Raw genomic sequence first — 277,829 nt, 5'->3', positions numbered from 1 at the left:
CCCATCCCCTCTCCACACATCATTATCCACGAGGTCAGGCAAAAGGCTATCAAAAATGTTCTGATTCTTTCCTAGGAGGGAACATTAGCAGCTTTTCAGTCTCAGTGACCTCGGGGGGGGGGGGGGGGCTTTGTCTTCCATCAGAGAAGTAATCCCCCTGGCTGCAGCCCTCCTTTAGCCCTGCAGGGGAGGGAGGCTGTGACCAAGACCCTCCCGTTCCATGGAAGGGCTTCAACCAACCCCTCCAGGCTCCAGCCTTTGCAGCCACAACCCTCCTTTCTGACAGCCATCAGTTGTTCAGGTTCCTGCAGCACCCCATACCTCTGGGTCTCTTTATAAAACCTTCCCCAGCATTTAATCCATGGTGGGAAAAGCACATCCCCATCACTACAGGGTAGGAGGAGGGTTCTGGGGACATGGATGCTACAGGGGGGAGCCAAGATGGGGTTGCTCAGGGACCAGGCACCACTCACATCCTGTTCCCACCCAAGCTGGGGCATTTTCTCCTCCACAGCAGGATCAGGAATTTTCCTTCTCCTCGTGCCTTTGGTCTGTGGTGTGTCCTCAGGCTGCACAGATCTCCCATTGCTCCAGGATTTAAGGCAGATTCTTGCTGCCTGACTCAAGGGACATGGAAATAAGCATAGAAATGGGATTTGGAGAGCAAAGCCATTACTAGAGAGAACTGAAAGCAGAATGGGGGACGTGTCTCAAAGCTGAGGACCCTGCCCAGCTGCCTTCCCACACAGGGCATCTCACACCAGTCTAATGTGGGTACAGGAAAGGAAGAGGGTGTCCAGGAGAGCATTTCCTCAGGCCCATGGGACTAAGCATCTCTCCTGCCTCACTGTTCCCTCTCAGCTCACTCCTGGAGGACAGGGACCCCAGCCCTGGCTCCCACAGGAGGAGATCAGGGAAGAACCCGGCACCAACAGCCTCTTTTCTCTCAATGGCATGGATTATTCCTGTCATCAGCACCTCGCTGCCGAAACTAAACATCCATTATTACAGGATTCTAAAACAAAAATAACCCGGGGAGAGAAAAAGGGATCATTCAGGAGCTGTCCTGCTCCTGAAGCATGTGTGTTGGGTCAGTGCCATCTAGAGGCAGCAAACCAGACAGAAGCACCCAAAGCATCCAGAAGCACCCACGTTCTGGGGCACACCCTCTCTGGAGGCATTATGGCCTCAGTATCTCCTCTGGGTTTCTCTCCTTGACATGCTGGGACCTCGGGACACGTAAGACTTCTCCATGGGACATGGGAGAGAGCAGGCATCCTGCATCTGGAGTCCTGCTTCCAGTTCTGGGCTCCCCAGTTCAAGTGAGACAGGGAAGTGCTGGAGAGGCCAGCACAGGGCTACCAAGATGCTGAGGGGAGGGAACATGTGTGTGAGGAGGAAAGGCTGTGGTGTCTGGGGCTGTTCAGCCTGGAGAAGAGAAGCCTGAGGGGGAATTTCATCACGGTTGACAAACTCCTAAAGGGTTGGATGTCAGCAAGGATGGGGTGACACTTCCCTGGAAGGCTCTCTGCCACGTTTTCACCTCTCCTGTGGAGCTTTGTGGTTGGCACTGCCCTGGGAGCAGTGCTGCCTTTGGGGACTTGGTGACATCTGTCTCCATCCAGCGCTGGGTGCTCTGTCTGTGGGATGTGCAAAGCCCTGTGTGCTGGCACAGGCCTGGTCCAGAGCACAACAAGTGCAGGGCTGCAGGGCTTTCACTTTTCTTTGTTGTCTTTTTTTCCTTTGTATCTGTGGGCAGGAATCCTGCAGGTTGGCTGAATGCCTAAGATAGTAACATAACTACACCTTCCCAGGTGCTGTCTGTAAATGCTACGGGTGCTGATACAAATAGATGCAGATCACTGGGAATTTAAAGGACAAACAAATCACTTTTTGTCCAAGAATCAGCCTGGGTGCTGGTGCCATTAAGAGTGTTTTGCATTAGTGCCTTTATTGATCCCTTTTAGCAGGGTCAGGACCTCAGCCTTGTCACTAGAGAAGGCAGGTGATTGTGGGCTACCAAGATGCTGAGGTGAAGGAACATGTGTGTGAGGAGGAAAGGCTGTGGGGTCTGGGGCTGTTCAGCCTGGAGAAGAGAAACCTGAGGGAGGACCTCAGCGAGGCTGATAAATACCTAAGGGGTGTGTGTCAGGAGGATGGGGTGACTCTTTTTTCTGTGGTGGCCAGTGCCAGGACAAGGGGTAACAGACACAGGCTGGAACACAGAAAGTTCCACTGGAACAGGAGGACAAACTCCTTTGGTGCTGAGCTGAGGGAGCCCTGGCCCAGGCTGCCCAGGGAGGGTGTGGAGGCTCCTGCTTGGGAAGTTTCCAAACCCACCTGGACACATTCCTGTGCCCCCTGAGCGAGGGGAACCTGCTTTAGCACTCTCATCATTCTGGGATTCCATGATTCTATAAACCCACATCCCCTGTCCCACATCCCAGGGTGGCATCTTGGGCTGCTACAGCCTTGTGCCACATCCAGCAGGCTCGAGCCAAAGCCAAACAAGCTCGCTGCTCTCAAGCAGCCTGGCTATTAATATGCATGCAGCTGTATTAATAGAGCTGGCTAAACACTGCCTCAGGCCCGAGGAATATTTCAGCATTTCGTTTTCATCCCAAATTAGACTGAAACAGCTAAACAGCAACTTCTTTTTTGTTTTCACTGATGGAAATTTCAGGAGAAATATCAAGTGAGAAAATGAGAGAGAAGCAAATACCACACCTTCCCTGTTGCTGGGGCCCACTGGGGGTGTATCTGCCCCTGCTGCCCTGCCCCATGGGGTCTGTTGGCTCCTGCCCTGTGGTGTCCTTATCTCAGTATGACAAATCTGCCCATAGGAACAAACTGGCTCCCCTAGACTGGCAATTTGCCCTCCCGAGAAAACTATAGCCACCCCTGTGGTTTACAGATACTCTGTGGGTCAAGTCAGGCCAAAGCTCATGGCAAACCCAGGTGCAGCCAGGGAGGGTGACACCAGCTCCAAAACTGGGACTGAACCCTGTGCAGTCACCAGGCTCAGAGGGGCCTTTGGCACAGCCTCATGGTCCCTTCCTCTGTGTCTGCACAAGCAATGAGATCTCCAGAAGCATCTCCATGGCACAAACCTTTCTGTTCACTTTTCAAAAACATACACATTTCTCTTCAACATTTTTAAAAGTGAGGAGCCTGCATAATGAAAGAATAAAATTGCTTTCTGGGCCTGGAAACCCTGTCCTGTTTAGCAATGATTAACTAACTGTATTTGCATATTGTCCATTCCTGGTTAAAGACTCAGGGGGACCATTTCCAAACACTTTCTAATCTTGCACACAGCCTGCACGCAGTGTTATTGTTTCCTGACAACCCCCAATGTGGCTGCATCTGGCAAGCCCCACTTCTGCTTCCTTTTAGTGATATTGTTTGATATTTTTGTTGCTGGCTTGCCCACAGCCAGGGCTGTGCTGTGCTGGGTGCTGCACTAATAAGGATGATGCCTTCCTCACCATGGAATGCTGCAGCAGGCTATTAAGATCCATGCCCACACAGGCACATGAGGGCATCACGGGGTGTGCTGATATTTTATGCCCATTGGGGTATTGGGATCAGTGGCAATTGCTGCTGCTTTTCTCTCCCTGTTTTTTGCACACAAAGGTGTCCTAGGACAGGGTCTCCCTGCACACACTGATGACTCTTCAAACCACCCAGGCATCCCAAGATGGTACCTGTCTACTGGTGCCTATCAATCAATCAGCAATGGTCAGACCATACGACCCTGAATGATGTGGTATTAACCTTGGGCTGTTCCCCAAGGGAAACACGGGATGCCTGCTGTCTTTGGGGCTGTGAATGCAATTGGAAATCAAAAGGTTTGGGGACTCAGTAATTAGCATAGCAGGGTTTTATTAAGCAAATTATTATTGAGCAAGTAAATAAAGCAGCAGGACTCCTAGCAGCAATCAATAGCAGGGTTCGATGCAGGGCAGCCAAAGCCAGCGGGAGAGTGGGGGGCAGGGGGCACCCCATCACACAGCTGCTTGGAGGGGAGACAAGTGGAGATTAAAACACATAAACACCCCAAAAAACAAAAAGGTGAGAAAAGGCTGGGATAGGAGTGTCTCAGGGATCTTTGCTCTCTTTTACATCCCACCCTGACCCCATCACTGCCTTTCCTGCCATCCATCCCCTGTATCGGGGCAGTGACAGAGGGCAGCACGTGCACACCACAAGCCCTTTCTCTGCTCACAAAAGCACCAGTGGCATTGATGAGTTGTGCTCTGCTCCAGTCCTCCTTGGCACGGGGCCATTTGCTCCCTCCTAACAAAGGGAAGAGGCCACACTGCAATTTGCAGAGCCTATAATCTCCCACAAAAGCTCACAGGTTGCACTTTCTGCCCCGCACAGATGCAAGAGTCAACACGGAGCACTGACAAAGCCTCTCTGGGTGAAGGAAGCAACTCCAGGGAACGCTTCCCATCTCCACACTGAGCTTGGCCTGTGTGCCATGTTCAAACTGGTTTTTGAAAAAAAAAACATGTTTTTTTCTGTAGCACCCACTGACAGGAGAAGGAGTAACAGGCACAGGCTGGAACACAGAAAGCTCCACTTAAACACAAGATGAAACTCCTTTGGTGCTGAGGTGAGGGAGCCCTGGCCCAGGCTGCCCAGGGAGGGTGTGGAGGCTCCATCTCAGGAGGTTTCCAAACCCACCTGGACACGTTCCTGTGCCCCCTGAGTGAGGGGAACCTGCTTTAGCAGGGGCTGGGGCTGGAGGAGCTCTGCAGGGCCCTTCCCACCCCCATCATTCTGGGATTCTGTGAAACTGGACTACAGCATCCTTGTGTAGCACAGGGCTTTGCTTCACTGAGTGAACAACTGCCTCATGAGCAAAAAGCATCCCACAGTCACAGCCCACTCCTGCCCAGTGGCCTCACGGCTGACCCAGAGCCCTCTGCTGAGGACAGCAGCACGTTTCCCTTTGGCATTTATTTATGGGACTGAAGGTGATCAAATCCCCAGTATTTGTTACTAAAGCCTGACAGAAGTGCAGGACACCTCTCCACCTCAGCAGGGATCCATCATCACTCCATGTGACACCTGGAATTCATGTGTTTGATTTGTACAGGCTGCATTACTCAGCAGGGGCAACACCAAAGCGTGGCCAGGTCCCAGGACATCAATCTGCACGCTCAGGAAGGCCGTGTGGGCCTGGTCTCTGCCTTCAAGAAGCAGTCCCTGACAGGACTTTGTCATGGACACATTCACCCTTCCAGCCACATGCCCTCCCCCAGCACACTGAGTGGCTGCACTGATTTTCCACCTCCTTTTTCTTCCCTTTTTTTCCCCCCATCTGCCTTTTTTTCCCCCACATCTCCTTCAGCAGCCATGATCTCAAGGGAAAGGGTCACTATTTCTACCAGGGTCGTGCAAACACACAGAACTCCCCCAGCCCTTGACACACACAGGCAGCCCCACACTGCTCAGCGCTGCTGGGATGTGTCAGTGACCAATATGTCCCAAATTTATCTCTGCACCAGCCCAGCTGTAATCAGCTTTGGATTACCAGAGCCTTCTAAAGTCTCAGACTCTGATAACATCCCTTCTGTTACTGACTCTCTAAATCTGCCCAGTCACACAGATGGTTTCCCCCCAGCAACCCAGCACCAATTACCAGGAAGGGAAAAGAACCCCAAAATAGGGGAAAAAAAAAGAGAAAGTTAATAGCTGAAAGCCACCCATTGGCTGGGCTTTTTGCAGAAGCACAAAGACAAGAGGATACAGAGTGAAATCAGACAGCAGGGAATTTAAAACTGACCATTTCCCCATCATGTATCATTAACCTCTGGAAGACGCTGCCACAGGTCATCTCTGAGGGGTCGGTAGTGCAGGGCTGGTGCTGATCATTCCTTCAGGCTGATGGTGAGAAGAGCCACAGTCACCCATAGCATGAGAAAAGAAATGCCGTGTGGGTTACAGAGGTTCATCCTTCAGGACATGGTCTGAGTGTTGTCTGAGCACGTGAAGAATTTCCCAACAGTGACCACTTTTTCCCATCCTTCCCTTGATGCTGCTGGGGCTTGTGGCACCAAGAACATACTCTACAGTAGCTGGTCCTGCCCCAATGTTTCAAGCTGCCTGATGTGTACTTCTCATCTCTGATTTTCCAACAAGTCCCCAGAGGCTCCTCACCTGAGCTCCTTCTACATCAGGATACCCTTTTGCCTCCAGCTTTCTAGAGGAAGTCATTTCCTAAGTAGGACCATGCTTTGGTGAGGAACTGTAGCTACAGCCACACGGCACACACACCCACAGGGCCATGGCACACTGGGGCTGGCTCTTCTCCCCATCACCCACTGGAAAGCAAAGATTCTGAAAATCAGAGATTGCTCCTTTTCAACTGTTCTCCTCATTCCACTGAATTTTGGGTTTAAACAACATTGCAAAAGTGTTCTCATCAATCCAATCGCCTCAAGCAGTAAAACTCAGGTCATATGGGAAAGAGACAGGGCCCAAAAATAACTGTAGCAGCCAGAAAACAGAAATAGGTTAATGAATATTTTTTATAAGTCTGCATCTTTGCTGCCAGTGTGGCACCTCACACATCCCACACCCAGCACGGGGCTGCTCTGTGCTGGAGCAGCCCTGGGCCAAACAGCCCTGGCACAGAGGGGCACAAAAGCAGAGCCTGTCATCTCCCACTCACCTGGGACAAGAGCAGTGGCAATTGCCCACTGTCCCCAGAGACCACGTTTCATAGCACTAACTGGCATTTACAAGCCCCTGTGTGCCTGAATCCCATTGCAATGTGCTGGAGACCACATCCTCGTGGTGCCAGTGCAGCTGCAGGTCTCCTCAGCAGAACACATTTTAGTACCCAGTACTGGGGAAAAGCTTCACCTCCCAGGTCACATCCGTGCCAGTGTGGCTCACAGACAGCACCACAGCCTTCATGGAGGGGGGACATATGGCAGGGCCACTGCTCACAAAGCGTGGCACGTCCTGGGAAGGCTCCTCCGGTAACCCTGCACTGCCCATTTCCCAGCCTCGCTGCACCAAGGGCAGAGGGCAGCAGCAACTGAGGGAACTTCACAGCCCAGCAAACACAAAGGAAATAAAGGAGAGAGAAGGGGGGAGAAAAAAAAGAGCTGACAGAGTGGCAAGAGAAACTTTCTAGGTTCTTGCTTTCATCCCTTTCCTTTTGCTGAACAGTGAATGGGCAAGGACAAAGAGAAAAGCTGGGATCTTCAGGGATGCTGTGTCCTGCTCTCCCTGTGCCACACAGGCACTGGCATTGCCTCTGCACAGCATTTTCCTCTGGGTAAATCAGACGGTGGTTTTAACCTCTTTAACATTTTCAAAAGCCTGATAAGGTAAATCCTGCAGGCCTCGAGCAAGGCTCCCACTGGACCCCACAGGAGTTTTGCCTGAACGCTGCAGGATTATTGGAACTGAAATGTTTCTGTGGATTCAAATCTGAGCCTTTTCATATACAGCCTGTAGCTGCAAGTTTTGTTAGGGAATGGCCCTGATAAAGCCTTCCTGGTTTTACTCCCATTTTAATACAACTGGTATTTCTCTCCCTGTAATCCAGACAGCTCCTTCTCTATTCCATTTCACACCAGCACCCAGGATTTACTTTTTCTCCCTTCACAAAAGGGAAAAATCAGTTTCTCTGCCCTGTGCTTCAAATGTTCCTTTTCTGCCTGAACAAGCCCCATTGCTCTTAAGGTGAAACCCCAAAGCTGAGATGGGAAGAGACCAGCAATCCCAGTCTAGCTCCATCGGACCCACCCGCCCCACTTCCAATGGGCTGGGAGATGCAGCCAGAAAAACAGGAGGGTGTTTTGTATCCATCATCCACGTGTGAAATTGCTGCCCAGCAGAGCCTGGCAATGTCGATGGAGGCACAGGGGCAGCCCTAGCTGGGCTTGTGGAGCTGGAGTGACTCCAGGAGCACCCTGTCACCAAAGGCTCGGGGCCAGGGCAGTGCCCAGACAGCCCTGCCTGGGAGGACTGCACTGGGGACAGGGACCATGGGCAATGGTCACACTCTGTCCTGGCTGCCCTTGGTATTTTAATTCTGTCAGCAGAATGAATCTGTCTGTTCAGCTTAGTGCCCTGAGGTGCTCAACAGCTTCAGCAGCCCCTTCTGCAGGACAAGGGTTGATTGCTGTCCAGCAAGAGATGCCGAAGCAGCGTCTGTAGGAAGGAATTTCTTCTTGATGGCCTCTTTTATGTCATCAGCATTCATGACACTCCTCATTGATACCTTAAGAGACACCATCACTCAGAAAAGAAGGAGAGCTTGGATATTTCTTTACAAAAAATGCTGCCTGCTCCAGGTCTCTGCTTTCTCTGTGCACAACTGCAAGGTGGTACTTTAGAAAGGTTTCAGTGGGTGTACTCTGTCTCCTACAGATCACCACAGTGTAAAATTGAGCCTGAAAGGAGGAAAATAACTGTATTTGCTGGGACAGTGCTGTGATGCACCAGGCTCCGTGACTGAGCTTTGACCTGAAGGTCTGAGCCTGGCCTGAGGGAATCCTGCTGCAGCCATGCCAAGCACTACCCAGCTCCCCTTCCAGGGGCAATGAGGGAACAGCTCCTGTCAACATACGCCCACAGAGTCCCAAAGCAAATGGAAAGGAAGAGGAGTGAGACTGCAAACCCCAGGTAAACATCTAAATCAATAGCACAGCAGCTCAATAGTATTTCCCCACAAATCCAGCAAGCCATGCTTACAAATGCCTCCAGTTTAAAGGCAGATTTCCCATCAGCTCAGCACACCACCACTCCTCGAGGCTCAGGCTTGTACTGAATGGCCTGTGCCTGCCTGCCCTCAGAGAGAAATAGCAGCTGTAGCCACACTGTTGAAATCTCAGTGGTCCCCAAAGCTACCCAAGTATGAAGCTGGAGAGAGACGCAGCCCTGGCCCAGGCTGCCCAGGGAGGGTGTGGAGGCTCCTTCTCGGGAGGTCTCCAAACCAACCTGGACACGTTCCTGTGCCCCCTGAGCGAGGGGAACCTGCTTTAGCAGGGGGTTGGGCTGAAGCAGCTCTGCAGGGCCCTTCCCACCCCACTGGGTCTCCACTAACAGACATTCACTTTTCATTTGCTTTTATTAACCTCCACCTGTCTAGACACAAGGGCTACAATTACAGCTTACACACAGGAAAATATGAAATCACCACATCTCCCTGGTTAAGATATTTGCAATCATGATGTGCAATCTGCCCCGTTATTAAATGCTGGCCCCAAATCCACTGATACAGGGGAGGCAATTTCCTTGGAGGAGGGAGAGCCCAGCTAACCCCCAACTCCTGTATTTAATATATCACCCTGGGCCTGTTCATGGCACCTCTGCACATCACTCTGCCTTTCTATCTCACCAATCTGGGCCATGATCTTATTCCTGATACAGGAAGCCCTCACATCTGATATATTGCATTCAATAAGGAGAAGGAATTTAAAACAGAAGGTCTATCCAGAGGTAAGTTTTGAAATGTTTCTGCATCTCTACCTTTGCTGCTGCCATCTCCAAGTCCTGTGACTTGTTTTGAGTGGAAGAGGTAATTTGGGGCAGTTTTGCAGCTATCTCTGAGGCACAGCAGAAGCCAAAATGCTGAGCTAAAGTGCACCATAATGATGAAGCCTCCTGCATCCTTTTCCAACACCTGCATCTTAATTACTTCAGAGAACAACTTTGACACTAGAAATGCAGCTGAACTATCTGCAGTGTCTTCTGGGCTTTCCTAGCTCATTTCACCACTGGTTCCTTCAAAGCAAACCATAAAGCCAAAACCATTTCCTTTAATGCATTTGATAGGGGTTTGATGTGAGTGGTGGGCTCTTTCATCTGCTGCTGCTTCAAAAAAGAAAAGATGTAGATTAAAAGATGAAAGGCAGAGGAAACCTCGTGTACATAAGCACTGCTCCAAGAGCCTTGCCTGCTCCACACTGGCTCCATCAGCACAGCCCACGCACCTACACGTCAGAGATTCATCCCACTGCTTCACACAGCCTGGGGGGACAGGGACAGGGCTTCTTCATTACAGCTACTTGCAACCACTATGGGGACAAAGACATCTAAAGTGTCCTGCTGGAACCTGTCTCCAAGCAACTCCCTGCTGCAGCTCACTTTTGGGCACTATGGTATCCCCCTAGCCAGCCTGAGCCTTTCCACAGCCCCTCAGCATGTCAGCTTGCCTGGACCAAGCCAGCTGGGCTGGGACTGCCTGTCCCTCACTCCCTCAAACCTCCTCTCACAGCCTCTCAAGGACTCATTTGCAGTTTTTCCCCACCTCTTTCCTCAAGAAGCCTTATCAGCAGGAGAGGGCAGATGATATCTCAACAGAGGGTCTTTCTTCCTGCTTCCACTAAGGAGCTGAGCAAGCAAGGCCAAACAGCACAAGGAGATGAGTCAGGTCAGAGCAGGGCATCATCCTTCCAGAAGGCCAATGGCATCCTGGAGGCATCGAGAAGAGTGTGAGCAGCAGGTTGAGGGAGGTTCTGTTCCCCCTCTACTCTGCCCTGCTGAGGCCTCATCTGGAGTCCTGTGTCCAGTTCTGGGCTCCTCAGCTCAAGAGGGACAGGGAACTGCTGGAGAGAGGCCAGTGCAGAGACACCAAGATGCTGAGGGGATGGAACATGTGTGTGAGGAGGAAAGGCTGCAGCCCTGGGGCTGTTCCGCCTAGAGAAGAGAAGCCTGAGGGGAGATCTCATCAAGGCATATGACTGAGACAGTGTTTTTTCTGTGGTGGCTGGTGACAGGACAAGGGCTAACGGACATAAGCTGGAACACAAAAAGCTCCACACCAGAAAACACTTCTTTACTGTGTGGGTGAGGGAGCCCTGGCCCAGGCTGCCCAGGGAGCGTGTGGAGGCTCCTTCTCAGGAGGTTTCCAAACCCACCTGGACACGTTCCTGTGCCCCCTGAGTGAGGGAAACCTGCCTTAGCAGGGGGTTGGGCTGGAGCAGCTCTGCAGGGCCCTGCCCACCACCACTGTTTGGGGATTCTGGGTTCTCTGACCTAAAGTCTGATCTCACACTGCTCATGTCTGAGAGAACTCAGAGCATCCTCTTGTGCCTTCCACATGCTGAGGAGCAGCTTTCTTCTCGCACACTGTGCAAACCACATGCATCAGGCCCAATTTCAAGTGCACATGCAGCAAATTCATCCTCACTGTGGCTTTCATGCAACACCCTGGACAGTGCACAGGCTACCTGAGCCCAGCAAAGGTCACAGGAGAATGGGCTGGTCATTTTCTCTAGCCTATCTGAGCATTACCCAGAGCTGCCACTCTTCCTGGTAACCCTCATGGGGACTCACTTGTTGCAAAGATAGCATCAGCCAGGGCCAAGTGTGCACAGCTCCTTCCGAGGAGCAGAACAGGGGAGGGAGGGAAGGAAACAAATAGGAGAGGAAAGATGGGGATAAGGAGATATGAGAGTTAACAGCCCTCCAATCTGTCACCATAGGTCTTAGCCTCAGAGCTCATTAAAGCCCTGGGCCTTCAAGTCATGCAAATTAGCAGTGGTAAAAAATAAACCCCAAACAACTTCTACTGGGATGGTTTCTTTAACAGCAAAGAAATGGCACTTCTGTTGAAACATGAAAGAAACCTGTTTTGTCTTGAAAATCTTTTGCTATTGTAAGTTAAACAGAGAGATAAATAAATTTCATTTAGGTTTTATCATTGCAACTCATTCTGACATTTACACTGGATTAAAGTTTTAATACTAATACTGTGCTGCTATATCATATTTAAGACAAAAATTGAATATATAAATTTAATATTTCATATGCTAAAAAATCCAAGTGGTAATATCCCTTTGCTCCATCAAAGATAAAAAGCACCCAGCACTAATTAAAAGTTATCTGATTCTATTGAGGCTCAGGACCAAAAGGAACACCAAATAAATCCCCCAGAAACAAACTGCAATGAAGCCAGTAACATTTGCAAAAGCACCACAATGGCTCTTCACAGCCCTGTACTGATGTGAGGATCTGGGAGAAACTGACTCTTCTTGCTCTTCACCCCTTTGTGCATCACACACAGAGCAGAGCCACACTGTGACAACACCTGGAGATATGGGACGAGGAGGGATAGGCGATGGGATTTTGTAGGAAGAACATTAGCTGTGTAAGCAAGTCACCTCTGGGCAAGGCTTAGCAGCTCTGGGCTATCCACTGCAGGGACCCAGAGAAGGGAGTGCTGCCTTGGGGCAGCAGGTCTGGACCAGACACCACTGCTGTCCCCATTGTCTCCCCAGGGAGATGTACATCTCCCCACTGAGATGTATTTCTTAACTGTGCCCATTAATAAGGTGAGCAGCCATGGAGTCCACACAAGGAATCAAGAGGAACTGGGCAATCTCAGAGTAAAACCATCTGCAGGTGCCTCACTGGCCAGTCTGCCCTTTGCACCATTGTGCTCTGCAAGAAAGGAAGGCTGGTGCTGAGTGCAGGTCTCAAACATCCCAGCCACAGACCCCAAGCCAAGCTGTGCATGGTTCTTTAGGTCTTAGAGAGATGGGTGCCCACATTTCCTGGTAATGTACAGCTTGTTGGACATGCAAACACCTTGGGGCTATCCAGGACTTACCTCTCTATGTACACAACCACCCCATCCACAGCACAGCCCTTTCTCTGGGCCAGGTCCAAAGAGCTCAGGGTTACAGCCCCTTGATATGTCTCTGAATATCAGAGAAAACAGAAGGAAACACAGGATATCCTTTTATTCCCCCAATTACATGGTGAACCTGCTTCTGCTGGAGGGGTTGGATAGATGATCTCTAAGGGTCCCTTCCAACCCTACCATTCTATGATTCCCCCAGTCCCTTGTCATTTCAGAGAGCATCACCTCTAAACCTCTCTAGAAGCCTCAAGCCTCTGTTCTCCACCAGCCTGGAGACCACCCTACCTTCCTTCACACTGAAGAATCAATTTGGGGTAATTTACCACAGGTAGGAAGGACCCTGAGCATCCTGCTCATGGCTGGCCAGAGGCTTTTTTTCACCAGGAAGGAACTGCAGATGCATGGAGCTGCTCCACAGGTTCCCCTTTCCCCACAAGCTCCAATTCTCCAACTGCCTCTGCTTAATTGGAGGCCAGCTTTGAACTGCCTGTGTTTAACAGGGCCTAATCTTCAAACTGCATATATTAAATAGAGTCTGATCTTCATAACAGCTGTGTCTGAGGCCCTGGATTTCAAAGCAGCTCCACTTAACAGGACTTTGTCTGGAAGCTGCAACCATATAATAGGGCCTGGTTTTAAACCAGGAGTGTTTAATAGGATCTGATGTCTAAAGTGTATGTATCTAATTGGACCTAATCTTTATAATCCTTCTTTCCTCCCCCTTTTCTGGTGCAGCTTCCTCTCCTTTGCTGCCTTCCTTCCAGCACTGAGGCCTCCGTCCCTGCCTCTCTCAGTAGCCCCACAAGTTCCTCATCAGTGACCATCCTGAAGCCTTTGAAAAGCCCCCAAGATTTCCCAGACCATCTCCTCATTCCCCCTGCACTCCTTCTGCTCTCACCACGTCATCCTCGGGTCACCCAGACCAGGCCAGCCCCAGGGAGACAGGCACAAGCCTGTCACTAAAGGCTTGTTTTAACAGGAACCCGAATGGTAGCAAAAGAGCCCAAATGTCTGATTTAGTGAATGGAAAACACATGGGATTTTTCCATTCTGCTCTCTAAACAAATCACCAGCCTCAGACTATTTTATTTCAACGCTGCCTTCCCTGGTGCTAGGAGAGAAGAGGCACATTTTGGAAGGAAAGCCCTCTTCCAGGAACAGCCAAGATGCCCAGTTTCAGAGAGCTGAAGCAACAATTTCTTTTGCCTCCTTGTTTGTCAAGTAGGAAAATGTTATTTTAACTGTTTAAAGTCAGCTCTGTTTCACAAAGTTCAGACACAAGGAATCAGCTTCTCTTCTGCACAAAGAAGCCCCAAATACAGACACAAAGAATGTTTCTACAGCAGCTCTGAATAGTCCCATGCCCAAGCACATTCAAGTCATAGATGTGCTCACCTCCAATATAGCAAAGCCCCTCAGCTCACGCTGCCAGGAACACTTCACCAGACAGCATGTGAGGGCACACAAGTCACCCCATACCCAAACACGTAGCTTCTGTCATAGAAAAGAGGTGTCTTGAAATCTTTGTGTGTGTGCTTAGAGTCCAGGCCTTCAAAATAACACAAACCAGGGGCCCATACTGCAATTTCTTCACATTGACAAATATGATGGATTGTGCTCTTGGCACAAACTGCAGGAAGGGCCCGAGGCACCGTGCCTGCAGCTGCTGTGCTCTACCTTAACGTCACCTTCCTGCTGCTGGCACCAATGGCCAAAAGAATTCTGAGCTTATCAAAGCTTCAGTGGTCAATTCTAACGCCTGTGCTGTTCATGCTTTATAATTGTACTGCCTGCAGATCAAGCATGGCTTTTAGCACATCCCACACCTAAGGAAGGACACTATTACCAAGCCATAAAGTTTACTGTTCCCAGATCTCTCAGTCAGCCACACATCAAGCAGGTTCCACTCCCTGCCCAATCTGATCTCTGCCACTAACACAACCATCTCCTAAAATACTGCTTCAGATACTATCACACAGAAGACCTAGAACTCACTCCATGGCTGCCACAGCCCAGCCTGCACCTTGGCTCTTATCTGGCAGGTCGTTAGCAACTTCAGCATTAAAGGAGTCCACATCCAGCACAGTGTCAATCACCTTATCTGTGTGGTTTAACCCCAGCCAGCAACCTGTATTTTTTTTTTCCAGAGGCCACAAGTTGTCCCTATGTCTTGCCTGCAAGTAGAGGCTGCAGCATGGCACAGCAGGCAGGGATGCAGCCATGCATGAGCCCCTGTGTTCCAGTTTGTGCCAGTTACACCTTGTGCTGTTACTGGTCACCACAGAAAAAGCACTGTCCCAGTCCTCTCAACAACTGCTCTTTAGGTATTTATCAGCATTGATGAGGTCTCCCCTCAGGCTGAACAGCCCCAGCTCCCGAAGGCTTTCCCCCTCACACACCACCAGCATCTTGATAGCCCTGCACTGGCCTCTCTCCAGCAGTTCCCTATCTCACTTCTTCAGAAGATTCCCTGTTCAAGACAGACTGGACTACTACCCAGAACTGGACACAGGACTCCAGATGAGGCCTCACCAGGGCAGAGTAGAGGGAGAGCAGAACCTCCCTCAATCTGTTGCCCACACCCTTCTTGATGCCCCCCCAGGATGCCATTGGCTTTCTTGCCTACGAAGGCACATTGCTGCTCATGTTTAAGTTGCTGCCCACGCATCTCTCCTACCTCCTGGTGCAGCCCAGCTCAAGCCCCACCATGGGGTTAGATGCCCATGTGTGCCCCCTGCTCACGCCTCTGCCATCTCTCACTGCCCACCAGGTGCTCCTCCAGAATCCATTCACCATCCTTTATTTGCAGTCAAATGGAGCTCTGGTGCTGCCCTGAGATTTATGCTCCACACAAGCCTTATTGACAGACAGTGGGGTTGGGAGGTTACAGAAGCAATAGTTCCAGAATTTGCATAAAACAAGGGCATCTCATAATTTAGCTGATGCAGATTTGGATAAGATGGAATTGGCCATTTTATAATTAGATGGCTAATCATAAAATAACCTTTGCAAGTCATCAAAAACCGTTATTATACAAATGAATTCCTGCTCAGTACTAAACTTACTTTACTCTTGTCCTTGAGGATCACAGGCAGTAAAAGAAGACCTTTTTTTTTCAGTAGAATACATTCTGCAGCCAGCCCTACGTTTTCACTATGTTTTATGGATCACAAATGCTTAATCAATAATGCAGTGCTTTCGGGAATTATGTTCTTTCTCATGTCTTTCTGGGGCTGGAATTGTTTGGCTGACTGCTCACAAATCTTCTGACGTGGATTCATTGGTTTGGATATATCCTTCTCTGCATCTCAGGGCAGATTCATCAGTTGAGCTAGGAGGAGTGGGAGCTTATTGGGGTAAAAAGAGACGTCTTGGCAAGCAGCTAGAATCATTGCTCTGGGTTTGCTGGTCGACTTGTCAGGTTAATTAATGGCCCTAGGAAGCCATTAAGTATGCAGGGACTGGAAGATCCCTTCTTCAGCAAATAAAATCAAAGCTAAAGTGCCTTTTCCCACGTGCTGGAGCTGCATTTCTTAGAGAGCTGGGCTAGGAAAGGCAACTGCTACAAAGTCCCTCTGATCTTGGGGTCCTGTGCATCCCTTGCTCCCTGCCCAGCTCTCTGGTGATGCTGCTTCCATCACAGCAGACAATCCTGCCTGCCTCAGGAGGGATCCTGTGTCACTGCCTGGATGTGGGGATGATGCTTTCTAGAAATTCAAGTTTGCCTCCTCAGGGTTTTCTCTACACTCTCTATTTTCTGTCCCATTACAGAGGGATAGATGTGTTGCTCCGTGATTAGAGCTGAAGAGTAGTGGTTCAGGCTCCACAGTGCAGAGCCCCACACACCTCATCTTCCCTCGTATCATGGTACTTCTCTGCCTCATAGGGTTGTTGTAAGAACAACTCTGTTAAACAGCTCACAACAAAACCCTGCACCAGCACTGGGAGCTCAGCTCCAGGCCAGCCCTGACCTAAAACTCACACTAAGCTTCAGAAGTACCTTGGGCTTCTGCTTGCCACACTCATCCCTGCACCAATACCTTCTATGACTCAGAATTTGCTGCAGGATCAAAGCTGAGGGGAAGCAGGCAATTTGAATAGGCACAACAGCTTGGAGTGGGGAAAAAACAGCAGACATTTATCCATCTGGAGGCAAAGAAACAGCCATGGTCTGCAGAACAGCCCCTGCCCAGCAAAGATGGTGAAAATCTTCCTCAGGAATAGTCTCCGTAAAACAGAGAGATAGCTAATTCCTGTCCTCTCTGTTTAAATTTCCATGCTGATGATAAGAGGAATTATCCATTGTAGTTCACCCTTAATTTGTGTGGCTGTCTGTTTAAAAGGTGTACTGACTATGTTTGACTTTGCCACCTGAGTAAATGACTCTGCTCAGACCTCATGGACAGGCAAGAAGAGAGAAGAGCAAACTGTGGTCTGGCTCATTATCCAAACCATCTAAGACTACAATTTCCCTCAATGATCTCAAAACATTTTGGTAAATGGTGATTAAACCAGAGGCTCCCACACACATCCTGCATGCAGATGGGGGTGAGCAAGTAGCCAGCCAGAAGGTACTGCAGGAGAGGCGTCACGGAGGAGCACAGGAGGCTGCAGTGCCCCAAACACCTCCCTAAACAGCACATGCAGCACCTTTAGACACAATTTCAGTATAAACTGATCCAACACCTTAGCCTCAGCTCTGCTGCAGGGGCTGAAGCCACTGGGATGAACCCAAGTAGATCGACAGAATCATTTAGGTTGGAAAAGTCCTTGAAGCTCCTGGAGTCTCAGCCTTCCCCTCACTCTGCCAAGCCCATCACTAACCCCTGGCTCTCAGCACCTAAGCTCCAAGGGTTTGGGATCCCTCCAGGGATGGGGACTCTCCCACCTCCCTGGGCAGCCTGGCACAGGGGCTGACAACCCTCTCAGGGAAAAAGTTCTGCCTCAGCTCCAACCTCAACCTCCCCTGGGGCAACTTGAGCCTATTTCCTCTTGTTCTGTTGCTTGTAGCTTGGGAAACTGACGCACACCTCACTGCAGCCTCCTGTCAGGGAGTGTCAGAGAGTGCTCCTGTCTCCCCTCAGCCTCCTCTTCTCCAGACTGAACACCCCCATTCCCTCAGCCCCTTCCCCAGCTCCACTGCCCTGCTCTGGACACACAAAGGAAGGAGCAGAACTTCCTCCACAGCTGCACAAGTGCCACTGGGTTAAGGAGCCAGCAGCAATGGGACAAGCCCATGAGTTTCCATACACACAGCACAGAGTTATCACTTGTCTCTCATAAACCATTCAAACAGTGCATTTCAAGGTCCGTTGCACAGGCACCTTCTCACTGCAGTACACTTAGATTTTAATTAGTAGCTTATGGGCTGATTACCCTACTGGCACCAGCACTCTGTGCAATGTGGTTGGCTCACTCCAGACAGACAAGCAGGCAGCTGCCCGTGCTCACTGCCTGGCAATTGTTGCAGGGTGCTAACTGCATCCCTCACCACTCTAGAGTCTTTTTCCTTGAGGGTGAAGGAAAGCTGCCATATGAGACAGGCAGATGGTGTCCACTGGAGATGCTGGAAGGAGCTTTCTCAGGAGGACTGAGCTAGGAAAGATCCTGGCTGAAGGATTATCCTTATGATGCAGAGGTTAATGGTGTTTAGAGAAAAGAGAGAGCTGGAAAGGATAGGGAAAGGAAGAGGTGAGAACAATGACCAGGAGATGAAGAGGTAGGTAAGGTTTAGTCACCAGACACAGAGGCAGGCAGGGTGTCCCCATCTCTGTTCAAGCAACTTGAAGTGCAGCAACACTCCACCAACAGCCCACCAAGTGAGCAGTGGCTTGCAGCAGCCATGTCAGCCTGGGTGGCAGGATGAGAGCAATTATCTATGTCCAGTGTGGGCTGGCAAAACTTGGCAGTGTTGGCAAATGGGCAGATCAATCAGGTGGGAGGTGCCTCACCCAACCTGCATTAGCACTGGTGTCAGACCAGGCCAAGCTGGTGCAAGCATTGAACCTGGCAGGAAGACACCATGGCAGCTCTGCCCTTACACAAACACAGCCTGCAGAGCCCAATACACACGGCAAGCATCTTGCTGTGGACAAGATAGGACAAGACATACATCCCGGGTCAGCAATTAGACACAGAGTCCTGGCCAGCTCATCCAGATGGTTCATCAAACCACTTTCAGAAAGGACAACACATTTAAAGCCAATCCTGCTCCATCACTTGCCTGAAAGGAGGCCACCTGAGACCAAGGGGCTCTCCAGGTATGACTCTGCAGGCAGAGCTGGCCCTTCTCTCAGCCTGTAGCATGGCAGATATTCCAGTCGTCTCTTCTGTGGTTGAGAAGCAAACTGAGGGCTGCAGTCATTATTTGGAGCTATCTGGTTCATAGAGAATGAAAGACTTTGAGAGCTTTCTCTTCCTTCAGCCCCCAAGTGAAGTGGCTGCAAAATAGCTTTTAGGTACAACCATAACAGCAGCCAGAGCTCAAGATGGGCCAGTACCCACAGGCATATCCCCTTGCAAACTAAGACATCATGGGCTTCCTGAGCTAGAGCTCACATGTGGAATTCCAAGCCCTGAGTCTCAGCAACCCTCTGATGGGCTGCAGGGACATGTGATGTCACCAGCACCTCAGCTGCCAATTCACCTCTGCAACACATCAAGGAGGCAACTCATAAAATAATGTGAAGTTTGAGAGGCTGGGCCGTTTCACCCAAAGGCCATTGTTTACCCAATAAAGCAAAAGCCTTTGCTTTGTCCTAAATAAGAGAGCTTGAATAAGTTGAGCTAGGTTGGGGAGGAAAAGGATTAGGCTTGTAACCTCTTTTTATATTTAAAAAACCCCTTTCAAATGTGGGTCATATTTACTGCAACCTGTCTGCATCCTTGTGCTCACTGCAGCTCAGACACACATGCAATCCTCCCAGATTAGAACCTGGGGCTAATCCTAAAAGCCTCAAAACTAGTGACCTATCATCATTAATTAGCTGGTTCTTATCAGCTAATTAATTGTTAATTTCTGTGCAAGCTGCTGTGGTGGGGCTGGGGCAGGGGAAGCCTGACAAGAAGGCTGCTGAAGGATTTCCCTCCCACACCCCAGCAGCAGCCCCAGAAATCAGCTGCTCCCCTGGAGCACAATCCCAATTTGGCTGCAGCCTCATCCCCAGCACAGGATAGTGTGTGTCACCACAGCAAGTGTGTAATAAACATAATTATAGAAGAAAGTGATGATAATTCAGCAGTGTGTGTGGGCAGGAGAAAGCACTAAGTGATGTAAAAGCCTTTCAGTAACTGCTGCAGTGCTTCCAAAACCTCCCAGTTCCATATTTCATCAGAAGACATCAGTGGAGGATCTAATAGACCTCTTTAACCTCATTACTGCCAGCAAAGCTCAGGCTAAGCAGGCTGTACTCACACCTCCTGATACAGATGGCTGAATGTCACAAGGTTGGTGGCACTCAGCTGCTTACTCCCAGGTTTACTCACAGAAACTGTTGCACTGACCCCTTTCCACTTTGTTTTGCTCTCCCACCACCCAATGGAGAAGCCCCAGTGAAGAGGAGGATGAGCAGAGCCACTGGCACCCAACGGAGAAGCCCCAGTGAAGAGGAGGATGAGCAGAGCCACTGGCACCCAACGGAGAAGCCCCAGTGAAGAGGAGGATGAGCAGAGCCACTGGCACCCAACGGAGAAGCCCCAGTGAAGAGGAGGATGAGCAGAGCCACTGGCACCCAATGGAGAAGCCCCAGTGAAGAGGAGGATGAGCAGAGCCACTGGCAGCAGGCAGATGTCCTGGTAAAGCTGGCCTGGAAAGTGTCCTGCCTGTGAGGACAGCAGGCTGTGTCCCACAGCCCCAGCCTTCCCTGGGAGCACAGCTGGACACTGCACTGTTTGGCCCATGCTCTGAGGCTGCCTACAAGCCCAGGTAGGCTGATGTTGCATTTGCTTCACATTATTTATGGCTTGGGTGAGACAAAGTGTTACTAGACATACACTCTGTGACACCAAGAGCTGATGTACAATGCCTGGGGCATGTTTCCTCACAGAGCTATTACAGATTTAAATGATAGCATTTTCCAAGCACTTGCACCAAGGTGCTTTCCAAAGGCCTGTGTGCTAAGCTTCAGCTGAATAGCTGAATGATCTCTTGCAAAGATGGAGATACAGAAAAGAGGAATTTAGTTGATTCCTTACCAATAACACCCAAATAGCTTTTTTAGAATTCTTTCTTCAGGAGGACTTTACCCTTTGAAACAGCAGCTTTGCCTTCCCTGCCTTTGCTGGCTGATGCAGGGTTAGAGCTCTTTGTCCTTACTAAGTTATTCTGTGCTCTCAGCAGCTTCCCACCTCAACCTAGCTCCTGGTCATCTCCATCTCCCAAAGCCACTCTGATGTCCTGGCATTGCTCTTGGCCCAGGGATGTGGCCCCAGGGGCAGGAGGGGAAAGCAGCCAACTCAGAGCCAAATGGGCACCAGAAAAATCCCCAACAAGAATCTGAAACAGGGCAAGGGAGAGCCATGGGGGAAGTTTTGTGTTTCACTGTGGCCTGTTCCTGATGAGAGAGGAAAATTGGCAGGTCTCCAGTCAGCCACAGAACACCCACGACAGACACAGCATAGCTTTTTATCAAGCAGAAAAAGACTTTGTCTCCCTTTACCTTGTCTTAAAAGATCCCTCTTGAGGTCACTTGCCCAGAAAAAGCAACAGAAGCACTAACACAAACATTTGATGCTGAAGTGTTTAGTCTAGAAAAGAGGAGATTGAGGGGAGATCTTATTAACATTTATAAATATCTAAAGGGTCAGTGTCAGGAGGTTGGGACATACCTCTTTTCTATGATAGCCAGCAACAGGACAGTGGGTGATGGGATGAAGATGGAACACAAACAGTTCCACTTAAACATAAGAAAAAACTATGTCACTGTGAGGTGAGGGAGCCCTGGCACAGGCTGCCCAGAGGGGTTGTGGAGGCTCCTTCCTTGGAGGTCTTCAAGACCCACCAGGACATGTTCCTGTGAGACCTGATCTAGGTGACCCTGCTTCTGCAGGGGGGTTGGACTGGATGATCTCTAAAGGTCCCTTCCAACCCCGACCATTCTGTGATTCTTTAAGTGTACCTTTTTTAACACAATCACCCTGCATGAATCCCCTGCCTGACACAACACCAGGATGAATTTCTCTGGAACAAGCTTCAGAGAGGATCTCTCAGGCCACTGACATTTGCAGCTCAACATCCCATGGCAAATCAGCATAGGGGCAGTCAGTCAGCCAGCTGCCCTGGCACAAGCCATTATCCTCCCTGGGGTCCCAGCCTCTGCTTGGGCAGAGTAAGAGCCAGCACAGCACCAGGCTTTTGGATTTCAGACTCCACCCTCCTGTCACCTGTAGGTGGGGAGGAGGAGGACAGGGAAGAAATAGGATCTCACTGCCTCCTCCTGCACATCACATAAAATAAACCCAAGATGGATCAGTGACCTACTTTGTCTGAGAGGCAGTAAATAATACGTAGCACAACTGATTGCCTTTCAGACCCACCAGCCATGTGTAACAGATAAATCCATCTTTTGCATCTGTAGATCCCAAAAACCCTTTGTAGGGAGAGGTAAAAAGAATGACATGGATGCAGTTCTTTGCATTTCATTGGGAAAGGGACTGGGGTCCTAACAAGGGAAAGGATTGCATTCATATACATATCTAGTGTATCTCACAGGGCAGGGGAATAACCTTGAGGTCATGTAAGTTACAAGATGAGCATCAGATTATATGAAGCTGCCTCAAAGCAGGGATCTTGAGCTGTCCTACCCTAACAAGTATCTAAGCCCCTTTTTTAACTCTCTCATCCAGGCAGGGGGGGACCACTTCCACAGCAGATTTTGGAGCATTTCTTCTCTTCTTGATCCACTTGTTCCACCTGTGTGCTCACCATGCTTTCCCAGCATCTGTCCTCCTCAGGCCTCACTTTGCAGACCAGCCAGGCCTCTCTCAGTCCCCATTGCCAAACTCATCTGGTTGCAAGGGAAGGATGATATTTGCCAATAAAGGCAAGATAGGTCTGAAATGTGGGTCACCCTCTACTTTGATAACAGGAGGGAATTTGGGTGATGCTGTGGCAAGGCCTTCTCTCAGCCCTCCAGTGTGGCAACACTCCCCCTTAGTGGCAGGAGCCAGGAATAAGCCTTGAAAGCAGAAATAATAAGGGATAAAATCTGGGTGTTAATCGAATTGCATTTTCCACAGCGTGGTACCTCTCACACCCTTCTAAAGAAAAGATGCCTGACATGGAGAGAGAGGAAAAAAGAGATTCTCCTCCTTGCAAGGGAAGGATGCTGTATGCACCCCTGAGGGTTGGTTTTGTAGGAGGGATTCATGATGCAGACCAGCAGCCTGTTCACACCTTCCCTCTGCCACGATGGCCCAGGACTGGCAACCGTGGTGCAGGATAGGGCCCCTAGGCAGGGAGGGCTCTGCAGAGCCACAGCTGCAGGGATTATCAGGCAGAAACTAATCTCTAAATAAAACTTAGCAACAGTTCAAGCAGATATCGATTTTGTGTTTGTCTGCTTCTGCAGGGCCTGCAAAACAGCAGATTCAGACATTAAGTGGGGCTGGTTTGGTTTAATTCACACCTCAATTTACACCAACCCTGGCAACAGACAAGTACATCCACAGAACTGAAGCTGAAATGATTATTATTATCATTTTCTCCTTATCTAGTCCTTTTGGGCTGATCTGACACCAATTTTGGCACCTGCTGCACAATTACAGATAACAGACTTTTTACAGGGCTGCAGATTCTAATTTGACAGTGGAATTTAGAACAGTAGTTTTCCTGGACAGAGGCACTTGGCAGCACGGTCCCCAGCAGCTCACCAGCACCGCTGCTGTGACAGCTTGGCAAACAGAGGATGCTAAAAACCTCACTTTTACACACCAGACTGCACTCAAGCTCTGTCTGCCATAGCAAGGGGGAGAGCAGGGGGCAAGGAAGCAGCTCTGCCTCAAGGAGGCAACTTTGAAGCTGCACCTCAAGGGCTGTGTTGAGTTTTAGGCCACTCACTACAAGACATACACTGAGGGGCTGCAGCGTGGCCAGAGCCAGGCAGGGAGCTGGGGAAGGGGCTGGAGCACAAGGGTGCTGGGGAGGGGCTGAGGGAATGGGGGTGTTCAGCCTGGAGGAGGCTGAGGGCAGATAGGAGCCCTCTCTGACACTCCCTGACAGGAGGCTGCAGGGAGCTGGGAGTTGGCCTCTGCTCCCCAGTAGTGAATGATATGAGGAAATGGGCTCAAGCTGCCCCAGGGGAGGTTGAGGTCAGAGCTGAGGCAGAACTGTTTCCCTGAGAGGGGTGTCAGCCCCTGTGCCAGGCTGCCCAGGGAGCTGGGGCAGTGCCCAGCCCTGGAGGGATCCCAAAGCCATGGAGCTGAGGTGCTGAGGGCCAGGGGTCAGTGCTGGGCTGGGCAGGGTGAGGGAGGGCTGGGACTCCAGGAACTTACAGATCTTTTCCAACTGTAACATCTTCCTGTGTGACCTGATCTAGATGGACCTGCTTTAACCTGGGAGTTGGATTGGATGATCTCTAGAGCTCCCTTCCAACCCCTCCTGTTGTATGATGATTCTATGATTTGTTGGCCCACGTGGTGGTGAACATCAGCACAAGGTGCTGGACCCATGCAAAGCAAGACGTTGTGCTCAGTCTGCCCAAACCACAGTCTGGGTCTGGGCTTTCCCTTCCCCAGTGAACATACTTAGGGATGGGGAAAAAAAAGGCAAATTTCACCTTAGAAGGCATCACCATCCAACAGAGATGCCAGGCATCCCTTTCCCTGGGCCAGCTACTCAGGATGTTGTAGGCCAATGAGCTGAGTTGCAGAAGCAGGTGAGGAGTAGGAAATCATAGAATCATAGAACTGTTTCATCTAGAAGAGACCTTTAATATCATCTGTGTACTGTACTGATGGGCACAACAATGCTACAGCCTGAGTTTTATCTGGCTGTCAGGAAGAGAGTTCACCAGGTAGTGGAAATACCCAGTCAGACACGTCTGTTTCCCGTGGCCATACAGCATCATTCACATAGATCTAGTCTCTGGCTTGCCTCAAGGTCAGGCATGATGGGTGAGGGACTGGAGGAAATTGAGGAGACTGGAACTCAACAGAAAATCTAGAGCATCCTAAGAGTGTTCCCCTTGAGTCTTACCTTGTTGACTCTTCGTGTTTCCCCTTGGTTCTATTAACAGCCATGGAGCTGGCATATCAGAGCTGCAGGGATCGAGGCAGTGCCAGGGCTTAGAGCCTTCAGGCAACCATTCTATACTAATCATGCAACATCAGCCTGAGTCAGAGACCAAAGCACTGGGTGGACATTTGTTTTATCAGTGTAAGGACACCCATTCCAGCTAGAGAGCCCTACTGCATCCTCTGACAGTGGTGTTGGCAGTAACAGCAGTCACCAGACTTCTCTTCCATAAACTTTTATGGGTCTGGCACAGCATGGTCTCCCTGAGGTCAATCTTCACAGGTGTGCAGGGCAAAATGCCCATGAGATTTATGTGAGTAAAGTACATAATGCTTAACTCTGACAAGTGAGCCATGAATACTGCTGAAGCCATCAAGGTATAGCTTAAGGATGTTTTCACCAGAACCCCTTAGCTTCTCAAGGTCTGTTGCTACAGGTAACTAACTGAACCCCCTTCCCCTTGGGACTGTTTTGTCTGTCTGCACTGCAGATCACCTTCAGCAGTGAGCAGGACAATGAAGGTGCTCTGCTCAACGAGTATTCCTCAGCCGCCTGAGTCTGGAAAACAGCAGCACTGGAGCTCCCACCTTCTGAAAGATGCCTTTGGTCGTTTCTCCTGCACTTTTGGGCTACCCACCAAAGTGTGAGAAGGTTTTTCAGGGTTCTATGCCTACTTTCCTAAAGGTGCCCTCAGTATTTCAGGGGGAAGGTCCAGTCTGCCCCTCTCTTCAGTTCTGCAGTTGCCTGGGCACGTTTGCCGTGCAGTCTCTGTGATGCCTTGCTTTCTGTGAGCACTTCTGGTTCAGCTCTGTGCATTCCCCTCCCAGAGCTGGCTGCCCGCGTTACACCTGTGGGCTGCCCTGGACATTTATCAGCTCACAGTGTTTGGCTTTATGCTGAAAGACCTCGGTAACGTTCTCAGTCGCACCTGAGCCAAACTGAAAACGTCCAGCAATTGCTCCCAAACAGAAAGAGCTAGGAAGGAAGGGCTTTGCTGGCTGTCAGCTTTCCTGAGGACGCTTTAAACTGCCCGGGAAAGCTGAGGGGGGCGTTGCGGGGGGCGGTGCGGGGGGCGGCGCGGGGCAGGCCCGGCCCGGCCCGGCCCCGGAAGGCGGTTGGGTTCCGGGCCAGCGGGCGCCATGGACTCACTGTGGAGATTGAAGCGGTTCGATGCTTTCCCCAAGACCCTGGAAGACTTTCGGGTCAAGACGTGCGGGGGCGCGCTGGGTGAGCGGGCGGCGTGAGGGCGGCCGGGGGGCCCGGGCCCAGGCGGGCCGGCGGCGGGCGGGCTGAGGCTCCGCGGGCGGCCGGCGGGGCTGACGCGGTGCTCGTCTCTCCGGCAGTGACGGTGGTCAGCGGGCTCATCATGGTGCTGCTTTTCTTCTCGGAGCTGCAGTATTACCTCACGAAGGAGGTGAGTGGCGGCGCCGGCCCCCGCCAGGCCGCTGCGGCCCGCGGAGCCTCGGCAGCCGCTCCGAGCCGCCTCCGCGGGGCTGCGCGGGCGGCGGCTTCCCCCGCCCCGGGCCGTCGCAGCGGTTTTCTGCCCCGCGGATGATCGCCTTGACGACGGGAGCGGGCTGCCCTGCCTCAAAAGCCCCGAGGTTGGCTTGAGGCCTCACGCGAGGAGAGCGGTGTCGTAACTCCCCGGGGCTCGGAACCACAAGACCGCTCTCGGTTTGACAGCTGAGGCTGTCAGGGCAGGTCTGGCTCAGAGCAATGCCCACATTCCTCCCTCCTGACTGCCCTCCTTCAGCCCAACTGTTTCAACTGATGCCATGTAGTCAATACCAGGTCAGTGACCATGGGCTGGGGTTTGCAAGTAGCAGGTAGAAGTACCCACTGGCTGCAGTGGGAAGAGAATTAAACCAATCAAACATCAATCATAATTTGAGGGGGTATTTTTAAGCATCTAAACATTCCCTAGTGGCTGCTATGGTAGATCTAATAGATCCTGCTTTATCCAAATGGTCATGAATAAAAACTTTTGAACTTAATAGTAACAAGAACAATGATAATACAGACAATGCAATTGTAGTTAAGGTGTGTCAGTCACACGGTCAAGCATCGCTGGCCAGGAGAATATCCTCACACTAGTGAGATCCTCAGCTTGCTCTTTCTTAAAAACTGTTTTTATAAAGTTGCTTGACCTCTGTGCAATTTCTTGCAGCTCTCATCCAAAAGCAAACCTCTGGCCAAGGGGTCTTTTTCCATGTTTTGGGTTTGGTCTGCTGTGGCAAGGTGCTTGTGGTTTCACTTTAGCATTGGAGTACACCTTGTAGTCTTCTATCAGTGATTTTTGCCTGGAGCTCAGCAAGGTTTGCCATAGCACACCATCCAGTCTGAGATGTGCTGAGAGCTGCTGGGAGTGGGAAGCAGGGCACGACTGGTCACCACGAGAGTCTCAAAATCTCCTTGCAGTCTTCACTGACTACAAGCTAGCAATGCAAAGAGAAGAAAGCAAGCACAGGAACCCCCATCCCCAGCCCAAATTGTAAGATCCTCAAGTGTTTCTCTTTTAAAAAGCATTACAAACAGCAAGGACTTAGCTACTGTGGGAGGTGTGGGATGCAGCAGCTCAGGTGTCTCGCAGATCCCATGTCTCAAGAAGCAGCTCCTGAGCCAGAGCAGTCAAGGGAAAGAGGCCTTTTGATTTGTTTCCAGGTGAGACAGGACTCTGTTTTTCCTTTGTTCTTAGGTTCATCCGGAACTGTACGTTGACAAATCGAGGGGAGATAAACTGAAGATCAATCTAGATGTCATTTTCCCACATATGCCTTGTGCTTGTGAGTCAGACTTCTGCATATTGGGGATCATTTTCACACTTACTGAGGCTCCAAGAGGCTCAGTGTGCACAGCTGCCAGGGCCACAGCGGAGCTGGTGGTCACCTGTGGTTACACAGTGGTTCAGTGGTTCCAGCCAGGCCTGCTGGCTGGTTAAATCTTTGCTTCCTAGCTTACAGAGGTTTTTCTAGGTTACAAATGAGGCTAAGGTATAAACCCACTTAGGTTTCTGTATGGTGCTGTGCTTTGCCAGAGAGCTCAGTAATGCTGAAAAAGCTGACACAGAGTTCACTCAGGACTCAGGATTGGGCTGTATCCCTGCAAAACTTTAGAGTCTCCTTTGGAAATCACTTGATGAGGCAGAACCTCTCCCAGATTTCTGCACTTAAATTCTGACTATAATGCCAGTGCCACGTGGCAACCTTTCTCCCTTTTTTCTTAAAATGAGGATGAGGGTTAATCATCTGATTACCTTTTAATGACATCCACAAGAAAGTTGCAGGATGAAGCGATGGAAAGCGTTGCAAGTCTTACTACTGCTGTGCACGTTACCAGACTGGCCACTAATCCTCCCTGCCTCTTGTTCTGTTGTGGTAACTCCTTTGGGAAATCCATGGGGTTCTAAATTGACTGAGTCCAACGTCCTTCTGAGCACCTGAGGTCTTTGCCTTCTTCTCCTTTAAGAGGGTGTGGGAAGGCCAGAGAATCTGGAAGCCTCTGGTGTCTTGTCTAGAGAAGCTGTCATTCTTAGAAACAAGCATGGAGCTAAGAAGTGCTTCCTGGTCCTTCACTAGCAGGCTAAGAACACAGACCTCCCTCTGTTTTTGTGGCCAAGTACCACAAGGAAATGTGCTGATGTTGGAGGGGGAAGAGTAAGGGGGTAGGAGGTAGAAGCCAGCTTTTAACCAGTTTTAAGCTGAGCTCCTGAAAGCAGTTATGGGCTCTGAGGGGCTTCAATCTGTTCTTTTTGCCTTAAGCATAACACTTTCTGTGGCAGTTGGAACAATCCTTCTTGTACACCAAACCAAACTCCCTTCTTGGAAAGAGCATTTAGGGGGCTGAAATGTCTGTTTTATTCCCTGTACCTTATTTGTCCCCAGCCATATACAGTCTTCTAGTCTGGCACATCCTTATACCCCTGTCTGAAAGGTTCTGTGTTTTCCCTGGTTGAATGCTCCCTCAGTCTGCCACAGGCTGCAACAAAAGCGTGTTTGTAGACCACTTTCCTTGCTGGTGGGTTTCAGATTTGAGCATCGATGCCATGGACGTTGCAGGAGAGCAGCAGCTGGATGTGGAGCACAATCTGTTTAAGCAGCGTTTGGATAAAGCTGGCAATCGAGTGACTCCAGAGGCTGAGAGACACGGTAAGGGACTGTCCTGCCTTTCTTGTCTGGGTGCTCCCATAGTCCTCAATCACTGTAGGCCTGTTTTGAGATTCATGGGAACAAGTGACAGCTGAAGAGCATTTGATTACCACAAACTTTAGCTTGAAGAGTTTATAGCATGCAGATCTGTTGAGCTGGCAGATCAGGCAAACTCCTGTTACAAAGCTTTCGTGAGGCAAGTCTTTACCTGCCTCTGAAACTGTCACACTCGTGGATGCATTTCAGGAATAAAGCTGCTGAAACAAAATTGCTGCCTTCTTGTGTAGAACAGGAATAAAGGATGGCATTTCTAGACACACCTCATCACTTTGAATCCTCTTCTCTCTAGAGCTGGGGAAAGAAGAAGAGAAAGTGTTTGATCCAAGCTCTTTGGATGCCGACCGCTGCGAGAGCTGTTATGGGGCAGAGTCAGAGGACATTCGGTAACCTTTACACCTTTTCCTGCCTTTTTAGCACTTGAATTAATACAGTTGTGCTGCCTGTGTGTTGGGTTTGTTGTTTTGGGGCTTTTTCAAAGTGTCTGTGGAGGTCTGTGCAATGGAGTCCTCAGAGAATGATGAGAACTGGTGTGGTTTTGCTATGCCTTTGGAAGCTGCACTCCTTATTGTTCAGAAAATATAGAATCAGCTTGTCTAGTTTGTCCACACTCCTGTTTAAGGGTGGTGCCAACTGTACTGCCTTTGCAGTTGCACCAAGATTGTATCTCAGCAAACAGAATCTTTTCTGTTATTGGCTGGTGTAAATTATTTCACCCATACATGAGCTGTCTTGGAGTAAAACCTGGTTATGGCTTTGCCTTCTCACTGCTGCTGCAGGCTTTGCATCCTTTTGGGAGCAAAGGCCAGACATTTATCACTCACACAAACAATGCCTGTCATTTGGTGGTTTTCATTCCTCTTACCAGCAAATCTGTGTTAAGAATGGATCCATCATATTCCCTAGGTCCTGGACTGCCCTTTCCTGTTATTTTCTCTGTTGTAACTTGATGTGTCCCATCTGTCAAGATGTGTCCTTCCCTAGAGATGTTTCCATCTTGAAGGATTCATGGTTCCAGCCTTCAACCTTCTCTTTGGTCCAACCAAGAAGAAATTTTGCCCTCTAGTGTTGACAGTCTTGCCCTAAAAGCAGAGGAAAGGAGGAACAGAAACAGGCAGATGCTCTGTGCACATGGGGAAGTTCCAAACTGCTCAGAGCTGTAGGACACTGCTGGTGTTTTTGTAGTGATTTTCTTTGCCAAGGGCTGACTTGGATGTGTAAATGGGCTGGCATAGCCTGCTTCAGACTCAAGCACTGCATTAAAACAGCTTGCATCCTGATGCCAAAATGGCAAAAAGCATGTCAAGAAGCCCGAGCTCCTTCTAGGAGCATTAAAGCCACCTTTCAAGGTCCAGTCTCTGCTATTTGCTTTATTGCTTTGTTGAAGAAAAATCCACCAAGGATTCCAGTCCTGAGCTGGAGCATCTCTTTATGCTGCTGATGGTAGGATGGTTGCTTGTGCTTTTGCAGGTGTTGTAACACTTGTGACGATGTGAGAGAAGCGTACAGGCGGCGAGGCTGGGCCTTCAAGAACCCAGACAGCATAGAGCAATGCAAGAGGGAAGGGTTCAGCCAGAAAATGCAAGAGCAGAAGAACGAGGGCTGCCAAGTGTATGGTTTCCTAGAGGTCAACAAGGTGAGAGATGGGCTTTGCTTGAACCTGCTGCATAACAGTGATGGCTGTGAAAAGGCAGAGTTGGGGTGTTTTTTACAGCTTTAGCTGTTCACAGGACTGTAATGTGATAACCCCTGGGCTCAGCAAGGTACTTGTGCCTGTAAAAGAGTTCAAGTAGAAGAGTCAAGAAACCAATGGGAAGGGACTAATTCTCTGTTCCAATGTGTGGGCTGGTGAGAATCTGGTAAGAGAAGTTTAGGTTTTCCTGCTGTCTGGCTAGCAAGTGTTTTTGCCAAGGTGTCCGGAGGAGAGGCAGCTTCTTTGAGGTGACATTGTCCCACCCACCCTTCTACTCTTAAAGCAGAGACCACCATTGAGTGCTGTAGATAACAGTAACCAAAAGCTTGCCAGCAGAGGTGCTGAAGAGAATGAAATGCTATCTTCTTTATAAAAACAGTGGAAGCAAGACCAATGTTTATTGCATTAAGTCTCCCTCTCAGTTACCTTCGTTACTCCTTTTCTGTGATACCATTTCATATTTTGTGCAGCAGCAGTCAGTTCCCTCCCAATAGACTTTAATTCCTTTATCCCATGTTTATATCCAGTGAAGTAATCTGCATAGAACAGTTATTATCAACATCTGTATGTAATTCTGGCTTTCCACATGACTGTGAAGAGAAAGGGGAATTCATGTCTCTCTTAAGACAATCTCTGCTGATACAAACACCCATGAAAATTATGTCTATCTTGTTTAAAAGCTTATAAATCTAAGCATCAGTACAACTGCTTGATTTATGTAGATTCAGACCTTTTAATGAAAGATTACTGTCTCCTACAGGTAGCTGGAAATTTCCACTTTGCACCAGGAAAAAGTTTCCAACAGTCTCATGTACATGGTAAAGTATTTTCTTTCCCTGCTCATTGTGACCTTTAGCTTCCAAGTGTATCTGACTCTTTTCTTTGACTATCCTTGTGTTGCTATCCATAATACCAGCACTGCTTCAGGGGGGAGGATGTTGTTGAAGGTTTGTTACAGAGCTTTAGAACCCTCATGCACAAATAGAAAGGTGTTTTCTGGAGGTACTGCCACGTGGTTGTGGAAGAACTTGGATGAGAGAATGTTTTTGGACAGTCTGTCAGTCTCACTTGTTCTACAAAACTTTGCTGCTGTGCTGTAAAACGACCTCAAGAAACTGATCCCCAGGTCCTGGATTGAATATCTAACTCTGGGAGGAGTATTTTGGAGAATACCTTGGGAGAATTTTAAAGCAATTCAGAACTTTTGGGGTAAAATTCAAGTTGGAAAATACTTCCTCAAGTGTATAAGTAAATACAGTGTCCAGAACAACAGTGGTATTTTATAGAGCCGTGGAATAGTTTGGGTTGAAGGGACCTTCAAAGGTCTTCTAGTCCAACCCCCTGCCATCAGCAGGGACATCTTCAACTAGTTCAGGTCACTCAGAGTCCCATCCAACCTGCCCTTGAACATTTACAGGGATGAGGCATTTATCACCTCTCTGGGCAACTTGTGCGAGAGTTTCACCACTCTCAGCATAAAAAAATTGTTCCTTATGTCTAGTCTGACTCTCCCTTCTTTTAGTTTAAAACCATTGCCCTTCTAATGCTGCAAGCCCTGTTAAAAAGTCCATCCCCATCTTTCTTGTGAGCCCCCCTTAAGTACTGAAAGGCTGCAGTAAGGTCTTCCTGAGGCCCTCCAGGCTACACAACCCCAACTCTCTCAGCCTCACCTCACAGGAGAGGTGTGTTCCAGCCCTCTGGTCATCTTTGTGGCCACCTCTGGACTCGCTCCAACAGCTCCATGTCTTTCCTGCACTGAGGACCCTGGAGCTGGACACAGAGCTGCAGGTGAGGCCTCAGAGTGGAGTGAAGGAGCAGAAGTGACCTCAACCTGCTGGCCAAAGTTCTTGTGATGCAGCCTAGGATACAGCTGGCTTTCTGTGCTGAGTGCACATTGCCACCAGAACACATCCAGCTTTTCATCCACCAGTACCCTCAAATCCTCCACAGGGCTGCTCCCAGTCTCTTCATCCCCCAGCTTGTCTTAATACCAAGGATTGCCCCTACCCAGGTGCAGGACCTTGCACTTGGCCCTGTGAGATTCACATGGGCCCACTTCTCCAGTTTGTCCAGGATGGCATCTTGTCTCAGACCTATGAGCTGCACCCCACAGCTTGGTGTTGCCTGCAGGCTTGCTGAGGGTGTGCTTGAGCCCACTGTCCATGCTGTTGATGAAGGTATTAGACAGTACTGAACCCTGAGGGACACCACTTGTCACTGATCTCCATGCAGATGTTGAGCTGCTGACCACTACTCTCTGGATGTGACCATCCAACCAGTTCCTCATCCAGCCAATAGTCCACCCATGAAATCTTTATCCCTCTAATTTAGAGAAGAGTGATGTGGGAGTGTCAAAGGCCTCACACAGACAGACATCTGTAGCTCTTCCCTTGTCCACTGCTGTAGCCACTCCATTGTAGCCACTAGGCTGGTCAGGCAGGACTTTGCCTTGGTGAAGCCACACTGGCTGTCTCAAATCACCTCCCTGTCCTTCCTGTGCTTTCACATAGCTTCTAGGAGGATCTGCTCCATGATCCCTCAGGCTCCTGCTTTGAGGTATGCTGTCCACCCCTGGCTTTCCCCTGCCACTCCATCCTTCCAGCTATTCACCTATTCCAGCTATTGTTGGGATCTTGCAACAGAACGAACAAAACCACTTCATGGTTTGCCACCCTCTCTGTGCTTCAGGGGTGCTGCAAGAAGCACAGGACTGATTAAGAACAACATCTTGTTACTCAGCTTTGAATGTTAGTATGTTGTGAATGTAAACCTGGACTGCTCTTTGTGGGTGCTTTGGATGCTCTAAAAATGACCTTTCTGTTACCTTAAGACTGAAAAAGAATCCAAACCTACCCAGTGTTACCTGGCATGCTGCTTCAGAGCTCACTCAATGTGCCTTGGTGGTTTTCCTTTTAGTGCTTAATTCCTGTGGCTTTGTTTCTCTGTTATGTCTGCAACGTTTGCTTGTCCATATTTCAGCACAGTGGGTAGCTAGGAAGTCGTTTGATACAGCCCAGAAAACACCCTGGCAAAACTGTTTCAAACTCTTCCCCTTTTTGTTGTGAGTTTTAAATGCTGCTCTGTCTGAATCTCTGTGTCTTGTCATTGTAAGGATCTGAATATTTCTCTTTTCTCTCCTACTCTGCTCATTTTTGCAGTGCACGCTGTTGAGAGTAAGTGTTGCTCTATCTTCTTTCTTTTTGTCCCCAAAAAGCTGTTTCACTACAGAACTGTCATTTCTACTATTTGCTGTGCCCATAAATCTCCTTTGGGTGGAGCTGCTGGACCTGGGCTGAGATTTGAGCTTTCCTGAAAGCTAAAAGGAGAGCCATCCCAGGTCATTCTTCTGTGATAAACGAGGTCACCAGATGGAGGAGGTTGAGAATCTTTATCTCCAGCGCTGATATGTTGAACTCCTTTAAGACAGTGTTGTGGCAGATTATTAGCTGCTCTGTGCAGATAATGTCATTGACATGGTGGAGAGACTTTTGCCTTTTGAAGTTAACCTGGGTAATTATCTCATTTAATCTCATCTGTACAACAGGCTGGAGAATTCCTTCTGGGGATTCATGCACCAAGCCTGCTAATCTCAGAATACTCAGTAGGAGGTTTTCCAAGGGTTTGGGAGGCATTGAGTTTCTTTGCAGGGCAGTGATGGTGATTACAGGCTGAGAAGTGACGTTTCCACTCAGTAACATCAGAAAGAAAGCTCAGGCTCTCAGCTTTGCTCACTCCCTTCATTGGCTGCAATGTTTTCTGTGTTGCCCCCTGCCACAATCACCTCTCCACAATGTATCCTTATGTCCTGCATCATCTTCCTGCCACTGTGCTCCTGTGGGCAGCAATATGTTGGAGTAGCTGTGTCTTGGGTTTCTCCCTGTCTTAATGTGTTTGTTGGCAGAGTCCTGAGCAGCAGTAAGTGCTGTTAGCCCTGGGGTTCAGGTAGAGGTCTGAAGTCTGGAATCTAAGGAGGCTTTGTGGTTGTTCAGGTTGGAAATGCAAGATGGGGAGGATTCTTCAGAGGCAGCAATGAAGAAATGTAGGTTATATAAAAGCAGACAGACTTCTTAACAAACTGAAGATGCTCTACAGGTTTCATTATTTTACCCAGCTAGACACTGAGCTGCAGTTACAGAAAGGAAGGAATGTGTTCATATTCCTTCAGAAATAACAGTCTCTGCTCCTCCCTGACAGTCTCAAGGTCTTCTGTTCTGCTTCCTCCTCTGTTTCTCCCTTAAGAAGGCCAAATAGCCTGTTGGTTTATGTTAAGCAAACCATGGCTAGGTTTATCTACCATATGCCCTACTGCAAGCAAGAGAGAAACTCAGGTAATTTTCTGGCCTTTATAGATAGTGATGTAAGCAAGAGGAGCTCCCTTACAAGCTAGAATAAGGTAAATAGAGATGTTGGTTATCCCAGGCTGAATGACACTGTTAAACTCTTTTCCTGTTACAGTTCATGATCTGCAGAGCTTCGGACTGGATAACGTAAGTGTTCCCAAGACTGTGCTGTGTTCCCTTGGGCTGGTTTCCTTCTGGATTTCCCTCCCTTTGCCACATTCAAATCCTCATGTACTGATCCTGACTGGGTTTGGCTTGATGTATCTTGTGCAGAGCCTGAGACCTGCTTTCACATAGGAGTGTTCTGGGACACCTGCACGTTGCTTGGCAGTCCTCTTCCTGTGCTTAGTCTGTGCTTCCCAGTTTCCAAAGGTTACCATTTTCATGACTCCTGCTGTATCTGTTGGAGTTTACCTTGTGCTGGGAAGAAAGCAGATGACACCCAGAGGTGTTGCACCAAGGCAGCTGACAGCATGTTGCTCTCCTGTGGGAGAGCTTGCCCTGTAGATGGGAGGGAGAGGCAGCAGGATCTGGGGATTTCCAGCAGCAAAAGGAGAGATTCCACATCTTGGAACATCTAGGGATAAAAAAAGAAGAACAAGTGCTCTGGAATTTACTGTTCCAGAGCCTCACTCAGAAAAATACACACCTCTTTAACCTAAGGGCCCTCCCTCCCCCTGCCCCTCAGACACTGTACAGTCATTGGAGTGACAAGAGTTTCCCTTTCAGATCAATATGACACATTATATCAAACACCTCTCCTTTGGAAGGGATTATCCAGGCATTGTGAACCCTCTGGATGGGACAGACGTCACTGCCCAGCAAGGTAAGAGCCAGCTGAGAGAAATGTCTTTTAAAGTGTCTGCATCAGTGTTAGAACAGGAGCAAAGCTCCTGGTCATTAACAAGAACCCTGAGAACCTTGTGTAGAATGTGGGCTCCTCCCCTTTGTGCTCCTGCTGGAGCAGCTGCCTCCATTCATCTGGAACAAATCTGCCAACGTGGTTTGATTCTGTGACTTTCCTGAAAGATCTCCCTTTTCAGTGTTTGTGGAAGCACAACAGCAGGTACAGCACATCATTATTAAACACCTACATCAGGTGTAGGTGAGGGGGGAGCTCTGTCTAGGCCCTGCAACCAGTAGGATGTAACCAGGAGACATGGGATAGAGAAAAAGGCCTGATTGATAGTTGGTGAAGAGCTGTGTTATCTGCCTGACCTTGATCTACTCAGCAGTAACAGCTGAACAGCTGCAGTGTAGCTGAGTTGTGCTGATCTTTTCTAGACTGCTCAGGTTTGCTGGCTTGAGAAGGAAAGGCAATTCTCTCCTCATGCTCCTGCTGCTCAAACTATAATCTTGGTTTATTTACACAAACCTGCTTTTGTGTGTTCTCCATGAAAGATCCTGGCTGCAGTGCTCCATCTGTCACTGCAGAGACTAGTTATTTGGTTTAGATCTGCTGAAGTCTGAAGGGTTTGGCTTTGCAGGTTCTTGGGGTGCTGTTCTATAATAAAGCTTGGAGAAAGAAGTCATTTGGTGTGAGGTGGTGGTAGGACTGTTAGTCCTGCCTGAATTGCTGGATGAAGAATCTTCTCTAGAGAATTTCATAGAAAATAGGTTTTCAGAGTGACTTCCTCTCTTCCATTGTCCTTTAGAGAACTGAAGGATCAGACTGGTCTGAGGCAGCAGTCTCCTGTTTTTATCTTCACTGACCCACATCTTCCTTTTCATCTCCTCATATGACAGAAACCATCCTTGTACAGGAGTGTTAGCTGAGGCTGATGCAGTGTACCCACTGAGAGCTCAGTTTGTTTTCTGAGCTGTGCAAATACAAAGATTTTCATGTGCTAGAATAAGAACTTCAAAGGAGTGGTACTGGGAAAACTACAGCAAGATAAGTGGTTTGGGGAAAGTCTTCCCTTTAGTCAGGGCCAAAATGCCAATTGTTTTGGGTTTAGTTGGGACAGGAACAAGCTTCCCTTTGCCAAAAGGAAAACTCATGCCAGACACTGACTTTACTGTCCTTGCAAACCTCCAGTGACTGCTGTGCACAAAAATGTTCCCTCACAAGTTGGAGAAAGCAGTTGGTGTCTACTTTAAGCCACGAGCAGAGCTTCCCAGCTCCTCACCAGTTACTGTGTCTCTGACTTTGTTTGCAGCTTCCATGATGTTTCAGTATTTTGTCAAAGTGGTCCCCACGGTGTATATGAAAGTAGATGGTGAAGTAAGTACTTTTTTCCCCCTATTGCTTTGGCAAGTGAAAGCCTTCAGACTTTCTCCTCATCTTCTGATACGTATCTAACCTCTGGTGGAAGCAACACAATCTGTTTGACTTGCTTCCTCTCACCACCCCAGCAAGAATAACAGTTCCTATGGTGTGATGTTACCTGTAATGTTGCAGCACTGATGAAGTAGATTCATCCTTCTCCATCCCACTTAGATGAAAATGTGTATGCCCAGGAGAAGTCAAAGCAGCAGCAAGATCCTACAAGTGTTCCTTGGAGAATAACACAAGCTCAGCTTGTCTCCAATCTTACAACTCCTTTAGCCACCAAAAGAGCGGGGCTAGATTTCCAGCCCTGCTTTCAGAGCATATCCTGCTTTTCAGACAGGTGGGATAAATTAATTAGGAGATACCAGGGTGAGACTAAGATGCTGAGAACCTTTTCCTGTTCTCTGTTAACAAAACATTTGCTGTGTGTGTTTCCTGCCAGGTGGTAAGGACCAACCAGTTTTCAGTCACACGCCATGAGAAGATAGCCAACGGGCTCCTAGGAGACCAGGGCCTGCCTGGTGTGTTTGTGCTATATGAGCTTTCACCCATGATGGTGAAGCTGACAGAGAAACACAGGTAAGAGACATTTCAGCCTGTTTAATTCACCCTCCATTGATGTTGTGACTTTGCATAGCCTCAAACTCCATCCTGACTCACACACAGTACACAAATGCCTCAAAGCCACACAAGCCCCTTCCCAGGCTCTCCCAGCTGCCCTTCCCCTCCCCTGGGAACATCTGAAAGGGACTGGGGTTTTTTCTGATAGTACCTGAAGCTTTTCCATTCGGTATCAAGATGGAGAAGGAGATCAGGGCAGTGAGCAGAAGTCTGATATAATGGTTCTCTGTTAGAGTCATTTCTTCAAAGTCTTTTTTAACGGGAAGACAAGATTTACACAGCACACCCACCTTACCAGCACCTACAGCAGCACCCACCTTGATCCAGCCTGCTTACTCTGCAAGTGCTATAGCTTTTCTACATGTTGAAGCAAGTGATCCCACCCTGCCTACTGTCCAGGTCTCCATTAATCATAGAATCACAGAATCATTTGGGTTGGAAAAGCCCTTGAAGCTGCTGCAGTCCCAGCCCTGCCCTCACCCTGCCCAGCCCACCACTAACCCCTGGCCCTCAGCACCTCAGCTCCACGGCTTTGGGATCCCTCCAGGGCTGGGCACTGCCCCAGCTCCCTGGGCAGCCTGGCACAGGGGCTGACACCCCTCCCAGGGAAACAGTTCTGCCTCAGCTCCAACCTCAACCTCCCCTGGGGCAACTTGAGGCTGTTTCCTCTTGTCCTGTCACTTGTTACTGGGGAGCAGAGCCCGACCCCCAGCTCCCTGCAGCCTCCTGTCAGGGAGTGTCAGAGAGGGCTCCTGTCTCCCCTCAGGCTCTTCTCCAGGCTCAACACTCCCATTCCCTCAGCCCCTCCCCAGCACCCTTGTGCTCCAGCCCCTAAAGAATGCCAGCTGACCATAAAGAATGCATAACTGACCATAGTTATCACAGTGTTCATCAAAGCACGATCAGCCCTTGCTAGTTAATTGTTGCTTACCTGAGATGTTGGGATCTGAGCTCATGCTGCTTGGTGGAATTGTTTTCCTCGTTCCAGGTCCTTCACACACTTTCTGACTGGGGTTTGTGCCATTGTTGGAGGCATATTTACAGGTATTGCACATTCCAACCTTACTTTTCTTTCTGAAATGTAAACATTTGTCATCTTACTCTTTCTAAAAAAGTCTTCATGGCTGGTAATAAATCCCTGTGACCATGATGGGTAGGGAGGATTTCAGCCTTCAGGAGGGGACATAGCATGTTCTGCAGAGGCATGGGGGTGGCATCTGATTGGCAGTAGCACTGCAGCCTGCCAAGCTGCTGCAGCTCATGTGGACCTATTGCAGTATGTAATTTGATGGAATACTTCTTTGCATTATAATTTAGACCTGTGATAATGTTCCATTTTGATGCTCTCCAGGACATTTTGTTTTCAAAGGATGCAGCTTTTCCCATGCCTTACAAACACATCTGTCCTGTTTCCTTGGCCAGCTTGGATCTGTAAGCATAGTTGCTTTCCTGTGACTCCAAAGCCAGTGCAGTGTGTGAAGCCAGATCACCATGGGCACAGCCACCTCAGAGCTCTCAGACTGTTCCCAAACAGAGGGGCTCCAGTGATTGCTCTGCAGGGACTAACAGTAGCCCTCACAGCTGCACAGGGCTGGGTAAGGAGAGGCTGTTCCTGCAGAGCCACAGAAGTGGCTTGATTCTCAGTGCTGGCTTCTGGAACAGACAGTCAGTACCTGCTCAGCTCCATGCATGTGCCAGAGCCCAGCCTTGCTGTCCAGCTTCTGTGTCACCTCACACCTGTATCACTTACCACCTGTATCTGCAAGGTTTCCCCCTCACCTGAGGTGTCACAACACTCCCTTAACCTGATCCTGTTAACCAGGATTCCTGTCTGTTAAATGGGATGGGATTCATGTCTGTGGTTGACTCAGGGAAAGGCTTTCAGAAATCATTTTCATGACAAATGCCAAGTGCCCTGTGGCAGTGCTGAGCTCTGACAGCCAGTTCATGCTGTTGGTGCCACAGGCCCTGCTCACCCTCTGTAGCCCAGAGGACATCAGCTGTTTAAACAGTTCTTGTGTTACAGCACCAAACTGATCCCATAAGCAGAGAGAATTTCAGGGCAAAACCACCACAAAAACCAATCATCTGAAGTGTTACTCAGAGACCAGAGTGTAAGGCCCATCATTCCACTGTAACAAACAGAAGCCTTACTTCTTTTTCTGGCTGCTACTCTTTATATAGTATTGAAATGTCTTTGTGTAGGGCCAAGTCATCCTTTGCCTAGTCCTTAGCATGAGGTGGTGAATAAAAGAAAAAGGACACAAAGCTTCCTTAAGGCATTTGGCAGTAACATCATTCACTGGCCCTCCCTGGGAGGAGCTCAGGGTTCTTGTCCTGGGAGCCATGGCTGCAGCATTCTCTGTGGGGCACTACACCCCTTCTGAGCTTTGCTGTGGTCCCAGACCAGCACTGAGTTCAAAGGCTCCTTCAGTGGGGGAGAGGTTTGGGAGAAGTAGTGCAGAAAGAACTAAAGACAGGGGTTTGTTGTGCTTTGTGTCCCCGCTGGGTGAACGCTGCAGTGTGAGACCCGGGGCACCCATCATGGGCAGCAGCAGGGAGAGGGGCTGACTTGCAAGGTTACTGTGGAGTGAGCAGGAATTGGGAAACGTGCCCTTGGCAAGCTGGGCCAGGGCAGTGACTCAGCTGCAGCTTCCTCTCCAAACCTCTCACCAGCAAACTCAGCCTGTCCCTTTTTCACTTCCCTACGAGAGGTGTCTGGAGAAGCAGGATGAGCTCTGTCCTGATGAGATACTTCATTCTTGTGAGCAGCAGCAGCTGTTCTGTGCCTGAGGGGGCTGGAATTCCTTTCCACTGGCAGAAGGTGGTGTGTTTTCTTGCCCTGGGGGCTGCTCTCTCTGTGAGGCAGGTCTGACTTGACTGTCTTGTCTTTTAGTTGCAGGATTAATTGACTCCTTGATCTACCACTCGGCACGTGCCATCCAGAAGAAAATTGATCTTGGGAAGACAACATAAGCAAGAACCTCACCCCACAACAAAACAGCTCCAGGGAGAACTAAACAGGTTTTTTTTGAAACACAAGTGATCTTTGAGTGCACAAGAGAAGAGGTTTGGAATTACCAGGTGGCCCTGACTGCTCTTATGTTACTGCCCTGTCCTTCTTTGGCATTAATTTGTGGCTGGAGCTGCCTGAACTTGCTGCTGTCACAGTGAGCCATCGTGTCTGACTCTGTGGGCCCTACTGTAGAACCTTCTTCTGTCAGTCCCTGTTCATCCAGTTCTGTCCCCTTCCTCAAAAGAGGTGCTGGAGCTACAGCCTTCTATCTTCCTCCAGGAGTACTGTGTTCTACGTCACAACAACTGGAAGGGGCTGAAGTTGCCATCAGCTGAGCTTTCCAGCAACAGCAGCTGGCTTCCTGCATGGTTAGCAATGGTTCTGACTGCCAGAGCTCTCACAGTGTCCTGGGCAGCATGGCAAGACCCAGCAGTGGGGCTGTGCCTCCTGCCCCTGGGCACTGGCACTTGCTCCACATTGCTGCTCTTCTACAAAAGATCCAAGAGGATATTTCAGCCCCTCCCCCAAAAAAAAACAGTGTTGGAAGTTTTAATTGGTTTTTTAATTGGATTTGGGTTTTTTCACTTCCCCTCTGTTTATATTTTGAAATAAAGTGTGTGTGTTTTGGTAAGGCACTGGGAAGGATAATTACAGTATTGGAACTGATCCTGCTGCTCAGTTGGAAATTAGAACCGTGGCAAAGGGTGGAGGTAGCGTGGTGAGAGTGGGGGGCTGGAAGAGAGAGGGAGAGTTATACTCTGTAGCAAGAGTTTAACCCACAGTTACACTATGGCCACCTCATCACTTCTCTGGGGGAAGAGCCAGTTACTTGTAAACCTCAGCAAAATGTTGGAGAGTATTGCCCAGAGCACAGCTCAGCACCTTCAGCCACCAGAGGGAGGTTAAAGGGGCCAGCAAATGTGAGGCCTGTCCTCAGTGTGGGAAACTGGGCCTAATGGAGAAGAGAAGCAGAGGGCACAGCCAGAAGCTGAGATTCTGCCTATAGAGGTAGAAAAATCACTTAAGCTGAAAGAAATCCATGCTGGTGAATAGAGTGAGAGAGGCAGTGCCTGACAGCCCTGGGAAAGCTGAGGCTGATGCAGGGGGTTTGTGAGTGGTGGGGGGAAAAGACACCTCCCTGCTCTCCAGGGTCTGCAGTCCTGGCTGGGGCTGGGATTGTTCTGTCTTTTCAGAGCACTAAGGGCTCAGCCAGTGAAGCAAATGTGAGGAAGTCAGGTGTGTTTTCACAGTTTATTCAGTGTAAGAGCCCTTCAGCTGGATTCAATCCTCTCATCTGTGCTTGGGGGGCTTTAAAAATAGCTCCTTAGTTCTAAGAAGACAGGAAGGGACAGTGTCCCTCTGCCCCTGCCCGAGGGACAAGCACAGCCTTCCCTCAGAAGCCGTCAGTGGGTGCAAGTGGCAGCTCCATCCCGCCACAGCCGCCTTTGCTGTGACACAACAGCAGCAGCTCACGGGCTCTGCGCCCACCTCCAGCCCCACCACCTCCCTCCAGCTCCCAGCCAGAGCCTTACCCACGGTGTCCAGCCAAAGGCAGCGGCCCCTGTGCCGTGGCAGTGCCAGCTCCTGGCACCCACAGTGTCCCCTGGGAGCCGCAGGAGCAGCAGGGCTGGGCTCAGGCGCTGCGGCCGTGCCGGAGCCCGCGCCAAGGGCTCGTGGAAGGGCCTCATGTGTAGAAGCAGATCCTGCCCTCAGCTGCCAGTCTCTGGATGATGCTGAACTCCACATCAGCATCGTGGACCCTGGTCCTGCGGAAGGCCCCCGACCAGCGGTTCCTCTCCCAGTAGTGGTGCCAGTTCCCATCACCGTCGGCTCCGAAGCCGAACACCGAGACCTGCGCGGGCAGCCGGGGCCGTCAGCGGGAGCCACGGCCGGGGGGCTGGGGCTGGGCTGGAGCAGAGCTCACCTCCTGGCAGCAGTGCAGGGCAAACAGCAGAGCTGTGAAGCCAGTGGAGGGGTAGCGCCCGTGGCCCCGCGTCCAGTTGTCGTGGATGTACTTGAGGAAAGCTGGGCTGAGGATCAGCACCTGCCCGGGGAGCAAAGCAGTCGGCTGCTCGTCCTGCTCCGAAGGCTCAGGCAGCAGCACGAGGCTCAGCCCCCAGCCCACAGCCAGCACAGGCTGGGAGGGACCTGGGAGTGCTGGTTGATAACAAACTAAACATGAGCTGCAACGTGCCCTCGTGGGCAAGGAGCCAATGGCATCCTGGGGGCAGCAAGAGAGTGTGGGCAGCAGGGCAAGGGAGGTTCTGCTGCCCCTCTGCTCTGCCCTGCTGAGGCCTCATCTGGAGTCCTGTGTCCAGTTCTGGGCTCCCCAGTTGCAGAGAGACAGGGAAGTGCTGCAGAGAGGCCAGTGCAGGGACACCAAGATGCTGAGGGGATGGAACATGTGTGTGAGGAGGAAAGGCTGCAGCCCTGGGGCTGTTCAGCCTGGAGAAGAGAAGGCTGAGAAGGGAACCTCATTAACACAAGCAGATAAAAGGGGAGATGTTGAGAGGAGGAGGCCTGTCTTTTTTCTGAAGCACCCAGACAAGGGGTAATGGGCACAAGCTGGAACACAAAACATTCCTTGGGACAGGAGGAGAAAGTCCTTTGGTGCTGAGGTGAGGGAGCCCTGGCCCAGGCTGCCCAGGGCGGGTGTGGAGGCTCCTTCTCAGGAGGTTTCTAAACCCACCTGGACACGTTCCTGTGGCCCCTGATGGAAGGGAACCTGCTTTAGCAGGGGTTGGGCTGGAGGAGCTCTGCAGGGCCCTTCCCACTCCCACCATCCTGGGGTTCCATGAAAAACCAGCCTGGCCCCTGCCTCAAGGAGCTCTGCCTGCACAGGAGGAGCCCACTGAGCTCTTACCTTGTTTCTGTCAGCTTTGATGAACTGTTTCACTCTTGTGTAGGTGCTGCAAAAGCCAGAAGACAGCAGTGACTGTGGGGCACCAATTACCAGGGTGTCTGCCAGCCCCTGGCCCCAAGGCACCCCCAGCCCCTTGGGCTGGCCCAGCAGGGGCCCCTGGACTGGCCCTGAGAAGGGACACATCAAGCCCATGTCCCCACAGTGAGGTGAGCCCTGGGACTGCAGGATGCTCGAGCCCTCCAGGGATGGATCAGTGCCCACTTCCCCCAGCTGCAGTGCAGAGGGATGCCAGGACCCTCCCGTGGTGCCAGGGCCTCAGTGAGGCACCAGGGCCCCCAGGACCATCCTCCGAAGCCAACGCACCGTGTGAGCTCGCCGGTGGAGAAGGCACTGGCCACCCACTGCAGGTCCAGTGGCTTGAAAGGGACGAGGACAAGGTGGACACCAGGCTCGAGGTTCACCGCGCTCTCGGGGTACATGAAGTGGTGAGTGGTTCTCCTGCCAACATCCTGCTCAAAGCCAGTGATCTTTGCTCTGTTCATCCTAGGGGAGAGCAGGAAGGCACATCCCAAAGTGAAGGTGCACACTGTGCCCGTCCCAGCGGGCAGGGACAGGGTCACCTTGGCAAAGAGGGAACATGAGTGACACAGGGCCAGTGTGTGTGTCACCAGGCTCCAGGGAGCAGGGCTCCAGCACACGCGCTCACACACAGCCCCAGCCCCGCAATCTCAGGGTGGGTTTTTCTCACATCGGTGGGTTTCTGGGGCTGAGGCACAGCAGAGCCTCAGGAGGACAGGGACGGGACCCCCCTCCCTTCAGTCACCCACCTCAGCACCCAGTCGTGGGCGTCGATCCGCAGCCCGTGGCCGGAGCCCTTCAGCTGCCCCGAGTTGCCCACGACCGCGCAGGTCCTGCAGCAGGACGGGGCCCAGCTGCTGCTGCTCGGGGCCTGGATGACCCTGAAGAGCTGCTGGATGATGGGCTGGAGCTGGACGCCATGCTGGGGGCCCTGCAGGGCCTGGGGGGGTGAAGGCAGCGTCAGCCCCCCGCCAGCGCCTTCCAAAGGCAGCCCCACTCGAGCAGAGCCCCGGGAAAGGCACAGAAAACGCGGATGGGACGTGAGCACGAGGTGTGAGGGGTGGGGAGAGGAGGATGGAGGAGCCCCTGCACCCCCTTCTTCTCCCACTACGGCTGCCCAGTGACCTCCACCCTGCCCCACCACAAACAGGTTCGGGGAGCTCTGGGCCGAGCCCCACTCACCAGCCACCACTGAAGCAGGCCGGAGGGCAGCTCGTGGGCCGTGGCCGTCAGCAGAGGCCCCACGGCCGCGTCGTAGCGGGCGCTGAACCAGGCGGAGCCGTTGCGGCGGGCGGCACAGCGGCCGGGCCGGGCTGCGGCGGGCGATGGAGCCCGAGGGAACGGGCCCGGGGCGCTGCCGGGAGCTCGGAAGCGCTGCCACAGGACCAGCAGCACGCACAGGGCCAGCAGCACTTGCTTGTGCCGCTGGCACAGCATCCCTCGTGCCACCTGCGGCGAGACAGCCGGTGGCACCAGGGGACCCCCCTGCCCGGCCCCCTGCCCAGCCCCAACAGCCCTTGGCTGCTCCCCAGCCCCCGCAGGGATCTGCACTCGCCTCCTCCCCACACCGTGCAACGGCTTTATGGCTGTGCCTGGCTCCTGGCAGCTGCTGGGCTGCAGGCAGGGCCCAGGGGCAGCACGTGCTGTGCCAGGAGCTGCTTCTCTGCCTGCAGCGCTTTCAGGGGCTGCAAACTGACCCTCGAACAAGCAGCACTGAGGCACCGCCAGGAGGAAGGAGAGGAAGGCTCTAACTGCTGACTGCGTCCATGAACCTTTCTTAAACACCCATACTTAAGGGATGAGTCTGTTCTCCATCTGAAAGCACTCCAGTGAATCCAAAGCCAAAGGGAAAAGGGTTTTCTTGTCCTCAGGGAACTCACAAAGTGCTCAGTGTCTCAGGACCTGGCTCCTGTGGACCAAGGGCAGAGTGAGGAGCAGGGATGCAGGGACAGCCCCCATCCCAGGGGCAGAAGTCCCCCATGTACTGGGAAACCAAAGCAGAGAAAACCCCTCCTGTCCTCACAGGAACCCCCTCTGTGCTTCCTCCAGTTCCAGGGGCGCTGATGTGGGACTGCGGCTCAGCAACAGCTCCGTTTCTCCACATCCCCATTCCCTGCCTCTCCTGCAACTCAGACGCACCTGCTCCCTGCTTTCCCTTGTAGCACAGACCTACCTGCTCCCTGCTTTCCCTTGTAGCACAGACCTACCTGCTCCCTGCATCTCCTGCAGCACAGGGTACCTGCTCCCTGCCTCTCCTATAGCACAGACCTACCTGCTCCCTGCCTCTCCTATAGCACAGACCTACCTGCTCCCTGCCTCTCCTGCAGCACAGACCTACCTGCTCCCTGCCTCTCCTGTAGCACAGACCTACCTGCTCCCTGCCTCTCCTGTAGCACAGACCTACCTGCTCCCTGCCTCTCCTGTAGCACAGACCTACCTGCTCCCTGCCTTCCCTGCAACACAGACCTACCTGCTCCCTGCCTCTCCTGTAGCACAGACTTACCTGCTCCCTGCCTTCCCTGCAACACAGACCTACCTGCTCCCTGCCTCTCCTGTAGCACAGACTTACCTGCTCCCTGCCTTCCCTGCAACACAGACCTACCTGCTCCCTGCCTCTCCTATAGCACAGACCTACCTGCTCCCTGCCTTCCCTGCAACACAGACCTACCTGCTCCCTGCCTCTCCTGCAGCACAGACCTACCTGCTCCCTGCCTTCCCTGCAACACAGACCTACCTGCTCCCTGCCTCTCCTGTAGCACAGACCTACCTGCTCCCTGCCTTCCCTGCAACACAGACCTACCTGCTCCCTGCCTCTCCTGCAGCACAGACCTACCTGCTCCCTGCTTTCCCTTGTAGCACAGACCTACCTGCTCCCTGCATCTCCTGCAGCACAGGGTACCTGCTCCCTGCCTCTCCTATAGCACAGACCTACCTGCTCCCTGCCTCTCCTATAGCACAGACCTACCTGCTCCCTGCCTCTCCTGCAGCACAGACCTACCTGCTCCCTGCCTCTCCTGTAGCACAGACCTACCTGCTCCCTGCCTCTCCTGCAGCACAGACCTACCTGCTCCCTGCCTTCCCTGCAACACAGACCTACCTGCTCCCTGCCTCTCCTGCAGCACAGACCTACCTGCTCCCTGCCTCTCCTGTAGCACAGACCTACCTGCTCCCTGCCTTCCCTGCAACACAGACCTACCTGCTCCCTGCCTCTCCTGCAGCACAGACCTACCTGCTCCCTGCCTCTCCTATAGCACAGACCTACCTGCTCCCTGCCTCTCCTGCAGCATAGACCTACCTGCTCCCTGCCTCTCCTGCAGCACAGGGTACCTGCTCCCTGCCTCTCCTGCAGCACAGGGTACCTGCTCCCTGCCTCTCCTCCAGCACAGGGTACCTGCTCCCTGCCTCTCCTGCAGCACAGACCTACCTGCTCCCTGCCTCTCCTGCAGCACAGACCTACCTGCTCCCTGCCTCTCCTGCAGCACAGGGTACCTGCTCCCTGCCTCTCCTGCAGCACAGGGTACCTGCTCCCTGCCTCTCCTCCAGCACAGGGTACCTGCTCCCTGCCTCTCCTGCAGCACAGACCTACCTGCTCCCTGCCTCTCCTGCAGCACAGACCTACCTGCTCCCTGCCTCTCCTGCAGCACAGACCTACCTGCTCCCTGCCTCTCCTGCAGCACAGGGTACCTGCTCCCTGCCTCTCCTCCAGCACAGGGTACCTGCTCCCTGCCTCTCCTGCAGCACAGACCTACCTGCTCCCTGCCTCTCCTGCAGCACAGACCTACCTGCTCACCGTGGTGTCCCCCAGCTGCACCCAAAGCTGACCCACAGGACACACACCCGACAGCAACGCCACTGCTCGCAGGGGCCGAGCAACCAGCTCAGGAGAGAGGAGAAAGCGCAGGAGGTGGCAGGTGGTCGCACTCCTCTGCAAACCTGCCCCGTCCAAAAGCCACTCAGTCCTCTACGAATCGTCACCTCTCCTCGAGAGGAAGCACCAACAAAGTGCCCAGCGACAGGCCGGAAGCGCAGCAGCGGGTGCTGATGGCGAGAAGCGGCAGCAGCAGCAGCTCTTGGCCCCCGACGCCCCGTGTCCCAGGCTCCTGCTGCAGCCTCCAGCGTCTGCCGGGAGGGAGGCAAAGAGAATCCCTCCCATGTGCTGCTGGGGCCCGGAGCCAGCGGTCCCCGGGCTGCTGTGGGGGCGTGTGGAGCCTGGGGAGTGAGGAAGCTGCAGCCCGTGGAGGCCGCGCTGGCCGGTAGGCGCGGGGCTGGTGCCAGCAGCTCCATTAAACCCAGAGCCCGGAGCCTGGGCAGCACCGTGAATATTTCATGAAGCTTTTTGCAGTTTCCTGTTGCTGGGGAGGGCAGGGCAGGGCTGGCCAGGCACGGCTGAGCAGCCCAGCTCCCCGCCTGTACCCCTGTGCAGCCCCTGCTCTGGGGACAGGACACCTGCACCCACCCCCACAGAGGGGCTGAAGCGACCCCGGCCCCGTGCCCAGAGGTGCCTTCCCTTGGGTTCCCCAGCCCGGTGCCACAAGCCACGGCCACGCATCAGGCTGCGCCCCGTTCCCACCCAGCCCCGAGGGCCACCGCCAGCACCTCCTCAGCCAGGAAAGACACCCGCACTCCCTGGTCCCCATCCGCCTCACCTCCTCCTGGGGCGGCTGCCAAGGGGAGCCGGCGGCTCCTGGGCTCAGTGGCCTCACCAGAGCCCGCTGAAAGCTGCAAAACCAGCCCCTGGGAAGAGGAAGTGCTGCACCACACCAGGAGGGAACGGAGCCTCACAGCAGCGACGCTGAGCTCGGGGCTGCTGGGCCTCCTCCGGCAGTGCCCCCAGCCCAGCGCGGCGCTCCCGCACAGGCACAGTCCCGCTGCACCCCTGGCTGCCACCCCTGCGCCAAACCAGGAGAGTCGTCGTTAAAAAGTTGCTCTGAAGGGGAAAGAAGCTGCCCAGAGTGACAGAATGCAGTTGTTGGCTGGTCACCAGTCAGCAGGGCTCAGTGCTGGGGCCTCTTCTGGTTAACATCTTTATCAGCCATCTGGGTGAGGGGATCCAGGGCACCCTCAGCAAGTTCCCAGATGACACCAAGCTGGGTGTGTAGAGCTGTCTGAGGGCAGGAAGGGGCTGCAGAGGGCCCTGGCCAGGCTGGAGCAGTGCTGTATCCACCTTTAGGAACTTACAAGTGCTGATGAGGTCTCCCCTCAGCCTTCTCTTCCCCAGGCTGAGCAGCCCCAGGGCCCGCAGGCTTTCCTCCTCACACACACGTTCCATCCCCTGAGCGTTGTGGTAGCCCTGTGCTGGCATCTCTCCCTGTAAACCCTGGTTGAAGGGGTTCTGTCTCTTCACAGCACAGTGTGGGCCTGGGGTGAGGCCCAGCCCTCCCCCACACAGCCCTCTGCCCTCATCCCTCACCCACCCACCACCCCCCTCACAGCCCTTCACCACATCTTCCCTCTGCAGCATCCAAACACGCTCACACCAAGCAATGCCCAATGCCCAGGCAGTTTTATCTGGTTCCACCCAAACTCCAGCCCTGATCTTCCATCATGTTGCTCTCACTGACAGGTATGTCACTGGGTTACCACTGACCCTGTTCCTGAAATGCAGAACACCCTCATCTATGCTCAAAGCAAAATTTCCCTTTATGTTTCAGGGGTTTGTGTAACCACCACACTGAGAACAAGTCTCATTTCATGGACAGCAGCCCAAAACCATGACAGTGATTCCCTGAGGACCCCACACCAACGTGCCAGGGCTGGAGGGAGGGCAAAGGGTCAGTGGGAAGGACTGGACTGCCCACGGCAGGATGGCCCCAGCCCCAAGGAGCAGCCACGGGGGACAAACACCATCAGAGAGAGCAGACAAAGAGCTGTTATTCCCATGGAAATGAAGAGCCAAAATTCAGCTTGAAGCCAACCAGAAACCAACCCAGCAGAGGCAGGAAAAGCTGCTCAGCAGCTCATGAGGAATGACAACCAGAAAGTCCATGTCCAGAGGAGCATCACCGCATCCAGAGCCAACTCCAAGAGCTGTTCCTGTGTTCTTAGCACAGCAGGAAGCTCATGGCTCTGCTGCCCTTCTCCCTGGTGAGCCCCATTCCAAGGTCTTCCAGATCCTACCTCCACCAGGACTCTCCCCCAGCCCTGCCTTCCCCCATGCACCGTGGTTTGGACTTCACACAAGGGCCTGGGAAGTGCCAAGCGATGCCAAGCGCTGCCATGCCGGGGTGTGGGTGGCTCTCCACGTCCCCCTCTCTGCTACAACCATGCACAAGAACAGAAGCTGCTTTCAGCTGTGCAGACTCAGCCCCAGCACATGCCCTTTTCCCACCTTCCCCCACCAGTGCCATAAAGAACCATTTTTCCCCCCAAGCTGTAACTGCCTCATTTGATTGGTCAGTTACTTGGTTTCTCGGCATCATCTGGGTAGTTCACGTGAAATGTGACTCCCCAAAGAGAGGCCACTCTGCAGGGCTCTCACCCTGCACCTGCAGTAGTCCCTTCAACGTTTACCCCTGTCTTTGAGGGGCCCTGTGCTGGAGAGCATTTATCCATTGATGATCTTCTGGCTGATGTAGCCAGGCATGGTGTAGATCAGAAGAGCCAGGAAGATGGTGAGCAGGGCGACAACGAGCAGCACGATGATGTACTTCTTGTACCGCTTCCAGATGAAGAACACAAAAGTCTTCATGGGATTCACAAACCAGTTGAAAGAAGTCTTTGGCCGACTGCAACAGGAGGAAAGAGTTGGTAAGCACAGGCTCAATCCACAGAGCAGCACAGCAACCCCTCTGGGGAGCAACAACCCACCAGCACAGGCTGGGGGTGACCTGCTGGAGAGCAGCTCCAGGAGAGAGACCTGGGAGTGCTGGGTGATAATCAACTAAACATGAGCAGCAGCGTGCCCTTGTGGGTAAGAAGCCAATGGCAGCCTGGGGACAGCAAGAAAAGTGTGGGTAGCAGGTCAAGGGAGGTTCTGCTCCCCCTCTGCTCTGCCCTGCTGAGGCCTCAGCTGGAGTCCTGTGTCCAGTTCTGGGCTCCCCAGCTCCAGAGGGACAGGGAACTGCTGGAGAGAGGCCAGTGCAGGGACACCAAGATGATCAAGGGACTGGACTGGAGCATCTGTCTGAGGAGGAAAGGCTGCAGGTCCTGGGACTCTTCAGCCTAGAGAAGGCTGTGGGCTCATTAACACTTATAAACACCTAAAGAGTGTGTGTTGAGAGGATGGGGCCAGGCTGTTTTCTGTAGCATGCAGTGCCAGGACAAGGAGTAATGGGCACAAACTGGAATACAAAAAGTTCCCCTGGCACAGGAGGAGAAAGGCCTTTGGTGCTGAGGTGAGGGAGCCCTGGCCCAGGCTGCCCAGGGAGGGTGTGGAGGCTCCTTCTTGGGAGGTTTCCAAACCCACCTGGACACGTTCCTGAGGCCCCTGATCAAGGGGAACCTGCTTTAGCAGGGGCTTGGGCTGGAGGAGCTCTGCAGGGCCCTTCCAGCCTCCACCATTCTGGGATTCTGTGATTCTATAAACCAGAGCTGCCCTTTTTGTCCCAGTGATGCCTGGAGCACCTCCCTGAGCCCAGCTCTGGCCCAGCTGCTGCAGCCACGAGTCCTGCTGGACCCACTCGAGCTCTGGCAAGCCCTGACAGCGCCCTCCTGCAAACCCCTCTGACTGCTGTCAGCTCCCTGACAGGCAGCTGCTCCATGTCCCCTTGCAAACAGCTGCTGAAACACACAGCTCTGTCCCTCCCTGGTGAAGGTGACAGATCAGATACTCACTTGGGCTTTTCCAAGGGTTCAGGCTCTTTTCGGCCCAGACCAACGGGACTCTTCTCAGCCTCCTCCACAGTCAGCAGCTGGAACTCTGCCTCCACCTTACCCTGGAGAGGGAACAGGTCTGAGTCACAGCTGCATGTGTGGCTCTGCAGAGCAGCCTGCTGCCCACACACCCTGCCAGCACCTGCCTGTTCGTCACCCACTGCCACTTACAGACCCTCAGAGCAATTGACAGGGATTAGCTATGGAGTCTCTCACCCTGCAGCCAAGGGACACCATGGCCTGGCCAGAAACAACCTATCCTGCAGCCATGGCACAGCATTGCAATGCATTGCCTAGCTATGGGAATCTGTCTGCAGCCCCTGCTCTGGCACTGAGCAAAATTCAGCCCTGGGGACAAGCAGTGGTGCATGAGCAGGGCTGCCCTGGGACAGCTGCCCCTTCCTGCCTGGCACAGGCAGACATCCCAGGACAAGCTGCTGTCCTGTCTGGTTTTTGGGGAACCATGTGCCTCTTGCTTTGCTCCCTGCACTGAGCACTGCTCTGTGGCTGTGGGACCTGGCACTGTTCAGCCTGGAGAAGAAAAGCCTGAAGGGGGAGCTCATCAAGCCTGATAAATACATCAAGGCTGGGTGTCAGGAGGTTGGGGGCACTCTGCTCTGAGGTGGCCACTGACAAGACAAGGGGTAACAGGCACAGGCTGGAACACAGGAGGTTTCACTGGCACAGGAGGAGAAACTCCTTTGGTGCTGAGGTGAGGGAGCCCTGGCCCAGGCTGCCCAGGGAGGGTGTGGAGGCTCCTTCTCAGGAGGTTTCCAAACCCACCTGGACACATTCCTGTGCCCCCTGAGCCAGGGGAACCTGCTTTAGCAGGGGGGTGGGCTGGAGGAGCTCTGCAGGGCCCTTCCCATCCCCACCACTCTATGACTATGGGAAGCTCAGGGGAACACACTCCCTGCATGCCACTGCAGCTGGCAGTGCTGGGTAGGTGAAGTGCTAGATTTGAAGCAGGCAGGATAAGTCTCCAGGAGCCTGTAGAGAGTCCTGGGCAGGGGGGTTAGTGCTGCCTCTGTGGCTTACGGGCACACAGGCCAGGCTGCCACAGGGCTGTGCTCAGCTGGGCACTGCCTCACCGTCAGCAGGTATTTGTGCCCACTGGGGTCTGTGAACTCCACATCCTCTGGTTTCACTGAGCTGCTCCACTTCTTTTTCTTCTTCTTCTTCCTCTTGTCCTCCCTCTCCTCGTCTTCCTGACCTCTGAGTTTGATGAAGGGCCACCAGCCCCTCATGCGCTTGTTGCGGAAGATGGAGAAGCGAGGGCTCGCGTCCTCCTTGGCCATCCTGATGCTGCAGTGCTCTGAGCTCTTGGCAGCCCTCACCATGTCGTGCAGCTTCAGCTCGATGGAGCCTGCAGGCACAGAGAAAGCTCAGGGTGAGATCCTGAGCTCAGCCCCACACACCCTTTGCTGTAGATCCCACTGCAGCAGCTGGGACCTGCTTGTGGTGGTGGGAGACAGAAAGGCAGAGTCCTGCACATCCACAGGTGGAGGACACAAAGTTCAGCATAAGAAAGGACCAAGAGTCAAAGACTAAAAAGCAGGAGCCACAGGTCTTGTCTCTGATGTGGCCAGTCTGGTTTGTGTGTGGTACAGTGGGTTACTCTCACTCCTTTGCCACGTCCCACCCTGCTCTCCCCACATGTCCAAGCTCCTCTTGGCCTCTTGTTCCTGCAAATGTCAATACAAACTATAAAACCTGGGTAACTCTTTAAAGGTTTGAAGTCTGTCTGACATCTGAAACAGACCCAATTCACTTCCCTGCTTGGCCTTGCAGGCCTGTTCCCCATGGAAGGTGCTCCACTTTTTCAGGGAGACCTTGCAACAAATCATGCAGTGGGCTGTACTGGCAAAAGCAGAGCCAGCAACCAAGGGATGTGGATGTTCTCTGTCTTCTGCTCGGCCCTGGTGAGACTGCATCTGGATACAGGGTCCACTTTTGGGCCTTCAACACAAGAAAAGTGTCAACTGACCAGAGAGAGTCCGGTGGCTGAGATGGTCAAGGCTCTCAGAATGGGCTGAGACCCCCAGGTGTGGTCAAGCCCAGAGAAGACAAGGCTGGGGAAAGATCTTACTGCATCTCCCAGAGCCTAAAGGAAGCTACAGAGCAGTGGAGATGGACTCAGCAGGAGGTGATGGAAGCACACAAGGCAACAGACACAAACTGCTGCAAGTAAAAAATAATGGAGATTTATGGGCATGGTGCAGTTAGGAAGAGCCCAGAGGGTGCTGGGATCTCCATCCTTGGAGAGACTCAAAACTCATCCTGAGCAACCAGAGCTCCGTTGCATGCAGCTCTGCTTGGAGCAGGAGGCTGCAGTAAGGGCTGCAGGAGCCCTTTGCTGTCTGAAGCTCCTGAGAGCTGCCAGGAACCATTTCTCAGTGCCCAAGTGCCAAGCTGAACCCATCAGCATTGCCAGTGCCTCCTGCAGGCAAAGCCCTTCACATAAACCAGAGAAGGTTGAGGAATAAAGAGAGTTTTCTCCTGCCCAAGAGACAGCAGAGCAAAGGGGCTGCTTTTCCTAGGGAGGCCCGAGTTGGAAGGAGAGAGGGACAACTGAACCGAGTGCTACAAACTTGTGGACGGCAGCAGAAGCAGGAGAGAAGCAGCAGCATTTGTGGGCTGAATCACCACCAGCCCAAAATCACCTGGCCCTGCTGCTTGCCCAGCTCAGCAGGTCTGGGTATTGGGAAGAGCCAGAGCAGCCAGGGAGCCTCGAGCCCTCAGCAATGACATACCACAAATGACCTGTCAAAGACTGCCAAGCCCTGTGCCCACAACACAAGCTCTCAGGAAAGCTGCCCTTGGACCAAGTGTTTGGGATCTGCAGATCTAAGTGAGAGCAAGTTTCTCAGAAAGGTTGTGAGGAAGCAGAACCTGGAAGTCCTGTGGTGTGACAGGCCCTGAAGGAGGACATCAAAGCCTTGGGACCAGCAAGCTCAAGGTGTCTGTGTGGGAAAGGGGTGTTACCTCCAGGCTCTGCCGATAGCTCACGTGTGGAAAACCAACCCAGCTGACTACTGAGTCTGATCTGATTGATGCCCCTTCTCAGAGAGATGGGGCCTGGGAGAAATGTTGTCACAGCCCAGCAGGGTGAGGGATGGGTCACCCCACTTCCAGCAGGTCACACTGTACCTAGGAAGTCATTGGCTGAGATCCTGTCGTAGTCCCACACCTGGAGGACCAGAACCGCCGGCTCCCGAAACTCCGACTCCTCCACAGAGAAGACAGAATCCTTCCTCCTGTAGGTGATCTCCTTCTCAGTTGGGAGGTAGCTGAAGCGGAAGATGAACCTCCAGTTGAAATTGCCCTCCCCAGTCAAGGAGTTGAAGTGAACATCTGTCTCCTGCTTCTCGTGGTCAAGACCCTTTATCCAGCTGCAGGAGAAACCCTGTTATCTCCCATCGCTGACAGCCCCAAAGCAGAGCAGCACAGAGGGGCTGAGCCCCACGGGGCAGCAGGAAGAGGCAAAGAGTAGACCAACACCTCTGGGGTCAGAGCAGTCCCTGCAGCCTACTGGAGCAAGGCAGCTGTGCTGAGGCAGAGAGGAGCAGCAGCGCAGAGCAGGCAGCAAGGGTGTGGGCAGGGAAGGGAGCAGGGCAGGCTCTGGCCTCCTACCAGCTCCCATCAGACCTTTTCACATAGATGTCACTGGAAGGCTCTCCTGTTATGGGGTTCACATCATCCAGGATCACATCCTCCGTGTTCCAGATAATGACACGCAGCTCATAGCTGTGGGAAGGCCAGGGGTGAGCAGGAGGGCAGAGGGAGGGACAGGACCCTGCACATCAGGTCACCAGCCCCAACCTGAGACAGGCACCAGAGCTGGGGAAGGGGCTGGAGCACAAGGGTGCTGGGGAGGGGCTGAGGGAATGGGGGTGTTGAGCCTGGAGAAGAGGAGGCTGAGGGCAGACAGGAGCCCTCTCTGACACTCACTGACAGGAGGCTGCAGGGAGCTGGGGGTTGGGCTCTACCCTCCCCAGTGATGAATGACAGGAAAGAAGAAATGGGCTCACGTTGCCCCAGGAAAGGTTGAGGTTGGAGCTGAGGTAGAACTGTGTCCCTGAGAGGGGTGTCAGCCCCTGTGCCAGGCTGCCCAGGGAGCTGGGGGAGTGCCCAGCCCTGGAGGGATCCCAAAGCCATGGAGCTGAGGTGCTGAGGGCCAGGGGTCAGTGGTGGGCTGGGCAGGGTGAGGGCAGGGCTGGGACTGCAGCAGCTTCAGGGGCTTTTCCATACCTGACAGGCAGCCGTGGCTTGATGTTGACAGGTGGTGGTGCAGGGACATCATTTGGAAACATGTCAATCCACATGTGCAGAGAGCCCTGAGAAGACAGTTGTGATCAGGAGACAAAAGGACAAGAGAGGACCAGTCAGGAGGCTGAGAACCCTCTGCCCTGAAGGCCCTTCCCAGAGCAATGCCTGGGCTGGGCAGGGGAAGACTTTAGTGAAGCCTTTGACACAGTCTCCCACAGCATTATCCTGGAGAACCTGGCTTGGATGGACCCACTCTGCATTGGGTCAGGTGAGTGGTTGGACTTGATGATCTCAAAGGTGTCTTCCAAATGAAATGATTCTATGATTCCAAGACATCCCACCTGCACAAGCCCAGGGCTCTCAGGGTTGTACAGGGTCCGGATCTCCACATGCTCTGGTACCAGCTTGTACCCGTATCCTGGCATCTCCTCCCAGTGCTGCAGGACGTACAAAGCCTTATGTTCATCATCCACTGACCAGTTTTCATCTGCCTCTCCTCTGTTGTTCCTCCCCGAGGCCTCTGCAGCAGGACACAGACAAGCAGAAGATGAAGGCATCTGGCCAGAAAGAGCCAGGTCAGGATCAGGATGTTACAGGCACAAGTGAAGGAGGATGATGGACCAGGCAAAAAAGCACCTCACCAGGAAAGCAAAATGGGGAGAAGCAGGAGGGCAAAGGTGAAGGAAATGAGTTCAATATGTTGCAGAGAGAAGGAAAAACACCAGGAGGAAGACAAACAAGCTAAGGAAAATGAGAGGAAAAGGGGTAAGAGAAGAATTTACCATGGTCCTGGGAAAAGGCTGCAGGGGACTGAGGAGGGTGTGACCCTCTGGGGCAGTTCAAGTGCCCATGTCACTGTGGCAGTGCCAACAGGCCCATGGATGAAAGGTTTTGCTATAGAAGTGCTCCAGTCATTTGGCACTTGTCACCACTTGTCACTTGGCAGCGACAGGCAGCTGTGCTCTCCCTTAACAGTCTGATCAACTCATGAGCTCACTGGGGACAGTGAAGCCAAATGGCAGTTAGAGACCAAATCCCTGCTGGTGGGGAGAAAAGCAAGGAACCAGCAGGTGAGGACACAAGGACCCACCCAACCCTGGGTTTATGGAGAGATTCTGCCCTTTGGAGATGAGCCCAAGACCAAAAGCATCCCAAGCAGCAGAGATTCACCAGCCACAGCCACGCTGGAACCAGCATCAGCTCTCAGAGCACCAGGAGAGCACCTCAATTCTCCCTTCCCAGCCACCCAGTGACCTGAGAAAAGGGGAAAAAGGCTTTTGGAGGCTCCTTGCCCTCTCCTGGGCAGGATTCCTTTCTCCTTCATGACAAAAGCCATTAAGAGGCCAGTAGAAAGGTGAGGATCAGCTGATGTTGGGCACACACACCATGGGCAGAGGGATCATCCTTCCTACAGGCCATGCAGCACTGCTCTCAGGACACAGCCACCCACATCTGCTCCATCCTTCCCTCCAGGCTGGATGTGACTGCACAGGTGTTGGCCACAGGAGGGAATGAGCAGAGCAGGGACAGGCCTGTGCTCAGGGGGGTTCTTCATCACTGCTGGCAGAGGGCACAAAGGTATTGTGTTCTTGGACAGCCCTGGCTCAGGGTCTGGAACACCAGTGAGGAGGAAAGAAAAGCAGTAAAAGAGAAGCAGAAGCTGTCCATGAGGAAGAAATCAACAGCAGGGAGGAGCAGTGGGGAGTAACCCAAGGCACTCAAAGCCACCAGAAGCACAGAGCATCCCTGAAGGACAAAGGCAGCCAAAACCAGGAAAGGAGACTGAAAAAGCCACCTCTCAAAAAAGCCACCACAAAAAAAGGACACTGGTGTCTTGCTGACAGTTGTCACAAGCAGATGGAGGTACAGCTTTGTGCCAGTGCTGGCCACCAGAAGCAGCTGTGTCTCCTCTGGCCCTCCAGCCCCCGTGCCCACTGCTGCTGTGCAAGCAGGGTTAACCCTGCCTCACCCACTGCCTGGGAAGCCACCGTGCCACCAATGGCCCAGATCACACCTTCCCACAGCACAACACTGTCACCCACTGAAACCAGGGCACTGAGCACTGGGGATGCTCCCCACACTCATCCAGAGTTGGGCACAGAGTGAGGCAGCCAGGCTGGGCACTTGAGGGAAGGGAGGCTGCTGGGTTCCCAAACCTCTCAGCAACACGTGCACTGCTGTTTAAGGGAGCAGTCATTCCTCTCTTAGCCTTCTGTACCTTCAGGAAAAGCCTCTGGAGGGACTTTGAATATTTTGTTGTCCACTTTGACCTCCTCCTGTCTGTATTCTGCTGCTGGGAGCGAGTTCTTCTTGCATAAACTATCCAAGATCTGCGTGGGCTTGAAAGCATCTCGCCACATGTTGTAGCCACTTCTGCAGGGAAAGGAAAACATTGAGAAGATCTGCAACTTAGACACAACAGGACTTTTTTTCCTAGGCTGTGAAACACCTTGCCTTCCCCACAGCACAGGCTATACTACTGGATCCCTGCTCACAGAGAAAACCACAGGTATGCAAAAGCTTAAGGAATAAAAAGCTTAACAAGCTCTTCTCGCTGAGAACAAGCCAGGCTTCCACCCCACAGACAGCAGCCTCTGAGCAACAACAGGAGTGGTGGCCAAAAAGGCCAGTGGCATCCTGGGGTGGCTTGGAAGGGCTGTGGGCAGTAGGTCAGAGAGGTTCTGCTCCCCCTCTACTCTGTCCTCGTGAGACCACATCTGGGATATTGCCTCCAGTTCTGGGCCCCTCAGTTCCAGAAGCACAGGGAGCTGCTGGAGAGAGTTCAGCACAGGGACACAGAGATAATGAAGGGAGTGGAGCATCTCCCTTGTGATGAAAGGATGAGGGAGCTGGAGCTCTTTATCTTGGAGGAGACTGAGGGGTGACCTCATTCATGTCACAAATCCATCAAGGGTGGGTGTGAGGAGGCTGGAGCCAGGCTGTGCTCAGGGATGGCCAGGGACAGGACAAGGGGCAATGGGCACAAGCTGGAACAGAAGAGGTTCCAAAGAGACACAAGGAAGAATTCTTCAGGGTGAGGGAGCCCTGGCAGGAGCTGCCCAGATGGGCTGTGGAGGCTCCTTCTCTGGAGACATTCAACCCCAGCTGGATGAGTTCCTGTGTGCCCTGCTCTAGGTGTTCCTGCTCTGGCAGGGGAGTTGCACTGGATGAGCTTTTGAGGTCCCTTCCAACCCTCAAGATTCTGTGTTTCTGTGAACAGGAGCACTTGCAGCTGCTGCTTGGGTGGGAGAGAGGTTTTAGGAGTGCTGGGGACTTGACTCCATTCCCACAGCTAATTCTTCAACAGTGGGGCAGAACAGATCCTTCCAGAAAAGTGGCCAAAGCCATCAGAGAATCCATACTGACTGAGGCAGAAGTCTTTGCTTCTCACAGAACTAGTTACTGCCAGAGAAAACGACCCTACATTCTGAAAGAGATCCAAACCACATCAGTGCCAAGGGAGCACCTTTCCCACACACCACCAACATGGAAGCATTAAGGAGTTTTTTGCTCCTATCTGCAAAGAGCTTTAGTGTGCAGCAGGAATCACAGAGCTGTCCCAGGAAGCTGGCAAGAGTCTAAAAGGAGATGGAGTCATCCATGCAGCTTGTAGTGAGTCTTTGAGCAGCACCCTGCTCCAAGGATACTGTGGGTGCAGGCTGCATCCTGCCAAGCTGCAGGTGCCCTGTTGCCCACCACAGCAGCAGCTGAGGAGGTGTCATCTCAGGGCTCCAGCCTGTCCCAGTGGTACCTACATGTCATACTGAGAAGCCACTCCACAGTTGGCCCTGTGCTTGCTGTAGAATCGATTCTCCAAGTCAATCTTGGTCTCCCCAATCAGGTCATCGGATCCCACCAGGTCGTGGTCGAATATTGCCACGGTGAGTTCTGACTCCATGGGAAAGGAGACTGTCAGCTCCATGACTCTGGGCAGATGCAGACGGGGAGAGGGCAATTAGCAAAACCAGATGGAACTGAGGCACGTGCTCTGCTTTGATCATCCTACACCTTTAAGAACTGTATTTGGCAACTCAAAAACCTCTGGTAGAGTTTGGTTCTTTGCACATGCAGCGTGTGCAGTTTTCAGTGTGAAGTTCAAACACAGGAGTTACTGTTCCAGGAATGCATGCCCATGGAGAGAGATCCTGGAGGCAGGGGAAAAGCTCTACAAGGCTCTGCTGCTGCTTGGCTTACTACTTTGTTAAAACAAGGCCCTGTGAGTACTCCCCTCCTAACCCACAACACTTGTGGCTCCTGTGTCAGCCAGAGGCAAGAGACATGCTGGGACCTTTGTGTTACAGCACAAGATTCTCCAGCAGAAAGGCACAGAACCCCACACATTCTGGGCCCCAGCCCAGCCCTGGGTTTGCACTACTTATTCCTAGTAAACCTGCTAGATGAAAACTTCCTGCTTACTCTCCAAACACGGGATTGAGCTGCTTTGGGATGTATCGCTCCTTTGTGTCCCTCTGCTCCTGCCCCACAGTCACCACCACGTAGGGGTCTGCTTTGCCATTGGGGTCTGCTGGAGACAGGTTTGTAGCCTGGAACACACAAGAAGTAGTACCATGCATCAGCTGCAGAGAGCAACCTGCACCAGGGGCATAGCACAGGCCTGAGGGCACCAAACCCACAGCTCAGGACCCTCCAGCAGCTGCCCAGGCAGTGAAACAGCACTTGCTCTCCATTCCCCAATGCCTGATGTCTCCAGCTGCCATCCCACCTTTTTGCTCCCTTGTCTCAAGGCTGATGAGAGGAGCTGAGAAATGCCCACCTGGATTTTTAGTTCCAAAGCACAGAAGGCTCCCCATGGAGCAACTGACTTCCCCTGGGCTGGCAGAGCCCTCAAGCCACTCATCATCACTTGTAAGTACATAAAGAGTGGGTGACAGGAGGATGGGGGGACACTTTTTTTCTGTGGTGGCCAGTGCCAGGACAAGGGGTAACAGACACAGGCTGGAACAGAATTTCCACTGGAACAGGAGGAGAAACTCCCTTGGTGCTGAGTTGAGGGAGCCCTGGCCCAGGCTGCCCAGGGAGGGTGTGGAGGCTCCTTCTCGGGAGGTTTCCAAACCCACCTGGACACATTCCTGTGCCCCCTGAGCCAGGGGAACCTGCCTTAGCAGGGGCTGGGGCTGGAGCAGCTCTGCAGGGCCCTTCCAGCCTCCACCATTCTGGGGTTCTGTGATTGAGCTTTTCACAAGTGCCACTGCTCACATGTACTGAGCAGAGAATGGCAAGAGGCCCGTAGGCAGGGACAGACTTCCAAGCACTACTGGCACCACCAGCACCAGGGACTTACCTTAACAATGTAAACTCTGACAAGCACCTTGATGGGTCTGTTTCTTGGAACACCCTGGGAGACCTTGGGCTCTGTGCCAGCTTCCTCAGTAGGGTAGACATAGAAAGAGCCCTGCAGGAAAGACACTGGAAGTAACTGGATTTGTTCCCAGGGAGTATCTCAGGTGGAACCAAGATCAGCTTCACCTGCTGACTGAAAACTCAGAGGCATCACCCCCTGCAGCCCTCAGACACCCTGTGGCCATGGGGATGGTCCTTTCCAAAGGTTCTGCCATGCCCACGTGGCCCAGGATTAGACTGCAGGCTGTCAGAGCACTGCCAGGGCCAGGTCTAAATATCTCCAGGCTCTCTACATCAGCTGCATTTATCAACTAACAAAGGACTATAGTACACAACTGCTTCAATGGGCACCAGCAGTACACTGGCCATGGGCACTATGGCCTCACATCACCTTGCACACATCCCCTGCACTCCCCAAAGGCTTCACTGGTGCTGACACCCTCTGAAGTACAGTTTGTCCTGAGGATCTTCCTCCATGTGCAACACAACTGGCATCCAACTGACACAGTACCTTGTACTTCCCCACAAAGTTCTCGTCCTCATTTCCATCTTCATCCTCATTTGCTTTGCCTCGATGCAGTGGGAAAATGCACAGCCAGTCTTCAAAGTTCCCAAACTCATTTTCCAGCTCAGAGTTGTAGATCTGAAACAAGGAATTTGGGGTCTTTTCCTGCCATCTTAAAGGAGAGGAGTCACAAATGCCATCCTTTCCCTGCTTCATCCATTTCACCTGGTCCCACCTCACCCCTGCATGACTCAGTGCTACAGTTGTTCCTTATCCCCCCAGGTCCCTCCTCAGATGTTCACACACATCCCACTTTGGCTCCAAGCTCTAACCACCTGTTTCAAAGCCCACCAAGAATGGGGGCCCAGTGCTCACTGCAGGTTCTCCTCCTGGCCTGACCTTCTACTTCAGGGGATGAGTAGGACACAGACAAAGGAGCAAGGCTGACAGATGCCACGTGTCACCCCAGTAGTCACCTGAAGGGTAGCAATGTGCTTCCTTTTGGGTCGAGCAGGTTCAGCTTCAATCACTGCCTCATCTTCTGCTTCCATGTCAATGGAGGATGCATTTAAATTCCCTCCATCTAGAAATGACAAGAAGAGATCAGGTTTCTTACCATCTCGACTATCTGTCCACAAAGTGACTGCAGGCACAACTCCAGCTTTCCCCCAGTGCCCTGCACCTGGAGCTGGTGCTGTCTGAACAGAAGCCTTCATGGCATCTCACCTTTCCCAGCAAGGGGCTGGCTGGAGCAGGGGGAAGGGGGACAACAATGGGCACAGGGGTGCCTGCATGGCTATGGCTTAGGAAGGGAGCGGGCAGAGACCAAAGGGAGGAAGGGGGCTGGATCAGCCACGGGTGCTGTCAGGGGAGGCACAAAGGAGAGCCAACCCTCTGCTTTGGGTGGGTGTTTGTTTGGTGGGCTGCTGCTTTGGAGGGAACTGAAGCATCACTGCCAGTCTGAGCACAGGCAGCTGTGCCTGGAGAGAGCAGAGCTAGACCTTCCTCTGGAGCATCAGCAACCCAAGGACAGAGAGGATGCATCCTTGCCCCATTTCCCAAAGCCCCCAGACCCCTGAGCACCAATCACCTGCAGGTACCTTCCAGCCCTCTCCTTGAATACCATTTACATCACTTCTATACCTGCTGTCTCACCTGCCCAGGCCACTGCTAGGCAAGTCACTGCTCACACCTCTGAAAGCCTGTGCCTACAGCTGTAACATTGTTCTCATGTCATCTGTTTACTCTTTCTGCCACCTCACAGTGAATCCTGGAGCCCAGGGCAGCATCCCACGTGCCCAGTGTGACGCCCAGCTCCTGGGCATTTTGCCTCTCTCCATCCCACCTTTGCTTCCTGCTCTCAGCCTGACAGTCCCAGGATCCTTGCAGCTGATTTTTCTGCAGGCTTTTGCTCACTCAGCAAGGCCTTTGCTTCAACACAATTTCCCAAACTTTTCTGAGGAAACAAAGTTTTCATGGAAAAGGAAGCAGCAGTTTTCAACTCGAACTGGCCTTTGTTAGTCCTTGCCAACGTTTCCAGTCTCTCTGCTCCCTTTTGTGTTGTTTTTGCTGAATGTTGCAAAGCTGTTGCCAGCTCAGACCCCATTCCCACAAACCCAGCAGCTCCTGGCTCTCCCCACAGGAGAGCTAGAGGACTCACCTGCATCATTCAGGTCATCATTTTCAGCATCTTCCTCATCACTGCGAGTCTGAAACACACAGAAGCAGTCACATCCCCATATCCTGCACAGCAAAGGTTTCTCCACCCAAGCATAGGGCACTGTCAAAGCTTTCCTGACAGCAGCCAGTAACACCCAGCCTGAGATAGTTTGGCATTAACACTGTTGCAGGAGGCTATTCACTGAGTGGCTTAATGACCTTTTCTTCTCTCCAAATCCTGCTGCTGGCTTTTTTTATTTGGACTTAAGGGATGCAGAGCAATGGAGGAGCTTTGGGGCAGGCCTGCTCTCACAGAACATCCTGGGAAGACAGCCAGGAGAGAGTCATGCCCTGCACATGACATGCCCTGCACAGCAGCTAAAAGCAACGATGCCACATCTTCAGGATTGCCTCAACAAAACCTCAGTCACCTTCTCAAAACCCCTCGGGCACCCCAGGGATGCTTCAACAGCCACTGCCTGAAGTCAACCCACTGCCAGGTGCTTGATACCTGGCTACCATCTGTGTGCTTGACACACAAAACCCCACATCTTCCTGCAGATCCATGCCTATGACACTCAGTGACACTGAAAACGTCTTGCTCAAGCCAGGGTGTCCCCTGTCCCCTCTGCTGACAGCTGCCACAACAGATTACCTGGTTATACAGTTCCTTCAGGGACTCATAGTACTTGGACCACCAATCCAGCTCTTCCAGCTCTGGTTTTTCCTCTTCATATTCATCCTCTTTCTTTACAAGTTTATTGATAGGAATTTTCTTCAAAGGAGCCTTGTAAGAGGAGAGAAAAGAGTTCAGGGAGAGGAAACCACCACCCAGAACACCCACGTACCCCTCTCTGCTGCCCTGTGAGCCTCTGGCAGAGGCTCAGCTTTGGAGCAGAGCACATGGGGTGCAAGGTGATGTGCTGCCCCAGGTTTTGCTTTGCTCCAGGAGCAGCAGTTTCGAGGCAGGAGGCACACACAGCACACTGTGCTCTCCATGCCAGAGCCTCGACAGGCAGCAGCGTCAGGGAGCAGGTAGGAGGGAGAAGCAATGGGGCCAAACTGAAACTGGTGGTTGAAATCAAACTCTTGTTTGTAACCTTCCATTTGCCTTTCCAAACTTCAAACTTTGGTGAGCCAAACACATCACTCACCTTGACAAGGCTCAGGGGATGGGTGCTGGGACGGGGGTCACCAGCTGCCAGGCCAATGTTCACCACAGTGTGCGAGGGAAGGCACTGGGATGACACTTTCCGAGCTGAGAGGCAGAGAGAGAGTCTTCACCTTTCCATTCATTTAGTTCTGCCCACTGCTTCCTACTTTTGGGGCAGTGGTTATTCCACAGGAAAACCCTCCCTGTTACCCCACTACAGTGTGATTACTTTTAAAGCTTTTGATAGCAGACCCTGCAAAAATGTTACTGGAAATGCAGGTGCTGTGCTGAGACTGGCACCATCATCACCAGGCTTGTTGCTGCCTCCCAGGAACTCAGATCCACGAGATAACACTTTCATAGAATCACAGAATGGTAGGGGTTGGATAAGACCTTTAGAGATCATCCAGCCCAACCTTCCTGCAGAAGCAGGTTCACCTAGATCAGGTCACACAGGAACGTGTCCAGATGGGTCTTGACCTCCAAGGAAGGAGCCTCCACACCCTCCCTGGGCAACTTTCCCTTTATTGCAAATGACCACAGGCCAATCAATCCTTTGCTGCTTTTCCTTTGTGCCAGATTTATTTACACACTTGCAGACCAGGAGCTCTGGCTGTGAGATCACAGAGCTATTTAGTGAATCCACTACCCATCAAACAGACTTTGATCCAGCAATGTGGGAGAATAGACTTCTGAGTCCTTGGTGCCAGTGGGCCATCTCCCTAAAGCCTGACAGAAGTCTTGCTGGGACAGCTCTGCAGCCCAGTTACACAGAGGGCTGAAGGAGGGGCTAAACATCTCTGATTCTAGACCCAGACTTTCCACAGGGACAGTTTACTGTCCAGTATCTAGTCCCAGTTAAACGTTCTGCTGGATTAATGTCTCCACGAGCCTTTCTGCCTTCTCTGCTTTCTACAAATAGAAGGCAAACAGTGCCTGGAAGAGACCCTGAGCTCCACAGATGACCAGTGCTGACAGTGGAAGGGAGGCAATCGTTCAGCCAACCTCAGAGAAAACATTCTGTGAGCTGCCCTTTGCCATTCCCAAAGATTCCCAGATCACCTAGAGGCTGCTGCTGCTTCCCAAGTGCCACAGACCAGGACCACAACCTGCCCTACGCTGTGTCTTGCTGGGCATCTCATGGCTCTGAGGAGAAGACTTTGCTGCCTTGCTCAGAGGGAGCAGGAGGGCCAGGGATCTCTGTCACTGCCAGGACTGTCTGCTGCTGGTTCCCAAGCAGCTCACCTTTGGGTACATGTTCTGATTCCTCCTCCAGCTCTCGGGGAGAGAACTTCATGACGTCAGACACCACGTGTGTGCCCACCAGCACCGTGCGCCCGAACGCCCGCTGCTCCACCACGAAGATGCTGAGGGGAGGGTGCAAGTAAACCTGCTCTGGGAGCTCCTGCACACAACCAGGCAGGGGGTTACAGCAGTGAGGGCAATGCCCACAGCAGCCCCACGCACAGGGGAGCCCTCACAGTGTCCTGCACCTCTGCCCAAACACCGAAGCCTTGCAGGGACTGGCGACGGCTCAGATGCTCTTGGTGGGCAGTTCCACCGCGGGTTTGATGTGCAGCTGAACCGTGTGGCCACGGGAGGGCACAGCTCTGGGGGCAGCTCCCTCCCAGGGACCTTGCCATGTGCAGACAGGCAGTGCCTGGGTTCAGGATGGCCACAGTGTGCCCTGGCATGGCAGGTTCCCCCTCCCCACTCACCACATCCATGTATTTGACCAGCTCGGTGAAGTTGGGGTTCTCTTTGTACACCACAATCACCTCGGACTCCACCTTCTTGCCAGCACATTCGATGATCACCTGGGGCTGATCCACTTCAAACAGGTTCACCCGCTTCAGGTCCCGCAGGCCCCAGAACAGGATCTGCAACACAGCACGAGCCATGAGGCTGCTGGAGACATGCCAGCCACAGCCCAGCCCCACAGCCCACAGCTCTGCCCACAGCCACCACCCCTCATCACCCTGCAGGGCACAGACCCCAGCAGAGGCATGAGGCCATTCTCCCAATCCAGCCACCCCGCAGCTCTGACTGTTAAACTGATGAGACAGATTCTCCCTCATATCAAGCATCTCCATTTCACTGAATCACTGAATCATTTGGGTTGGAAAAGCCCTGTAAGCTGCTGCAGTCCCAGCCCTCCCCTCACCAGCCCAGCACTGACCCCTGGCCCTCAGCACCTCAGCTCCACGGCTTTGGGATCCCTCCAGGGCTGGGCACTGCCCCAGCTCCCTGGGCAGCCTGGCACAGGGGCTGACACCCCTCTCAGGGACACAGTTCTGCCTCAGCTCCAAGCTCAACCTCCCCTGGGGCAACTTGAGGCTGTTTCCTCTTGTCCTGTCTCTTGTTACTGGGGAGCAGAGACCAACCCCCAGCTCCCTGCAGCCTCCTGTCAGGGAGTGTCAGAGAGGGCTCCTGTCTCCCCTCAGGCTCCTCGTCTCCAGGCTCAACACCCCCATTCCCTCAGCCCCTCCCCAGCCCCCTTGTGCTCCAGCCCCTTCCCCAGCTCTGTGCCTGGCTCTGGCCATGCTGCAGCCCCTCAGTGTCCCTGTGGCAGTGAGTGAGGGGCCCAGCACTGAGCACAGCCCTGGAGCTGCAGCCTCCCCAGGGCCCAGCACAGGGGACAATCCCTGCCCTGCTCCTGCTGCCACCCCAGTGCTGATACAGGCCAGGATGCCACTGGCCTTTTTCCAGCACCTCCTCAGGCCTCAGAGGCACACTGGAGCTCTGGGCCCCAGGCCCTGCCCTGTGCCCAGGGCAGCAATGGACCCGCACCTCTATGCGAAACTCCTTCAGCACGGGCCGGACGCCTGGCGGGATGATGAACCGTCCAGCACGGGGGTCTCCCAGGAACTCGGGCTCTTTGGGCTCCACATCCTCAGGCACTGAGGGCTGTACAGGTGGAGCCAGGGCACAGCAAAGCATGAAAGTCATTTCTGCTCCATGACCCGCCTCCTCTTCCTCCCCTCTTCCATTGAATGCGGGCCCCATGCAATCGGTTCCTCACCCACACGGCTCTCGCCAGAGCTGGCATCCCTCTGCAGCTTCCTACAAGCTCCTCACCTCCAAATAGCCACTGTAATCCAGCTCAATCAGCTCAAAAGTGGCAATGAGCTCCCCTGCTGCTCTGGTGCCTTTGTAGAAATCGAAGAACTGCAGGGCAGGTTTGGTGTACGGCTCATCCACCAGCTTCACCTGCGGGACGGCAAAGGCCTGCCCGAGGAACTCGGGGGAGCCCTGTGAGACAAGGGAAAATGGGTCAAAGCATCCCTGGCTTATCTCACTACCTCAGGAAAAAGACCATCACTCCTTCCTGGGCCAGCACACCTGTCCCCACCCTCGCCAGCCTCTGCATTGATTTCCAGCAGCAGCTCCTCACTCCCAGTTCATGTCGATGCTGAACTGGGCAAACAGCCTGGGAGCACACACCAGAGGACATCAAAGCTGGAGCAGGTTGCTCAGTCTCCTCCAGTCTGGGTTTGAGTGTCTCCAAGGACAGAGATCCCACAAGGTCTTTGGGTTCCAGGCCCAGCATCTAAACTCCCTCTCAGTGAAAATTGCTTCCTTATATCAAGTTGGACTTTTCTCTTGTTCTAACTTGTGTCCATCGCCCCTGGGTACCTCCAAGGGAAGCCTGACTCCACCTTTTCTACCTTCTCCCATCAGGCAGCAAGAAGATATTGCCTTCGCCTCATCTTCTCCAGGCTGCATACACCCAGCTCTTCACCTGCCCTCATTCTGTCCTGTGCTCCAGCCTCAGTCATCTTGGTGGCCTCTCCTGGACTTTACTCCAGTATAATAGGATCATTTTGTTTGTTAAAGCCCTTGAAGCTCCTGGAGTCCCAGCCCTCCCCTCACCTTGCCAAGCCCTGGAGCTGCAGCCTCCCCAGGGCCCAGCACAGGGAGACAATCCCTGCCCTGCTCCTGCTGCCACACCAGTGCTGATTCAAGCTAGGATGTCCTTGGCCTTCTTGCCCACCTGGGCATGCTGCTGGCTCATGTTCAGCCATTGTCACCACATCCCCAGGGCCTTTCCCTCCAGCAGCTTTCCAGCCACACATCCCCAGGCCTGGAGCGGTGCCTGGGATTGGTGTGGCCCAAGGGCAGGACTCTTGCCTTTGAGTGATCTCACCCCATTGCCCTCAGCCTGGCCAGGGCCCTCTGCAGTCCCTTCCTACCCTCAGACAGACCTACACACCCACCCAGCTTGATATCATCTGGGAAATTGCTGAGGCTGCACTGGATGCTCTCATCCAGAGGATAAAGATGTTAAACAGAAGAGGCCGCAGCACTGAGCCCTGGGGAACACACTGGTGACCAGCCAATGACTGGATTTAACTGCATTCCCCACCACTCTTATGGTGGTGTTGGTATGGCTGTGCTATGTTAGTGTCTGTCCTGTACTGGGAACCAGGAAAGCTGCTGAGCTACACAGGAGAGTCAGGTGCAAGTTACATCACTCCCCTTAGGATAACAGAGAGGCCCCAGGTGAGGAGTATGACTGCAAAGTATCAACCAAGAGAGAAATGGGAGGACTGAGGGGTGGAACGTGACACCTGGGAGACAGAGGGGAAGGAACAGCCCTAAGAGCTACATCACCTCACCTCAGCTGTGAGCCCTCTGCCAGAGGAGCCTGCTCAGGAGAGACCTCAGATGCACTGAGTACCCCCTCATCAGTCCCTGGCTCAGGGCAGCTCTGAGCCATCTGCACACACAGCCAGCAGCTTCCCCCAGCTCAGAGTACAGTCCCAACCCCAGCCACAGCCCTCAGGACTCACTGCCACCAGAATCACACTGAGTCATGGAACCAGAGATGTGGCTCCTAAGTGCCTGTTCCCAGCACCCAGAGAGCCTCCTCTGCCTGTCCTGTCCTGGAAATAACAGCAGGAGGGCAGCACAGCCATACTTACAAATTTGTTGTGGCTGAAAAGGTTGATTATAACAATGGGGGTCTCTGTTTTCAACTCATCTTTTTCCCCATCAATGATGAGCTGGTCAAACAGAAGGAGTTCATTCCACATGGGGCTCAGTGTCTCCTCCAGCATCTGCAGAGACAAGAGGCCTGAGTGTACCACAACCAGTGGGAACAAAGCAGAAGCAGTCTGTGAAGAGCATAAGGAGCTGTGGGCTGATCCTCCCTCCCACACAACCCAGGGCAGCTGGCACCTGGCAAGAGGGGAGATGGTAGAAGCGTGAAATCAGCACTTGGGGCCAAGAAGCACGTGCCAATCAGCCTTTGAGACTGTGCTCAGTGACACACAGGTTTTGTCAAATGTTCCCTGAATACCTCCTGCCTGGAGTTACCCCATTTCCAGGAGGACTGCCACAGCTCTGGCCTTCAACAGGTCAGTGATGATGTCTTTTCGCTCCCCAAACCCCTGCCAAGGCAGAGGTAAGAGTTTCAGTGTCTCACCCTGGTTGTCTGGCAGTGAGTGGAAAACACCACTCTGGCAAATGGATCTGAAAGGCCATTGTCATCTGCAGGGAGGATCCCTCGAGCCTGGTACAGGTGAGCTCGGAGCTGGAAGTAGCTGAAATCTGGTAAGAAAAAGAGAAGTCCTGTGTGAGGCCAAAAAATGCACAGAGTTCCAAGCAGGCAGGAGGGGGCACATCCTGCAAGGAATGGGCACCACTTGCAGGAGCCCTCACTGTGGCTCTCAGAAGGTCAGCACATCTCAAAAGGTCTGGCCAAGCAAGACAAGCTCAGCAGGCTCCTCAGACACCTCTGGGAAGGACATGACACGTGAAATGTGCAGTGACTTGCTGTGGGGAAGCACCACAAGGCCTCAGCAAAGGGCAGACCCCACGCCCACTGCTCCTGCTGTGAGCACATGGACACGTCCTCACTAGAGCAAACTGGACCTGCCTGGCCCAGCCACGCCTTGGACACCATGTGGAGCTGACAGATCAGGTCCTGTTCCTTGGGCACTGGCCCTGCCAGGACCTGTCCCCCCTGCTCTCAAGCTCCGTGCTTCATCTGCACTCACCATCCCTGCTGAGGCGGCTGGGAGGGCTGGAGGCCGAGAGCTGCACTATCTCCTGTCCACTCTCAGAGAGGTACTTGAACTCCTCAGGCAGCTCTGCCAAACAGTTCTTGGCATATTTGGTGACCCCAAGCCACATGTAGATTTCCAGTTTGGCAAAGAGCTCCCCAGTGTGTAAGCCAGGGACCTGGAAGCACAGGAATCGTTGAATCATTTGGGTTGTTAAAGCCCTTGAAGCTGCTGCAGTCCCAGCCCTTCCCTCACCCTGCCCAGCCCAGCACTGACCCACAGCCCTCAGCACCTCAGCCCCACGGCTTTGGGATCCCTCCAGGGCTGGGCACTGCCCCAGCTCCCTGGGCAGCCTGGCACAGGGCTGACACCCCTCTCAGGGAAACAGTTCTGCCTCAACTCCAAACTCAACCTCCCCTGGGGCAACTTGAGGCTGTTTCCTCTTGTCCTGTCATTCAGGTTTGGCAGGTTTCCAATCTCAGCCATGCTGCCTTTAGACTGAGATGATCAGCCAGTGACCACCAAAGAGCACAGAGCCAGGGCACCACGTTGGCAGAGGCAAAAGGGCAGACAGAGGTGGGAGGAGAGTTGTGTTTCCTTGTGAACTTCACAATTAGAGGAAGGGGGGCTGGATGCAAAGAGGGAGAAGCAGCGTGAATCAAGCAAGAGCACACTGCTTTGGTATAAACCCTACCTTCATAAAGACAGTCTGGATCTTCCCACAGTCCTTGCCTTTCTCCTCTTCAACTACTGAGTAGAGGATGTTCTGTGCAGGGATTCTTGCATATGCCACACGCCTGTTGTTGCTCAGCATCCAGATGAGTACATCAGGGAGGGTGCACTGGGGCTGGAGGGAGGAAAGAGCAACAGCACAGAACAGGATCAGCACAAACCTTGCTCCTCCTCCACTGACACAGTGAAAGCTTCACCTCCTCACAGGAGGGACTGATGGCTGCTTGGAGATTTGGGCATCCAGAAGCAAAGGAAGGGCCTAACACTGAGCATGTGCTTCTGAAGGGCTCAGACCTACACTATAGCTCTGCTGGTGTCGGGGTTTAAGCCCAGGCAGCAGCTCAGCCCCACACAGCCACTCACCCAGTGGGATGGGGGAGAGAATCAGAGGATAAAAAGTGAGAAAACTGCTGGGCTGAGATAAGGACAGTTTAATAGGGAAAGCAAAAGCTGCATATACAAGCAAAATAAAGCAAAGAATCTATTGCCCACATCCCATGGGTGGGCCAGGTCATCCATAGCCAGCAGGCTCCATCCTGCATCATAGTGACCTGGGAAGACAAAATGCTCCAAACACCCTGCTCTTCCTCCTCCTTTCCCAACTTTACATGCTGAGCAGGACATCCCATGGTCTGGAATCTCCCTGAGGTCAGCTAGGGTCAGCCTCCAAGCAGGGATTAAAAGTAGCAAGTGTATGTGCAGGGCTGACTCTACAGAGACACCAACGTTCCCACCTGATGGCAGGGAGCAAAATGTGAGGAGGTGCCTTTCAGGATCAGCTGCAGCCAACCTGAGAGGCTGGAGCCCAGGACAGCTTCTGCTGCTGCTGGTGTGAGGAGGAACATTTCATGCTAAAGTCTACCCTCACATAGCCAAAGGTGTAAGAAATGCACTGGAGGACAAACTCCTTTGGTGCTGAGGTGAGGGAGCCCTGGCCCAGGCTGCCCAGGGAGGGTTTGGAGGCTCCTTCTTGGGAGGTCTCCAAACCCACCTGGACACATCTGTGCCCCCTGAGCGAGGGGAATCTGCTTTAGCAGGGGCTGGGGCTGAAGCAGCTCTGCAGGGCCCTTCCCACCCCCAACAGAATCACAGAATCCTAAGGGCTGGAAGGGACCTTGAAAGCTCATCCAGTGCAACCCCCCTGCCAGAGCAGCACCACCTAGAGTAGGGCACACAGGAACTCATCCAGCTGGGTTGGAATGTCTCCAGAGAAGGAGACTCAACAACCCAACACTCAGAGATTCTGTGACACCCTCTCCTGCTCACAAACAGAGCCCCAGGAGCAGCTGTACCTCTTCAGCCATGAAGCGCAGCTTTGCCAGGATCCTCCTCGTGTCCTTCACCTTCTCCCTGACGTTGGCTCGAGTCAGCCGCCGCCTCACACGCAGCCCCTGCTTGGCACACAGGATCTGGACAGAGAGTGTGGCCACCAAATGCCTGCTTGTGACCCAGCCTTGCCACCCAGCAGTGGCCCAGCCTGTGCCCTGACCTCCCCAGCTCACTCCCCAGCTGCTGAGAGCAAACCTCTCTGGACTTGTTATGAGACATTTAGTGAAGGTGCCGTGAACTAGAGACTCCAGGAATTCCTCAGCTCTGCCTATACCAGAATCCCATGAGCTCTTGCATCACCTGGGCCACAGAGATGTATAAGGAATAAATAAGGAGCTGGTGGCCTAAGGCTCCAGATGGTGCCAGGGACAAGCTTCACACTGGGGCCACAGAACTATGGGAATACAAAACTGGAAGACAGGGCTGAGCCTTCATGTCCATCTGTTGATAGTGAAGCCAGCTGAGGATCAGAAGGAATTCAGGTGCAAGCCCAGTATGGGCTGACAAAGCCAGGAAACTCATCTCCTGGGCTGGTTCTCTCTTTCAGAGTCTCAGACTTAGCAGCATTCCTTCACCACAGCTCAGGGAACAATGTGGAGGGAGGCAGAGGGAAGAGAACTGGCTCTGGATATGCCTAAATTTTCCTTCCTGCTGCTGTCAGTGCATTTTGGTCAGCCTTTCCAAGCTTTGTAGTCTGATGGGCACCATGACTACAGCTGTGCTCTGCTGTGCTGTGTTGGAAGTACATCCCTGTGCTGTCAGCCATGACTCATAGCATCATTTCAGCTGCAAAAGCCCTTGAAGCTCCTGGAGTCCAAGCCCCCTCCTCAATGTTGACAAGTCCACCACTAACCCATGGCCCTCAGCACCTTGTCTGCAGGACTATGAGTGCCTGATGATATCCCCTCACTGGGGACAGGCATGATCACTGGTGTAGATCTGCTGCATGGGCACTCAGGGTCTCACTGAGCTCCCCTCAAACCACCTGCAGGAACAGCCTGCACTACATGACCTCCAGCAAGCTACTGGGAAGCAACATGCATGTGCTCAGGCCCCACGAGCCTCACAGGAGAGGAAAGATGGAACCATGGCACAGCATCTGCACAAAACTGGAGGCAGCCATTGCTAGTCCTTGTATTATTCTGAGCAGAAATGGCAGTAAAACCCTGTGAGCAACTGATCCCACACATCTGAGCCCCAAGTGTCTTCCTCAGCACCATTCCCAGGTGGTCCTTCAGAAGCACCCCCCTGGGCCCCCGGCCCCACAGCTTACGATGTTGCGCATCAGGTACTTGGTCCGACACCTGTCGAGGTTGGTTGGATGTGCCATTGTTTTCCTCTCTGCACTGAGGGAATAGTGCCTGCAACAAGAAAAGCAGGACAGGCTCTGCACCTCCTGCACCCAGCAAGCAGAGCACAGCTCACACAGCAGCAGCAGCACAGGTTCCAAATCGCTGGTTCCAACCTGGAAGCATCAGAACCTCCCCTTTCTGCAGTGCCCTCCCTCCTGCAAGCTTTTGGATCTGGGATGTAGACTGGGGATTGCTCAGCACCTGAGGCTCCCTCTCTACTGTTGCCATCACAAGGCTGGGGACTGGAGTGTGTCAGACCCCACCAGGCAGTCACAGGGACTGAAACACCAGTCTCTTGTCTGCATGACTGGAGTGAAAGACCCAGGAGGCTGGGAACGTTGAGGCTGCAGTCTGTGTCCCCAGCACTTCCCAGGACTGGGGTCTTCTCTCCAGTCCCTGAAGAGCTACAAGGTCCTTTCCCCAGGTCATCCTGCTTTCCTTCCACTCATCTGCCTCAAGAGGATGAGACAGCAGGCTGTGCACAGCCCAGGCAGAACACCATATGACAACCTAACCTGCAAACAAGAAGCCTTAGGAACTCAGGGATATACCAACCTGCAGCCAGCTACAAATTCCTCCAGCACCTCCCTGAGACGTTCCTCTGCTTTAGCCTTTGGCCCTCTCAGGAGTTTCTCCACATTATCCAGCCCCTGGTCCTGTGGGGAAAGCACAACATTCAGGGAGCTTGTGTCTGGCCATGAGATCAGAGTGAAACGCTGGAACGACTCTCCAAGGGCTTGTGCCCTCCTGGGGAGCTGCAGACCTTGAGAGTGCTGCAGGGACTCTGGAGCCTGGCATAGCCTTAGCACTGGTTGTTATGACACCTCTTGTATCAGTCCCTGAGCAGCCCCTGAAACATTGGCAAGCTCTCCTTTGGGATTTGTAAGCCCAAAAGGGAAAGATGGGGACATGGGAAGAGACTGCACCATCCTGCTGGCAGCCTAAGGCTGCCTGAGCAGCTTCTCCCTGTACACAGGCAGCTCAGGACTGGCAGTAGAGGAGCTTTTTGTCACAATGTCCCCTCCCTCACACCTCCAGGAGACACAAGTGCTGTGGCACAGCATGAGCAGGGGCTCTACCACTGCCCTACCCCCCACATCTGAAGGGCAGGTGCATCTGAGCCCTACAAGAGACAGACTCACATGGGGAGTGAGGATGTTTAAGACAAATGTCTCACAGAGCAACTGCATGTGCTGCAGGGGAAGCAGTCACAGACAGAACCCCTCAACACATTACCAGACGCTCAGCCAGCTTGACAATCCAGTTGGAAATGAAGAGTCTCCAGGTGTGATCCTCCCAGTAGCTCCACACGTACACACAGGGCTTCTCATGCATCATGGGCAGGCAACTGTATGACCTGAGGGATTGAGCACAGGAGAAAGAATGTGCCATGTCATACCCAGCACAGGGAGCAGCACCTGGGCTCTGCCCTCCTCAAACACAATGGGATGATTAAGACAAGAGGAAATGGGAGCTGGGGGAGTCCCCAGCCCTGGAGGGATCCCAGAGCCCTGGAGGGATCCCAGAGCCCTGGAGCTGAGGTGCTGAGGGCCAGGGGTTAGCGGTAGGCTGGGCAGGGTGAGGAGAGGGCTGGGAATTCAGGAGCTTGAAGGGCTTTTCCAACCAAAATGATTCAATGACTGTATGGTTTGGGCTCTGCACCACAGACATGGGTGCAAGCTGCTGCTGCATCTGCCCTTTGCCATCCCAAACTACCACACAGGTATCCATCAGACAGATGAACAAGGCTGATGGGAGCTGCCCAGATCTCTTGCAGCTGCCCCAGGATTCACAATGCAAATACCAGGACACAGCATGGTCTGGGGCCCATGGTCTGTGCAGCAAATGGATCACCAGGAGAGCCTGTCTATGTGTCTTTCCTGCCCAACACAGGACAGCATTTGCTAGAGTGCTCCAGAGTACTCCCCTCCTTCCTCCTTGCTGGAGTCAAGCCCTGAGGATGCTGCTCATTAACCAGTAAGGGGACTGCTGTCACTGATGGGTCACAGCTTCCCCAGGACCCTGTCCTTGGCCACCTGCACACACAAAGCAGACACTGTAGAGCCTGTAGGGCTAATGGCAATGGCAGCCAGCTAGGCCATGGCAAGCTGCAGGGCTGCAGAGGGGAAGCACCTGCACAGCACTCACACTGCTGAGCAGAACACTAATAAGATCTGGAATAATCATCCTGGGAAGCTAGGGCAGGAGCACAGCAGGTGGGAAAGGACAGAGAAGACTCACCTGTCATACTGCATGGGCTCTGCTCTCTGGCTCTTTGTCACTGACTTGTTCTGTGCTGCTGAAGTTGGGGCCAGGACTTCAACATCCAGCTCACCATCTGAACCAGGGTCCAGCAAAGGCTGTTTTTCTTCTTTCACTTCTCCCTTTTCCACTTTCCTCCCTGCTTTGGTCACAACCTCTTCAGCTTTGCCATAGTTTCCTTGAAGTTAAGCATTAGACAGATAAGTGTGACCATTGTTAACCAAGCTTGGTAGCTTGAAAAATCAGAATGCAACCCTCCTGCCAAGGGAAGCACATGGGCACACACAGCTTTTGGAACTAGCAGTGCAGTAACAGCCACCCATCAAAGCATCACACAGGAGGTTTGAGAGGGAGAGGAGTCCTTGTGTGTGCCTTCAAGTTCCACCAGCTCCCCCGAGCCCCTGCTAACTGCCACCAACAGCCCTGCACTGGGATCTGCATCAGCATTTCCACTCTTCCAGCTTAGCAGGTGGGGGCTTGGATCTGCTCTCCTACCACTGCTTCCCCATCACCCACTGTCACAGATCCTCCACACCACAAGATCAAGCCCAGCATCCCAACTTCCCCTCCTCTGCCTCCCTCCAACCTCTTCTTCTCACTAAAGAAAGCTTCTCAAACAGGCAGCTCATAGAAATACTGCAAATCCCCAGTCTCATAGGAGAACACCCAGACTTTTAAGGGAATTAAAGCACTGTGCATACTCCCTGGGCTCATCCTCCACCCTTCCCAAGTCCCTGCTTTGATGTCAGAGCTGTGCAAAAGCTGGCAGTGGGAGATTTGCACTGTTTCCACAGCTTCTGGACACAGACCCCTGGAGAATACTCACCTATGGAGACCTCAAAGCTGACAGGCTTGTTGTTGAGAGAGGAATCCATCATAGTGGCTTCAAAGAAAGCAGCAAAGAGGAGGAATTCCTCCTTCCTTCCCAATGCATTCTGAACAAGGAGACAGAAATCAGCACATGGGCCTCATGGGCCAAAATACTGCCTCAGCAGAAATTCAGAGGGCACCAGGGCATGGCCAGTGCCTGTCAGCCATCCCAAGGAACATTGGGGGATGTTAGGCTGCCAGATGTGGGGCAACTTCTCTTGGAAATGCTGAGGCCTGGTGCAGAGCCACAGCTTTGGCTGCTGCTTGTGTGGAGCCACTCAGCAGGTTTGAAGGCTAAGGGATGGCTGCTGTACCAACACAGCTGCACCTTGCCTGTCCTTCCCAGCCCAAGCACAGATCCAGAGCCAGCCCACAACTTCGTGGCTTTAGGGAAGAAAAAGTACATGTTCAAGGGCAGCTGTGCCCCAGGAATACCACCCACATGAGTCTACCTGCAGTGTGGGGGCTGCTGGGGAGGCCTCAGCCCTTGCAGAGGCTCAGAGAGCCCCAGGTGGCCCAGCAACGGGCAGGCTGGGAGTGCCCAGCCCTGTCACACCAGCCTGTGATTCCACTGCCTCCTCCCCATGAGGCCTGGGCACAGCAGGACTCACCTCAGGGAGTGGATGAAGCTCTTCCACCTCCACCGTGACCTCCTCAGGCTGCTCAGCCTCCTGAGAGCCCGCAGCCTCCTCCTTTCCCTGCAGCTGGCTCCGCTCTTTGGCTTTCTCCTTGGCTTTCTTACTTTTCTTCTTCAGCTTCAGTTTGCCCAGGGCACCTTTTGTCTTGTCCCCAAGCTTCCTCTCTGGCACGCTGGGGCTGCTGAAGATCTCCACGGTGACGGCCAGGAGGAGGCGCCCGCGGTACCAGACGCCCTGGCCCATGCCCTCGTTGAGGCTCCTGTGAACATCTCGCAGGGCTGAGTTCTGGGGGGAGCCATACAGGTTCACCCAGGCTGGGCCAAACGTGGGGTTAAAGCCTGCAGTGATAAGGATGGAGCCCAGTTACCCCCAAGGTGCTGCTGCAGAGACCTTCCCCCAAGGACATCACCCCCAGGCACTGCGCCCTCACTGCCCCTTCCCACAGCTCCCGTGGCATGGGGAGGGGCAGCAGGAAAGGAAATGTCAACTAAACTAGAACAAGAGCAAAAAGAACGAAATATAATCATATCACTAAGAAAAACAAAGCCCCAGAGCAGACAAGTGCTGCCCAAGGCAGTTGCTCCCCACCTGTGGACCGATGACCCCCCTCCCCAACAACCCCCCAGTTTCTGCACTGGCCACGATGGCCTGTGCTATGGAAGAGCCCTTTGGCTACATGGGATGAGCTCTCCTGGCCAGCTTCCCTCCCAGCTCCTTGTGCACACACCAGCTTCCCCCCCTGCTCCCCCAGCCCACTGCCTGCTGGGACAGGGTGAAGCAGAGAAGCAGGAACAGCCTCGGTGCTGCACAGCCCTGCTCAGCAATGCCCAAAACATCCCTGTATCAGCCTTCTCTTGAGCAGAAACCCAAACCACAGCCCTGGGGCAGCTGCTGGGAAGAAAAGGAACTCCATCCTACTACTGCTCCCACCTCCTGGAAACCACTGTGGCTGAGCAGAGGCTGCAGACACGGGGCTGCCCAGGACACCCATCCCCAGGGTCACCATGCCAAGCTCTGGGGTCACCATGCCAAGCCCTGGGGTCACCATGCCAAGCCCTGGAGTCACCATGCCAGACCCTGGGGTCACCATGCCAAACCCTGGAGTCACTATGTCAAGCCCTGGAGTCACCATGCCAGACCCTGGGGTCATCATGCCAAGCTCTGGGGTCACCATGCCAAGCCCTGGGGTCACTATGCAAGCCCTGGGGTCACCATGCCAAGCCCTGAGGTCACCATGCCAAGCTCTGAGGTCACCATGCCAAGCCCTGGGGTCACTGTGTCAAGCCTCACCATTCCTGCCAGGGTCTGAGATCTGCTGCAGGTCAATGTAGTGTGTAGCAATGGCCACATCACCCACGTTGGCATCATCCAGAATCTGGACTTTGATCTTCCTGGCCAGAGGTGGGAACATTTCAATGAAGCTGATCTGCTCGTTCCACTCAGGCTCAGTGGTGTTGGTCTCCACTGATGTTTCCCCCTGGGAAGAAGAAGGTGTGATAACCATGTAGCCCCAGCTGGCAGCCAGAGCACAGGGTGCCTCAGAGCCTCTCTGCCCTGCCTGCTAGATGGTGCTGGGCAGGCTCTGGAGCTGGTGGGGTCCCTGCTCCTGCCCCTATCCTAGCAACTGCTTTCTGTGCTTCATTAAGGGAGGCTGTCCCAAAGCCCTTACCATACCCTGCACAGCCAAGGGAAACACTGGAAGCAAGCAGACAGCACAACCAGACCCAGAGGTGGCACAGGGTTGCTTGGGAGCAGCCCCAGGCTGCCCAGGGACTGATTCTGATTCTTAATGGACATCATAAGACCAGAAACCACGGCATGGGCCACAGGAAAAGAGTCATTAGCTCAGTAAACTCTCCCAAAGCTGAGCCCAGCTTGCAGAGAGGACTTCTGCTCCAGGATTTATTGCCCCTTTCCCTACGTTTAGGGATATGAAATCCCTGCCTGCACAGCCCATGGCTGTGCTCAGGGCTGGGGCCTGACCCCCATGCAACACTCTGCAGAGACAAAAGTCCCATCAAAGCCTTCTCAGCCAGACACCATCCACGGGCACATGGCCAAAGCAGGCCTTGGGCTCTCCCCAGCTATACCCAGGGGGATTGCTGAGTGCCTTTGAGGCTCCTGGCAGCACCAGGAGCAGCCTGAGCCCACACACACCCCCCAGCAGACTCACCTGCTGCCCACAGAAGGAAACCTGCATGTAGGGATCGATAAAGACTGTTTTGTCCCCGATGATCTTGGAGAAGCCAGCCATGATGCCTGCATTCATGCTGGGCAGGCCCTCGGCACGGTACAGCTTGACACAGACTCTGGCCCAGGGTCTCTCTGCAGGGACTCTCTTAGGCAGCAGCAGGTTCCTAAAAGACAAATTCATCTCCCAGCCCTCTCCTGGAGCCCAAGAAACACGATGCTGTGAAATGCCCTGACTGGTTTGGATCCTGCTCCACCACAGGTCTCTTTCTCTATGTCTTTCCCCATCAGAAGAAGGAAGAATGAGGGGGAAAAAAGAGGGTACTGTGAAGAGAGACGTGACTGAGAGCTCACACTGTACCTACCTCTCAATGTCCTCAACCCGGCTGCTGGAGGAGGTGGGGAGAGAGCCCACCACGTCCCCACGGGCAGTGACAGAGATGTTGCACTTGACAAAGCCCTTCACGCCAGCCCGGGTGTCCGTGGGGTCACTGATAACAGCCCACTTCTGGAAAAACCTGTGATCTACAGGGAAGGGAAGAGAAGGGGAAGGGGAAGGGGAAGGGGAAGGGGTTGCCAGTGGAGAGCCCAGGTTACCATTTCCCATCCCGACTACATCTGCACAGATTGTTCTGCCCCAGCCTCTGCAGGTGCAGAAGGTGTCAGCAGACAGCTGGGAGGATAAGCAAGTGCTGGTCCTCATATGACCTGAGTGCTTTAAAGACAGGGCCATGACCAGAGGAGCACAAAGGAAACCTCAGCTTTGGCCAAAGCTGGGACCAGGAAGCAGGCAGAGAGTGCAGTCAGTCACACCTGGCTGGCTGTACACTGTCAGCACATCCATCTTGAATGTCCCGATGCACGTGCCCAGGAACGGGATCTTCTTGGAGTGAAAAACCTGCAGACAGCACAAATCCCCCTCAGCACTGGCTGAGGCACCAGAGACTGAGCTGCCACTCAGAGGGATCTGCACAGGCTGAAAGTTGGGCACAGAGGAACCTGTGCAGGACAGAGTCCTGAACCAGGACAGGCTGGGAGGGACCTGCTGGAGAGCAGCTCCAGCACAGGGACCTGGGAGTGCTGATTGATAACAAACTAAACATGAGCAGCAATGTGCCCTTGTGGGCAAGAAGCCAATGGCACAGGAAGTTCCACTGGAACAGGAGAAACTCCTTTGGTGCTGAAGTGAGGGAGCCCTGGCCCAGGCTGCTCAGGGAACGTGTGGAGGCTCCTTCTTGGGAGGTCTCCAAACCCACCTGGACACGTTCCTGTGTCCCCTGAGCGAGAGGAACCTGCCTTAGCAAGGGGTTGGGCTGGAGCAGCTCTGCAGGGCCATTCCCACCCCCACCACTCTGGGATTCTGTGAACACCAAGAGCTGTGGGCAGCCAGGTGACACCTTCATACACCTCTGAGGAGGTCAGGGCTGCTAAAAGATGTCCATTCCAATACACAGCAAGACAGGACACCAGAGAATCACCCCGAAACCAGCGGGGCAGCAAGGCAACAGGCAAGAAACTGCCCCAGAGGCCTTACTTCAGTCGCTGGATGCAGAGAAAATCTGGCAGGGAGGAGGTGGAAAGGAAGCACTGCCCAGCACTGCCTCAGAGCAGGGCCAGATCTCTGCCCCACTGCAGCCACAGAAGGGTGGGCAGATGCCTCTGTCTGGAAAACCTGTCTGGTACTGCTACCTGTGCTTTCCCCATCACTCCCAGCACCTACACACAGAAGTGTTGAGCTGTACCAGTTACCAAGGAAGGATGAAGAGGAGGCTCTACTCACCGAGATCTCTATGAGTCTGTGGAATAAAACGTCTCTTGGCTCATGGAATTCAAATAAAAAGTACTGAAAGAGAGGAGCAAGAGAGCTGAGCCCCAGGCTGCCAACACAGCTCCTGAGAGCATCCCCTGGCAGGATGCCCCCACCACCTGGGATACAGGACAGAGCCTCTGTCCCTATCACATACTTCATTGTAGAAGGGGCAGTTTGTTGACTTCTGTGTCGCTGTGTGTCTCTTCTCCTCTCCAACTCTGACTACCACGAAGGGGTTAATGTTCACCCCCACCAGCTTCTGTGCTTCAATGATATTAACCCCAACCTGAGAAAAATGTGGGAGAAAAGCTTGGGATCAGCACCCTTTTTGTTTCCAGCTCCACCTTGAGCTGCTGGAACAGCCCCAGTCAGCGAGTGCCATGCACCCAGCGTGGCAGTACCTGGAAGCTCTGTGGGGTTGGGGTGGCAAAAAGGTCCCGTGCAGAGCAGAGTCTGGAGCGGCTGCACAGAGAAACAACCTGGGTGAGCGGGTCCCTTCATCTCCAGGGTCTTGAGCCAGCCCCCACACCAAAGGCAGCAATAAAAGCTGTAGCAAAAAATGGCTCCTTGCCCAGGGAACAAGCACAATCCCCACAGTCCCTGTCTGGGGCCTTTGGAGACTGAAGGATTGTGACACTGCAGAAGCAGAATGCCAGGAGATGCAGGATTCCCCATGAGCTGGCACCTTATCACAGAATCCCAGAATGGAAGGGGTGGGAAGGGCCCTGCAGAGCTCATCCAGCCCAATCCTCTGCTAAAGCCAGGTTCCCCTCAATCAGGGGGCACAGGAATCTGTCCAGGTGGGGTTGGAAACCTCCCAAGAAGGAGCCTCCACACCCTCCCTGGGCAGCCTGGGCCAGGGCTCCCTCACCTCAGCACCAAAGGACTTTCTCCTCCCGTGCCAGTGGAACTTTTTGTGCTCCAGCTTTCCATCCCAGGGGTAAGCAGGGGCAAGAGAGAAGAGCATGCCATGGATACCTCCTCACAGGGCTGAAGACAATGCCTGAGACCTCCATCTCAGACACATCGTAGAAATCTTCTTCTTCCTCTTCTTCTTCCTCTTCAGTGTCCAGGCCTTTTGCCAGCTTCCTGCCCAGCGTGGCAGCCCTCCTGTCCAGCTCACTCGCTCTCGGCCCCTCAGCTGACCTGCAAACCCCCACCACATCAGCCCAACAAAGGGATTGTGCACTGCCCTCTGCCCAGGAGGCTGAGCTGGTACACTCAGGGAGATACTCACTCCAGCTCCTCAAACCCAGGGTTGCGGATGGTTAACTCAGAGCTGTAAGAAAAAAGAGATGCTGAGCTGACAAAAGCAGCGTGTTGTGGCTGTTCACTGATGCACTTCATAGCACCACAGAATCCCAGAGTGCTGGGGGTTGGCAGGACCCTGCAGAGCTCATCCAGCCCAATCCCCTGCTAAAGCAGTTTCCCCTCAATCAGGGGGCACAGGAATGTGCCCAGGTGGGTTTGGAGGGTTTTCTCAGGGTTATTGCAGTCACAGGCTCTTTGTGAAAACAAAGTGTCTTCTTTCCAAGACCTCTGCTCACTTATTGCTTCTGTAGAGCAGCCATCATAGAATCATTTGGGCTGGAGAAGCTCTTGAAACTCCTGGAGTTGCAGCCCTCCCCTCACCCTGCCAAGCCACAATTAACCCCTGGCCCTCAGCACCTCAGCTCCAAAGCTTTGGGATCCCTCCAGGGCTGGGCACTCCCTCACCTCCCTGGGCAGCCTGGCACAGGGGCTGACACCCCTCTCAGGGAAACAGTTCTACCTCAGCTCCAATCTCAACCTCCCCTGGGGCAACCTGAGCACACTTCTTTTTGTCCTGTTGCTTGTAGCTTGGGAGAGGAGACTGATCCCCATCTCACTGCAGCCTCCTGTCAGGGAGTTGCAGAGTGCTCGTGTCTCAGCCTATCATAAGCCTGGCCAGAGGCAGAGAGTCACTGAGGAGGCTGGATTGTATCCCAAAGGCTGCCACAGGCAAAGGCAGCTGTACAGACTGCCTGGGAATCTGTTCCTCCCAGGATTTCAGTACCTATCTTTCATGTGATAGACAAAGTCCTCTTCAACCCAGGTCCCAGCCGAGCCATCTGGAGGCTGGTAGCGCAAATCCAACTCAATGTAGATCTGCAAACAGAACACAAAACTGCCTGAGTGCTTGGCAGCAGGAAACAACTGCAGAAATGTCCCAGGAAAGAGGAATAAGAGAGAGTAGGAGAAAAATAAGTGAGATGCTGGTCAAAAGAGGGGGAAGGAAATGGCTCACAATCACACAAGGAGCCTATTTATACAAGACCTTGTCTGCCTCCATCAACAAGCTGGAGTTACCCAAACTCTCTCCCCTACAGCTTCCCAGACTCCAGGATTCAGTGACTAAAAGCTGAATCAAGTTTCCAAATCTAAAATAGACCTCAGAGAAGCCCATGAGAGCCACTCCGAGGCATTTCTGACCAGGAAAGTGGAACAGCCCTGCAGCAGAGTCAACCAAAGTGCTGGGGTCTGGCCTCTCTGTGGGAGGCAGGAGGCAGCTGGCAGAGCATCCACAAGTATGACAGTTTGGCTTAAAGCATCACAGAAGCCACAAGCACACCCAGGATCTGCATCACAAGAGACATTGGCCTGGTGTTAGTGCTGAAGGACAGCCAGGAGAGTGTGCGAGTATCAGCACAGCCAGCAGAGGGCTGCCAAACCCTGCTCTGCAGGTGAGCAGCCTGCTCTCCAACCAACAAACTCACAGGGACCTCCCAGCAGAGGCCAAAGTTGCAGCTGTGGAGGAGATGATGTTTCTAGCTGAAGGGGACGTACAGGCTGGTGAGGTCATAGCTCTGCCCCCCCACAAAGTCTTCCTGATGGCCCACAGCTGGGAGGACTTACCCCAGTGACTCTGTGGTTCCTGTCGACAAGGGCCTCACGGAGGATCAGCCTCCCAGCAGTCACCAGGTGCTGAAGGCTGAGGACAAGGGTGCCAAGGAGCCTGGAACAAAGCCAGAGGCAACACCCCACATACTATCAATGTCTCCTGGGGAAGAGAGTGCCAGGGGCTCTGCCCTCCTGCCCAGAGCCCCTCCATGCTGCAGTGAGGGCAGCCCACTGCCACAGTGCTTTGCACAGGGAATCAGACAGCTCAAATACCTAAGACCCACTGACCCTGCAGCAGGGCAGGCTTCAGAGAATCACAGAACAGCTTTGGTTGAAGAAGCTCTTGAAACTCATGGAGTCTCAACCCTCCCCTCACCCTGCCCAGCCCATCACTAACCCCTGGCCCTCAGCACCTCAGCTCCACAGCTTTGGGATCCCTCCAGGGCTGAGGACTTCCCCACCTCCCTGGGCAGCCTGGCACAGGGGCTGACACCCCTCTCAGGGAAAAACCTCTGCCTCAGCTCCAACCTCAACCTCCCCTGGGGCAATTTGAGCTCATTTCCTCTTATCTCATCACTGGGCCTCGCAGGAGCCAGAGCTGGGGTGGCTCTTCCCAGACACAACTGGGAAGCAGAGGCTCCACACAAGAAAATACAGAAACAGGACATTAAGCCATAGCTATAGGGATGTCTGCAGCAAATGAGACCAACATTTATCTGCTCCAAAGGGCTTTCTCCCTAGGGCAGTGCCATCTGCCTCCCTCTGAGCAGCAGCAATGCATCAGGGTCACATTCGGCCACTCCAAACACACTGAGTATTACTGCTGCCCACAGCCCCTGTGAACATCAGCCTCCATCTCCCCGGGGCAGCTCTGAGGACCACCAAGCTGAGCCCTGCCTGCAGCACAGCTGCCTCCTGCCTGCTGGGAAGCACAGCAGAGCCTTTCCCTGCCTGCCTGGGACCAGGACTGAGGAGGAATCTTTCCCAAATCACCTCCACTTCACCTGTGAGCTGCTGATCTCTCCTATTCCCTCTCACTACCCTCTTCTCCAAGACACAGAGTCTGTCTCCTCTTCCCAAAGAAGGAGTCTCTCTGCTCACCCCCCTCCTCTCCAGCTTGGTGCTGTTGCCACAGAAAGGCTGTACACTCACAAGCCCAGAGCCCACAGATCAACACAGTACACTGCAGGTGTGTGGTAGATGCTGTTCAGTGCCAGCCCACTCATTTCCCACTGTGCTTCTTTGCCCAGTGCCAGAGGGTCCTGGTGACTCATTACTATTTGGTTTCTTTATTTGTCCCATAGCAGTTTCTATTGACATTTCAGTCAGAGACAACTCCTCTGATCCAGCTCCCATAAGGAAAGCACACAGTAAAGAGTGACACAAAGTTCAGTCACATTTTCTGCTCTGGCTTTATCTTTAAGCATCTCCCACGTGCTTCATTTGCCTGTTTCCTCCACACCCTCTCTGACTTGGCAAAGGTTGTATCCTGGAATTCCCTGAGGTGTTTGACAACTGCTGGAAGAGCTCCAGAGTTCACAGTGTTGTGTCTGTGATACCCAGAAGCATCTTAAGTCCTGACTGATCTGGCTGAAGGTTAAACCACACTACCAGAGGCTCAGGGCTTTTCCCCAGGGAGAGGTATGTTGAACTTGGGTACAGCACGCTCACAGCCACCACACGGATCTACAGGGTGGAAACAGGTTCCCACTGCTGCAAGTCCTGTCCTTGGAGCTCTATTTTTTGTCCCACCTGGGGGTCCTGATCTGGATCCTTAGGTTACTCCCTGCTACTGCTGGCCCTCAAGCATTGCCCTTATTTAACTTACTATATGCAGCACTGCTGCCTCACCCAAACAACCAGCTCCATCTCCCTCCTGTAACTCACATCCTGCTCATCATCCTTCCATCAAATTGGCAAGAAACAGTTTCTACTTCCTCAGTAGAACACTTAAAGCTCAGTGTGTCTCTTCCCCCACTTCTGCTGGTCACTCAACAACCAGAGCACCCACCTGTTACTGAAGACCTTGCTGCAGTTGTAAACCTTAATGGACAGCATTTCTCCCACAGCCAGCTTCCCGTAGTGAGACCAGCGAAAGAGCTACAAACAAACAGAGGGGAGAGAGACGACAGGTCATTCCCAGACACGCTTTCCCACGTTTCCCACGTGGCTCATTGGTCTCCTCTGCAAGGTGACCAAACCACTGACCATCACAAAAAGCTGCTGGGGTGGGCAGTTATTTTCCTGCTGGCCAGGGCAGACCCTGCAGCTCGCAATGGAGGAAGGGATGGGGAGGGAGTGAGAACCCCTCCAGCAGCACACAGCTGTAGGTCAGCTGCTAAAGCAGCCACAGCATCATGTGGAAAGAGGAGGATGCAGGTGCCTGCTGCGGTGGCTGAGCTGGCTGCAGGGTGAGACGGTGCATGAGGAAGGTACCATGGATGAGATCCCCTGAGGCTGCAATTCACCTCACACCCAAAGTGCCCAACTGCCTTGAGGCTGGCAAGAGGGAAAGGGCCCTCCTGCCCCTGAATCCTTCTCCTTTCTCCATGGAGCACAGAGGCATCCAGGCGGGATGGGAGAGATCCAGGTGCTGAGAATTCCCTGCTGCTCTGGTACAGCCAAGCTCTGACCGGCCGTGAGGAACGTGGGCTGACGCTGCCCTGCGCCCCCGGCCCCCTCCCACACCCCACAGCCGCCACGTCCCGTCCCATCCCACCCCATCCCATCCCATGCCACCCCACCCCATCCCATCCCGTCCCATCCCACCGATGCTGTGGAGGGACCCCCGCGCCCCGCACACCTCACTTTGCCCTCATCCCCTTCTCTGCCCTCACCTCCCCTCTCTGCCCTCACCTCCCCTCTCTGCCCTCACCTCCCCGAAGACGGCCTCCGAGCCGCAGCGGATCTTCCTCGTCTTCTGGGTGAAGCCTTGGGAAGGAGACAGGGGGGCGTGAGGCGCCGCGGGGCCGCCCGAGCCTGTCCCGCGCCGTCCCCGCCGCCCCCCGCCCGGCCGGGGCCCACCTCGGAAGCTGAGCTGCACCTGGCGCTCGCCGCGGCCCGGCAGCCGCCACAGCCGCCGCACGCCGACGCTGAGCGCCATGGGGCCCGAGCCCCGCGCCGGCCCCGCTCGGCCCCGACTCGCCCGGCCGCTCCGCCTCCCGCGGCCCGGCCTGTGCCCGGCGCTCCTGTCCCGGCACCGCACACGGCACAACCGTGCCCCCGGGCGGAGGCCCTGAGGCGGGCAGAAGCCGAGGGAAGGCTGAGGGGGGCCTCAGCAAATCAAGGGCGAGAGTCGAGAGTCATGAGCATGGGGCCGCTCTTTGTTCCACAGAGGGCTGGTGACAGCACCAGGGGTAATGGACATAAGCTGGAACACACAAAGTTCCCCTGGAACACCAGGAAACACTTTACTGAAAGGGTGGGGGAGCCCTGGCCCAGGCTGCCCAGGGAGGGTGTGGAGGCTCCTTCTTGGGAGGTTTCCAAACCCACCTGGACACATTCCTGTGCCCCTGAGCGAGGGGAACCTGCTGTAGAAGAGAGGTTGGACCAGATCATCTTTAGAGGTCCCTTCCCACCCCCATTCAGGGATTCCATGATGTGTCTCTGCCCCTCAGCAGCAAACACCCACCTCACCTGGGCAGGCAGCTGAGGGTGACCAACCCAGCTCCCAAACACCAGCAGTGACTCATGGCTTTGCAATGCCAGGCTGCTCTGAAGCAAGCCCTGCAGCTATTCCCTTTCCCTCTTCTACAAGAGCTTCCTGCAGCCCAGGAAAGCTGCACCGGTGGCAATAGAAACCAGCCTGCTTTGGTGAAGCCAAACAAGCAAGCCCGTCAGGTTAGGGCAGCACAGAAAGCTCGGTGTACTGACCCCACACCGAGTCCCAGCTGCAGGTGGGCAAGGAGTGCAATTTGGGCTGTACAAGGAGACACTCAGACCACCAAAATGTGCTGCTGATGGGTTGACCCAAGATTTGCCCAAAGCTGAGCAAAAGCCATGATTTCCCTGTGGTTTGTGGGGCCTCCTCAGAAACCTGGATCGGTCCCATCACTTGCGTTCACCTGAAGATGGTGACACAGGGTTTTGGTGACAGTCCCTGAGGGAATGAAACATTTTAGACCCCTGGTAGGGCCCTTAGCCAAACAAGCTGTCTCAGCAAAGAAGTGGGAGGGAGCATTATCCTCCCAGGAGGGAGCTCTGTCAGGTAGCAAGGCACAGCCTGGCATGAAGTGTCACCAGGACTTACTGCCAGGTGCCACAGAAGCAAGAGGAATCCTCCCCAAGGAGCTCTTCCTTGCAGGAGCTTTTGATGGGTACAAAGCCCCAAAGCTGAAATACCTTTGGGCACTGCACACACAAGGGTGCTTGTTCAATCTCAGCCAAGGCAAAGAGACTTCTGGGGTGTTCCCCACACCTGAGATAACGGGAGATAAAGTGGGAGAGATCTGGGAGGACGGAACACATGCTGTGGCGCTGGGCCAGAGCAGCACATTCTCCTGAGGAAAAAAACCTGAGCTCAAAGCTGAGTTCTCATCTACCTCAAGCAGCAACCATGCAACAACTTGGCATCCCAGGCAGCACAAGGCAAGAGCCTCACAGCCTCTCACCAAAGCACCCAGATGCCACCTTCACTGCCTCTACAACCAGGAGCCCTTGAGAGAGTCAAGAATGAGAGAAAATGGACTGAACTGTGCTGTCCCCATGAAGCAGCTTCCAAGCTTGATCTTGCCATGGCTTTTTCACCCAGGCCCACACCAGCGCAGCTCTTGTTCTCAAGTGACAACCACGTCCCTTTGCTTGTTCACATTTCAGGCACTTGCCTGTGGTTAAACAGTTCAGTACTTGGAGACACCACAGCTAGCTGCACTCCTCACAGCCAGCACAGAGATGGAGGATTCGCTCCTTTCGAGTGGCCACTGGCAGAGGTTTAAAAAGGAGAGATGGAATGGATTTCCCACTATGCATTCTGCTGTCTGAGAGCTCATCTTCTGCCTCTCAAAGCTGGAGAGCAAAGGAAAGTCTCAACCTGCTTCTGATGTCTTGCCAAGGAAAGCATTCGCTGAAGCTAGACACGACACACTGCCAGTGATGTATTTCTTGGTCCAAACAAGGGACTACTGAGCCTTCAGAACCACAGCTCCAAAGATCCTTTAAAGAACACTTTGTTAAAAAGGGGGGGAGGGGAGGAAATACACACACATGAAGTAGCCTGAGGTTCCTTGTGTGTGTAACACAGGGAAGGAGAGCTCTGTCTCCAGGCTGTGAGCAGCTGAGTAAAGGACACTCTCAACCACAAAACAGCTCCTCATAAAAGACATGGCAGCAATTTCCCTTCCTCTCTTCCACACTTTTAAGACATTTTACTTTAGGCAGCCACCTAAGAAGAAAGGTTTCTTGGTGTAAGTGCAAGAAAATTGAGTGCTGCATGCTAGATAATGGAGTGTTTCAGTAGAGACAGCCGAGCTTTAGACAAAGCTGTCTGCTGCCTGTGGAACCTGGGAGAATATGTCCTTGACAAAACTAGGTTAGAATACAAAAACCTATGACAAATTGCCCTCAGCTCAGCAGCAGTCCTAGACCCACAGCCCTTCAAGCACAAGTTATGTACTAGTTTGGTGGAGGAAAGCTGTTGGTGCTGAGGTGAGGGAGCCCTGGCCCAGGGAGGGTGCAGAGGCTCCTTCTCGGGAGGTCTCCAAACCCACCTGGACGCATTCCTGTGCCCCCTGATGGAGGGGAACCTGCTTTAGCAGGGGCTTGGGCTGGAGGAGCTCTGCAGGGCCCTTCCAGCCTCCACCATGCTGGGATTCTGTGATAACAAATATTCCCTGATTTTGAAGCTCCACCTATGAAGTTTTATTATCCCACCTTACAAATCCGTGAGTAGCCACTTGGATTTGATTCCTCAAAGCTGCCAATGTCTTTTGAGATGAAATTTAGTACAGAGCAGGAAATGTTCCTTAGTGCAACCAGAGGCTGCTGGTGGAGTTAAAAGCGTTTCTGTGTGTTCACTGCACAATGACACACTTATCCATAAATGTCTCTTTGGGAATGGCTTTTAAACCTGTCACCAGACTACACTTGTTCCATACAGTTTGTTACTGTTCTGGAAGTCTGGAAGGGATCTAAATGAACTGTACCTTTTCACATTTCACCTTCCAAGACAAAGGAAGATGTGAATTTCACCTGTGTTTTGCCTTGCTCCCTTACTTCCTTTTTCTACTGGGAATAGAATTTTAGTGGGTTTTTTGAATCAAACAATTATAGTTACTGATTTTCTATTTCATGGAGGAACTGAATGGAATGTCCTATTGGACTGAAACAGCTTCAGCTTTTTCCCATGTAAAGGTACCTGCTATTACAGGCTTAAAAAGACCTTTTTATTCTGGCTTTAATGTGAAAAGTCATCACACTTCCAGTTAAAGTTCTGGAGTCTGCTGCTTTCACAGCAACATTTACAGTGTCTGACTGAAATGACTCTTAAGATGCAACTGCACTGTTAATTTCTTTAGGGCTTGGGAAAAGTTGACTAAAGGGTGGCCCCAAAAACTTCTAGCTGTCTATTTAACTTAGTACTTTGAAGGAAGTCACTCAACTGTGGGGGTATGAAGGGACTGTGAGTGGCTTCAAATTCAAGGGAAGTGTTTGTTACAACACTGTGAGATGACATCAGAACATTTCATATCAGGCTGGGACTAGTTTTGATTTTGAGTTTTGACCCTTCCTTGTGTTTCTCTTCAGCATTTCAGAGTGAGGACAGTGGTGTGTGCGCTGTGGAACTTGCTGGAAGCTGAGAGCCAGTGCCGTTAGCCTCAGTGACTCTAGAGACTGACACCATGGAAGAGGATCCATCTTGTGATGGCCTTAAAAGGACTAAAGGCACTAAGAGAAAAGGTACAGGAGGTGGTGTTGTGGAGAACTCCCAGCACTGAGAGCCCCTGTAAAAGACCTGGGGTTAGGAGCTCCTTTCTGCTGGAAGCACATGCTAATGCTCAGGGGGACCTGAACTTTGAAGGAAGGAGAAAAGTTGCTGAGCCCTTGCCTCCCAAAATGAGAGAGCGTCACACCGTGTCTCTTCAACATCCATCCTCAGTGTGATGTATGATTCTAGGAGGTAGAAATGCCAATGAGAGCTGGTCAGTCTTCAAGCAGCACTTCCTCCAAGCCCAGGATCAGTGTGTCCCAATGCACAAGAAAGGAGGAAAAGGATGTAGGAGGCCTCCGTGGATGAGCAAGGATCTGCTGGGACAACTCAGGCAGAAAGCAGCCATCTATGAGAGGTGGAAACAGGGGCTGGCTTCTTGGGTATAGGAACATTGCCAGGGCATGCAGGGGTGTTAAGGACAGTTACAAGGCATTTTTAAATACATCAGCAGCAGAAGGATGGCCAGGGGGAATGTGGGCCCGCTGCTAGATGCTGAGGGTGCCCTGGTGTCTGAGGATGCAGAGAGGCTGAAGTACTGAATGCCTTCTTTGCTTCAGTCTTTATGGCCAAGGCTGACGCTTGGGAAGCCTAGTCCAGCAAGGATAAAAGGATGGCCAGAACAGCAGAGGACTTGCCCTGGGTGGATGAGGAAGAGGTTAAAGACTTGTTGGCCAAGCTTAAGACTCAATGGGTCCTAATGGGATGCATCCAAGAGTGCTGAGGGAGCTGCTGATGTGATTGCTAAGCCTCTCTCCATCATTTTCAAACAATCATGGGGGACAGGCGAGGTGCCTGAGGACTGGAGCAAGGCCATTGGCACGCCAGTCTTCAAAAAGGGCAAGAAGAATGACCCAGGAAACTACAGGCCGGTCAACCTCACCTCCATCCCTGGAAAAGTGATGGAACAACTCATCCTGAATGTTATCACTGAACATATGAAGGTTAAGATGGTTATCAGGGGGAGTCAACATGGCTTCACCAAGGGGAAATCCTGTTTGACTAACCTGATGCCTGCTATGAGTGCATAACCGGCTGGCTAGATGAAGGGAGAGCAGCAGATGTCATCTGCCTTGACTTCAGCAAGGGGGACAGGGAAGTGTTGGAGAGAGGCCAGTGCAGGGCCACCAAGATGATCAGGGTAATGGAGCATCTTTCATATGAGGAAAGGCTGCGGGACCTGGGGCTATTTAGTCTGGAGGAGACTGAGGGGAGATATTAACATTTACAAATATCTAAAGGGTGAGTGTCTGGAGGTTGGGACATCCGTTTTTTCTATAGTAGCCAGTAACAGGACAAGGGGTGATGGGATGAAGCTGCAACACAAACAGTTCCATAAGAAACACAAGAAACATAACATAAGAAAAAACTATTTCATTGAGAGGTGAGGGAGCAGTGGAACAGGCTGCCCAGAGGGGTTATGGAGTCTCTGTAGTGGTTTTGTCCATCTGGGAACAAAGAGCCACGAGGGTGCTCGCTCACTCCTCCCCCTCCCGGCGGAGCGGGGAGGGGAACCAGAGAAAAAGGGGGAAAAAAACCCGCGTAGGTTGAAATAAGAACGGTTTAATAGAACAACAAGAAGAAGAAACAAGTTCAGAAAAGAAAACCAGTTTTAACAGTAGATGAGGGGATATACCAAAGGAATGGTGCGTGCTGCAGCTGCTCACCACCCGGGACCTGACACGACAGCTCAAGACGCGACCGCTCCCGACCGCCAGCCCAGCCCGCGCTCCCGAAGCCCAGCCCCCAACCAGCTCCCTGCCTATATGTACTGGGCATGATGTCAGTATGGTATCCAATACTTGTTGGCCAGCCCGGGTCAGCTGCCCATGCAGTGCCCCTTCCTACTTCCTCATCAAAGTTAACTCTGTCCTAGCCCAAACCAGGACAGGCTCCTTCCTTGGAGGTCTTCAAGACCTGCCTGGACATGCTCCTATGTGACCTGATCTAGGTGACCCTGCTTCTGCAGGGGGGTTGGACTGGATGTTCTCTAAAGGTCCCTTCCAACCCCAACCATTCTTCGACTCTATGATGCCATGATTCTATAATAGGAGTCCTGCTCCTCCTTATCATGGTGTTCCCAGAGGAATGTCACCCTGTCAGTTTGAAGATCTTAGGGAATCTCTCATGGAACAGAGGGGATTTTCAGATTCCCTGTGTAATGAAATGATTAGGCCTCCAGGACAGTTCGAAGGACCAGAACCCCCTCTGTTTATGGGATACAGAGGACTTGCATCTTTTCCTTTTGGAGATCAGAGACTACCCCCACTGGCTCAGTTTAAAGGACAGAGAGGAGGGCCTCACTATGGAGGGCCGAGAGGTCCAGCCCTGAGTCATTTTGGGGGACCGAGAAGGCCTCACCCAAATCGACTTGAAGGACAGAGAGGGCCAGCTCCAAATCATGTCCAAGAGGACTTTTGCCATAGCCATTTGAAGAACAGAGAGGGAGGCCCCCAGATTTGCCAACCAGAGAGGTCCAGCACCAATTCTGTTTGGAGGACCAAGAGGAGCCATACCTGCACTGCTCCCAGAGGAAAACAAACCTCCTCCTTCTAGATTCCATTTCTAAGATCAGTCTCCACGGGGTATGAAGCCAAGCCCAAGACCACTCCTGGACCTTCCAAGCCATCTTCCAACCCACAGAAAAGAAATGTGGGAGGAAGCTGGACCATCTACATCTCTCTCCAATATTTCTGGACAAGGATCTGAGTCAGAAGGACAGTGGTCAGCATCTGACTTCCAAGAAGGCAAAAATCCTGAGTTTAGAGACCAGGCTTTTGAAGGGACACACAGAGAGAGGTATGAGGGAGGAAATAAAGACAAGGGTTTAGATTAGCCAGAGCCTCAACAAGCAGATAATCGACAAGGGAGACCCTCTGAGGAAAGATGAAGAGATTGAGAACACGGCAGATCTTGGGAAAGAGACCGGGGCAGAAACCGGAACAGAGACAGAGACTGGGAGAGACACAGAGACAGGGAATGGGACAAAAACAGGGACCGAAACCCAAACAAAGAGAGAGACAAGGATTCAGAGCAGGGTAAAGAATGGGAAAGAAAAGAGACTGGGACAGAGCAAGAACCAGAGAGAGAGAATCCTACCCAAGGCAGGATCAGGAGTGATTGCGAAGCAGAGACAGAGACTGTGACCAAGAGAAAGACAGAGACCGTGATGGGAGCTGAGACATGGATCGAGATCGAGATGAAAAGAGATGAAGCCAGAAACACCAAAGGAAATTCAGAAAGCAACAAAAACAGAAGCTTCATCTTCCACTAATCATTCTTAGAACTGGGATTGATACTCTAGTCCCTATAAATAGTTCTAATAAATAATAAATAAAGCTTCAGTGTTTTGGGTTTTCTACTTGCATCTCTATCTTAAAAACTTCCATTTACAGTACAGAGATGGAAAAAGTCTAAGAGCATATTGCTTTTACAGGTTATAATGTTTTCCAGGAACTTGAACTGTAATTTTATAAGAGAATTTAATCCAGACCTTAGGAGCCAGACCTTTACATCTCATTTACATGATATTTTGGTGTCAAAGTTACTCCTACAGCACACACTTTCATCAAAGGAGCCTGATGTTGCCATCTGGTTTATTTGAAAGCACAAGGATCAGGTGTGTTGAGGAACAGGCCACCGGAGAACAGCGTTCATCGACGGAGAGTTTCAAAAAGGGCACGTTCTCCAGCACAGACAGCTATGTGCTGGACTGCTCTGCTCTGCTTTGCTCTGAGACTGAGATTTCTCTCCAAGGTAGGCACAAATCTAAAGCTCTGTGGAAGCTTTTCTCCTGAGATGGGGGAAAAGCCTGCCAAAGGCAAGAGGAGCAGATCCTGCTCCTGGGAATTGGAAAGAAGGGTGACTCCTTCCTTCCTGATGAGGTTTCCTAAGTCACTGCTAACTTTCTCTCTGCTGGGCCTCTCCAGAGCTGTCTCAGCCAGAGCAGAGCCGTGCCGGTCGTTACAGCTCATGCAGACCCGGGATTCCTCAGCTTGAAGCTGATGCTGGCCATCCCCTGTGTGCCATCACTAACCAGGAGACCGCTCTGTTGTCCTATTGCCATGGCAACAAGAGGCGCCAACCGCTGTCCCCAGGAGCAGACCGTCACTTCGAGGCAGAGCGACCTCGGGGACGGTGGGATCAAAGCTCACCTGCCTTGTGCCACGTTCATCTTCTGTGGGTGCTCGAGGCGATCTTCTTCCCGGTGAGTTCAACAAGAGAAGTGGAACTTCATCATGTTCTGGTGACCGCCAGGAACTTCTGTGCTTGAACTGCTGCTGGAGTTTAGGTCCCAAATGAGTTCCAGAGCGTCACTGGCTTGGGGAAAGCGGCACTATTTTACCTGCAATCTAAAGGGGAGGGAAACACAAAGAAATGCATTTCTCCAGCTTTGTGGCCCAATTCTAGAAGAGATCTAGAATTGTCTGTCAGGGGAACTACAATCATTGTCAGTTGGCAGCAAGAGTTCTCAGGTCTAGAAGTGCAATTCACGTGCTGTATTTGAGGAATAAGCTGAAGTTGATCACGGCTTTTGAGCTCTTTTCAAGCGAGACAGCCAGTTTGCTGCTTCAACTGACATGTCCGGGAGTATCTCAAGTGCAATTGAATAACTGCCTTGAGAACAAACCCCGTAGCGAATCCACAGACTCCTCAGAGCGTGGCAGGGGTTGGAAGGGATGTCTACCGACCATCTCCAAGCCCCTGCTAAAGCAGGTCCAGCTAGCTCAGCTTGCAGAGGGAAGCGCACGTGGCAAGACTTCCAAAGCTGCATTGAAGTTGAACCCGCATGAAGCTCTGCAGGAGCAGAATTGTGTCAGATCAGATGCACATTGACGCTGCTTCTGCTGAAAAACAGTGTGGCCCAAACGGGAAAAACGGGAGTACTGAGTCATAACCAAGTGTGTCACGGTTCTGCCGTGTCAGGGTTGGAAGGTACCTGCTATTACAGGCTTAAAAAGACCTTTTTATTCTGGCTTTAATGTGAAAAGTCATCACACTTCCAGTTAAAGTTCCGGAGTCTGCTGCTTTCACAGCAACATTTAGAGTGTCTGACTGAAATGACTCTTAAGATGCAACTGCACTGTTAATTTCTTTAGAGCTTGGGAAAAGCTGACTAAAGGGTGGCCCCAAAAACTTGTAGCTGTCTATTTAACTTAGTACTTTGAAAGAAGTCACTCAACTGTGGTGGTATGAAGGGACTGTGAGTGGCTTCAAATTCAAGGGAAGTGTTTGTTACAATACCGTGAGATGACATCAGAACATTTCATATCAGGCTGGGACTAGTACAGAATAAATGATTTTACCAAGCTGGTTTTGTTTCTTTCAGGGGATGGAGTCAGGAAGCAGTTCTCCTGAAATGAAGAAAAAAGCTGTGAAGCGAGGACACGTGGCAGCTGTAAATATCACAGACTCACAGCCTCACAGCATTGCTTTAGTTGGAAAAGTCCTTGTACGAGCATCGAGTCCAACCACTAACGTAACACTGCCAAGGCCACCACTAACCCATGACCCTCAGCTCCACAGCTTTGCAGTATCTGCAGGGACAGGAGATCAGCAGCTCCCTGGGCAGCCTGGGACAGTGTCTAACAGCCCTGTGGGCGAAGCAATATTTCCTCATCCCCAGACTAATCTTCCCCTGGTGCAGCTTCAGGCCCGTTGCCTCTTGTCCCATCTCTGGTTACTTGGGAGCAGAGACTGACTCCCACCTCACTGCAACCTCATCCTTTCAGGGAGCTGAACATGAGCTGCCTACCTCAGAGCATGGTAGAATGAGATGTTATTCAAGAGCTCTGAGGTGCTGTAAACTTCTTCTTGGGTAAAGAACTGAAGTCACTTACTGGTTTCCAAAGTGGTTTTGTATGGTTGAAGTTAAGGATTAACCGGAATGTGTTTTGTGTTTGTTCACTTGGAGGAGCAGCAAGAGCCACCCCAACCTGGACAAAGCCCAAACGGTGACACTGCTCCGCACAACCTTGACAGTCCACATCAAACCCACCTGTTTGCCCCGTACAGCAGTATGTGCACAGGTATCCCCAGTGTGCCTTTGTGCAAAGGGAAAGAAATGTTATACAAAGTGTTGGGAGGAAGGAAGAAAAGGACCTTGAGAGTTAAACACTCATCAAAAGCCTTTGATGTACATTTCTAGATGTGATTTCAACACCTGGAGATGACAGACCCTGTAAGAAGATGAAGATGACAGCTCCTGTCCAAAAGGCAGAGTCAGAATCAAAAGCAGAAGTGCAGCCCAGGTTTCAGAGCCCTGCGGCAAGTCCAGCAGCAGAGCCTGAAGTTCATGGGTCACCCAATATCCCGTGCGTACACTTAGGACAAAGCCAAGCCACTGAATCTTTCGTGTGGCCGTTTTCACAGTCCCAAGTGTCCCCGTCCTGCTCCCCTTCCCCCAGCCCAAAGTCAGGATCAACTTGAAAGTTCAGGCAGCCTTCCTGCTTTGTGTTTGCTTGGCAGTGTTGCAGAGTCATTCTCGCCTCAAGACAGCGACACTTCTTGCTCGGACTCTTCCCTCAGCGCCGTTTGGAGAGGATTATTTAAGCTGCGGAGTGTGGCCACGTATCTCAGTAAAGCATATCCCGTGTCTGGCTGCTTTGATAATCTTAGTGAGGTCAGCACTGGCATGTCTTTGTCTTTGGATCTGTTCTGCAGTTCGGTGGCTAGAAAGGCCGGGGACGCTGTGTATTGTTATTAGAACAGTGCTCATGGCGATGGCTTCCCTTTAGTAACATGAAAAGGAGCTGGAGGGTGGGAAAAAGCACCTTCTAAAAATTCCTCAGATTGGTGGAGGATGCTCAGGGCTGTAAATGTGTTTTGAGATGTGTTTGGATCTGGAAGAACAGCTTCCTGTCAGCTTCCTTCTTGGGAAAGAAGTTCCAAACAAGGCAGCATTTCAAGTCGATGCCTTGTTCTGTTCTGAACCGAGAAGGGTCACTGATGTGACCTGTCAGTTTTGGTTGTCCATGGATGAAAAATACCATCCTTGTCACTAATTTTCAACTGATACCAGTGGGATGATGACATTTTGGGAAGGTGTGTGCTCAAGGAACAAGAAGGTGTAATTCCTGTGAGTCGTGCTCCTGAGTGCAGCGTTTGCTGAGCACCCTGTATGTCAGAGAGCAGCTTCCCCATCCAAACAAAGCCCCTGCTGGGCATGGAGAACCATTAGACACTGTGCTGCTCTCCTTTCTGGAGAGCGTTTTCTCTTTCAACTCTACTGTCAGGGTTTGGTAACAGAATTAAGTACCTTGAAACTCAGAACCAGCCTGAATTCCCTAGAATAGCTTGTCTGCAGTTAGGAGAGTAGGTATGGAAGTAGTAAAGTAGAATAGTGAATGATGCACTGGGCCGCTGGGATGGGGAACCTGCAGAGCTTGTAAACATGAGTCTCTTGGTGTTTCTCACCCTGCCATGTCATGCTTCTTGTTTAGGAATTACCAGAGACGCTTCGGGTTGGTGGGACGATCCCACCGAAGGCAGTCTGGGATTACATTGCTGACCTCAGAACTGCACCTCATCAGGTATCCACAGAAAATCTCCTTTATTTCTTGCTCTTGAGCTGCAGATCCCCTTGATCTCTCTCTCCTGCAGAGCACTTAAATCTCCTTGCTCCTAATTCATTTGTAACAATTGAACACAAACTAATTATTCAATGTTGAAGACTGAAATTCCATCTAGAAATAAGGAGATCTGATCATTGAATGCAGGAAATAGAATTCAGTACTAAGTCCACTTCAGAAGTGAAAGTTGATGCTCTGTACAAAAAGAGAGACACAAAACTGAGACTTTTCTGTTTCTTTCCAGATCACTTGGAGCATCCAGGTGTTGAGTTTGATGTCAGACGAGCACTGTATTTCTGATAAGGACAGATGGTATCAGCTGGACTATTGCCTGGGAAACATCAAGAGAGTGATAATTGTACCACTGCTTTTTACCCCTGAGGTTGGCCCTTTCCTGCTTGATTTGCTGCTCTGTTGAAGGCTGAATTGTTCCCCTTTGCTTTTCTATTGCAGGAATTGTGTTTGATTCGTTTCCGTCCCGTGTATGAAGAGGAAGATATTTATGCCTATGTCTCTCTCTACGCCTACTTGATCACTCATGGTTGTTTTGGGGTTGTAACTAATACTCCCAAGAGAACTATCAAGAATTTTTACCTGATCCCCCTGAGCTCTGAGGACCCAATTCCATCCCAACTCTTGCCTCTTCATGGGCCAGGTAAGCACAAAAGAGGGGAGGCTAAATGCTGGAGAAGCAGAAAACGTTACAATGCAGGTCATTCTTCATTGGCACAGCAAAGGTTTGCAAAAGATTCACCAGCAGTTATGAAGCAGCAGATGTGAGGAGCTGACCTGTCTCTGTCTTATTCTCTGTGTGATATTATTTGGGAAATAAGGTGTCTATGGGATCAGGTTTGAACCTAAGAGGTGGCAGAATGGGTGATTTAGGGGGATATTGTGTGAACAGAGGTTATTGCAGAATGGAATTGCAAGGGGTCATCTCATGGAATTGAGACAAACAAGTTCTGTAGGGGTCAGTCTGGAATTAGGAAGTTTCTCTTGACAGCAGAATCAGAACTCAGTCTCTCAGCGGTGCGCTGTTTGTGTTCCCTTTCAGGTCTCGCGTCATCTCGGCCCAATGTAATTCTCGGAGTGATTGTTCGTCAGAACAAGAAGCATTAAGTTTATGTTTGTAATCTTCTTAGAGGATGGTTCAAATACTGTTACATTATTATCATTATTATTGTTGTTTTCACTATTACCAGTTTTAGCAATCAGTTTGTTGTTCTCGTTCAAATAAACAACATTGTTTTGCAACAGAGCAAGGGCTGAGTCAGTATCTTTGGTATATCTGGAGCAAGGAAAAGGTGGTGGGCAGAAGAGAGGGTCAGTGCTGTGTCAAGGCCTCTGAGCCCCGGCCAAAGGGGGTTTGGGGAGGATTTTGAAGCTGCTGGGAATGCCAGCATTGGTGGGAGGATCTCAATTCCATCCCTTTTCATCCACCAGGTAAGCCCAAAAGAGGGGAGGCTAACTGCTAGGTAAAATCAGCAGCCAAAAAATCCATGAGAGACAAGTTGCTGCATCTTTAATGTAAAGATTATGAATTTGTTATAGAAAGATACTTTTCAAAATGGTGGGGGGGGGCACCTAAAAATGAGGGAAAGGGGTTAGTGGCGGGGGGGGCACCCAAAAATGAGGGGAAGGGGGTTAAAATGAGGGGAGGAGGGTAAAAGTGGTGGGAAGGGGGTTAAATATTGGGGAGCACCTCAAAAAAGGGGGTTAAAAATGGGGGGAGGAGCGGAAAAGTATGGCCTCTGAGCTGTGGAGGATTTTCAGGCTGCTGGGAGTGCCTTAGAGCACAGAGCTGCTGCCGTTCAACAGGCCTCGTGCTGCTGAAGGGCCGAGCCCTACCGCCATGCTCTTCCAGCAGCCTGCTGAGCAAAGCTCGGGTTGTGTCCGCGTGTGGCGACGCAGCTGTACATGGAAAGCAGCGCTGCGTGCCTGTGTCGGGGCTCGGCACAGCAGGGGCCGCAGTGTGCTGTGCCAGAGCGGGGCAGCTTCGCGTGGGCTCGGAGCCGGCGGCCGTCCGGGGCCTCCTCGGGGCCCGGGCTCCATCCGGCGCGGGGCGGACGCCGAGGCCGGGCCGTTTGAGCCCGGCGCTGGCTGCCGCGGGCCCGGGCCGAGCGGCAGCGGGGGCGGAACGGGCTGAGGCGCGGCGGGGCCGGCGCGGGGCCGTTTGGGCGCGGCGGCCGGAGTGCTGCGGCGGCTGCGGCGGGAGCGGGTCCCCGTCCCCTCCGGCACCGGCCGGGCCCCCGCGGCCTCCGCCCGCGGGGCGCTGCGGGGCAGGGGCAGGAGCTGGTCTTGTGCAGAACTCCCAGCAGTGAGAGCCCCTGTGAAGGGCCTGGGGTTACGAGCTCCTTTCTGCTGGAAGCACGTGCTGATGCTCAGGGGGACCTGAACTTTAAAGGAAGGAGAAGAGTTGCCGAGCCCTTGCCTCCCAAAATGAGAGAGCGTCACACCGTGTCTCTTCAACATCCATCCTCAGGGTGATGGTCATGCTGCCATGAACCCTGAACTTCAAGGGAAAAGCGGCACTTGGGTGCAGTTTTGAGGGGAGAAGTGGGGTTCTGCTGCAGTCCTGAGGGGGAAAGGGGCTTTTGGTGGAGTTCTGAGGGAGAAAATTGGCGTTTTGGTGGAGATTTGAGGGGAGAAGTGGGATTTTGATGGACTTAGGAACGGAAAAGGGGGTTTTGTTGGGTTTTAAGGGCTTCAGAGGGTAAAAGTGGGATTTGGAGGAAAAAAGTGGGGGTTTGGTGGACAGCTGAGGGGAAAAGTGGGGTCTTTGAGGGAAAAAGTGGGATTTTGGTGGTCCTCTGAGGGAAGAAGAACCTCAGCAAAGCCACAGGGCCCAGAGGGAGAGCTTTTTGCCTCAGTAACTGTGCTTTATGACTCTGGTTGCACCGGTTTTATTGATAAATAACCCCACACCCATCAGTTCTTCCCTCCCAGAAGAACCCCCCCGACATTCTTCAGAGTATAACCCCCTCCAGAGCTGCTTCAGGGTGTAACAGCCCCAAATCCCTCACAGATGCCACGCTGTGGCCCAGCCAGCAATGAAGCACCACGACAGGCTCTCGCTCCCATTCACCCCCCACCCTCCTTAGGGGTGAAACGGGAGGGAAAAAAGATCAGCGAGGCCGTTGTGGCTGGAGACGAGGGCAGGGAGGGCTGGCTGCAAACAGACTCCACTGCTCCGCTGAGACAGGAGCAACCCGAGCAACGTTTATTCCACGGACTCCAAGCACACAACAGGAAGCAAAAAGGGAGCAGGATGATGGAGAAAGTAACAGACAACAGCTGAAGATGCCCAGAGCTGGGGACAGTCTCCTGCAGCTTCTTGCAGGAGCTCACTCACAGCCCAAAGCAGCACAGGTCCCTCAACCACTTGCACCTGGGTCTGGACCTGACCGTGGCCTTCCCCAAGATGAGCATGGTTTGGGAGGCCAAGTGGCTCACAGACTCTTCAGAGTCATGTGTCAAAGGCTGCAGGGCTGGAAGAAAAGCACAACTTTGGGGTTTTTCCCCTTCAAAACACCAAAACCATGCCCTGTTTGCTGTCAAAAGAGCAACACAACCCCACATTTTCCCCCAAAACTCCACCAAAGGTCGAGTTTTTCCCCTCAAAACTCCACCAAAAATCAACTTTTCCCCCAGAACTCTGCGAAAAATTGACGTTTTCCCTCAGAACGCCAACAAAAACCCCACTTTTTTCCCCAGAGACTCCACTAAACCCTCACTTTTTCCCCTCAAAATGCCCCCAAAACATCACTTTTCCTCTCAAAAGAACCACAAATCCCACTTTTACCCTCAGAAGTCCACTAAAAATCCTCTTTTCCTCTCAGACCTTCAACAAAACCTTCCCTTCTCCCTCCAAACTGTCCTTTCTCCCTCAGAACTTGACCAAAATGCCCCTTTTCCCCCCCTAGAACGCCCCCACTCACTTTCAGAGATCTCCTGCAGCTCCTGGTCGCTCATGGACCTCGTGTACCGCGTGGCAAGGCCTGCGTGGGGACAAATGTCCCATCAGAACCTTCCCCTCCCTCAGGAGACCCCCCAGGGCCGGCAGGAGACCGCCCTCGGGGGGAAAGAGATGGGCCTGGGGAGTTGGTGGGACGGAAGGAGAGCACCCTGGGGAATGGAGACCACCCTCGGGGGCGGTGGGATGGAAGGAGACACCCTGGGGGGCCGTTGGGACGGAAGGAGCCTCCCGTGCGGGGTGCTCGTGCCGGGGTGGAGGTCTCTCACCGATGAACCTGACGGCCTTCAAGCGCAGCACGGGCTGGTCGTCGTCCAGGTAGCACAAGCTCTGGCGCAGGTATTTCCCTGCCCGGTGCTTGTCCTGCTTCAGCTGCAGGAGAACACAACAGATTTGGGCCCGAGGCCTTCCCAGCACCACGGGGAAGGTGGTTTTGGGCCGAGGGAGGTGTTTTTGGGGCGCAGAAGCCGGTTCCTCACCAGGCACTCGCCGATCTGCTCCATCTGGCAGGTCTCCGTCAGGTGCTGCAGCTGCCTCTGGTCCAGGAACTTGGAGCAGGACAGGAAAGTGACCCGGGAGGCCTGTGGGGCAACAGTGGGGATGGCAGAGGAGGAGAGGGGGACACAGAGAGGGGATGTCACCTTCCTCATCTTCACCCTCATCCTCCTCATCATCCCCATCCTCATCCTCCTCATCATCCTTGTGGGGGGGCCATCATCAGCTCTGAGGGGAAAAGTGGCGTTTTGGGGGATCCCTGAGGCTAAAAAGTGGGGGTTTGGAGGGACTTTGAGGGCAAAGGTGACACTTTGGGCTGTTCTGAGGGGAAAAGTGGTGTTTGTGGGGTGTTTTGATCTGCTGAGGGCCGTGGCTCAGCGTGGCCGTGGCAGGGTGAGCTCTGGGCTGGGCTCCAGCAGCTCCAGGGGCTTTCCCAACTGCAATGGTTGTATGGTTCTGGGGGGGAAAATGTTGAGCTTTGAGGCAAAAAGCGAAGGTCTGTGGGGAAAAGTTGGGTTTTGGGGGAGTTCTGAGGGAACAAGTGAAGCTTTGGGGGAGTTTTGAGGGGAAAAGTGGAGGATTGAGGGGAAAAAGTGGGGTTTTAGGGGAGTTCTGAGGGAACAAGTGATGTTTTGAGGGGAGAGGTTGGGCTTTGGTGCAGCTCTGAGGGAAAAAGATGGGTTTTGGGTGGAATTCTGAGGGGAAAGGTGGGGCTTAGGTGGGAAATTGAGGGAAACAATGGATCTTTTGGTGCAGCTGTGACAGCAAAGTGGGGTTTTGGGTGAGTTTGGAGGGAAAAGTGGGGCTTTGCAAAGCCTGTGCCTGTACCTCAGCCACCAACATGACCTGGTCGCTCATCCTGAAGAACAGGGGGATGAGGTTCCTCCTCACGATCTTGAGGTGCTTCTTGTTCCTCTCCATGGCATCGATCACCTCTCTGAAGAGGATGATGGAGGTTCTCCTCACCTGGGTGGACTCCTGCGAGGGAGGCAGACGAGGCAAAGTTCATCCCCCAGCCCCAAATGCCTCCCCCAGACCCCTCCAGGCCCAAAACCATCCTCCCCACAGATGCCACCGAAGCTCCCAGCAGCTCCTCACATCATCAAAGAACCGTGGCAGCTCTTCACAGAGCTTCATGATCGTGGGCTTGGGGTCTTGTTCCTTCACGGCTCCAAACACCCTCCTCAAGATGGCCAAAGCCTTCACCTTGACATCAGTGCTGGCATCTGCCATGAGCTCCAAGATATCGGGCACCAGCAAGCTGATGGTCCTGGCCTGGGAGGGTAAAGAGGTTGTGGTGAAGCCACAGCAGCCCTTTTTGCCCCCAGAACTCAGAGGCTGTGCTTGGCTGGATCAGCACGTACCGTCTTGGTGTCCTCAGACAAGGTGAGGAGGACTGTGAGCACCAGGGGCAGCATCGGGCTGCGAGGCCACTTGAGGAAGCGACAAAACTTGTAGATGGAGGTGAAGTCGATGCCAGGGTGAACCCCAGCCAGGATCTGCAGGGGCAGGAGAGGTACTGAGGAGGGCTGGGAGGAGTTGGAGGGGAAAAGTGGTGTTTTGGTGGCGTTTTGATGGGGAAAGTGGCATTTTGGTGGCGTTTTGAGGCGAAAGGTGAGGGTTTGGGGCCACTTTGAGGCAAAAGGTGAGGGTTTGGGGGCATTTTGAGGGGAAAGGTGAGGGTTTGGGGCCACTTTGACAGCAGAAGCTTTCTGCTGAGATCAACTAGGCTTGACGAGGGGCTTGGGCTGGATGATCCCTGAAGATTCCCTTCCCACCCCTAGCACTCCACGTGGCACTGAGTCCCCACTCACAGCCAGGGGGTAGATGTAGGTGTCTTCCACGTCGCAGCTGAACACCTTCCGGAACAGCCTGTGCTGGAGCAGCGCCAGCATCTCCTTCAAGGCTAAACACAGTAGTTTGGGCGTGGAGAATATCACCTCCAACATGGCCATGGCAGCCCTGCGGGAAGCAGCAGCAGGGTTGGCTCCAGGTGCCTCTTGGCACCTTCCCCCTCCCTCTTGGGACACTCAGGAGGAAGGTTGAGGTGGTTTTCCTCACGGGGTGGGAAGGAGGAGGCTCGGCTCATGGGGCTGGGAGGCGTGGGGATGGTGTGGAGAACAAAGCCTGGCGGCCGCTCAGGTCAGTACCTGTCCTGACTTGGAGAGAACATCCACAGGCTCTGACACAACTGGCTGGGGTAGTGCTCGACCAGCGTCTTCAGGAGGACCTGCAGCTGCGTTTGGGAGAACTCCGTGTACACCTTGGTCATCATCCCATGGATGCACCTCATGATCCTTGACACCTGGAGGAGGGGAGCGTGGCCATGCCGACCCGTCCTCCTCTAAAGCTCCTGCCCCTCTCCCAGCCCCCTCTGCCGCTTTGGAAAGGCCTCGGGTGGGTTCAGGGAGGAGGAAAGCCAACCTCGGGGCAAACTTACATCCCAAAGCCAGGAGCTCGGGTTTCTCACGGCCGCCTCCAGGACAGCTTTGTGCTTCTGGGGCACTTGGTCTCCTCCCAAGCGCTCAATGATCCAGACGACCATGTCTGTCTTCTCAGTAGGCGAGAGCTGTTCCTCCAGCAGCTCGACTGAGCAGCACAGCTTGAGAGCTGGGCTGGTGTAAAGGACCTGGAGGGAGGTTGACAGCGGTACTGAGCGACAGGAGGAAACGAGCCCAGACTTGCCCCAGGGGAGCTTGAGCCTGGAGACGGGGAAGAGGGTTCTGAAGGAGTCTGGAAGCCAAATGTGGGGTTTTGGGGGAGTTCTGAGGCCAAAAGAAGACTTTTGAGGGCATAAGATGGGTTTGGGGGGAGTTTTGAAGCCAAAAGTTGGCTTTTGGTGAAGTTTTTGAAGGCAAAAGTTGTGGTTTTGGGGCGTTTTGAGGGCAAAAGTTGGGTTTTAGTGGGGTTTTGAGGGCAAAAGTTGAGTTTTGAGGGCAAAAGTGGAGTTTTCAGGCCAAAAGTCGAGTTTTAAGGGCAAAAGTTGAGTTTTGAGGGCAAAAGATGGCTTTTGGTGGTGTTTTGAGGGGAAAAGTTGGGTTTTGGTGGAGCTTTGAGGGCAAAAGTGAAGTTCTAATGGCAAAAGCTGTGGTTTGGTAGAGTTTTGAGGGCAAAAGTGAGGTTTTGAGAGCAAAATTTGGGTTTTGGTGGAGGTTTGAGGGCAAAAGTGGGGTTTTGAGAGCAAAAGTTGGGTTTTGGTGGGGTTTTGAGGGCAAAAGTTGAGCTTTGAGGGCCAAAGTTGGGTTTTGCTGGACTTGTAAGGGCAAAAATGGGGAGCGAAGGCAGACAGTGCAGAGGCTGCAGAGCAGAGGAGGAGGAGAGCAGAGGGTTCCCCGGGGTGAGGGAGCAGGGCTGGGATCATCACCTTAATCACTATGCTGCCGCTGCTATTGCACCCGCATCCGCAGTTGCTGTTGCCGCTGCAGCTGCACTCATTTCTTTCACTGTAGCTGCAGCTGCTGCTGCTGCTGCTGCTGCTGCTGATGCTGATGCTGATGCTGATGCTGCTTGAAAAAGAGATCACAGTATCGTTCTCTGATGATGGGATGTGTGAAGTCTCCTCTGACGGCATGTCACCTACACAGGAGAAACACGGCAGAGCCTGTAGGAACACATCAACTCGGCCCAACCCTTCCCCAGAGGCTGAGAGGAGCTTCAAAGCGAGCAAGGGGAGCCCAGTACTGGGCACGGGACTCCAGATGGAGCTTCACCAGAGATGGCAGAGGAGAGGGGCAGGAGCAGCTCCCATATCCTGCTGCCCACACTCTCCTTGAGGTTTTCTCCTTGGCCACCGCCGGCTCCTGTTCAGCCTCTTGCCACCCAAGAGGAGCGTCGAGCCCGCGCCAGCGAGGTGTCACTGCCGAGGTATCGTCACCCAAGGCTTTGCTGAACCCCCCCTCCCTTGCCCAGCCCCGATGGGGGGTGTGGGGAAAGGGGGGGAAAACTCTCACTCACTGCTCTGCAGCAACTGAGCCTCGCTCACAGCTCGCACGGTTGAGCTCGTCTGGGATCTCTGCGCTTCCTCCCAGGCCCGATCCATGACCGAGGGGTTCAGGGAAGGATAAGGAAGAGCATTCCGACGGAAAAAGGGCCCAGTCAAGGGCCAGCTGGCAGAAGCCAAGGTCACGGCCTCGGGAAGGGTCTCCTCGGCAGCTCCCCGCTCCTCAGCCTCTCCTCTCCGTGTCTCCTCACACACCGCAGGGTCCCCCAGGGCCCTTTGTGACACAGCAGGGGTGGGGTGGGGGAACCGTGGTGACGGGGGGCCCACGGGAGGGGGGGGAGAAGCCGCCACAGGGGCCTTTCTGGAACCTTCCGGCGCCGGCGCCAAGGCAACAGCCAAGCCGGGGGCCTCGGCAGCTCGGCCCCACGGCTTTGGGGGCCCTCCAGGGATGGGGAAGCCACCAGCTCGCTGGGCAGCCTGGCACAGGGGCTGCGGCCCCCTTGGGGAAACAGCTCTGGGCAGCTCCAGCCTCCACCTGAGCTCTTTCCACTGCTGCTCTCCTCTGCTTCCTTTTCCATGCTTTGCCCCTCAGACCTCCACCAAACGTCCACTTTTGCCCTCACAACTCCACCAAATGCCCACTTTTGTCCTCAACACTCCACTTTTGCCCTCAAGACTCCACCAAAATCCCACTTTTGCCCTCAACACTCCACTTTTGCCCTCAAGACTCCACCAAAACCCAACTTTTTTCCCTCAAAACCCAACTTTCAACACTCCACTTTTGCCTGCAAGACTCCACCAAAATCCCACTTTTGCCCTCAGAACTCCACTTTTTCCCTCAAGAGTCCACCAAAACCTCACTTTTACCTCAAAACTCTACCACAACCCAGCTTTTTCCCTCAAGACTCCACCAAACCCCAAATTTTTTCCCTCCAAACCCAACTTTCTCTTTCAAAACTCCACTTTTTCCCTCAACACTCCACTTTTGCCCTCAAGACTCCACAAAACTCAACTTTTTTCCCTCAAAACTCCACTTTTTGAGGTCATCTAAGGGAAAAAGTGGGGTTTTGGTGGAGTTCTGAGGGGAAAAGTGGAGATTTGAGGGAAAAATAGGGGGCTTGTAGACTTCTGAGGGGAAAAAGTGTTGTTTTGGTGGAGTTCTGAGGACAAAATCTCATTTTTGAGGTCAACTAAGGGTAAAAGTGAAGGTATGGTGGAGTTTTGAGGGAGAAAAGTGCAGTTTTGGTGGAGATTTGAGGGAGAAAGTGTGTTTTCAGTGGAGTTTGGAGAGGAAATGTGGGATTTTCATGGACAGCTGAGGGGAAAAGTGGGGTCTTTGAGGGAAAAGGTGGAGTATTGGTGGAGTTCTGAGGGGAAAAGTGGAGATTTGAGGGAAAAAATAGGGGACTTGTAGACTCCTAAGGGGAAAAGTGTGGTTTGGAGGGAAAAAGTAGGGTTTTGGTGGAGTTCTGAGGGGAAAAGTGAGGTTTTGGTGGAGCCTTGAGGGCCAAAATGTAGATTTGAGTGAAAAAGTAGGGTGCTTGTGGACTCCTGAGGGGAAAAAGTGTGGTTTTGAAGGGAAAAAGTGTGGTTTTGGTGGAGTTTTGAGGGCAAAACCGGGGTTTTGGATGGTTTCTGAGGGCTGTTTTGAGGCCTGGGCGGCCATTTTTTGGCGGGAGACGGCACCCATTGCCCCTCCCCCCTCTGATGACGTCACAACGACGCTCTGATGACATCACAGTGCCACACACTGCTCACACAAGGATGGGGAAGGGGCTAAAGCAGCTTTATTTAGGGGGGAGGGGAGTTGGAAACACCCCAAAACCCCACAAACAGCCCGAAAAATGGATCTTCAGTCACGTGACCTCCCGTGACGTCTCCTGAGGGAACAGTAAAAGGGGGGGGAGGGGTCAGCAACACCCCAAAACCTGATGCAGGGTCCACAACCCCCTCCCCAAATCCAGGAGTCCCCCCATTACCCCATTTTGGGCTAATCCCCACTCAGTTTTAGGCCTTTTCCTGCCGTTTTTGCCTCTCCCCCCTCTCATTTTAGGCCTCTTCTCATCATTTTTGGGCCTCCTCCCTCATTTTCTCCCCCTCCCTCCCCTTTTTAACCCCCTTTTTTGAAGTGCCCCCCATATTTAACCCCCTTCCCACCACTTTTACCAAAAATTACCATCCATATCCACGAATCAGGGGAACACATTTCACAAACGGGCCCTGCAGTTATCTGCATTCCTTGTATAACCAAATGTATTAATCTGGTAAAAAACAAGTATTAAACATGGAATTATTAACAATCCTCCAAATATCCCCAATACTACTATCCCAGTCTTAGTAAGCCACTCACCATGGCATGGGTTCTTCTCCACAGCTGCAGTTTCTGCAGTTACAGGGTCTCTCCCTCGGGACACGGCCTCCTCTGGGCATTATTTGAATGAGCTGCTTTGGCTGGGTTCCTCCCCACAGTTACAGGTCCTGTGAATATTGGGTCCCTCACATGGGACACGGCCTCCTCCAGCCATAGTCACTGCCCCTGGCTCAGGGTCTTCTTTAGCAAAATGAGACTCTGCCCTTGAAGCGGGGTCTTTCACAGAATGCAAACAAACCAAAGCTTCACCAGTCCTCTGCGCAGGATGCAGAGGAGTCTCTGCTCCAGCACACCTCCTCCTCTCTTCCCTCACTGACCTTGGAGTCCACATGATTGTTTCTCTCACTCTCCCCACTCCTTGCACTAACACCAGCTGGAGAAGGGGCAGAAGAAGCAAGAAACAGGAAGAAGCCTCCTCTTCCAGCTTCTTCTTAACAACTGAGGCATCTAATTGGCTCAGCCCCAGCAGTGGATCTGGCTCAGAGATGGGGAGAGTTTTGAGCAACTTCTGACAGGAGCCATCTTTACAGCCCCTTCGCCCTTACCAGAAACCTCCTGAGAAGGAGCCTCCATACCCTCCGTGGCCAGCCTGGGCCAGGGCTCCATCACCTGAAGAGCAAAGGACTTTCTTCTCCTATGCCAGGGGCACTGCCTGTGTTCCAGCCTGTGCCCAATACCCTTTGTCCTGTCACTGGCCACCACAGAAATATGACTGGTCACATCCTCTAGCCACCTGCCCTTTAAGTATTTATTGGCAGTGATAATGTCCTCCTTCTCTTCCCCAGGATGAAGAGCTCCAAGTCTTGCAGCCTGTCCTCATAAGGAAGATGCTCCACTCACCTCAGCATCTTGATAGCCCTGCACTGGTGTCCTGGTTTAGGCCCATCAGGGAGCAAAAGACCACGATTAGCCTCAAGTACCAAAGACCTGAGCATTGCCAAAGGGCAGGGAGGGCTGAATTGCCACTTGTGGTCCAGGACAAAACAGAGCAGGCTACTGGGCTTGGGGAAGAAAACAGAAAAGAGTTTAATGCAACACCAACTGAAACATAACCATAAAACCCCAAAACATAACCAACACAAACAACACAGAGTGGTACAACGATGAAGAGTCCGACCAGCCCTTTAACCACCTTCTCACCCACAGGCTCCAGCACAGCCTGTGCCATGGCCCCTCCTCACACAGTCTCTGCCCGGCCGGACGCCCTCACACGGAGCTGCTGGTGGCTCTCAGCCCTGCCATGGCCCTGCAGGGCTTGCAGGGGCACAGCTGCCTTCTCACCACGGCTTGCAGAGGGATCTCTGGCCTGGTGCTCCTCCTTCCTTCCTCCTCCTCTGACTGTGGGGTCCGTGTGGTCGCCTCCATCTTGTCCCACTCTTACACCTCCTGACAGAACTTCAAATTCCTGTCCCTAAATAGTGCTGGCAGAGGTGCCAGATTGGCCCAGCCGGGCCGGAGGTGGGTCTGAACCCAAGAGCCGAGGAACAGTCCAAAAACTCTTCACCAGGTCTTCACTGCAAGCTGCTCCCCGTTACCAAGCAAAAGCTCTTAACCCAGCCCTAACCAAAACCCTAACCCACAAATCCAGCCCACAGCCTCAACACTGGCCAGGCACCCTCAGCACCGCTCCAAACTCACTTCCTTAGCCTTTAGGTTTAGGCTTAGGCCTTCCTTAGCCCTCTTCCTAATCCCCAGCACTGAAAGGTGAGCTCCAATCTCTAAACCGTAATCTGAACAGGTAACACCCAAAGACCTCATCCCTGTGCTCTGAGCCCCTCACCTTCCACCCTTCCTATCCCTAACACACGGTTTGGACCCCTTGGACAGGGCAGGGATCAAGAGGCCCCTGAACAGTCACATGGTGTTGGGAGAGAAATGTGAGGTGACCTGATCAACTCATAGGCCACAAAGAGAAGATAGGTGGGAAGGGTACGGGGAGGTGAGCTGTGCCTCAGGATCTCACGAGCCAGCAAGGAGGCACAAGACTGAAGGTGACTGTAAGGTCACTTCTCTCTCTCGAGTTGAGAGGGCAGCAGCAGGGACAGGACTGGGAAAAGGACTGTGAACGGTAGCTGCCGGGTCAACCCTCGTGGCTGGGTTATGTGCTCACACCTGCCAGCATCCAGTAGGCCAGCAGAAGGCTTGTGGCTGGCAAGTCAATGGTGTGAATCAGTTTCCCTAAGTAACCTGCTGGGCCCATCCAAGAAGAGGGCTTGGATGTGGGTTGTGACATCCCTCTGAGCCGAGTACTTGATGGGACAGCAGCAGGTACGTGCCTTGTTGTGTCTACTGGAGACAGTCTTGGAAAAGAAGGCTGAGGTTACTTTAGCCTGTTCAATTCAAAGGCCACAGGAAGACCAATGGACTGGGCTACCAGAGACAATAAGAAATGGGGGAAACGGGGCCCCACAGAACGTGGCAGCGTGTCACAAAGCCCTTGGGTCTGCGCTATGATGTAGGTGCTGGCGCTGCCATGGCCACCACACAGTGCCCGGAGGAGGCGCCGGGACAGGATGGGACAGAGTGTGGCTGCCAGGAGCCCTCTGCAGACACCTCGTTCCAAACTCACCCGTGTCTGAGGCGCTTTCCCCAGTGTCTCCCATCCCCATGGCAGCAGCCCTCGAGGCCAGGCCTCAGCGGGATGGAGAAGAGACCCCCCAAAGTGCCCAGGATAGCCTGGGAGGAAAAGAAGGAACACCCTGGGGCTGCTGCAGCATGGCAGCCCAATGAGGTAGAGGAGGTGCAGCCCCTGCAGGCGGGTAAGTGGCTGAGCTGGGCCTCAGCGCTGGCGGCTGCAGCCGCCTGGGCCCTGTCCCATCCCCTGTGGGCATTCCCAGGGAAAGAGGGGCTGGGGCTGTTCCCCACAGCCATGCAACATCCCCTGGACACCTCCAGCCCCAGACTGCAGCCAGAGAGACGCGGGTCAGTGGCCCCAGCAGCCCCTGTGCTGGGGCTGACGCTGCCCAGGGAGCGCAGGGCTGGGTCGTGTTCCCCTCAGCTCACTCTTCGCCCCATCCAGACTGGAACCTGCTAGAAGAGGAGCAGCCAAGTAATGTGTCTTCCGAGCATGTGCTGGACAAGAGCCTTTCGGAACTGGCCCTCGGGGACCCCCATGATGCGGTGGTGACCCTCCTGCACCGGGCCCCGTTGTGTGACAGGTAACGGAACCGCCTGCCCTGAGAGCCCCGGGCTCAGCAGCTGTAGAGCCTGGCCCACGGAGCTGGCAGGCAGATGGAGCTTCTCAGGACTCTCTGGCTCCTCCGTTTGCCAGCGCTGGCCTGTCAGCGCCAGAGCCCACTGCCCTGCTCCCTCCCTGCCCCTCGAGGCCCCGTCCGTCACTCGGCTGTCGGCCGCCCGCAGGGACAGGCCGGCCGGGTGCTGCTGGCGAGGGGCAGGGGGCAGAGGCAGAGTCGGGAGCCAGCCCCAGCCCCCATGGCTGCCCAAGCCGTGCCCTTGTGGCTGAGACCCCGCTGACACCCATCTCTGGGCCCGCAGAGAGGCTGCGGCCATCTGGAGGCAGATGGTCTCCACGAGCAGGAGACCAGAGAAGGTGCTGCGGGAGCTGCTCCGTGTGCTGGAGGACTGGCCCCTGCACCGCACGTCCACCTCTGACGGCGACAGCATCCACATCTGTGCCCTGGCCGTGAGTTCCTGGCCCGTGCCTCTGCTCGCCCCCGGGCTTGGGCTCTGCCACGGGGATGTCTCGGCACTGAGCACCGTCTCCGGGGGTTTTCTGTTCTGCAGGCAACCAGAGCCCTGCAGGAGATCAGCCGGATGCCCCAGCTCCCACTGTGCTTCCCACTGTTTTTCCCCCGCTTCTTCCGGGCTTTGCTCTTCCAAGTTTTCTGCAGCATGGAGGAGCTGCCCGAGGAGGTCCATGCCTTGTGGCAGGGATTCCAGCAGGAAGGCTGCTTTCCCACCACTCCCAGCAGGTGCCCCGTGCCAGTCCTGCCATCCCTGCCACAGCCCTGGAGCTGGGGCCAGGGTTCCCAGTGTGACCTGGGCTTTGCTCTGCACACAGGTTTGCGATGCAGACCCTGAAAATCCTGCTCTGCCGCCTGGGCCTTGAGGATGTGGTGCTTGAAGCCCAGCGCAAGTGTGTCTGGGACACACTGCTCTACCCTGAGACCCGGCACTGTGCCATGAGGATACTGGCCAGGTGAGAGCCCCCTTCTCCCTGCTCCCCCCACCATTTTCCCACCTGCAGATGGGGCACCCCCCACAATCCCCTTGCTGATGGGTGAGAGGGGCTTGTCACCCAGGGCTGGCCCAGCAGACTGCAAGAGCCTGGCAGAGGTGGGTGCACAGTGGCAGATGCTCTCCAAAGTGCCAGCATCCCCTCCCATGGGGCCTGGGCCGATGGCACAGGATGGGAGTCTGTGCTGGGGCCGGGCAGGATGCACCGGGGGATGACTGCCCTGTGCACAGGAAAGGGGTGTCTTCAGAAGGGAAGGCTTTGGGGCAGGAAAGGTGTTTTTCCCATCTCCTGCTCCAAAGGAACCTGCTGGGCTTGGGCACTGGCTTTCTCCCGAGAAGACCAGTGCTCAGCAAGTCAATCCTGGGAGAGGTTTGCCTACCGTGCCTGGGACCAACTGTGCCTCCTTGTTCTCCCTCCCACAACCCCCCACCAGAGAGATGCGCAGATTGTCAAAGCACTCACGTACCCAAATGAATTACTGGCTGGTGGAGCTGCTCAGCAGGAAGGAGTTGTGCTGGGAGGTCCCTGCCATGGCGTTCCTGGCTGAGGTGAGCCTGACGGGCTGAGATGGTGGGGAGCCCAGGCAGTGGGGCCGGGGCAGAGGGTGGACTCTGCTGCTTGGCCCCTGGCTGCTGGGCTGATGCTGTCCCTCCCCTGTGCTTCGTGCCACCCATGTGCCAGCGCTCGCTCTCCCCTCCTGGCTGCTGGAAGGCCCAGCCCTGCGAGGCGGCCAGGGGCTGTGGGGCAGAGCGCAGTGGGTGAGCGACTGGCGCCTGTGCCCGTGCTGCGGGGCAGGAGCCGGGGGCTCTGCGCAGCCGCTGCTGCCTCTGGGCCGGGCTGCCTGGTGCTGTGGGCTGGAGCCAGCCCTGCGCGCTGCTGGAGTCCTGCTGGCCCAGCACCCCCAGCACTGCTCGTTGTGTTTCAGCTCATGGTCCCCCCTGACCTGAGGGTATTAGAAAACGGTTTCCTGCAGCTGGCACTGAGGTACCTGCAGAGCGAGAGCAGCGTGATGCGGCGCATGGTGCTCAGAGGCCTCGTCACCCTCAGCAACAGGCCCTCGATGGTGAGCAGGGGGCAGCCGGCCAGAGATGTGCCTGGGGCGGTGGGCTGGGCGACGGGAGATGGGAGACACACAGCTCAGGCTTGGCTGGGCTCTGGGAGCTCTGGCAGCTGCTGCCAGCCCTCCTGCCTCCCCAACGGCCTCCTCAAGTCCCTTGGGGACAGTCTTTGCCTTCTGGGTCCTGAGGCAGCAGCATGGGGTTGAACTGCTGGAGCGGTTTGGGCAGTGCAGCTTTTCATGGCTTCACCACAAGCATTGTGTTCCATTCAGGCTGAAAGGATGGGGATCCTGCAGACAAGGCTCATGAATCTACTGGGGGATGTAGACAGCGACGTGCTCAGGATGACCCTCTTCTTACTCAGAAAGATGCTCCAGGAGGCCAGCAGCCCACTTTGCCACACCATTGCTCTGGAGCTGGCTGAGAGGCTCCAGCCACTCTTTGAGCACGTAAGGCTTTGTGCCTACCCCCAGGCAACTTTGTGCTCTGTGCATTTTCAGCCCTGTGTCCAGTTAGGCCTGTAGCTGTCAGTGCTCAGGTCTCACCCTCTTCCTTTCCACCAGGACAACAGCCACGTGCAGCTGCTCTCCCTTCAACTCTTCCATCACATAATAGAAGTTGTCAAGAAAAAGGGAGGAAAGCAGCTGAAGGCTCAAGTGAAGCAGAGCATGATCCAACTGCTCTGTCTCCTGCACAGTGAGAACCAGGAGGTGGCAGAGGTGAGGATCTCTGACCTGCCAGTGTCCACACAGGAGGTGGCCCGGCTGCCTCCTGCCCCGGTGCCGGGTGGATGGCAGCGCTCCAGCCTCCTCACGGCCTTGGGTCCAGGCAGCAGCTGGGGATTCCCTCTGTCCCACGGCCCCAGCAGCACCAGGGGCCTGAGGTGGGAGTTGCCCAGCTCCTCTGCCTGGGCTCCAGACTCACTGACGGACGCGTTCCTGGGCTGCCACATCTTCCCAGCTGGGGCCAGGAACAGCCCTGAGCTCTGCCCAGGTGAGAAGACGCAGATCCTGTGGCTGGGCAGCCGTACCAGCTCCCTTCTCTGTGTCCCTGCAGGCCTCTCGGGTAACCCTGCTGCGAGCTGCCACCTTCCTGAAGAAGAGGAGGCTCAGCCAGGTGCTGGAGAGGCGGAACACATGGGGAGCGGGCGAGTGCCTGGTAAGGACGGCGCCCGAGCCCCAGCCCCAGCCTGGGCAAGCTGTGCCCCTGCCCGCTGCCGCAGCCCATCGCCTGCAGCCGGCAGCCCGCGCACGTTCCCTTCCCTCGGGCGTGTGGCCCTGTGGCACTTCTCCAGGCTGCTCTCCCTCCCCAAGGCCAGGGGTGCCGATGGAGCCCCGGCCCAGCTCCCAGCCGGGCTCTGGCAGCAGCGTGGCGCCGCAGCTCCTGGGGCAGCTCCCGGCCCTCTGCTCCCACCAAGCCCCGGAGCCGGCCGCTGCTGGCTGGGCCTCGGGGCTGTGCTGGCAGGGAAAGCCAGTCCTGGGCACAGGGCCCACCCAGCCACGGGGAGGCTCAGGACCAACACCTCTGCCTCTTCACCCTCTCCAGCTCTCAGAGTGCAGCAGCAAACAAGCCAGCCAGTACATGCAACAGGCCATGTGCTGCCTCCAGAGCCAACAGCAGCCCACGCAAGAGGCGGCCATCAGGTTCCTGGGTGAGACACAGCTCCCAGGTCCCTCCCTGCCCCATTGCAGCTCGGCCTGTGCCCTGGCCCCGTGGCTGTGGAGCCCCAAGTGCACAGTGCTGGGGAGAGACCCTGGGCTCAGCCCTGCCAAGGGCAAGGGGGGATGTTGCTGGGCCGGAGGGGCTGGTCTGGGGCAGATGTGACCAACTGTGTGTTCCCAGGGCTCATTGGGAGGCACCTGAGGAGTCAGCATGAAGAAGTCCAAGTCATCCATCATGGTGAGTGACAACATCAGGTTGTCAGCGGGAACTGGGAGGGAGGAGGAAAGGCCCTGGGCAGGGAACTGCAGCCCCTGCCCAGTACAGAAAGAGCAGAGAGATGTCAGGGGCACGTGGGGTACTCGTGGGCAGCACCTTCCAGCTGATCCCCTTGGCCCCTGCTCCCTCCAGGCCATGGGAAGAGCTGGGGGGTGGCCCTGGCAAGAGGGGTTCCTGGGATGAACCCAGGCTCTGATCTCAGCTCTGTTCCAGCCCTTCAAAACATGCCAGATGACATCAGCTCCTCAGTCTCAAACCTGGCAGATCAAACCCAGCTCATCCTATCAGCTGTAGAGGGAACAGCTTCTTCTAGACCCAGCCTGCGAGACCAACTTCACAAGGCCTGGAAGAGATGGAGATTCTGGGCCCGGGGCTGACTGTGCAGCTCGACCTCTGTGCAGGGCTGATCCCAGGAGCCCAGCCCACCACTAACCCACAGCCCTCAACCCCTGAGCTCCACGGCTTTGGGATCCCTCCAGGGCTGGGGACTCCACCCCTCCCCAGGCAGCCTGGCACAGGGGCTGACAGCTCTCTCAGGGACAACTCTCTCCGTGTCATTCCATGCTCTCTAACGCGGGAACTCTCTCCGCCTGCTGCTGTGCTCTGTACATCACTCTAATCGAGTGGTCCCTTATTACACAAGTTACCCATATTCATATACGTTTCAGAATCACTTGGCCAACTGACTGATTTTAGCTATAGATTATTTGGTGCTCTAGGCCAGAATGGTACTAATTATCTGGTGGCCTGGACCAGAACGTTACCTGGCACTCAGGACCAATGGTTAATACAACAAACTCTTGTCTTCCTCTGAAGCAAACACTCCCAACATCGCTCTCAGATGTTGTTTCATGGCTTGCAGGTGCATGGATCTAAACAACCCCCCTCGTCATCACTCTTATTTTCATTGTGCCTGATTTCGCATGGATGTTCTTTGCTTCAGGAGTGGCTTCACCAAGGAGGCCTAGTTTTGCTTAGTTATACCAACTTACTGATGAATTTTACTGAAAAATAACATTTTTATATCTTCCATAACAACTTTAAGGTGTCACAGAAGGAGATCACAGAGAGAAAAAATGGAGATTGTGGAGTCCTTCAAAACCAAAGGACTTGGAGCATGGGGGGAGAAGCAACATAGAACAAGCCATCCTGTCTAGCAGGGAAACAGGTCAGGACAGGGAATGCCATGAGAAGTGCCCTGACATCCACTCACTGTGCTGAGATGCAGAAGGCTGAGCACCTTGAGGGAGAGCCAAACCAGGGAGGATCCTCCTGCATCTGTCCAGGGAAACCTGCATGTTTGAGTCAGCCCCTGCGCTGCCTCTACACCAATGCACGCAGCCCGGGGAATAAGCAGAAGGAACTGGAGATGTGGGTGCGGATACGGGGCTACGACCTCCCTGTGGTCACAGAGACGTGGTGGGACAGCTGCCATGGCTGCATCATGGCCAGGGAGGGCTATGGAGTATTTAGGAAGGACAGGCTGACAAGGCATGGAGGTGGAGTTGCTCTCTTTGTGAGGGAGCAATTAGTGTGCATTGAGCTCTGCCTGGGTGGGGATGAGGGGCAGGTAGAGTGCTTGTGGGTGAAAATTAATGGGCAGGGCAAGGCAGGTGATATTGTTGTAGGAGGTGCTACAGGCCACCTGATCCGGAGCAGGAAGTGGATGAGACCTTCTAGGAACAGCTGAGAGCTGCCTCACAGTCACAGTCCCTGGTCCTCATGGGAGACCTCAACCTCCCTGATATCTGCTGGCAAAGCCACACAGCCAAGCACACACAGTCCAGGAGGTTCCTGCAGATTGTTGACAACAACTTCCTGTCACAGGTGATAGAGGAACAAAGGAGGAGGAGTGTGCTGCTGGACCTGGTGCTGACAAATGAGGGAGGTCTGGTTGGGGATGTGAAGGTTGGAGGCAACCTCAGCTGCAGCCACCACAAGATGGTAGAGTTCAAGATCTTGTGTGGAAGAGGCAGGACACAAAGCAGGACCGTGACCCTGTGTTTCAGGCGAGCCAACTTTGGCCTCTTCAAAGAACTGCTTGGACAGATCTCATGGGATACGATTCTAGAAGGTAGAAGTGCCCAAGAGAGCTGGTCAATCTTCAAGCACCACTTCCTCCAAGCCCAGGATCAGGGTGTCCCCATGGAAGCGGGCTGACTGCTTGGGAAGAGTAATAAGTAATAAGGCATTTTTCAGGCACATTGGTAGTAAAAGGAAGCTGAGGGGGAATGTGGGCCCGCTGCTGAACACAGAGGGTGCCCTGGTGACCGAGGACGCAGAGGAGGCCGAAGTACTGAATGCCGCCTTTGCTTCGGTCTTTACGGCCACGGCCGGCCCTGGGGAAGCCCAGTCCAGCAAGGACAGTCGGGTGGCCTGGACAGCAGAGGACTTGCCCTGGGTGAAGAGGAAGAGGTTAAAGGCTTGTTGGCCGAGCTTAACACTCATAAGTCAATGGGTCCCAATGGGATGCATCCGAGAGTGCTGAGGGAGCTGCTGATGCGATTGCTAAGCCTCACTCCATCATGTTTGAACAACCATGGAGGACAGGCGAGGTGCCTGAGGGCTGGAGCAAGGCCAGTGTCACTGCAGGCAGCAACAAGGGCAAGAAGGACGACCCAGGAAACTACAGGCCGGTCAGCCTGACCTGTATCCCTCCATCACTAAGCATATGAAGGGAAGGGTGGTTACCAGGGGGAGTCAACATGGATTCACCAAGGGGAAATCCCGTCTGACCAATCTGATGCCTGCTATGAGGGCTGGATGAGGGGAGAGCAGCGGATGTCATCTGCCTTGACTTCAGCAGGGCTTTGGACACTGTCTCCCACAACATCCTCCTCAGAAAGCTCAGGCAGTGTGGCTTGGAGAGTGGAGGGGAGGTGGATGGAGACAGAGGCTGAATGATAGAGCCCAGAGGGTGGTGACCAATGGCACAGAATGGAGTTGGAGGCCTGTGGCCAGTGGAGTTCCACAGGGATGGGTTCTGGGGCCAGTCTGGTTCAACATCTTCATCAGCCACCTGGGTGAGGGCACAGAGGGACCCTCAGCAAGTTCCATGATGGCACCAAACTGGGAGCACTGGCTGATTCCCCAGAGGCTGTGCTGCCATTCAGTGACATCAGGACAGGCTGGAGAGTTGGGCAGAGAGAAACCTCACGAGGTTCAACAAGGACAAGGGCAGAGTCCTGCAGCTGGGAAGGAACAACCCCCTGCACCAGGACAGGCTGGGGATTGACCTGCTGGAGAGCAGCTCTGCAGACACAGACCTGGGAGTGCTGGTTGACAATAAACTAAACATGATCCAGCAATGTGCCCTCGAGGGCAAGAAGGAAAATGGCATCCTGGAGGCATCCAGAAGAGTGTGGGCAGCAGGTCAAGGGAGGTTCTCCTCTCCCGCTACTCTGCCCTGGTGAGGCCTCATCTGGAGTCCTGTGTCCAGTTCTGGGCTCCCCAGCTGCAGAGGGACAGGGAACTGCTGGAGAGAGGCCAGTGCAGGGACACCAAGATGATCAGGGGACTGGAACGTTTTCCTTGTGAGGAAAGGCTGCGGGACCTGGGGCTGTTCAGTCTGGAGGAGACTGAGGAGGGAGCTCATTAATAGTGACAAATATCTCACTGGTGGGTGTCAGGAGGTTGGGGAAGCACCTTTTTTTTATGGTATCTAGCAACAGGACAAGGTGTGCTCCCTTCCCAGCAGCTTTCTGTGTGAGCTGTCTCCAGAGGCGTGCATTTTGCCTGCTCTGCTCCTGTTGATAACACACTACTCCCACTGCACGTTACAGGAAAGCTGTCTACCTTTGCATCACCACCAGCCAGAAAAACAGTCTACCAGTGTAGGTACAGTGACTGCGAGCTTTCATTTAACTCCAAGGGGGAAAGGTGTGTCTCTGAGCAGCACCCTTTATTTTCAATAGGAGCTGAGAAGGCAAAATGCATACCTCTGGAGATAGCTCACGCAGAAAGCTGCTAGGAAGGTAGCACAGTGCTGGCTCATAGGCTACCCAGGTGTCATGGTTTGACATGACAGCTGTTTCTGGTGAGGGGGAAGGGGCTGTAAAGATGGCTCCTGTGAGAAGTTGCTTTTAACTCTCCCCAGCTCTGAGCCAGATCCACTGCTGGGGCTGAGCCAATGAGGTGCCTCAACGATCACTTGTTAAGAAGAAGCTGGAAGAGGAAGGTTCTTTATGTTTCTTGCTTCTTCTGTCCCTTCTTCTTTTCTGGCTGGTGGTGGTGCAAAGAGTGGGGAGAGTGAGAGAAACAATCATGTGGACTCCAAGGTCAGTGAGGGAAGAGAGGAGGAGGTGTGCTGGAGCAGAGACTCCTCTGCATCCTGCGCAGAGGACTGGTGAAGCTGAGATTTGTTTGCATTTCTTTAATGACCCCCACATCACCGGTAGCGACTTATCTTGATAATGACCCCATACCAGGGGCAGAGACTCATTTTGCTGGAAACCCCAAATCAGGGGCAGGGACTCATTTTGCTAAGAACTCCCAGCCAGGGGCAGTGATTCACTTCATTAAAGGCCCCGAGCCAGGGGCAGTGACTATGGCCAGAGGAGGCCATGTCCCATGTGAGGGACCCAATATTCACAGGAGCTATAACTGTGGGAAGGAACCCAGCCAAAGCAGCTCATTCAAATAATGCCCAGAGGAGGCCGTGTTCCAAGGGAGAGACCCTGTAACTGCAGAAACTGCAGCTGTGGCAAGGAATCCACGCCACAGATACTCACTAAGGACTGTGACCGTGTGAGGGACCCTGTATGGGCAGAAGCTGCAGCTGTTGGGAGCAACCCACAGCAGAGAAGTTCCTTAAGGATGGTGTCCTAGGGCAGGGACCCTGTGTTGGAGCAGGGGAAGAATGCCAGGAGTCCTCCTCTGAGCAGAGAGAAGCAGCAGAGCCCACCTGTGAGAGTCTGACCACATCCCCCGTTCCCTGCTCCCCTGAGCCGCTGAGGGGGGAGGAGGGAGAGACCTGGGGAGCAGTGAGCTGGGCCTGGGAAGAAAGGAGGGCTGGGGGAGGGAGATCTTAAAGTGCTGATTGTCATTTTCTCATCATCCTACTACCTTTTTGCTTTTGTTCTGTTTCTAGTAGGTGGTAGAATAACCTTTCCTACTTTCCCCTCTCAGTCAAGCACTGGAGTCTGTTTTGCCCAGAAGTGTAGCTGGCAGCGAGCCCTCCCTGCCCTTGTCTCAATCCACAACATCCTTGGTGATCTTTCTCCTCCCATTTCGCTGGGGCCTCTGCCATCCTAACAAGGGTGGGGGTGAATGGGGGCACCAAGCGAGAGACTGTCGTGGTGTTTCTTTGCTAGTAGGGCCAAACCATGACATCAGGTACCTATCTTCCAGTGAAGGTGCAGTGTGCCTGTGTGCTTTCCTGTAACACCCAGGGGCAGTGGCGTGTCTCTGAGCAGCAGCCTTTATTTTCAATAAAAGATGAGAAGGCAAAAGGCATGCCACTGGAGATAGCTCCCACAGGAAAGCTGCTAGGAAGGCAGCACAGTGCTGGCTGATAGACTACCTGGGGACCTGCCTACCAGTGTAGGCAAGGTCTGCCTGCAGGCTTTCCTGTAACTCCTAGGAGAAATAGCCTGCAGCAGCCCCTGGGGCAGCCTGGAGCCCTGGCTGTTGGGCAGCTCCTGGGCATGAGGCAGGTCTGAAGTCATCTTGGCAAGTCAGCCTGCATGTCAGGGTCAAGACCAGGCCAGTGATGGCCTTCTAGTTCCATAGTGACCAGAGCGAGCCGAGGCCAGGCCAGGCCGGCAGTCTGCAGGTCAGGCTTAGAGAAGTCTGTGGCTGGGCACGACTACAGATACAGGTAGATCACTGGTGACAAGCTGACCTCCAGCTTAGCTCAGGTGAGGATTTGGGACTCAGGGTTGATCTGGATTGGCTCCTGGGCAGAGCTGGAGTGCAAGCCCCAGGTCAGGCTGGGCTACAAGGTCTTGTTAGCACCTCTGGGGCCCTGAGAACAGCTTGAAGGCAGGTACTAAACAGCATAAGCATGGGCAGTCTCAATGAAGCCAAAGATCTTCACCCCAGTGTCCTGATCTCCAGGAATGGTCAATAAAGGCAGACCTTTCCCCTTTCCTCACAGGCGACTCCTGGGCAAGCAGAGGTGGAGGGGTGTTTTGTGGGGCTTTGCACAGCAGCCTTCTTCACGCAAAAGCTCCCCTGTAACTCGATGAAGAGTTGGCAGCCCCTGCCTGAGCTCCGCCAGGGATCCCCTCGGGGCACCCTTGGTCCCGGGACCTCACGAGTTCCTGCGGCCTCCCCAGCGCAGGGATTCCTCCCTCCCAGCGGACCCCGGCAGCGCGGCGCCCCCGGCCCGTCCTCATCCCGTGCGCGGCCGCGGCTCGTCCCGGCGCGGTGGCAGCACAGGTAGGACGCGGCCGCTCTCCAAACCAGACGGTCCCACATGGTCTAGCGGTTAGGATTCCTGGTTTTCACCCAGGCGGCCCGGGTTCGACTCCCGGTGTGGGAACGTGCTCAGTTTTTTTTCCTCCTCCTGTAGGTTGTTTTCCCTCCCCCACGTCGCCCTTATTTGTTCCTTCTGCGAGATCCTTTCCTCCCTCCGCAGCGGGGGAACGCGAACGCTCTCTGTGTCTCCCCTGGACCGCCCGTTAAGCAAACGCCCGCGCTCCGACAGCACTTGGAACCCCCAGCTGTGGGCTGGCATTGCTCCCGCTGCACTGCAGAGCCAGGCTCGCTACAGATCTGTGTCCCACAACCAGGGAAGGAAACGTGTTATTGAGAGCTTCCCCTTAATAGAACAAGAGGAAATGGCTGCAAGTTGCACCAGGAGAGGTTCAGGCTGGACGTGAGGAGGAATTTCTTTACTGAAAGGGTCGTGAGGCATTGGAAGGGGCTGCCCAGGGAGGTGCTGGAGTCACCGGCCCTGGAGGGGTTTCAGAGACAGGTGGATGTTGCACTAGTGGTCGATAGGGTTGGGACAAAGGCTGGACTTGATCTTAAAGGTCTCCTCCAGCTGAAACAATTCTATCACTCCTGGCAGTTCCAGAGGTAAATCCAGCCCAGTCAGTGTGTAGTGACCATCCAACAGCCTTCCAGAGCTGAGCATGCACAGCCAGGGCAGCACGATGGCACGCTGGGACTAGCACCAGGGCTAGCCACAGAGCTTGTGCAGCTGCTTGCCAGTCAAGGTTCCTCATTAGCCACCTGCACCCTGCCTGTAAGTCCTACACCGTTGGATCCATCCCTCTCCCCACACCACTCAGGCTCCAGCCAAGGGGGAAGGGCGTGCTAGTGGAGTAGATAAAAAAAGACAGATCTATCCCTGGCCTCCTTCCAGCACCTGGCTGCACAGGCAAGAAAGAGGAGAGAAAACCCTTAGGGAAAGGCACCAACATGAGCCTAAGTACATACTCAAGTCACAATGCTGTGCTGAGGAACAGGGAGCTGGTTAGACCTGACCTTAGGGGTGCCTGAGAGCAGCAGCAGCGGGGTGTGTGGCACTGTGGGAACAACCACCACCAGCCTCATGTTGGCTGGCAGAAAATGGTTCATTTGATTTACAACCAACCCACACAGAAACAATTAGGCTGCCTTGTTTGTTTTTCTCCCTTTTAGATTTTTTTAGCAGCTCATTTTTCCTGTGTCCCAAACCTGATTGAGTTGACCAGCTCAGCTTAGGAAGACTTGGAAATTCTGTTCAAGAGCTTCAGAATCTTCTTTAGCTATTCACATTTCAGGAACCTTGTCAAAAAGACTGTCAAGTGCCACAGTAGCCTGGCAGTTCTGCCAAAATGGGGCTTCATTTGGAAATTGCTGGCCCTGAGTTCTTATACTTTAACTACTTGGAGTGATTCTATATGTAACAGCAAAATTATTTCAGGAGGCAAAAAGTTTCTTTAGAACTTCTCTTTACATTACAGACTTGTAGGACAAAAAATAACCTCAGCTCCCCAGTTATGCTTGCTTATCTTGTGCTGACTGCAGCAGGAAACCAACTCAATGTTATCTGCACTTTGGTGAACAACTTTCCAAAACTTACTATTATTAAATACAACCGAGCTATTTTGTGAGCTCCCAGGGGAAACAAAGAATTGGTAATGAGACAAGCAGGTTTTATTTCACAAAATGCTACTCTGAGTTAATTCATTCAGCATCAAGGCCCCAGCAGTCTGCAGGGGCTTAGGCCAAAATCAGGAACAGAATGCCAGGTCACTCACACTTAAACCTTATACTTGGGAGTGCAGATTCCCTCATCAGGGGGCACAGGAACATCTCCAAGTTGGTTTAGGAACCTCCCGAGAAGGAGCCTCCACACTCTCCCTGGGCAACCTGGGCCAGGGCTCCCTCACTCTTTTAATGAAGAAGTGTTTCCTTGTGTTTGAGTGACACTTCCTGTGTTCCAGCTTGTGTGCATCACCCCTCATCCTGGCACTGAAACACTACAGAAAAAGACTGTCCCAGTCCTCTCAGCACCTGCCCTTTAGGGATTCATCAGCCTTGATGAGCTTCCCCCCTCAGCCTTCTCTTCTCCCCACTGAACAACCCCAGGTCCCGCAGCCTTTCCTCATAAGGCAGATGTTCCAGTCCCCTGATCATCTTGGTGTCCCTGCACTGGCCTCTCTCCAGCAGTTCCCTGTCCCTCTGCAGCTGGGGAGCCCAGAACTGGACACAGGACTCCAAATGAGGCCTCAGCAGGGCAGAGCAGAGGGGGAGCAGAACCTCCCTTGACCTGCTGCCCACACTCTCTTGCTGCCCCCAGGCTGCCGCTGGGGCACGCTGCTGCTCGTGTGTCGTTAGTTACCCGGCAGTTCTCCCGGAGCGTCACCCAGCGCCAGGGCAGCGCCAGCCCCGCCGGCCCCGCGGGCGACCTTCGACCTTTCCGCCTCGCCTCAGGCGGGCGCGTGCCTCTCGCGAGAGTGCGGGGGGCGCTCCTCATGCCCCCACCCAGCCAGACCGATTCTCGCGAGCTGTGGGAGTCGCCGCTTCCGGGAACCATGTCTCGCGAGAGTCGCCGGGCTGCGGGTGCGCGGGGCCTGCCTTGTGTGGCCCTACGTCTCGCGAGAGCCCCTGCGCCGGGCGCTGGGCGGCCCCGTGCAGTGCGCGGAGCCTGCGAGCGGCGAGACGCGGCGGGCGCCATTTCGGGGAGCAGCCGTTGGTGCCGCAGCCGGGGCTCGCTCGGCTCCGCGGAGCGTTCGCCGCGGTCGCGCCGCTGCTCGCCGCCCCGGGGCTGGCCGAGCCGAGCCGGGACGTTCAGCCGAGCTTTAGACTTCTGCAGAGGGCTCCCGAGCCCTCGGGCCCATCCCCCACCGTCAGCGCAGCCGAGCGCCGGGACCAGGAGCAGCCGCCGCCGCCGGAGCTCGGGCGCCCGAGCGAGGGACAGCACCCTCCCGCGGCGCAGGTAACTGGTGGGCGGGGTACGTGGATCCGGCCGCTGGGTGAGCCGAGGGCCCGGTCCGCCGAGCGCCGTGGCTCTAGCCTGAGGTGGCCCGGGAGGCCTGCGCGGCCTGCGCCCCTCCCGCCGCCATGGCACCCCGTCTCCGTGTGGCCCTTTTATTCCCCCTCGGCAGCCGCCGCTCGCCTCCCCGTCGGTGTCCGTCCCGCGCTTCTCTTGCGCTGCCTCGAGGCCGCGTCCTGGTTAGCGGAGTTTGTTCGTAGGGCCACGTAGCGGGCGGGCCCCGCTGCCCCTCCGCGCCTCCCCCCACGATGGCGCTGTGTGGGGCGGCCGACCCAGCCCGACCCTGCCGCGGCTACCGCCACCGGAGCTGGCCGGGCCCGGGCGGAGCGGCTCCATGGCTCTTGTCGTTGGGGGGCCGTGTTGTTTCCGTTGGAATGGCGGGTAGCGCTGGTTCTTGAGGCTCGGCGGGGCGTGCGGGGACTGGCGAAGAGGGGCGGCGGCCCCGGCTGAGCGGCACGTTTGGGAGCTCGGTCTCGGGAAGCGCTGGGAGTGCGGTGGGGGACTGGAGGGGGCCGGCCCAATAGCTGTTCGAGGGAACTACGGGCTTCCCCCCCGTGGCGTCCGCTTTCTCCCAAAACTTTACTGATGCTTTTCAAGGAGGCAAAGCAAGAGGCGTGACTATCATCTTTTCGAATTACCAAAGCAAATAATTTCGAAGGGAGAGGCACTTTTAAAACTACTTTTATGTAATGGAACAGAAGCAAAAATAGAGAAGAGCCTTGCTTCGAAGTATTGACTAGATCAGTAGCGGCGTATTTCATGTCTCTTAAGTTTTCTGTAGACCCACAAAGTTTCAAGTAAAGTTCACTTCTCTTCTGGTGGGATTTTTTTTTTTTTTGATTTCTCCTTCTCTGCAGGGAATGTCAGACATGCAGCCTTTGAGTAAGCTGAAGGACTTTTATGAAAACTTGGAGCTTCTTCAGTGTTTAGTAAAACATATTTGAAAATATTTAATGATTTTCTGCTCATTTGAAATTAATAAGGAGTCTTACTTACATTTTGGGGTGTTTTTTAAAGAATAACTTAACATGTATCATATGAATTACCAGGTCTGTGTTGTGTGAGCAGCACATAGTCTGATGAAAATGTGGTATTGTACCAATTAGAGTGTTTTTGTACCAAGTACAAAGGGCATGGACTGTGAGGGGGAAGATCAAAGGTCCCTGTAACTCAGCATCTACTCTTTGGTGGTGGCCAACAGCAACTGCCTAAGGAAGAATATAAATTCAATGCCATTATGCAGTTATACTTCTCTCTGTGTGCTCTTGCTTGTCAGCTAGTTGTAGTTTAGGGTCACAAGGCATCTCTTTGTTTCATGAAGAGCTTTTTCTGTAAACTTTGGTTCTTTTTTTGTCCTGGTTTTTTTTTGAACACTGCATGTGTTTTTGTCTTTGTTAGCATCCACAATGCTTGATAGTGAATTCCATGGCAAAATGGTGTGTGAATAAGGAGCTTTGTTTGGAGTCACTGGATGACAGTTCATTCACTCCTGTGGGTGACTGCAGCGGTAGGCATTCCCTTGTCCATGCAGCTTCTGAACTGGCAGTCCCTAACGGAGCCCCCATCTCCTCTTTGGCCACTCCTCTTCAGGATGAAGGATCCCATCCAAAACATGGCTGGATACATCAGCTAAATTACACATCTGGAGGAGTGACCTCATTCATGTTTACAAATACCTAATGGGCAGGTGTCAGGAGGATGGAGTCAGGCTGTTCTCAATGATGGCCAATGATAAGACAAAGGGCAATGGGTACAAGCTGTAACAGAAGAGGTTCCAAAGAAACACAAGGAAAAACTTGTTCCCTGTTGAGGTGAGGGAGCACTGGAAGGGGCTGCCCAGATGGGCTGTGGAGTCTTCTCTGGAGACATTCGAAACTCACCTGGACGATTTCCTGTGTGATTCACTCTAGGTGGTCCTGATCTGGCAGGGGAGTTGGACTGGTCTCTTCCAACCCTTAAGATTCTGTGATGTAATTCTGTGGTGTAATTGTGTGTGGGAGTTGTCACCATTGGGAATTTTCTTGTGGAATGCTGGGTTTGGTCTGGTGCTTAATCATACCAAGGTACTTGTACATACCAAATACTGGTAGAGCAGTGATGAATTAAGTCATGTACATGTATGTAGATGACTTTAAAAGCTAAATGTAAATACTTGAGTAAAAAGCTGAACATAAATACTCTAGTAAAAGAGTAAAACTGACCCACGTGAGCTCCATCTGATTGTATTTGTCAATGACAGTGCTGTGGCTCGAAATATAATAACTTGAAAATGAGATTGCTGTGCCCTGGTTAAGTAATTGATTATGAACTTCCAGTGCGCTGGTGTTGCTCAAGAATTATGTTTTCTTTTTGTTTGTATTAATGGGAGATAGTCAGAGGTAGATGGGGGAGAGACTTGATGGCTACATGCAGTGCAGCTCTGGTATCATACCCTCATTTAAGAATGAAGAGCTTAATGCATCTGGAAATGTCAAGAGTGATTTAATTATGCCTTGGACAGCGTGGCAGCAATGCCTGTAACCAGGACTTCACCTGCATGCTTACAGATCCATTGTATGGCATACATGTGCAAAGATCTTTGCTCATGGGTTGTCTGACATGAATTTATTGACCTGGCTGTATTTAAGAAGGAAAAAGGAGAGAAATTGTTTTATTAAGAAGTTTGAGGAAGTTGAGTCTCTGTATTTCAATGTAGAGAGTTTTGAGAGGTTCCTAGTAGCATGAAGAAAGGGAATCAAAGGGATTCAGAGTGTAATGAACACAAGATTATGTTGGGGAGTTGAATTGAAAAGTGAGAGGAACAATTTTTGGGGGAAAAAAAATACTTGTGGTTGTTAGTGTTGCATGGCAGGTGGGTCTCGTGTTGCGTGAAACCTGACGTTCCAGACTGGATCTTGCACGTGCTACAGTAGCTCTTAATGCTTGAATCCGATCTGTTTCTTCTGTGACCCCTGTTGCACAGGAAGCCACATTTCTTGAGGCACCGTAGTGTTCACTTTTAAGTCATCAGACTAGTTAATGTGATGGCAGCAAATGCTAGGGTGCTGTGAGCAGATTTACCCAAGTGTCCATTCTGTGTGTGTCCGTTGGGTCCTTTGGTCAAACTCCAGTATTTCTCAGGGCGGCCACTAGACTTGGGTTCTGTTTCATAAATGATCTGTGGTCTTTGTTGTGAAAGAAATAGGTGGAATACCTCTGGGCTTTCCACTGGCTAATTGTGTTCAATGGCAATTTGTTGTGTATCACGTTCTTGATCATCTTGTTGGGCAGAGCTAAATTCCAGTTCTTGTCCAGAATGTCTTCTGAGAGACTGCACTGTGCATTTGAACCAATGCAGTGATGGCCTCTAAAGCAAAAGTCTTTGGAATGTAAAGCATGAGGATGTTTTCCATCTCAGGTGAATTTTGCTTCTTCTTTCAGGTGTCCTGAAAAATGGCAGATGATATTGATATTGAAGCAATGCTTGAGGCTCCGTACAAGAAGGTGAGAAAAAATGTGCCAGTGAGGTCTTGTTTACCTTAATTTAGTATTATTCATGAAACTACTGCTGAACTGTAAACTAACATCCCTGGAGCCCTCATGATTTGTCTTACTGGCGATGCATTACCTGTAACTTACAAGTAAATATATACTGTTAATGTAATTATATTGTGCAGTAGTTTCACTTCAGCGTGATGAATAAATGCCCATCTATCTCTCTTTGTAGACTTGCCTAACGATATCTCACCTCTACTCCCATGAATTCACCTTTGATTCCAGTGTGAACTGTCAATCATAAGGTAGTAATTGAGTGACGTATCGCTGTACCGTGGTCCCCTAGGTTTAAAAAAAACCAAAACAAAAAACCAAAACCACCCAAAACCAACCAATCAAATAATAAAAAAACCCACCCCCCCCAAAAAAAAACTAACTAAAAAAAGCAAGACCCAAAAACCTCTCCTAAAATTGCCAGGTTCAGTTTGGTATAGCAACAAGGTGAATGCAGTGGTTTGGGAAAACAGCAGGGTTCCAAGAATAACCTTTTCACCAGTCCCATGGCAAGTAACTATTTGAACAGTCTGCTCAGTGCAAGAAGAGTGAGATTTGCTCTTAATGCAGAAGACTGGTGGCGGATAATCTTTTAACAGGACAGATGGAAATCTATTGCTGAGTGACCGAATTGACAGAAATTCTTGGATCCCTGAATAGAATGTTCTTAGCAAGTAAAAGACAGTATCACAGTCTGCCGTGTCAGTCTAAAACAAGCTTTGTTATTTTTCTGTCCTAGTTGTTTAATTAGGAAATGTAAATTTGTATACAGAATTTTATCAATTAGCTTAGTGATGTCTTTCACCTAAACCAGCAGCATATGAATACTGTCTTTTTTGTTTTCACCAAAAGGTGATGAAGTGTTAACATTATGCATGCTTTAGCCCTGTTTTTTCAAGAAATGTATATGAAGTCCTTAGGATTTGTACTTTTGATGTAACTGATGTAATTAAACTGTAAAACAAGTCTATAGATTACATAGCAGCTATTGTTAGTTTATTCTGCAGTGTTACCACAACCATATAATGAGTTTTTGATGAGCATTTGTAAGTTTTAAGTTGGTATATTTAGTTTATGTAATATTTATCAGTTAACGTTAAAATCTTGAAGAGGAAATTGTAAATTGTTATGTCAAAATTCTTGTGTCCTGGTTTAACATGGATATTTTCCATGTAAACAGGTATGGAAATAGGGAATGTTTAGGCTGGACTGGTGGATTATTGATGACTTTCTTGGGAGTCTACGTTACTAAAGCAGTGTGAATCCCTGTTTGCTTCAGGGCGAGATGTGTGACAGAGGTGACATCAAGCTCTTACAACCCTGCAACGAAAATGAGCGAAGATCTCGGGAATGGCATCGGTCACAGGAAATCCATAGTGGCTGGCTGCTAGCGTAGCTGCTGGGGCTTAGGCAGAGATATAGCCTTGGTACTGATCAGAGGGGCACACACACAAACTTGAAACTTCCTCTTACGTTTTATAGAAATAACATTTAACCACTTGAGTGCTGAATTCTACAGGATAACTTGCTCTCTAAACCATGTAAGGAAGTATCTACAATTCAATATACACTTTTAAATGATGTAAGTCTTGTATTTTGTAATTGTATGACTTAAATTTAAGCAGCAAAGTGGTTAAACATGCCTACTTAAATTTTCTAAAGCTTTCCACATTAAACTGTAAACAAGTAATTTAGTATTAAAATTTTTGTTTTGTATTTTCTTATTCCTATTCCCATTACCCTTTGACCACTTGAAATGTTTCCGCTTCGTCCTCACGATGTTCTTCTATCAACCCTGCTTAGGATGAGAACAAATTGAGCAGTGCCAATGGCCACGAAGAACGAAGCAAGAAGTAAGTATTCTCATAGTTCCCTGCATTTTGGGGGGAGGCTGCTGATTTTTGTAAGCTTATGAATGGAAAAACGGGGGTGGGAGTGTATGGCATACAAAGCTTTAAGTGTGTGAGTGACCACTTTGAGAAAAGATGAGGTGTGATCAGAAGGTCAAATTTCAAAAGTTTATTAGCAAAGTTGACTATTCCCAAAACTTTGTTTGAGGTAAATTATTGTCTTAAGTAACTGTGAGAATGTCCCACAGTTCTTTGTGTACTTACCTGTTCTTTGTGTACTACATAACATGTATAATTTAAAAACTAGGAGACTGAAGTTTTTATGGTGCCAGATTGAGAGGGGAAAAATCATAAATAACCCAGTAGTAGTCTGCCAAAAATGGAGTAGTGGCTTTCTGGGTTTAAAATGGATATAGTGTCATTGACTAACAGGTCTGAAAAGTTTACATTTTCTAAGTGAATAGTTAAAAGTTACAAAGATTTGCAGTTTGCCCCAGACCCGTAAGCTGCAGACTTCAGTTGCTTCTGATAATTTTTAAAAGATTACTGACATGCTTAACCGCCCGTTTAATGAAAGAAACTTGCATAAGTAGCACCAAATAGAAACCTGATCCTCTCAGTCTGTGACTTTGGTTAGAGAAACTGTGGAATGTGAGGTGACAGCCACATGTTTAATCAAAGTTGTGTTTTACTTTCTCAGGAGAAAAAAGAGCAAGAGCCGAAGTCGAAGCCATGACAGGAAGAGGAGCAGAAGTAAGGAGCGCAAACGGAGCCGAGATCGGGAAAGGAAGAAGAGCAGAAGCCGGGAAAGGAAACGGAGCAGAAGCAAAGAGCGCAGACGTAGCCGCTCCAGAAGCAGAGACCGCAGATTCAGAGGCCGCTACAGGAGTCCCTAGTAGGTTATTTATGTAGAGATGCATGTGTTCTGCTTCAGCGTGTGATATGGAAGCTTAAAGTTTCACTCTGCTTTCTCTAGTCAGAAGGGAAGGTGAATGGTTAGGATTCAAGTGTCAATAAAATGGAGTAAGAAAGAGGAGGATGGTAATGTATCCAGTTCCTCCTGTTAGTTTTGGTTCTTATCTGAACACAGAAAGATGCAAAAGCAGATGAAAGTTTGTACAGCTGTCGGGAAAACAAAATTTAGCACGATTTCTTAAGTATTTGGAGTATATGAACCTCATAGTTTAATGCTCAAAAATTAGTGGTAGTCTATGACTTTGGTTACAGACTCCTAAAACCCTTCACTTGTGTTACTAAAGGTTTTTACTGGTTTGCTGATGTTGAATGTTTGCTGCATAAACACATCCTAAGTGTTTTGTCTATTTGTTGGGTATTTTCCCTTCTTCTTAGACTTCTTTAGAGACTGTGGAAGGATTCTTCAGTTCTTCTCAGACCTTTGCTTGGTAGAACTTCTGCTATAATTAGTTCCTGGCAGTGGTAAATAATTTCTCAAAAACCTTTTTATCATCAATATTTGTTCTCTTTCTGCTGTTTCATATTCCCTGCCCTTCCCTTTGCTCCCTTCAAGGAAGCAGAAGAACTGAGGACTGAGATGAAGCAGACATTTGGAAAGGATGTCTCTCTTTAATCATGGCATGTAACATCATCTGCTGTGGACAAATCTCTCTCAAGATGTCTGAGAAGACAATGTTCAACTGCTGATAAAATCCAGACTTGTGCAGTTTTCTGCAAATCAGTGTTTCTCTAGGTGGCCAGGTCCCAGTTGAAGGAATACATTCCTTTTGGTACTCTTGGAAATGCAAACAAAAAGTGCCAGAGGTCTCGGAGTCTCATTTTGCACCAAGTCACTTGGATGCTGACTTTTTCCTAATGTAAACGTACTGCAACTCCTGACTCTGCTGAGATGCAGTGGCATTCTGTGCTTCCATCAGCCCTTTGTACTGGGAGATCATAGATGAGCCCTTCTTTGAGATTGTCTCAGATATCAGGTGTATCTGAGCTTCTGTAGAGCTGTTGAGGGTTTCAGCTGTGAAGATTTTAACAGTGCACAATTGCCATGTTTTCCACCAGCTCTTTGACCCCTTTAAGATTGCACTAGCTAGTGAGGTTGTGCCATTGTGTAACCACTGTGGCTCCGGACTGCTCCATACGCAGAGGACCTTGACCAAGATCTTCAGCCTTCTGTATGTTCAGCCTACCAGTCTTGGCACCACCTGTGTGGTGTTTTGTGGGAAGGATGTCCTTCATCTCATCATTCTATTGGGAGCTGTCTCATTTCCCCTAGCTGTGTCAGAGGGTGGTGGTATATGTTTTTCCTGTTGTCAGTTTGTGAGAAGGTGCTTCACCAGGAGAGATTTGGGAGTTCGTGTTCTGTTCTTATTTGAAAGTGGTTGAAAGTATCAACATGGCTGCAATAACCCATGCCTGTTTTAATGCATCAAGGCATATTGTGCCAGGAAGGTAAATGATATTGAGGGATATTTTCCATTGTTCTGATAGTCTTCTGTGGTTGTTCTGGGCAATTCTCTGGTGCTGACAGACAGTGAAAAAAAAAGGTGACATAGTATCTGCAGAGACTACGAGGTTGTACTTACTGGTTTGGCAGCATTGTGTTCTCTGCTTCAGCTGTTGAATTGTCGATTTCACTTAACCAAGTAGAATTCTAGTGTTTGAGAAGTTTAGTGGAAGATGTGGTGTAAGGCAACCACATGTGTCCCTGAGGCATCGGTGCTGACTGTTGCATAGCCAGCTGTTGGCAGCTGTTCACCTGTGGGTCATGGATGATGTTGTGGAAGTAACAAACATGCTAATGTGATTCCAAAATGTCAATTATTGCTCAGAAGATGTGAAAGAGAAGGACATCGGAAGATAGGAGGGAGAAGAGCTGTATGTTTGCTGTTCAGGAGTCTGCAGTGCAGAGACTTGCCTTAAAAAGCTTTATAACAGTTGCTGACTTTCAGGGAGATGAAGCCTCCTGCATCACCACATACATACCTTTGGATCTACCAGAAATTGTGCCTCTGTATGAAGATCCATCTCTGTGGCAGTGCCAGCAGCTTGGTGTTGCCTGTATGCTCACTGGCTGGAGAATTTGAATCTCAACTCTCACCTGTGGAGCTGTTGTGACAGCTCTGAGTTGGTGCTGCTGACTGCAACACCTCGTTCTGAGTGTGCTGGGACTGTAGGTGGTTTTAATTTTGGGGTTGTTTTTTTTGTTTCAGATATTTTTTATTCTTCATCCTTGTTATGATTTTTCTCATTTGCTTTATAAAGGCCTCTTTTTGAGCTAATACCTCTCTTGCTGTTGTGGAACCAAGAATTTGGGCAAAGCTGCTGGGAAAAGAGGGTTATCATGTGAGAGCTGAAAGTTCATCGTGATTCTCCTAGACTTTGTTTGCCAAAGCTGGCGTTGTCTGAGACTCTTGTTGGAGCCTTGGATATGACTGAGCAGGTGAAAGCTGATCCAGTACTGGCTATGTTCTGACCTGACTTGTTCTTGGACCACGTGGCATTGCATAGGTTTAGGAAAACATGCATCTTACTGTGCTTTGGCGACGCACAGGACATAGTGTGATTTAGCTTATGAAGAGGGCAACATCTAGATATAAACTGTTTGTGTCTCAGTGCTTCCAAAGATGATAGCAGGAACCAGGCAACAGTTGTAAGAGTCCTTGGACAGTAGGAGGAAAGAAGAAAATTCCACTGGGATCTACAACTTTACAAGCAAGTCTCATGAGAAAACCCCAAAGAAATGGATCCCTGAGAATACTGTTACAAGAGAATCTTCAGAAGGTGGCTTGGGCCATCATCTTGCTTCAGGCAGCTTTCTGTGTTCCAGTGGTCTGTTCCAGATTTAGTTTGCTGAGTTTAGTGTTTCTCCCATGTAGTGATATATAAGGTATGTCAGGAGTGAAAATGGAGAAGACATTTTTGGAGTTGTGATTTGTTTTGGTGATGATTTTTTTCCCCCTCAGATATGTGCATGGATTTAAAAGCTGCTACTGTGTATCTTCTCTGGTTGTTTGTTTTTTCATCAGATTTAGACAAACACTTTAAAAGATTTGTTTCACTGTTGATTTAAACTCTTGATGACTAACCATCATTTAATTGATCTGCATGTTAGGTATCTGGAGTAACTGTTACTGGTTTCTCTTGCTGCATTTGAATTGAGATGGAGGACACCATGTTCTACATGAGGAGGTGTGAAGATGCAAAATAACACTATGTCTGATAATCAGTATCAACAATCTCAGATGCAGCTTTTGGCAGTATATCATAGACATCAGGGAACCTGAGTGGATGCTCTCAACAACCATTTTTCTGAACCTGAGTAGGAAATGGAGCAATTTATCCTAGGGTGGAAAAAAGAGCACCTGGTTTTGATCAATAGGGATCTCATCTCAGTATGTGCCTTTTTATGTCTTACTTTCTCTGAAAAAGCAGTTTCTAAATGATCTTTCTTTTTCTTTCTTCTTTTTTTTCCAGTGTTACACAGGGCCATGTTCCCCTTGCTATAACCTGGCTAGCACGATTTTGGATCTTGGCCCACTACTTCTACCTGTGTCATTACATATTTAGCAATGGACATCCTCCTCCATGTTGGGGGTGCTGAGTATTAACTATAAGTGTCACTGCTCTGCTGAGGAGCAAGAAGACAAATGGGTTGTGTACATGGATGTAGTGAGAGACTGCTTTCTTGTCTTGAGACTGCAGTGTCTTTCAGGGTGTTTTCACATCAGTTTGTAGCCACAGCAGAAAGAGTGTGTGCAGATGGAAACAGAAAGCCGCTAGCATTCAGTCCGTGCAGCAGTGCCTCTGCTGTTCAGTGGATACACAGGAAGAACGTTAACAAGTGGCATTTCTTGCCCTGTATCTACAAGGAGATCAGGTTCAGGGAGAATGTGATTCGTGCTGTTCATGTCACACTGTTACTGTGCCACAATAATGGGCAACAGGGCTGGCCTTAATGTGGAAGCAATGGACAGGTTGCCTCTTGTTCTAGCAGCCTCTGTGAAACCTAGAGTTCTGGAATTAGATTGAGCCAAGAGACTGGGTCTCTTCTGTGGTGACATGTCTATGTAAGGTGAACTGTTGGCTTAGATGGGTCTGTGTTTTTGTGTCCTTTAAGAACTTTACTTCAAGGAAGCTGCATTTACATCTTTGTAGCTCTTCAGTGGCTGGAGCTGAGACAACGTCGGTGAATGTTTCACCTGCAGATGTCTGCAGGGAGCTGCTTTGTTATCCCCTTGCATCTTAAATTTCATGAAACTATTTAAGTTTTAAAATGTTGCAGCAGTAACTGTGGCTCAGAATATTTTGCACATACAAACGTGCCATGTCCAACAGGCTCATGATTCAGTTCGTCCTTGGAGTCCTGCATCTTGTGGGGTTTTGCCATGTAGATGGAGCTGAGCAAGGAGTGTGTTCTGTATCTGATGGTTTGGAGAACACACACAGCTCGTGAGGGCTATGGATGCTGCTAATGGAAAATGTTTACAAGTTCAGGGGCAAGGGTGGGGGAGCATTTGCAATGTCATGTGAGTACAGGCAGGAAGGCTTGAATTTGGGTGCCCTCCTGTATAATATCTGTTTTTGCTTTTCCCCTAGTTCTGGTCCAAAGTTCAACAGTGCCATCAGAGGGAAGATTGGTCTGCCTCACAGCATCAAATTAAGGTTTCTGACTTTTCTCTGCTTTTTATTGACCATTAGTAGATTTTGTTTAAGATCAGACTGGTATATCTCAAGATTTTCTTACTTTGTTTATCTGTCTTTTTAGCAGACGTCGCTCCAGAAGCAAAAGTCCCTTCAGAAAAGACAAGAGCCCTGTTAGGTAGGAATTTTTACATATTTGGGATTTGGTTTTGTGTTGATTGCTGAAGAGCAGCTCTGCAGAGACAGACCTGGGAGTCCTGATTGATAGTAAGCTAAATATGAGCCAGCAATGTGCCTTCGTGGGCAAGAAGGCCAATGGCAGCCCGGGGGCAGCAAGAAGAGTGTGGGCAGCAGGCTGAGGGAGGTTCTGCTCCCCCTCTGCTCTGCCCTGCTGAGGCCTCATCTGGAGTCCTGTGTCCAGTTCTGGGCTCCTCAGCTCCAGAGGGACAGGGAACTGCTGGAGAGAGGCCAGTGCAGGGACACCAAGATGATCAGGGGACTGGAGCATCTGCCTTATGAGGAAAGGCTGCGGGACCTGGGGCTGTTCAGTCTGGAGAAGAGGAGATTGAGGGGAGATCATATTACCATTTATAAATATCTAAAGGGTAGATGTCAGGAAGTTGGGACATCCCTCTTTTCTATGGTAGCCAGCAACAGGACAAGGGGTGATGGGATGAAGCTGGAACACAAAAAGTTCCATTTAAGAAAAAACTATTTCACTGTGAGGGTGATGGAGCCCTGGCACAGGCTGCCCAGAAGGGTTGTGGAGGCTCCTTCCTTGTATGTCTTCAAGACCCACCTGGACATGTTCCTGTGTGACCTGATCTAGGTGACCCTGCTTCTGCAGGGGGGTTGGATGATCTCTAAAGGTCCCTTCCAACCCTGACCATTCTGTGATTCTATGATTTTTGTTGTTGTCCAACTGAAGTTGGACAAGTAATGGTGAAATAATTCACCATTAGGCTTCTGCTCACAAGTAATGCTGGAGTTCCTTCAGAAGGCCCATGGGAGGAGAGCACTTAAGATACATTACTTTCTCACCCTGTCATAAACTCTCTCTCCCCCCAAATAAGTGTAAAATTGTAAATGTCAGTTTGCAAAATATACCTTGCTTTGCTTTTTGTGTTTCTGTATTCTCAATCTTCTTCCCTGTTAGTTGTGATCTAAATTATGTATTGATGATACTTGTAGAGAAGCTGGGTAATTTGAAATCCAAGAGATACTTCTCCATATCTAGGCATCTTGTTTAAGGGATTGGATTTGGATAGCTGCTAATGAGATTTTTCTCTCAATGAATGCAGTTAAATTTAACCTATATTGGTTTGAGTTTTTTAATGATTACCAAACTAATACTGGGATAATTTAGTTTAAATTTTGTGCATTCTCAGTGATTTTTTAAAAAATACTTGGTAAAATTTAAATACATGGTGGAGAACTCAGTCCAGGATCCAGCAGCTGATTCTGCCTTGTGCTAAAGTACAAGTCAGACTTTTAGATTTGAATTTTCAATGCCTTAAATGTTGTGCATCAGTAGTGATCAGTATAAAAATTAATGTAGTGCAAGGATCAGAGTAGTTATTCACTGCTGATACTTTTTTATGGGTTAACAGGCTGAAACTATGAAATGAGGACTGGAAAGTCTGTAAAGATGTCAGAATTGCTTATGCAGTGGCTGTAGTGACTGCTAAGTGACTGGGTAGATGTAAGATTTTTAGTTTGCAAAGGAACAAAAAACCCTTTGTGCTTCATATCTGAGTGTTCAGACATGCAGTCTGTGATAATCCCAGTTTCCTTTGTTTTCCTGTCTTTCCATCTCATCCTTCTGACTGGAAGCTTCCAAGTGGTACTGTTGATGTTCAGGACACTAGCAGAACAGCACCTGTGTTTAATTGGAATTTCTGTGCTTAAAATGTGATTTATTTTTCCCAGTCATTTAATATTTAGAGTTGATACAGGATGTTCAGTCACGTTAGAGGTAAATAGCCACTGTTAATAGTGATTTCCCTTCAGTTCCTGACCCTGCCTTTTTTAATATTGCATCCATCTTTAAAGTACCGATTATTTGGACTTTCATGCATGATCCAGGGATGAGTTACCTTAATTCAGATGATATTTTAACTGAACTTTCCTTTTTTCAGAGAACCTATTGATAATCTTACCCCAGAAGAGAGGGATGCTCGAACAGTATTCTGCATGCAGCTGGCTGCAAGAATTCGACCAAGAGACCTGGAAGAATTTTTCTCTACAGTAGGGAAGGTAATTAATAGGGAGGTTAAAATGATTCTGAGTGCTTCCTCAAGCTGTCCTAGTACAGGATTGATTTTCTGCAGAATTGTAAGCCAGTGGCTTTCTGGAACTTCCTGTACAAGTGAAAAGAGAAATGACTGGTGACCAGCTAATTCTTAAAGGCTCCAAGCATACAAATATAACTTATCAGGAGTTCATTGTCCAACACGTGATGTGAGGCAAAACATGGCAACACAATTCTGAGTCAACTCTGTTTTTCAGAAGCTTCAGTCTTTTGCCTGTAGGTCTGGCAGAGTGTCATTTACAAAATTGTTTAACTTCTAGTTTTGAAAAACTTTGTTCCATCATCTGTAAGGTCCTGGCTTAAAGCATCACAGTGCTGCAAGTGTTCTGTTGCCTCTGTTAGCAGTGTGCTACACTTGACTTTGAATGGCAGCTTTTAAGGCTGACTTGCCTCTGACATGTTTGTTAAGCTTTATGTTACTGTAGAATTGCAGCATAATTACAAAGCCATTGGATTGGGAATTAATTGTTGTGAATACCTTTCTGAGAAATGGACTGCATGGGAGCTGTGTCTCAGAGCATTTCTGTGCCTTTCAGGTTCGTGATGTGCGAATGATCTCGGACAGGAATTCCAGGCGTTCCAAGGGAATTGCTTATGTGGAGTTTGTTGATGTTAGTTCAGTGCCTCTGGCAATAGGACTAACTGGGCAGAGAGTCTTGGGCGTACCCATCATAGTCCAAGCATCACAGGTAAGGGCTTGTGAACTTCATTTGCATTCATGTCAAGTGGTGCCTCTCTTGCTGGAAAACTTACTGTTAAAAGTTTTAGTTACCATTCACCCACTGGAAAAACTTAACAAGGATGATTAATTAAGCAAATTATAAGTGGTCATTTGTTTCCCATAGTTAACAGGCAAATTAAAGCTTGTGCAAAGTGCCATAAATGCATTTTGGAAACACAGATGTTAGGAAACTATTAATAACACGACTGTAGTGTTAGAGAATTGTAGTATGTGTTATGTATACTTTCCAGAAAATGTAAATGTAAAGTGTTCATTTACTAGATAAAAGCCAGAATTCTGCATGAAGTTGTTAAAATGGAAGGCTTTTGGAAGGTGTCTCTATCCTTGCTCATGGTCTTGGATTTTCTAGATTGGAATTTGCAGTCTGGTGGATAGTATGCAAATGATAAACCAGGCTGTATCTGTCTGTGAATCTGTTGTAATCTGGTAGATGTATACTATTTATGTTAGATATTTTTAAATGACATTCATACTAAAGGTGGACTTTTCTTTTTCCCTTCTCTTAGGCAGAGAAAAACAGAGCAGCAGCAATGGCAAATAATCTGCAGAAGGGCAGTGCTGGTCCTATGAGGCTCTATGTGGGATCATTACACTTCAACATAACTGAAGATATGCTTCGGGGAATTTTTGAGCCGTTTGGCAGAGTAAGTTCTGATTTGGCTTGTTGTATTACTGCAGTTTATCTGAAAAACCTAGATTAGATGTAGAGCACTCACAGCTTCTGGAAATAATTCAGCTTCACACCTGCAAAACATTTGTTTCTTATTCTCACTCTTCTATGCCCACAAATCCACAAGGCTTTAGATACAGTTAGTATTGGTGAGCAAATGAGAACCTGGATTTGTGATATAGTCCAGTGATTCTGAGTGGCAGGTCTGACAAAGGAGAGTTCAGTTGACTCATAATAGTGTTAGCCCTACTATGCTTACTAAAGTATCATGAGTATATCATTATTAGATAGGACAAAAGTAATTTACTTAATATGCTACTTAATGGGGAAAAAAACCCCAGAAATGAAGTTTGCTGATGTTTTTCATCCTATCTTTAAATATTAACCATGCCCTGTGTGTACTGTAACAGTGCTTGTTAAATGGTTTCTTCAGATTCAGTATGTACATCCCTTTAATTCTATTGTGCAAAAGCTTGTAAAATTGCAGCAATTTGTTAAATTTTAAATCATGAGGCTGTTCCTGTTTTATCTTGAGGTCTGGCAGTAGGATTACTGTAGTTTGAAGCTTACATGTAGAGCTGAGGTTTTTCTGTTTCCCGATTCCCTATACTCTAGTCTTTCACAGTTGTTCCTCTTATTTCTGTGGTGTTATCTCTTCCAAACACCATTTTATGGCTCATGCATGACTCTAGTAAATGTTTTAAATTCATTAACTGTAAACTTGGGTGAGTTCCCATATGACAATAAGTACTTAAAACGTTCACCTTTTTGTTAAAGTCCCCGGTCAGAGTCGTGCAGACTGTTTGTCTTACCGTGTAAAATGGAGTTTCTCAGCATGTGAAATGCCATGATTGTAAGGATTTGATAATATCTGCTAGTATGGTCCATCAAGACCAAGCCTCTGCCTGTATCTGGACTCAAAGGATAAATTGTACATCACCCTTAGGTTTACCTGCTGTTTTTTTAGTATCAAAGTACATATGTAGCTGCCTGTACACTAACTTTGATTTGAGGAAAGACTAAGGCACTGATAAAAAGAAAGAGTAGTATGGTATTTATATATGTATATTTTGTAGGACTGTATTGAGGTTTTGTTTTGTTTTGAGTTCCAAAATGCCTGTTACTAACTGGCTGTATTGCTATTTTTAGATTGAAAGCATTCAGCTGATGATGGACAGTGAAACTGGGCGCTCAAAGGGCTACGGATTTATTACGGTATGTCTGGAGTTGCCATTTTCTGAGTGTAAGCTTCCTACGTAGTAGTTGTGTCTCAGCAATCTCTTGTTAAGCCTCATTTTAGAAAGGTGGTATTCCAGGACATTCAACACTGTCCTTTGTCTCTGCCAGCTCTTTGTGGTTTTTGTGGCTGAACAAATGCATGTGTTTAGAATGGAATAGTACAGTTGATGTTCAGTGCCTGGTAAAGCCATGCTTCTGCAGGGAAATGTACAGCTAAAAACTGGCATTTCAACACTATTGTGAAGATAATGGAATTTGAGCTTTTTAGGGGAAGTACAGTCTTAGAGACTAAAACTTTTGGTGGAAAACGTTTTTCCTCTTTACCTTCACATAATTTTGTGAACTTGGATTTCTTGACTGACCTGGCAATTTGTCATAGGGAAGACAAAATCTCATCTGGGATCTTTGAAGTCAAATGAAACCAAACTAACTGTATAGCTAATATTGAATGGCTTCAATACTGACAAACTACTTGTGTATTTAGATTGATGTTTGACAGCATAAAGCAGCACTTCTGTTTGGACTAACCAGTAAATGCCTGGCAGTTGTAAGGCTACAAAGAAGTGATTGCCATTCCTGGAACAGGTTAAAAAACAACTGCAGTCATGACTTGAGTCATGAGCAATATTCAGATGCTCTAGCTTCAATGATAGTAGGCATTTAAATATGAGAAAGTGAATACCAAACTTGTGCATGTTCACTTTCAATGGGAGATACAGAACAATTGTAAATGAACTTGCAGCTATTGTGATCATAAATGGAGTGTTTCCCATGTTTATGTAGCTGTGGATATTACCCACAGTAACAGTGTTGTTGGATCCTGTAGGCAATGGGACTGAATTTACGTCTTTCCAACTTACAGTTTTCTGACTCTGAATGTGCCAAAAAGGCCTTGGAACAACTCAATGGATTTGAGCTGGCTGGTAGGCCAATGAAGGTTGGACATGTAACGGAGCGCACTGACGCTTCCAGTGCTAGTTCATTTTTGGACAGTGATGAGTTGGAACGAACTGGAATTGACTTGGGAACAACTGGTCGCCTTCAGTTGATGGCACGACTTGCAGAAGGTATGTATGATGGTTAACAGGAAATGTGTGAAAATGTGAAAGTTCATAGAATTCTTTTGATTGGAAAAGCCCTTGAAGCTGCTGCAGTCCCAGCCCTCCCCTCACCCTGCCCAGCCCACCACTGACCACTGGCCCTCAGCTCCACGGCTTTGGGATCTCTCCAGGGCTGGGCACTCCCCCAGCTCCCTGGGCAGCCTGGCACAGGAGCTGACACCCCTCTCAGGGAAACAGTTCTGTCTCAGCTCCAGCCTCAACCTCCCCTGGGGCAACTTCAGGCCATTTCCTCTTGTCCTGTCAGTTGTTACTTGGGAGCAGAGCCCAACCCTCACTTCACTGCATCCTCCTGTCTGGGAGTTGCAGAGAGTGCTCCTGTCTCCCCTCAGCCTCCTCTTCTCCAGGCTCAACATCCCCATTCCCTCAGCCCCTCCCCAGCACCCTTGTGCTCCAGCCCCTTCCCCAGCTCTGTGCCCAGCTCTGGCCACGCTGCAGCCCCTCAGTGTCCCTGTGGCAGTGAGTGAGGGGCCCAGCACTGAGCACAGCCCTGGAGCTGCAGCCTCCCCAGGGCCCAGCACAGGGACATAAAAAGTTTGCAGAAATTTAATTCATACCCCCCACAGAGTTTGACACTACATGCATGGAATGGTGTGTTTAAGCTTTTGACGACAGAGGTTTCTGATAGTTGTGTTTCTGCATCCTCAAGTGCCTGAAACACGTAGTAAAAGGTGTGTCCCTATTGTGCTGTAGGTACTGGCTTGCAGATCCCCCCAGCTGCACAGCAGGCTCTTCAGATGAGTGGCTCTTTGGCATTTGGAGCTGTGGCAGGTAAGAAATAATGACCTGTTGGTTTTTCAAAGATATTTGATGCTTCATGATTGTGAGACAAGAGGTACTTAACTACATTTTGTGATCTTGTAAAATGAGAACATAGGTATTCCGGCATGTTTGACACTCCATGAAACATTGCAAATCTGTGAGTGATAAAATAGTGACAGTATCTGACAGCTTTGGGTGTGATTCACTTCGCTTGAATATTTGCTTTTTATTTGTAGTTCACTTAGAGATGAAGGCTTGGGGTGAATTATCTCTACTATTCCCTATATTAATGGGGAGTTCTGTGTTCTACTACAGTGTAACTGTTGACTGTTAAAAATGGCAGGCTGAAAATTGGAAGGGGATTGACCTTTCTGAAAAAACAGCTGTACTAGGAGCAAGAAGGTGATCAGGATTTCATGGGAGTCATGACAACTAGGACTACAGTAGTATTAGGTTTATACTGTGGCTGTCCTGGTGAGGAGGGACAGTGTAGGTCAGGTAGTTTGTGAGCTGCTTGTTGACTGTAGTTGGTGTGTTCTACAATTGGGTATGTTGGGAGGGTTACCAAGATTTCACTGTATTGTGAGAGGTTATGAGTCTGAGGATGTGGTCGCTGCTGCTAGGACAGCTTCAAGGACAAACTGTTTAAGAGCAATGAGTGACCCCCCACAGGAGCCCAGTGATTTGCATGGTGTGATTTCTTCTTGTTACTTCTTATTGATGCAAGAACAAGGGACGTGAAACACTCACAGAAGTAGAAAAGACTTTGTCACAAACAAGTAGATGCTGGAACATGTGAGAAGTGTCAGGAAAATCAGCAGAGAATAGGTGACATGGTTTTATTGGTCTTCAAGCAGAGTTTATGGCAGAAGTGATTCAGACTTAATAGACACCTGAGTCATGTTACTGAAGCTTAGGTGCAGTTTTGAGAAGAGCTTGTACATGAAACTGCAGGCAATTGCTAAAACAATATCATGGGGTCTTTCTGTAAGTGCACCCGTGGAAGAAGTGGTAATGAACGAAAAAGGGGGTTGAGGAAGGCTTTTTCCTATTTGAGAATAAAAAGATGAAAAAGACACAATGGCAAGGAAAAAGCATGTTTAGTTCAGAAAGAGTAGGAAAGGTGAATGAAACTGAAATTAGAACACCTTTAATGTGGATGATAAAGCTGTGTGACAGCCTTTCTTGGAAACAGGTGTCATCAATGAGAAATGAGAGAAATACTTTTAAAACCCAGCACTCCTTTCCCCACCTCCATATTTGAAACAAACAAACCAAAGAAGTCCAAACTCCCCAAATAAGGAATGTGGCCAGAAACATCTGCTACAACTGAACTGTTAGGATGTTGTGGAATCAGTGTGAAGCCACGTGGCTGCAGAGGAGTAAATAAGGCTGAATGGGGGTTTTTGGAGAGTGTGCATGTTTAGTAACTATAAATAAGAGTGGTAGGAGTAGCATTGCTTATCCCACTTGTATTGTACAAAAGGAGTAATGCAGCCATGTGCAACTTGAGTAACTTTAGGAAAAGATAAAGCTTTTTACTACCATAGAGTCATGAGCTATCCCAAAAGTGACATTTGGTTATGGATTAAAGATATCTTTACTCTTGTTAGAGACAATTACTACCGGGAATTGTGTCATTATGGGAGACTTTAACTTCCCTGATACAGACTGGAGAAGAATTGCTAGTAGTAATGGTGGGGCCCAGATATTCCTGGATGTGATATCCGACAAATTTCTTCACCAAACACTCACTGACTCATGAAGAGGGGATGCTATTTTAAACTCAATTTGGTAAGTAATGAAGGTCTTACGGATGAGAATAGAAATGACCGTTGACATGAAGGATCGTGAGTTGCTCAGATGTAAATGGAAGGAAAACCAAAACACGTCTGTAACTTACAGCTTATGATTTTGAAAGTGGTGGTTGAAAAGGCAAGGCAATAAAGTCATCTGGACTAAGCAACTTGGGTGCTTGAACAGGCAGGATGTAAAAGTTTCTTCAGTTCCAAATTGCTGATAGCTTATTGGCTCTGTATTCCACAGAAAGAAGAAACAAACTGTTAGAAGTGGGTTCGATGCCAAACAGGGTGATTAACTACCTTGAAAGAGATCAGGGATAAGCACAGAGCCCATGAAGAGTAGGAAAAGGGACTGACAATAAATAAAACAATGTTTCTTAGTTTGGCAAATAGTGAGAATTACCTGCTAACAGTCAGGTTGAGTTAGAGCTTGTAAAAGAGAGTTACCAGCTCTCAAAAGATAAGAGAAATAAAATGGAGCTGAGGTCTCCTGAGATATTTCAAAGGAATCTCATTGCCTCAGTTTGTAGTGGGGACTCTGGTCCTAAGTTTGGACTTTCAGGAAGGTAATATGGGACCATGGATTAAAAAGAAAGAAATGATTCACAAGGTAGAAGCAAAACTAAAAGTAAGAAGCTGAATATACTCAGTTCGGTGGAGTAAGAAAACTCCTGTCAAATTAGCAAGGGAATAGGTATGTGAAATATGAGATCTTGTGTCAGTTGTTACCAAGAAACACTTTAAGTGTGTGATGCAATATGTAGCTGAAACATCTAATTCTAAATTACCTACACTTAAAAGGAAGGAGGAAGAACATAATGTGGCTGGTTCCCTGCAGTCTTGTTACTCTGACTTCACTTCTCCCCTTCAGAAGTTAACAATCTGAGGTAAAGCTGACTGTCATAAACAGAGGAGCAGTAGTAGAACTCTCTTTGAATTTGTGTTGTTTGAAAGTTACTCAACTAGAGAAGTAGGTACCACAGGAAGTACAAAGTGTGTGAAGAAGCACACTCAGAGGGATGTTTTTCCAGTGAAGGCAGGAGGGTCAGAGGCTGTTATTGAAACCAAAGTTCAGGTGTTGGGCTGATCTTGCAATATTTACATGAGTAACAGTGATCCACAAGAGTGGGAGTGAGGTGGGTAAATTCAGAGGTGCTCTCAATAAGGGGTTCTGAACACATTTCACTTGTTCAGGATTGAAACATTCTTGTTGGCTATCCTGGGAGCTTAGCAGTGAATGATGGCTGAGGAGGAGCAAAATAATACCTAATACCCCAGCTCATCAGTGAGGGAATATGAACTGTCAGCACGATGCAGGGTAGCTGGCTTGAGTATCCGAGATGGAATATACACATTCATGGAGATGGCCAGCCATGTTCAGGATGGCTTGAATCAAACTCAAATAGGGAAGCTAAAGAATTAGTTTTATGGCAGACCTGAGAGCTTGGACACTATTCCCATGGAGAATATGCCAGCAGGAAAAATAACTGAAGCTGAAGAACTGTAGCTGTGTAATTTCTATTGTCTAGTAAATTCTGTCTGAAAATCTCAACCATGAGACCATCTAGAACTTGCTTTGTGAGACAGAACATCCCTTCCTTTTATGAAGGATCTGTTTGTGAACAAGATGGTGTGCTGCAGTGGAGAATGGAGGTGTTGCCATCCAGGACATCTATTTAATCTGCTATTCTGTTTTAATTACTTAGAAAACTGGGGAATATGCAGGCTTTTGTTTATTTAAAGCTAGTTATGTTTCAAAACAAACATGCAGCCTCACTTTAAGAGACAAAGTGCTTTGATATTTGTGTGTTTCTGCCTTCTCTGTACCAAGCATGTACTCCTTAGTCCTGCTGAGCTCACTGCTCTTAGAGATTACACATACACAACATGCTGAAATTTGAGAATTTCTGAATTCTGAGTGAATTTAGAAGTGAGAAGAGGCCCATGTTTCAGCCTGAGCCACAGGAGAATTCAGTGAGCTGATGGAGAATTTGGTGGACAGGGGTTACATTTCAGAGGTGGTAAACAATTAACCTATGGAACTTGGTGCCACAGGATACTGTTTGCTGATCTTCCTGTGTTGAGAATAGACTTGCCTCTCAGCCCCAGACAGACTTTGAACTGTTGCCCAATGTAGCTGTGCCACGTTGGGCATGAGGGCCTGAAGCATGTGGCTGCAGAGCCCTGGGCTGAGCAGTGCAGGGTGAGTTTGGCTGTACAGGCCATGTATGTGCCATTGTGTGAGGGTTGCAGAGGGAGGAGCCTCAGTCCTCATCCAACTAGAGGGATCTAGATTTGATTTTTTTAATACATTTGTTTACCAAAGCAAAAGTCAGTAATTGGCTAGGTAATGAGCTGGAGATTTGGCCAAGTCCATGCAGTTGCTGCAGAGAACACAGGCCAAGAACACAGCCTTGCCTGTCGTACTTCTTGCTCTGTGGACCTGGGGATTTCTTTGTGTTTAGATTCAGATGGAAAAACATGCTCAATGCAGCCAATTCCTGTTACAGCTCAGCCTTCAGAGCTCGTGCCTCCCACCTCTGGTGTGTCAGTGTGGCTCCCAATATATGTTCTTCTATGGAAGTCACTTGGGAAGGCGATTGAGGACAGCTTGGCTTTGGGGCTCTTGCTGCCTAATACTTGGAGCACAAAATTCAGTCCTGTTGGTCTGCCAGTGTTGTGAAGGAGGGTTTGTTAGGAAGGGGAAAAGTATGAGACACCCCCCCCCCAAGACCTTCAGGTGTTCCCAGGTAAGCATGGAAGCTTACTTGGGGTCCATCACTTCACTGCAGTTTAAGCAGATGGATTAAGATGACAGCTGACTTCAGCCTTCTTACTCATTGATCCATGAGAATTAAATTGGAACAGAAGTGAAGAGCCTTAGGATGAAGTTTCTTGCATCCTGAAGTCTGTGGGTTTGAAGATGTTGAGTATTGGAGTCATATACTTGGAAATGGCTACAAAGTCTGTGTGTGTTCCCATTACTTCCAATTAGATATTAAGTAATTAGGGCTTTCTTGGCCCTAATGTTTTGAATTTGAAAAAAGTCACTTGTATCATTATGGAAAGGGAAGAGGTGAAATATCAGCTGCTTGTACTTGGAATGAAACCTGGTAGCTGCTTTCAGAATGTCACGCTTGGGTAACTGTGCTTGAATGCTCTTTGTTAGTAAACATGCTGAACTTCTAAAGCCTGTAAGAATTGCTGTAATGATTTTCTCATGGAACCAAATATGTCTTGTAAAGAGCTCCAGCATGCCAAAGGCAAAGTGGAAACGGTGCAGTGAATTAAAGGCCATGGTCATGTCTTTATTTAAGGTGTTGTTTCTCTTTAAAATATGCTCCACTGTGTGGTCATGGGATCTCTGCCAAGTACAGAATATTCCAGCTGAGAAGTGAAATTCCAGCTGAAATGCGTGAAATTACAACTAAAGAGGATCAGTGAGAGTAGGTTGAGGTACTTGAACAAGCTCTTATCACAGAAATGACAAGCTCAGCAGTGTGTCAGGTAACACTAATCATCTTCTTTTCCTTTAGATTTGCAGACGAGACTGTCTCAGCAGAATGAAGGTAAACAAGCATTTGATGGATCTTGTCACCAGTCAGTTTTGTTTCAGGTCTCTAAGTAAAATGCTCTGGTGTAGAATCTCCAGCAGCCTGAGAAATTGTGTTGTGTTAGTGTCTGTAGGAATCACACTGTGTGTTCCTTACGGACTGGGAGGAACAGAAGACGTGTTCAGCATTTGGTGTTTTCTTTGTGGTGCTTCCCCAGTGTTGGCAAGACTCCCCAGCCACATATCAGTCCTGCAAGGCGTGTGGGTTTGTGGCTTTTGGTGTGAGTTTAGTTGTGGTTGGGTGGGAGGTTTTTTTCCTACCTTAAGAGGTAGAGACTAGAGGGGTCATTTAAGAGTTGGGAGGTTGGGGTTACTGTCCCTGGGTCAGCCATGGGATGGCGCAACCATCATATCCATGTGCCTTTAGCCATTGTTTTGGCTGAGTGAACAGGGGCCTGCAGCCCATGGAGAGCGTGGGCTCCAGGGCAGTGCTGACCTGTAATGTAGTGCACGGTGTGATGAGCAGCAGTAATGCCAAGAAATCATTTCATAGTTACTGGGAAGTAGTGTAAGTCTCTTCTACAGCCAAAATGCTGCTCATTTTAGTTGTTAAATGTTTCCTATGTTACACAGCCCTGAGAGACAAAAGTACAGATATATGTTTTTTGAAGGATAATTCAACATGAAAATGCATGTTGAGAGTTCTCAAAGATGTCTGTTGCTCCCTGTGAGGGCAGAGGGGGAGGTGCCACTCCATCCTGAGCTGCTGCTTGGCTTTCTTGAGGAGAACAAAACTGAAGGTGCCACTGGCATAAAACTGGGGCAGAATTTGTAGGTGCATGTGCAGATGTATGTGTCAGCATTTAAATGTTGCAATGGAATATCTGCCAAAATCAAGTGTGCAGGGTTACTGTTTCACTTCTCAGCTGCAGCTGGAGTTGCCCTGTGCTGCTTTCTGTATGGATCAGTTTAAAACTCCTCTATCATGGGTAGTGTCTTGTTGCCTGCTTTTCCTTTCTGACTTTCAGTTTTCTCTTCAGTTACAACTGTTGCTATTATTGCTGAATGTTGAGATTTTAAAGACTAGATAGAAGAAACTTATTTAAATGAGATTTGTTACTGTTTTTTTCCATTACAACAGTTCTGGCTGCGGCAGCTTCTGTACAACCACTTACAACACAGTGCTTCCAGCTTTCCAACATGTTTAATCCTCAGACGTAAGTGATTTGCCATCCTCTGTTCCTGCTGGGCATTTGTTGATTCCATAGGAAAGGGATCTGAGTGTTGCAGAGTTGGTTTTCGTGGGGTTTGGAGTGGATTTTGTCTGAATGATAACAATTCCATTTCTCTCCTGTTCTTCCACCCCCTACAGTGAAGAAGAAGCTGGCTGGGATACAGAAATAAAAGATGATGTGATTGAGGAATGTAACAAACATGGAGGAGTTATCCACATCTATGTAGACAAAAACTCAGCTCAGGTATGTGGGTTCCAAGGACACATGGAGCATCTTTAAGGAGTGTTGTAGCTTTATAGTGTATAGAGGAGCACTTCAGATATTCCCCTCATACATGTGAATCACAATTACTTGAAGTTAGAGTGCAGAAGGTAGGTGATTCCCTCCTGGCTGGGGTCACTGTGTGTAACTTGAGTGCAGTTTGCTGGTGCTGCAGTCTGCTCTTGGAGCTTTACACAGCTGAGGTCACTGTGGAGATACAGGCTGAAGAGTAAAGACATCTTTCATCTGGCACTTGGCTTGGCCCTTAAGCTTCTGCATTTCCCAGAAGGCAAGGACTTCCAGTTTCCTCGGGAAAACTGCCTTTAGCACAAAGGACACCGTGCCCCAGCAGACACAAGATGCAGCTCCGTGTGTCTGCGTCCCCATGCATGGGAGCAGTGAGAGTCACAGAATCATTACAGTTGGAAAAGGCCTTTGAGCTGATTGACAGCAACCCCTCACCTCACACTGCCAGGCCCAGCACTAAACTAAACCATAACCCCAGGCAGCTTGTCTACATGTCTTCTGAATATCTCGAGGGATGTAGACTCAAAAAGTGTTTTCACCTCCCATCTTTGAAGGGCTCTTTCCCAGAAAGTGGGACTTCCCAGGCTATGGGCTGCCAGGAGTCAGCCAGGGAGATGAGGATTGTTGTGAGGTTAGAGGTTGCAGTCCCAAGCTGAGCCTTTGGGCTCATGCACTGCACCATGGGGAGTTGAGGAAGATGAAAGCTTCAGCCTCATCTTGAGGTTTAAGCAGCTGGATGCCCACACACAAGGAAGCTGAGAACAGAGCTCTGCCTGTGAATTGCCTGGGGCCTTAAACACCAGCCCAGATCTCATGTTTGTCCCAGAGAAGGCACGAGTTGGATGGCAGTGGGAAGAGTTAGTGCAGTCTGGCAGAGGCTGCTGGAAGGAAGGCTGGATTCTGCTTCATGCGATGCTCTTTCCTTGTGAGATCTGTTCCAGCTGGAACTAGCTCTGATTCAGGAATTGCTGGTAGGAGTCTGTTTTTAAGCAGGTGTACACATCCCTTTGGGCATCTGTGTCTCAGTTGTTGAATACTGTGTTCCAGTACTCTGGCTTGGGCTGGTTCAGTGCCTAAGTAGCAGCTAAAAAAAGCTCAGGTTGCTCTGGCAAAGGTAAAAGATCAGCGTCAGTCGGTGAGGTGCCGCCTGGGGCTCCTCTTGCTCTGCTTCCAGGAGATGTTTCCCTTTGTCTCAGTTGTTTGAGCACAGACAGATGCTCAGATCTGTGCAGTGCTGGGCGTGGGGAGCCCCTCATTCCTGTGCAAACAGGCTGTGACCTTGGTGTCTAGTGAAGCATTTGTGACTGAAGCTGCTGCTGCACACAGGCGGTTGAGAGCCCACAGTAGGGCCATCAGCCCTCTCCTTGCCCTGGTCTGGTAGTCAGGAGCTGTTAGATGCTCTCTCTCCCTGAAGGGCCATTGCTAGCACAAGAGCAATCCTTTCCTTGCTGGTGTCAGCAGAAGGCCACATTGGGTCTGTTCTGCCAGGCCCCATTGGAGAGGGTTGGGTGGGCAGGGTGAGGGTTGGGGCCTGGCAGTGCTGTCAGTGGGCGGCCGTCCCACGGCTGCACCCGTGAGCTGCGGGTGAGCACAGCGGGGTGAGATGGGGGGCTGCAGCCAGCCTGAGGTTGTGTCTCCAAGGGGGGCCTGTGGGGGGCTGGGCCGGGCTGTCTGGAGCCCCCTCCCAGACTGGGCACTTGTGTGTTGCAGGGCAACGTCTACGTCAAATGTCCTTCCATCGCCGCCGCCATCGCGGCCGTCAACGCGCTGCACGGGAGGTGGTTTGCAGGTGAGTGCTTCCTCACCTCCCCCAGCCATGGCACAAAGGACCAAAGAGGCTTTTTGTGTTCTAACCTTTTTTGTTGTTCACCCTTCTGAGCAGGTAAGATGATCACAGCAGCTTACGTACCTCTGCCAACGTACCACAGCCTTTTCCCAGACTCGATGACTGCGACCCAGCTGCTGGTTCCCGTTCGACGATGAAGATGGATTTAGTCTGTTTTGTACATAGTTATTTTTTGGAGGAAGATTGAGTTATCTTTTATTTAGATAAAACTAAAGGAAAGGATTTAATGTCATTTTGTGTACACTTCCTGCTACCTTTAAAAATAAAATGAAGTAAGCAGAACTGCAGTGTGTTCATTCTCCCTAACTAGCATTTCCACTGTATACAAAGCTGTTGACTTCTTGTTCTGCCTTGTAATTCTTGTACATTTACTGAAGTGATCCGTAGGAACCAAGATGTAGCTCATAGAAAACCAAGTTCTCTGTCAAAGGCAGATGGGACACGAGGACACTTGTGATGTTTCACCAGCCTTTCTTTTAATGCAGCAATTGCATTTGACATTTCACTAAGTGTAGGTGATCTGCTGAAGGGAAATACCGTGGAGAGACCTTCTGAGGGGTCAAAGGTGGTGGCTCACGCAAATGGGACATGCAAAAGGCTCTGGGCAGCTGCTCCCGGGCAGCCCCTCAGCTTGCTTGGTGTTGGGTAATCGCTAAGAGTAGAAGGATTGAAGGGTTTTATTTCTTGATGGTAACTTTTAATTAATGTATCTGTAAAAGTTTATTTGTAAATACTGTGTGAGGTGTGTCTAAGTTTCCAAACAAAACAATCTCTGCATTTCCAGATCAGTTTCATGTCTGCAGCATGGCACAGGTGAAGGATTCAGCAGAGGCTGAACGTGGGTGGGAAATACAGACACGTGTTTTGTTCTGGTTGCATATAATCTTTGCTCTTTTTAAGCTCTGTGAGCTCTGAAATATATTTTTGGGTTACTTCAGTGTGTTTGACAAGACAGCTTGATATTTCTATCAAAGACTTTCATATTGCAACAATCTTTGTAAGAACCACTCAAATAAAATTCTCTTAAAAAGGCCTTCCTGCAGCTTGATTTCTGCTCCTGGTGTGGGCAAAGGCTGGAGCTGAGGCACCTGTGCTGGGAGAGGCTGGGAGTGCTGCTCTGGGAGCAGGCACAGGGGCTGCTGCTGGGGATTGGAGCCTCTCTTTGCTGCAGTGGTGGTGGCAAAGGGCCTGAGGCTTTCCTCAGAAGGCTCTTGCCTGGCTGCTGATCTGTCCCACAGGTAATGTCCACCCGCCCACTTCCAGCCCTGTTCTTCACCCCGGGGCTAGGCGCTAGGCACTCGGCTTTTAGCCGTTTCTCTGTGGCAGCTGCACTCCCTGCTGTCCCACGCCCGTCACCTCTAGATTCTGGCTCATAGCAGTCGGGCAACTGTAGGGACTGTGGCCACCTGGGGTGAGGTGGGCTGGGCCTGGTGCTGCCAGTGCTCCAGCCCCTTGGCCCCTGTGGCGGAGCTGCAGCAGGGCAGGATCCAGCGATCCAGGAGGGACCTGGAGCATCTTGTGAGAAAAGGCTGCGGGACCTGGAGCTGTTCAGCCTGGAGGAGACTGAGGGGGGAGCTCATTAATAGTCACAAATATCTCACTGGTGGGTGTCAGGAGGTTGGGGCAGCACTTTTTTTCTGTTGTATCCAGCAACAGGACAAGGGCTGATGGGCTGAAGCTGGAACACAAACAGTTCCAGTTAAACATAAGGAAAAGCTGTTTCCCTGTGTGGGTGAGGGAGCCCTGGCCCAGGCTGCCCAGGGAGGGGGTGGAGGCTCCTTCTCTGGAAGTTTCCAAACCCACCTCTGCGCCCTGATCAAGAGGAACCCGCTTTAGCAGGGGGTTGGGCTGCAGGAGCTCTGCAGGGCCCTTCCCACTCCCACCGTTCTGTGATTGAGGGGAGGGGAGTGGTGGGGAGGAGCTGAGGCTGCATCACACGTGGGGCTCAGGTGTGTGCCAGCCATGGAGAGCCAGATAAAGCTCCTCTAGCTTAGCTTGGCAGTAGTTTTTAGTTAGTTGGAGTAAAACTTGACTGCCCTAGTGTAGCTGTGTTCCTTGACTCAGTTGCCATTAGTTTCTGGAGGCTCCTTGGCCATGGCACAACAGAAAACAGGCTTTTGGTGACAGATTTGTGTTTCCCCCTTAAAAAGCGAGGAAAGGGCCCATGTGTGAGGTAAAGGGTGCAGAGGTGCTGTTGCTGCTAACCTGTCTCATCCTTACACAGAAATAAAGGAGGAGCAAATACAAGCTTTGTTTCAAAAGGCAAATACCAGGAGGAGAGTTGCAACACTGCACTGAGTGTTGCATGGCTCAGCTATAGGCAGGGCCAGGGCCTAGGGGGAGGAACCCCCAGCTGACTTTGCAGGCTCCCATGTGAGAAGACTCCCTGCTCACCCAAGTGCTGCAGCAGTCCCAGTGCCAGAGGAAGGAAGGTTTGTGCTGACAGCTGCCTCCAGAGGAGCTTTAGTGTTGTACAAAGTTTGTGAGTTCTCAGTGTCACCGGAGGGAGAGAGGGGAGGCACTGAGAGGTTTGGTAAAAAGCAGGCAGCAGAGCAGGGAGGATGGGGCTTGCCCAGGTCACCAAGAGGTCTGGCTTCCAAGTATCTAAAGACTTTATTGGGGGGAGGGGCACAGGGGGCTGCAGGGCAGCGCCAGCTCAGCAGCGGATCCCCATCCCAATGGCCATGAACGTCCCAAACGTCCCACCGCTCTGCATCATCGTTTTGCCAACTCCTCCCATCAGCTCTCGTCCTCTCATGCCAATCCTGAGACAGAAACACAAGGATTAGACAAAAGCTGAAGCCAGATGAGTAGCAGACACGCAGTGGAAAACATCTGATAGAACCAGGTAAGGACCTGAGCAAACCAACCAAACATCTTCAGTCTAAATGTAAAACAATCCCTGCACCCTCCTCCCCAGCCCCAGAGCACTGGCACTTCTCTCTGGCCATCATTCTGTCACCACCTGTCCATAGAAGCCATTTCTTCTGCATACCTGAGGCAGGAGAAGGTGCCAAACAGAGCTCCTGCTGCCATGCCCACCGCAAAGCCCATCATGAAACCCATCTTCACTCTGTCAAAGCAGCTGGGCTGCGATTGTCCGTATGGGCCCACAGTCACAGGCATCTACAAGAGAAAGCACAATTGCCCACGTGGATTTACAGCTCAGTATAAAAATACTTCTGTGACCAAATTGGGCTGAAGAGCAGCCTCTAATGGTTCAGAGCTTCCTGTGAGTGTGGTGCCAGGGCCTTTGCAGGCTTGTTTCTTTACCTGTCAAGAAGGAAAAGAAGGCCAAGGGCACCCTGACTTGTATCAGCACTGAGGTGGCAGCAGGAGCAGGGCAGGGATTGTCCCCTGTGCTGGGCCCTGGGGAGGCTGCAGCTCCAGGGCTGTGTCAGTGCTGGGCCCCTCACTCACTGCCACAGGGACACTGAGGGGCTGCAGCGTGGCCAGAGCCGGGCACAGGGCTGGGGAAGGGGCTGGAGCACAAGGGTGCTGGGGAGGGGCTGAGGGAATGGGGGTGTTGAGCCTGGAGAAGAGGAGGCTGAGGGGAGACAGGAGCACTCACTACAACCACCTGTGAGGGAGCTGGTGTGAGCTCGGGGTTGGTCTCTGCTCCCAAGTAATGAGTGACAGGACAAGAGACCTCAGGTTGCCCTGAGGTTGGAGCTGAGGCAGAACTGTTTCCCTGAGAGGGGTGTGAGCCCTGTGCCAGGCTGCCCAGGGAGCTGGGGCAGTGCCCAGCCCTGGAGGGATCCCAAAGCCGTGGAGCTGAGGTGCTGAGGGCTGTGGGTCGGTGCTGGGCTGGGCAGGGTGAGGGCAGGGCTGGGACTGCAGCAGCTTCAAGGATTTTTCCAGCCAAACACCTCAACGATTCTATGAAGAGATGCCTCGATGGCGGCTCCATTCCGCCCTCAGCCGCCCCGGGATGTGCCGCTGCGGCTCCCGGAGCTGCCTCCGGGCCGCACTCCTCCGCTCCCACCTCGAAGACGAAGCCTCCCCCAGTGCCACCGGCCCGGGCGGGGCAGGCTGCGATCGCCCCACTGTGGGGAGGGGGGTGGCGGCCCACGGCAGCGCCCCACGGCCCTGCGCGCCCAGCAGGACCCGGCCCTTCTCCGGGCCACCCGGCCGTGGCCGCAGGCCCCGTGGCCGCCGCGGGCTGGGAGCTGCCGTGCCGTGCCGTGCCGTGCCGTACCGCCCGTACCGCCCCGCCCGTACCTCGCCGCTCCGTCCGCGCCGCTCCGTCCGCCGCCGCCGCTCCGGCCTCCGCTTCCGGCGCACGCCGTGACGTCGGCGGAAGGGGCGGGGCAGCGACGCGGCGATGCTGCTGTGGCGGCGCTTGGCGGCCGCGGCCCCGCGGCGGCTCTCGGCGGCCGCGCCGACACAGGGACCGGCCCCGGGGCAGACGCCGGGGCAGACGCCGGGTAAGGCGCGGGGGGTGCAGAGCCGCCGGCCGGGGGTGGCCGCGGGGTTCCCGCGGGGGCCTGACGGCGGCTCCTCACCCCCCCGCCGTCTCCTTCCCCTCAGGGCGAAACGGCGATGGCGGCGGAGCCCTACGGCCACTCTACATGGACGTCCAGGCCACCACCCCCATGGTAAGGGCCACCGCGGCCTCCGGGGCCGCCCAGAGGGCAGCGGTGTGGAGGGGAAGGGGAGGGACACACGGCGTGTTTGTGCCCGCTGTCCCGGCCGTGCCGTGGGCCCGGCGCCGGCATTTCGCGTCAGCTGGAACGACCGACGCTGCCGCTCGAGGCCCAGCGACTCGGGGTCATCCCCTAAAGGGCCACCGCGTCGGAACCGGGCCGTGCCGCGCCGGCTCGTCCCAGCCCCGGCGGCTCTGGGGGGGCAGGAGCGGCATCAAGGGCCCAGTGGCCACAGGAGAGCCGGGAGAGTCTGCGTGAGGGGCTCCCTTTGACCCGGGGAGAGCCGCTGTTGCAATCTCACTGGTGTCACACAATCACAGAATGGTGGAGGTTGGAGGGGACGTTTAGATCTCCTCCAGCCCAACCCCATGCTAAAGCAGGTTCCCCTCCATCAAGGGCACAGGAACGTGTCCAGGTGGGGTTGGAAACCTCCCGAGAAGGAGCCTCCACACCCTCCCTGGGCAGCCTGGGCCAGGGCTCCCTCACCTCAGCACCAAAGGAGTTTCTTTTCCTGTTCCATAGGAACTTTCTGTGTTCCAGCTTGTGTCTGTTACCCCTTCTCCTGATGCTGAACACTACAGAAAAGTATGTGATCCCATCCTGCTGGTACCCACCCTTTAGATACTTCTAAGTGTTGCTGACGTCTCCCCTCAGGCTTCTCTTCCCCAGGCTGAACAGCCCCAGGTCTCACAACCTTTCCTTTTTGCACACATGTTCCATCCCCTCAGCATCGTGGTTGCCCTGCACTGGCCTCTCTCCATCAGTTCCCTGTCTCTCTGAAACTGGGGAGCCCAAAAGTAGAAGTGATCTGAAACACTTCAATGGCACTTCCTAATCTCAACAGTAGTAGTGGCCTGGAGGTCAGGAATACTGTCAAGGCACTTGGTCCTGTAAAGCTGACAGCTGTTCTCCAGGAGCCCACACCACAGGCACGTTTTCAGGCAACTTAGTAACACAACATGTGATTAGTTTAAAAGGAATAACATACACTGCACAATTGAACTGCACTGCACTAACAATTGAAGGTAAATTGTTAAAACCAATGAGATGTGCAATTCTCTTCATCCCATGGGTTGTTTTGTTTGCTTTGAGCACTGGGTGTTTGACTGTGCCCCAGGGTGTGCAGGAGCTCAGGGCCTGCCTCCCTTCTGCAGGGAGGGGATCTGCCCATCTGCCTTAAAGCCTTCAGAGCTGGATGTTCCTGCAGGGCAGCAGGAAATTCATTGAACCAAAATGCCTCTCTGATTTTTCCTGACTTTTTAAGACTGTGTATTTCATCTGTTCAGAAAATCCTGCTCATCTGTGATGCTCTTGGTGCAGATGGAGGTTGTGTGTGAGGACACAGAGTACAACTGTCAGATACTCATGTTTGCTGGAGGCTATGTTGTATATAATATGGAATAAACTCAGGTATTTGAGACCTGGCCTCACATAAACCAAGATGTTGGAGTGGAAATGCATCAAGAAGAGTGTGGGCAACAGGCTGAGGGAGGTTCTGCTCCCCCTTTGCTCTGCTCTGCCCTGGTGAGGCCTCATCTGGAGTCCTGTGTCCAGTTCTGGGCTCCCCAGCTGCAGACGGACAGGGAACTGCTGGAGAGAGGCCAGTGCAGAGACACCAAGATGCTCAGGGGACTGGAGCATCTGCCTTATGAGGAAAGGCTGCGGGACCTGGGGCTGTTCAGCCTGGAGGAGACTGAGAGGGGAGCTCATTAATAGTGACAAATATCTCACTGGTGGGTGTCAGGAGGTTGGGGGCAGCACTTTTTTCGATGGTATCTAGCAACAGGACAAGGGCTGATGGGATGAAGCTGGAACACAAACAGTTCCAGTTAAACATAAGGACAAACTGTTTCCCTGTTTCAGTGAGGGAGCCCTGGCCCAGGCTGCCCAGGGAGAGTGTGGAGGCTCCTCTCTGGAGGTTTCCAAACCCACCTGGACACGTTCCTGTGTGACCTGATCTAGGGGAACTTGCTTTAGCAGGAGTGTTGGGCTGGATGATCTCTAAAGGTCCCTTCCAACACCACCATGCTGTGATTCTATGAAATGCTGCTTTAAAGTGAAAGACTGAAAGAGGGCAGATTTAGATGAGACATGAGGAAGGAACTCCTCCTTGAGAAGCTGGTGAGTCTCTGGCACTGACTGCCCAGAGAGGTTGTGGCTGGGAGTGTGCCAGGGCAGGTTGGACATGGCTCTGAGCAATATCCTGTAGTGGAAGGTGTGGCTGCCCATGGCAGGGGACCTGGAACACTGTGATCTTTAAGGTTCCCTCCAACCCAAACCATTCCATGGTAAGGGACAGAGGGAGGTGGAGGGTATAGAGAGGACAGAGATGCTTTTCCCTCATGTTTTCTAAGGCAAGGTGGCTTGTGTCCCCTAGGATCCCAGAGTGCTGGACAGCATGCTGCCCTACCTGACATCCTACTATGGCAACCCCCACTCCAGGACCCACGCCTACGGCTGGGAGAGCGAGGCTGCCATGGAGAGGGCCCGGCGGGTGAGTCTCGGTCTCTCTGCAGGCACACTGCTTTTCCTGCTGCCCAGCAAGCCTAGGGGCACAGCAACCTGAAAGGCAACCTGAAGACTTGTAGTTGGTTGGTTGGGTAGTTCTCTGTGGACTGGATTTTGCAGCTTCCTCTTTGTTTAGCTACATTTATGGCAAGGAAAAATAGTGAGATGAGAGTGTCTGAAATGGCAGAAGCCCGGGCTTTAGGCAAAGGTGCCTCAGCAGTTTTGGGTTCCTGAGGTCTCACTTCGTATTTTATCCTTCTCCTGATTTTAGGTATGGGTCTCTACATTTTTTCTTTAATGAATCAGTACTCAGTGCTTGTCTACCTGACATTTCATACTCCTTTAGGACAAGCTGATGCTTAATGACTCCTGCTAATGACTCTGTTCCTGACGTACTGTGTTAATGCAGAGATTTAGACTGTGGTACCTGTAGCATTGCTTTGTTAGATACCAGCTGTGATCCCTTTGAGGCTCAGGGGAATAGTCTTGAAAACATTTTGCATGTGTTTTGCTCTGCTGAAGTCATTATGTTTAATCTTACCCAACCAAATCTGTGTTTCCTTTTAACCAGCAAGTTGCAGATTTGATAGGAGCCGATCCAAGGGAAATTATATTTACCAGTGGTGCAACTGAATCAAATAATATGGCAATTAAGGTAAAAGTTTTACACTGATAATGACTTACTGGGTTAAAATGATGCTCTTAAGAACTGTATGTGTATTTCAACAGCTAAAATGTTAATATGTTGGCCTAGTTAGCAAGTATTTGCATACCCCTGGATTTACTCCCTGCAGGTTCCTGGAGGAACTCCTGGGATGTGTTGGTGCCCAGGACATGGTTTTGAGGACAGAGTATGATACTCAGTGTTTATCTTCCATACACCAACACAATCTTTCCTCTTACATAATCAAAATCCTCATCATGAAGTACAGTGGAGATGCTGGTTACAGACTTTTTTGTTCTTTTCCCAGACTAGATGGTGTTTTAACCTTCAGGATGTGGTTGCTCAGAGTTCTCCTTGTGTTTGACTCCACTGCAAATGTGTTTAAAAACATCTTTACGTTACTAGTGTCTAGAGCTTCTATCAGTTCACTTTCTCACAGGCCTCCTGGAAAGCAGGATGCTTTGGCAAGTGAGTGCAGGTGGAAATACGTGGCGAGTGACGTGTCAGTACCTTTTAGGTTCATCACTTTGAGGCAAACAGGGAAGATGCAAATGAATTGTATCTAAATAGTAATTTCTTGTTTCTGATCACTTTGTGTGAAACTTGCTTTCTTTGGTGATGTAATGGCAAACTTCTTGTTCGTGGATTGTGCCTGACAGGGTGTTGCAAGGTTCTATAAATCCAGAAAGAAGCACATCATCACCACACAAACAGAGCACAAGTGTGTGTTGGATTCCTGCCGCTCTCTGGAGACAGAAGGGTTCCAGGTCACCTATCTACCTGTCAAAAAAAATGGGCTTATAGATTTGAGGGTAAGTTTTTTACTGACGGGAACACAGCAACAGGACTGGGGGTAACAGATAGAATCTGAAACACAAGAAGTGGGAGCCCTGGCCCAGGCTGCCCAGGGAGGGTGTGGAGGCTCCTTCTTGGGAGGTTTCCAACCCCACCTGGACACGTTCCTGTGCCCCCTGATTGGGCTGGAGGAGCTCTGCAGGGCCCTTCCCACCCCCAGCATCCTGGGATTTTGTGAAAACAACAGGTTTTTGCTTCAAACATGCTCAAGAGCACCTTGTGTCCTTCTGATGATACAGAGGAAAGGATGATAAGTATCACAGGGTAGAATCAGAGTCACAGCCAAATGTGTCACAGCTGGAGAAGGAGTTTCTGTTCTGTCTGGTGCTTTAGAATTTTCTTCAACCAAAATGTCCATCTCTCATCCCTTTGTTCACCTGCTGCCATTCAGCACGTGACAGGATGGAGGAGCTTTGATACAGGAGTTAGTGGTGAAGTTTCCTGACCAGAGCTACACAAGGCACCAGACAGTGATTACAGTGGTCCATGAACTAACATTCTGCATGTACTGGCTGCAGTGTAGAAGTTGTATGTGCTTATTTCATCCTTTGTGTCCTGTAATACAGGACAGCATCAACTTACTTTCTGGACCCATTTGTTTCTGGCTTGGAGAGATGTTGTGTGTATGTGGTGGGGCAGAGGGATAAGGCCTGGGGGTACAGGAGTATACCACTACAGGTTAATGAATGAACTCTTAGGGAGTAGTGTAGGGGAAAGGGACCTGGAGGTCTTGGTGGGCAGCAGGATGAGCCTGAGCCAGCAGCATGCCCTCATGGCCAAGAAGGCCTTTGGCATCCTGGGGTGGATTAGAAGAGCTGTGGACAGTAGGTCAGAGAGGTTCTGCTCCCCCTGTACTCTGCCCTCCTGAGACCACATCTGGGATATTGTGTCTAGTTCTGGGCCCCTCAGTTCCAGAAGGACATGGAGCTGCTGAAGAGAGTTCAGTGCAGGGCCACAGAGATGCTGAAGGGAGTGGAGCAGCTCCCTTGTGATGAAAGGCTGAGGGAGCTGGGGCTCTGTAGCTTGGAGGAGTCTGAGGAGTGACCGCAGTGATGTTCACAAATCCATCAAGGGTGGGTGTGAGGAGGCTGGAGCCAGGCTGTGCTCAGTGATGGCCAATGACAGGACAAGGGGCAACAGGCACAAGCTGGAACAGAAGAGGTTCCAAAGAAACACAAGGGAAAGCTTCTTCCCTGTTGAGGTGAGGGAGCACAGGGAGGGGTTGCCCAGATGGGCTGTGGAGTCTCCTTCTCTGGGGACATTCAACCCCAGCTGGATGAGTTCCTGTGTGACCTAGGTGGTCCTGCTGTGGCAGGGGAGTTGCACTGGATGAGCTTTTGAGTTCCCTTCCAGCCCTTGAGACTCTGTGATTCTGTGTTAGTCATGTTCTCTGAGAACTTTGCTGGTATTGCAGGACACTTGCTGGTTTGCGGTACAGTTCCCTTTCAGCCAATCTCACTCTGTCTAGATGTGGCTTGAGTTCGTTTGTGGGTGGTTGATTCATTCAAGAACACAGTTCAGGGGAATGTGTCAGACATGGCAGAAGCCTGTTCTGACTTGACTTGATGAAGTCAGGTGGTGTGGTGCATACCAAGGTCAGGAGATGCAGCAATGCAATTGATCCTGCTCCTCCTCCTACAGGAATTTCATGCTCACATGGGTCAGTGCTCTCACCAGGACTGCTGCCAGCTAGTTAAGGGGCTGGTGGTTAAGATTTGCTGGCAAATGGAAGGTGTGCACAGGAACCTTGCTTCTGCTGGTACTCACAACTTCTGTCTGTTTGAATGTTTCCCCAGGACCTGGAGGCTGCGTTCCAGCCAGACACAAGTTTGGTTTCTGTAATGACTGTGAATAATGAAATCGGAGTGAAGCAGCCCATTGGTGATATTGGTAAGTGCACCATGGCTTCCAGAGCCCAACCACAGACTAGTGCCACTTCTGCTTCATTTCACTTAGTGTTTTCATAGCCAAGTGCTACTGATGCAGGAAATGAGGTCTGGTATTGTTAAAGAGTCAATAATGACACTGTCCCGAATTAAAGCTTGTTTGGAGAGGCAAATGGGGATGAAATTTGGTGCGTTTACTGTTGCAGCAGTTCCAGCCTCATGGTACAGATCAGCTGCAGTGTTTGTAGTTTCCTTCTGAATTGCATCATGCATGAAAAAAAATGCACAGAATGAGTGGTGTGCTGGAGTTACTGTGTTGTGATGGTTTAGGGAGGACATGGGGTGTTTAAAAGGAGGAATGTGCAGACTCTGGGATGGCAGGGGATGGCTGGCACCACACTGACACCCCTGCCTCCCACTGTTGCCATATGCAGTCATGGAGCATTGGTTCGGAGGTCAAAAGGCTGCTGAAGAGCCAGATTTCTGGCACAGGAGGGAGGGGAGAGAGAGAGCCAGGCTCTGAATAGGCAGAGGGCAAGACAGGGACCTGAGAGCAGCCTGGCAAAGCAGGGTGAGGGAGAGCTGGACAACCTGGGTCATCAGAGCAGGCAGTGAGTGGGTGGCCCACATGGTGGTTCCTTGATAGCATCTCCTGCAACACTGACAAAACATTCCCCCTTCCACCTCCTTCCCCTTCATGTTCCAGGTGCCCTTTCTTAAGTTGTTTGAGTTTTTAGACAGTTTCTAGGCTTTGAGCCCTGTCCTACAGTCCATGCTGCATGCTTCTGGAGGGCATTGTTTGCCCAGGCTGTGGCAGGCACCTCCTCCTGTCCTGCACCTCATTTGTCTCTTCCTTATTGGATGCTTTAAAAAAAACCCAATGGTGATGCCCCAAGCAGCATTTTCCCCAAAGCTCTTCAAGATTGTGATTCTTGCTCTTCAAGACTGATTCTTAAGTGACAAGTAATTGACCACCAGTGAGTTGCTTATAGGCCTGAGGACTCTGTTTTCCTCCTGTGCTTAAGTTATCAAGGCCATTACTGTTGTACCTTCCTTCAGTGCCAGAGAGAGCTGGCACCAGGCTCTGGCTCCCACGGTAAGTTCTCAGAACACTTGGAGAGGGGTCTCACAGGCCAGGCTGGGGCCCTCCAGGCCCCCAGCACAACATCTCCTGTGGAAGGTCAGACTGCCCTTGTGCAGAGGAGTGCCTGGGATGCAGCTCTGCTGGGTACAGATTCTGTGGAAGCTGAGTTGTGAGGTTTTTGATGACAAAAATAAGTAACACTTGCTTTCCCTGCCTGTGGACATCGTGTGATGCTGTTCCGTAGTGGATTTTGGCTCTGGATGCAAAAATACTGATGACAGGGTTGAGGGGGCATGTGTGAGAAGATTTGGGAAACTGAGTATGGTAGAAGTTGGAAAATGAAGGAAATGGGATAAAAATAGTTGGGAAGTAAAAACTTGAAAGCCAGATTGTGCTGGGCTGGTGCTGGGGGGGGAAAGAGAAAAAGAAGAATCTAATTTAGTTGAGCCATGGAGCCCTCTGTGTGGGGAAACTTGCTTGGCCTTGCAGCCAGTTGTACTTAAACTGGCAGCTGTGGGTTTGGAAACAACCTCACTTGTTAACAACAGAAGACTTTTTATCTTCTCAGCTGAAGAGATTCACCAGAGCCTTACCTTGCAGACCTGCCTAAACCTGTGCCCAGCTGGGCATCAGCTGGAATGGGTCCTGTGCAGCTTTAGACACTTCACTGTAAGAGAAAAGTGACAGCAGTCATTGCTTTCTTTGCCACCTCAGAGCTGATCTGTGCTATAAACTGATGCTGTAGATTGTTGGACTCCTTGGAATGCTACTGATGAGATAAGGTGGATTTTGTTGCTTCTGTGTCTGTGTTACAGGTGAGATCTGCCGAGAGCGGAAGGTTTTCTTCCACACAGATGCTGCACAAGCCATTGGTAAAATTCCTGTGGATGTCAACAACATGAAAATTGATCTCATGAGCATCAGTGGCCATAAAATTTATGGGCCTAAAGGTACTTACTAAAGTGCTTCTCTAGAGAACTGTTGTTTCTGTGTCTACCTTAAGGTGACTACCCAAGGTGTGAAATCAAACCTCTCAGTCACTGTGACTGTTCCTTAGACTGCACAAAGCTCTTCTAAGCTTGGTGTTGGACTGATGATGGAGTAAGTGCAGGCACTGCTGTCAGGCTTGAGGCTGTGGTAAGGAGGTCTCCAGTGCTGATGGGTTGTGAGGTTGCTCCAATGAGGGAACCAGCAGTATCTTGCAGCTCTGGGAGCACTGGCTGTTCAGGGCCCATCTGCTCAGTGGGAAGCAGCATCAATGCTGACGTGGTTGAAATGAAATGACTGGGTTACAGGGCAAAGTTTAGAGCCAAGCCTAACTTACAATGAGGAGATCAAAAGGTGACTGGAAAGTTTAAATTAGTGATTTTTGGTTGTGTTTTACATCCAGTGAGTGGATTCCTGCCCCCAGCCACCATTTTGCATCTTGTTTGCAGTTTGGGGTTTGAGATCCAGCCCTGGATTTTGTAGCTGACTCCCAAACAGTACAAGTTCAGCTGTTACCAGTCAGAGCCCATTCGGTTTTGAACACTTGATGTAGACAGACACCCATCAGATTTGCTGCTCTCTTTTTCTGTACAAGCTCTGTTGAGAGCTAAAGATATGTCTCTGGATGAGGACTAAGTTTTCAACCAATAACTTTGGGCAGATGACAGGCACAAATTGTCAGAACTTCCTTTGACAAGAAGCTGGAGCCTGCTGCCTGCTGTGCTGACAGGCACTTGTTAGCTATGCCCAGGCACATGAACCATGGAAGTCAGCTTTCTAGGTGAGGAGACTGGAGAGTGACACTGGCCAGCTGTCAAAACTACCTCATCTGAACCTGCCCCCTGGAAAGTGGGGCCACTGATGAGTCTCCCTAATGAGAAGAAAGGGAAGGGATTCCTGGGACTAGTTCTGGCCTGGTGATACTGGAAAGGAGTTTTCAAGCTTTCAGTTGGAAGTCAATAAGGAAACAGCAAAGAATAAAATATCTGGGTTTAAAAACTGTGGTGCAAAGGACTGAACTTTAGCTGTGAGGAGGAAAGCACTGAGTCCTTAGGTGGCTGAAGCACACTGGCAGAACCTGAGCTTCTCCTATGGTGGAGGCTCTGGGAGCCTGAATGAAGAACAACAGGAGTGGTGGGAACAAGCACCATTTCCTAGGAAAGATTACACTTCTGTGTGTGTTCACTGCATTTTTCTTCTGTGAGGTGTTTGCTGTGGAAATAAGGGACGTTTCCAAACCTTGGAGTCCCTTTTCATGATGTCAGAGCTGTGGGTGTAGACTGGAGCAGCTTTCCCTTGTTCCCAAGGTGTTGGGGCCATCTACGTTCGCCGTCGGCCGCGCGTCAGGCTGGAGCCCCTGCAGAGTGGAGGAGGCCAGGAGAGAGGGCTGCGCTCTGGGACTGTGCCCACTCCGTTGGCAGTAGGGCTGGGGGCAGCATGTGAAGTGGCACAGCAGGAGATGGAGGTATGTGGGAGAAAGTCCTGCAATCCAAGCAATAACAGGAGAGAGGCCTTAGATTCCTCAAGACTTTCCTTGTCCATGGGCCTGAATTAAATTGGATTCTCCTGTTGTAACATTGTCACTGTTTTGAGATATTCAAGGATGTTTTGGGGTAAGTGCAAGTTGATTTTGAGCATTCTGAAGTTTCTTTTGTAGTGATTTGAGTCATGGTTTTCTACAAAAAGCTTACAGTTGGAGTGAAATATGGCTTTAAGTGGTTTTACTCCCCTCTCCATTCTGCACACACGTATGAGCAGCATCTCTGAAGTGGGGAAAATCATGCTTATGGGATGTATATTGAAAAAGAAGAAGGACTTCCTAGCCCATTGTCATACCCCTTAAGTGCATGTCACTTCAAGTTTTTACTGCAGCTTTGCAATTAAGATGAATTTGGGTTTTTTCCTAGCTTGGCCAATTAAAGCTGATCTGGTGTCTGAGCCCCTGTGTGCTGCCATTTCTGTTTGTGGGCACCAATGCATTCCGTAGAGCTGGAACCTAAAGCTTCTTTACTTTAGTGCCAGTGGGATGCATCAGAAGCCAGGTACCTGCACACAGAGGATGGGGCTTCTTCCTGGGGGACAGGCAGAGATCTGCTGTTGGCACTGGGATGTGGAGGCCTTGTGAGAGGATGCAGAGCCTGAATTCTGCACGAGCCTCAGATCTGGGTTCTCCTTCTTTCCTGGCAGAGTTTTAGCATTTCCAAAACCAACTGATGTTTGAGAGAGCCTTGTTTTCTTCCAAAGCTTTTTCAGAGCTGTAAACAAGCTTGAATCATGTGTGCATGTCTGGCTGTGTGTGTGCCATGGCTGCTGCCAGACCTTACTGCTTTTTTAGTGTGAGTGAGCTCGTTTTTCAGTCTGGAGCCAGGTGCTGCCTGTGGGCACTGCTCACGGCCCATCACGTGTTGTAAAAGCTGAGCTCATGGGAATTTACCAGTCCCTGTCCTTATGGAGTGCAGCTTGAGAGCTTATTTCCTCTGGAAATAAGGGGCACTGCCCATAACAGATGGCCTTTATAGAGCTGCAAAGTGCATCATCTTGCACATCACTTGTCTTGGAGACACAAAGAACTTGGTGTCAGTTTGGCAACCTATATATATAGATCACAGAATCACAGAGTCTCAAGGGCTGGAAGGGAACTCAAAAGCTCATCCAGTGCAACCCCCCTGCCACAGCAGGACCACCTAGAGTAGGGCACACAGGAACTCATCCAGCTGGGGTTGAATGTCCCCAGAGAAGGAGCCTCCACAGCCCATCTGGGCAACCCCTCCCTGTGCTCCCTCACCTCAGCAGGGAAGAAGTTTGTCCCTGTGTCTCTTTGTCACCTCTTCTGTTCCAGCTTGTTCCTGTTGCCCCTTGTCCTGTCCCTGGCCATCCCTGAGCACAGCCTGGCTCCAGCCTCCTCACACCCACCCTTGATGGATTTGTGACATGAATGAGGTCACCCCTCAGTCTCCTCCAAGCTGCAGAGCCCCAGCTCCCTCAGCCTTTCATCACAAGGGAGCTGCTCCACTCCCTTCAGCATCTCTGTGGCCCTGTGCTGAACTCTCTCCAGCAGCTCCCTGTGCTTCTGGAACTGAGGGGCCCAGAACTAGACACAATATCCCAGATGTGGTCTCAGGAGGGCAGAGTAGAGGGGGAGCAGAACCTCTCTGAGGCCCACAGCCCTTCTCATACAGCCCAGGATGCCATTGGCTTTCTTGGCCATGAGGGCACGTTGCTGGCTCAGGCTCATCCTGCTGCCCACCAAGACCCCCAGATCCCTTTCCCCTACACTGCTCTCTAAGAGTTCATTCCCCTACCTCTGCTGCTACCTGGTATATATTCTTTCCCAGTCACAAGACTGCACTTGCCCTTGTCGAAGTTGAGAATAGTTCTATGGGGTGTTTGTGAAGGCTGACCTAGCTTGGACCAAACTGGTGATTCTCTTGTAGAACAGTCTCTAGAGTAGCCAAAGTCTGACAGCTTCTTGTTACGTTTCAGATGTGTTCTTTCCCTGGTCTAACCAAACCCAGGTACTTCAGTCTGGTCGTGGCTGGTGGCACATTTGCTTGTGGCCAGACTGTACACTGCTGCTGACTTTGGTCTCCTCTGGTTTCTTTGCTAGTATGACCATAAGCGGATCTCCCAGCTGGCAGAGAGACTGGTTACAAAAATCATGAGCCAAGTTCCTGATGTGGTTATGAATGGAGACAGAGAGCATCGCTATCCAGGTAACCAGAGCAGAATCCAGCTGGCTCCTCAGTGCTCACAGCCACCACCAAATCCTGCACTGGAGCCACACACCATGCAGGGGCTGCCCTGGGGAGCAGGACTTGCACTGGAGCCACACACCCTGCAGGGGCTGCCCTGGGGAGCAGGACTTTCACTAGAGCCACACACCATGCAGGGGCTGCCCTGGGGAGCAGGACTTGCACTGGAGCCACACACCATGCAGGGGCTGCCCTGGGGAGCAGGACTTTCACTAGAGCCACACACCATGCAGGGGCTGCCCTGGGGAGCAGGACTTGCACTGGAGCCACACACCCTGCAGGGGCTGCCCTGGGGAGCAGGACTTTCACTAGAGCCACACACCATGCAGGGGCTGCCCTGGGGAGCAGGACTTGCACTGGAGCCACACACCATGCAGGGGCTGCCCTGGGGAGCAGGACTTGCACTGGAGCCACACACCCTGCAGGGGCTGCCCTGGGGAGCAGGACTTGCACTGGAGCCACACACCATGCAGGGGCTGCCCTGGGGAGCAGGACTTGCACTGGAGCCACACACCCTGCAGGGGCTGCCCTGGGGAGCAGGACTTGCACTGGAGCCACACACCCTGCAGGGGCTGCCCTGGGGAGCAGGACTTGCACTGGAGCCACACACCATGCAGGGGCTGCCCTGGGGAGCAGGACTTGCACTGGAGCCACACACCCTGCAGGGGCTGCCCTGGGGAGCAGGACTTGCACTGGAGCCACACACCATGCAGGGGCTGCCCTGGGGAGCAGGACTTGCACTGGAGCCACACACCATGCAGGGGCTGCCCTGGGGAGCAGGACTTGCACTGGAGCCACACACCCTGCAGGGGCTGCCCTGGGGAGCAGGATTTACCCTCTGGTTCAGGTCATTGATTGATTTCATTTTTTTGTACACAGGATGCGTCAATTTATCTTTTGCTTATGTGGAAGGGGAGAGTCTTCTGATGGCTCTGAAAGACGTGGCTCTGTCTTCAGGAAGGTAGGTAGAATGTGTACTCTGCAGAGAAAAGAATATCTGCTGCTGGAGGCCCAAACTAAGGAGTGGTCCCACCGTGCCCTGGGTCTGCGTGTTTGGGTAATGAGTCAGCCTGGTGTTAATTGCATTCTAAGATGGTGTTTCTCTGAAGAGGCACATTTCAAATGAAGGTCAAATTTGTTCATCCTGACAGCAAAAAGAAAAAAGCCCAACAAACCACAAAAAAAACCACCCCCAAACAAAAGCTGAAAAGCTACCTGGAAGTGCCTGGCTGCCAGCCTCTCAGACTGGTGACCTGGGCAGTGCCAGTGACACTCCCTGAAGGCTCCCAGCACTTAAAGCCTTCAGTGGGATTTCAGACACCTGGCAGATCCTAACTAGAGCCTGGCACGGCTGAACAAACACCTGAGTTAATTCAGCTCACAGTGCCAGTGTTTAATGCAGAAGCAGAAAGGAAATGGAATGTGCTTTTCTGGAGCTCTGTTACTCTACAGGAGTAGCAAGTAATATCTCTGTTACTGAGGCAGGCTTGGTACTTAGAGTGAAGTAAATAGAGTGTCAAGGTATCTTCCTGTCCTCATCTTTGAGAATAAAGTGATCAGCATACCTTAATTAGCAATATGATGGTACCATGAACAGGAAGAACAGGTCTCCACCTGACTGCCTCTGAAGCAGAACACTTCTTCCATTTGAAAACCTCTCTGAGGCTCTGCTCTGTGCCCCAGAACTGTAAACAGCTCTGCCCTGTGCTGCCTGTTGCTGCCTGTAACAATTAACAGCATGGAACCAGCTTTGCCTCCTGCTTCAAGATGGGAGTTCTCATGACTAGAGATAACTAGATCGTCTCGCTCTCCATTCCTCTGTGTGCTGTTGTTCATTTCTTTGTTCTGCTGCCAAACAGTGGCACGTGAAATCTATCACCATTTTCTTTTACTGCTCCTGGTGCTGTGTTACCTGGCTGCATGTTTTACTGCTCCTGGTGCTGTGTTACCTGGCTGCATGTTTTACTGCTCCTGGTGCTGTGTTACCTGGCTGCATGTTTTACTGCTCCTGGTGCTGTGTAACCTGGCTGCATGTTTTACTGCTCCTGGTGCTGTGTAACCTGGCTGCATGTTTTACTGCTCCTGGTGCTGTGTAACCTGGCTGCATGTTTTACTGCTCCTGGTGCTGTGTTACCCTCTCTGGCTACTACTGACTTGGCTCCTTTGTCTTTTTTTTTCATGGCTTTCACTTCAGCTACCTCTTGGTCTGCATTCCTGCTGCTTCTGTTTGGCATTGTGTTTATTCTTACTGCACTACTTGTCTTCTGTCTTCTTACTTCATGCTCCTAATTTATTACCCTCCTTCTCCTCTATTGCCTGCCTCATCCATCCTTCTTCAGCAAGAGGAATACTGCTGTGCTAGCTGTCGTGGGTTATCATATAGAGTTGTAGTAATGTTAAATCATGTCTCTTAGTGACCTGTTCTTTGTTGGAGGAGATTAGTGAAGTGTTACTTCAGTGTAGCATCTGCATAGGAACAAAGGTTTGAGCTTTGCTTGCCTTCCCTTTCCCCAGTGCCTGTACATCAGCTTCTCTGGAGCCTTCCTATGTTCTGCGGGCCATTGGAACAGACGAAGACTTGGCTCACTCCTCTATAAGGTGTGTGCTGTGCTGTTCCCTAATGCTTCCAAATCTTTTCTGTGAAAAGCAGATGGATTTGTTCCACCCCTCCCTGTGCACGTGGTTCTAGCCCTGAACAGTGTTGTTTTGGTTTAGGTTTGGCATTGGTCGTTTCACGACAGAAGAAGAAGTGGATTACACAGTGCAGAAGTGCATCCAGCACGTGAAGAGGCTGAGGGAAATGAGGTGAGCCAGCTGCTTCCTTGCCTGTGGAAATCTTTTGAAGAGTTAGATATAGTTTAAAGTAATTGCTTGCTTGGTAAATCTGTTCATGTGTCTTAACAGAGTTGCCAGAGTGAGGAGTGGGCCTGATCTTAACAACAGGGACAAGTTTTAAGGACAGACCTGATAACAAACTTTCTCCTGGGTCCTGCCTGTGTCAAGATGGGAATACAAGTAGGGCAGGCACATAGGGCATGTCTAGAAGTTTCTAAGCCAGAGGAGGTGTTACTGAGTTTCTGTGTCAATAAGCTGCTGTATTTCAGTGAAGCTGAAAGAATTCTGTCTCAGTGGGACAGTGTCAAATGTGAGGGCTCAGCCTCCAGGAGACACCATGTCGCTGTTTAAGGCCAAGTGGCAAGGAAGCACCACTCATTCACGCTTCCAGCTTCCAGCATGGTGGGAAGGGGGGAGGGAACCAGGGCCTTGGGGATCGAGACAAGAACAGGGAGGCTTCCTGGGCAAAACAGACATTGCTGCTTCATTTTGGGAGGAAAACAAGATCAGTTTAATCCACCACCAACTAGAAACACGGCAGACAGCAAAACCAGAGTAGAATGATGAAGAAATAAAACCAGCCCTTCAAGCCCTCCTACCATCCCTCCCTTGTTCCTGGGCTCAGCTCCCTGCTCCTGATTTCTCTTCCTCCTCTGCCCTCAGCAGCACAGGGGACCAGGGAAGGAGGGTTGCACTTAGTTCCTCTCAGATAGTCTCTTGCTGCCCCTTCCCTCCTCAGGGGAGAAGGACACCTCACATCCCTCCCCTGCTCCAGGGCAGGTCTCTCACGCAGCACATGGTCCATGAGGAACTTCTCCAGTGTGAGTCCTTCTGCAGTGCTGCAGCTCTCCATGGACTGTGGATCTCCCAGGGCCTCCCCCTCAGAGCTGGGCCCCTCAGGGCTCACCCACCCTTCTGCTGTGGGATCCTCTCAGCCCCACCACTGCCCTGCATGGGTCAGGGGACACCCCCTCCCTCACTGTGGGGTGCAGAGGGTCTGTGCTCTGGCTCTCTCCTCCCTCGCTGACCTTGGGGCCTGCATGGTTATTTCTCCTTCCACCACCTCCAGCTCCTCTTCTGGCTGCTCAAACAGTGACCACAGAGGTGCCCAGAGGTAGGCCCAACTTAAAATCTGGGTGAAATTCTGAGCAACTTCTTACAGGGGCCACAACTCTGCAGCCTCTCTCCTGCCACCAGCAATGGCTCCACATGAACCCAACAAGGTACACAAGTACCTTCTGCACATGGTGGGAGCAGGAGGAGGTGGAGCACTTGCCCTCTCACCTCTTGTCTTTTGGGCTGAGAACACAATTGAGAGATGATGGTCTGAAGCTCATCAGGCTGCAGCAGGGGAAGATAGGTAGAGATGTGTCTCCTCATTTCTTGTGTAGTTGCTGAAATGCTCTGTGTGGATGTTGCTGATACTGTCCTCTGCAGTTCAGGTAGCCTTGATTTTGATTGTTTTTCGCTCTCCTTTCTTTACAGCCCCCTCTGGGAAATGGTGCAGGATGGAATTGACCTCAAAAGTATTAAATGGACTCAGCACTGAGAAAACTCTGCTCTCCATGGGCTAATTGTGGATGAAAATGCATTTTCTGTACATTCCTGAACAAATTACGTAGCACTTCTGGTTTTTGACACTTGCAGTTTGACTGGAAAAACACCCTTTGTGATTGCAAAGTCTAACAAGCCAAAACCAAACCTAAGCTTTATGCTGGAACAAGGCAGGATGATGTAACACCCAGAAATTTATGCTAAAACATAATCTATTGAGAAATGTGTTTGCTAATAAGGGAACGAAATGGGTGTGTTGCTGCAGGGCCCTTAGGGAAGGCTTTGTGTCAGGATGGGACACCCTGGGGCTCCTCAGAGGCCTTGGGCTGGGACAAATCCTGACAGGAACAAGTTTGGCATTTCTAGAGAAAAGGGATGCCTCAGGGTGGTGATGTGCCTTCACAGATGAGCTGTATGTGCAGTTAAGGACAACTATTTTTTCTGAAACTGAGTATTTTTGTTTGTTTTGCCTTGGTTTTATCTTTTTTTTGGGTGATGCTTGTACAGACTAGTGTGCATTCATCCAAAGGATCCTTCTGTGCTATAGAGTTTGACACAATGATGCACTTTTCTGTCACCTCCATTGTGCTTTTTTTTCATGTAGTTTTTTGCAAGTAAGGGAAGAGAACTTGAAGGGCTGGGGAGGGGACAGGCAGAGCGTGTCCACTTCAGCTGCAGGGAGGAACAGGTGTGGTTGGGAGAGGAGATCAAGTGCAATATCTGACTGCAGACTGGGAATTTGTTGTCATTTTGGGCTTCTTTCCTTCCCTTGTGATGAGTCTTTTGCTCTTTCTCAGTTTCCCTCTGCCACTTCAGGAGTGTTGCCCAGTGGAGCCTGGCTGTTTTGTCTGGAGATAACCTGTTGCTCTGGGGTTCTCTCTGTGTGACTGTACTTCTGCCGACCTAGAGGCTCACATGGGGATCCACACTCTGCAGAAGCTGAGGGAAACGTCTGGTAAAAAGGGTTTGAGGAGATAAATTCACGTTGGTGTTTTTCCTTTCTTACCTTTGTTGATCAGTAGGACACTTGACCCTGTGTTTTAAGTGCCTTTGTGGCAGTTGCCCAAGCAGCCAGCTCTCAGTTTGGTGTCTCTGACTGACGGCTACTGTGTAACATGCCCTGCAGACAGAACAGGATGGGACCTGCCTGGGGACCAGCTGTGTCGTGGAAAAACTGAAGCTCCATCTCTCCAGACAGGTTGTGTCACAGAAGCTTCTGGGTTTTTTTGTTGTTGTTACCAAGGTCAAGATTTGGTTGGTTGTAATGCAAAGCTAATCCTCAGTTGTTCTGTTTGAAATGATTAGCTTTAGCAGATTTAATATCGTAGGGCTAGCACCTTGTATTTCATCAGCATGTTTTGAAAGCTGCCGTGTGCACCAGCAGGTTTCAGAGATGTGTGTGCCCTGTGTCCTCCTTGGGCCAGAAATGTTTTCTGGACAGTGATAACAGCATGTTTTAGAACTGTATGTTTATGAAATTGTTCTTTGTGTTTCATGGATGATAAAAAAATATAGATAAGACTCAGACTTGGCTGCTTTTAGTCTGTTTGGATTCACCTCTCTGGCTGAACAATGCTGCAAAATAAAGTTGCTAAATTACAGCCTTTCAGTAGAGAACAGAGAAGGATAAACTCTGTTCTCTTTGAACACTGCCAGAAGCTCTTTCTGTTATGAAGTTGACATCTGACTTTTGGTGAGTCATTTTCTCAAACTCAATGCCTGATCTGAGCAGAAACTCAATGGCTGATTAAGATTCTCAGACTCATTGCCTGGGGAAAGAGAGCCCCAAATAGTGAGGATTCTGACCACCTCTTATGTGCCAAGGTTTAAAATTCTCCATGGAAAGCTTTGGGAAGCTCACATTGTCAATAACTGTTTGAAAATGCTCATAGGGGAAGCTGGGGAAAAAAGTTGTAATGGAGTGACTTTTCCCTGTGCCAGAAGGAAGGAATAATTCCTGTGTGAGTGATCTAGGGGAACCTGCTTAGCAGGGGGTTGCACTGGATGAGCTCTAAAGGTCCCTTCCAACCCCCACCATTGTGTGATTCTGCAATGCCAAGGCTGAGCATGGAGTTGTGCCCCTCTCTGCAGTTCAATTGTTTTGCATGGGGAAGTAAATTTCTTTGAGAGAAGAATATTTACCGAGGGAGCTGTGGGGTGTTTTTTGTGGTTAATTACAGCCATCTGCAGAGCTTAAAATCAGTGGTACGAGGTGGGGATACCAGGAAGGGGAGGATTTAGTTGTCAACATTTTGCAGGTGTTATAACACTTGAACCAGTGTGGCAAATAGGAATGAAGTGCAAGATGCTCATGTAACAGACAAGGGGAGCAAAAAACTCTACTGGATGGATTTTAGTGTTTCTAAATGCTGATAGAACATATCACTCAAGTACAAAGAACACTGAATGTTTCTTCAGGAAGGATAATACAGCCTTGGACAGTCACCTGCTCTGGGCTTGAGGAGACAGAGAAGACAAGGCTCAGTTATCAGATTTGTTGACAGTTCTGTACTGCCAGCCATAAACGTATTGGGAATTGTTTTAAACTATAAAGTAACATAAACACTATTGCTGCCACAAAATGCCACCTCTTATCTTCGATCTCTTATCTGCCTGATTGATCAGCCTGCTGTTCTCTGTCTGGTGTCTGGGGTGACATTAGTCATGGTCCAACTGTTTTCAGTCAGTTTGTTTCTGCCAACAACACGTATGCCCTGTGCTGTGAAATCATACAGATTCCCAGGAATGAGTCCCAAAAAATAACTGGCCTCAAATCTCCTCACTACAGACAATTTTGGTTAAGTTTCAGGATGATGAATAAGGTCTTGCACTGGAAGAAAGCAAATACCAGTTTCTACAATGGACAAGCTGAGTGCTTGGGAGAACTGAGCACCCGAGCAGCTGATGTTCCTCCTGTCTATCTGCAACAGGGGAACAAAAAAATGCTGGTACAAGAAGAAAAGCTCACACTAATGAGCAATCCAAGTGGGTTTGTACTGAATGGATGCAGTAAACCAAGCAAGGTGTTTCCTTTTAGAAAGGATCAGTGAGGCACATGGTAGCTTGACTGACTGATTTTCAGATGGGACTGAGGAGAGTGTTTCTGGGCTGATTATTTCTGTTGAACATGTTTCTAAATGATCAGGAAACAATTAAGCTTGCAGTTGACATGTAGTCATTAGAAAGGAAAACAGAAAGCAGCGTGAATCATGTAGTAAAGCTGGTTCATTATTGTACATGCTTGTACAGAGGGAGGAACAGCATCAGAGGCTGTGCACAGCTTGATGCCTCTGGGGTGCTGCAGAAGCAAGGAGGCTGGGATTTGGGGCAATGCTTGCAGGCTGAGGGCACAACAGAAGCACAGGGCAAGGAGGAAGATGTATTTCAGATATGGAATTGGCGCAGTGGGTGCTGGTTCCCTCAAGCTTTACTGTAAAATGTCACATGTACATTTTGTTCCCTAGTTGTGTACCTAACAGCTTCCTTCAGGTTTTTTTGAGTACTTGCAAGTCCCGTTCTTTTCCAAGACCATTTTTCTGTGTCTGCCTTCTATCCCATGCCTGATAGAGGAGAGCACACAGGATACAGTACCAACGAGCCCTGGCCTTTACCCTTGTGTCTATCAGTGTTTTGCTTTCCAGAGACACTTTTCCCCCTGCTATTGGTACTGAACTACACCATGCTGACAACTCTTATTTGGTACCCTTGGTCACTTGTCATACCCCTAATATTCACCCAGGACTCTTTTCCCCTCTCAGCCACTCTACAAACAAATCTGCTTCTCTCCATCTTGAGTGAACTAAATATTCTTTCTCCAAGAGTGTGGCTGAGAAGACACTTGGGGACCTGTGGAGCTACTCTGTGGCACAGGCATCGGTTCCAAACTTTGCTCCAGCTGAGCGGCAGCACAGACCAGAATGCTTGAGGTGCAAAGGCACATGCTGGTCTGCAGCAGCTGTCCTGGGCCTCAGGACTTGCTCTCCCCTGTGAATAGGTGGAGTCTGTACAAACACAGTCTAGAGGTCTACTGAGAATTAAGTAGTTTGGTCCTGGCGCTTTTTGCTGGTGTGCACAGTAAACAAAATTATCTCCACACGACTCTATTTCAGCAACAAAAACCAGTGTGGTGATTCAGCACATTGCACAAAAGCTGAAGAGTCTTTATTTTCTTCAGACCTGGGATATTCAGGTGCTGCCCTTTCATTATCTCTGTTGCAGAGGGGCCGGTGCAGCCCAGGCACTGCTGCAGAGCCAGGGCCTGAGCTGCACACGCTCCTGCTAGCTCAGGTAGCTCTCCAGGCCAGGTCTGGCTGTCTCATGGCAAACCTGGCTGTGGCTATCTCTGGTGACTCCAGATGCCTGCGTTTCTCAGCTGTAGTGGGGGGCAGGATGCTAACAGCCACCACTGCCATGGAAATGCTTCAGCAATCAGGGAGTGATGTGTAAGGGAGCAGATGATGCTCCTGGCAAGACAAAAAGGAGATGTGAAGACAGAACTGATAAGCGGTCAGAAGCCATTATTGTAAACACCAATTAGAGTACAGAATCTGTAAAGCCTGGGATGATAGGGAGAAGATAAATGAGTGTGGACCATTTACTTGGAGTGGTAGGGGATGCGAATTTGGGAGCAGAGAGGATATAAAGGGAATCATCATGGAGTGGGGGTTAGGGTGGTGCTGAGCAACCTGGTCCCGTGGCCTCAGGACACATGTCATCAGATAAGCGGTGAAAACCAATTAAGTTAACTGAACTTATGAACTCTCAAATTTGCTAGCAGAGAGTTTTTAACACAAGGTGATGATCTATTTCCATTTGTTTCTTGCAGCAGACTGCAAGGGTTTTTCATCCATGGTAAATGGATGTCCACTGCAGGGCAGTGCCAGAGCATCTCTTGAGGGATGTCGAGCTGTTTCTTCAGCTCAGGACATGGCTGAACTATTTCTATCGCACGTGTATTCAGGCAAGCAAAGGACAGAGAGAGAGTGTGGGGCTGTTGCCCTCCAAAGGGCACTGGCCCAGCGGAATCTGCCTCTGATGGACGTTCCGTAACCTGTCCCTAAGTGAAGCAGGAATAGCCGCTCTCCTCTGGGCGTGTTGCTGTTGGCTGGCAGCTCGGTGCCCACCGCCGAGCCCCCGTCCCCTCAGCAATAGCCCTCACACCCGGGCAGCGCCCCGCACAACGCGCTCCCGCCCGGCGCGCGCCCCCTCAGGCGCCTCACGCGCGGCGGCTCGCTCCCGCCCGGCGCGCGCCCCCTCAGGCACCGCCTCACCCGCGGCGCACGCGCCGTGAGCCCCCGCGAGGCCCCGCCCCTCGCTGGCGGCGGCGCCGCATCCAGGCGGCCATTTTGTGTGGCTGCGCGGCGGCGGGCGCTGGGCTCGGCGCGGAGTGCGGCCCGCGGCGCTTCGGCTCCGTTCTAACCCTTTTTCCCCCGTACAGATCCCTCGGTAAGAGCGCGGCGGCGTCCGGGCCGGCCGAGCCGCCCGCTCTGCCCCGCGCTGCGGGCTCGCGGCGTGGCGAGGCGAGCAGGGGAGGCGCGGGGAGGGAGGCCGGGCGCGGCGCGGCTGGCGCGAGTCCCCGCGCACAAAGGGCCGGGCCGGGCCGGGCCGGGCTGGGCCGGGCGGCGCCTCCCGCGCTGCGGGCCCGGGGCGTCGAGCGGGGGCCGCTTCCGCCTCGCGGCGGCCTGGCGCGCTGAGGCCGAGGGGCCCGGGCGGCGAAGCGGCCCCCGTCCGCTCCCTCCTTCCCCGCTCCCTCTGGCCGCGCCTCCGTCCGCGCCCGGCGGCCCGCGGAGCTGCGCGGGCGGCGCGGGCAGGTGAGTATGTGCAGGCCTAGTGCAGGCGCCGCGGGCCCGGCCGGTGGGGGCGGCCGAGTGACCTTGCGGCGACTGCGGGGGCCGGAGCCTGAGCCGGGGCCGGGCCGCGGGGGCTGTGGCGGCCGGGGCCGGGCGGGCGCGCGGCGGTGCGGGGATCGCGCAGCGCGGAGGCGGCGGCCGGCGGGGCCGGTGCAGTTGGGAGCGCGGCGGCGCGGTCCCATGTTGGGCGCCGGGGGCAGCGGCGTGGAGCCGATCTTGGCCGGGCTCGTCCCGCGGGGGCTCGGCGGGGCGCTGGCGGCTGCTTCTCGCCCGGCCCCGGCGACGAAGCGGGGCAAGCGTTCCGCACTGGGGGAAGAAAGTCCTTCGTGTCTGCGGCGCTGCCAGCGCTCGTCGAGGTTAACCTGCAAATGCCAGTGAAGTTACCGAGCAGTAACGCTTTTCTCAACTAATAAAAATCAGTTTTGTAAAAAAAGAAACAAAAAAAGTCTTTCCAGCTCTCCCCCGTAAGTGTTGAAGTGGGTCCCAGAGGTACACCAGGAGTCTGTGTGAGCTTGCTTTTGGAAAAAAAAAACCATCTTGGCTCTAGTTTGACTCACTCTCAAACTTACTTACTATTCTTAGTGGGTTTTTTTAATCCAGATAGATTTGCTGGGGATAGGCAGAAAAATTGTCAGATTGTTTCTTCGGTGGACTCTTAAAGTCATTTCATCAGCTGTCTTATGTCTAGTGAGTGGTGGTTCTTTCTGCATAGCAGCCAGGGTGTTGTGGAGAGCCTCTCCCATGAAATCCAGCAGTGTGGTGTTGTGTGGGATCACCTGTGCTTCAGTTGATGTTTGCACAGTTAACATGCTCTTGTGTGTCCAGTTGATTGGAAAGAATGGCTTCACCTGTGAGAGCAATGGATGGTTTTCTTTAAAGTACAGATATGAGTCTTGGAAGCAGAGGTAGATGGTGTTGGAAGGTTAAACAATGGTAGAGTGGAGCTTTTGCACCTTTTCTGAAGAATTCTGCCTGGTTTACATGTTATTTCACATTATAGCATGTTGTCTTAAGTCCTCTGCAAATCTTCAGCTTGTTTTCAGCATTGTGAAGAGGAATCTATGCAACACTGTGGTTGCTATACTGGAAATGCATCAAATGACTTGAGTTATTTCAAATGGAAAGTTCCGTATGCATGGAAGAGTTACCTGCTGCTTAAAGCGGGTGTGTTTCTGCATGAAGCTGTTTTTCAGGTGATTGCATTCTTTCTGATGTTGTTAACTACTGTGACAGTGCTAGATGTGAATGTATGGAGATGAATCCCTCTAATGTAGGATTGCTTGTTTCTCTTAAAGTTCTAATTAAAAAAAAAAGAAGTCGTCTTTTCCTAAAGGCATTTGCTATTTTTATGTAAGTCTGAAGAGCATAGTTGGATCTTTCTCCCTTTTAAGTCTGCTGTTGATGTCCTGGAAGATCTGTGAATATCTGTGTTTAATTCCCTCCATTAGGGAGTTTGTGGATGGCTTTGTGCTACTTCTTTCTCCAAGTTCACTTTGGCAATGACGCATATAACTGAAAACAGCTTGTTGGGATTGTGTGAGGAGGAGGCAGTTACTTGTCTGTAATGTGATTAATACCTGAGTAGCTTTCCAAATAATCACAGTTTCAATATGAGATGGTCTACTGAGCAGTGAAAGAACAAGGGGTTTCCATCCGTTCTTTAAATACAAAATACATGTGTTGCCGCTTAAAATGTTTGGCTCTTTTGTTGAGTTGTAATCCCAGGAGGACAGTTTTTATATAGTGCTGAATAAAATGAGCGTTAGATCAGGGCTTGGAAAATGAAATGTCAGATTGCAACTGAAAATACTTCGATGGGGAGTGCTTGCTGTATGCTTTGCAGAGATGGCTGACTAGAGGTGGCTGCGAGACATCTCTTGATTTCACCGGTTTGTGTGACTCCTGAAGAATTCTTCACGTGGAGCTATAGGGAGGTTTGCTGAGGTGTGGCCTGTGTTGTGTTGCTCAATGAGAAGATGGGCAGTTGGAGGAAGGAATGTTGCTGATGGAGCAAGGGTTTGTTGAAATTCAGGGTTTTCAAGTATTCAGTTCTTACTCTTTGCCTTTGAAAGAGTGATTTATTTTTTTTTAACCTGTTGGTGATGGGAGAATTTGAAAGGTTCTTTGAATGTTCTCTGGTTTTTCTTTGTGGAAGGCATGTTCCTGTCTCAAAACCATAACTGGTGCAGTGCAGTTACCGACAAGTCACACAGGGATAGGGTGTTGGAAAATGCACTTCTTCTCTCATGGTGGTTGTATGTTGCAGTGCCTTGTGGTGGTTGCAGGTTTGAACTTTCTGTATATACAGTTCTTTGTGGACTGTTACTGCTGTTGTGTTGCCTGCATTGATTTTTGCCTCCATTTATTCTTTATTGCAGTCTAAAAGTTGGTTTTAATTGGTTGCCCACAGGATTGGCTTGGCTTCTGCTACTTGTTAAGAAAAAAACATCTGTCTTTGCAGGTAAGAGCCTTTGAATTGAAGACTTCTTTATATGCATATTGAGTATACCTTAAGAAATATTTGAAGCTTTTGGAATTTCTCAATTGATATCAAAACATTTGGGTCAAATATAATCTATAGCAAGTCTCTTTACTGTGACTCCCACTGGTGATGGTGGATGTTCTTGTAAACAAAATTTTCTGCCAAACGAATGTTTTTGTTGTTTCATCAGCATGTTGTAGTCTGAAAGACTCTCCTAGTTATTTTGCACTGTTTAGAAAATGTTGCTGCTTTGCTGTGGGCCACTGATCTGCAGATCTCTAACTTTTGGGAGTTCAGAAGTATACAGGAATTGGTTCTGATTAGGCTTTACAGCATTTAAAGTAATCAGGTAGGTTCAGATGAGCTCAGAGATGTCCTGTCTTTAATCTAAAAGGTTAATTTTAGCCTTTTTTTAAAATAAAAATCAAAACTATAGTCTGCAGGTTTAGCTTTTTCTAGGCAGTCTCAGCCTGGATACTTAAAATTGTCCATACACTCCCAATATTATTCCAATTCTTAGTCTTTGTGAGCTTCACCACGGTCCCGCCACTGAAGGACAATACCACACGGTACACACACGTTAGGTAATTCTTGGACAAACTTCTCTTAATTTGGAAAATGCATACATCTTACAGGCTAGTCTGGAGTCTTTTTATCAATTTGTGCATATGACCCAAAATCTGCTTATTTTACTGGGTGGAAGAAGTAACCTTATCATCTTGTACACCTTCTCCTGTGTAACATAAACTTTTTAAAAGATGTGACAGGACACAAAAACATGCTGTTCAGGTTCATCAGATCAACTCATTTGATTGCTAGCAGCTGTTCACTCTGCTTTTGATCTCAGCTTACTATTGGGGATGGGTACAACTTCAGCCTTTTGTGCTTCTGATCTCGCTAAAAATATACAACACACAAAGTTGACAACACACTTGTGTCTGAAAGTGCCTTTTCCCCCAGGAGGAAAAGCAGGCAGCCTGAGAGACTTGAATATCCCAACAAAAAGCCTTCAGTGTATACTTATCAGGCATAGAATCCCAGAATGGTGGAAATTGGAAGGGAACTGTAGAGCTCATCCAGTCCAATCCCCTTGCCAAAGCAGATCCACCAAGATCAGGTCACTCAGGAATGTGTCCAAGTGGGTTTTGAAGACCTCCAGAGAGGAGCCTCCACACCCTCCCTGGGCAGCCTGGGCCAGGGCTCCCTCACCTCACAGTGAAATGGTTTTTCCTTAGGTTTAAATGGAACTTTTTGTGTTCCAGCTTCATCCCATCACCCCTTGTCACTGGATACAACAGAAAAAAAGTGCTGCCCCCAACCTCCTGACACCCACCAGTGAGATATTTGTCAATATTAATGAGATCCCAGACTCCTTCAGACTGAACAGCCCCAGGGCCCACAGCCTTTCCTCATAAGGAAGGGCATTCAGCCCCTTCTGTGTCTCAAGTTAATACTGACTCTGCATGTGTGTTGATGTTTACAAGTGAAGAGTGAATATTTGAGAAGGCTTTGCTTTTTCATTAGTTGGAAAATTTGAGTGGGTTGTTGTCTCTCTAAGTGCATTTTGGAAAAAAATGGGACTCACAAGTGCTTAGAAACATGAAATTTGACCCTTTTGGTCCTTGTCACGTGCTTTTTCTTTTCTTTGAATCAGAGATGAAACTAATCCTTCCTTAAAGCACTAAAGTCCTGAAAAAGTTGAAGTGCTTATATTTTGAGTTGTCAATTTTTTTCTTTTTGCCAGAGATATTTGGTGGAGTAAAGTCCTTAAAATTCTTTTTATTCATACCATGGTACTGTTGGCTCTTGCTTATTAGCAAGTGTTTGCTTAGTATCATGCATGGAATCAACTACACTGAACTCATCACAGGTAGTGTTTCCAGCAACTCTATGTCCAAGCAACTGTTTGGGGTGTCTTGGTGGTGGCAATTTAGTGGACCTAAATGGCATACATACTTAGTAACAGAACTTCAGAGTACCTCTTAGCATTGATAAGGAGGTTTTGAATTTAGTGCAGGATTGAAACACTTTTATCTCAGAAGTTACATAAATGTTCAAATGGTTGGACTCTTAGGAATTCTTTTGTGACCTTATCTGCTAATTTGTTTTCTGGACTAGATTCATGGAATCGTTAGTAAATGCAGTTACCTGCCAGGTATCAGTTCTGATTATGAATATATGGTGTTCTGAACGAGCAGATCTGAGCAGATAAACTTGCCAAGTCGCCTTTGTTCAAGTAATGTCTGTATGCCATTGTCATCCCTTTTGCGTTAGTAAGGGAATAACTAAAAGTAATCTCTCATTTAACACAAGAAACTTCAAATGTTCACCTCCTGATACATAAAGATATCTGAAACTCATTTCTTAATATACTAGGTACTGGAGAAAATGTAAACCTCCTAGCAAGGTTTGCTATTAGTAGTATTTAGTTTTCAAAGCATAAGTGCAAAAATAGGGATGTTTTTATACTACTTGTGTACCTCAGGATCACTTAATTCTACAGCAGTCGTGTAGCATAATGTAGTAAATTTAGGTTTTGCCATCCCTTTAGTATGGCTTCCTTAAAAGGCAGCAGAATCTTTGTTTTATCTTTCCAGAGATTGCTACTGATGTGAGGCAAATGTAAAATGAAACTACAGAATCATTGTGAGGTACTGCTGGTTTAAGACAGTGCAAATAGTCTTTTGCACACATTTAGAAGAGCACATAATAGAGATATGGCTTACTTTGACCTCCTTTTCTTCTCTTGGGCCAGTTATTTTGCTGTTGGAAAATGATTGGGCAATGGAACTTCATTCTTAAGTTGAATGTGTCACTAAGAGATAAATGTAAGGTGCTGCTTTTGTTGCCTTGCTGTGGAGATGGGAAAGTGACTTTGAAAGAAGGTATTGCTGGAGGCTTAGTACATATTTCCCTTTCTGTTGCTGGCATCCCTTGGTGGAGTAGGGATCTTAGTGGATTTGTTTTAAGCCATCTCACGTTTGCCTTGCAAGTCGGGATCTCTTTCCAGATGGTGTAGTAAGGTGAGGGACTTTTACTCACGATGACTAGAGCAGTAGAGCTGGCTGTGCCAACGGGGTTGTCTGCTGTTGCCTTGAGGGAGAGAGGTCCTGGGCACTTTTCTGGTGTCATCTGATGTGGGCCAGTGCTCTCTAGTAGTCTAGTATTTTGTGTGAGTTCCTTAGTGTATGGAAGGGGTTAGTTCTGGTTTACTGGGCAACAAAACAACATACTTAAGTACCCATTTGAATAATCTGAAGTTCCATCGTGCAAACAAAAGAATTGCTTCTGGTTTCTTCCACTGTAGAAGAATTACTACTCTTGTTTTCATTAAATACAGAATTCAACCTTATCTGATGTGGTTAACTTGTTGTATAGTGGCTTTACCTAATAGTCAAGGCTGTGTTCAAGGCCTGTCTACTCTGAAGTGATTGAAAGACCTGGATGTACAGACAAATGCAGCTGTAAGCTGTGGTACAGTACATACCTGAATGTGACATGTTGGGAGGTGGTTACTGATTGCAGCCAGTCATAGCTTTGGCATATGACCAGAAGTCTTTGGTGATACACTGCCTCCTAGGTGGGGTTGTACCATCTGGTTCATCCCTGACTGATTTCAAGTCATATTTAATTTCAAATACTTAAACGGTATTGCTGTGGGACTAATGGGAGCCTTGGAGGTCTTCCATAGAGATACCAAATTGGCTTGTACTTAGAAGGTAAAGAAGGCTTAGAGATGCTACTGCTGATGATTTAGGATGAGAGGGTGGCTTCTGAACTGGTGAATTGTGCTAGTATTAATAGCTTGCTTTCAGTCTTCCCTGGAGGCTTGTCAAGAACAAGTGTTTATCTTGGATATGACCTGGGGCTCTTCTGTAGAGTGTATACAAGGTAACATTCTGCTAACAGGACATAACAAGATCTGCCGGTTCAGAATGAAACTTTAGCTTCCAATAACTTCAGTTGCAGGGGTGAAAGTCATTTACTTGTGCCTGAGACAGAAGGTGTAACAGAACATTAAACAGAACATTTGCAACTGTTAAGAAATGATACCTTGTTGTTGAAGGTCAAATATCTAGCTAGGATGTGCCTTGATGTTAATCTATTTTAGGTGAGTTGCAAGGTGTATTGGGCTTATAACAGTGAGCTTCATGGTTACTTAGAGCTCTGGCCTTTCGTAGGAGAAAAATACAAGATCAGCACAATCTAGATGGTCCCTGGCAGGGAGTGATGTGAGTCTCACTGTTACCAGTTGTCCAGAGTCAGTTTTTGTTTGTAACCAGAGCACTATTATGCTCCTAGTCATCTTCACCTAGCAGGAGCTAAAATCCCTCCCTAAATGAGAGAGAACTTTATTTCCCATAGGTATGTGGAGTTTTTCGCAGACCCTTGGCCAGGTACAGTGGATACCATATCAGTGTATGGTAAATGAATTTGAGTTGCTTGGCTAAAACACTCATTTTGTTTATGTCCCATTAAATATTCAACTGCTGATTTAATAGTTCTGATTTTTGCCCTTCCTCAGTTTGTGGGTTGTTTTGGTTTATTTTGGGGGGGGTTGGTTTGATGTGTTGGGGTTTTTTTACTGACACTCGTGGGTCTTGGCTCAACAGTTATGTTGCAAAATGTGTACTGATTCTGTTGGTAAATGTTTAATACTTCAGTCTGTATGAAGTAAACGAACATGAATAAGAAACTTGGGGTATAAACATGCTTGATTTTTGCAAGATGTTGTTAGGTCTGTGTAAACAAATATAGTAGATGGTGTCTGTAGGTAATTGCATGGTGTCATAAACAGTAGTCTGACATAGCCGTTGCCTTTTCTCATCTGCAGGTGTGTGTTGTTTCAGCGCAGCATGGCTGTGGTCATCCGCTTGCAAGGTCTCCCGATTGTGGCGGGGACCATGGACATTCGCCACTTCTTCTCTGGATTGACCATTCCCGATGGGGGAGTGCATATTGTAGGGGGTGAACTGGGTGAGGCTTTCATCGTTTTTGCCACTGATGAAGATGCAAGGCTGGGTATGATGCGCACAGGTGGTACAATTAAAGGGTCAAAAGTGACGCTGTTGCTGAGCAGTAAAACTGAAATGCAGAACATGATAGAACTCAGTCGTAGGCGTTTCGAAACAGCCAATCTAGATATGCCACCAGCAAATGCTAGCAGGTCGGGACCACCAGCTAGTTCTGGAATGAGTGGAAGGGTTAACTTACCTACTACTGTACCTAACTTTAATAATCCTTCTCCTAGTGTAGTAACTGCTGCTACTACTGTGCATGAAAGCAATAAAAACATATCCACATTTTCTACTGCCAGTATGGGGACTGCACCTCCAAATCTTGGGAGTAGCTTTGGTAGCCCAACGTTTAGCTCAACTATACCTAGTACAGCATCCCCAATGAACACAGTACCTCCTCCTCCAATCCCTCCTATCCCAGCTATGCCATCTTTGCCACCAATGCCTTCTATTCCCCCAATACCAGTTCCACCTCCTGTACCCACGCTGCCTCCCGTTCCTCCGGTTCCTCCGATACCCCCTGTGCCCCCCGTACCTCCAATGACACCTCTGCCTCCCATATCAGGAATGCCTCCTATGAACCCTCCACCTGTAGCACCTTTACCCACTGGAATGAATGGGTCTGGAGCAGCAGTGAATATGAACAGCGGCTTGAATCCATTGTTTATTGGTCCCATGAATCCTGTAAATCCTATCCAGATGAATTCTCAAAGTAGTGTCAAGCCGATTCCGATCAATCCAGATGATTTGTATGTCAGTGTTCATGGGATGCCCTTTTCTGCAACGGAATCTGATGTGAAAGACTTTTTCCTTGGGCTCCGTGTGGATGCAGTCCATATGCTGAAGGATCACGTAGGTCGAAATAATGGAAACGGACTAGTGAAGTTTTTTTCTCCTCAAGATACATTTGAAGCACTGAAGCGAAACAGAATGCTGATGATTCAGCGCTATGTTGAAGTTAGTCCTGCAACAGAGAGACAGTGGGTGGCTGCTGGAGGTCACATAACTTTCAAGCAAACCATAGGTCCCTCCGGGCAGTCCATCCCTCCTCCTCCCCAGCCTCATTCTAGGTCCAAATCTCCAAGTGCACAGAAAAGGTCGCGATCGAGATCTCCCCACGAGCAGGGTTTCTGTGTCTATTTGAAAGGTCTTCCCTTTGAATCGGAGAACAAACACGTGATAGATTTTTTTAAGAAGCTGGATATAGTTGAAGACAGCATTTACATAGCTTATGGACCCAATGGGAAAGCAATCGGAGAGGGCTTTGTGGAGTTCAGGAATGAAGCCGATTATAAAGCAGCGTTGTGTCATCATAAGCAGTACATAGGAAATCGCTTCATCCAGGTTCATCCAATTACTAAAAAGGCCATGTTAGAAAAGATAGATATGATCCGTAAAAGGTTGCAGAACTTCAACTATGACCAGAGAGAAATCCTCATGAATGCTGAGGGAGAGCCAGGCGCGCCAAAGTTGTGTGCACACATATCTAATATTCCTTACAATATAACAAAAATGGAGATACTTCAGTTCCTAGAGGGACTGGCAGTAGAAGAAAACTCTGTACAAATCCTTGTTGATACTAACGGGCAAGGTTTAGGACAAGCGCTGGTTCAGTTTAAAGCCGAAGACGATGCTCGTAAGGCAGAGCGTTTGCACCGTAAGAAACTGAATGGAAGAGATGTTGTTTTGCGTTTGATAACTGTAGAAGAGATGAGAGATATTGAGAGAAACCCACCGTCTCAAGGGAAAAAGTTACTGAAAATCCCAATCCCAGGCAACGTGCCTCTGCCAGGAGCACAGGGTGCTGGTGCGGATGAGCACCCCTTCCTGGGGGGCAACTCCAAAGATGCCAACAACGGTCCTCCCTTCAATTTCCCTGGTAACTTCAGTGGGTCTGGCACGTTTGGTCCCCCTCTCCCACCGCCCGGAATAGGTGGATTTCCAGATTCCAGGCCAGGGATACCTGCGGTTGCAGCTGCTGGCATACCCGGTGCAGGTATTGAGGTCCCAGGTTTTGCAGGCGGTCCGGGTAATTTGAGTGGACCGGCAGGTTTTGCAGGGGGGCCACAGGCTTTTGGTAACGGTCCTGGCAATCTAAGCGGACCCCCTGCCTTTGGTGCTGGTCCTCCAGGAATTGCTGGTGGTCTTGGGCATTTAGGTGGACCTCCAGGGTTTGGACCTGGGCCGGGAAACATACATATTAGTGGTCCCCCAGGTTTTGGAACAGGGTCGGGGAAGCCAGGACCAACTGTCATTAAAGTGCAAAATATGCCCTTTACTGTTTCGGTGGATGAAATTTTGGATTTCTTTTATGGTTACCAAGTGATCCCTGGTTCAGTGTGCTTAAAATACAATGAAAAAGGCATGCCCACTGGAGAAGCAATGGTTGCATTTGAGTCTCGTGATGAAGCTATGGCAGCTGTTGTTGATTTAAATGACAGGCCTATAGGTTCCAGAAAAGTTAAACTTGTTTTAGGGTAGCTGTTAATACAAAGTAGTTGTAGAATAGATCTTCATAGTGCTGTGATAAATGCATCCGGATTGGTTTTTGTAGTGTTTCCAGGATAGAACCTGTGGATTGTTGAAATTGTCCAACAGTTTGGTTTTGATCCGCCCGAGCACTGGGTTTAGCCGTGACAGAGACGCTGCGAGGACAGAGCGCAGCGCGTACTCCTGTACAAATCTGTGGAGAAGCGAGACCATTCTTACTCGTCATAGAAGTTGGTAAAACTCTACTGGGCACAGTGCTTCCTGAGGAATCTAGCTTGGTTTTACATAGTTTTGCTTAAGGGAAAGTAGGTGAAGTCAGTGAAGCTCTTCGGTGGATGCTCTCGCAAGCCATTGTAATATAGATAGCTATTTCTAGATTTGGTTAAAAGCTGGCTGAATTTGCTTTGTTTACAGGTCAAAGCTTTGTTTAAAGTCCTGATTTTACTCTGCAACTGAATGACTTCTCAGTGTACACAGATTAATTGTTTTGTGTATGTATTTTTTTTCCCAAGGTTCTCACTGTATGAACAGTTGAATTATGCCCATTGCTGATGTGTCTACCAAACCAATTCCTCTAAGTATGAGCAGAATTGTTCTGTAAAATTCAAGCTGTTCTTTGTGGAATAACCTTTAGTTATTTATATATTGCGATTATGACTGTGCAGAATAAGACTTTTGCCACAAGTATAGCTAACCTCAAATGCTATCATACGAGTTTTCTAGAACACTCATGAAACATTTGCAGTAGAAGAAGTAACAACTTGAAAAATACTCATTATTGTTTAAGTAGCTTGATTTGTTAGGACTACGTTAATCAGTTGGGATAGGATCTTTGACACTAGCTGGATATCGATTTTGTATTTCTCCCGTGTCTCTTGAACTGCTGACGTAGAGTCTTTGCTAAGAGAACCAAAGTGGTGGTGATTGGTAGAAGATTGGAGTCCAACTAAAGTTTTGAATTAGTTTATGTACAAAAGAAACTTCTACCTTCAGCAACTCTTGTCACAATTAATTGCTGTGGGGGAATTAAGAGCTGAAACTTATTTTTCTCCAAAACTTGAAAATACTGAGTTTACTCTCTCTTTTTTTGCAATAAAGTTGTGCTGTTGTATTCCAAGTCTGTAAAGAGTTGCCGTTGTCTTTGCTGTGCAGTAAAACCTTCCGTGGAAAACCAGAGAATTGGCAAGGAAGTAATGACACAAGTGAGAAGGAGTTTGGTTTTTTGGTTCATCCGTGCTTGGCTTATGAGAAATTTTAAGACTTGGGCATCGCCTGAAACAAAAACAAAAATCCTGCTATTCCCTGCAAATCATTGTACTTAAACACGGTAAACTTGACACTTTAGGGTTTTTGGAAGAAGAAAAACAGTGCCTTTTGGTGTTGCATATCATGGAGCACTGAAGTGTACGGTCAGGCAAAATTGAGAGGTGCAAGTGGCAACAGTTTTATTCATGTGTGTAGGAGAGCTTTGCAAACCTGTGCAGCGCTGCATCCTGAGAGGATTTCCCAGGACAGGAATATGTGGAAGGACTGTATGAAGGTGTACTTCAATAAAGAGGCGGTCACATTACACAGATGCTTCTGTAACTCATTAGCATAACTTTGTTTTTGACAGATGATTAGGTGGTCCCAACTTTGGAAAAGTCATGTGATTTGTATATACTGTTTAAAATTAAGCCTCCTGTTAATAAAACTGTCTGTCTCTGAAGCTTCATGTTATGCATTTCAACAGTCTTTGGGAGTAATGTTTCAACAGCAGATCTTTGGGTTTTTTTTTTTCCTTTGAAAGTCTGAAAGTACTCTTGCTGGTATCAGAAAGATATGTGACTAGGAGTCAAGCCTTTCAGTTTATTTTTAAACTTTTGCTCTTTGTTTTTTAAACAACTTATATTAAAGTTTCATACTATATTGGAGTTATTTGGGTGCTTGTTTCTTCATGTTTCACATTAGAATAAAATTACTGAAAAGGAAAATGTGGCTTCATTGTTCACAGAACCGATTTAAGATGTTAGTGTGTGCTGACTTGCAGAAACTGGTGATAACTGTTTCTTTCAAGTTCAAATGGATCACAACAATGCTTGCCTTGTTGTGCAATGTAATTAAAAGTACCAGTGTCTGGAATTAGATACACAGTTTTGTGTTACTTTTGACTTCATGTCTCGATCCTCTTGGGAATGGATACAGGGTTGTTAGTGTTTGTTAGATGTGGCATATTCTACAAAACATGCTCGTGTGTCTGTTCCTTTGGACTTTCTAAAAGTGGAGGTTTGGCTTGGAAACCTTTCGTTTTCTGAGTCTTGCTATTCTGTGTGGTCTAAATGTTTACCTAAAAAAACCTCAAACAACCCTTCAAACCAATACAAAAAGCCATTGGTGGTGAGAACAATGACATGGATGGAATGCTGAAGTGGAGGATTTGGGGTGGGGAAGGGACTCTTGCTTAACAGTTGATGCTCCATATCTTTCAGCATAAGTTAGTAGCAAATTAGTAAATACTCCCTCTTCCTTGATGATAGGCTCTTGGAAATAATAGGAAGTTGTAGCATATTAGGAATTTCTGTCTGCGCTACAAACTAAAGCTGCCATCCCCAGTAGTTATGATTGATCCTTAAAGTGTATACACACAAGTTCATTATCGTGTCACTTGCAAATATAATGTTTTGAATTGACTGGCTTTCGTGTTGGAAGCAACCTTAAACTGCGTGTCATGCTACCTGATGAAGGATGCCCCTGTATTAACAGGCTATGTGGCTAGGTTTGATCAAATTGCTTACTTGGCACGTGCTTGTATTTGTGAACAGCCTGAAAAATAAGGGGTAGGACCTCTGAGGTCCCATCTCCAATGTGAAAGGTATGTAACTGCCCTTGCACATATGCTTCATGGCTGGCTGCCGATGGGAGGTAGCACAGAAAGAACCAGCTGCTGGATGCTGCTCAGAAACAGCTGTGCAGTTGTTTCGGCCTCGATGCTGTGTGTGTCAGGAGCTGACATCTGGCTTAGCCTCGTTGGAGCAGTACAGTCGGTGACACTGATGTCCCACTTTCTTCGAGTTGTGGAAAGAAGGTACTTGTGTTTCTTTAACTCGCTAAGTTGCTGTCTTTAGCAGTTGCTCAGGTGCTGGTGTCTTCAGTACCATTTGTAAGAAATGATGAGGTGGAGTGTTACATTCACGATGCAGTTGCAACAAACATATTTTTATTGTCCCATTCACAAAAGTATGACTGTAATAAGTGATTCAATTGTAAACTCTTGGCCTGTGTGGAAGAACTGCAATGATTAGATCAAAGTGTGACTTCAAGGGGTCCTGGTTTTCAAGCAGTTCCATGTAAATGTCACAGTTGAACTTTAAGTCAGTTCCATAATGTCATGGAGGGCACTGAAGCCAGTTCCAAACTGATGAATTGTTGCCATGTCCTACATGGAGATTTATGAGAGATTTCAGACTTTGTAGCTTTAAAGAGAACTGAGTGATAGGTCCTTTTTTTTTTCTGAGTACTGTTCCTTTCATAGCATTTAGTGTTTTCCTTGAATGTCCGTGCTCTTTGTTGTGAGTGGAGAGGAAGATCAATGCAGAAATGAAGGCTGTAGTTGTGTGCCAGTTGACCTTGAAGGTCTGCCTTATAAAGAATGTACGTGCTGGTCAACTGCTGTTTTGCTCAGACTGTCCTTGAAGTTGTTGCCTATACTGTGTGAAATTATCAGCCTGTTTTGCTGTTCTGGTGCATTAAAAACTGCAGACTCCAGGTGGGAAAATGTTTTCAGTTATGTAGTTCCACCAGTGGTGAGGTAACTGTAAGTAACAATTTCAGTTTCTGGATTTTTATTCTTCCTGCTTGGTGGTTCCAGAGCTGCTGCTCCCTGCCATGAATGCTGTCAGTGCTCGGCATGGTGTTCAGCAGTGCAGCCTCTGAGCTGGTGGCCACCTGATCTGCTAAACGGAAACAGCTGCCTTGAAGTCTCTGGTGGGACAATGGACTGCTAGGAGCAGTTGTTTTAGGATGAGTAACCAGATAGATAGACTAGACCCTGGAGCAAAGGATGTAATTCCTGTTTAATACAGACTGGAATGCAGGGAAACACTAGTTTTTGCCTTTGACAAGGTTAATTGGTTGGAAGAAAGCAGTTTTGAAACCGGACCTGGTAAATTGGGGAACATTTAGTTTGAGTCGAGAGATATGAATTCTGTCTGTTTGCTTCTTTAGATACTGTGCAGGTCTTTAAAAGGAAAAAAAACCCTGAATTCTGCTGCTGTGAGAGATTTTTCAGAAGCAGTGCCTCAGGCTTGGAAGTGTTGTTGCCAAATACATTTGATTGTCCTTTGCCCTTTTGCAGGTTTGTGGATGCTCCCTCTGTTCTGTGGCTGCATGCTCTTTCGTGGTTTGGGGAAAACTGAGATAGGTTTTGTGTACAGAGCAAATGACTCTTCCTTGTGGTGGGAGAAGAAGTGAAACTGTGAAATGCTTCTGCAGGAAGAGTAACCTCAGGGAGGTTTTCTTCCTATCCATTCTTGACAGTGACAACATGCTTGTGGTTGACAGCTTTGGCTTTCCCATTAAATGGAAATGTGTTAGTTGGTAGGGTGCATTTGATTTCAGCTGTGTGGCTGCGTGCTGAACTTTGGTCCTCTCTCCCTGCTGTAGGATCAGGTAGGTGTACTGCCATTTATTTTCTATACAGATGGCTTTTGCAGTAATGTTCTCAGAGCTTTGTTAGCATGTGGAATGTTTGGGTGGTGTTTGTGCAGTGACAAACCTTCCTGGGTTGTATGCTTTTCACTCCTGACTACAAATGCTGTACGTAAGAAGAGCGACTCTAAAGGCATTCCTTTTCCGTATCTGAAGGCTGAAGGAGAGTGTCAGATGGTTTAACTGTGACTTTTTCCCCTCACTGGTGCTCACTCTGCAGCTTTGTTAGTCATTCTTCTGGTTTTATTTATGTATTCACAACGCAGCAGCTTAGGAGAGAGGCAACCAGATAAATTCTGACCCTGAGTTCCTTTGCTGCTTCTGCGAAGTCAAAGCTTACTCCCTTGGCTGTTCTGCTCTGGTAACCTCTTGTGTCTACAGCCTTAAGTTCAAATGGTCTTACCAGTTATTCCCCAAATACATTAAATAAACTTTCAGAGACAGTGAATATATTTCCTTTTAACTTGAGTCTGATTTCCACGAGATCAGTTTTGGAACTTTGTATTTACTGCTCTCACACCTGCTGTACTGTTTTTCCCCCAACTATTGCTCATAATGAACTAGACTGATTCCTCATTCAGTTGGTAATGTATCACAACCAGGATGACTTCAAGGGGCAGAGTGGGGATTGCCTTTATGGTACGTGGTTGAGGCACTACATTTTCCCTATGAAGTCTAAAACTGAAAATGTAGGACTTGCAAGGCTTGCACAGGGCAAGCAGGAACTGAATTGATGATGCTGAAAGCTCTTGGTTTGCATAGTCTGGTTTTTTGGACCTGTCACTGCTTCTGGAAGGCTGTTGACTTTTGGAGCTCATCATATTGTAGTTCCGCTGTTGTTAACCAGAGGGTCGGTTAGGATGGTATCGCTCTGGTCTCTGGCCATCTGAAGGTAGGTGGAGCTTCCAGCTGCTATTTCATAGTTACAAACAATTCTTTTAATTTCAACTGTTTCCCCTTAAATGTGACTCTGGGGAAGTAGCTTTGCCCTGTCTGACAGTAGGAAGCTCAGAAATGCTTTCTAGTCAGTTAGAAATGAAGGCAGGTTTGGTGAGGAAAATAGCAATATAGTCAGAGCCTAAACTGCTTCTGGAATTCCCTTTAGGTAATTTTGATGTGCCTTGTAAAATTCACAGAACTGCTGTCAGTGATACTTGAAGGCTCTGCATAGCACCTGTTTGCTTAGTGACCTTGCTAGGGTGGCATTTGCCAGAGTGTGCTCTGTCATGTGAGCTTTTTATGAAACTTTTGTTTTCAGCAATATAACTAAAGAATTTCTGCTGCTTTTGATGGGAGGATGGATATGGAATGTGAAAAGCCTTTGCTGGTTTGAACAGGAGTCTCAGCTTGAAAGTGAAAATGATGGTGTTCATGAGGAACACTAATGCAATGAGCTTCAAAAGCAAGGAGAGTCTTTAAAGTCAAATCAGATGCTGGCAGTTCATTGACTGAATGTGGAGGAACACCTTTCTTTAAGGAGGGTAGGCAGAGTTGTTTAATACTACTAATTATTTGCCTAGGATTCCCCTACTACTTTCCCACGCTGCAGCAGAGACAGTCTTCTGTCCAGTGCTACAGGTCTAGTATCATGGAATAAATTGAGTGGGTTTTATAGCACTTAGAGCCCTTTTCATCTAGGGACTTGAGTGCTTTTGGGACGTGAGATGTGTATGCAGAGTGGTGGTGTATAGCTAATTAGTCTCTGAGTAACCCATAAGCTAGTAGCAGAATGTACATCCCCAGTGAAAAGCACATCAGCATTAACACCAGTGAAGTGTCATTAGGATTGAAGTTGAAAGGTTGAGACCAAACTTTCATGCTTTAGCTTCTACTAAAAACAGTCAAGTGATGCCCTGATGTAATGAGGAATGTTTGTGATTTGGGAACTTCAGCGCTGAGCTTGTGTGAAAAAGAGCAAAATAAAACTGTGAGTAGATAATTCCATTCTTAAGCTAATCTGAGATTTCAGTTCAGCTGTTAAGGATATGAGACACGTTATTGATGTAAAGGGTTTGCTGTCAAACAGTTAAATCTGAGCCCTGCAGCCTTCCCCATTCTTAGTCTGTAAATCAGAATTGGTTTTGAGGGTTGAGTCTGTTTCAAGGTTTTGAAAAACAAGTGTAGTAGTCACTTATGTCAGCGATAATGGTGTGTATGTAAAAGCATCCTGAGCAAACTAGATGCATCTCTGAAGCCTTTCAAGTATATCTGAAGAATTACATGTATAACACCACATGTACTACACAAACGGACTGGAGCTTTTAACTCCCTTAACAAAGGGAGTTACCTCTCCCTTTGGGTAACTGACACTGGATTATTGTCTTAAAAATTACAAATGGCATGTCTTCCTTGCAAGGCCAGCTCTATGTCATGCTGTTTCTTTGGATGAGAAGGTGATATTTGGGTACCAGGTGCAGAAAGGAGAGTGTGCAAAGCAGTATTTTCTTTCTGATGAATAGCTTCTGCTGCTTCTGTTAAAATTAATCCTCAGTTGTGCCAGTAAAAATAACTTCAAGCAGAAACAAGAGTAAGATTTCTGAAACCAAAAATGCTTTGGTTTAAACAAATCAATAAACCAGTGTAATATAAATCCAAATATCAGGCTGTAGGTAGTGTTACACCTCTATGAAATGCCAGCTATTGGCAGTGCAGTGGCTGTAGTGAATACAATGTGTCGCCCTTTAATTCTTTTATTGTGAGAGGAACCCCTGTAAAGGTTCTGTGCCAGACAAAAGGTGGTGGTGTAGGATGTACCCTTCCTGCTGCTCTTGCTGAGTCTTGAAGAGGTAGTAAGAACCTGTTGTCTTGAATGATTTTGAGCAGCCCACGCGTGCAAAGGTAAAAACAGTGGTTTAAGCCTTTTGTGGTCCTCAAATCCCTCTGCTGCTGCATCAGGTACATATAAAAGCCCTGTTGGTGAAGGGCCTGCAAATGAACAGACTGCTAACATGCTGGGACTGGCTGCTCCTCTGTCCTGGTGCTGCCTCTTGCAGTCACTCCAGTCTCACACTTGTGCTCTGCTGACCAGGACACGTGCCATTTGTAACCCCAGTTTCCAAGTTCCACTTGATCGTGATAACTCCACTTTATCTGCTTACGAGTAAATGCAACTCAGTTTGTGCTCCAGCAGCTGTTAAATTTACTCTGGGTTTTTCATCTGAGAGGTTTTTGCTCAGAGCACTTCTCTCTGCCTTAGTTTGGTCAAATTTATTTAAAAGTTGTTGGAACTATTCATTTGATTTGGAGAAAATAAATACGCTGACCTGTGGGAGAATCAACGGCTTATGGAGTTACAGGGGTTTTCAGGCCCTTCACAGACGTGTTTTCTAAAGGGTGGGGAACACCTTTGTGGCAAATTCAAAGAGAATGACAACAGAGTTTTTTAGGGTATAGGTTGGAAAGTATTGCAGTGTATATACTACAGGCAGCAGAGATGGAAGAAGCACATAAGGAAATACCTGTCTGTTTGCAGTTGTGCCGTCTCTTCCTCCTTAGTGTAGGGAGATTTTATGGTCATTTTGACACACTTGGTGCTGACACACAGAATAGCTTGAATCCATCGTTGCAATGAAGGATGCTTTTGGGAACGTACACAGACAAGAGAAGTTGGATCTGGGGGAGGACAGAAAAGGGACATGAGGTCAGTGTGGTGTTTCGTGGCCTTTAAATAGTTGTGTTGTTAGTCTGGAGGGAGGAGAGAAAAAACAAGTAAAATCTCTTGCCAAATCCTTTGCTCTCCTTCCTTGATGACAGGTTTTTCTGGTGGTGTTTTTTTGTAGGCTTTTCTGTTTTGAAGCACCATTATTCTGCAATGGATTAGGATGGAGATCTGAAGATATTGAAGATATTCATACTACAGATGATAGTAATTAAGTGACAAAAAGTATTCTGAGGGTGTGAATCTCCTAAAAAGAAGCATATACTCAAAGGAGAAAGAAGAACTGAAAAACAGTGTTGGCATAAGACAGGCTAAACTGTCAGTGAATAAATGGAAGAAATCAATTTCTTATCAACCCTGCAGAAGCAATGTTGTAGGACTTTTTTTTCCCAAAACATATTTAATGAAGAGCTAGGTGCAAGATGAGATAATTCAGGCTTTCGTCTTTATGGACTTCGGTGTAAGAGTGTGGTTCTGCAATGTGTGAGAACTTGAAAGGTCACTTCTGCTTTGTCTTCTCATTTTTGAGGCAAGAGTGGTCACTGTGCAGTAATAACTCCAGGCCAACCAAGAGTAGCTTAAAGAATTAATCTGGACTATCTCAGCCTGTTTTTTTGTGCAATAGAAAGAGGAGATATGTCACAAAGGCCTTTCTTTGAGCTTGTTGGTTGTGATTAGGGGGACTACTGGTGGTATAGAAGTCAAAGGTCAATGCTGAAAAGTGTAAAGGTGAACTTTGTGTGCCTAGAGTTGGCAATTGGCTCTTTTGTTGTGGGAGAAAGCTGCAGTGAAGATGATGAAATGATTGAAGTTCTTGTTCATGTTTTCTACCAGAAGTTACAGTTCTGTTTGTGTTTTTTGTGCTTTAGTTCTGCTTGTTTTAAACTGCCATTAACTTAATTATCATATAGATACATACCAGATATATCAATATTATTCTGTATGTTGTTAACATAGAGATGTGGTGCTGAGGGACATGACTTAGTGGTGGATTTGGCAGCATTATGTTAATGGTTGGACTCAAAGGTCTTTTCCAACCTCAATGATTCTATGAATAGGAGCTTTGCCTTCTCAAGTCAGTTTCTGACAGTGTCTCAGAGGTGGTGTTGCCACAGCACTCGCTCTGCACCTGTACTCTGAGCTGCCTTCAGATGCAACCAACATTCTCGTGGTCATTCTGGAGCTTCTGGATTCGTGTGGAGACAACTCAGTGAGTAGAACTGAGTCATTACTTGCATGTGTATTCAGCAGTACCTCAGATGTGCCATAGTCATGGCCTCTTTTTGTAAGACTTGTCAAATTCAGAGCTTGAAAGGACTTGTCTGGCAGGTGGCTGTGCAGCAGCTTGCCCATGACTGGGCTGGGATTTGTTCAGGGACAGCACAGCTTCACTGCTGTGCCTTATAGGAAACACTTGTCAGCTTTCCACTGTGTCTATCCTCCCTGGAAGCTCTTATCCCCAAAATTAAGGCTATCTGATGGACCATGGACGTGCCTTACCAGACCTTACATGAACCAAGCTGCCAGAGCAGATGGATTAGAAAGGTCTTCATAGTATTCAATATTATCTGTCTTTTTTTTAACAGTTAGGACATGTCTTTGATTTCAGATTATGTTATTTTCTTTCAGTTTATGTTAAATTTGTAATAACAGCTACTTAACTCCCTTCCCACTGAGTTTTGATCAATCAGTCAAAATGTATGGTGACAGCTAACTTGGAACATGGTAGAGTACTGTGCATTTATTATCTGCCTGTAGTAATGCTGGTCTTAATTGTCCCTGCTCCAGCCCCCCAGGAATAATGAAAAGGCAGGAAAAAGTGTAGCAATTTCTATTCTCTGCAGAGCTTCAGAACTGTGGGATGTAGCTCTGTGGCCTGTGAGAAGCTGGTGTGCTGAAAGGAAGCTGTATTTACTAAAAATTTGTGTGGACTGGTCTCGTGAGACTCTCTTAATCTCATCTTAAAGTGAAGATGCTTTTTAGTGCATCTAGTGATACAAACCTAGCTTTGTGGTTTCTTTCAGAGCCTTGTGGGGTTCAGGAAAGCAGGAGCACATTAGCATTTTCTTTTTGATGATACGCTTAAAAAGGGATGCTGATGCTGACAGATTCTGCTAGTGTAGTATTTGGTGTACATGGGAGTGGAGCATGTTGGGCATCCAGTACAGGGTGATGTGATGGAGAATTGATTAGTGTGATTAACTAGGAACAAGCTCCAGGTTTAATTTTCTTGGACTGAGTCCTTGCTCATTATCCATCTTCCATGGAGCAGTGAAACCAAGCTGAGCCATGAGACTCAGTTGTACAATAGTGTGGGTGTTTTACCTCCAGGAGACATCACCCCTGACACTACTAAAAGTCCTGCTGGTGTGGTGGTTGATCTGATGGGGTTATTGCATTCTCCTTGTCTTCTGGTGTGTTTTTTGAGCTCCCGTAGTGGGGTGACCCAAACCTGTGCCTCCCTTTTTCACCCTGTCCTCCCCAGCCTGCAGGGAGAGGGGAGCCACTGGCTTCCAGGCTGAGTGCACTATGGAAGCATACAAACCCCAGCATGAGATTGCAGTAATTCTCACCTTAAGCAGTCCAATGCTTAGTCCTTTTTGTCTACTACAGAGAGGTAAGGACAGAGATTGTTTATGCTTCAGACACCCATTTTGGCAAAATGAGAGACTCCGGAGCTCTGAACTGGGACAGGTAAAATCTTTCATCAGTCTCAGTCTGGAACTTGATTCAGATGTAAATGGACAGTGCTTTCCTCTCTTCTGTTTGATCTGCTTGTCAGCTTTGGTTAAGCAAAATCACTAGAAGTATAATTATCAGTTAATATTAGACTTGGCTACGGACCTGGTTTACATTGCAGAATATTCTTTTCTGTATGAAAGGAAGTTGATTGATTTTTTTGGTAAAAACGTGAAAACGGTTGTAAGTTCTGAAGTGCTGATGTAGAACTTCAGATAGTAGTATGTAATTCATTATTCTTTGTAATGTGCAACATAGTCTCCTACCTGGCTTTCCTATAATGTAGCATTTTTTCAGTGTCAGTTTAGTGACTTAGGCCCCACTTCTTTTGTGGTGTGCTTCAGTGTAGAACAGCTTTGTTAAAAACAGGGGATTTATCTTTCTATGTTTATTACACAACTGTGAGAGTTCATGATCCTCTTTTCAGGGAACAGGTAGTATCCATAGTAAAAATTATTTTGACTTTGTAATCTAGACCTTTGGTTGTCTTGAGTACTTCTTAAAGTATACTTAATCTGGAGCTGTTCTGTGTTTTGCTTCAGTAACTGGGGAACGACATCTGGTTGAGCAGTGAAAGAGATTTCTGGAGTCTGTGCTCAGGATTCTCCAGACTTCTGTGGATGGTATTTTGCTCTAGAGTTTGTAGGGATAACATAGGTGATGTATGATTTTTTTTCTCTCCCTCAAGATGTGATATTGTTCTATTGTGTGATTCTAACTAAAGGCAAAAACCACAGATGCCTGATCTGAAGCTGAGTGTTGGAAACTTCCCATGAGAAAGGAATGTGCAGAATTCGTCTCAGGATGAAACTTCCCAGGTGATGCCTTGACAGTGAGATCCCAGAGTTGTGAGAGCATTGGATCAGATGCATGTGGCTGTTGTTGGTATAAATTGTTGTTAGTGGGGGTGTGAGGTAACATCAGTTGTGATTTCTGGTTGTAGCTGCTTCTAGGGCTAACAGCAGCACCTACCCAGTAGCTTGTTTATGTTGCTTTATCTTGTGAACCTGCTATGCTGGGATGCACACTCTGTGTTTAAAATAGTTTGAACTTACCACTGTGTTTGAAGTTCATTTTTACTTGGCAAACTAGTTTTGTGGTTTCCAGACCATTCGGGACCTTAATCTGTCAGTGGCAAGTAAGTTGGAGAGGTTGAGAAGTTGTCATCGTCTCAAGCTGTAATGAATCAATCTGTAATAAATCCTTGACAAATTGAATGTGTTCAAACACCTTTATGGAAAGCTGTTTGCTTTAGCTGCTGTTTTTGCATTGGAAATAGCAGTAGCCTTCTGTAAACTAGCTGTTTCAAATAACAGATGTTAATCTTTGTTATCAAGGGTGGTTGTGGGGGGGGAATAAAAAAAACGTGGCATTTTAGAAATTCTGGAATTGTTGGAAAGCAGAGAAAATGTGTTTGCAACAAATGTAACTGACATTTTGACATAGTGAAGATGAATTGCTGCAAGTCCAAAAGCTAAACTTACTTTGTGTGTGTGAATGGATATAGGTATGCTCCACAAAACCTCGGTGCAACAACACGAAATTTGTGTTTCAAATGTTGGCTCAAATCTGCCATGTGAGTGAGGTTGGTGTTCCTTGAGTGCATGCCAAGGGATAAAAAGGAAGGCTCTCAAAAAAAACCCCAATGAAACCCCAAGTTCTTTCAGTTTGCTTACACCAAGCTGTATCCTCAGCCTGGGATCAGAGCCTCTGTGCAAGGTTAGTCTCTGTGCATGAGAACTAGAACCTTTTCCTCTTGCCATGTGTCTGTTACACTGCATTGGGAAGTGATGGAACGTTGCTGCTGGTTGATGTGGAGTGAGACCCTACTGGTGGTGCAGGACTTGCTCCTTGGGGGTGGGCTGGCATGTGCCAGCTGGGCAGCCTTCACAGGGGTGAAATATCAAAATGATGTTGCAGGGTTGTGTGGGAGAAACTGAAGAGAAAAGAGAAAGCATCGCAGGCTTCTGCTTCAAGAGGAAAGAGGATGGGAGGTTGTATGAGGCATGGGATGCTTTGAAGTGCAAGTATTTGATTGCTTGTGGGTTGGCCGTTCCTCTCAGAGGAAGTGACCAGAGCCTTTGTGGTGACGAAAGTCAGCTGCTACCTTTCCCATTTCAGTTTAGTCGGCATACCTTTCAAATTTTATAGGAAAAGAGATGCAATTTCTATAGTAAAATGTGATTTCCTAGGAAGAGTGAAAGGGAATTCCAGAATTTCTGTTCTAGGGAGGAAAAGCGCCTGTGTGAGCCAGTGATGGCTGTCACTAAATCCTGTTCAAAACAGCAGGTCACGGAAGCTCTGGGTGGTTTTCCTGATTGCTGAGGAACTCTGCTATATTTTTTCCCCATTCAGTATTTTTTTGTCTGTTTGTTTAGGAATGAAAATACATTACACTTTGATCTTGTTATGCTTTTCAGATGCAGGTGGGTTTCAAGAGTGAAACACTTCTCCCACTCTGTGTGAGCAGAATAACTGGGCAGAGGTGCTTACCTGGAGGCCAAGGAGGTCTTTAGGCTGGACTCAAGTGTTGTGTCTTAACAGACCACCCCCTCCTAGGCTGGTGTGTGATCAGGATCTGCTGCTGCTGTTGAAGGAACAGGTTAAAAATGGAGAAAACCCTGCAGCTTATGTGGGAGGCTGTGAAGTGAAATCAGTTTTGTGTGGGCTCTTGAAGGATGTCTGTAGGCAGAAATAGATCAACAATTGCTGGTTGTGGTCCAAACCAATGTTTTCAGACCGAGCAGGAATTTTTTATCTGTGTCTGTTAAGGAGCTATCCCTTGTCTTCCCATGAAGATTCAGTCTATGGTTGTTAAACCCACTTTCTGGTTTTCCCCTGAGCTGACAAGGAGGGAGTACAGCCTGTTAGAAGAACGGTTCCTGCTCAGCTGCTCTAACAACTGGCTCCCGTCTGTGCTCTGTAGTGTCCTGGTTGTGTGCCCTGCGATGGACCAGGAGGATGCAGTGGACAAGGATCCCTGGTGATCTGTGGTTTCCCAGGGGTTCAACTGAACAGCTGGGCCATGTTTTGAGAGAAAGCCTGTGTCATTACCAAATCCAACAGAGTAGGATGGGACAGTTCTGGCTATTAGTATATTGAAAGAGTAGAGTCTTTTGATGGCTTCTCATCTATAGAAGAGACTCAGATAGGAGGTGTTTGGGTGAAGGACTTGGGTCACTTCACCTCTGAGGCTTCATTATGTGGTTTAACAGTTCCCATCTGAAACTTAACTGTTCCTTATTGGTGTCTTAGTAACATGGAATAATTATGTATGGACTTGTTCTGTGTGCACAGCTTGGGACCTGCAGTGATGGTTTCCTCCTGGAAAGGGACCGCTACTTTTTGGGGATGGTAAAGCTTAAAGGGAGCTGCTTCTCTGAGGTTAACTTTATGTTTTGTGCTCTAGTGACAGGGAAAGGTGGCTGGTGGTTCTGCCTCCTGACAATACAGAAATATCTTGCAGTAGAGGAAAACAGAGGAAAAATGTTGGCATGGGAGTCGAGGCTGGCTGTCCCAACCTTCCTTCTTGTCCAGCAGCAGGTTGTGTGTAGGACTGCAGACTGCCCAGGTGTGAGATGGTGTCAGATACAAGCTGGTCTGGTGGAGTGGTGTGTGTAGGTAAAGAAAAACAGCTGGTATGTGTGAGTGGTGGTTGTTCAGAGAAATGTATTTAATAAAGGCTGTGATTTCTTTGTGACTTCTGTGTGGGGATTGGAGGCAACTGAAGTGGAAGAGGGCTGACCACCTGGTAGTTTGAACAGTTGACCAGACTGCTTGAAACTAGCCTCTTTGAAAATGCTGCTGTTATAGCAGATGATGATGACCATAGTAGAAAGCTGAACTGTGATCCTCTTTGCCTAAAGCTTTGCTAATTCTTACTGAGTGCTGGTTTTGTCCTGCCACCATCACTGGACCATCTGATGGCCATGCAATAGCGTATTGAGACATTCACATCTGTCCAGGGTGGATTGCAGACTGAGGTCTGAGGGACTCAGTGTTGTCTAATAAAAGCTCATCTCTTCAGTGAGATAAATACTGACATCCTGCAAGCAGGAGAGCGCCATGTAGACACTCGGATACTAGAAAGTCCAAACATTTATTTTCTGAACTGTAAAGGAGCTTCTCTGTGCAATATTCACCTTTCAAAGACTTGTTAGAGCTCTCAAGCTGTCCAGCTGCTTGAGTGCTCTGATGCTTGAAGGCTTATCTCCTAAATTCAGTTTTGAGGATTATAGATGTTCCTTCAAGATAGGTGGCTGCAGTTTGATACGTAATAAAACTTAGTTACCGCCTTGCTACACGATCGTGTTGCCGTTTCTTCTGAAGGCAGCCTCGCAAGGCAGTGGGGCCGTGTAGCGGCGTGGCCGAGCATGTGCAGTGCGAAGGGGGGTCTGGCTGAAGGGGGCTTTTCCAGCTCCACCAGCCCTGCTGTGAGCCCCTTTCAGCCTCCTCGGCTCAGCGTTGCCGGGTTTCCCGGCCCGGGGCCGAGAGGAGCTGCGAGCGCGGCCGCCGCAGCAGCTCGGTCCGTGCGTGGCCGGCAGCGGCTCCGCTGCGGTGCGGGCGTTGCTGGGGAGCGCGGGCAGGGCCGGGGCAGCCGGGCGCGGCGGGCGGAGCGGGGGCCGGGGCCGTGGCCGGGCGGCGGGGCCGCGCCTCTCGCCTGCGGCCGTGGCGGCGCCGCGGGCGCGCTCGCGGGGCCCCGGGTGCGGGCACGGGCGGGGCGGGCGGCTGACCCTCTGCTCTGCCCGCAGATGGAGGGCTGCGTGTCCAGGGTGGAGCTGTCCGTGTCCTGCCGGAGCCTCCTGGACAGGGACCTGGGCTCTGGCTCGGACCCGCTCTGCGTGCTGCTGCAGGACGTGGGCGGCGGGCAGTGGGCCGAGGTAAGGCTGAGGGCGGCAGGCAGCTGCGCTTTGCTGCCGGGGGGGGGGGGGGAAACACACCGGCTTCCCTGTTTCCATCCTCTGCGTTTTCTTGATGGGTGCCCGATACATGGAAGTGTTTATTTGTGTTCAGTGAGCAGTCCCTGCTGCCCGTGCTCCAGCTCCGCTCAGAGTTTTGCATCCATTGGATTTGTTAATTCCTCATAACTCTTCCTGAGAGTTGCACTGAGGTGTTTGCTGCTGCGATACAGCCTGTCCTCTTTCCTTTACCCCAGACCACACAGTCCAGAACACAGTGTTTCACCGGGCTTTCCCCCCCCATTATTGACTATTCCATACACTAATTGTTTCTTTTCCAGTGCAGTTGTGTTTCTTGGCAGGCTGTTAGGCTGGTTCATCCCTGAGCTTGAAGCACAGGCTGAGGTGCGTAGCCCAGCTTATGCCTGTGTTGGACCAGTGCAGAGGCTCAGGGATGCAGATGAAAAGCTCCTTGCTCATCATCGATGGTTTTGCTTCTGTGTTTGTGCAGCTGGATCGCACAGAGAGGATCAAGAACTGCCAAGACCCAGAATTCTGCAGGAAGCTGGTTGTGGATTACTACTTTGAGAAAGTGCAGAAGCTGAAATTCGGCGTGTATGATATTGATAACAAGACTGTTGATTTAAGTGATGATGACTACCTTGGAGGGATTGAGTGCACACTGGGACAGGTGTGTTAAATGATCTGCAAAGTAGCAGCAAACATTGGATTTATGGTGAAAAACGGACTGACAGACTGCTTTATCAAGGGCTTTGATACATTCCAATTCAAAACCATCTTCTTGAATAACTTTGTGTTGCTTTTGAATATAGTTAGAGAGGTCATATCGTAGTCACAAAGTGAAGGGTAGAAATTACTTGACTTAGGAGGTGCTTGTGGTACTAAAGGCAACCTGGGAATAAGGAAGGCAGGGTACTAGGAGAGCCCAAATGGAGTTTTCTTTGCAAAGCGATCACCAGGCAGTAAATCTGGGGAAATAAGGCTATTCTGTAGAGATTCTGTACTCATTTCCTGAGGAAGGCTTTGTGTAGATAGCTAGGGAGGAGAAAAATTCTTTGTTCTTTTATCTAATTTGATATTTTCTGCCTTTTAACCTCAGGTTGTGTCCAGCTCGGTGTTCACCCGCCCACTGGAACTGAAGCAGGGAAAGCCAGCAGGAAAAGGCATCATTACGGTAAACACGGTTTCTGTGTGGAAAAAGCAGTTTCTCATTCTTTCATGTTCTTTCTTTGCCCCTGTGCTGGGCCCTGGTGAAGCTGCAGTTTGTGGGCTGTGTTCAGTGTATGACCCCTCACTGCCACAGGGACACTGAGGGGCGGGAGCATGGCCAGAGCCAGGCAGTGGAGCTGGGGAAGGGGCTGGAGCACAAGACTGAAGTTTAGGTTGGAGCTGAGGCACAACTTTTTCCCTGAGAGAGTTGTCAGCCTCTGTGCCAGGCTGCCCAGGGAGCTGGGGGAGTTGCCCAGCCCTGGAGGGATCCCAAAGCCGTGGAGCTGAGGGCCAGGGGTTAGTGGTGGGCTGGGCAGAGTGAGGGCAGGGCTGGGACTCCGGCAGCTTCAAGGGCTTTTCCAACCAAACAATTCTGTGATTCTTTATGTTGTCTGGGACAAAGTCAGGTTTTTGGTTTTCTGTCAGTGTGCTGTGTGTGTACAAGAAGACAGATATTTATATCTACAGTTTCTTTTATGGACAAAGTATGAGCAAAACTCTGTGGGGTTTCATGGTTTTGTTTCTTTTTTTTAATAGTTCTATTTAGTTGATTTGTTTTTTCCCTAAATTTCTGTGGCACAGATTTCAGCAGAGGAGATTAAAGATACAAGGGTTTTGTACTTGGAAATTGAAGCCAGAAACTTGGACAAAAAGGTATTGATTGTTTTAAATGACATTGCATGCTTCTGTGACATTTACAGTCAGAGCCTTTCAGGCAGGAATCTCTCTGCGTGTGCAGGTGTTCAACTAAGCTAGGTAATCCAAGGATGAAAAAAGGGTCACTGTGTTTCCTTTACTTACAATGAAGTACACTTGAGATACAATTTCACAATAAAGTTAAATCAGAAACTCAACTTCCAGGTTTAGGTTTTGGGGGATTATTTCAGCTTTGGAACATTCTGTACATTAATACAGTCCAGTGAATATTGCAGCTGTGAACTGAGCTGTCTGTAATGCTGTTAAGGAGGAAAAGGTGGAATGTTTAGATATATGCTGCCTCAGTGTTGTTTTAGGCTGAGGACTAGTCTGGGGAGTTTGTGACCCAACTGCTCAGTCAGCAAAGTGACATCATTTATAGTGATAAAAACAGTCTGAGGAGATGGTTTTGGAACCACAGCTGATAAATCCTGATGACATAAAAAATGCAGCAGTTTAAAAGAGAAAAGTAAAATAAAAGAGGGAAGCAAATGTATGGTTTGCTTAGATTTGTGCTTTGTTTGGAGTACTGTGTACTGATGCTTTTTTCCCATCTGAGTAAAATACAGGAGGCTGATGACTTCTGGTGGGGTCTTGTCTGCAGGATTTCTTAGGCAAATCGGATCCGTTTCTGGAGTTTCACAGGCAGAGTGATGCTGGGACGTGGCAGCTGGTGTACAGATCAGAGGTGGGCTTTCTGTGCTGGTGTGTTTTTGAGCTGATCAGACAGCTTACTCCTACTGAAAGGAGGAGTCCCAATAAGTTGCCTCATATCCTAAAAAAGGGATTCTGCTGCTGACTTGGCAGAATACTGTTTATTTCCAGCCTGGTGACTGAACTGAGCTGGCTCAGTGAAGAGTTCAACCATACCCCAAGTGAGAAGAGGGGCAGGACTCTCCTCTCTTTCAGTGGTGATGAGCTGTTAGTTTGGCTGGGCTCTAACCTTGACCTTTACCCTGAACTGCAAGCTTTTCTTTCTTCCAGAGGTTTTGCTTGGCCTGTCCATGTGTGTCAGGGTTGCAGTGAGTGAGGCTGCTCTTGGCTGTGCAGAGCCCTTGGGTTCTGGATCTCAGTGACAAGCACACTGCATCCCTCGTGATGTTACACTGTGATTTGTTTTTTTAAGGTGATAAAGAACAACTTAAATCCATCCTGGAAGAAGTTCAGTGTTCCCTTGCAGACCTTCTGTGGTGGAGATTTTAACAAGCCTATCAAGGTAGAGCCTTCAGAAACTCTCACTGTTTGTTGTTATGAGCAGTCCCATCTCTGTTGACATTAACTGTGAGTTACAGTTGTCACGTTCAATTTTTCAGATAGCAGTGTGGCAGATCAGTGGTTAGATGACTATTAAGTATGAATTCTGCATTAAAACATTATGAGTTGTCAAATTGAGAGATCAGGAAATGCAAAAGTGACACAATTCCTAATGATTACTCATAAGAAGAATTCTAACTGTTTTATTTTGCTATTCTGCTATTTCAAGTTGGGTTTTCATGGTATTTTTTTGTTTGTTTGCTTTGACTGTGAAGTTGTTGCTTTCTAGCACCGTTTCTAGCTTAACCAAGAAACTCACAGATGTTGGACAAGCTTGAGTGCCTTAAGATCCTGACACAGAGAGGACCTTAATGCATCTATCAGGTTCATCCATTCGTGAGCCTGGCAAGCTTGTCAAAACTCTTGTTCAATCTGTTTCAACTAGAAATTTCATTCTAAGACAGAACTGCAGTGCTCTTTTATATGATGATTATTTTTCTCTGGTCCTGACTTAGGGAGGTGGTAGCAGAACAATTACATCTCTTAATAAGTTCCTACAAAAGAAAAACTGAGAGCAGATTAAACTGGTAATTTCTAAGCAACACCTTGATTACTGTAATGTCATTTCAATCCCTGGATAGCTGTGTGTGAGTGTAGCCTCTCTCTGCTTATCCAACTCCTAAATGTTTTCCATCTGCAGAATTTTCCCACCTCATCCTGTCTGTGAAGAAAACTCATCTGAAAGGTTTAGCAAAAAGCATGCAAGCTAATGTTTTCATTTGTGCAGCATGACAGGTCCAAAGAAATACTGAGATAATTAACCTGGAAATAGATATTCAGGTGTGCTGGGCTTGTTGTTGTGTGGCCACGTTTGAAGTGGTGTTCATCAGCTTTTCTTGTTGGGGAATCAACAGTATTACATCAGAAAGAAGTTCTCCTGGCCAAAAAGTGAGCAGCAAATGTGGAAAGGAGATGGCAGACACATGCATGTTGTCATTTGTCGAAGCTGACAGGAGGTGGCATGGTTTACACATTCTGTCACATGAGGCTGTGTTTGCTCTAATCCAAAAAGGTTGTGATTGGGATGGGTCTTTGGATGGAGGGGATTTTTTGTTTGTTTGGGGTTTTCATGTTGATTGGGGGCTGGTTGGTTTGTTTGCCAGAAGCTTTCTGTGCTTTGGAATTCACTTTGAAATGACCTGCTTCATTTTTGCTGTTAGTTTGTTTCAGCCAAAAGTGTTAATGCTCCTGCAAGTAATACACAGCTGTGAAAAAGGGTGATACTGTTCCTGTACTTCACAGACTAGGGAAGTCAGTCAGAAAGGAGGTTCCAGGCTGACAGGCAGGAGTTTCATTCCCTAGCAGTCACTGCCACACTGGTGTTTCATTTTCCATCTGGTATTTGCTGCTCTGAACCTCTTGTTTGAGTCTTGTAGGAGCAATTGCATGTGAAGTAAAGGTAGCTGGTGAAGGGAAACCTCCCTGTGCCTCAGCACAGTGGGAACAAACACTTTGGGATATCCCCTAAACATCAGCTTTTCCCCCTGTGCCTGAGGGTTATGTATTGAATACGTATGTGAATGTAGATCTTCTACTCAAGTTAGTGATGCTTCCTAATATTTTGGTAACTCACGGTGATGTTCTCCTTGTTCTGTGTTAAGAACAGCTAGTTTGTAACACAGCCTCATCTCCTTCACAGTTTTGGTAAAAATAAGGCCAAATTAAAGTCTCTCTGTATAGTTATTGAAATGGAAATAGCAAATGTGGCATTTGTGCATGTTGGTGTTGGGACTGACGCTGCCAGTCCCACATGATTGATGACATGTACATGAAGGCAAATCATTTTTCTGTGAATTTTGAAAGTTCCTCCTGTAATTGAAAGAGGCCTCTCACCCCTGGCTGTATTCCAAGGCTCCCACTGGTATGGAATAGTTGATTTGTGAAGAAATCATTCCTCAGTCAATGCCACTCTGCAGTGTCCCGCAGCATTGCTGGCAGGGGTTTGTTTGCAGCAGCACCACTCTTGGGGCTGTGTACAGTGAATCTTGGCCAATTTTAGAATACTCTTTCAAAAAGAGGTTTGGTTTAAGCTGTATCATGCTGTGAACTAGTAATGAAACTGATCCTAAATACAGTTTTATTGATGTGGCAGAGAGGAGAACAGGAGCAAGCAGCAGGGGAGAGGAGGAACATGGCAGAGGAGGTGACAGCTCCTGAATTCCCTGCAGTTCTCTAAGGATATTGGTATGAAAGAGACCCTGCACTGGGAGTCCACACCCTGGCTCCTGCACGAGTCTCCTTTTTTGGCCTCTCTGATATAATCCAGTTGCTTTTGGTCGACAAAACATGAGAATTGTTGAGACAGGTGTTGGGGAGTTCAGGCAGGAGGACAGGAGATGCTTCATGGAGGAGTGTGCAGGAGAGGAGTGGAAAGGTGGCGGGTTGGGAAGGATAAAGGGGGAGAAGGAGGCACAGGCTCTGAGGTTTTGTTTTCCCATTAAGAAATGGAAGAATGGCACAATGCTTCCCAGGCAGGTGTCTGGATTAGGCCATAATTCACCCTGCTTTTTGTCCAGGTGCTTTTTGTCCACTCATAGCAAGGGAAGATCCCTGGTGGGTCCAAGTCATCCTAACAGAACTATGCCTCAGATTCAGCCACGGCTTGGGCACCCGTGTTGAGGTGTTACCTGGGGCTTTGTCTTGTCCTCTGGTCCTGAGGGGGAAGCTGTCACTGGTTTGTACTGGAGTAACACCACTTTCTTGGTTACTGAAGACAGTTCTCAGAAAGAGACCTCTTGAATCTGTGAAGCTTGTGACCTTTGGGAGAGGAAGCACCTGTTCACAAACTGTTCCTTTTGTCACAAGTTGGAATTGCTCGTGTTCTGCAGCCGTATTGTGCTTGTCAAATGCTCCTCATGCTCGATTTGGGGGGAAGGAGCTGTTGGCAATCACATCTTACTGCATTTGCTCTAAGCCATAGTTATTAGCATATTTTCCTTTTTTGAATGCATTGCTCTTTTGCATTATCTACTTGTGAAGCTTTTGTGTTGGTTTAAACATGATTGCTTGTTAATTATGTACAACTTGATTGGGATAAAGTACAGAAAAAGACAGGCTTAGTACTCTGTGGAAAGTGCAGTTTATTGTTAATCAATGCTATTAGGTGACCCTGCTCTGGCAAGGGGAGTGGACTAGATAATCCTTCGAGGTCCCTTCCAGCCCTTAAGGTTCTGTAATTGCTGGACAGAAGGAAAGAGCATGTTCAGGAAGTGCTTAGATACCAAACTTCTGATTGCTTCTTCCCTGACCCCAGCTACATACCTTGTATACCTTGTATGTAGCTCCTGAGTGTTATCACAGTTACATGTATGGACTGTGAAGTGTGTTTTTATCGGCTTGATTTTGTTCTTGGTTTATTTGGGTTTTTGTTTCCAGTCTCTGGTGTTTAAAGCAGGGGAAGTTTTCAGTTAAAACTTTCACTGTGCATATTTGAATGGGTGAACAATTGAACATCTTCCTTTTTCTGAGACTCACCCTGGTGCCCCTCTCACCGTCAGCCTGGGGTGAGTGAGCTGGTTGACACCATGGGTTGAGCTGTGATGGGGGCAGTTCATTAGCATTGCTGCAAAGCTGCTGAGAGCAGGATCCCACAGTCTCTGTGCTGCAGAAGCCTTGCCCAGTGCTGGCTCTCTGGCTCCTTGCAGGTGCAGTGTGCAGATTACGACAGTGACGGGTCGCACGACTTGATCGGGAGTTTTGAAACGAACGTGGCTCAGCTGCAGAGGGCAGGTGATGGCTCTCCGGTGAGTTTCCTCAGTCCTCCACTAACTTAGTCTGTAGTTCAGTCTTTCAAAACCCTTTTTTAATATCAACCTCAGAGATATTTTTTCAGTTGTTGCCTCCAAAACTGATTTTTCATGTTTGGGGAGAGTAAAACCTGGGGTGCCAATTGCATTGCTCTGTTTCCTTTGGGTACTGTTACTCTTCCTAGTCCTAAAGGCATCCCTGAGCCTGTTGTCTGCTGGCTGACGCCCCTTTTTCCAGCAATTCAACTTCCTTTTGCCTCTGCTGAGTCAAGTGGAAATAAAAGGGCTTCTTTGTGCTTTGAAAAGACTGCTTCAGAGGTAGGGCTTGTCTCAGATAACACTCTGGGCTTGAGCTGGTCACCCTCACAAGCACTCTGGTCATTTTCTAGCTAACAGAGATGTAGAGCTTCCAAGGACCACTTTTCTTAACTTGCCTCGTGCAGCCAGTTTGGAGTGAGCTGAACCTTTTGCTGGTGGTGCCAGTTTCTCTGTTGTCTGCAGTGAAGACGAATTCTGATTCTCATGACGAAGTCTCATCTGAATTCAGACAGATAAAAATCACAGATAGGCTGTAGCCTCAGACTGCTGCCAGTTGCCAGTGGGCTTGAATTCTGTGGTTGCAATCCTGAAGCTGGTGAAAATTTTCTGCCTTTCCCTCCAACCAGTGTGAAATCAGAACTAACACAAGTGAAACACAACAGTTCCATTGGGAACCTCCAATGAGCTTGGTTTAGGACTACCAAGATACTGAGGGGGTGGAACGTGTGTGAGGAGGAAAGGCTGCAGGACCTGAGGCTGTTCAGCCTGGAGAGGAAAAGACTGAAGGGGAGGTTCTCATCAATGCTAATAAATACCTAAAGGGTAGCTGCTGAGAGGATGGGGCCAGGCTGTTTTCTGTAGCACCCAGTGCCAGGACAAGGGGCAACAGGCAGAAGCTGGAACACCAAAAGTTCCACTGGAATAGGAGGAGAAAGTCCTTTGGTGCTGAGGTGGGAGAGCCCTGGCCCAGGCTGCCCAGGGAGGGTGTGGAGGCTCCGTCTTGGGAGGTTTCCAAACCCTCCTGGACACGTTCCTGTGCCCCCTGAGCGAGGGGAACCTGCTTTAGCAGGGGGTTGGGCTGGAGGAGCTCTGCAGGGCCCTTCCCACCCATTGCCATTCTAGGATTCTGCAGCCTTTATGTTTTTGTCTGCCCCTGCTCTGAGATTTTGTCTCTTTTTAGTGCATTCCCTTCTCTTCACTGAAAAAGAACCTGATTCTGTTAAGGGAAATGCTCACATTTGTGATGGACTGTTTTTCTCTCAGATACAACGACACTCTTCCATGGTTTCCTACAGAATAACAGTTACATTGGTGAAGAGAGAAACTTTTCTGAGGTTTTTCCTCATGTTTTGCCCAGTGCTGCTAGCAAAACCATCTCATTTAACTCAGTAGACAGCAGCTAAAGTGACTGAAAACCTTTAAAAATGAAGTTGATAATTCTGCCGGGTATTTGGGTAACCCTGAAACTGTGATACCCGACACCATTCCGTTGCAATAACTTGCCCTGCTGTAAATGCAGATATTTTGGAACATACTTCTTGCATGCTTGCTTTCTGTAGGTGGAATTTGAATGCATTCACCCTGAGAAAAAACAAAAGAAAAAGAGCTACAAAAACTCTGGCATTGTTAGGATAAAATCCTGCAAGGTAGGAAGATTTTTGTGGATTTGGGGGTTTTTTTGTTTTCTGATTGTAATGAAATCTGGTCTTGAGGAGAGGAGGTGCAACATTGTCTGTCTGTTCCCCTAGATTGAGACAGAATATTCATTTCTGGACTACATCATGGGAGGCTGCCAGATAAACTTCACTGTGAGTTGTCCCCCCACTACACATCTTGGTAGATGCCCAGTCAGGAGCAGTGAAGCTGTGATGAGTCCTTCTGGTTGCAGTGTGAAGGGCTGCAAATGCAGTGGGAATTTGCAGGGATGAAGACTGCAAAAAGCAAATGATTTTGACATTTTGTGATCAAGTAGCAACTTTAATGCAAGTAGCAGTTCTTAACCTTCTTTTGAGAAGCCAGTTCAGTGCATCAGTGGACAAGATTTCCCAGGGGGAAGGGGCCTATTTGCCTGTTCCTGTGTGCCTGGGAGGAAGGGAGCTATGTGGGCCTGGTTGAACCCCTGTGCCTGGGTAGGGTTAGTTCTTCTCATGTGTTTCTGGTGATGCATCAGTGACTTGCCCTCGTCATCTTGACCGATTAGGTGGGTGTAGACTTCACTGGCTCCAATGGAGATCCGAAGTCACCAGATTCTCTGCACTACATCAGCCCAGATGGGATAAATGAGTACCTGGTTGCCATCTGGAGTGTGGGAAGTGTAGTCCAGGATTATGACACGTATGTAACAGTTTTAACTGACCTGTCCACCGTGTCAAAATGCGTCTGGGTGGGTGTGAGTGGTCCAGGCTGATAGCCTGTTCCAGAGCTGTGGTGTTTGAATCACTGAGGTGCTGCCTTTCCTTGGGAGACTGCTTCAGGGGCTGCTACTGCTTCCTCCTGCTTCTGCCACTGCCAGGGAGGGCAGGCAGTGGCAGCCCTTTGGAATTTGGCATGCTCCATGTCTGCCCTTTCCTGGCCCTGGATTGCTCTGCAATGCTCCTTGGGCTGCTCACTAACGCCTTGTTTCCGATGGCGAGTGCCCCGTTGGGTTCAGTGGGAACAGGTTTGCTCAGTTCTTTAGCCAGGCTGTGGTTGGGTTGGCTTTTCTCTTGCTACTTCAAAATCTCCTCAGAGTCCTGTGGAGCTGCTGCACTGAAAGAAATTCTGAAACTGTCAGGCCCAAGCCTGAAACCTGTGGGTGACTGGTGGGAGCTGGGTGGTGTGCCTGATCCTTAGGGCAGGAGTAAAACCTTGGTCTCCAGCTGCTTTCTAAGAATAAGACAATAGTGAGTTATTAAAGAATTGGACTTGCTCATTTCTTGTTGCCCTTTTCTCTCCAGGGACAAGCTGTTTCCTGCATTTGGGTTTGGAGCTCAGGTTCCTCCTAGCTGGCAGGTAGGGCCTTCACAACACTGGGCAGTTGCTCTGTCCATGTCTGCATTCCCTAACTGTTTTGTAGTGTCTCTTTTCCTAGGTATCTCATGAATTTGCTTTGAACTTCAACCCCAGCAACCCTTACTGTCAAGGTGAGGACACCTCTTTACAATATTTCCCTGAGAGGGACAGATGTTTGAAGTGTTGTAATTCTTTTGTGTCTGGTGAAATACAGATGGAGCACCAAGACACAGCAAACTAGATGGACACTCCCCTGGATGCTCACCAGGGTGGATTTGTGTGGATGCTGACTTGGGTGCAGTCTACATAAGCTCCACTGAAAGGGTCCAGATGTAATTTGATTGTCAGTCTGTGATGAAGTTGTTGTCGCTGCATCTTTGTTACTTGTGGCATGGTAGAGGTGGCAGTGGATTCAAATCAGCAATGTGTCTGTGCTAGTCATGCTTCCAGAGTGACCATCTGCTAAGACCATGGTTCCTTCATCTGCAATGTGTGTGTGTCTGAATGTTATCTTTTAAAGGGTTGTCTTGAAAGCTTATTTTCTTAATAGCCATCTTCTTTAGTAGAGGTTGTTTTTAATGACTGTTCTCTAAACCAGATGATGTTCTTTTAGGACTAAGACCCCAGCTTGCAGTGGCACAGGATTGTTCACACAAGCTTTATTTTAACTCAGACATTGTGTTCAAAGCCAAGTGTTTTCTCAGTTCAGTATTGTTTGCTTGATTGGGATGTGTGTCTTTGCTCTTTAAGGATTCCTGTGCACTAACACCATGTCAAGTCAGACAAAACCAAATTGCTCAGCTAACCTGGGAAAAGCTTCTTGAATAGGAAAAAACTTAGAGACTGTTATTCCTTTTACAGAAGTGTTTGAGTCTTGAATCAGGGATCGTTGTCTAGCTTTCACACACACAGAAATGACAAGTTACTGTTCCAGAGAGCTTCTGACATTGTTGTCTCATTAGAGTGTAAGCAATGAAAAGACGATTTGGATGACAAGGTAGAAAGTATGTGAAGTAAATGGCATCAGTGTGCCTTCACTGGATAGCTTTTCCCCACAGCTTCCATGAGCTTTGTGATGTTAGAGATACAAGGCACGATGTGAAGGCTGTAGACTAGGGGAGAAGTCTGGTTTCAGCCCTGTGCTTTATGTATTTGCTGTTCTGCTGATTTGCCCTCCGGGAGTTCCCGGCTGTGTAAGAGTCAATACCCTTTGCTGTTCTGTTTAGTAATGCTTATGAAATAACTGCTGGAGGAGTTTTGAGGCTCTGATGGCAGCTTGCCTTCCTTGTGTTTCAGGGGTCCAAGGGATCGTGGATGCCTACCGCCAGATCCTGCCTCAGATCCGACTCTATGGGCCAACCAATTTCTCTCCCATTATAAACCACGTGGCGAGGTTTGCAGCAAATGCAGCGCAGCAGGGAACTGCCTCTGTGAGTGCATCTCCTTCCCTCTGCTTCCCACAGTCATCACGGGATACAACGGACTGGGAAAGTGATGTTGTCTTCCTTCCTTAGGATCACAAGCTTGGTCCTCTCTTACTAGCCTGCAAAGAGGCTATTGGTGCTCTCTTGGTACATATGGATAGGAACCTGTACTTTTAGACATTTACATTAGTTTCCATCACTCGTGATATTCAGTTCTTTCTCTTACAGTTTACTAGAACTGTACTGACTAGTGAAGTAACCAGGGGTGCTGTGTTGGTTTTTGTGGGACTCTGTCAGCAGAAGTCTCGCTGGACAAGCTCCATCACCCGTAGGGAACACACACAGGATAGAGGGGCCCTATATATTACATTCCAAACAACTTTGCTACCAAGAATGTACACAAAGGCTGCCTCCACAAGAAGTACCAGAGGGCTCAACTCTCCATCTCATCATGGTGGCATAGACAATCAGGATATCTAAAGGAGCCTGAGAAGTGTTAAATCATTCTTCTAATTGCATTGCAGAGCACCTGTGTTACCCTGCAGCTGTGCTGCATATCTCATCTGTGTGCTTACATGGCTGCGGCTGCTGTTGAAATCCAGCAGCATCTCTTTAAATATCATTCCTTTTGTTTAAGTATAAAGGACTCTCATTTCCTGATAGACTTACCTGATTCCATTTTGACAGACCCATCAGAAAGAGCTTTGATTTACGTTCTGGAACTTCATGGTCTGTGTCAGTATTTTTTGTTCCACTTAATGTTTGCATGTATGTTGAATACATTTCCCAGTGTGAGCTGCTTGGTGTGAGGAGATCCATTCCTGACATTTCTGAGGGTAATTTTTCAGCCTTCCCAGCAGCTGGGGGAATCTTCTTAGTTACATGTTAAATATCTTTACTTTTTTGTAGAGATGAAAAACTACTGAAGTGAGGAATCTGTCAGTAGTGGGGTACAACCTCTGTAACACTTCTTTTAACTTGGTTTTGGAATTGGAAATTCATCTTTTTCTTTTCATTGTGTGTCTCTAGTTTTGTGTTTTCAGTTTAAGTCTGTAGAGAGCTGCTTTAAAGCAGTGATTGCTCATTTCAGATCCAGGTCCTAAACCTTAGTTTCTGGAAAAGGAAGGAAATTTTACACACTTCACCACCCTAATGTGTTGGTTTGAGGTACTTTTTCCTTTTGAGAAAAGCTCCTGTATTTTTCCTCTCTTATCTCCAGAATGTCTTTGTACCACAACATTTGTCACTGCTGTGTTTTGAGGTTTCTAATACTTTAAATTGCTGGTAATTAAAAGAGGAAGACTCCAGGGATATTCAATATTAAACTCAAACCTTTCTGAGATGTCAGTGAGTAAAGCAGCATCCATTGGTGACTTCTGTGTGCAGCTTTGTTGGTTTAGTAGTGCTTTGCTCATCTATAGTCCTTTTTGCCACTTGGTGTAATTGTTCTTTGTAAACTGAATTTAAGCCTCCCTTTGACTCCAGTACAGAGGGGATCTGAAGGCCACAACGAAAGGTGCATGAAATAAAGATGAATAAGCAAAAGTTTCTTTAATGTTCTGGTTTTGTCTTACCTACAGCACCATCTGATTTCTTAGAGCAAGAAATTGTTTCATTTACCCTCAGTTATGTGAGAGCTTTGGTCTTGAGCCCCCTAACTGCGTGTTTCTGATGTTTTCCAGCAATATTTTATCTTGCTGATCATCACTGATGGAGAGATCACTGATCTGGACCAAACTAGGCAAGCCATCGTTAATGCCTCTAAGCTGCCCATGTCAATCATTATTGTTGGAGTTGGTGAAGCTGATTTCAGAGCAATGGAGTTCCTTGATGGAGACAACGGGGTCCTGCAGTCCTTGACCGGGGAGGTGGCTGCAAGAGACATCGTCCAGTTCGTGCCCTTCCGACAGTTCCGAAACGTACGTGGTCTGCAACTGCAGAAGAGTCCTGCTGCCAGTACATCATAGTCATGGAATGGTGGGGGTGGGAAGAGCCCTGCAGAGCTGCTCCAGCCCAACCCCCTGCTAAAGCAGGTTCCCCTCAATCAGGGGGCACAGGAAAGTGTCCAGGTGGGTTTGGAAACCTCCAGAGGAGCCTCCACACCCTCCCTGGGCAGCCTGTAAACAGCCCCAGGGCCATCAGCCTTTCCTCCTCACACACATGTTCCATCTCCTCAGCATATTGGTAGCCCTGCACTGGCCTCTCTCCAGCAGTTCTCTGTCCCTGTTGAGCTGTGTAGCCCAGAACTGGACACAGGACTCTAGATGAGACCTCACCAGGGCAGAACAGAGGGGGAGCAGAACCTCCCTTGACCTGCTGCCCACACTCCTTTTGATGTCCCCCTGGATGCCATTGGCTTTCTTGCCCACAAGGGCACATTGTTGTTCATGTTTGGTTTGCTGCCTACCAGAACTCCCTTGTCTCTCTAGTGAACCAGCAACAACGGCTTATATCAGGAGGTCTTCTATCTCCAGAATGAGCCTGGCTCTGGACAAGGCAACAAAGTGCATATGCAAAGTGCTGTCCAAGCCGCATGTTCCCAGGGAGAGCTGAGGTGTTTGCTTGTGTTTAACCACACATGTCATCACAGCTCTCTTGCAGCTCTCATTGTATCAGTGATCTAACGTACTGTCTCTTGGCTACTGCACATTTAAAGAGGTAAAGGATATTTTCTCTCGTGGAATGTAAAAATTTAGGCAAGGAACTGAGATGATTTTGTCAGTCTCTGATATTGAGTCTCCTGAGTGATTTAAGATAAGTGTTCCCTGCTGTTGAAAGCAGTCCTGTCACTGCCCAGCTCCCCCGTTTCCACTGCTGGCACTTAACATTCATGCAGGGTGAATTGGGCTGAAGAGTGAAGTTGAATGAAAACGCCAAATAAGAGGAATTGCTAATGCTTGGGGTAGTTTCCCACCCTCATCAGGGCCATATAGAAAGGCTGTGTGAGCCTTGGCTTGAGGTGGGAGCAGTGCAGGGGTGGAAACAAATGCTTCTCCTCATCAGTGCTCCCTGAGGCTGACAGGGAGTGAGACCTGGCTGGCAGGGGCTGTGCTCTGGGCTGTCACTGGCCCGATGGCTCCTTCCTGTGCAGCGTTTCTGGTTCATTCTCCCTGCTGTCTCCACAGGCTCCCCGGGAAGCGCTTTCCCAAACCGTTCTGGCTGAAGTGCCCAAGCAGCTGGTGTCCTATTATAAGTGGCAGGGATGGCCACCTCTGAAACCACCAGAGATAAAGAAGGTGTAGACTGCAGCCTGGTCCTGGCAACCTGGATCCCTGGGGTGAAGAGAGCTGTCAGCACTCAGGCCCTGCCCTGCAGCTATGGGTGCTCAGTGCCTTGAGATTGTGCCATTCACACCAATTCTCCTTCCTGCCCCTGCTTTGTATCTCTGAACTTTTCTATTCCTGAATGGAAGAAATGTAAATACAGCTGAAAGCAGGACTGCTGGTGGGTTTTGTCACAGACCTTGTTGGTTTTCCACCCTGGTTTTGCACCTTCAGTGCCATGCAGCACACCATGCATCCTGGCTGGGCAGGGCCCAGCAGCTTGGTGTGAGCACAGGCACGTGCCCTGTCTCCCTGCTGAGGAGCAGCAGCATTGCAGCCTCTCAGCTGCACTTACCCTTTGCACATCTTCCTTCATGGATTCATTTCTGTACATTCTTTTTTTCTTCTATCAAGCTGCCTTGGGAAGGGGAATCTCCCGGTCCTGGATGGTACCAGCGTCTGTTGGCTGCTTGCCTGAGGTGGTTCCTGTTTTGCCTTCATCAAGTACCAGTATATTTTATATTAGAGGTTTATTTTTACATTTCAGTGACCATACTTTGCAGTCTTCTTTTTAATCACATTTTTGTATCAGCAGAAATTGCTTCTGGGATAAAATAGTAAATAAATGATCTGCTTTGACTTACGTGACGTGTCTGGACTCCCCTTTCTGGGCTTTTCCTGCTTTTTTCCAGCGATGTGGATGTTGTGGTTTGTGGAAGGTCTGTGCTTAAGTACCACAGGTGGTGGTTCAGCATCTGAGTTGGCCAAGCTTGAGTGTGACCAGCTGCCCAAGCAGAGCAAGTTGTCCCTCATGGTTAGTTTTGTTACCTGTTAATCACCGAGACTGCTGAGTGTGTGTCTTGCAGCCCTGTCCTGCAGTAAGATGAGCTGTTTCTTTATTGTGAGATTATGAAAGAACTTGCCTGTTCTAGCAGGTTCACCAGGAACTAGTGAGAGTACATCAGAACAGTGCCCTGGGGATTCGTGCTGTGGAACTGGCAGGTTACAGACCTTTGTGAAGGCAGAACCTGAGTTTAAATGCACATCCTCAACTGGGCTCGTCCTTCTGGATGGTATCTGGGTTGCAGAATCTCTGAATGATGGGGGTGGGAAGGGCCCTGCAGAGCTCCTCCAGCCCAACCCCCTGCTAAAGCAGGTTCCCCTCGCTCAGGGGCACAGGAACGTGTCCAGGTGGGTTTGGAAACCTCCCAAGAAGGAGCCTCCACACCCTCCCTGGGCAGCCCGGGCCAGGGCTCCCCCACCCTTTCAGTAAAGTGTTTCCTGGTGTTCCAGGGGAACTTTGTGTGTTCCAGCTTACGTCCATTACCCCTGGTGCTGTCACCAGCCCTTTGTGGAACAAAGAGCGGCCCCACGCTCACGACTCTCGACTCTCGCCCTTGATTTGCTGAGGCCCCCCTCAGCCTTCCCTCGGCTTCTGCCCGCCTCAGGGCCTCCGCCCGGGGGCACGGTTGCGCCGTGTGCGGTGCCGGGACAGGAGCGCCGGGCACAGGCCGGGCCGCGGGAGGCGGAGCGGCCGGGCGAGTCGGGGCCGAGCGGGGCCGGCGCGGGGCTCGGGCCCCATGGCGCTCAGCGTCGGCGTGCGGCGGCTGTGGCGGCTGCCGGGCCGCGGCGAGCGCCAGGTGCAGCTCAGCTTCCGAGGTGGGCCCCGGCCGGGCGGGGGGCGGCGGGGACGGCGCGGGACAGGCTCGGGCGGCCCCGCGGCGCCTCACGCCCCCCTGTCTCCTTCCCAAGGCTTCACCCAGAAGACGAGGAAGATCCGCTGCGGCTCGGAGGCCGTCTTCGGGGAGGTGAGGGCAGAGAGGGGAGGTGAGGGCAGAGAGGGGAGGTGAGGGCAAAGTGGGGGATGAGGGCAAAGTGAGGTGTGCGGGGCGCGGGGGTCCCTCCACAGCATCGATGGGGTGGCATGGGATGGGGTGGGGTGGCATGGGATGGGATGGGATGGGATGGGATTGGATGGGGTGGGGTGGCATGGGATGGGATGGGATGGGGTGGGATGGGATGGCGTGGGATGGGGTGGGATGGCGTGGGATGGGATGGGGTGGGGTGGGGTGGGGTGGCATGGGATGGGATGGGATGGGATGGGGTGGGACGTGGCGGCTGTGGGAGGGGGCCGGGGCGCAGGGCAGCGTCAGCCCATGTTCCTCACGGCCGGTCAGAGCTTGGCTGTACCAGAGCAGCAGGGAATTCTCAGCACCTGGATCTCTCCCATCCCGCCTGGATGCCTCTGTGCTCCATGGAGAAAGGAGAAGGATTCAGGGGCAGGAGGGCCCTTTCCCTCTTGCCAGCCTCAAGGCAGTTGGGCACTTTGGGTGTGAGGTGAATTGCAGCCTCAGGGGATCTCATCCATGGTACCTTCCTCATGCACCATCTCACCCTGCAGCCAGCTCAGCCACCGCAGCAGGCACCTGCATCCTCCTCTTTCCAGATGATGCTGTGGCTGCTTTAGCAGCTGAGCTACAGCTGTGTGCTGCTGGAGGGGTTCTCACTCCCTTCCCATCCCTTCCTCCATTGCGAGCTGCAGGGTCTGCCCTGGCCAGCAGGAAAATAACTGCCCGCCCCAGCAGCTTTTTGTGATGCTCAGTGGTTTGGTCACCTTGCAGAGGAGACCAACGAGCCACGTGGGAAACATGGGAAAGCGTGTCTGGGAATGACCTGTCGTCTCTCTCCCCTCTGTTTGTTTGTAGCTCTTTGGCTGGCCTCACTACGGGAAGCTGGCCGTGGGAGAAATGCTGTCCATTAAGGTTTACAACTGCAGCAAGGTCTTCAGTAACAGGTGCGTGCTCTGGTTGTTGGGGTGACCAGCAGAGGTGGGGGAAGAGACACACTGAGCTTTAAGTGTTCTACTGGGGAAGTAGAAACTGTTTATTGCCAATTTGATGGAAGGATGATGAGCAGGATGCGAGTTACAGGAGGGAGATGGAGCTGGTTGTTTGGGTGAGGCAGCAGCATGTAATAAGTTAAATAAGGGCAATGCTTGAGGGCCAGCAGTAGCAGGGACTAACCTAAGAATCCAGATCAGGACCCCCAGGTGGGACAAAAAATAGAGCTCCAAGGACAGGACTTGCAGCAGAGTGGGAACCTGTTTCCACCCTGTAGATCCGTGTGGTGGCTGTGACCGTGCTGTACCCAAGTTCAACATACCTCTCCCTGGGGAAAAGCCCTGAGCCTCTGGTAGTGTGGTTTAACCTTCAGCCAGACCAGACAGGACTTAAGATGCTTCTGGGTATCACAGACACAACACTGTGAACTGTGGAGCAGAGGAAGGGCAGGACGACTTCAAAGTGGTTGGTTGCAGGGGTTCTTCAATATGCGAGACGGGAGTGACCAGACACCAATGTGATGTGCATCGACTCCAAATTTATTGCCACATAATCATCACTCCTGTACTTTCCCAAATGCTGTAACGTGCTACAGTTCATGGCAGGTAGTTAACACTGAGGATCACACGCTGTGCATGAGGCCTCAAAGTGGCATTTTTGTAACGACTTAGACACCAACCTCATTGTGTTAAAACACCAACCTTCTTGTACTTAAAACATCAACCTTCTTGTGCTTAGAATATCACCCCATCTATTTGGCCTCCAGTGAGTTTTCTGTCACACTAGACTATGGTTATGCTTACCTTACATTTTACTTAACTTTATACTACTGTTTATACTGTTTATACTACTGTTGCATACAATTCATTGGTCACATACATGCCATCACACAATGCTTAACTGAATGGTCTATCCTGTCTTCCTGTTTTGACCTTGCCTCTGTTACAGTCAGCTCCAGCTTGCTGTCACATAGGCATTCTTTTCTTTTCTTTTTGTGCTGCTGCAGGTGATTCAAAGATGAACTGCTGACTTCCTCCAACTTTGCCTGACTCCATAATGTTCATTGTAGCCCAGGCCCCAACACCTGCCAAAGGCAAGAGGAGCAAATCCTGCTGCTGCTTGCAGATGCTCAGCCTTTGGATTCCCTCCTGGGGCTTGGAAAGAAGGGTGACTCCTTCCTTCCTGATGAGGTTTCCTAAGTCACTGCTAGCTTTCTCTCTGCTGGGCCTCTCCAGAGCTGTCTCAGCCAGAGCAGAGCCGTGCCGGTCCTTACAGCTCGTGCAGACCTGGGATTCCTCAGCTTGAAGCTGATGCTGGCCATCCCCTGTGTGCCATCACTAACCAGGAGACCGCTCTGTTGTCCTATTGCCATGGCAACAAGAGGCGCCAACCGCTGTCCCCAGGAGCAGACCGTCACTTCGAGGCAGAGCGACCTCGGAGACCGTGGGATCAAAGCTCACCTGCCTTGTGCCACGTTCATCTTCTGTGGGCACTCGAGGCGATCTTCTGCCCGGTGAGTTCAACAAGAGAAGTGGAACTTCATCATGTTCTGGTGACCGCCAGGAACTTCTGTGCCTGAACTGCTGCTGGAGTTTAGGTCCAGAATGAGTTCCAGTGCGTCACTGGCTTGGGGAAAGCGGCACTATTTTCCCTCCAATCTAAAGGGGAGGGAAACAGAAAGAAATGCATTTCTCCAGCTTTGTGGCCCAATTCTAGAAGAGATCTAGAATTGTCTGTCAGGGGAACTACAATCATTGTCAGTTGGCAGCAAGAATTCTCAGGTCTAGAAGTGCAATTCACGTGCTGTATTTGAGGAATAAGCTGAAGTTGATCACGGCTTTGAGCTCTTTTCAAGCGAGACAGCCAGTTTGCTGCTTCAACTGACATGTCCGGGAGTATCTCAAGTGCAATTGAATAACTGCCTTGAGAACAAACCCCGTAGCGAATCCACAGACTCCTCAGAGCGTGGCAGGGGTTGGAAGGGACGTCTACCGACCATCTCCAAGCCCCTGCTAAAGCAGGTCCAGCTAGCTCAGCTTGCAGAGGGAAGCGCACGTGGCAAGACTTCCAAAGCTGCATTGAAGTTGAACCCGCATGAAGCTCTGCAGGAGCAGAATCGTGTCAGATCAGATGCACATTGACGCTGCTTCTGCTGAAAAACAGTGTGGCCCAAACGGGAAAAACGGGAGTACTGAGTCATAACCAAGTGTGTCACGGTTCTGCCGTGTCAGGGTTGGAAGGTACCTGCTATTACAGGCTTAAAAAGACCTTTTTATTCTGGCTTTAATGTGAAAAGTCATCACACTTCCAGTTAAAGTTCCGGAGTCTGCTGCTTTCACAGCAACATTTAGAGTGTCTGACTGAAATGACTCTTAAGATGCAACTGCACTGTTAATTTCTTTAGAGCTTGGGAAAAGCTGACTAAAGGGTGGCCCCAAAAACTTGTAGCTGTCTATTTAACTTAGTACTTTGAAGGAAGTCACTCAACTGTGGTGGTATGAAGGGACTGTGAGTGGCTTCAAATTCAAGGGAAGTGTTTGTTACAATACCATGAGATGACATCAGAACATTTCATATCAGGCTGTGACTAGTTTTGATTTTGAGTTTTGACCCTTCCTCGTGTTTCTCTTCAGCATTTCAGAGTGAGGACAGTGGTGTGTGCGCTGTGGAACTTGCTGGAAGCTGAGAGCCGGTGCCGTTAGCCTCAGTGACTCTAGAGACTGACACCATGGAAGAGGATCCATCTTGTGATGGCCTTGAAAGGACTAAAGGCACTAAGAGAAAAGGTACAGGAGGTGGTCTGGTGGAGAACTCCCAGCAGTGAGAGCCCCTGTAAAGGACTTGGGGTTAGGAGCTCTCACTGCTGGAAGCACATGCTAATGCTCAGGGGGACCTGAACTTTGAAGGAAGGAGAAAAGTTGACGAGCCCTTGCCTCCCATTTTTTCCCCCATTTTTCTTGAGTGGGTTGTAAATACCATTTCCAGCCTTTGGAGCTGAAGTGGAGCTCCTGTAAAGTCCTCAGTAACAGCTGAGACAAAGGATCACAGACAAATGTGAAACCTTTACTAGTGTATTGTCTTGTCTGTTTTACAGCTCAAGGGGAAGAGCAAGGGAATGGAGATGGAGCAGAGCCACCTTTGAAGGAAGTTATTGTATCTGTAGGGAAGAAACAGACAGCTCTTCCCCATGACTCTTCCCTTTCTAAGGAGCCACAGGCATCTCCCAGCCAACAGAAAGCACCACCTACCTCTCTCCAGCTAAAGACCAGCTCTGAGCTTCGGGAATATGTTAAAAACAGTCTACAAAGAATGTTTTGGGAAGGGTGAGAATTCAAAGCACTTATTTGACAGGGGAAGCTACAAGTAGAAGGAAATGTTTAGCCTGCAGAGTTTTGTTTAGGTTTTGAGATACTGAGGGGTTGCATTTTTACAACAAATTACAAAGCAGAATGGGCATTTCAGGTTGATGTTTAAGAACATTTTAAAATCCTGATGCAAAATAAATGTGCATGAGGGAAGGCCTCTCCAGGTGAGGAGCAGCCCTGGGTGAGCTCTGAGAAGTTCGTTCTGAATGCTCCCTGCAGCTTCTGGCCTACCCGGAATGCACACACCCTGCTTTGTTTTTCACAGAGTCAAGCACAGCAGTGACTTGAAGATGACATGGACTGAAGTGAGCACAGTAGCACTCAGTCTTGAAAAGGAGATCTTCAACATGTATGAAATGGCCAACTACAAATACTGCTGTAAATTCCAGACTCTGAGGTTCAGTCTCTTGGACCGCAGACACCAGGTTTGCAATTCCCTCACAGGCTGAAGCTGGACTGACACGTGCTTTTGGGGTTTTAATGCCATGGCAAGCTCTACCCTCAACGTCAGTATTTTGAAGAGAGTTATGAATTACCCTGTAAAAGATGATCAGAAAGCCTTTTCATGAAGTTGCTCTCGTGTATCTGTTAAGTTTGGCCGTGTGCTGTGACATGTTTTTGACAGAAGGGCTTTGAGAAAAGAAATACAGAAACATTCCCTTCTCCTCGTGATACTGGGTCGGGTGTGCTGGATCCTGCCCATGTGCGTGGTCACTTTTGTGTTGCAAAAGGAACAAAGAGCTGCTGGTGCCCATGAAAATATTCAGCAGAGAACACTTGAAGCTTTGTCAAATGTTTGACAACGTTCTGGCCTAGGTGGGAAACGGGAGGGTGGCTGATGAGCTTCTGACACTGCTGTTCAGCTCCATTGAGAGCTGTGGCTGATAGAAGGAAAAAATGGATGAGGAGTTGGTTTCATCCTTTTTTTTTTTCCTGGCTGCTGCACCTTTCCAAATTGGCTTCTAAGGAACTGCAGTTTTTAACAGGGAGCTCTGATGCTGGAACAGCTTTTGCCCGTGGAGCTCAGCAGATCTCGTTAGTTCCCAAGCAGGTTCTCTTCTGCACGCTCACAAAGTCGCTTTTGCTTTCAGGGATTTTTTTACCGTGTCCTTCGTAAGGAAATCCCCCTGTCAGAACTGGTGAGAATGAAAGCACCAGAACTGTCTGAATGGAAGAAGAAGCCAGTGACAGCTGTAAGTAACATCATTTCCCTCAGTGTCCTTGCACAGGGGTTAGGAGCATGCCCACGCTCACTCGCCACATGATGTTAATGCAGCACTTTCTTCCCAAGGACATACTCATAATGGTCAGTGTCAAATGACCTTTTTCCTACCCCCAGCCAAAGCATTGCAAAGTACAGAATACATGATTTTACCAAGCTGGTTTTGTCTCTTTCAGGGGATGGAGTCAGGAAGCAGTTCTCCTGAAATGAAGAAAAAAGCTGTGAAGCGAGGACACGTGGCAGCTGTAAATATCACAGACTCACAGCCTCACAGCATTGCTTTAGTTGGAAAAGTCCTTGTACGAGCATCGAGTCCAACCACTAACTTCACACTGCCAAGGCCACCACTAACCCATGGCCCTCCTCAGCTCCACAGCTTTGCAGTATCTGCAGGGACAGGAGATCAGCAGCTCCCTGGGCAGCCTGGGACAGTGTCTAACAGCCCTGTGGGCGAAGCAATATTTCCTCATCCCCAGACTAATCTTCCCCTGGTGCAGCTTCAGGCCCGTTGCCTCTTGTCCCATCTCTGGTTACTTGGGAGCAGAGACTGACTCCCACCTCACTGCAGCCTCGTCCTGTCAGGGAGCTGAACATGAGCTGCCTACCTCAGAGCATGGTAGAATGAGATGTTATTCAGGAGCTCTGAGGTACTGTAAACTTCTTCTTGGGTAAAGAACTGAAGTCACTTACTGGTTTCCAAAGTGGTTTTGTATGGTTGAAGTTAAGGATTAACCGGAATGTGTTTTGTGTTTCTTCACTTGGAGGAGCAGCAAGAGCCACCCCAACCTGGACAAAGCCCAAACGGTGACACTGCTCCGCACAACCTTGACAGTCCACATCAAACCCACCTGTTTGCCCCGTATGGCAGTATGTGCACAGGTATCCCCAGGGCTGCCTTTGTGCAAAGGGAAAGAGATGTTATACAAAGTGTTGGGAGGAAGGAAGAAAAGGACCTTGAGAGTTAAACACTCATCAAAAGCCTTTGATGTACATTTCTAGATGTGATTTCAACACCTGGAGATGACAGACCCTGTAAGAAGATGGAGATGACGGCTCCTGTCCAAAAGGCAGAGTCAGAATCAAAAGCAGAAGTGCAGCCCAGGTTTCAGAGCCCTGCGGCAAGTCCAACAGCAGAGCCTGAAGTTCATGGGTCACCCAATATCCCGTGCGTACACTTAGGACAAAGCCAAGCCACTGAATCTTTCATGTGGCCGTTTTCACAGTCCCAAGTGTCCCCGTCCTGCTCCCCTCCCCCCAGCCCAAAGTCAGGATCAACTTGAAAGTTCAGGCAGCCGGACTCAGACCTTACACACCTTCTCTGCTGTGGACAACTTGCAGAGCATCAGCCTGGTGACAGCAAAGATTCTACGAGGGGCACACTCTGAGGTCTGCACGTACATTAGTGTCTGGAAAGCAGGTGTCTGCTTTCTCGAGATGGCTGAAAGGCATTTCCAGATTTGCATCCTATATGACAACACTGTTACCTGTGAATTTGTGGGTGTGAGCAGACATTAGCCCGTTGATGAGCTTGAAAGGAAGGGCATTTCTTCCATGTTCTGGGCCCGTGCAACGGTAAAAATACTGCAAAGTCTGTACAAAGCATTTAGTAAAAGTACTGTTGTTTGTTTAAAATTCAGTGTTTGATCAATATGGGGAGGGAGGAAAAGGAAAAAAGAAGAGAGCATTCTGCTGTGTGTCCTGTCACCTTCCTGCTTTGTGTTTGCTTGGCAGTGTTGCAGAGTCATTCTCGCCTCAAGACAGCGACACCTCTGGCTCGGACTCTTCCCTCAGCGCCGTTTGGAGAGGATTATTTAAGCTGCGGAGTGTGGCCACGTATCTCAGTAAAGCATATCCCGTGTCTGGCTGCTTTGATAATCTTAGTGAGGTCAGCACTGGCATGTCTTTGTCTTTGGATCTGTTCTGCAGTTCGGTGGCTAGAAAGGCCGGGGACGCTGTGTATTGTTATTAGAACAGTGCTCATGGTGATGGCTTCCCTTTAGTAACAGCAAAAGGAGCTGGAGGATGGGAAAAAGCACCTTCTAAAAATTCCTCTCAGATTGGTGGAGGATGCTCAGGGCTGTAAATGTGTTTGGAGATGTGTTTGGAACTGGAAGAACAGCTTCCTGTCAGCTTCCTTCTTGGGAAAGAAGTTCCAAACAAGGCAGCATTTCAAGTCGATGCCTTGTTCTGTTCTGAACCGAGATGGGTCACTGATGTGACCTGTCAGAAAGTTTTGGTTGTCCATGGATGAAAAATACCATCCTTGTCACTAATCTTCAACTGAAACCAGTTGGATGATGACATTCATGAGTCTCTTGGTGTTTCTCACCCTGCCATGTCATGCTTCTTGTTTAGGAATTACCAGAGACGCTTCGGGTTGGTGGGACGATCCCACCGAAGGCAGTGTGGGATTACATTGCTGACCTCAGAACTGCACCTCATCAGGTATCCACTGAAAATCTTCTTTATTTCTTGCTCTTGAGCTGCAGATCCCCTTGATCTCTCTCTCCTGCAGAGCACTTAAATCTCCTTGCTCCTAATTCATTTGTAACGATTGAACACAAACTAACTATTCAATGTTGAAGACTGAAATTCCATCTAGAAATAAGGAGATCTGATCATTGAATGCAGGAAACAGAATTCAGTACTAAGTCCACTTCAGAAGTGAAAGTTGATGCTCTGTACAAAAATGAGGCACGAAACTGAGAATTTTCTGTTTCTTTCCGGATCACTTGGAGCATCCAGGTGTTGAGTTTGATGTCAGACGAGCACTGTATTTCTGATAAGGACAGATGGTATCAGCTGGACTATTGCCTGGGAAACATCAAGAGAGTGATAATTGTACCATTGCTTTTTACCCCTGAGGTTGGCCCTTTCCTGCTTGATTTGCTGCTCTGTTGAAGGCTGAATTGTTCCCCTTTGCTTTTCTATTGCAGGAATTGTGTTTGATTCGTTTCCGTCCCGTGTATGAAGAGGAAGATATTTATGCCTATGTCTCTCTCTACGCCTACTTGATCACTCATGGTTGTTTTGGGGTTGTAACTAATACTCCCAAGAGAACTATCAAGAATTTTTACCTGATTCCCCTGAGTTCTGAGGACCCAATTCCATCCCAACTCTTGCCTCTTCATGGGCCAGGTAAGCACAAAAGAGGGGAGGCTAAATGCTGGAGAAGCTGAAAACGTTACAATGCAGGTCATTCTTCATTGGCACAGCAAAGGTTTGCAAAAGATTCACCAGCAGTTACGAAGCAGCAGATGTGAGGAGCTGGCCTGTCTCTGTCTTACTCTCTGTGTGATATTATTTGGGAAATAAGGTGTCTATGGGATCAGGTTTGAACCTAAGAGGTGGCAGAATGGGTGATTTAGGGGGATATTGTGTGAACAGAGGTTATTGCAGAATGGAATTGCAAGGGGTCATCTCATGGAATTGAGACAAACAAGTTCTGTAGGGTCAGTCTGGAATTAGGAAGTTTCTCTTGACAGCAGAATCAGAACTCAGTCTCTCAGCTGTGCACTGTTTGTGTTCCCTTTCAGGTCTCGCGTCATCTCGGCCCAATGTAATTCTCGGAGTGATTGTTCGTCAGAACAAGAAGCATTAAGTTTATGTTTGTAATTGTCTTAGAGGATTGTTAAAATACTGTTACATTATTATCATTATTATTGTTGTTTTCACTCTTACCAGTTTTAGCAATCAGTTTGCTGTTCTCGTTCAAATAAACAACATTGTTTTGCAACAGAGCAAGGGCTGAGTCAGTATCTTTGGGATATATGGAGTAAGGAAAAGGTGGTGGGCAGAAGAGAGGGTCAGTGCTGTGTCAAGGCCTCTGAGCCCCGGCCAAAGGGGGTTTGGGGAGGATTTTGAAGCTGCTGGGAATGCCAGCATTGGTGGGAGGATCTCAATTCCATCCCTTTTCATCCACCAGGTAAGCCCAAAAGAGGGGAGGCTAACTGCTAGGTAAAATCAGCAGCCAAAAAATCCATCTGAGACAAGTTGCTGCATCTTTAATGTAAAGATGATGAATTTGTTATAGAAAGATACTTTTCAAAATGGGGGGGGGGGCACCTAAAAATGAGGGAAGGGGGTTAGTGGCGGGGGGGCACCCAAAAATGAGGGGAAGGGGGTTAAAATGAGGGGAGGAGGGTAAAAGTGGTGGGAAGGGGGTTAAATATTGGGGAGCACCTCAAATAAGGGGGTTAAAAATGGGGGGAGGAGCGGAAAAGGATGGGGGAGGCCCAAAAATGATGAAAAGAGGCCTAAAATGAGAGGGGGGAGAGGCAAAAACGGCAGGAAAAGGCCTAAAACCGAGTGGGGGGCAGCCCAAAATGGGGTAATGGGGGGACCCCTGGATTTGGGGAGGGGGTTGTGGACCCTGCATCAGGTTTTGGGGTGTTACTGACCCCTCCCCCCCTTTATTGTTCCCTCTGGAGACGTCACGGGAGGTCACATGACCGAAGATCTGTTTTTGGGGCTGTTTGTGGGGATTTGGGGTGTTTCCAACTCCCCTCCCCCCAAAATAGAGCTGCTTTAGCCCCTTCCCCATCCTTGTGTGAGCAGTGTGTGGCATTGTGATGTCATCAGAGCGGCGTTGTGACGTCATCAGAGGGGGGAGGGGCAATGGGTGCCGTCTCCCGCCAAAAAATGGCCGCCCAGGCCTCAAAACAGCCCTCAGAAACCATCCAAAACCCCGGTTTTGCCCTCAAAACTCCACCAGAACCACACTTTTTTCCCTCAGGAGTCCACAAGCACCCTACTTTTTCCCTCAAATCTGCATTTTGGCCCTCAAAGCTCCACCAAAACCTCACTTTTTCCCTCAAAACTACCAAAAGCCCCCTTTTCCCCTCAGAACTCCACCAATACTCCACCTTTTCCCTCAAAGACCCCACTTTTCCCCTCAGCTGTCCATGAAAATCCCACATTTCCTCTCCAAACTCCACTGAAAACACACTTTCTCCCTCAAATCTCCACCAAAACTGCACTTTTCTCCCTCAAAACTCCACCATACCTTCACTTTTACCCTTAGTTGACCTCAAAAATGGGTTTTTGTCCTCAGAACTCCACCAAAATAACACTTTTTCCCCTCATAAGTCTACAAGCCCCCTATTTTTCCCTCAAATCTCCACTTTTCCCCTCAGAACTCCACCAAAACCCCACTTTTCCCTTAGATGACCTCAAAAAGTGGAGTTTTGAGGGAAAAAAGTTGGGTTTTGTGGAGTCTTGAGGGCAAAAGTGGAGTGTTGAGGGAAAAAGTGGAGTTTTGAAAGAGAAAGTTGGGTTTGGAGGGAAAAAATTTGGGGTTTGGTGGAGTCTTGAGGGAAAAAGCTGGGTTGTGGTAGAGTTTTGAGGTAAAAGTGAGGTTTTGGTGGACTCTTGAGGGCAAAAGTGGAGTTCTGAGGGCAAAAGTGGGATTTTGGTGGAGTCTTGAGGGCAAAAGTGGAGTGTTGAGGGCAAAAGTGGGCATTTGGTGGAGTTGTGAGGGCAAAAGTGGACGTTTGGTGGAGGTCTGAGGGGCAAAGCATGGAAAAGGAAGCAGAGGAGAGCAGCAGTGGAAAGGGCTCAGGTGGAGGCTGGAGCTGCCCAGAGCTGTTTCCCCAAGGGGGCCGCAGCCCCTGTGCCAGGCTGCCCAGCGAGCTGGTGGCTTCCCCATCCCTGGAGGGCCCCCAAAGCCGTGGGGCCGAGCTGCCGAGGCCCCCGGCTTGGCTGTTGCCTTGGCGCCGGCGCCGGAAGGTTCCAGAAAGGCCCCTGTGGCGGCTTCTCCCCCCCCCCCCGTGGGCCCCCCGTCACCACGGTTCCCCCACCCCACCCCTGCTGTGTCACAAAGGGCCCTGGGGGACCCTGCGGTGTGTGAGGAGACACGGAGAGGAGAGGCTGAGGACCGGGGAGCTGCCGAGGAGACCCCTCCCGAGGCCGTGACCATGGCTTCTGCCAGCTGGCCCTTGACTGGGCCCTTTTTCCGTCGGAATGCTCTTCCTTATCCTTCCCTGAACCCCTTGGTCGTGGATCGGGCCTGGGAGGAAGCGCAGAGATCCCAGACAAGCTCAACCGTGCGAGCTGTGAGCGAGCCTCAGTTGCTGCAGAGCAGTGAGTGAGAGTTTTCCCCCCCTTTCCCCACACCCCCCATCGGGGCTGGGCAAGGGAGGGGGGGTTCAGCAAAGCCTTGGGTGACGATACCTCGGCGGTGACACCTCGCTGGCGCGGGCTCGACGCTCCTCTTGGGTGGCAAGAGGCTGAACGGGAGCCGGCGGTGGCCAAGGCGGCCTTTTGTGGGGGCATCAAGGAGAGTGTGGGCAGCAGGATATGGGAGCTGCTCCTGCCCCTCTCCTCTGCCATCTCTGGTGAGGCTCCATCTGGAGTCCCGTGCCCAGTTCTGGGCTCCCCTTGCTCGCTTTGAAGCTCCTCTCACCCTCTGGGGAAGGGTTGGGCCGAGTTGATGTGTTCCTACAGGCTCTGCCGTGTTTCTCCTGTGTAGGTGACATGCCGTCAGAGGAGACTTCACACATCCCATCGTCAGAGAAGGATGCTGTGAACTCTTTTTCAAGCAGCATCAGCAGCAGCAGCAGCAGCTGCAGCTGCAGCTACAGTGAAAGAAATGAGAGCAGCTGCAGCTGCAGCTACAGTGTAAGAAATGAGAGCAGCAGCAGCTGCAGCTACAGTGTAAGAAATGAGAGCAGCTGCAGCTACAGTGTAAGAAGTGAGAGCAGCAGCAGCTGCAGCTACAGTGTAAGAAATGAGAGCAGCTGCAGCAGCAACAGCAACTGTGGATGTGGGTGCAATAGCAGCGGCAGCATAGTGATTAAGGTGATGATCCCAGCCCTGCTCCCTCACCCAGGGGAACACTCTGCTCTCCTCCTCCTCTGCTCTGCAGCCTCTGCACTGTCTCCCTTCGCTCCCCATTTTTGCCCTTACAAGTCCAGCAAAACCCAACTTTTGCCCTCAAAGCTCAACTTTTGCCCTCAAAACCCCACCAAAACCCAACTTTTGCTCTTAAAACCTCACTTTTGCCCTCAAAACTCTACCAAACCACAGCTTTTGCCATTAGAACTTCACTTTTCCCCTCAAAACACCACCAAAAGCCAACTTTTAAAACTCCACTGTTGCCCTCAAAAAACCTTCAAAAGCCATCTTTTGCCATTAGAACTCAACTTTTGCCCTTAAAACTCAACTTTTGGCCTCAAAACCCCACCAAAACCTAACTTTTGCCCTCAAAACTCAACTTTTGCCCTCAAAACCCCACTAAAACCCAACTTTTGCCCTCAAAACTCCCCAAAACCACAACTTTTGCCTTCAAAAACTTCACCAAAAGCCAACTTTTGGCTTCAAAACTCCCCCCAAACCCATCTTATGCCCTCAAAAGTCTTCTTTTGGCCTCAGAACTCCCCCAAAACCCCACATTTGGCCTCCACTCTCCTTCAGAACCCTCTTCCCTGTCTCCAGGCTCAAGCTCCCCTGGGGCAAGTCTGGGCTCGTTTCCTCCTGTCGCTCAGTACCGCTGTCAACCTCCCTCCAGGTCCTTTACACCAGCCCAGCTCTCAAGCTGTGCTGCTCAGTCGAGCTGCTGGAGGAACAGCTCTCGCCTACTGAGAAGACAGAGGTGGTCGTCTGGATCATTGAGCGCTTGGGAGGAGACCAAGTGCCCCAGAAGCACAAAGCCGTCCTGGAGGCGGCCGTGAGAAACCCGAGCTCCTGGCTTTGGGATGTAAGTTTGCCCCGAGGTTGGCTTTCCTCCTCCCTGAACCCACCCGAGGCCTTTCCAAAGCAGCAGGGGGGGCTGGGAGAGGGGCAGGAGCTTTAGAGGAGGACGGGTCGGCATGGCCACGCTCCCCTCCTCCAGGTGTCAAGGATCATGAGGTGCATCCATGGGATGATGACCAAGGTGTACACGGAGTTCTCCCAAACGCAGCTGCAGGTCCTCCTGAAGACGCTGGTCGAGCACTACCCCAGCCAGTTGTGTCAGAGCCTGTGGATGTTCTCTCCAAGTCAGGACAGGTACTGACCTGAGCGGCCGCCAGGCTTTGTTCTCCACACCATCCCCACACCTGCCAGCCCCATGAGCTGAGCCTCCTCCTTCCCACCCTGTGAGGAAAACCACCTCAACCTTCCTCCTGAGTGTCCCAAGAGGGAGGGGGAAGGTGCCAAGAGGCACCTGGAGCCAACCCTGCTGCTGCTTCCCGCAGGGCTGCCATGGCCATGTTGGAGGTGATATTCTCCACGCCCAAACTACTGTGTTCAGCCTTGAAGGAGATGCTGGCGCTGCTCCAGCACAGGCTGTTCCGGAAGGTGTTCAGCTCCCACGTGGAAGACACCTACATCTACCCCCTGGCTGTGAGTGGGGACTCAGTGGCATGTGGAGTGCTGGAGGTGGGAAGGGAATCTTCAGGGATCATCCAGCCCAAGCCCCTCATCAAGCCTAGTTGATCTCAGCAGAAAGCTTCCGCTGTCAAAACGGCACCAAACCCTCACCTTTCCCCTCAAAATGCCCCCAAACCCTCACCTTTCCCCTCAAAACGCCCCCAAACCCTCACCTTTTGCCTCAAAATGGCCCCAAATCCTCAGCTTTCGCCTCAAAACGCCACCAAAACACCACTTTTCCCCTCCAACTCCTCCCAGCCCTCCTCAGTGCCTATCCTGCCCCTGCAGATCCTGGCTGGGGTTCACCCTGGCATCAACTTCGCCTCCATCTACAAGTTTTGTCGCTTCCTCAAGTGGCCTCGCAGCCCGATGCTGCCCCTGGTGCTCACAGCCCTCCTCACCTTGTCTGAGGACACCCAGACGGTACGTGCTGATCCAGCCAAGCACAGCCTCTGAGTTCTGGGGGCAAAAAGGGCTGCTGTGGCTTCACCACAACCGCTTTCCCCTCCCAGGCCAGGACCATCAGCTTGCTGGTGCCCGATATCTTGGAGCTCATGGCAGATGCCAGCACTGATGTCAAGGTGAAGGCTTTGGCCATCTTGAGGAGGGTGTTTGGAGCCGTGAAGGAACAAGACCCCAAGCCCACGATCATGAAGCTCTGTGAAGAGCTGCCACGGTTCTTTGATGATGTGAGGAGCTGCTGGGAGCTTCGGTGGCATCTGTGGGGAGGATGGTTTTGGGCCTGGAGGGGTCTGGGGGAGGCGTTTGGGGCTCGGGGATGAACTTTGCCTCATCTGCCTCCCTCGCAGGAGTCCACCCAGGTGAGGAGAACCTCCATCATCCTCTTCAGAGAGGTGATCGACGCCATGGAGAGGAACAAGAAGCACCTCAAGATCGTGAGGAGGAACCTCATCCCCCTGTTATTCAGGATGAGCGACCAGGTCATGTTGGTGGCTGAGGTACAGGCACAGGCTTTGCAAAGCCCCACTTTTCCCTCCAAACTCCCCCAAAACCCCACTTTGCCGTCACAGCTGCACCAAAAGATCCATTGTTTCCCTCAATTTCCCACCTAAGCCCCACCTTTCCCCTCAGAATTCCACCCAAAACCCATCTTTTTCCCTCAGAGCTGCACCAAAGCCCAACCTCTCCCCTCAAAACATCACTTGTTCCCTCAGAACTCCCCTAAAACCCCACTTTTTCCCCTCAATCCTCCACTTTTCCCCTCAAAACTCCCCCAAAGCTTCACTTGTTCCCTCAGAACTCCCCCAAAACCCAACTTTTCCCCACAGACCTTTGCTTTTTGCCTCAAAGCTCAACATTTCCCCCCCAGAACCATACAACCATTGCAGTTGGGAAAGCCCCTGGAGCTGCTGGAGCCCAGCCCAGAGCTCACCCTGCCACGGCCACGCTGAGCCACGGCCCTCAGCAGATCAAAACACCCCACAAACACCACTTTTCCCCTCAGAACAGCCCAAAGTGTCACCTTTGCCCTCAAAGTCCCTCCAAACCCCCACTTTTTAGCCTCAGGGATCCCCCAAAACGCCACTTTTCCCCTCAGAGCTGAGGATGGCCCCCCCACAAGGATGAGGAGGAGGATGAGGATGGGGATGATGAGGAGGATGAGGGTGAAGATGAGGAAGGTGACACCCCCTCTCTGTGTCCCCCTCTCCTCCTCTGCCATCCCCACTGTTGCCCCACAGGCCTCCCGGGTCACTTTCCTGTCCTGCTCCAAGTTCCTGGACCAGAGGCAGCTGCAGCACCTGACGGAGACCTGCCAGATGGAGCAGATCGGCGAGTGCCTGGTGAGGAACCGGCTTCTGCGCCCCAAAAACACCTCCCTCGGCCCAAAACCACCTTCCCCGTGGTGCTGGGAAGGCCTCGGGCCCAAGCCTGTTGTGTTCTCCTGCAGCTGAAGCAGGACAAGCACCGGGCAGGGAAATACCTGCGCCAGAGCTTGTGCTACCTGGACGACGACCAGCCCGTGCTGCGCTTGAAGGCCGTCAGGTTCATCGGTGAGAGACCCCCACCCCGGCACGAGCACCCCGCACGGGAGGCTCCTTCCGTCCCAACGGCCCCCCAGGGTGTCTCCTTCCATCCCACCGCCCCCGAGGGTGGTCTCCATCCCCCAGGGTGCTCTCCTTCCGTCCCACCAACTCCCCAGGCCCATCTCTTTCCCCCCGAGGGCGGTCTCCTGCCGGCCCTGGGGGGTCTCCTGAGGGAGGGGAAGGTTCTGATGGGACATTTGTCCCCACGCAGGCCTTGCCACGCGGTACACCAGGTCCATGAGCGACCAGGAGCTGCAGGAGATCTCTGAAAGTGAGTGGGGGCGTTCTGGGGGGGGGAAAGGGGCATTTTGGTCAAGTTCTGAGGGAGAAAGGACAGTTTGGAGGGAGAAGGGAAGGTTTTGTTGAAGGTCTGAGAGGAAAAGAGGATTTTTAGTGGACTTCTGAGGGTAAAAGTGGGATTTGTGGTTCTTTTGAGAGGAAAAGTGATGTTTTGGGGGCATTTTGAGGGGAAAAAGTGAGGGTTTAGTGGAGTCTCTGGGGAAAAAAGTGGGGTTTTTGTTGGCGTTCTGAGGGAAAACGTCATTTTTTTGCAGAGTTCTGGGGGAAAAGTTGATTTTTGGTGGAGTTTTGAGGGGAAAAACTCGACCTTTGGTGGAGTTTTGGGGGAAAATATGGGGTTGTGTTGCTCTTTTGACAGCAAACAGGGCATGGTTTTGGTGTTTTGAAGGGGAAAAACCCCAAAGTTGTGCTTTTCTTCCAGCCCTGCAGCCTTTGACACATGACTCTGAAGAGTCTGTGAGCCACTTGGCCTCCCAAACCATGCTCATCTTGGGGAAGGCCACGGTCAGGTCCAGACCCAGGTGCAAGTGGTTGAGGGACCTGTGCTGCTTTGGGCTGTGAGTGAGCTCCTGCAAGAAGCTGCAGGAGACTGTCCCCAGCTCTGGGCATCTTCAACTGTTGTCTGTTACTTTCTCCATCATCCTGCTCCCTTTTTGCTTCCTGTTGTGTGTTTGGAGTCCGTGGAATAAACGTTGCTCGGGTTGCTCCTGTCTCAGCGGAGCAGTGGACTCTGTTTGCAGCCAGCCCTCCCTGCCCTCGTCTCCAGCCACAACGGCCTCGCTGATCTTTTTTCCCTCCCGTTTCACCCCTAAGGAGGGTGGGGGGTGAATGGGAGCGAGAGCCTGTCGTGGTGCTTCATTGCTGGCTGGGCCACAGCGTGGCATCTGTGAGGGATTTGGGGCTGTTACACCCTGAAGCAGCTCTGGAGGGGGTTATACTCTGAAGAATGTGGGGGGGGTTCTTCTGGGAGGGAAGAACTGATGGGTGTGGGGTTATTTATCAATAAAACCGGTGCTACAAGAGCCATAAAGCGCAGTTACTGAGGCAAAAAGCTCTCCCTCTGGGCCCTGTGGCTTTGCTGAGGTTCTTCTTCCCTCAGAGGACCACCAAAATCCCACTTTTTCCCTCAAAGACCCCACTTTTCCCCTCAGCTGTCCACCAAACCCCCACTTTTTTCCTCCAAATCCCACTTTTACCCTCTGAAGCCCTTAAAACCCAACAAAACCCCCTTTTCCGTTCCTAGGTCCATCAAAATCCCACTTCTCCCCTCAAATCTCCACCGAAACGCCAATTTTCTCCCTCAGAACTCCACCAAAAGCCCCTTTCCCCCTCAGAACCACACCAGAACCCCACTTCTCCCCTCAAAACTGCACCCAAGTGCCGCTTTTCCCTTGAAGTTCAGGGTTCATGGCAGCATGACCATCACCCTGAGGATGGATGTTGAAGAGACACGGTGTGATGCTCTCTCATTTTGGGAGGCAAGGGCTCGGCAACTCTTCTCCTTCCTTTAAAGTTCAGGTCCCCCTGAGCATCAGCATGTGCTTCCAGCAGAAAGGAGCTCGTAACCCCAGGCCCTTCACAGGGGCTCTCACTGCTGGGAGTTCTGCACAAGACCAGCTCCTGCCCCTGCCCCGCAGCGCCCCGCGGGCGGAGGCCGCGGGGGCCCGGCCGGTGCCGGAGGGGACGGGGACCCGCTCCCGCCGCAGCCGCCGCAGCGCTCCGGCCGCCGCGCCCAAACGGCCCCGCGCCGGCCCCGCCGCGCCTCAGCCCGTTCCGCCCCCGCTGCCGCTCGGCCCGGGCCCGCGGCAGCCAGCGCCGGGCTCAAACGGCCCGGCCTCGGCGTCCGCCCCGCGCCGGATGGAGCCCGGGCCCCGAGGAGGCCCCGGACGGCCGCCGGCTCCGAGCCCACGTGAAGCTGCCCCGCTCTGGCACAGCACACTGCGGCCCCTGCTGTGCCGAGCCCCGACACAGGCACGCAGCGCTGCTTTCCATGTACAGCTGCGTCGCCACACGCGGACACAACCCGAGCTTTGCTCAGCAGGCTGCTGGAAGAGCAGGGCGGTAGGGCTCGGCCCTTCAGCAGCACGAGGCCTGTTGAACGGCAGCAGCTCTGTGCTCTAAGGCACTCCCAGCAGCCTGAAAATCCTCCACAGCTCAGAGGCCATACTTTTCCGCTCCTCCCCCCATTTTTAACCCCCTTTTTTGAGGTGCTCCCCCATATTTAACCCCTTTCCCACCACTTTTACCCTCCTCCCCTCATTTTAACCCCCTTCCCTCAATTTTAGGTGCCCCCTCCCCATTTTGAAAAGTATCTTTCTATAACAAATGAATAATCTTTACATTAAAGATGCAGCAACTTGTCTCAGATGGATTTTTTGGCTGCTGATTTTACCTAGCAGTTAGCCTCCCCTCTTTTGGGCTTACCTGGTCGATGAAAAGGGATGGAATTGAGATCCTCCCACCAATGCTGGCATTCCCAGCAGCTTCAAAATCCTCCCCAAACCCCCTTGGCCAGGGCTCAGAGGCCTTGACACAGCACTGACCCTCTCTTCTGCCCACCACCTTTTCCTTACTCTATATATACCAAAGATACTGACTCAGCCCTTGCTCTGTTGCAAAACAATGTTGTTTATTTGAACGAGAACAGCAAACTGATTGCTAAAACTGGTAATAGTGAAAACAACAATAATAATGATAATAATGTAACAATATTTTAACCATCCTCTAAGACAATTACAAACATAAACTTAATGCTTCTTGATCTGACGAACAATCACTCCGAGAATGACATTGGGCCGAGATGACGGGAGACCTGAAAGGGAACACAAACAGTGCACAGCTGAGAGACTGAGTTCTGATTCTGCTGTCAAGAGAAACTTCCTAATTCCAGACTGACCCTACAGAACTTGTTTGTCTCAATTCCATGAGATGACCCCTTGCAATTCCATTCTGCAATAACCTCTGTTCACACAATATCCCCCTAAATCACCCATTCTGCCACCTCTTAGGTTCAAACCTGATCCCATAGACACCTTATTTCCCAAATAATATCATACAGAGAATAAGACAGAGACAGGTCAGCTCCTCACATCTGCTGCTTCATAACTGCTGGTGAATCTTTTGCAAACCTTTGCTGTGCCAATGAAGAATGACCTGCATTGTAACGTTTTCAGCTTCTCCAGCATTTAGCCTCCCCTCTTTTGTGCTTACCTGGCCCATGAAGAGGCAAGAGTTGGGATGGAATTGGGTCCTCAGAGCTCAGGGGGATCAGGTAAAAATTCTTGATAGTTCTCTTGGGAGTATTAGTTACAACCCCAAAACAACCATGAGTGATCAAGTAGGCGTAGAGAGAGACATAGGCATAAATATCTTCCTCTTCATACACGGGACGGAAACGAATCAAACACAATTCCTGCAATAGAAAAGCAAAGGGGAACAATTCAGCCTTCAACAGAGCAGCAAATCAAGCAGGAAAGGGCCAACCTCAGGGGTAAAAATCACTCTCTTGATGTTTCCCAGGCAATAGTCCAGCTGATACCATCTGTCCTTATCAGAAATACAGTGCTGGTCTGACATCAAACTCAACACCTGGATGCTCCAAGTGATCCGGAAAGAAACAGAAAAGTCTCAGTTGTGTGTCTCTCTTTTTGTACAGAGCATCAACTTTCACTTCTGAAGTGGACTTAGTACTGAATTCTATTTCCTGCATTCAATGATCAGATCTCCTTATTTCTAGATGGAATTTCAGTCTTCAACATTGAATAATTAGTTTGTGTTCAATTGTTACAAATGAATTAGGAGCAAGGAGATTTAAGTGCTCTGCAGGAGAGAGAGATCAAGGGGATCTGCAGCTCAAGAGCAAGAAATTAAGGAGATTTTCAGTGGATACCTGATGAGGTGCAGTTCTGAGGTCAGCAATGTAATCCCAGACTGCCTTCGGTGGGATCGTCCCACCAACCCGAAGCGTCTCTGGTAATTCCTAAACAAGAAGCATGACATGGCAGGGTGAGAAACACCAAGAGACTCATGAATGTCATCATCCAACTGGTTTCAGTTGAAGATTAGTGACAAGGATGGTATTTTTCATCCATGGACAACCAAAACTTTCTGACAGGTCACATCAGTGACCCATCTCGGTTCAGAACAGAACAAGGCATCGACCTGAAATGCTGCCTTGTTTGGAACTTCTTTCCCAAGAAGGAAGCTGACAGGAAGCTGTTCTTCCAGATCCAAACACATCTCCAAACACATTTACAGCCCTGAGCATCCTCCACCAATGAGAGGAATTTTTAGAAGGTGCTTTTTCCCATCCTCCAGCTCCTTTTGCTGTTACTAAAGGGAAGCCATCACCATGAGCACTGTTCTAATAACGATGCGCAGCGTCCCCGGCCTTTCTAGCCACCGAACTGCAGAACAGATCCAAAGACAAAGACATGCCAGTGCTGACCTCACTAAGATTATCAAAGCAGCCAGACACGGGATATGCTTTACTGAGATACGTGGCCACACTCCGCAGCTTAAATAATCCTCTCCAAACGGCGCTGAGGGAAGAGTCCGAGGAAGAAGCGTCGCTGTCTTGAGGCGAGAATGACTCTGCAACACTGCCAAGCAAACACAAAGCAGGAAGGTTACAGGACACACAGCAGAATGCTCTCTTCTTTTTTCCTTTTCCTCCCTCCCCATATTGATCAAACACTGAATTTTAAACAAACAACAGTACTTTTACTAAATGCTTTGTACAGACTTTGCAGTATTTTTACTGTTGCACAGGCCCAGAACATGGAAGAAATGCCCTTCCTTTCAAGCTCATCAACGGGCTAATGTCTGCTCACACCCACAAATTCACAGGTAACAGTGTTGTCATATAGGATGCAAATCTGGAAATGCCTTTCAGCCATCTCGAGAAAGCAGACACCTGCTTTCCAGACACTAATGTACGTGCAGACCTCAGAGTGTGCCCCTCGTAGAATCTTTGCTGTCACCAGGCTGATGCTCTGCAAGTTGTCCACAGCAGAGAAGGTGTGTAAGGTCTGAGTCCGGCTGCCTGAACTTTCAAGTTGATCCTGACTTTGGGCTGGGGGGAGGGGAGCAGGACGGGGACACTTGGGACTGTGAAAACGGCCACATGAAAGATTCAGTGGCTTGGCTTTGTCCTAAGTGTACGCACGGGATATTGGGTGACCCATGAACTTCAGGCTCTGCTGCTGGACTTGCCGCAGGGCTCTGAAACCTGGGCTGCACTTCTGCTTTTGATTCTGACTCTGCCTTTTGGACAGGAGCCGTCATCTTCATCTTCTTACAGGGTCTGTCATCTCCAGGTGTTGAAATCACATCTAGAAATGTACATCAAAGGCTTTTGATGAGTGTTTAACTCTCAAGGTCCTTTTCTTCCTTCCTCCCAACACTTTGTATAACATTTCTTTCCCTTTGCACAAAGGCACACTGGGGATACCTGTGCACATACTGCCGTACGGGGCAAACAGGTGGGTTTGATGTGGACTTCGTCCAGGTTGGGGTGGCTCTTGCTGCTCCTCCAAGTGAAGAAACACAAAACACATTCCGGTTAATCCTTAACTTCAGCCATACAAAACCACTTTGGAAACCAGTAAGTGACTTCAGTTCTTTACCCAAGAAGAAGTTTACAGCACCTCAGAGCTCTTGAATAACATCTCATTCTACCATGCTCTGAGGTAGGCAGCTCATGTTCAGCTCCCTGACAGGACGAGGCTGCAGTGAGGTGGGAGTCAGTCTCTGCTCCCAAGTAACCAGAGATGGGACAAGAGGCAACGGGCCTGAAGCTGCACCAGGGGAAGATTAGTCTGGGGATGAGGAAATATTGCTTCACACACAGGGCTGTTAGACACTGTCCCAGGCTGCCCAGGGAGCTGCTGATCTCCTGCCCCTGGAGATACTGCAAAGCTGTGGAGCTGAGGAGGGCCATGGGTTAGTGGTGGCCTTGGCAGTGTGAAGTTAGTGGTTGGACTCGATGCTCGTACAAGGACTTTTCCAACTAAAGCAATGCTGTGAGGCTGTGAGTCTGTGATATTTACAGCTGCCACGTGTCCTCGCTTCACAGCTTTTTTCTTCATTTCAGGAGAACTGCTTCCTGACTCCATCCCCTGAAAGAAACAAAACCAGCTTGGTAAAATCATTTATTCTGTACTAGTCACAGCCTGATATGAAATGTTCTGATGTCATCTCAAGGTATTGTAACAAACACTTCCCTTGAATTTGAAGCCACTCACAGTCCCTTCATACCACCGCAGTTGAGTGACTTCTTTCAAAGTACTAAGTTAAATAGACAGCTACAAGTTTTTGGGGCCACCCTTTAGTCAGCTTTTCCCAAGCTCTAAAGAAATTAACAGTGCAGTTGCATCTTAAGAGTCATTTCAGTCAGACACTCTAAATGTTGCTGTGAAAGCAGCAGACTCCGGAACTTTAACTGGAAGTGTGATGACTTTTCACATTAAAGCCAGAATAAAAAGGTCTTTTTAAGCCTGTAATAGCAGGTACCTTCCAACCCTGACACGGCAGAACCGTGACACACTTGGTTATGACTCAGTACTCCCGTTTTTCCCGTTTGGGCCACACTGTTTTTCAGCAGAAGCAGCGTCAATGTGCATCTGATCTGACACGATTCTGCTCCTGCAGAGCTTCATGCGGGTTCAACTTCAATGCAGCTTTGGAAGTCTTGCCACGTGTGCTTCCCTCTGCAACCTGAGCTAGCTGGACCTGCTTTAGCAGGGGCTTGGAGATGGTCGGTAGACGTCCCTTCCAACCCCTGCCACGCTCTGAGGAGTCTGTGGATTCGCTACGGGGTTTGTTCTCAAGGCAGTTATTCAATTGCACTTGAGATACTCCCGGACATGTCAGTTGAAGCAGCAAACTGGCTGTCTCGCTTGAAAAGAGCTCAAAAGCCGTGATCAACTTCAGCTTATTCCTCAAATACAGCACGTGAATTGCACTTCTAGACCTGAGAATTCTTGCTGCCAACTGACAATGATTGTAGTTCCCCTGACAGACAATTCTAGATCTCTTCTAGAATTGGGCCACAAAGCTGGAGAAATGCATTTCTTTCTGTTTCCCTCCCCTTTAGATTGCAGGTAAAATAGTGCCGCTTTCCCCAAGCCAGTGACGCACTGGAACTCATTTGGGACCTAAACTCCAGCAGCAGTTCAAGCACAGAAGTTCCTGGCGGTCACCAGAACATGATGAAGTTCCACTTCTCTTGTTGAACTCACCGGGCAGAAGATCGCCTCGAGCACCCACAGAAGATGAACGTGGCACAAGGCAGGTGAGGTTTGATCCCACGGTCCCCGAGGTCGCTCTGCCTCGAAGTGACGGTCTGCTCCTGGGGACAGCGGTTGGCGCCTCTTGTTGCCATGGCAATAGGACAACAGAGCGGTCTCCTGGTTAGTGATGGCACACAGATGATGGCCAGCATCAGCTTCAAGCTGAGGAATCCCAGGTCTGCACGAGCTGTAAGGACTGGCACGGCTCTGCTCTGGCTGAGACAGCTCTGGAGAGGCCCAGCAGAGAGAAAGCTAGCAGTGACTTAGGAAACCTCATCAGGAAGGAAGGAGCCACCCTTCTTTCCAAGCCCCAGGAAGGAATCCAAAGGCTGAGCATCTGCTCATCACCCTTCCATCAAATTGTCAATAAACAATTTCTACTTCCCCAGTAGAACACTTAAAGCTCAGTGTGTCTCTTCCCCCACAGTAAAGAAACAGCTCATCTTACTGCAGGACAGGGCTGCAAGACACACACTCAGCAGTCTCGGTGATTAACAGGTAACAAAACTAACCATGAGGGACAACTTGCTCTGCTTGGGCAGCTGGTCACACTCAAGCTTGGCCAACTCAGATGCTGAACCACCACCTGTGGTACTAAAGCACAGACCTTCCACAAACCACAACATCCACATCGCTGGAAAAAAGCAGGAAAAGCCCAGAAAGGGGAGTCCAGACACGTCACGTAAGTCAAAGCAGATCATTTATTTACTAAACCGAAAGTGATGGCCACTTGTAATGCAACAAGCCCATGTTTCTTCAGCTCTAGTTTGAAATGAACTATCAACTCCTGTCTCTCCAAACAACTGTGCTTTGCTATCATCTGCCTGTTCTACAGTCCCCAGAGCACACAGAACACACCTCACGCTGCTGAGGACAAGGAAGCACCTCTTTGGACTTCCACAGATAGTCACTTCTTCGTTTCATAACACAAAGAAATGGTTCAAAGCATCTTTATTTCAAAGTGTCCAGTTGCTGGATTTTGAAAGCCCTGTTAATGTGATTCATTAATCCCACCTCCATTAATTAATCACAGAAATACAAATCACAGAATCATTATGGCTGGAAAAGACCTTTAAGATCTTCATGATTAATTAATGAACTGATGATTAATCCTCATTTCTCAGCCTCCAAACAAGCAAAGTGCAGTGTTCTTCCACTGAAACGGTGGCTCCAAGCCAGGGGCCATCCCAGAAGCAATTTCTGCTGATACAAAAATGTGATTAAAAAAAAGACTGCAAAGTATGGTCACTGAAATGTAAAAATAAACCTCTAATATAAAATATACTGGTACTTGATGAAGGCAAAACAGGAACCACCTCAGGCAAGCAGCCAACAGACGCTGGTACCATCCAGGACCGGGAGATTCCCCTTCCCAAGGCAGCTTGCTAGAAGAAAAAAAGAATGTACAGAAATGAATCCATGAAAGAAGATGTGCAAAGGGTAAGTGCAGCTGAGAGGCTGCAATGCTGCTGCTCCTCAGCAGGGAGACAGGGCACGTGCCTGTGCTCACACCAAGCTGCTGGGCCCTGCCCAGCCAGGATGCATGGTGTGCTGCATGGCACTGAAGGTGCAAAACCAGGGTGCAAAACCAACAAGGTCTGTGACAAAACCCACCAGCAGTCCTGCTTTCAGCTGTATTTACATTTCTTCCATTCAGGAACAGAAAAGTTCAGAGATACAAAGCAGGGGCAGGGAGGAGAATTGGTGTGAATGGCACAATCTCAAGGCACTGAGCACCCATAGCTGCAGGGCAGGGCCTGGGTGCTGACAGCTCTCTTCACCCCAGGGATCCAGGTTGCCAGGACCAGGCTGCAGTCTACACCTTCTTTATCTCTGGTGGTTTCAGAGGTGGCCATCCCTGCCACTTATAATAGGACACCAGCTGCTTGGGCACTTCAGCCAGAACGGTTTGGGAAAGCGCTTCCCGGGGAGCCTGTGGAGACAGCAGGGAGAATGAACCAGAAACGCTGCACAGGAAGGAGCCATCGGGCCAGTGACAGCCCAGAGCACAGCCCCTGCCAGCCAGGTCTCACTCCCTGTCAGCCTCAGGGAGCACTGATGAGGAGAAGCATTTGTTTCCACCCCTGCACTGCTCCCACCTCAAGCCCAGGCTCACACAGCCTTTCTATATGGCCCTGATGAGGGTGGGAAACTACCCCAAGCACTAGCAATTCCTCTGTATACACACCATCCTGCTTAACATTAAAAACATTAAGCAAAAGCAGCAGCAGAGCCCATCAGGAAAAACTGTCAAGAAACGATAAACCCCTATCAAGTTGGCACATTTTCTGAGGAGGTGAAATGCGTTTACTTCAGCAGCTGAGTGTTCTTCTTCATCCCTCTCTATCCTCAGCTGGAGCAGGGAAGAATTATCCCGTGCCAGCTACAGCGCTGAGATGTGGAGTCGCTGGTTTCCTGACTTGGAAAGTAAAGCTGTCCTTAAGAGGATCCTTTGTCCTTCTCTCCTCCCCCGTATACAGAAGGGGATTTGGCTTGCTGGTAGTGCCCAGGCTTTCCTTCACAAAGGGTTTGGGAACACTCACCCTCTTTTGCAGCTGGCAGAGGCAAAGGGATCGTGCATTTTGGAGTCTGCAGCCATGAGTGCTTCAAGACTTCATCTACGCACAACCTCTGAGCCACGACGGGCGGGAGCAAGCGGTGAACGAGATCCCTGCACTCTGCAGTCAGATGTTTGGACTGGGGAAGGGGATCCGCTGTCGTTTCTGAACACGGGTCATTTTGCTGACGTTGGAATCATCGAAAGGCAACGAAGCCCAGACCATTGAGTACAGGCTGACACCCAGAGTCCATGTGTCAGCAATCCTGGGGTCAGAGCGAATTTCCTCCAGCACTTCAGGGGCTGCGTACGCAGGAGAACAACAGAAGGTTTGGCTGAGAACAATTCTGCCATTTTCCTCCCGAGACAGGAGTTTGGAAAAGCCAAAGTCTGCCAGCTTGACATTGAGATGTGCATGGAGAAGGATGTTCTCACATTGCAGCTCCCTGTGAGCAACGTCCAAATCATGGCAATACTTGATGGCAGATGCCAACTGCTGAAACTTGGTGCCAGCGATGTCCTCTGTCATAGCTCCTGTGATCCTGTGATGCCACAGCATCAGACATGGTGGGAGAGCTGGGGAAGCCCAAAACCATCCTCCTCACAGATGCCACTGAAGCTCCCAGCAGCTCCTCACATCATCAAAGAACCGTGGCAGCTCTTCACAGAGCTTCATGATCGTGGGCTTGGGGTCTCGTTTCTTCACGGCTCCAAACACCCTCCTCAAGATGACCAAAGCCTTCGCCTTGACATCAGTGCTGGCATGTGCCATGAGCTCCAAGATATCAGGCACCAGCAAGCTGATGGTCCTGGCCTGGGAGGGGAAAGCGGTTGTGGTGAAGCCACAGCAGCCCTTTTTGCCCCCAGAACTCAGAGGCTGTGCTTGGCTGGATCAGCACGTACCGTCTTGGTGTCCTCACACAAGGTGAGGAGGGCTGTGAGCACCAGGGGCAGCATCGGGCTGCGAGGCCACTTGAGGAAGCGACAAAACTTGTAGATGGAGGCGAAGTTGATGCCAGGGTGAGCCCCAGCCAGGATCTGCAGGGGCAGGAGAGGCACTGAGGAGGGCTGGGAGGAGTTGGAGGGGAAAAGTGGGGTTTTGGTGGCATCCTGAGGGGGGAAAGTGACATTTTTGTGGTATTTTGAGGCGAAAGGTGAGGGTTTGGGGGCATTTTGAGGGGAAAGGTGAGGGCTTGGTGAAGTTTTGAGGCAAAAGGTGAGGGTTTGGGGGCGTTTTGAGGGGAAAGGTGAGGGTTTGGGGCCGTTTTGACAGCAGAAACTTTCTGCTGAGATCAACTAGGCTTGACGAGGGGCTTGGGCTGGATGATCCCTGAAGATTCCCTTCCCACTCCAGCACTCCACGTGCCACTGAGTCCCCACTCACAGCCAGGGGGTAGATGTAGGTGTCGTCCACGTCGCAGCTGAACACCTTCCGGAACAGCCTGTGCTGGAGCAGCGCCAGCATCTCCTTCAAGGCTGAACACAGTAGTTTGGGCGTGGAGAATATCACCTCCAACATGGCCATGGCAGCCCTGCGGGAAGCAGCAGCAGGGTTGGCTCCAGGTGCCTCTTGGCACCTTCCCCCTCCCTCTTGGGACACTCAGGAGGAAGGTTGAGGTGGTTTTCCTCATGGGGTGGGAAGGAGGAGGCTCGGCTCATGGGGCTGGGAGGCGTGGGGACGGTGTGGAGAACAAAGCCTGGCGGCCGCTCAGGTCAGTACCTGTCCTGACTTGGAGAGAACATCCACAGGCTCTGACACAACTGGCTGGGGTAGTGCTCGACCAGCGTCTTCAGGAGGACCTGCAGCTGCGTTTGGGAGAACTCCGTGTACACCTTGGTCATCATCCCATGGATGCACCTCATGATCCCTGACACCTGGAGGAGGGGAGTGTGGCCATGCCGACCCGTCCTCCTCTAAAGCTCCTGCCCCTCTCCCAGCCCCCTCTGCCGCTTTGGAAAGGCTTCGGGTGGGTTCAGGGAGGAGGAAAGCCAACCTCGGGGCAAACTTACATCCCGAAGCCAGGAGCTCGGGTTTCTCACGGCCGCCTCCAGGACGGCTTTGTGCTTCTGGGGCACTTGGTCTCCTCCCAAGCGCTCAATGATCCAGACGACCATGTCTGTCTTCTCAGTAGGCGAGAGCTGTTCCTCCAGCAGCTCGACTGAGCAGCACTGCTTGAGAGCTGGGCTGGTGTAAAGGACCTGGAGGGAGGTTGACAGCGGTACTGAGCGACAGGAGGAAACGAGCCCAGACTTGCCCCAAGGGAGCTTGAGCCTGGAGACAGGGAAGAGGGTTCTGAAGGAGAGTGGAGGCCAAATGTAGGGTTTTGGGGGAGTTCTGAGGCCAAAAGAAGACTTTTGAGGGCATAAGATGGGTTTGGGGGGAGTTTTGAAGCCAAAAGTTGGCTTTTGGTGAAGTTTTGAAGGCAAAAGTTGTGGTTTTGGGGAGTTTTGAGGGGAAAAGTAAAGTTTAAAGGGCAAAAGTTGGGTTTTGGTGGAGGTTTGAGGGTAAAAGTGGGCTTTTGAGAGCAAAAGTTGGGTTTTGGTGGGGTTTTGAGGGCAAAAGTTGAGCTTTGGGGGCCAAAGTGGGGTTTTGCTGAACTTGTAAGGGCAAAAATGGGGAGCGAAGGGAGACAGTGCAGAGGCTGCAGAGCAGAGGAGGAGGAGAGCAGAGTGTTCCCCTGGGTGAGGGAGCAGGGCTGGGATCATCACCTTAATCACCATGCTGCCGCTGCTATTGCACCCGCATCCGCAGTTGCTGTTGCCGCTGCAGCTGCTCTCACAGCTTCCACTGCAGCTGCTGATGCTGCTTGAAAAAGAGATCACAGCATCCTTCTCTGACAATGGGATGTGTACAGTCTCCTCTGACGGCATGTCACCTACACAGGAGAAACACGGCAGAGCCTGTAGGAACACATCAACTCGGCCCAACCCTTCCCCAGAGGCTGAGAGGAGCTTCAAAGCGATCAAGGGGAGCCCAGAACTGGGCACGGGACTCCAGATGGAGCCTCACCAGAGATGGCAGAGGAGAGGGGCAGGAGCAGCTCCCATATCCTGCTGCCCACACTCTCCTTGATGCCCCCACAAAAGGCCGCCTTGGCCACCGCCGGCTCCCGTTCAGCCTCTTGCCACCCAAGAGGAGCGTCGAGCCCGCGCCAGCGAGGTGTCACCGCCGAGGTATCGTCACCCAAGGCTTTGCTGAACCCCCCCTCCCTTGCCCAGCCCTGATGGAGGGTGTGGGGAAAGGGGGGGAAACCCTCACTCACTGCTCTGCAGCAACTCAGGCTCACTCACAGTTCGCATGGCTGAGCTCGTCTGGGATCTCTGCGCTTCCTCCCAGGCCCGAGCCACGACCAAGGGGTTCAGGGAAGGATAAGGAAGAGCAGAAGCCAAGGTCACGGCTTTGGGAAGGGTCTCCTCGGCAGCTCGGCCCCACGGCTTTGGGGGCCCTCCAGGGATGGGGAAGCCACCAGCTCGCTGGGCAGCCTGGCACAGGGGCTGCGGCCCCCTCGGGGAAACAGCTCTGGGCAGCTCCAGCCTCCACCTGAGCCCTTTCCACTGCTGCTCTCCTCTGCTTCCTTTTCCATGCTTTGCCCCTCAGACCTCCCCCAAACGTCCACTTTTGCCCTCACAACTCCACCAAATGCCCACTTTTGTCCTCAACACTCCACTTTTGCCCTCAAGACTCCACTAAAATCCCACTTTTGCCCTCACAACTCCACTTTTTTCCCTCAAAATCCAACTTTCTCTTTCCAAACTGGGGAAGCTGTGAGCGAAGTCCAAGGCGCCCTGAGGGGAACAGCGAGGCCCGCCCACAGCGCGCCGCCCCGACCAATCGGCGCGCGAGGTCGCAGAGTGGCGGCCCAACCAGCCAATGGCGGCGAGAGGCGGCGCTTGAAGCCCCTCGGTCGCCCCCCGGCAGCCATCCAGGGGCCGCGACCACCCGGCTCTGCCCAGGCCGTGGCCGTCCCCCAGGCACGGCCAGCTCCCGGCGGTTTGGAGCGCCAGGTTGATCATAAACTAACCCTGAGCAGCAACGTGCCCTCGTGGGCAAGAAGGGCTGTGGCGGCCTGGGGGCACCCAGAAGAGTGTGGGCAGCGGGGGAGGGAGGTTCTGCTCCCCCTCTGCTCTGCCCAGAGTCAGGCCTCGTCTGGAGTCCTGTGCCCAGTGCTGGGCTCCCCAGCTCCAGAGGGACAGGGAACTGCTGGACAGCAGTTTTCGGTTTCTATTCCCTCTGCTAATACACATTCATACGCCTGCGCCCAATAGGCCTCTCTTCCCTAACACCATGCAGCGAGCAACAAACACCGGCCTAAGCTGCTGTACCAGAGTGCCGGCCAGGTGCCCTTTGCAAGAGAGAAGAGCTATATACGTAACATTAGGAACTATAGACACACCATCCTGCTTCTCCTAAACCTGTGGTTATACAGGGACAAACAGAGTGGTTCAAAGTCACATTATACCCTGGGGCCCCGGCATTGTTTCACAGTGACACGACTCAGGTGAACACAGTTCACAATCCCCCATCTTCTTCTTTATGGTATTGATTTGTGGTTTTGTTCCTAATCGAGTCAGTACTTGCCGAATTGGTATCAATTTCAGATCTTCTTTTGTTTTTAGTCTCATCAAGGAATGAGTTTTCTCCTTCCCTGGTTCTGAATCAACGGGCCCTGCAGTTATCTGCATTCCTTGTGTAACCGAGTGCATTAATCTGGTAAAAAACAGGTATTAAACATGGAATTATTAAGAATCCTCCAAATATCCCCAATACTACTATCCCAAGGTTAGGAAGCCAATCACCGTTCATCAGGTTCCCCCCTCGTCCTCCCAGATCGATTCCATTCCAAGTCTGAACTGGAACATGTGCAATTTCCTTCATTTTGTTACCAGTTCATAGAGAGTGTTTCCTTCATCATCAATTTCTAATCAACACTTACTAAGATTAAATTTTAAACTGGGGGAGGTTTTGAGGGGATTTTGCAGTCCCTTTGAGGCATTGGGGAGGGGTTTGAGGGGATTTTGCGGTCCCTTTGGGCATTGGAGAGGGGTTTGAGGGGTTTTGAGGTCCCCTTGAGGAATTGGGGAGGGGTTTGAGGGGTTTTGAGGTCCCCTTGAGGCATTGGGGGGAGGTTTTGGGGTCCCCTGAGGGTTTTGGGGAGGGATTTGGGGAGATTTTGGGATTCCCTTGGGGCTTTGGGGGTGGTTTTAGGGGGCTTTTGCAGTCCCCTTGGGGCATTGGGGAGGGGTTTGAGGGGTTTTGGGGTCCCCTTGAGGCATTCAGGGAGTTTTGGGGTCCCCTTGGAGAACTGAGAGTGAGTTTTGGGGTCCCTTTGGGGCATTGGAGGGACTTGGGCGGGGATTCGGTCTAAGGGGTGGTGCTACTGCCCGAGAGGACAGGGCTTCCCTTGTGGCTTGGTTTGGGGGTGCAGCAGCTGCCTGTATGGGTGGAGTTGCTTTGGGCTTCCCCTATCAAAGGCACAATGGGGCGCAGCTTTCCCTGGATAAGGGTTTGGGGTGGGGCTTCTCCGAACTGGGGCCGGGGCTTCCCCTGTAGAAGCGGTTTGGGGGAGACGCTTCTTTCTCTAAGGTCTTGTGGGGAGGGGCTTTCTCTCCTGAGGGTGGGGCTTACTCTGTACAAGGCTTTGGGCGGGGGCTTCCCCTAGAGAAGAGGTTTGGGGAGGCCCCGTTGTCCCCTTCCCACGCTGCTTTGCTCCACGGGCTGGAGGGGGCAGCGCTGGATCGCACCAAGGTGCTGGTGAGGGCTGGGGGCGTGGCCTGAGAGGGGGCGTGGCCCGAGAGGAGGCGGGGCCTGCTCTCTGATTGGCCGCCTTCCCCCCCCTTTACCCCAAGCCAGGGTGAGGGCCGTGTGCAGAGCCCGTGCTCAGGCATTGGAGGAGCTGCTGGAGCCCCGCCCCCCGCAGCACTAAGCCCCGCCCCCTCCCCTCTGTGACGTCACAGGCACACGCAGCTCCTCGGCCAATCACTGCCCTGCTGCTCCCCGCAGGCCGCGTGCTCCTGCAGCACGGGGAGGATGCTCCTGGCCGTGCTCCCGACAGCCTTGTGATGTCACAGACAGTCACAGTCCCCTGTGGGACACGGCAGCAGCCCAGCTGCAGACTGCCCGGCACACGGCAGACGTCGAGCCCTGGAGGCAGCAGCCGAGCCCTCGAGTCCTGCCCTCAGCAGCCAGACGTCGGCACGTGCCTGAGGAGCCGCCGAGTCGCAGCAGCAGCGCCTGAAGCCTTTGAGTCCCACCGGTGGCAGCCGGCGAGTCCTGCCTGCGGTGGCTGAGATCCCGACCCGCCAGCAGCTGAGAGGACAGCAAGTGCCAGCAGCGGCCATGGAGGTGCCCAGGCAGGAGCAGAGGGACGGTTGCCCCGTCTGCCTCGGTCCCCTGCAACGGCCCTGTGCCCTGGAGCCGTGCTGGCACGCCTTGTGCCAGGCCTGCGCCCAGCGCTGGGCCGCCGCCCACTGCCCGCTGTGCCACCAGCCCATCCTGGCCCTCTGCCTCCTGCCTGCAGAGGAGGGCGACGCCGGGGGGGCCCGGCAGCCTCACGGCCGCCTCCGTCCCGCCGCGGGGCCGGGGCCAGAGCCGCAGGGGCGACGGCGGCGGGGGCCCAGAGGGCAGCGGGGCCGGAGAGCCGGGGCTGAGCGTGGGCGGCGCGGCCCCGCCGGGCTGCAGGACAGGCGCAGGCGGCCCCGCCACGTGCCGTGGCCCCGCCAGGAGCCGCTGTGGCTGCGGCGGCTCCTGGACCACGAGCTGGGCTCCGGGGATCACAGCAGGGACGGGCAGCTCAGCTTCCTGCTGGCGCGCCGCCGAGATCCCGCCTGGCTGCGGCGGCTCCTGGACTATGTGCTGAGCTCCGAGGACTACGCGCAGCTGCGCTGGCTGCGCTTCTGACACACAAACATCTCCCTCTGAATCGGCCCCCGGCGCGGGCTGAGAGGGGCCAGGCCTGGTTCCTTCTGTGCGCCTTGGCTCATGGCTGCAGCACGCTGAGAGTGGCCACAGGCACTGCGGGAGCCTCTCCTCGGGAGCCCGAGGACACGGCAGCACAGTCCACGCGTGACAACTGCGGCCTTTCCATCGGGACTGAGCGTGGGGCTGCAGGCACTGAGCCCTTGCACCTGCCATCGCTCCTTTGCTGCTTTCCTTTGCTGCTGTCATGACGCTTTGTTCTCTCCTCGTGGTGTTTTATTAAACTCTCCTTATCTCAACCCACAAAGCTTCATCTTTTCCTCCCGATTCTCCTCCTTGCCCTGCTGAGGTGGGGCGCAGTGAACAACTGCAGGCTTTGCTTATTGTCAGCTGGCTTTAAATCACAGCAGCCTTTGGAGCCTTTTCAGTGTGGGAGCAATCTCGAGATGTTTGCAGTGAGTCTGCTCAGCCCAGACTGAAACAGCCCGGCTGCAGCCCAGAAAGATTCAGCCAACGGTGCGCAGTTACGGCAAGAGGAAAGCACCCAGGCCCAGGTCTGATGGCCATTTCCAGAGGTGCTCGGGTAGTCTGTCAGCCAGCAAAGTTGTGCCATTGAGAACAATCTTGAGACAGTTCCAGTGTGTCAAAGACTCGCAGAATCATTTCAGTTGGAAAAGACCTTAAAGATCATCCAATCCAAACCCTGCCCTCACCCTGCAAAGCCCTGCACTACCCCATGGTCCTCAGCACCTCAGCTTCACAGCTTTGGGATCCCTCCAGGGATGTGGACTCCCCCAGCTCCCTGGGCAGCCTGCACAGGGGCTGACAACCCTCTCAGGGAAACAGTTCTTCTTCAATCTTCCACTCCAATTTAACTTCAAATTCTTCAACGCCAATCTCAACCTGCCCTGGAGCAACTTGAGGCCAAATCAGAGGCATCTAGCAGAAAGACACAGGCTTCCCATGGGATGGGGGCTGCTCACAGCTTCCCTCACACACCTCTGTTCCCATAGCAGAGAGGAACGATGTGCTCATCTTCTTGGCTGGATTCTACCCTCAAGGGCACCCAGGGGGTGAACGTGGCCCCTTGAAGGGGTCCCAGAACCTGCCACAATGCTCCGCCACGTGCTGCTTGTGGAACGGCCGCTCGTCTGCTCCCACTCGGCTCTGACGCCTCGAGGAGAATCAGTGCTGCAAGGAGAGAAGAACAGGGAGAGAGGAACACTGCAGGAAGCAGCTGGGGACCCAGGGCAGTGGGGCAGAAGAGGGTGTGGGGCACAGACCAGTCCGGAGCTCAGCTGCCCTTTCCATCTCAGCATTCTAGTGGTTCTCCCTCAGAATCTTTTTTCAAAGAATCACAGCACGGTGGGGGTTAAAGGGACCTGTAGAGCTCATCCAGTCCAACCCCCCTGCAGAAGCAGCTCCCATCTACATCAGGTCACGCAGGAACATGTCCTGCAGGAGGTCTTGAAGCCCTCCAAGGAAGGAGCCTCCTCACCCTCCCTGGGCAGCCTGGGCCAGAGCTCCCTCATCTCACAGGGAAACAGTTTGTCCTTATGTTGAAATGGAAACTTTTGTTCCAGCTTCATCCCATCAGCCCTTGTCCTGTTGCTAGATACCATCGAAAAAAGTGCTGCCCCAACCTCCTGACACCCACCAGTGAGATATTTGTCACTAGTAATTAGATCCCCCCTCAGTCTCCTCCAGGCTGAACAGCCCCAGGTCCCGCAGCCTTTCCTCATAAGGAAGATGGTCCAGTCCCCTCAGCATCCTGGTGGCCCTGCACTGGCCTCTCTCCAGCAGTTCTACCCTTGGCAGAGTAGAGGAGGAGCAGAACCTCCCTCAACCAGCACTCCCAGGTCTGTGTCTGCAGAGCTGCTCTCCAGCAGGTCAATCCCCAGCCTGTCCTGGTGCAGGGGGTTGTTCCTTCCCAGCTGCAGGACTCTGCCCTTGTCCTTGTCGAACCTCGTGAGGTTTCTCTCTGCCCAACTCTCCAGCCTGTCCTGATGTCACTGAATGGCAGCACTGAATGCAGTGACACTGGCCTTGCTCCAGCCCTCAGGCACCTCACCTGTCCTCCATGGTTGTTCAAACAGGATGGAGTGAGGCTTAGCAATCGCATCAGCAGCTTCCGCAGCACTCTCGGATGCATCCCATTGGGACCCATTGACTTATGAGTGTTAAGCTCGGCCAACAAGCCTTTAACCTCTTCCTCTTCACCCAGGGCAAGTCCTCTGCTGTCCAGGCCACCCGACTGTCCTTGCTGGACTGGGCTTCCCCAGGGCCGGCCGTGGCCGTAAAGACCGAAGCAAAGGCGGCATTCAGTACTTCGGCCTCCTCTGCGTCCTCGGTCACCAGGGCACCCTCTGTGTTCAGCAGCGGGCCCACATTTCCCCTCAGCTTCCTTTTACTACCAATGTGCCTGAAAAACCCCTTCTTGTTTTCCTTAACTGTCCTGACTAGATTTGATTGTAGAAGGGCTTCAGCCTTCCTGGTTGCACCCCTGCAAGCTCTGGCCAAGAGCTCAGAATCAAGTAACAGCTGCTTAGAACGAAGAGGGAAAATATGTTGGGTATCATTTTGTCATAGTTAATTCTGTCTAGACCGAAATAGGAAGAGTTTATCACGAGAAATGCTTTTCCTTGATTTGAGAAATAGCTTTAATCCATTCTTTATTACCAGTTTTGTAAGAAACTGAAGAACGCCTCAAAGATGCCACAACAACATTAAGCAAAAGCAGCAGCAGAGCCCATCAGGAAAAACTGTCAAGAAACGATAAACCCCTATCAAGTTGGCACATTTTCTGAGGAGGTGAAATGCGTTTACTTCAGCAGCTGAGTGTTCTTCTTCATCCCTCTCTATCCTCAGCTGGAGCAGGGAAGAATTATCCCGTGCCAGCTACAGCGCTGAGATGTGGAGTCGCTGGTTTCCTGACTTGGAAAGTAAAGCTGTCCTTAAGAGGATCCTTTGTCCTTCTCTCCTCCCCCGTATACAGAAGGGGATTTGGCTTGCTGGTAGTGCCCAGGCTTTCCTTCACAAAGGGTTTGGGAACACTCACCCTCTTTTGCAGCTGGCAGAGGCAAAGGGATCGTGCATTTTGGAGTCTGCAGCCATGAGTGCTTCAAGACTTCATCTACGCACAACCTCTGAGCCACGATGGGCGGGAGCAAGCGGTGAACGAGATCCCTGCACTCTGCAGTCAGATGTTTGGACTGGGGAAGGGGATCCGCTGTCGTTTCTGAACACGGGTCATTTTGCTGACGTTGGAATCATTGAAAGGCAACGAAGCCCAGACCATTGAGTACAGGCTGACACCCAGAGTCCATGTGTCAGCAATCCTGGGGTCAGAGCGAATTTCCTCCAGCACTTCAGGGGCTGCGTACGCAGGAGAACAACAGAAGGTTTGGCTGAGAACAATTCTGCCATTTTCCTCCCGAGACAGGAATTTGGAAAAGCCAAAGTCTGCCAGCTTGACATTGAGATGTGCATGGAGAAGGATGTTCTCACATTGCAGCTCCCTGTGAGCAACGTCCAAATCATGGCAATACTTGATGGCAGATGCCAACTGCTGAAACTTGGTGCCAGCGATGTCCTCTGTCATAGCTCCTGTGATCCTGTGATGCCACAGCATCAGACATGGTGGGAGAGCTGGGGAAGCCCAAAACCATCCTCCCCACAGATGCCACTGAAGCTCCCAGCAGCTCCTCACATCATCAAAGAACCGTGGCAGCTCTTCACAGAGCTTCATGATCGTGGGCTTGGGGTCTCGTTTCTTCACGGCTCCAAACACCCTCCTCAAGACGACCAAAGCCTTCGCTTTGACATCAGTGCTGGCATGTGCCATGAGCTCCAAGATATCAGGCACCAGCAAGCTGATGGTCCTGGCCTGGGAGGGGACAGCGGTTGTGGTGAAGCCACAGCAGCCCTTTTTGCCCCCAGAACTCACAGGCTGTGCTTGGCTGGATCAGCACGTACCGTCTTGGTGTCCTCAGACAAGGTGAGGAGGGCTGTGAGCACCAGGGGCAGCATCGGGCTGCGAGGCCACTTGAGGAAGCGACAAAACTTGTAGATGGAGGTGAAGTTGATGCCAGGGTGACCCCCAGCCAGGATCTGCAGGGGCAGGAGAGGCACTGAGGAGGGCTGGGAGGAGTTGGAGGGGAAAAGTGGTGTTTTGGTGGCGTTCTGAGGGGGGAAAGTGGCATTTTGGTGGTGTTTTGAGGCGAAAGGTGAGGGTTTGGGGGCATTTTGAGGGGAAAGGTGAGGGTCTGGGCCGTTTTGACAGCAGAAGCTTTCTGCTGAGATCAACTAGGCTTGACGAGGAGCATGATCCCTGAAGATTCCCTTCCCACCCCCAGCACTCCACGTGCCACTGAGTCCCCACTCACAGCCAGGGGGTAGATGTAGGTGTCGTCCACGTCGCAGCTGAACACCTTCCGGAACAGCCTGTGCTGGAGCAGCGCCAGCATCTCCTTCAAGGCTGAACACAGTAGTTTGGGCGTGGAGAATATCACCTCCAACATGGCCATGGCAGCCCTGCGGGAAGCAGCAGCAGGGTTGGCTCCAGGTGCCTCTTGGCACCTTGCCCCTCCCTCTTGGGACACTCAGGAGGAAGGTTGAGGTGGTTTTCCTCACGGGGTGGGAAGGAGGAGGCTCGGCTCATGGGGCTGGGAGGCGTGGGGACGGTGTGGAGAACAAAGCCTGGCGGCCGCTCAGGTCAGTACCTGTCCTGACTTGGAGATAACATCCACAGGCTCTGACACAACTGGCTGGGGTAGTGCTCGACCAGCGTCTTCAGGAGGACCTGCAGCTGCGTTTGGGAGAACTCCGTGTACACCTTGGTCATCATCCCATGGATGCACCTCATGATCCTTGACACCTGGAGGAGGGGAGCGTGGCCATGCCGACCCGTCCTCCTCTAAAGCTCCTGCCCCTCTCCCAGCCCCCTCTGCCGCTTTGGAAAGGCCTCGGGTGGGTTCAGGGAGGAGGAAAGCCAACCTCGGGGCAAACTTACATCCCAAAGCCAGGAGCTCGGGTTTCTCACGGCTGCCCCCAGGACGGCTTTGTGCTTCTGGGGCACTTGGTCTCCTCCCAAGCGCTCAATGATCCAGACGACCATGTCTGTCTTCTCAGTAGGCGAGAGCTGTTCCTCCAGCAGCTCGACTGAGTAGCACAGCTTGAGAGCTGGGCTGGTGTAAAGGACCTGGAGGGAGGTTGACAGCGGTACTGAGCGACAGGAGGAAACGAGCCCAGACTTGCCCCAGGGGAGCTTGAGCCTGGAGAAGGGGAAGAGGGTTCTGAAGGAGAGTGGAGGCTAAATGTGGGGTTTTGGGGGAGTTCTGAGGCCAAATGAAGACTTTTGAGGACATAAGATGGGTTTGGGGGGAGTTTTGAAGCCAAAAGTTGGCTTTTGGTGAAGTTTTTGAAGGCAAAAGTTGTGGTTTTGGGGAGTTTTGAGGGGAAAAGTAAAGTTTGAAGAGCAAAAGTTGGGTTTTGGTGGGGTTTTGAGGGCAAAAGTTGAGCTTTGAGGGCCAAAGTGGGGTTTTGCTGAACTTGTAAGGGCAAAAATGGGGAGCGAAGGGAGACAGTGCAGAGGCTGCAGAGCAGAGGAGGAGGAGAGCAGAGTGTTCCCCTGGGTGAGGGAGCAGGGCTGGGATCATCACCTTAATCACCATGCTGCCGCTGCTATTGCACCCGCATCCGCAGTTGCTGTTGCCGCTGCAGCTGCTCTCACAGCTTCCACTGCAGCTGCTGATGCTGCTTGAAAAAGAGATCACAGCATCCTTCTCTGACAATGGGATGTGTACAGTCTCCTCTGACGGCATGTCACCTACACAGGAGAAACACGGCAGAGCCTGTAGGAACACATGGACTCGGCCCAGCCCTTCCCCAGAGGGTGAGAGGAGCTTCAAAGCGAGCAAGGGGAGCCCAGAACTGGGCACGGGACTCCAGATGGAGCCTCACCAGAGATGGCAGAGGAGAGGGGCAGGAGCAGCTCCCATATCCTGCTGCCCACACTCTCCTTGATGCCCCCACAAAAGGCCGCCTTGGCCACCGCCGGCTCCCGTTCAGCCTCTTGCCACCCAAGAGGAGCGTCGAGCCCGCGCCAGCGAGGTGTCACTGCCGAGGTATCGTCACCCAAGGCTTTGCTGAACCCCCCCTCCCTTGCCCAGCCCTGATGGAGGGTGTGGGGAAAGGGGGGGAAACCCTCACTCACTGCTCTGCAGCAACTCAGGCTCGCTCACAGTTCGCACGGCTGAGCTCGTCTGGGATCTCTGCGCTTCCTCCCAGGCCCGAGCCACGACCAAGGGGTTCAGGGAAGGATAAGGAAGAGCAGAAGCCATGGTCACGGCCTCGGGAAGGGTCTCCTCAGCAGCTCGGCCCCACGGCTTTGGGGGCCCTCCAGGGATGGGGAAGCCACCAGCTCGCTGGGCAGCCTGGCACAGGGGCTGCGGCCCCCTCGGGGAAACAGCTCTGGGCAGCTCCAGCCTCCACCTGAGCCCTTTCCACTGCTGCTCTCCTCTGCTTCCTTTTCCATGCTTTGCCCCTCAGACCTCCCCCAAACGTCCACTTTTGCCCTCACAACTCCACCAAATGCCCACTTTTGTTCTCAACACTCCACTTTTGCCCTCAAGACTCCACTAAAATCCCACTTTTGCCCTCACAACTCCACTTTTTTCCCTCAAAATCCAACTTTCTCTTTCCAAACTGGGGAAGCTGTGAGCGAAGTCCAAGGCGCCCTGAGGGGAACAGCGAGGCCCGCCCACAGCGCGCCGCCCCGACCAATCGGCGCGCGAGGTCGCAGAGTGGCGGCCCAACCAGCCAATGGCGGCGAGAGGCGGCGCTTGAAGCCCCTCGGTCGCCCCCTGGCAGCCATCCAGGGGCCGCGACCACCCGGCTCTGCCCAGGCCGTGGCCGTCCCCCAGGCACGGCCAGCTCCCGGCGGTTTGGAGCGCCAGGTTGATCATAAACTAACCCTGAGCAGCAACGTGCCCTCGTGGGCAAGAAGGGCTGTGGCGGCCTGGGGGCACCCGGAAGAGTGTGGGCAGCGGGGGAGGGAGGTTCTGCTCCCCCTCTGCTCTGCCCAGAGTCAGGCCTCGTCTGGAGTCCTGTGCCCAGTGCTGGGCTCCCCAGCTCCAGAGGGACAGGGAACTGCTGGACAGCAGTTTTCGGTTTCTATTCCCTCTGCTAATACACATTCATACGCCTGCGCCCAATAGGCCTCTCTTCCCTAACACCATGCAGCGAGCAACAAACACCGGCCTAAGCTGCTGTACCAGAGTGCCGGCCAGGTGCCCTTTGCAAGAGAGAAGAGCTATATACGTAACATTAGGAACTATAGACACACCATCCTGCTTCTCCTAAACCTGTGGTTATACAGGGACAAACAGAGTGGTTCAAAGTCACATTATACCCTGGGGCCCCGGCATTGTTTCACAGTGACACGACTCAGGTGAACACAGTTCACAATCCCCCATCTTCTTCTTTATGGTATTGATTTGTGGTTTTGTTCCTAATCGAGTCAGTACTTGCCGAATTGGTATCAATTTCAGATCTTCTTTTGTTTTTAGTCTCATCAAGGAATGAGTTTTCTCCTTCCCTGGTTCTGAATCAACGGGCCCTGCAGTTATCTGCATTCCTTGTGTAACCGAGTGCATTAATCTGGTAAAAAACAGGTATTAAACATGGAATTATTAAGAATCCTCCAAATATCCCCAATACTACTATCCCAAGGTTAGGAAGCCAATCACCGTTCATCAGGTTCCCCCCTCGTCCTCCCAGATCGATTCCATTCCAAGTCTGAACTGGAACATGTGCAATTTCCTTCATTTTGTTACCAGTTCATAGAGAGTGTTTCCTTCATCATCAATTTCTAATCAACACTTACTAAGATTAAATTTTAAACTGGGGGAGGTTTTGAGGGGATTTTGCAGTCCCTTTGAGGCATTGGGGAGGGGTTTGAGGGGATTTTGCGGTCCCTTTGGGCATTGGAGAGGGGTTTGAGGGGTTTTGAGGTCCCCTTGAGGAATTGGGGAGGGGTTTGAGGGGTTTTGAGGTCCCCTTGAGGCATTGGGGGGAGGTTTTGGGGTCCCCTGAGGGTTTTGGGGAGGGATTTGGGGAGATTTTGGGATTCCCTTGGGGCTTTGGGGGTGGTTTTAGGGGGCTTTTGCAGTCCCCTTGGGGCATTGGGGAGGGGTTTGAGGGGTTTTGGGGTCCCCTTGAGGCATTCAGGGAGTTTTGGGGTCCCCTTGGAGAACTGAGAGTGAGTTTTGGGGTCCCTTTGGGGCATTGGAGGGACTTGGGCGGGGATTCGGTCTAAGGGGTGGTGCTACTGCCCGAGAGGACAGGGCTTCCCTTGTGGCTTGGTTTGGGGGTGCAGCAGCTGCCTGTATGGGCGGGGCTTACTGCTAGAGTTGCTTTGGGCTTCCCCTATCAAAGGCACAATGGGGCGCAGCTTTCCCTGGATAAGGGTTTGGGGTGGGGCTTCTCCGAACTGGGGCCGGGGCTTCCCCTGTAGAAGCGGTTTGGGGGAGACGCTTCTTTCTCTAAGGTCTTGTGGGGAGGGGCTTTCTCTCCTGGGGGTGGGGCTTACTCTGTACAAGGCTTTGGGCGGGGGCTTCCCCTAGAGAAGAGGTTTGGGGAGGCCCCGTTGTCCCCTTCCCACGCTGCTTTGCTCCACGGGCTGGAGGGGGCAGCGCTGGATCGCACCAAGGTGCTGGTGAGGGCTGGGGGGTGGCCTGAGAGGGGCGTGGCCTGAGAGGAGGGGGCGTGGCCTGGGCTGTGATTGGCTGCCTCCTCCCCCCCCCCCCCCCCCCCCCCCCCCGGTCAGGTTGAGGGCCGTGTGCAGAGCCCGTGCTCAGGCATTGGAGGAGCTGCTGGAGCCCCGCCCCCCGCAGCACTAAGCCCCGCCCCCTCCCCTCTGTGACGTCACAGGCACACGCAGCTCCTCGGCCAATCACTGCCCTGCTGCTCCCCGCAGGCCGCGTGCTCCTGCAGCACGGGGAGGATGCTCCTGGCCGTGCTCCCGACAGCCTTGTGATGTCACAGACAGTCACAGGCCCCTGTGGGACACGGCAGCAGCCCAGCTGCAGACTGCCCGGCACACGGCAGACGTCGAGCCCTGGAGGCAGCAGCCGAGCCCTCGAGTCCTGCCCTCAGCAGCCAGACGTCGGCACGTGCCTGAGGAGCCGCCGAGTCGCAGCAGCAGCGCCTGAAGCCTTTGAGTCCCACCGGTGGCAGCCGGCGAGTCCTGCCTGCGGTGGCTGAGGTCCCGACCCGCCAGCAGCTGAGAGGACAGCAAGTGCCAGCAGCGGCCATGGAGGTGCCCAGGCAGGAGCAGAGGGACGGTTGCCCCGTCTGCCTCGGTCCCCTGCAACGGCCCTGTGCCCTGGAGCCGTGCTGGCACGCCTTGTGCCAGGCCTGCGCCCAGCGCTGGGCCGCCGCCCACTGCCCGCTGTGCCACCAGCCCATCCTGGCCCTCTGCCTCCTGCCTGCAGAGGAGGGCGACGCCGGGGGGGCCCGGCAGCCTCACGGCCGCCTCCGTCCCGCCGCGGGGCCGGGGCCGCAGCCGCAGGGGCGGCGGCGGCGGGGGCCCAGAGGGCAGCGGGGCCGGAGAGCCGGGGCTGAGCGTGGGCAGCGTGGCCCCGCCGGGCTGCAGGACAGGCGCAGGCGGCCCCGCCACGTGCCGTGGCCCCGCCAGGAGCCGCTGTGGCTGCGGCGGCTCCTGGACCACGAGCTGGGCTCCGGGGATCACAGCAGGGACGGGCAGCTCAGCTTCCTGCTGGCGCGCCGCCGAGATCCCGCCTGGCTGCGGCGGCTCCTGGACTATGTGCTGAGCTCCGAGGACTACGCGCAGCTGCGCTGGCTGCGCTCCTGAGACACAAACATCTCCCTCTGAATCGGCCCCCGGCGCGGGCTGAGAGGGGCCAGGCCGGGTTCCTTCTGTGCGCCTTGGCTCATGGCTGCAGCACGCTGAGAGTGGCCACAGGCACCGCGGGAGCCTCTCCTCGGGAGCCCGAGGACACGGCAGCACAGTCCACGCGTGACAACTGCGGCCTTTCCATCGGGACTCAGCGTGGGGCTGCAGGCACTGAGCCCTTGCACCTGCCATCGCTCCTTTGCTGCTTTCCTTTGCTGCTCTTGTGACGCTTTGTTCTCTCCTCGTGGTGTTTTATTAAACTCTCCTTATCTCAACCCACAAAGCTTCATCTTTTCCTCCCGATTCTCCTCCTTGCCCTGCTGAGGTGGGGCGCAGTGAACAACTGCAGGCTTTGCTTATTGTCAGCTGGCTTTAAATCACAGCAGCCTTTGGAGCCTTTTCAGTGTGGGAGCAATCTCGAGATGTTTGCAGTGAGTCTGCTCAGCCCAGACTGAAACAGCCCGGCTGCAGCCCAGAAAGATTCAGCCAACGGTGCGCAGTTGCGGCAAGAGGAAAGCACCCAGGCCCAGGTCTGATGGCCATTTCCAGAGGTGCTCGGGTAGTCTGTCAGCCAGCAAAGTTGTGCCATTGAGAACAATCTTGAGACAGTTCCAGTGTGTCAAAGACTCGCAGAATCATTTCAGTTGGAAAAGACCTTAAAGATCATCCAATCCAAACCCTGCCCTCACCCTGCAAAGCCCTGCACTACCCCATGGTCCTCAGCACCTCAGCTTCACAGTTTTGGGATCCCTCCAGGGATGTGGACTCCTCCAGCTCCCTGGGCAGCCTGCACAGGGGCTGACAACCCTCTCAGGGAAACAGTTCTTCTTCAATCTTCCACTCCAATTTAACTTCAAATTCTTCAACGCCAATCTCAACCTGCCCTGGAGCAACTTGAGGCCAAATCAGAGGCATCTAGCAGAAAGACACAGGCTTCCCATGGGATGGGGGCTGCTCACAGCTTCCCTCACACACCTCTGTTCCCATAGCAGACAGGAACGATGTGCTCATCTTCTTGGCTGGATTCTACCCTCAAGGGCACCCAGGGGGTGAACGTGGCCCCTTGAAGGGGTCCCAGAACCTGCCACAATGCTCCGCCACGTGCTGCTTGTGGAACGGCCGCTCGTCTGCTCCCACTCGGCTCTGACGCCTCGAGGGGAATCAGTGCTGCAAGGAGAGAAGAACAGGGAGAGAGGAACACTGCAGGAAGCAGCTGGGGACCCAGGGCAGTGGGGCAGAAGAGGGTGTGGGGCACAGACCAGTCCGGAGCTCAGCTGCCCTTTCCATCTCAGCATTCTAGTGGTTCTCCCTCAGAATCTTTTTTCAAAGAATCACAGCACGGTGGGGGTTAAAGGGACCTGTAGAGCTCATCCAGTCCAACCCCCCTGCAGAAGCAGCTCCCATCTACATCAGGTCACGCAGGAACATGTCCTGCAGGAGGTCTTGAAGCCCTCCAAGGAAGGAGCCTCCTCACCCTCCCTGGGCAGCCTGGGCCAGAGCTCCCTCATCTCACAGGGAAACAGTTTGTCCTTATGTTGAAATGGAAACTTTTGTTCCAGCTTCATCCCATCAGCCCTTGTCCTGTTGCTAGATACCATCGAAAAAAGTGCTGCCCCAACCTCCTGACACCCACCAGTGAGATATTTGTCACTAGTAATTAGATCCCCCCTCAGTCTCCTCCAGGCTGAACAGCCCCAGGTCCCGCAGCCTTTCCTCATAAGGAAGATGCTCCAGTCCCCTCAGCATCCTGGTGGCCCTGCACTGGCCTCTCTCCAGCAGTTCTACCCTTGGCAGAGTAGAGGAGGAGCAGAACCTCCCTCAACCAGCACTCCCAGGTCTGTGTCTGCAGAGCTGCTCTCCAGCAGGTCAATCCCCAGCCTGTCCTGGTGCAGGGGGTTGTTCCTTCCCAGCTGCAGGACTCTGCCCTTGTCCTTGTCGAACCTCGTGAGGTTTCTCTCTGCCCAACTCTCCAGCCTGTCCTGATGTCACTGAATGGCAGCACTGAATGCAGTGACACTGGCCTTGCTCCAGCCCTCAGGCACCTCACCTGTCCTCCATGGTTGTTCAAACAGGATGGAGTGAGGCTTAGCAATCGCATCAGCAGCTTCCGCAGCACTCTCGGATGCATCCCATTGGGACCCATTGACTTATGAGTGTTAAGCTCGGCCAACAAGCCTTTAACCTCTTCCTCTTCACCCAGGGCAAGTCCTCTGCTGTCCAGGCCACCCGACTGTCCTTGCTGGACTGGGCTTCCCCAGGGCCGGCCGTGGCCGTAAAGACCGAAGCAAAGGTGGCATTCAGTACTTCGGCCTCCTCTGCGTCCTCGGTCACCAGGGCACCCTCTGTGTTCAGCAGCGGGCCCACATTTCCCCTCAGCTTCCTTTTACTACCAATGTGCCTGAAAAACCCCTTCTTGTTTTCCTTAACTGTCCTGACTAGATTTGATTGTAGAAGGGCTTCAGCCTTCCTGGTTGCACCCCTGCAAGCTCTGGCCAAGAGCTCAGAATCAAGTAACAGCTGCTTAGAACGAAGAGGGAAAATATGTTGGGTATCATTTTGTCATAGTTAATTCTGTCTAGACCGAAATAGGAAGAGTTTATCACGAGAAATGCTTTTCCTTGATTTGAGAAATAGCTTTAATCCATTCTTTATTACCAGTTTTGTAAGAAACTGAAGAACGCCTCAAAGATGCCACAACAACATTAAGCAAAAGCAGCAGCAGAGCCCATCAGGAAAAACTGTCAAGAAACGATAAACCCCTATCAAGTTGGCACATTTTCTGAGGAGGTGAAATGCGTTTACTTCAGCAGCTGAGTGTTCTTCATCCCTCTCTATCCTCAGCTGGAGCAGGGAAGAATTATCCCGTGCCAGCTACAGCGCTGAGATGTGGAGTCGCTGGTTTCCTGACTTGGAAAGTAAAGCTGTCCTTAAGAGGATCCTTTGTCCTTCTCTCCTCCCCCGTATACAGAAGGGGATTTGGCTTGCTGGTAGTGCCCAGGCTTTCCTTCACAAAGGGTTTGGGAACACTCACCCTCTTTTGCAGCTGGCAGAGGCAAAGGGATCGTGCATTTTGGAGTCTGCAGCCATGAGTGCTTCAAGACTTCATCTACGCACAACCTCTGAGCCACGACGGGCGGGAGCAAGCGGTGAACGAGATCCCTGCACTCTGCAGTCAGATGTTTGGACTGGGGAAGGGGATCCGCTGTCGTTTCTGAACACGGGTCATTTTGCTGACGTTGGAATCATTGAAAGGCAACGAAGCCCAGACCATTGAGTACAGGCTGACACCCAGAGTCCATGTGTCAGCAATCCTGGGGTCAGAGCGAATTTCCTCCAGCACTTCAGGGGCTGCGTACGCAGGAGAACAACAGAAGGTTTGGCTGAGAACAATTCTGCCATTTTCCTCCCGAGACAGGAATTTGGAAAAGCCAAAGTCTGCCAGCTTGACATTGAGATGTGCATGGAGAAGGATGTTCTCACATTGCAGCTCCCTGTGAGCAACGTCCAAATCATGGCAATACTTGATGGCAGATGCCAACTGCTGAAACTTGGTGCCAGCGATGTCCTCTGTCATAGCTCCTGTGATCCTGTGATGCCACAGCATCAGACATGGTGGGAGAGCTGGGGAAGCCCAAAACCATCCTCCCCACAGATGCCACTGAAGCTCCCAGCAGCTCCTCACATCATCAAAGAACCGTGGCAGCTCTTCACAGAGCTTCATGATCGTGGGCTTGGGGTCTCGTTTCTTCACGGCTCCAAACACCCTCCTCAAGACGACCAAAGCCTTCGCTTTGACATCAGTGCTGGCATGTGCCATGAGCTCCAAGATATCAGGCACCAGCAAGCTGATGGTCCTGGCCTGGGAGGGGACAGCGGTTGTGGTGAAGCCACAGCAGCCCTTTTTGCCCCCAGAACTCACAGGCTGTGCTTGGCTGGATCAGCACGTACCGTCTTGGTGTCCTCAGACAAGGTGAGGAGGGCTGTGAGCACCAGGGGCAGCATCGGGCTGCGAGGCCACTTGAGGAAGCGACAAAACTTGTAGATGGAGGTGAAGTTGATGCCAGGGTGACCCCCAGCCAGGATCTGCAGGGGCAGGAGAGGCACTGAGGAGGGCTGGGAGGAGTTGGAGGGGAAAAGTGGTGTTTTGGTGGCGTTCTGAGGGGGGAAAGTGGCATTTTGGTGGTGTTTTGAGGCGAAAGGTGAGGGTTTGGGGGCATTTTGAGGGGAAAGGTGAGGGTCTGGGCCGTTTTGACAGCAGAAGCTTTCTGCTGAGATCAACTAGGCTTGACGAGGAGCATGATCCCTGAAGATTCCCTTCCCACCCCCAGCACTCCACGTGCCACTGAGTCCCCACTCACAGCCAGGGGGTAGATGTAGGTGTCGTCCACGTCGCAGCTGAACACCTTCCGGAACAGCCTGTGCTGGAGCAGCGCCAGCATCTCCTTCAAGGCTGAACACAGTAGTTTGGGCGTGGAGAATATCACCTCCAACATGGCCATGGCAGCCCTGTGGGAAGCAGCAGCAGGGTTGGCTCCAGGTGCCTCTTGGCACCTTGCCCCTCCCTCTTGGGACACTCAGGAGGAAGGTTGAGGTGGTTTTCCTCATGGGGTGGGAAGGAGGAGGCTCGGCTCATGGGGCTGGGAGGCGTGGGGACGGTGTGGAGAACAAAGCCTGGCGGCCGCTCAGGTCAGTACCTGTCCTGACTTGGAGATAACATCCACAGGCTCTGACACAACTGGCTGGGGTAGTGCTCGACCAGCGTCTTCAGGAGGACCTGCAGCTGCGTTTGGGAGAACTCCGTGTACACCTTGGTCATCATCCCATGGATGCACCTCATGATCCTTGACACCTGGAGGAGGGGAGCGTGGCCATGCCGACCCGTCCTCCTCTAAAGCTCCTGCCCCTCTCCCAGCCCCCTCTGCCGCTTTGGAAAGGCCTCGGGTGGGTTCAGGGAGGAGGAAAGCCAACCTCGGGGCAAACTTACATCCCAAAGCCAGGAGCTCGGGTTTCTCACGGCTGCCCCCAGGACGGCTTTGTGCTTCTGGGGCACTTGGTCTCCTCCCAAGCGCTCAATGATCCAGACGACCATGTCTGTCTTCTCAGTAGGCGAGAGCTGTTCCTCCAGCAGCCCGACTGAGTAGCACAGCTTGAGAGCTGGGCTGGTGTAAAGGACCTGGAGGGAGGTTGACAGCGGTACTGAGCGACAGGAGGAAACGAGCCCAGACTTGCCCCAGGGGAGCTTGAGCCTGGAGAAGGGGAAGAGGGTTCTGAAGGAGAGTGGAGGCTAAATGTGGGGTTTTGGGGGAGTTCTGAGGCCAAATGAAGACTTTTGAGGACATAAGATGGGTTTGGGGTGAGTTTTGAAGCCAAAAGTTGGCTTTTGGTGAAGTTTTTGAAGGCAAAAGTTGTGGTTTTGGGGAGTTTTGAGGGGAAAAGTAAAGTTTGAAGAGCAAAAGTTGGGTTTTGGTGGAGGTTTGAGGGTAAAAGTGGGCTTTTGAGAGCAAAAGTTGGGTTTTGGTGGGGTTTTGAGGGCAAAAGTTGAGCTTTGGGGGCCAAAGTGGGGTTTTGCTGAACTTGTAAGGGCAAAAATGGGGAGCGAAGGGAGACAGTGCAGAGGCTGCAGAGCAGAGGAGGAGGAGAGCAGAGTGTTCCCCTGGGTGAGGGAGCAGGGCTGGGATCATCACCTTAATCACCATGCTGCCGCTGCTATTGCACCCGCATCCGCAGTTGCTGTTGCCGCTGCAGCTGCTCTCACAGCTTCCACTGCAGCTGCTGATGCTGCTTGAAAAAGAGATCACAGCATCCTTCTCTGACAATGGGATGTGTACAGTCTCCTCTGACGGCATGTCACCTACACAGGAGAAACACGGCAGAGCCTGTAGGAACACATGGACTCGGCCCAGCCCTTCCCCAGAGGGTGAGAGGAGCTTCAAAGCGAGCAAGGGGAGCCCAGAACTGGGCACGGGACTCCAGATGGAGCCTCACCAGAGATGGCAGAGGAGAGGGGCAGGAGCAGCTCCCATATCCTGCTGCCCACACTCTCCTTGATGCCCCCACAAAAGGCCGCCTTGGCCACCGCCGGCTCCCGTTCAGCCTCTTGCCACCCAAGAGGAGCGTCGAGCCCGCGCCAGCGAGGTGTCACTGCCGAGGTATCGTCACCCAAGGCTTTGCTGAACCCCCCCTCCCTTGCCCAGCCCTGATGGAGGGTGTGGGGAAAGGGGGGGAAACTCTCACTCACTGCTCTGCAGCAACTCAGGCTCGCTCACAGCTCGCACGGTTGAGCTCGTCTGGGATCTCTGCGCTTCCTCCCAGGCCCGATCCATGACCGAGGGGTTCAGGGAAGGATAAGGAAGAGCAGAAGCCATGGTCACGGCCTCGGGAAGGGTCTCCTCAGCAGCTCGGCCCCACGGCTTTGGGGGCCCTCCAGGGATGGGGAAGCCACCAGCTCGCTGGGCAGCCTGGCACAGGGGCTGCGGCCCCCTCGGGGAAACAGCTCTGGGCAGCTCCAGCCTCCACCTGAGCCCTTTCCACTGCTGCTCTCCTCTGCTTCCTTTTCCATGCTTTGCCCCTCAGACCTCCCCCAAACGTCCACTTTTGCCCTCACAACTCCACCAAATGCCCACTTTTGTTCTCAACACTCCACTTTTGCCCTCAAGACTCCACTAAAATCCCACTTTTGCCCTCACAACTCCACTTTTTTCCCTCAAAATCCAACTTTCTCTTTCCAAACTGGGGAAGCTGTGAGCGAAGTCCAAGGCGCCCTGAGGGGAACAGCGAGGCCCGCCCACAGCACGCCGCCCCGACCAATCGGCGCGCGAGGTCGCAGAGTGGCGGCCCAACCAGCCAATGGCGGCGAGAGGCGGCGCTTGAAGCCCCTCGGTCGCCCCCCGCAGCCATCCAGGGGCCGCGACCACCCGGCTCTGCCCAGGCCGTGGCCGTCCCCCAGGCACGGCCAGCTCCCGGCGGTTTGGAGCGCCAGGTTGATCATAAACCCTGAGCAGCAACATGCCCTCGTGGGCAAGAAGGGCCGTGGCGGCCTGGGGGCACCCGGAAGAGTGTGGGCAGCGGGGGAGGGAGGTTCTGCTCCCCCTCTGCTCTGCCCAGAGTCAGGCCTCGTCTGGAGTCCTGTGCCCAGTGCTGGGCTCCCCAGCTCCAGAGGGACAGGGAACTGCTGGACAGCAGTTTTCGGTTTCTATTCCCTCTGCTAATACACATTCATACGCCTGCGCCCAATAGGCCTCTCTTCCCTAACACCATGCAGCGAGCAACAAACACCGGCCTAAGCTGCTGTACCAGAGTGCCGGCCAGGTGCCCTTTGCAAGAGAGAAGAGCTATATACGTAACATTAGGAACTATAGACACACCATCCTGCTTCTCCTAAACCTGTGGTTATACAGGGACAAACAGAATGGTTCAAAGTCACATTATACCCTGGGGCCCCGGCATTGTTTCACAGTGACACGACTCAGGTGAACACAGTTCACAATCCCCCATCTTCTTCTTTATGGTATTGATTTGTGGTTTTGTTCCTAATCGAGTCAGTACTTGCCGAATTGGTATCAATTTCAGATCTTCTTTTGTTTTTAGTCTCATCGAGCAGTGAGTTTTCTCCTTCCCTGGTTCTGAATCAACGGGCCCTGCAGTTATCTGCATTCCTTGTGTAACCGAGTGCATTAATCTGGTAAAAAACAGGTATTAAACATGGAATTATTAAGAATTCTCTAAATATCCCCAATACTACTATCCCAAGGTTAGGAAGCCAATCACCGTTCATCAGGTTCCCCCCTCGTCCTCCCAGATCGATTCCATTCCAAGTCTGAACTGGAACATGTGCAATTTCCTTCATTTTGTTACCAGTTGATAGAGAGTGTTTCCTTCATCATCAATTTCTAATCAACACTTACTAAGATTAAATTTTAAACTGGGGGAGGTTTTGAGGGGATTTTGCAGTCCCTTTGAGGCATTGGGGAAGGGTTTGAGGGGATTTTGCGGTCCCTTTGGGCATTGGAGAGGGGTTTGAGGGGTTTTGAGGTCCCCTTGAGGAATTGGGGAGGGGTTTGAGGGGTTTTGAGGTCCCCTTGAGGCATTGGGGGGAGGTTTTGGGGTCCCCTGAGGGTTTTGGGGAGGGATTTGGGGAGATTTTGGGATTCCCTTGGGGCTTTGGGGGTGGTTTTAGGGGGCTTTTGCAGTCCCCTTGGGGCATTGGGGAGGGGTTTGAGGGGTTTTGGGGTCCCCTTGAGGCATTCAGGGAGTTTTGGGGTCCCCTTGGAGAACTGAGAGTGAGTTTTGGGGTCCCTTTGGGGCATTGGAGGGACTTGGGCGGGGATTCGGTCTAAGGGGTGGTGCTACTGCCCGAGAGGACAGGGCTTCCCTTGTGGCTTGGTTTGGGGGTGCAGCAGCTGCCTGTATGGGTGGAGTTGCTTTGGGCTTCCCCTATCAAAGGCACAATGGGGCGCAGCTTTCCCTGGAGAAGGGTTTGGGGTGGGGCTTCTCCGAACTGGGGCCGGGGCTTCCCCTGTAGAAGCGGTTTGGGGGAGACGCTTCTTTCTCTAAGGTCTTGTGGGGAGGGGCTTTCTCTCCTGGGGGTGGGGCTTACTCTGTACAAGGCTTTGGGCGGGGGCTTCCCCTAGAGAAGAGGTTTGGGGAGGCCCCGTTGTCCCCTTCCCACGCTGCTTTGCTCCACGGGCTGGAGGGGGCAGCGCTGGATCGCACCAAGGTGCTGGTGAGGGCTGGGGGCGTGGCCTGAGAGGGGGCGTGGCCTGAGAGGAGGCGGGGCCTGCTCTCTGATTGGCCGCCTTCCCCCCCTTTACCCCAAGCCAGGTTGAGGGCCGTGTGCAGAGCCCGTGCTCAGGCATTGGAGGAGCTGCTGGAGCCCCGCCCCCCGCAGCACTAAGCCCCGCCCCCTCCCCCTCTGTGACGTCACAGGCACACGCAGCTCCTCGGCCAATCGCTGCCCTGCTGCTCCCCGCAGGCCGCGTGCTCCTGCAGCACGGGGAGGATGCTCCTGGCCGTGCTCCCGACAGCCTTGTGATGTCACAGACAGTCACAGGCCCCTGTGGGACACGGCAGCAGCCCAGCTGCAGACTGCCCGGCACACGGCAGACGTCGAGCCCTGGAGGCAGCAGCCGAGCCCTCGAGTCCTGCCCTCAGCAGCCAGACGTCGGCACGTGCCTGAGGAGCCGCCGAGTCGCAGCAGCAGCGCCTGAAGCCTTTGAGTCCCACCGGTGGCAGCCGGCGAGTCCTGCCTGCGGTGGCTGAGATCCCGACCCGCCAGCAGCTGAGAGGACAGCAAGTGCCAGCAGCGGCCATGGAGGTGCCCAGGCAGGAGCAGAGGGATGGTTGCCCCGTCTGCCTCGGTCCCCTGCAACGGCCCTGTGCCCTGGAGTCGTGCTGGCACGCCTTATGCCAGGCCTGCGCCCAGCGCTGGGCCGCCGCCCACTGCCCGCTGTGCCACCAGCCCATCCTGGCCCTCTGCCTCCTGCCTGCAGAGGAGGGCGACGCCGGGGGGGCCCGGCAGCCTCACGGCCGCCTCCGTCCCGCCGCGGGGCTGGGGCCGCAGCCGCAGGGGCGACGGCGACGGGGGCCCAGAGGGCAGCGGGGCCAGAGAGCCGGGGCTGAGCGTGGGCAGCGCGGCCCCGCCGGGCTGCAGGACAGGCGCAGGCGGCCCCGCCACGTGCCGTGGCCCCGCCAGGAGCCGCTGTGGCTGCGGCGGCTCCTGGACCACGAGCTGGGCTCCGGGGATCACAGCAGGGACGGGCAGCTCAGCTTCCTGCTGGCGCGCCGCCGAGATCCCGCCTGGCTGCGGCGGCTCCTGGACTATGTGCTGAGCTCCGAGGACTACGCGCAGCTGCGCTGGCTGCGCTTCTGACACACAAACATCTCCCTCTGAATCGGCCCCCGGCGCAGGCTGAGAGGGGCCAGGCCTGGTTCCTTCTGTGCGCCTTGGCTCGTGGCTGCAGCACGCTGAGAGTGGCCACAGGCACTGCGGGAGCCTCTCCTCGGGAGCCCGAGGACACGGCAGCACAGTCCACGCGTGACAACTGCGGCCTTTCCATCGGGACTCAGCGTGGGGCTGCAGGCACTGAGCCCTTGCACCTGCCATCGCTCCTTTGCTGCTTTCCTTTGCTGCTCTTGTGACGCTTTGTTCTCTCCTCGTGGTGTTTTATTAAACTCTCCTTATCTCAACCCACAAAGCTTCATCTTTTCCTCCCGATTCTCCTCCTTGCCCTGCTGAGGTGGGGCGCAGTGAACAACTGCAGGCTTTGCTTATTGTCAGCTGGCTTTAAATCACAGCAGCCTTTGGAGCCTTTTCAGTGTGGGAGCAATCTCGAGATGTTTGCAGTGAGTCTGCTCAGCCCAGACTGAAACAGCCCGGCTGCAGCCCAGAAAGATTCAGCCAACGGTGCGCAGTTACGGCAAGAGGAAAGCACCCAGGCCCAGGTCTGATGGCCATTTCCAGAGGTGCTCGGGTAGTCTGTCAGCCAGCAAAGTTGTGCCATTGAGAACAATCTTGAGACAGTTCCAGTGTGTCAAAGACTCGCAGAATCATTTCAGTTGGAAAAGACCTTAAAGATCATCCAATCCAAACCCTGCCCTCACCCTGCAAAGCCCTGCACTACCCCATGGTCCTCAGCACCTCAGCTTCACAGTTTTGGGATCCCTCCAGGGATGTGGACTCCTCCAGCTCCCTGGGCAGCCTGCACAGGGGCTGACAACCCTCTCAGGGAAACAGTTCTTCTTCAATCTTCCACTCCAATTTAACTTCAAATTCTTCAACGCCAATCTCAACCTGCCCTGGAGCAACTTGAGGCCAAATCAGAGGCATCTAGCAGAAAGACACAGGCTTCCCATGGGATGAGGGCTGCTCACAGCTTCCCTCACACACCTCTGTTCCCATAGCAGACAGGAACGATGTGCTCATCTTCTTGGCTGGATTCTACCCTCAAGGGCACCCAGGGGGTGAACGTGGCCCCTTGAAGGGGTCCCAGAACCTGCCACAATGCTCCGCCACGTGCTGCTTGTGGAACGGCCGCTCGTCTGCTCCCACTCGGCTCTGACGCCTCGAGGGGAATCAGTGCTGCAAGGAGAGAAGAACAGGGAGAGAGGAACACTGCAGGAAGCAGCTGGGGACCCAGGGCAGTGGGGCAGAAGAGGGTGTGGGGCACAGACCAGTCCGGAGCTCAGCTGCCCTTTCCATCTCAGCATTCTAGTGGTTCTCCCTCAGAATCTTTTTTCAAAGAATCACAGCACGGTGGGGGTTAAAGGGACCTGTAGAGCTCATCCAGTCCAACCCCCTGCAGAAGCAGCTCCCATCTACATCAGGTCACGCAGGAACATGTCCTGCAGGAGGTCTTGAAGCCCTCCAAGGAAGGAGCCTCCTCACCCTCCCTGGGCAGCCTGGGCCAGAGCTCCCTCATCTCACAGGGAAACAGTTTGTCCTTATGTTGAAATGGAAACTTTTGTTCCAGCTTCATCCCATCAGCCCTTGTCCTGTTGCTAGATACCATCGAAAAAAGTGCTGCCCCAACCTCCTGACACCCACCAGTGAGATATTTGTCACTAGTAATTAGATCCCCCCTCAGTCTCCTCCAGGCTGAACAGCCCCAGGTCCCGCAGCCTTTCCTCATAAGGAAGATGCTCCAGTCCCCTCAGCATCCTGGTGGCCCTGCACTGGCCTCTCTCCAGCAGTTCTACCCTTGGCAGAGTAGAGGAGGAGCAGAACCTCCCTCAACCAGCACTCCCAGGTCTGTGTCTGCAGAGCTGCTCTCCAGCAGGTCAATCCCCAGCCTGTCCTGGTGCAGGGGGTTGTTCCTTCCCAGCTGCAGGACTCTGCCCTTGTCCTTGTCGAACCTCGTGAGGTTTCTCTCTGCCCAACTCTCCAGCCTGTCCTGATGTCACTGAATGGCAGCACTGAATGCAGTGACACTGGCCTTGCTCCAGTCCTCAGGCACCTCACCTGTCCTCCATGGTTGTTCAAACAGGATGGAGTGAGGCTTAGCAATCGCATCAGCAGCTTCCGCAGCACTCTCGGATGCATCCCATTGGGACCCATTGACTTATGAGTGTTAAGCTCGGCCAACAAGCCTTTAACCTCTTCCTCTTCACCCAGGGCAAGTCCTCTGCTGTCCAGGCCACCCGACTGTCCTTGCTGGACTGGGCTTCCCCAGGGCCGGCCGTGGCCGTAAAGACCGAAGCAAAGGCGGCATTCAGTACTTCGGCCTCCTCTGCGTCCTCGGTCACCAGGGCACCCTCTGTGTTCAGCAGCGGGCCCACATTTCCCCTCAGCTTCCTTTTACTACCAATGTGCCTGAAAAACCCCTTCTTGTTTTCCTTAACTGTCCTGACTAGATTTGATTGTAGAAGGGCTTCAGCCTTCCTGGTTGCACCCCTGCAAGCTCTGGCCAAGAGCTCAGAATCAAGTAACAGCTGCTTAGAACGAAGAGGGAAAATATGTTGGGTATCATTTTGTCATAGTTAATTCTGTCTAGACCGAAATAGGAAGAGTTTATCACGAGAAATGCTTTTCCTTGATTTG

The 277,829-nt window shown here is 51.2% G+C and overlaps 10 protein-coding genes, 2 long non-coding RNA genes, 1 other non-coding gene and 1 pseudogene across 21 annotated transcripts; 10 read left to right on the top strand and 4 right to left on the bottom strand.

Moving 5' to 3' along the window:
* Positions 1-25,974: 25,974 nt before the first annotated feature.
* On the top strand, positions 25,975-41,630 carry ERGIC3 (ERGIC and golgi 3). The gene is made up of 13 exons (XM_062008981.1): positions 25,975-26,078; positions 26,195-26,265; positions 27,547-27,634; positions 28,877-28,996; positions 29,346-29,439; positions 30,524-30,689; positions 31,507-31,564; positions 35,202-35,233; positions 35,816-35,912; positions 37,246-37,310; positions 37,801-37,937; positions 38,968-39,023; positions 40,876-41,630. The coding sequence occupies exons 1-13, from the start codon at positions 25,991-25,993 to the stop codon at positions 40,953-40,955; spliced, it is 1,152 nt and encodes a 383-aa protein (XP_061864965.1). The 5' UTR covers positions 25,975-25,990; the 3' UTR covers positions 40,956-41,630.
* A 1,005-nt stretch (positions 41,631-42,635) lies between these two features.
* On the bottom strand, positions 42,636-47,728 carry LOC133626939 (CMP-N-acetylneuraminate-beta-galactosamide-alpha-2,3-sialyltransferase 2-like). The gene is made up of 7 exons (XM_062009202.1): positions 47,719-47,728; positions 45,119-45,385; positions 44,686-44,876; positions 44,222-44,401; positions 43,859-43,904; positions 42,920-43,039; positions 42,636-42,847 (listed from the first exon to the last, which is right to left on the bottom strand). Exons 2-7 carry the CDS (start codon positions 45,371-45,373, stop codon positions 42,680-42,682), a joined length of 960 nt encoding a protein of 319 aa, XP_061865186.1. The 5' UTR covers positions 45,374-45,385; positions 47,719-47,728; the 3' UTR covers positions 42,636-42,679.
* A 2,066-nt stretch (positions 47,729-49,794) lies between these two features.
* Positions 49,795-87,848, bottom strand: LOC104560380 (fer-1-like protein 4). Its single transcript, XM_062008884.1, has 45 exons — positions 87,770-87,848; positions 87,621-87,676; positions 86,757-86,845; positions 84,761-84,860; positions 83,922-84,013; positions 83,124-83,165; positions 82,865-83,032; positions 82,288-82,348; positions 82,041-82,172; positions 81,857-81,919; positions 80,890-80,974; positions 80,442-80,601; positions 80,060-80,243; positions 79,177-79,363; positions 77,860-78,224; positions 77,205-77,313; positions 76,358-76,556; positions 75,353-75,473; positions 74,672-74,772; positions 74,038-74,125; positions 72,728-72,844; positions 71,398-71,550; positions 70,698-70,881; positions 70,124-70,248; positions 69,621-69,755; positions 67,774-67,947; positions 67,486-67,602; positions 66,414-66,575; positions 65,941-66,100; positions 64,697-64,800; positions 64,198-64,329; positions 63,544-63,592; positions 62,360-62,466; positions 61,890-62,021; positions 61,320-61,430; positions 60,434-60,561; positions 59,773-59,943; positions 58,236-58,390; positions 56,359-56,537; positions 56,000-56,085; positions 55,397-55,495; positions 54,899-55,140; positions 52,840-53,114; positions 51,710-51,810; positions 49,795-50,661 (listed from the first exon to the last, which is right to left on the bottom strand). Exons 1-45 carry the CDS (start codon positions 87,846-87,848, stop codon positions 50,481-50,483), a joined length of 6,060 nt encoding a protein of 2,019 aa, XP_061864868.1. The 3' UTR covers positions 49,795-50,480.
* A 24,642-nt stretch (positions 87,849-112,490) lies between these two features.
* Positions 112,491-114,180, top strand: LOC133626985 (uncharacterized). Its single transcript, XM_062009426.1, has 5 exons — positions 112,491-112,776; positions 113,037-113,175; positions 113,513-113,660; positions 113,762-113,904; positions 114,039-114,180. The coding sequence occupies exons 1-5, from the start codon at positions 112,491-112,493 to the stop codon at positions 114,178-114,180; spliced, it is 858 nt and encodes a 285-aa protein (XP_061865410.1).
* A 1,048-nt stretch (positions 114,181-115,228) lies between these two features.
* Positions 115,229-115,882, top strand: LOC133626945 (uncharacterized). Its single transcript, XR_009819850.1, has 3 exons — positions 115,229-115,278; positions 115,546-115,722; positions 115,837-115,882. It is a non-coding gene; the product is annotated as an uncharacterized LOC133626945 (long non-coding RNA).
* A 7,741-nt stretch (positions 115,883-123,623) lies between these two features.
* Positions 123,624-123,695, top strand: TRNAE-UUC (transfer RNA glutamic acid (anticodon UUC)). The gene has a single exon. It is a non-coding gene; the product is annotated as a tRNA-Glu (tRNA).
* Positions 123,696-126,280: 2,585 nt separating this feature from the next.
* On the top strand, positions 126,281-153,480 carry RBM39 (RNA binding motif protein 39). Of its 4 annotated transcripts, none has more exons than XM_062009045.1 (17): positions 126,283-126,584; positions 130,062-130,124; positions 131,973-132,022; positions 132,720-132,914; positions 137,588-137,653; positions 137,760-137,810; positions 139,771-139,888; positions 140,480-140,632; positions 141,192-141,329; positions 142,505-142,570; positions 143,457-143,661; positions 144,406-144,483; positions 149,813-149,845; positions 150,971-151,046; positions 151,202-151,307; positions 153,063-153,141; positions 153,235-153,480. In XM_062009045.1, the coding sequence occupies exons 2-17, from the start codon at positions 130,074-130,076 to the stop codon at positions 153,333-153,335; spliced, it is 1,566 nt and encodes a 521-aa protein (XP_061865029.1). In that variant the 5' UTR covers positions 126,283-126,584; positions 130,062-130,073; the 3' UTR covers positions 153,336-153,480. The 4 variants fall into 4 exon arrangements, 3 of the variants coding, with proteins under 3 accessions (XP_061865029.1, XP_061865028.1, XP_061865030.1); XM_062009044.1 differs by having other exon boundaries at positions 137,757-137,810; XM_062009046.1 differs by lacking the exon at positions 149,813-149,845 and having other exon boundaries at positions 137,757-137,810.
* Positions 153,481-155,792: 2,312 nt separating this feature from the next.
* On the bottom strand, positions 155,793-157,487 carry ROMO1 (reactive oxygen species modulator 1). The gene is made up of 3 exons (XM_062009047.1): positions 157,420-157,487; positions 156,194-156,324; positions 155,793-155,963 (listed from the first exon to the last, which is right to left on the bottom strand). Exons 2-3 carry the CDS (start codon positions 156,322-156,324, stop codon positions 155,855-155,857), a joined length of 240 nt encoding a protein of 79 aa, XP_061865031.1. The 5' UTR covers positions 157,420-157,487; the 3' UTR covers positions 155,793-155,854.
* A 19-nt stretch (positions 157,488-157,506) lies between these two features.
* Positions 157,507-175,500, top strand: NFS1 (NFS1 cysteine desulfurase). Its single transcript, XM_062009043.1, has 13 exons — positions 157,507-157,625; positions 157,729-157,796; positions 160,222-160,338; positions 160,924-161,007; positions 161,676-161,828; positions 163,668-163,761; positions 165,657-165,791; positions 167,136-167,293; positions 169,436-169,541; positions 170,460-170,541; positions 172,095-172,178; positions 172,296-172,385; positions 173,901-175,500. The coding sequence occupies exons 1-13, from the start codon at positions 157,523-157,525 to the stop codon at positions 173,962-173,964; spliced, it is 1,338 nt and encodes a 445-aa protein (XP_061865027.1). The 5' UTR covers positions 157,507-157,522; the 3' UTR covers positions 173,965-175,500.
* A 3,824-nt stretch (positions 175,501-179,324) lies between these two features.
* On the top strand, positions 179,325-221,135 carry CPNE1 (copine 1). Of its 6 annotated transcripts, none has more exons than XM_062009170.1 (17): positions 179,381-179,414; positions 182,229-182,279; positions 205,643-205,771; positions 206,301-206,480; positions 206,910-206,984; positions 207,602-207,673; positions 208,320-208,403; positions 208,842-208,931; positions 212,674-212,772; positions 214,374-214,460; positions 214,563-214,622; positions 215,015-215,148; positions 215,751-215,805; positions 215,885-215,936; positions 217,102-217,235; positions 218,912-219,148; positions 220,355-221,135. In XM_062009170.1, the coding sequence occupies exons 3-17, from the start codon at positions 205,643-205,645 to the stop codon at positions 220,469-220,471; spliced, it is 1,605 nt and encodes a 534-aa protein (XP_061865154.1). In that variant the 5' UTR covers positions 179,381-179,414; positions 182,229-182,279; the 3' UTR covers positions 220,472-221,135. The 6 variants fall into 6 exon arrangements, 5 of the variants coding, with proteins under 5 accessions (XP_061865152.1, XP_061865154.1, XP_061865155.1 ...); XR_009819843.1 differs by lacking the exon at positions 179,381-179,414 and having other exon boundaries at positions 182,234-182,279; positions 220,355-220,673; positions 220,907-221,135; XM_062009168.1 differs by lacking the exon at positions 182,229-182,279 and having other exon boundaries at positions 179,325-179,414.
* Positions 179,762-191,516, top strand: RBM12 (RNA binding motif protein 12). The gene is made up of 3 exons (XM_062009166.1): positions 179,762-179,779; positions 182,229-182,279; positions 187,135-191,516. Exon 3 carries the CDS (start codon positions 187,157-187,159, stop codon positions 189,797-189,799), a length of 2,643 nt encoding a protein of 880 aa, XP_061865150.1. The 5' UTR covers positions 179,762-179,779; positions 182,229-182,279; positions 187,135-187,156; the 3' UTR covers positions 189,800-191,516.
* Positions 221,136-227,797: 6,662 nt separating the features above from the next.
* On the top strand, positions 227,798-230,443 carry LOC133626984 (death-inducer obliterator 1-like). The gene is made up of 7 exons (XM_062009425.1): positions 227,798-228,003; positions 228,096-228,164; positions 228,684-228,798; positions 228,919-229,084; positions 229,651-229,804; positions 230,275-230,364; positions 230,435-230,443. Exons 1-7 carry the CDS (start codon positions 227,938-227,940, stop codon positions 230,441-230,443), a joined length of 669 nt encoding a protein of 222 aa, XP_061865409.1. The 5' UTR covers positions 227,798-227,937.
* A 300-nt stretch (positions 230,444-230,743) lies between these two features.
* On the top strand, positions 230,744-231,659 carry LOC133626890 (uncharacterized). Its single transcript, XR_009819824.1, has 2 exons — positions 230,744-231,057; positions 231,456-231,659. It is a non-coding gene; the product is annotated as an uncharacterized LOC133626890 (long non-coding RNA).
* Positions 231,660-247,721: 16,062 nt separating this feature from the next.
* On the bottom strand, positions 247,722-248,991 carry LOC133626983 (testis-specific serine/threonine-protein kinase 2-like; annotated as a pseudogene).
* Between the last annotated feature and the right edge of the window lie 28,838 nt (positions 248,992-277,829).

This window comes from Colius striatus, chromosome 16 (assembly GCF_028858725.1).
Source record: "Colius striatus isolate bColStr4 chromosome 16, bColStr4.1.hap1, whole genome shotgun sequence".
NCBI lineage: Eukaryota > Metazoa > Chordata > Aves > Coliiformes > Coliidae > Colius > Colius striatus.
Note: the sequence above shows the minus strand (reverse complement) of the source record. Positions and strands in the feature narration are given on the sequence as shown.

Coding starts and splice junctions, on each gene's coding strand:
- ERGIC3 (XM_062008981.1), top strand. CDS start 25,991: ATGGACTCACTGTGGAGATTGAAGCGGTTCGATGCTTTCCCCAAGACC. Junction 26,266..27,546: donor AGTATTACCTCACGAAGGAG/GTGAGTGGCGGC, acceptor CTTTGTTCTTAG/GTTCATCCGGAACTGTACGT. Junction 39,024..40,875: donor TGTTGGAGGCATATTTACAG/GTATTGCACATT, acceptor CTTGTCTTTTAG/TTGCAGGATTAATTGACTCC.
- LOC133626939 (XM_062009202.1), bottom strand. CDS start 45,373: ATGCTGTGCCAGCGGCACAAGCAAGTGCTGCTGGCCCTGTGCGTGCTG. Junction 43,905..44,221: donor TCCACCGGCGAGCTCACACG/GTGCGTTGGCTT, acceptor TGGCTTTTGCAG/CACCTACACAAGAGTGAAAC. Junction 42,848..42,919: donor CCCTGCACTGCTGCCAGGAG/GTGAGCTCTGCT, acceptor CTGCCCGCGCAG/GTCTCGGTGTTCGGCTTCGG.
- LOC104560380 (XM_062008884.1), bottom strand. CDS start 87,848: ATGGCGCTCAGCGTCGGCGTGCGGCGGCTGTGGCGGCTGCCGGGCCGC. Junction 75,474..76,357: donor GAGCCCATGCAGTATGACAG/GTGAGTCTTCTC, acceptor TCAATCCCTCAG/GTCATACAGTTGCCTGCCCA. Junction 70,882..71,397: donor TCCAGACTGTCTTTATGAAG/GTAGGGTTTATA, acceptor CTGTGCTTCCAG/GTCCCTGGCTTACACACTGG.
- LOC133626985 (XM_062009426.1), top strand. CDS start 112,491: ATGGCCACCACACAGTGCCCGGAGGAGGCGCCGGGACAGGATGGGACA. Junction 113,176..113,512: donor CGGGCCCCGTTGTGTGACAG/GTAACGGAACCG, acceptor CTGGGCCCGCAG/AGAGGCTGCGGCCATCTGGA. Junction 113,905..114,038: donor GAGGAGGTCCATGCCTTGTG/GCAGGGATTCCA, acceptor CTCTGCACACAG/GTTTGCGATGCAGACCCTGA.
- RBM39 (XM_062009044.1), top strand. CDS start 130,074: ATGGCAGATGATATTGATATTGAAGCAATGCTTGAGGCTCCGTACAAG. Junction 140,633..141,191: donor TCATAGTCCAAGCATCACAG/GTAAGGGCTTGT, acceptor CCCTTCTCTTAG/GCAGAGAAAAACAGAGCAGC. Junction 142,571..143,456: donor AGGGCTACGGATTTATTACG/GTATGTCTGGAG, acceptor TCCAACTTACAG/TTTTCTGACTCTGAATGTGC.
- ROMO1 (XM_062009047.1), bottom strand. CDS start 156,324: ATGCCTGTGACTGTGGGCCCATACGGACAATCGCAGCCCAGCTGCTTT. Junction 155,964..156,193: donor GGCACCTTCTCCTGCCTCAG/GTATGCAGAAGA, acceptor TTTCTGTCTCAG/GATTGGCATGAGAGGACGAG.
- NFS1 (XM_062009043.1), top strand. CDS start 157,523: ATGCTGCTGTGGCGGCGCTTGGCGGCCGCGGCCCCGCGGCGGCTCTCG. Junction 161,008..161,675: donor CAAATAATATGGCAATTAAG/GTAAAAGTTTTA, acceptor TGTGCCTGACAG/GGTGTTGCAAGGTTCTATAA. Junction 165,792..167,135: donor TAAAATTTATGGGCCTAAAG/GTACTTACTAAA, acceptor CTTGTTCCCAAG/GTGTTGGGGCCATCTACGTT.
- RBM12 (XM_062009166.1), top strand. CDS start 187,157: ATGGCTGTGGTCATCCGCTTGCAAGGTCTCCCGATTGTGGCGGGGACC.
- CPNE1 (XM_062009168.1), top strand. CDS start 205,643: ATGGAGGGCTGCGTGTCCAGGGTGGAGCTGTCCGTGTCCTGCCGGAGC. Junction 215,806..215,884: donor AGGTTCCTCCTAGCTGGCAG/GTAGGGCCTTCA, acceptor CTCTTTTCCTAG/GTATCTCATGAATTTGCTTT. Junction 217,236..218,911: donor CGCAGCAGGGAACTGCCTCT/GTGAGTGCATCT, acceptor GATGTTTTCCAG/CAATATTTTATCTTGCTGAT.
- LOC133626984 (XM_062009425.1), top strand. CDS start 227,938: ATGCCCACGCTCACTCGCCACATGATGTTAATGCAGCACTTTCTTCCC. Junction 228,799..228,918: donor GTATGGCAGTATGTGCACAG/GTATCCCCAGGG, acceptor GTACATTTCTAG/ATGTGATTTCAACACCTGGA. Junction 229,085..229,650: donor CATGGGTCACCCAATATCCC/GTGCGTACACTT, acceptor TTTGCTTGGCAG/TGTTGCAGAGTCATTCTCGC.